Source organism: Clarias gariepinus, chromosome 23 (assembly GCF_024256425.1).
Source record: "Clarias gariepinus isolate MV-2021 ecotype Netherlands chromosome 23, CGAR_prim_01v2, whole genome shotgun sequence".
In the NCBI taxonomy this organism is placed as follows: Eukaryota; Metazoa; Chordata; class Actinopteri; order Siluriformes; family Clariidae; genus Clarias; species Clarias gariepinus.
This window is the reverse complement of record NC_071122.1, coordinates 16,191,317-16,456,847: the sequence shown is the minus strand read 5'-3', so window position 1 is coordinate 16,456,847 and position 265,531 is coordinate 16,191,317. Positions and strand designations below refer to the sequence as shown.

Below are 265,531 nucleotides of genomic sequence, written 5' to 3'. Positions count from 1 at the left end.
GTGTGACTGGTATTTCACTATATGTTATACTCATTTAATGCATTATTAAAACCTGAAGGGATTGTAGTAAACTATCAACTTTGTAAAAGAAATGTGGTTCGAAATTTATGAATTTATGACCGTGACCACATGATGACAGAGATATCACTTAAACTCATGGTGAAGTTGCACCATAAAAACAATTGCAGTAGAAATAACATCTATGTTTAATACTGAAAATAAAAGTATTTTCAAATGCAACAAGAACTCACAGGATTGGAACTATATCGCTGTATGGCCATAGAAAAACATTTGTTAGTGAGAGTCATCAGAAAAATGTCTTCAGTTTGCTGAGGGCATTGAGATTGAACTGTGATGTTCATATGGTCTAATGAGTCCAGACTGTATTCCAGAGCACTGGGTGCATTATGGAAAGAAGGAAAGCCCATGAAGCGAGGCACACTGTCCACTGCGCAAGTCTCTGGAGACAGTCTTATGATCTGGGGTTGCTTCAGTGGGTCAGGTCCAGACACAGAAATGTTATTTGGCAATAAAATAAAGTCAGCTGATGCCCTGAACGTATTGTACTGAATGACCAGGTTAGCACATCAATTAAGTTTTTCTTTACTGATGGCACAGGTATGTTCCATGACTTATGAAAGACATGAAAGGTTCTGAGAACCAGGAGTAGCTCAGTGGTTAAGGCATTGGACTACAGTTCGGAAGATCCAAGGTTCAAATCCCACAAGCACCTAGTTGCCACTGTTGGGCCCTTGAGCAAGGCCCTTAACCCATAACTGCTCAGATGTGTAATGAGATAAAAAAAAAAAAGTAAGTTGCTCTGGGTAAGAGTGTCTGCCAAATGCCTAAATGTAAACTTAAGGAAACAATAAACTGCTTCCACAGCATGATTTGTTATTCTTTAACTAAAAAAGAATAGCAGCTTCTTTAGGTGCATTAGTCTGAATTCCTTTCTAGTCTAAAGTCCATTTCTTTTGAAATCTCTCCAAGAACCTTCTAACTCTGCTGCTATTTAAATATTTAAATACAGCAACATCACCATAAATGTTGGTAATGCTAATTACTTTTAAGCACTGGAGATCAATCTGAAATGCACAGACATTTGTAGGCACAAAGACCCATAATAACTACGTTATTAGTCACTTTATCTATTACAAATAAACGTAATGCATGTTTTGCCAACTCATTTTCGTTAGTTAATGTTTGCTAATATGCCGCTGTGCTGCTCAAATCATACCGGTCATTTCCTTGGTCCTCTTGCATGACATGGTCAACGCAAGGCTAATGATTTAATCTTCAGGTACTTACAGTGAGATCCTTTTTACTGACATCCTGCATCTTTCCTAGGGCAAAATTGTCATGAATGTCTAGTGTATCGACATAAAAGTCACATGAATTTTGTTCAAATGGTGGTCACATTGCAGGAAAACCAGTGGCAATATTCATAAAAAGTTTTAGTGTAAGGTGTTGCTTCTAGTGACAAAATTCTACGAAGGTGAGAACTTTAAGAACTTTCTTTAAAAAGAACTCTCAAGAATTTTCCTTAAAATTAAAAAAGTGGATCCTAATAACAATTTAAAAAAAATTATTGTTACTTTTATGTGCATTTAGTACAAAAATTATCAGCATGTTAAATTTTTCAGGAGGGTCAACACTATTTGTTCGAAGGACATGCCCACAGATGTCAGAGCAACCATATTATTTCAGTCCTAAAATTGAGGGTTACTTTGGGACCTGGATGAGATAGACTATTTAAAGCAGGAGGGAGCTTGACAAAGATCCTGGGAGCTGATAAAGATCTGGTAACGTTGGTCAACCAATTTAATTCTTGGCCTTATACAGAAGTAAGCTTTTGATTACATAGTATGTTTCTGATTACACAGTAACTATGGATGGCCTTTCTGTTTTATCAAATGCATGTAAAAGACCTAGCTGTAAATATTAACTTTTTTATTTGAAGCTTATGTGGATAATATTTCTAGGATAGCCTTCTTTTATCTCAGAAACATTGCCCAGATAATAAATATAATGTCACTACATGATGCAAAAAAACTAGTTCATGCTTTTGTTACCTCCAGGTTGGATTGCTGAAATGCATTAATGTCTGCATGTTCCACTAGATGCAAAAACAATCTCCAGTTAGTTCAGACTGCCGCAGTCCCTACTAGAAGCAAAAGTTATGAGCACCTTGTCAGTATCCCTTTCCCACTTCAAAGACTCCCAGTAAAATTTTTCTTGATTTTAAAATACTAACTTTGACCCATAAAGCAAATGCACCACAGTACCTGAGTGAACCATTAGTGTTTATGATCGGAAGGTGCAAGCTGCTTATTGGTACCTCATATTCCGAAAACTACAGCAGGGGGCAAAGATTACTTTCCAAAGCCCCAAAGTTATGCAATAGCATTTCAATTAATGTTCGTGACTTAGACATACTCTTAGTGCTTAGATCTAGGCTAAGAACGTACTTTTTTAGTCAAGGCTTTTATAAATAAATTTGTGTCAGCTAAAGGTGCTGATCTGGGGGTCTCGTGGATGTAGAGTATTATGGTGAACAGCTATGTTTGGGTGCTGTGATCCCCTACCTTTACTGATTAAGGTTTGTTAAAGGTGAAGTGACTGGTTGCTTCACTTTTCAAGAAATTTTTCGTCATGTTTTTTTTCTGTACATATAATCTGCTTGGGAAGCATAATCAAAAACAGCTCCACTTGACAATAAAAAATAGTTCAGGGCTTGGCTGATGCAGTTTTGTACACGAGTCTCCAACAATGAAAGTGAACTTTATATTAACTTAAACACTTTTTCCACACTGAACTTCATAGTACACAGACATACCAGGGAATGATATACTGTATGTTCATGATATCATCCACATAAGGATAGCTTCCCTGTTGTGTCTGGTTCCTCTTAATACTTCCTAATGTCATCTCAGGATGTTTTCCTTGCCACTGCTGCCCTTAGTTTGCTCATAAATAACAAACTGATTTTTTAAAATATTTTTTATATATATTTTTTTATTCTGTAACAATGTGACAATGACTATCAAAAGCAGTATACAAATAAACTTAATTTGAATTGAATGCTGACTCCCATCTTCAATCAAATTATTTATAGTTGCTTTATTTATCTAAACCTCATTTATAGTTTTAATGAGCTTACAATAATAAAAAGTGAATGCAGTAAGCCCCACATGAACATTATGTGAAATTATTTTGCAGTAATTCACATATGTTAACATTGTCTGTAAATATTCTATATTACATCATTTAGGTAAATAAGGACGTTTTCACTATTGTGTTCTGTTTTTTAGGCTAAAAGCAAATTCAGACCAGGAAATTCTCTACAAAAAGACAGTGATAAGAGTTTATACTGTCTACAGACCCTTGAATGGTAATAAATAATTGAAAAATGATCACTTAAGCAAGCTTGCTGTAAATTGTGGTAAGGTAGTGTACCATAAATCAATAAATTATCAATGTAGTTCCTTGTTCCTGATTAGACCTTTTGAATAATCACACATTTATCACTTGCACTTTGGTACTCATTAATAAGACCTAAGTATAAATGAGCTTGGACATGTGCAACTTACTTCAGAGGATTCTCTTGGACGGTGAAAGGTAAATATATTCATAATAAACTTTCCTTATTTGTGTTTTAAATTTAGAGAAGGATTTTTCATTAGTTGTTCACAAACACGCATGTTTATTGGTCAGCGTAACTGGCTATAAACAGGAATGTTAATGATGACTATTACTGTTAATGCACCATGAGATTTGAAGTTTATCACAATTTTTCTAATACACCTGCCTACGTAAAAATAAAACATTATTGTTAATTTTGATGTTACAGTATGCTGATATTTTTTACTCATACAAATAGTTTTATTTTGTTAATTACCTGGTAATACCAAGACTTCTTTTAACACTGATTGTTCACTAATTATGTCTCTAGAGGGATCTCTACAATATTCTGAATTGATTCAGCACTGCCATGTCCAAGTTTACTCTCATAGCAGGTACTGTATAAAATTATGGCATCTTAAAAAAAAACTTTTACATTTTAAACAATAAGTTATGATGTCAAATTTTACTCATATGGTAACATGTTAACTCTCTTCTTTTACACAGGACTGGGACTCCTGCTGTCCCTTCAGCTAGGTATTTATATTTGTATATTTATGTTAATATCTACATTTCGGTTTAAAAAGTACTTTGGTAGTTGTGCTTAAGTTAAAAATAACAGTCCTATTTATTCATTAAAGTTGAGTTAAAGAATCAGCTTTACATGTTTATATGTGAGCCCCCAAACACAAATCTCAAAAATCTTATGTACATGTATATGTACATATAATAATAAAACATGTATATATGTATGTGTGTGTCCTGTGATGGATTGGCACCCCATCCAGTGTGTAACTTGCCTCATGCCTCAGGTCTCCTGGGTTAGGCTCCAGGCCCCGCAACACTGTACACAGGATAGAGCGGTATAGGCCATAAATGGAACTGTTTTTTTTTTCCACCTTTTTTTCTTGCTATGGTTTTAAACATTAAGCTTTAATAAACATTTACTGATAAAGCCAGTAAGCCAAATTCTAAAGCACATTCCTATATTTTAATACAAGTTTCCAGCATGTTCCTGCAATATCCACATTATGTACTTACAATAATAATAATAATAATAATAATAATAATAATAATAATAATAATGATGATAATAACAGTTTACATAATTTACTTAATTTTGCCATTACTATTTGTGATATAATTGTAGTTGATATCATAGTTTGGTTGTACTGATAGTTCAGCGAGACCAGTAATTGAATTAATAAATAAGGGAATTGACATTTCATTACAATTTTTCCATATGTATGCAACTTTAATGACTATAGGGCATTATATTTGTGTGTTCATGAGTGAACATGATTTCATAGTTGTTCTTAATGTTTAGTTGATGTGACTTAAGGGTACGAAAACTAATTTTTTTTTATTTATTTTTTTTTTTTATAACTATTTCTCTCATAGCCTATTCTACAAAGCTGGTGTGTTACTTCAGTAACTGGTCCCAGTACAGGCCTAGCAATGGCCGTTTCACCCCAGAGAACGTTGATCCCTTCCTCTGCACACATGTCATTTACGCACTGGCAACCATCAGCCCAAGCAATCAGGTTATTACTATTGAATGGAATGATGAAGATATGTACAAGAAACTAAATAACCTAAAAAATGTGTAAGTAAGACTCACAATTATAGTGCATTATTTTGTATATGTTCTCCGTTTTTTATATTCTTTAATAGACTAATCATAGTTGCAGTTATATGCTATGTATGGACTGTAAGATTTGTACAACAGAGAACAATTATATGGAACAAATCTGACATCATATATTAATTTGTTTGTTATTTGCTATTGCTTTCCCTTGTAGGAACCCCAGTTTGAAGACACTGCTGTCAATTGGAGGCACGTACAATGGGATCAGCCCGTAGGTACCCTAGTGAAATGGCAACCGTCTAGCATTCATACATTTTTGTCCATGCTGCAGTTACAAAACTGATCATGTTATGTTTTTTAACATGAAGCTTTTAAAAGGATAGGTTTAGCAAGCTTGGTCTAATAGTTTCAAAATAAAAAAATCTAACAGTTAGGGCTCCCAAGTGAAATGAGACAAAAAAAAAAGCTTTTACTCTATTGTCAGGCAATTGCCAATTTAAATTCTGGCAATGCCACAGCCATCTGTGTCTAGGTCTGTGCTCCTTAGGTTGTAGGCTTTCCCTTTCAATCGCAGGACAACTAGAACTTGTGAACCTGTGAACTTGTACGTGCAGAAAAGGGTTAATAACACTTTGCACTGAGTGCGTAACACAAGACACAGCATTAGTGGCAGATTTTCTAGCTTCAATTTGGCTTAAACATCCCTCTTTGCTGATAGTTGAATGATAGGCAAGAGAGGAATGGTGGGTGAGAATTGGCAAATCACTGAATTGGCGGAAAATTTTAACAAAGCAGTGTTAAGTGTTAACATGCTTACAGCAATCCCCTCTTCTGACACAGGTTTATTAATATGGTGGCCACTCCAGAAAATCGTAAGGCCTTCATCGGTTCTGCTCTGCTTTTTCTCCGAGCTCATGATTTTGATGGCCTAGATCTGGCCTGGGAGTTTCCTGGACAGAATGGTAGTCCTGCTGAGGACAAGCAAAGGTTTTCTGCACTGGTGCAGGTATGCAGACAATATACAGTATGGGGCTGAATGAATACTCATAGACGGGATCTAAGCAACAAGATATTGTTAGATAATGGGTTTGCCAATGATTTGATGAAACTTGTATTGTTAAACCTTGCATTCTGCAGGAGTTGAGGCAAGCCATTAAACAGGAAGCCATAGACACCAGAAAGACTCAGCTGCTGTTTTCAATCAAAGCAGGAGCACTTGGGTCCACCATCAATGCAGCCTATGAGGTCCCAGAAATAACACGGTAAAGTATTTCAGAGATACTTTAGATCTCTTCAATGGCTTAGGCAATCCTAAAAAGGGCCATTTATAAAAGGCCAATTTTTTGTTCTTGCAGTGAAGTAGACTTTATCAGCATTATGACGTATGACTACCATGGTTCATGGGAGAAGGTTACAGGTCACAACAGCCCTCTTTTCAAAAGTTCTCTAGATCTCGGAACCCACGCCCAACATAACATTGTAAGAGACTAACCTTTAAATTTATGTAAATATGATCGAATTTAAATTGAATGGCTTTGTGTTTTGGTCTGAATTCTCTCATCACTTTGTTCAGGATTCTACTGTGTCTTATTGGTTGAGCAAAGGAGCTTCACCTGAAAAGCTGCTCATGGGTTTTCCCACATATGGACGCACTTTCCGCCTTACCTCTTCCATGACAGGCCCTGGCGCACCAACCAATGGCCCGGCTGATGCTGGCCCCTACACCCGCGATGCTGGCTACTGGTCCTATTATGAGGTGACTAAGACCAACTCTATTTTTATAACCATTTAACACAACTCAATTTTTTAGGTAAATTTATATCTAGGTATATAAGCATAATAAAGAAAATTTAAACAATAATGATGGGTTTTTGATTTATAGATCTGCACTTTTACACCAGCGGCCAAGGTAGAATGGATCACTGAGCAAATCGTTCCATATGCCACTCATGGAACAGCTTGGGTGGGCTATGACAACCAAGAAAGCTTTGCTGCCAAGGTAAGTTTGATCATTTGAACCAATCTTTTATACAACTACACCTATTATTGTGTGTGATATATTTAATTTTTAATTTCCTTTTAGGTTCAGTGGCTTACATCCATGAATCTAGGTGGGGCATCAGTATGGGCCCTTGACCTTGATGACTTTGGAGGACATTTTTGCTCAGAGGGAGACTACCCTCTTGTTAATCAGCTACGCAATTCCCTTGGTAAATAAATACTAGCTAGGTTGAAGTTTTGCACATGACATTATAAAGTCTGTTAGCCATGCTTATTTTTGGATGGCAAAAAAGACACTTATGCCAATGCCAAAATTTACATACAAAATCAGCCATAATAGCACTTTCAGCAAAGATGGTATCGTACTACATTATCGTAAGCAACATATGTTCTCCATAGTAATTGTTTCTAAGTCAATCCGGACTGTGTCCGAACTTGTAAACAAGTTATTGTACATTGTGTTTCAGCCCTACCTAGCTTCTAACACAAGGATCTATCCCAAATCCCTAAATTATACCTGATCAAGGGCACTACTTAGCATGGGGAACAAGTTTACACTCTGCATACTGCACTAGCTTTTCATTTTATGCAATTTGGGATTCAACCCCAGAACCAAATGTTAACCAATGACTAGAAAGCTTGAAACGACACTATTTGTCAACATTATCTAAACATACCAGGTTTTGCCATTTGAGGTAATCATGTTATAACAAAATAGATTTCTGCAAATTAATATCCTAATTACCTGCTTCATCCAATTTCACACACTTGTTTTGAATGCTATAAAGTCCACCACAACATATTGCATATGAAAATAATCAGCATAACAGAAGCTATCAAGTGCGAGGTCACTCTTTTATCCGTGTGACAAAACGTCAGGTAATCAGTAGGTAATGGGGTAATCATCTGATAATCTTTCTGTTATATTTGGCTCCAAAAATGCAACCCATTTGTCAAAAAAATGAACACATTTATCAAAGAAATCTAAGGCTAACAGTATTTGTGCCATCCACTGTTGTGACTGACGTGATTGTAGTCACTTGTCTGCAGAAGGTCAATATTCAAGTTTCATAGATATATGACTGTATATATTTTTAAGTTTTTGGTCAAATTTGAATTCAGCTAAAGAAGTTTTATTGAATTACTTAAGCTGTTACATAACAATGTAAAATTCTTACAGGTTTTCCTCCCAAGCCAACCACTACTCGTCCCCCAACAACTACCCCAGACCCTATTGCCACCTTTTGCTCTGGAAAACCTGATGGTTTATACCCAAACCCTGCTGATACCAACACCTATTTTCAGTGCTTCCGTGGAAACACCTACTTGCACCGGTGCCAACCAGGTCTGGTCTATGTTGATTCCTGCAAATGTTGCAACTATCCATAAGTAGCCAGAAGACCTGAAATGTCAAAATATTCAATAAAATCAAAGTAATTTTTCTCCAAACAATATTGTCAATTTTTTTCTGTACATTTGATCGATTTCTAACACTGTTGACCATTACTGTTAGGCTAAAAAACCTAATTTAGGCAGGAAAATATAAACTTTAAGACTCTTGTATTCATGTTTCTTGTTTAATATTAGGTGTAAAAGATAAAAATATCTTTCATGAATAAAATAATGGAGAAAGAATTTTGTATTCAGTTTATCCTGTATACGGTATGACAGCTTGTGATGTTACTTCATAATGATATTTTTAAAGAAACTTTTGTTTATGTAGACGCCTAAAATACCTAAAATAGCACAAGAACATAGCACATCAGAAAAACATTAATTAAAAAAAACCCTTCCAGGGTCAACGGTTTGATTTGCCATCTTGGAACTGCGTGTGTGGAGTTTGCATGTTCTACTTGTGCTGGGTTGGTTTCCTACAGGTATTCTGGTTTTCTCCCAAAGATATGCATGGCAGAATAATTGTCCTTTCCAAATTCCCTATAGTGTGTGTAAATGTGTACATGCTTATGTCATAGATAGAAAGATGGATTGGCACTGCATAGTACCCTGAGCCCTCTGAGACTCAACAGGTTTAAAAAAAAAAATGACTGTGAAAAGTGTGTGTGTTTTGTACTCGAGCCATCATTAGCAAAAGTGGACTTTATGTTAACCTTTCTTGTTATATAATTAAACTTTTAACCTCATAGCACACGGATATAGCAGGGATTAATTTATGGTCTTACTATCTGGTATCACTCAAAAAATATAGTGCAAAATGTTTCCAATAAAGGGACTGCTGACTTAAAACTGTGTGCTGGGCTACCAAGGCCTCAGTCTGACCCTACAGAGCAGATGCAACCTGCTGTAGGATGGGAGCGTATCGGAGCATTATATTTTGTCAGAAACAGAACATATGTATGGGAGTTTTGTGTTGGTGGGAACAGGATGTTGAAGTGTCATGTAAACGTATATAAGCATGCATCTTAGAAGAGATGAGAGGTTTTTTTCCTCTGTAGAGAAACTGTACTCTGAATTTTTGAGGTAGCTGAGTTTATCTGGGTGATTGTATGTGTGTATGTGGATGCTGGGCCTTCCTCAGCCTTCACTGGAAAAAAAAAGATGTTGGGCTTTCTTGCACAAGGAGCTGGTGTTGAGGGACCAGGGAATGTTCTTCTCCAGGGAGAACTTGGTGCTGTTGATGATCTCCACAGAAGAGCTGTTAATGTTCTTCCTGTCCTCCTGAAGTCAACAACCATCTCTTTTGTTTTGGCAACATTCAGAGATAGGTTGTTGGCTTTACACCAGTACATTTACTTCCTCTTTGTATGCTGACTCATTGTTCAAACCTGATGATGTGGTTGGATCTGTGTGTAGTAGTAAGTCAGCATTGTGAACAGCAGGGGACTGAGCACACAGCCCTGTGGGGCCCCAGAGGGTGCTGAAGGTGCAGTTCCCGATCCGCACTGACTGAGGTCTTCTGATCAGAAAGTCCAGGACCGAGTTACAGAGGGAGGTGTTCAGGCCCAACAGGCTCAGCTTACCGATCAGGTGAACTGAAATTACAGCATTCGGAAAATGGAAATGGAGACAAACAGGCAATGTAACATCACATCCAAAACACTTTTAGCATTAATACAAAGCATATCAACATTTATATTAAAAAAAAATAATTATGGAAGAATATATGGGGGGAAAATCCAATATTACATGAATATTATTTATGGCAGTGATATTATAACATTAAAAATGTAATAACAATAATAAATAATATCATAACATTAAAATATTATTTATAATAGTTAATATAATTATTTATAACATGTTCCTGCCTCGAACACTGTAAAGGACTTGTAAAGTTTTTTTTTAAAGGTACGTAGTAGGAGAGGCGAGTTGCTCGGTCCGCTGTGCTTCAGTAAGCTTCTCTGGCGCCAGGAGAGACTCAGTCAAACATACACACACAGACGTTGTCTGTCAGAAAGGTCTCTGTTTATTGACAGCAAAAGATGGGGTTTATATATGTTTGACCAAACGCCTGTGCCATAGACATATGTTACTACAAAGAACATGAACCATTGTAAATGTCCTGGTGAGATCCTGAAGAATCAAAGGAGAGGAAGATAAAGAGGTGTCCGTCCAGAGACAGATCACAAGATGTTGGCTCGAGTTAGGGGGAGAGGGGGAAGGAGACAGAGGGGGAGAGAGAGAGAGACATAAAGAGAGAATGGAAAGGTGAGCGTGGGAGTGTTCACATCTTAAAGAGCAGATGCAAAAGGAGACAGGAAGATAACAGCAGAAAAGATTTAACACATTAATATCAGATCTATAAGAAAGAGAGTAGAAATAACTCCTTTATATATATAGTATAGACTTTTTATAATGCCGTCTTATAAAGTGAGAAAAACTGGGACAAAAATGTGGACCACTGTTCACCCTACACAAACAACACTATCAAAACCACATTTTTTATTTTCATTTTCACCTTTTATCTTTTACAATGAAATAAATGTAATTGTCTCCCATGCTTGGTCTCAGTGAGGGTGAGTCTCTATTCAGTAAACTGGCGTGTGTGTTTTTTTTTTTTGTGTGTGTGTGTGTGTGCGTGTGTGTGTGTGTGTGTGTTATAGTGGCCCTTTAATTTGCATTAATTAGCAGCAGGGTTTTGGGACATACAGTATAGGACAAATTTTAACCTTACACCTACAAACCTTTAACCTACAATAATTTGTCCATACATCTTTGACAATTCAGTTTTCAAAACGTACATACATTTTTTGGGAGTAAGTCATGCTGTGTTAGAGAAGTTTAAGTCTAGTCAGTTTAAGGCAAGTACACTTAAGTTTAACAATGTTTAGTATATTTCTAATAAGTACATAAAAATTAACTAATAAATAAAAATAATAAATTAATAAAGAATAAACTGTCGTCTGCACTTCCAGGGTTCAGGTTTAATTCCCACCTTGGGGTCTGAGTGCATAGAGTTTCTCCCTGTGCTGGCTGGGTTTCCTTCGAGTTCTCTGGTTTCCTCGCACAGTCCGCACACATGAACATTAGCAGTTTGTAGTTTGTAGTGTGTGAATGAGCGTGTGTGAATGAGTGAATAAGGGTCCAGGCCCCCCGGGACCCTGAATACAGGAGGAAAATTGAATTAAATATATTGCAATACAAATAAATATATAAAAGTAGATACTGTACATCAAGAAAACTGTGAAAATACTTTAGACAAAAAAAATAAACCCTGTTTTATGAAACTAATTTCTCTATAAAAAAACAAAATAACAAGCAACTTACCTAAACTTTATTCCCAAAAAACTTAAAACCTATTTTCTTCTTCTTCTTTGTATTGGTTTTTAATTACCATTGGCAACCAGCTTGGTAGAAACATCCTTCTGCTTCAGTGTTTGAATTAAGCGTTGCTTGGCTCTGGGTGTTGTGTATTTGTCACATACACAGTCATACACAGTACGATATGCAGTGAAATGCTTATACGACTGCCAGTAAACTTAAAAAATAAAAACTTATACCTAAGAAATAAATACAAATAAAAGGAAATACGAAAGAAAATAAACTTTACTAGTAAAATCTACTGTACAAATAAGGGCATAATAAAAATATTACAATATAGAAATATATATATTTTTTAAATGAAATTTGTAAAAACTTGAAAGTGACTATGGGTGTGCAGATATGCATTAAAAGTGACATATTAAGTGTCTTATAAGTATAAGTATATAGTGCAAGTGTGTATGAATGTGTCCATAGTGTCCTTGATTGTCCAGATTCAGAAAATTTAGAAAATCAAGCTGAATTTAGGCTGAAGGCTATCTGGTTCAGTACATGCAGAGAGAACCTGGATGAGTTAGAATATCTCGGTGAGCAGCTGCTTCACTTTTGTTCTGTGTTGTCTTGTGTTTTTTTATAGTGGCTGGCTGCCTGGTCACTACAACATAGAGTTGGGCAGAGATTGCTGAGGAAGTCCTGAGTCCATCTCTTTGGCTTGACTATCTCGTTGGCTAGGATCCTAAACCAACCAGCCACTTATCAATGTTAATTACACAATAAAACCTTTGAAAGTAAAAACACTGCTTCATAACAGGCCGCTCCCTGCCAAGATAATATGTTTATTGGTGGAATGCAACTTATTAATCTGCCTTATAAACATGATAAGATAAAGATTATTACATTCAATGTCTTTAATTTTTGCTGTTAGATTGTAAAATATACCATTACATTAAACATTTGTACAAAGTGCATACAATGTTATGTACCTTTGGTGACTCACTTTAGAAAAATGCCATAATAAAAATTCTTTTGCCATATTCAGAAGTAAAGATCTGCCGAAAACATTATGCAACATCAATTATCACCCTGATAATTAATATTAAACTTGTGAAATGCTGTTGCAATAACAGTTCCCTTAAGATAGCAAATCTCTTGTGCTTAGATATTGAAAGCAAGTGCGTTATATTCATTAGGTAAAAAAATATATATATATTAAAAACAAGTACAATACTTGTAGCAAATATTACATTCACATTTAGGCATTTGGCAGACGCTTTTATCCAGAGCGATTTAAACTTTCTGTCACTGGATAGATCCTTACATTGGGTTACTAGGTTACTAACCACCTACAGTCATACAGTCAAACACTGTTGGGAAAGGTTTTTTTAGAGGGGGTGGGAGATGGGATTAACCCAAATATCAAAGAAACAGACAGGTTTTTAGTCATTGGTTAAAAATTGCCAGTAACTCTGTTTACTGTACTGACTTTATTGGAGACACCATAAAAACTGCACATGTACAGGATGTGAATGTGTTAACTCTGGAAACGTGAACAAATTACTTTATTTAAGTGTCCAAAATAAATTAATTTTATATAATAAATTTTAATCATTAATAGATATCAGCCTCATGCACATATTAACTCTAACTTGCTCTAACATATGACTCCCTCTTTATCACTACAGTGCTGAAAAGCAACCGCAATACCCCACCCACTGCTCCATCACTCGTCAACAAGACCCCAAGATACTTAAACTCCTTCACTTGGGGTAACGACTCTACTCCCTACAATCAATTGGTTTCCTGCAGGGAACCATGGCCACAGATTTCGAGGTGCTGATCCTCATACCAGCCTCATAGGCCAACCCTCCTTTCCAGACCCTTAGAGTACACTTTACAAGGGAGGCTGAGCAGTGTGATGCCCCTGTAGTTGGCACATACCCTCTGGTCCCCCTTTTTGAAGAGGGGACTTCCGGACTTCCACGCAATGTTGAAGAGCCTTGTCAGCCAAGACAGCCCCTCAACACCCAGAGCCTTCAGTATTTCAAGATAAATCTCATAAATTCCTGGGTCTTTGCCACAGTGGATTTGTTTGACTACCTCAGTGACCTCGCCCAGAGAGACTAACGTCAACTCCCCCCCCCCCAACTTTCTCTGCAACATTAGTCGGGTTCAGGAGTTCCTCAAAGTGCTCATTCCACCGCCCGATTTCCTCCTCAGTCAAGGTCAGCAGTCTCCCTTCCTTGCTGTACACTGGGTGGTTCCTCATTTTCCCCTGCTGAGGTGCCGGATGGTTTTTCAGAAGCACCTTTGTGCCGCCCGAAAGTCCTTCTCCATGGATTCTTCAATCTTCTCCCACACCCATTGATTTGCCTCTATTTACCACCAGATGGTGATCAGTTGACAGCAACACCCCACTCTTTCTCCGAGTGTCCAAGACATACAGCCTCAGGTCAGATGATACGATCACGAAATCAACTACGGTGCTCTAATATCAAATACAATTATGAGCATCTTTATGCTCAAACATGGTCTTTGTTATGGACAATCCATGACCAGCACAGAAATCCAGTAACAAAACACCGCTCGTGTTTAGCCCGGGGGGGCGTTTCTCCCAATCACGCCCCTCCAAGTATCTCCAAGCCCACATGTGTATTGAAGGTCCCCAGGACTATGGAATCCCCTACTGGGGCCTAATGCAGGACTCCATTCAGAAGGTAAAATACTCTGAACTGCTGTTCAGTGCATAATCTCAAACGACAGTGAGAGTTTTCCCCCCATGGCCCTCTCGTCCACTGAAGTAAACTCCAATGGCATGGCACTCAGCCAGGGACTCTGAGTACCCCCACACCTGCCTGGCGCTTCAGACCATGGGAAACTCCGGAAAAGAAAAAAGTCCAACACCTATCTAGTAGTATGGATCCAGAACACTCCACCTGCTGTACAATCTCCGGCTTTTTCCCAAACAGAGAAGTGATGTTCCACTGCCGCAAAGCTAGCTTCTGCTGCCCGGGTCTGGTTCATTTAGGCCCTCAGCCTAAACTGCCACCCAAATAGCACTTTCTCCTTTTATTATTATTATTATTATTATTATTATTATTACTGCTTTTTGCTTTCCTTCTTCAGTGTTTTTGATGACACTTTATGTTTGACTGCACAGTTAAATGTGTGTATATATTTTTTATCTGTTTGTTTCTGTGTTTATTTTGTGACTTGATTCTGACTTAAGACTTTAACATATAATAGATCCTAAAATAGCACTTTGTTAATTTTGTCATTACTTCAATCTATATTTAATATGAGGATTTTTGGCCGCCCAATGCTGCCAAACAGGTAGGGAGGTAATAAAAACCGATAACGACTCCATAAATATGCTTAAAAATCAATAATGACTCGATAACGGAACTTATTCATCGATACCAAGGCATTAATGAGGTGTTAATCCTTAGAGGGTGTAGCCGAAATTTTTGAACATGCTCCAATTTTCCTCCCAACATTAAAGCTCTCCAGAGGGCATAACGAATTTGCATCGGTCTAGATTCAGGAGCAAATTTGGCTCAGTGAAGGTTAAAATGCAGTTTAACTCGTCAAAAATAAGTTGGAGCTCAGTGATTTCGCTCACGTCTTCCACAGAGATTTGTTTTGAATGTGAAACGAGTGTGAAGATGCGTGAGTGCATGAGTCCCACACGTTTGAGAGTTGGCAGCTCTGGCTTTAAGTTTTGCAACTGATTTCAACAGCCCTATCTCTTACTTAATCATCAAATAAATTAGTTTTTCTTTTTATGCCCTCACTTTTTTTTTACCTCTTCTTAAGAACTACATACTTAACAACAATTCCATTAACAGCCTTTCCTTTTGATATTTTGGGAGCAATTTTTTAATTGGCCTTTTCATATTTAGATACGGGCCACCGATCGGCTCATCCTGTGAACTGTGCACGGTGATTTATTTAACAATCAGATCCTACATTAATGCTTGCACAAAATAATTATTTAACAGTTTATGACTCTTTACAACTTTATGTTACATAATTAAATCAGTTATGCAATTGAATTAATCCTCTTGTTGGCCAGTACAATTTGTTGCCTCGACAGTTCTTGATTCAGAATCAATTCACAGTTTACACAGACATTAAATGGTCTTAAATTCCTGAAAAAATTACCACAGCTTTTGTAGAAAATATAAACCGTGTGAATTTTCCACAGAGTCCAAAATACTTGTGTTTTGCAAGTAAAGCACTTATTTCTTTTCATTTGATTTTATGGGGGGATGAAAGATGAATTTCCTCCTGCAGGACTGGAGTGTAGAGCAGACCACTCACAAGAACATTTTTGTGTGTGAGATACATCATTTAAACAATCAACAGCACAAATTCCACAGCAAAATATTTTAGCAGTTTTTAAAACATTAAAACATAAAAAAATAGCTGTTTAAATAGAGAAATCAGAAAATAAACATTTGTGCTACTGAATCTAATTTCTTTGATTATAATTGAGTGCTCTACATGAAGCAGCAAGTCAACTTACTGTGGCCAGTGTAACTCAATAACTGTTTTATGCCAAAATGCTTCATATTTGTCAAGTTCACACAGGTGAAACAATTAAACAATGCCACAGTCCATATGTCATCTACCAAACTGCTCCGGTTTTATTTTAATAATTTATACGGGAAACCAAAACACAAAGCCTAATTCTTACTGTCTGAATGTTTAACTATGTGCATAAGCAAGCTTCAGTTAGTCCAGACTGAAGCAGCGGGAGTCCTCACTGGAACCGAAAGGTATAAGCACATTACACCTATCTTATACACACCGCATTTACTTCCAGTGGAATTTTACATTGATTTCAAAATACTATTGAGCTTTAAAGCACAATGGTCTTGTACCTCCATACCTGATTGAACTGCTAGTGTCTTACAATCTGCCACGCCTACTTCAATCAAAGGATGCAGACTGTTTGTCAGTACCTCGTATTTTGAAAACTACAGCAGGGGGCAGGGTTTACAAACCTCCAGGATTTTTTTAGCCAAAAAATTTTGTGCATAGATTTGTCTTAGGTAAAGGAACAGATCTGGAGGAGTATTACGGTGACCTGGTATGTATGCTGGTATGCTGTCTTCTCCACTCACATTGATCACTCAGGTTTGTTGACAGTGGAATGAGTGGTTGCTTTACATCTCAGGGAAACTCATGTCTGTGTTTCCTTCTGGCTCCTCCCTTTTAGTTATGCTGTCAAAGTTAGTCCTGCCAGAGTCCCTACCTGCACTCTGTACTAAATATATGTTCACCTTATACCGTACATGTAACTGCGACCAGACCTAACTTTTATCTCTCTTCTCTTTTCTTCTTTCCTCTTCTCTCTCTCCGTCTCTCTTTTTGTCAAGCTGCACTGGTTGGAGATCTCGTTGTACAGAGACCCGTATGGCCTGCTTAGGATGCACATGGTGACTGGGTAAGTTCGATTTTACAATAAAGGTCTTGGACCAGCTGATGCAGACAGCTCAGCTCAGGATTCCGTCCTGTTCGTGGAACAGCAGACTAGCTTTTTACTCTTGCAGGAGTCCTGGAGGGAGCTTGGGAATATGCTCAATATTCTACATGTGTAAGCTTTTCTGCCGCCAGGAGAGACTCAGTCAAACACACAAATACACTTTTTTAATTCAATTCAATTTTATTTGTATAGTGCTTTTAACAATTGTCATTGTCACAAAGCAGCTTCACACAATCAAAAGAACTATTTAAGTTTGTATGGAATGTGAATGTGTATGAATCAAAATGACCTGATTGTCGCTGGTGAGCAAGCCGAGGGCGACAGTGGCAAGAAAAAACTCCCCGAGATGGTAATAGGAAGAAACTTTAAGAGGAACCAGACTCAACAGGGAGCCCATCCTCATTTGGGTGAAACAGAAAGCAGAAATTGATCTGCATTTATACTGTGTGTTAGGTGGCAGCCAGTTCAGCTATAACGGTTGATGTTAATTGATGTTAATATGGAATCCAGGTAGTTATTGGAGACTCATGTAGACTTGTAGGAAATTTCAGTTTTAAACTATGGAGAAACTGCAGCCAAGTCAAGTCCTCAGAGAAACAGCTGTCAACATCAGTCGAAGCCAGAACCATCTTCATGGTAGAGTGAAACCATCCCCAGACACCAGAGGCATCCCAAAGAAACACACGGGGCATCCATGCGACGAGATCTCCAACCAGAAGGGGCACGAGGATGGGTCAGACAGGTCAGAAGGGGAGAGGGAGTCTGGATCACTGGCAGCTCAGGAACGACATGTGTAGCTCGACAGAGAAAGTGAAAGAGATGAAAGAGAGAAAGGGAAAGAGAGGAAAGAGAGAGAGGGGGAGAGAGAACAGGAGAGGGGAGAGCGGAAGAGGAGAGAAATCAGTTAGGTATGATTGCAATCACATAATGTATAATGTGAATGTATATTAACTGTAGAGTGCAAGCAGAGACTCCGGCAGGACTAACTACTGTATAACAGCATAATTAAAAGGGAGAGCCAGAAGGAAACACAGACATGAGGGCTCCCTGAGATGTAAACAAAACAATCACCTCACGGTCAACAAACCTGAGTGATCAATGAGAGTGGGAAAGACAGCATCTAATTATACCAGTTCACCTAATACTCTATGTCTATTAGTCCCGCTGATCTGCTCCTTTACCCAAGACAAATCTACTTATAAAAAAGCTTGATTAAATAAATAGCTCTTTAGCCTGGACTAAAACACTGACGCTATTTGCAAGACTATTCCATTATTTTGGGGCTTTGTAAAATAAAAGCTCTATGAAACTACACAGCTGTAGTTTTCATAATACGCTGTACTGACAAGCAGCCTGCATCCTTTGATCCAAGCAGGCGTGGTGGATCGTAAGACACTAGCAGTTTGCTCAGATACTGCGCTGCGAGACCATTTAATGCTTTATATATCAAGAGTAGTATTTTAAAATCAATGCAAAATTTCATGGTGAGGTAATGAAGTGAAGATAAGATAGGTGTGATGTGCTCGTATCTTCTGGTTCTAGTGAGGACTCTCGCTGCTGCATTCTGGACTAGCTGAAGCTTGTTTATGTATCTAGTTGAACAACCAGACAGTGTAAGGCATTACAATAGTCCAACCTAGAGGTGATACTAGCATAAACTAGTTTTTCTGCATCGTTTAGCGACAGTATATTTCTTATCTTGGCAATATTTTTGAGGTAAAAGAATGCTATCCTGGTAATATTATCTACATGAGCTTTAAATGAAAGGCTGTAATCTATCATCACACCAAGGTCTTTTACTGTTGCACTTGATGGAACAGAAAGGTCAACTAAAGTTACAGTGTGATCTAAAATCTTACTTCTAGCTGAATGCGGTTCTATGACTAGAACTTCTGTCTTATCAGGATTAAGCAGAAGAAAGTTAATTAGCATCCAATCTCTTATGTCCTGCACACATTACTCAACTTAAGTAAGCTGTTTTTTCTCATCTGGTTTTGCTGAGACATATAACTGTGTGTCATTAGCATAGCAATGAAAACTAGTACCATGCTAAAGGGAAAAAAGCAGTGGGCCTAAAACTGAACCTTGTGGACCACCAAACTCCTCTGGAGAGCATGCAGAATAATCACCATTTAAGTCTACATACTGATAACGATTGGTCAAATAGGAACTGAGCCAGGAGAGGGCTGTACTCTTAATTCCTAATAATACAAGCTTAGTTACACAACCCTGGACAATGACCCAACCAGTTATTAGGTTCAGGGGGCAAATACTTTTTCACACAGGGCCATGTAAGTTTGGATTTTTTTTCTCCCTAAATAATAAAAAACCATCATTTAAAAACTGCTTTTTGTGTTTACTTGTGTTATCTTTGACTAATAGTTAAATGTGTTTGATGATCAGAAACATTTTGTGTGACAAACATGCAAAAGAATAAGAAATCAGGAAGGGGGCAAATAGTTTTTCACACCACTGTACATGGCTCTGTGTGAAAAAGTAATTCTCCCCTGAACCTAATAACTGGTTGGGCCACCCTTAGCAGCAATAATAAGCGTTTGCAATAACTTGCAACAAGTCTTTTACAGCGCTCTGGAGGAATTTTGGCCCACTCATCTTTGCAGAAGTGTTGTAATTCAGCTTTATTTGAGGGTTTTCTAGCATGAACTGCCTTTTTAAGGCCATGCCACAACATCTCAATAGGATTCAGGTCAGGACTTTGACTAGGCCACTCCAAAGTCTTCATTTTGTTTTTCTTCAGCCATTCAGAGGTGGATTTGCTGGTGTGTTTTGGGTCATTGTCCTGCTGCAGCACCCAAGATCGCTTCAGCTTGAGTTGACGAACAGATGGCCGGACATTCTCCTTCAGGATTTTTTGATAGACAGTAGAATTCATGGTTCCATCTATCACAGCAAGCCTTCCAGGTCCTGAAGCAGCAAAACAACCCCAGACCATCACACTACCACCACCATATTTTACTGTTGGTATAATGTTCTTTTTCTGAAATGCTTTGTTACTTTTACGCCAGATGTAACGGGACACGCACCTTCCAAAAAGTTCAACTTTTGTCTCGTCGGTCCACAAGGTATTTTCCCAAAAGTCTTGGCAGTCATTGAGATGTTTTTTAGCAAAATTGAGACTACCCTTAATGTTCTTTTTGCTTAAAAGTGGTTTGCGCCTTGGAAATCTGCCATGCAGGCCGTTTTTGCCCAGTCTCTTTCTTATGGTGGAGTCGTGAACACTGGCGTTAAGTGAGGCAAGTGAGACCTGCAGTTCTTTAGATGTTGTCCTGAGGTCTTTTGTGGCCTCTCGGATGAGTTGTCCCAACTCATCCGAGAGGCTGCATAAGCATAAGCTCTTGGGGTAATTTTGGTCGGCCAGCCACTCCTGGGAAGGTTCACCACTGTTCCATGTTTTTGCCATTTAAAAAACATGGAACAGTTGATGTTAGGTGAAGAAGACTATGTTAGATGACAAACTTGGGACAGAGACATGGGATGTCAAAGAGAATACTGTACAAACATGTGGGGACAAAGGTGCGACCCATTTGTCAACTTCATCAGCTAAACAATTACCTAAAACCTCTTCAGAGTCACCAGATGCATGACCTTTGACCTTCGCTATACTGTAGCTAATTGCGATGGGAGTAAACTAGCCTGTAAAAAATCAGTTACGAGTGTAGCATGTGAAATAGGCTTTCCATCAGCTGATTTAAAACCTCGCGAAGCCCAAATCTTCCCAAAATCGTTTGTAACACCATGAGCCTAACGCGAATCTGTAAAGATAGTAACAGGTTGATTTTTAAATAGGATACATGCACAAGTAAGAGCGGTAAGTTCAGCGGCTTGAGCTGAAAGAAAAGGCAACAAATAAGCTTCTAATACAATATTGGGGAATTGACAGATAGAATAGCCGCAATATGTCACATTATCATTAGGCCTAGAATAAGAGTCATCAACATAAAAGTGTGCGCTTCGGTAAGCTTTTCTGGTGGCAGGAGAGACTCAGTCAAACACACACACATGTTGTCTGTCAGAAAGGTCTCTGTTTATTAACAGCAAAAGATGGGTTTTCATATGTTTGACCAAACGCTTGTGCCATCGACATATGATACTACAAAGAACATGAAACATTGTAACTGTCCTGGTGAGATCCTAAAGAATCAAAGGAGAGAAAAGACAGAGAGGTGTCCGTCCAGAGACGAATCACAAGATGTGGCTCGAGTTAGGGGGAGAAGAGGAAGGAGACAGACAAGAGGAGACAAGAAGATAGCAGCAGAAAAGAATTAACACGTTAATATCAGATCTATGAGGAAGAGGCAAGAGAGTAGAAATAACTCCTTTTTATATAAAATAATTCTAACACTACCGGTCCGTGGGTTTATATAAGAAATAAGAGCTTCTTAAATAGCGCTCAAATGTGGAGTATTCTTTACTGTAATTTTTCTCATCACAGGAGCGTTCTTTCAAATACACAAAGATACAGGCACACAAATGGATTTACAGATTACTGTATCTGATCACCACTGTGGCATGGATAACTGGCAGACCATGTGGTGCGATAAGGTTTGCTTTGAGATAACAAATATCCAAAAGCTTTTACATGTTGAAAGTTAATGTTAAGCTTAATGTAGTTAATGAGTACAGACAGAGGAATAATAATTGATAATTATCTATGCCTATGTCTGCATAGGCTGTTTTTATATTACTTTTAAGACACATAGTGGGAGAAATCAGCATTGCCACGTCACCATGTCATGCCTCCTGGGTTCCTGGGTCTATCCTGAGCTACTGAAGTTAGTGTTGTTGTTGAATTTTACATGTTCTCCCTTTGTCAGTATGAGTTTCTTCCTGTTTGTCTTTTCCTTCAACCTCAAAATAAAGCAATAAATCAATAAATGAATATATATACTCTATGTAATATATAAATATTACAAGTATTAAAAGAATTCACACTTCAGACTGGTGGATCATAACCAGGTTGTAAGTACTTTTTGTACTTATGAAATGCCGAAAGAGGAAACAAGAGCAAGAGACAAAAAATAGAGAGTTGGCAATTAATTGAAAACTGCATTTAAACTCAAGACCATAGCCTTTAAAAGTTTATATCTGTGCAAAAATAAAGTCATACCTGTCTGTTTTCAAACGTGGCAGGATCAGTGAGCTGCATAAGCATAAGCTCTCGCAATGCGCCATTGCTACTGAGGTTGGACGCAGTAAGACAGTCATTTAAAATTGTTGAAAAAGATCCTGAGTGTTAAGGAACAAAAAAAATCAAGTGGTAGACCCAAAAGAATTCACCTGCACTGAGCCGGAGGATCCGATGGGCTGTCCGTGAAGATATACCATATAGTTTATTTATTTTAACAACATACTATACTTTCCAAGTTTTTGTTTTGTTTTGGTGTCTACGTGTGTGTTTTTTTTAACTAAATTCTTATCTATGGTTCTCTGCATCTGAGGCAGTTAGGGCAGTTGTGTGTGAGTGTGTGTGTGAAAGAGAGTCAATGCAGCTATAAATCCTACTTTACGTCTACGTTAACGAGAGAAGTGAATTTTGGGTAGAGATGAAGCTCTACCCAAAATTCACTGATTTTTGTTGCTTATCTGGTAAACAGGCTATTTAATCATCAGGCTGCAGTTCCTTAAAATTTTTCACTTTTTTTAAATGCATACAACCACCAGAAATTCTAATCATTTATTTTATATTTTGCATGTACTATTTTTTATTTTAATGATGCTGTTTTTTTTGTTCGTTTGTTTTTACAATGGTTTGCCTTGTGCATGCCCTAGAGGCAATATACATTACATTTGGGGAAACCAGACATACATTATTGCAGAGAATCATAGAGAAATGTATTCAGTTTAAAACATAATGAGTAAGAAAGAAAGAGTTTGTGTGCACATGGAATTGAGCTGGGACATAATATATACCTCTATATATGTATATAAAAATAATACCTCTAGTTTACAGTTAGCAGACACCCCTTATCCAGAGCAACTTAAATTTGTTATTTTTTACAAACATCATTTCGTTGAGGAGCATGTGAGTCTTTACTTGAGGGCCCAACAGGGACAGGGGATTTGTACCTGGGACCTTTTAAATCATACTCCAATGCTTTAGCCACTGAGCTACTCTAGTTATTGCATTTAACTAGTTTTAGTCTGACTGCACCAACTTATGGAGAGCTTTGCTGTGAAAAGAGACATAAGAAAAAATCTCATTCTGCTAAGGGACATAAGAAATATTAATTAAATATAATAATTATATTTAAAACTATCCATTTGTATGATCGCTTTTTTCAATATCTGTAGTTCTAGTATCACAGCCATTCCTCGATCAATGAATGATGTTATGTAATTTTACTGATTTTTTTTGTGGCAAAGATGATAAGATATTATTAAATATATACCTATTATGATGTATGAAAAAAGATAAATAAACAGCTGATTAACTCAATACCAAGGGGTGTTTTGCTCATAAATTCTGGGGACCTTTGAATCTTTTAGATCTTACAGGACCAACGCTAGCGCAGAGGCTATAACTACCTCCCAAGATAACCAGTGATAGATATTTATTAAAAAAACAGTGTGACTTTTTTCCTTTCTTTTTTTAAGACACAGAAGGCTGGCTCATAAATGAGGGTGTTTGATAAGATAAGGATTCTGAGGATACAAAGATATTTTATAGCTTAGCAGATAGTAGTAGTGTGAATTGCCTGGTTACAATGTAAAAAAATAACCCAGCGCAGGTAATAAATAATGTTATATATACTAACTTTTAAACATGACGCTTTAAAAAAAATTATTACCCCCTCTTTTAGTTTTTTTTTTTTTTATCTAATCATAGGGGATACATGTGAAAGGCACACACACACACACATATAGTATATGCATGTGTATGCAGACACACAATGCCTTGCCAAAAAAAATGTTGCCCGCATCAAGCAAAAAAATTAAGGAGATTTGAAATTTGAAGGATTCTTAAAAATCCCAACACATTAGCAAAGTCCAGCCATGTGGGCATAAGAGAAACACTTGTTAGGGAGGGCAATCAGAAAATGGGATTGTAAAAATTGGACTTCGGAGCAATGGAAAAAGCTCATGTCATCTGATCAGTTCAGATGTCTGATGATCTAATGGGTTCATATGTACAACCCTCTGAAAGCAGTGTTATTGTCTGGGGTTGGTTTCATTTGGTCAGGTCCGGGCTTAGGCAATAAAATAAAGTCAGCTGACTGTCTGAATGTTCTATGCGAACTAGCCACCAGGGGAACACAATAACAGGAGCACAATACTATGCATAGTGTGTAAATTAAATAATAATTATTGAAAGTATAATTGTATAGTAATTAAAATTAGGCTTAAATAATAATAATAATAAAAAACATGTATCCTTACCTTGTAAAACATGTGCCATACCATCACATCTCACAGAAGGACATGTTCTTATTCTGATTCATTGTGGAAGATCTGAGTAAATCATGCAAGCACAAGTTATAAAAGCATCAGCATTTCTTTAAAGGTAGTCCAGAGTTCTTCGCTGTGCCAACTTTTTATCAACCTGAGTCCTATCAGTCCACACTTTACTCTTTATCTCTGGATGACCTAATAACCTTTCTTACCTGATAGATTAAGCCACCACTTACACTATTTAAGGTCTGTGAGCTGTAAGTACATTTGTCTTTGATCCAGAAAGGACCCTAAGTAAGTATTCCATGCTTAAGTCTTATGGTAGTCTGGCAAAATGTTTTTCTACATTTATAAATATTAAATGAAATTAACAAAAGTAACCTCTCTCTTGGATTACAGAATTAAAAACACAAGAAGTGCTATTAAAATGACCAGGCTCACACTTCTTGCAGGTATTTAATAACTGTTTTAAATTTTTAGTTATTTTTCCTTTATTATTATTATTATTATTATTATTATTATTATTATTAATAACTGGGAAAAATGTTTTTATAGGCTTGTGCTTGGTGCTATGCCACTTTGGTGAGTCATGTAAAATGATAATTCCTATTAAAATCATTACTTGTATTTTGCTGTAATTTTACTAAATTGTTTTATTTATACTTGTGTTTTTATTTTACAGCAACATCCAAGCAACTGGTGTGCTATTTCACCAACTGGTCCCAATACCGACCTGGAGCTGGGAAGTACACACCTGCTAATGTAGATCCCTTCCTGTGTACACATCTGATTTATGCCTTTTCTATTATTAACCATGCCAATGAGCTTGTCACATATGAATGGAATGATGAAACCCTCTATGAATCCTTCAATGGCTTAAAGAAAACGTATGTATGACATAAGCGATCAGATATATAATAATAACTGCAATGGTAATTAACTAACAACACTGACATAAACTCGAATAGAGTATATTTATGATGTTTTCTTAATCTATACAGCAATGCCTACCTTAAAACTCTTTTGGCTGTTGGTGGATGGAATTTTGGCTCATCTCAGTATGTATATTTTGAATTTCCTTTATTACTAAATAACAGCGCTGGGACACTATGTTTATTAGATGACCTTGTACATAAAATGCAACTTATGATAAATAAATCCTCCTTCATCATCAGGTTTTCCATCATGGTTTCTTCGCCTGCCAACCGTCAAAAGTTTATCCAGTCAGCCATTTCATTCCTAAGAAAACATAGGTTTGATGGTCTGGACTTGGATTGGGAATACCCAGGTGCCAGAGGTAGCCCTCCTGAAGACAAGCAGAAATTCACTTCGTTGTGCAAGGTAGGCTTGAGAATGTAATCCAACACTGGATAACCTGTAACTAGCTAATGTAACTATCTGATTTAAATGGAGTTGCACTTTTTTGGGTGTCTGACTTAACCAATTGTTTTGGTGGAATTTGATCAGGAACTGGTGGAAGCATTTGAGGTAGAAAGTCGAGCTACTGGACAGCCTAGACTGATGCTTACTGCTGCAGTATCTGCTGGAAGAGGGACAATTGATTCTGGATATGAAATAGCCAAGATTGCAAAGTAAGTTAGAATTTTAACAGATATTTAAAGATATTTAATCGGCAGGAAAAGAAATTACCAGGGATTACCCCTTTGAATATGATCATGGTACCTAGGTGTCAATTCAATTTGTATTGCACTTCTGTTAGTTTCATTTTATAATGAAACTAACTAACATTTTTACAACTATCCAAAATTTTTAAGCCTTTTTTTTTGTTTTTTTACAATTTTAAACAAACTTAGCGAATAATTTACTCCCACCACACAGGATGCTGTGCAGCCCGCCAATCTGTGAAGTGTTTAGAGTGCACCCGAGAATAATAGATGAATGGCATAACATATATAACATATATAATCATATATAAATTAAAGATGGTTTTTAAAAATAAATAAATTTCAAAGTCAGTGTGGTGATACATGAATTGAAAGAATCATACATAAGTGAATAATTTTTTTTAATAATCAGAATCAAATAATTAAAAAGAAAGCAGTTCTATCTGTTATGTATAATTTGTCAGTTAGGAAAGAACTCTCTCTCTCTCTCTCTATCTTTCTCTCTGTAAATTTCATAATTAACATTTGACTGAATTTCTAGCTATCTTGACTTCATCAATGTGATGACCTATGACTTTCATGGAACTTGGGAAACCTTTACAGGACACAACAGTCCACTGTATAGGGGCTCTGAAGACTATGGAGATCTTATTTACTTCAACACTGTAAGAATGCTCTGATAATTTAGTCTTATCGCACTGGCTCAACACTATATTGTAGTTCTAAATATATTGTTTGCCCTGATGTGAGTGATGAGTTTAGACATCTAGCATTCATTGTGTATCGCAAAACACTAACGCAAAAGCTGTTTGTTTCTTGTTAAGGATTACGCAATGAAATACTGGAGGGACAACGGTACCCCTGTGGAGAAACTAAGGATGGGCTTTGCCACATATGGTCGTACCTTCCGCCTCAGTTCATCAGCTACTGGAGTGGGAGCTCCAGCCAGCGGAGCAGCTTCTGCTGGTTCTTATACCCGGGAGGCCGGCTTTTGGTCCTACTATGAGGTATTGTGAGAACATTAAACATAAATGCATTGTAAATTGTATTTTTTTACCAAGCTATAAGTTTATACATTATACTACCATTCCCACATATGAAAAAAAATTAATTGCTCCAACTTTAACTAAACTGCTAATTAATACAACATACCACTTTCCCCAGATCTGTGGATTCCTTCAGGGAACAAAACTTGAGTGGATTGACGATCAGAGAGTACCCTATGCTACAAAGGGTGGTGAATGGGTTGGCTTTGACACCAGGGAGAGCTATGAGATCAAGGTGCTTTGGATGTAACAGAGTAGCAAGAGAAAAAATCTTTGGCAGAAAGGCAATTACATATATCATGACTTTATACCTTTACCACTGCTTTCCTCATAGGTAAAGTATCTGCAAGACAACAAGTTTGGTGGGGCTTTTGTTTGGGCTCTGGATCTGGATGACTTTTCTGGGGACTTCTGTGGGCAAGGGAAGCATCCTCTTATGAGTCACCTCCGCAAACTCCTGAATATTGGTAGGTAGCCATTCATACCTGTTATTACTGTTACTTAAGTGATAACCTCAAAACATATTATAATATACCATTAAAACAATAATATTTTAATGTTTCTGCAATCTAGATTTTCCCATCCAGCCTTCTACCACTACCCCCAAACCTGGTTTATCTACCACCCCAAAAACCACCACAACTACCACACATGAGCCTGGTATAAGTGGATTCTGTGCTGGAAAACCTGATGGCATTTATGCACATCCTGATGACCCAAATAAATTCTACGACTGTGCTGGAGGTAAAACCTTTGAGAGGAGGTGTGGAAATGGAACAGTGTTTAATGAATCCTGCAAGTGCTGTACCTGGCCTTAAGATGAATAACTTTCAATAGCCATTTTGATGCTGTACAAGAGCAATGACATTTCCCTATATTGGAATTGAATGTTCTTAAACTCCTAAACAATATTGGTAGAATTCTTGATTAAGAGAACAATTTTTGACTAATATTAATTTATCATCATTACACAAAAAAAAACAAAAAAACAAGGAAAGAAAAATATGCATAACACTGTTGTTTATGGACCTGCTGTAAATGTTTATTAACAATTTTAGTATGGAAAATGTGATTTGTTTGTATAATATTAATTTGTCTACTTTTGAAGAAATAAAACAAATATTTTGAAGCAATGGCAATTTAATTTATTTTATTTGTTTATCTTGGTGTGTTCAATATATGCCCACAAACAAGCCTAATCCACTGAGGCCGCACCTCGCAACACACAGCACCTAAAGGATCTGCCGCTTGTGCCTCATACCAGACGCCACAGTACACCCACAGAGGGCCTCTGGAGCCATGCCCAGGGGGCCAAAATTGTACTTGAAATAAAAGTCAGAATCTGTCTGCAAATGATAAAACTGGTGATCAAAATACTTGCCGTTCAACAAATACATTTTTTAAACCGTTCAACAAATAAATGATTAAATAATTAGAATATTCGAGAAAGCAGTAGTGGAGACTAAAACAATATGTGTGTATTACAAAATGAAATCAAACATGCAGTTTCTGTATTCTTGATCAACTTAAGAAACTTTACAATCTTCACATTTTTGTGCACTTTGTGGTTAAAGTAATTGCGACTTAAGAATATCCTTTTTGTTTTTTGGTCACCCGCACCTCCAAAGCTTGGAGGCATGAGCTACGTGGAGGTGAATTTAATAACATTTACTACTTTAAATAGGAAGTAATTTCCTGCTTCAAAACAGGCATAACATTTTACTTTTACTGTCAACCTTGCTTATATGGAGCATCAAACAATGTGCTTATATTGAGCATCTTTTTAAACCACTGTACTTTAAACACTGCCTTTATTTGTTTTTATAATTTTTATTCTAAAAAATGGTAATCATTATTATCATTAGGACAGTGTTTTGTTTGAACTGCAGTTTTCTGTACTTATTTTAAGAGCCAATTAAGGGGAAATGATTTTCAGCAAACAGTTGTATTGTATTTATAATATTTGTATCTTACTCACAGACAGCACAGTGGCTTATTGGTTAGCACTGGCACCTTGCACCTCTAGAGTCCGGGTTTGTGTGCATGAAGTTTGCCTGTTCTTGGTGTTCTTCTAGGTCTCCTGGGATAGGCTCCATGGCTCTCCCTGAGGTATAGATGATGAGAGAGTGAGAGTATCCTATTCATAAAATAAATGATGCATCAGATATAACTTACACATTTGGGGAAAATACAATGTAAAAAACTCACAACAAGTAAAACAAATAATTATTTTTTCAAATAACAAATAATTGAGCTTACCAGACAAAATCTATTCTATATCAAAAAGGTAACAAAACACAAAAAAATGATATGCGCAACAAAAATGCCAGCTTCTCACTGCAAATGCATGAAATGAGAATTACAGTGTAGACACACGCCTATCAAATAATTTTTTAAAGCTTATGAACAACAGCGCACTGCAACTACAAGAATGACACCAACACAATGTTACAAATATGATTTCAATACAATGTTCATTTATATCACTTAATTTTATCCAATTTTATCCATCCTGCTGATAGTAGTTTCTCCTTTCTTTTGGTGGCTGATGGGCTGACCAGGACTTGAACACCAGCCTTGATATTAAGAACAATCACTGCTTACCACAGATTCACTGGGAACCTACTGCTGAGGCTAGTAAATGCCCATATAGTGTTGGGAAGGTTAAATTGGATATGTTACATTGCACATTTATGGTCATTATATCTCACATTCATACGTATTTGCACATTCCCGGGACATTTCTATTTCAATTCTAAATTCCATATCAATTTCCACACAAGCTTCTATATTTTCCATATTTATACAGGCAATATTGTCTATATTTTGTAAGGTTTTTTTATTTCTTTATATCTTATATTTTATATTGTGTTCTTCTATTTTTTCTGCAGCAAAGTTTTTCTTTATTTTCTTTATATTTTATTTCATAATTTCTTTCTTATTGATAATCTTAATTTTAAGATCACGAGCAGTCATATAAGCATTTTACTGCATATCGTACTATGTATGACTGTGTATGTGACAAACAGAATTTGAATTTGATAGGTTATAGATTACTAAATCGTCTGTTAAAAATACTAGTAATGTAACCCTTTTATTCACATCATGAAATTATTGCAACATTTGCTTTTTAATTAATTTTCAAACAAATGCTTGAACCTGGGCAACAAAGATAAGACTTTCTAAAACATACATTTAAACCAGAATTTTAAGATATACCTTTATTCGTCCCACAGCGGGGAAGGCATACTATTAGAAGATTAACATGTGGCATCAGTAAATCAAGGTATGAGAAGCACTGGACTGTTCAAAAAGCATTAGCTGACTATTAATTCATTTTTCATGAACAGAGATTAAACAGTATATAGTCTACTGTACAGTGTCTACTGTATATAGTCTACTGGATGGCCACCAAGCAAAATCAGGATGTACATCATTTTATGTGTGTGATTGCACTTACATAAATTAGAATACTTAAAGATATTTTCTGGGGTTTAACCTCTGGTAAATAGGCATTACACCACACAGTAATGCTAAAACTCTTTTCTGATTTCAGAAGAAAATAATGAAATAATGTTGAATTTTCAGCAATGAATGGCACACATCCCAGTCCAATGACATGGCCAGGCATGACACTTTTGGGTTCACTAGTCCACATACACACTATGTTTTATTAGGGTTTTCAAAAGATTTCAACAAGACAAGATAATAAATTAAATAATCTACCGTATATACTTTATATATGTCCTATATTTTATATGAGAGATAAGGAACGAAATCACCACAGAATTAATCGATTATTTAAATTAAAGCATCAAAAACAGCTAATAAATGTTTAATAGTATGGCCGCCAAGCTCCGCCCCCGCGGTACGCTATCGTCACGTGACTTACATGGTTTCTTCCGCTTGGTGCCATTTTGTTGGTTTAACCCAGGCCTGGACCCTCAGCGACTCATGAGCTTATAGGAAAACAGGTTTAAACAAGTCGTAGACATATACACTGGTAATTTCTATGCTTCATTTGTTTAAATTATGTGTTTAATTTAATGGCCTCAAACAGTTTGTTTGTAGCTGGCGCTAGAACTGCTGAAAACGTTTAAGTCGAGCGAATGTTAGCGGAGTTAGCTCACGTTAGCTAACGTCATTAGAATCCGAATCACGATAATGTTGTGTTAAAGCAAGTCATGTCTTCCTTCGGGACGTTCTATCATTCATGAGTCATTTGTAGTGTATACAAATTTGAGCTATTTAGGCTAGTCACAACAAACGGAGGTTTGTTTTCAGCAAAGCTAACACGGCTCTGTTGTAGAACGGCTTTGTTAGCCACTTAGCTATTTAACATTGTATGTATGGATTGTTACCTCATCTACACTGCCTCGCCAAAAGGTCACCCTAAAAATCTAATAATCAAGAGTGTTTGTTTTACATGTTTAAGGTGTTAACATTTCTAATCCCAACTTGTGGCTTCTCATTTCTTAAACAAGAATGTTGCAAGAGATCCCATGGTCGTGCAAAAGATATTACTGGTTCAGAAGGATCGAATTATTGGCTTGCATTCAGAGAAAAACAGCTAAATGTTTCCTGGAAGTGGGTTAAAAATTGTCCAACGCCATATGGAAATCTGCAAGAATGATCATAAGGATGATGGGAGAGCACTTAAACGGTACATAGTGTATTACAGCTATGGTTAGTAGTGGAAGAGCATCTCTTTGTGGACAATGCAATGAAGGATTGGGGGCCACAAGAAAACCACTTGCAAGTCAGGCTGTTTAGATAACAGCCTTCATTTTAATATAAATATTGCATGTGCGGAGAAGACAGTTATTTGACTCTCATTATCATTACAAGAACTTGACCCAAAGTCATTCCTATCTGGATAGAAATGAACGTTGTGAAATTGCATAAAATTGTCAAAACAGTGCCACAATAAATACATGATGCAATCAGAGCTAAAAGCAGTCTCAAAAAAATATGTGGGGGCCAGTTTTTTGGCCAGGCAGTGTATATTATCTGTGGGTCTTCCCTAGCCCTTTCGGTTTCAAAGTAAGAGTGCGTATTTAACTACAGCAGCTGCTCAGAAACATAAATGCATGTCGTTGCTACTTTTGCATTGATTTTAGTTAAATATTAGTAATTGAATAAGTTGTTTATTTTATGTTCTTGTTATAGTAATGCTTCAGGAAATCATTCTAGGAAATGTTCTATGAAAAAATACATTCTAAATTGTAAACATGATACCCATTCTGTGGTATTAAAACTGACCATTGGTCCAACACAATAATTGTTTAGTTGAAGGCCTAGGCATACTTGAGTCAGAGCGTACTTTAGTACAGGTTGTTAAACAATGTCTTTTTCAGCTTCTGAAGCTAAAATATAACATTCTTTTGTGAGCATGGCACTTGAAAGTGTACTTGAATCATATTTTATTAATTTCTCACTCATATACCCACTTTGTGAAGTGTGTGGGGAGTGTTTTGTTTTCTTTTTAAAGGTTGTGCAGGAATTTCTTCTACAGCCCTGGTGATAACTGGATTTGGATAGAGGCCAACCAGTGGAGAAATATCTCTGAAGATTATCCCCACACAATTTTTCCCCCCTTCACATTGGATCATTTTTTTTTTTTTCACTTAAAAAAAAATTATCGTTTAGATATCCACCTCTATTTAGAGTCCCACAGTGGGTGTGAAGAAATAGAAGACCAGTTTCACATACACACATGCACACACATGCAACCACACATTTACACACACAAACGTATATATACGCCTTCAAGATTTTTGTTTCCACTCTCCCTGGCTTTCACCTTTGATGTTTAGCCTGAAGATTTTTGCGCTTTCACCAAGCAGTTGTTTTTAATTGAGGAATAGAAAAGGACATTTCACCACGATATTACTTGTTAAAAAGCAGTCTAAGATGAGCAGCTTTGTCAGTGACGAAAGCCTCTCGCGCACCTGTTAACTCTTAACTCATCGGTCAAGTCTTCCTTCAGGACCATTACAGTTTGGAGACAACCCAGGAGACGTACCCCTGGTGGAGACGTCATATCCGCTGCAGGTGAGTGGACCTCATCTAGTTGGCATGGGGAAAAAACTATTAAATCCCAATTAAAAACTTTAGCTATCTAAACTTGTATGTAAGTAAAACTTTTCTTGTTGCGCTTTGACTAGGGAAAGTCTAGAGGTCTAAGTAGCAGCACTTGAAGAGTTCCTGACCAGCAAGTGTATTCCCAGACCATGACCAGCATGAACAATAAGGGAGATGATTGCTATTTCTACTATTATTCTACGTGTACTAAGGTAACATATATTGTGAAAAAAGAAACAACATAATTAATGACCTCGTCACAAATGCTTTTTCTTTGTGTTGTTTATGGAAAGGTTTTATTTTTGTTAAAAAATTTAACACGTTTCCTAATTGCTTTCTATGTTCCTGTTTCTTTTGAAGGGTGATGCTTGCCCTTTTCGACATTGTGAAGCTGCCATGGGTAATGAAACTGTCTGCAGTCTTTGGCAGGAGAATCGTTGCTTTCGCAATATATGTAAATTCCGTCACATGGAAATAAAGGTAAGGTGGATGCTACTGGAGCTATGCTAAGTTTCCATGTAGCTTTTAGCAGTTATCAGAATATTTAAAATAGGGCTGGCGGCATTAGCATGTAAACACTTGCAACAAATTTTAAATCTTTTATGCGTTAAAATTATTCAAAACAAATTACTTCATACTCCTCACACTTTCTTAATCTGATGCAGCGTGCAATTCGAGGCAGATAAGTGTTGTTAAGATGACATAAGTGCTTCCATAACTAGTTTTAAATGTGGGTTATGGCAGGCATCTCCTCTCTCCAGAACTGCAGACCATACAGATCTCATTTCACCAATGCTAGTCACTGACATTCAGTGTAATTAACAGCTGTTAGAATACTTGTGATGCGATGTGGTACAGATGTATAAATGTCCCAGCTCTTCATTACCACTCATGGAATACCTCTCATCCAATCAAATTACTTGGTTGGAACTAACTGTTGATCACTACTGTTGGTACATTTTAAAGTTATTTTAGGCTGTAATTTCTAAATATTTTCTGTATGCAGTTTTTTTTTTTTCCTAAATATGGAGCTCTTGATAACTATGCACTATTATTTATCTCACAGAAAAACCGCAAAGAAATTCCATGTTATTGGGAAAATCAGTCAAGTGGATGCCAAAAGTATCATTGTGCTTTTCACCATGAGAAGCCACGTTTCATTGATGGCTGTTTTGTTGCCCCAGACAAAGGTATGGGAAAATCCTTTAGATTTAATTTAACATATGATATTTTATCCATCTGTGTGTGAGAGATATTTGCTATTTTGTAGTCCCCGGGAAGCCTTGTTTATATATTCATTAGTAATGTAAAGGATATGCTTATCAATAGAGTAGTAAATATTAAGTTTCAGTTGTAATGAAATAAGGTGAAGTTACAGTAAATGTCAGTGTAAGCATAAAAATTTAATGTTTTAGTCAAATTATAAAAATGGTCTTGCTGAAAATATAAATTTTGATAAGTCATTTAAATTTAGCAGTAGCATTTTATGTTTAATTTATTCCTATATATTTGCATATGTCTGTTTAGTTTGTGGTGGTGCGGGAGGCCAGTGTGGCTGAGCGCCAGGCGTGGCACAAGGTCTTTACAGCTCCCTCTGGAACTTTGTTAGAAATCTAGCTGCATAATTTATATTTACTTGCTCATATATGAATTAAACCTAGTAAAGATATAGAACTCTTTGAGCTGATCAAAGTTTATCCAGTTGTTGTGGCATTTGCTAAACAGGAAGTCAGTTATTTTGTGTTGTTTGAAGAACACACCCATTGGAATGTGATGTACATCTTATGGAATTCACATGATTTGGACCAAACAGGGTCCAGTCTATCTCAAGACATTGAGGATCTACCATTGTCAGGGGCTTAAACAGGTCAGCCTGGGTGAGGCCATAAACCGATGGCGAATAATAGGAAACAGGAAGTGGCTAATAACTTCTGTGTAAATTGAGTGATGTACATCACCTCAGTTAAATGTTAAGAGAAGATATCTGCTCACGACATGGCTACAGTGAGTCTCAGTCATAGCGCCACCAACTGGCAGCGGAAAGTGTTTACTTAAATATCTCATATTTTGTGGTTAATTTGTAGCTAATTTAGCTATTTTCAGGACCGCAACATTTAGGAGACAGTCGCAGCAAGGTGTGAAACAGACCAAGAGAGAGAGTAGTGCAACAGGGGTGCTTTAATAAAGTTGTTTAAACACATTATCAAAATTAAATAAAATTGTGAAAACAATGGAAATATGAGTGCCACTCGAAAACAAAGAAAGAATCAAAAACAAACCCTAGTTCTAAATCCCAAACTAACTATTAAAAGAAATACAAAATAAACCCGAGAATCTTCGCCGTATGCGACGTTTTAACTACTCCCCTTAATATAAGAAAACAAAAATACAGAGGGGTGGGATAAGACTCAACCCAAGCTAACAATTGATTATTAGGATAACAAGAAATAAAGCAAAGCACTAACATGCTTCCTAACAATGGGGTGAGCTAGCCATGTAGTAGGCTAAACTTCAACAGTCTTTGTTTGTAAACACACACAGTTCAACAGAACTCTAGAGAAATCTCCAATCACACCACCCAGCCATAAACAATGTTATAAAACAAAACACAACTGGGAAACACTAGTCAAAACATGCACAGTTGAGCTTGTTGGAGCACATGGTACACCGTCAAGACGCACGCATACCACACACTAAATGCAAGGCCTCAAATACTTCCAGCACACCACTGATTGGCAAAGCGCCATGATGTTAATTATGATTGACAGCCCAGTCAGCCAATAACCTCAGACCTAAGGGAATGAACACAAAAGGCAAAAGAGCAAAAAGGGGAGAAGAAACAAACACACAAACATACGTGGAACGTAACAGTTGCTATGGCAAGGTTTTTATTTTAAGTTCTTATTTCTTACAAGTGTAAAGTTCTAATGTTTCAAAACATTTTACATAGAAGGAACAACTGGTTGTGAGTAAAATTCCTTAGTTTCATGATTTTGTCATGCTCAAACGGCTCCCAATAATATTTTACATTTATGAGCCCTTTGACTAGACATGGTTTTGGCCTGGCTCCTGCAGTACTAAACTATGTCCACTAGATGGATCAGACTTATATTTCCCCTTCTTTTAATATGACTTCATGTTTACAATTTAAACATACTGTATACAGAAATAATAAATATAAGCACCACACACTACACATCCTACACACACACACTACACATCCTACACACACACTAACCATCTGCGCACACACACATTACAAATCCTACATCGCCTACATAGCCATACCGATGCCTAATGCTAAAAAGTGGCAAATAACTTGACACACAAACACACCCATATATATGCACACACAGTATAGACATTAGAGTTTGGATGCTGAGTCCTTTTTGACATAAGTGGACATTGTTGTAATCTGTTTCATTAGACCCAAACCTGTCAGTTTTGTCTTTTAGACATTCTCCTTTAGGTGCACATGCACTGCCTTTCTGGTGTGCCCGGGTGGCGATGGCGCCGGTGCTTGGCCCCGTCATCTTTGCTTGCAACTATATTTTTTGTTTTTAACATTGTATGTTAGTACTGATGATGTCGAAATAATGTCAGAACAAATATAGAATTATGTAGCATTAAAAACCTGTTAAATAGCACAGAATAAGTTTTATATTTTTGATGCTTTAAAGTTGCCACCTTTTGCTTTGATGACAGCTTTGCACATTCTTGGCATTCTTCATCAGCCACCTGGAATGGTTTTCCATTAATATCCTATCACATCTCCATGCTTTACAATGGGAACCACATGTTCAGGAGCTGTTTGTTCTTGTTCTCCGTGTTTAACATAGACACGGCGGTTTGAACCAAAAAATCTAAAATTTGGACACATTAGACCAAAGGACATTTTCCACTGATCTAAAGTCCATTCCTTGTGTTTCTTGGCCCAAGCAAGCACTCTTCTGCTAAACATTTAATGTTGAAAAATGTCTGCCACTTGGACTTAGAGAAGCTTATTGTGGGCTTTAATTTTAGGGCTATAAGTAAGCGGGTTTCTGAGGCTGGTCATTCTAATAAACTAATCAAACTACTAAAATTGAGTCATGAATTGTAAACAGGTTATTAAGACCTGGTGAACCCTCATCTTCAAGGAAGATATGTGCCCAAAAAACATTTGGGTTAACTGGGTACCTGAATATACTGAATAACTAGGTTTCTTTCATCAATATATTTTTCTTCCTTAATCAGGGATATTCGAAGATGGCAATGCTAGGATTCACCATGCTCAAACTGTGTGAGAGTGGTTCAGGATGGTTTTCACACATGGACTAGCCTGGAGTCCAAATCTCAACCCTATTGAGAATCTTATGTGCTGGAGAAGGCTTTTTGAAGCTCTTTAATACAAGAAATGAATGAACCTATGGACTGAAATAGATGTTAACATGACATTAAAACAATGGCCATAATCAAAGCAAAAAGCGGTTTAACGAACTATTAGAGTAGGTTTGTTTGTTTGATTATTCTGGGCTCTGTGTGTACCTATCTATATTTGTTTGATTATTAATTAAGGTCAATTCCTGAATAATCCAAATTCTCAGTCACATAAAATAATTGCCAACAATACTTAATTTACAGGGCCTGTAGTAAAGAAGGAAACGGAGGAAGAAGCCCCGACAGATGACCATGTTTCGTCTGCTTCTGCCAACATTTCCACCACCACCAACCCACAACTCAGAGGGGTCATCAAGGTGGAGACTCAAGAAAGCGTCCCCAGTCCCACACACCCACCAGTAGTCATTAATCCTGTGGATGATGAGGATGACGAAGATGGTAATATCATTTCTAGATTCTTATTTATTTAAATTTTAAGCAGTTTTGAATTTGCTATTCTAAATGGCCTTCATTACTGTTAGTAGATCAGTTTTCTGAAGAGGGAGAGGAAGCATCTGGTGTCTCTCCAAAGAAACAGCTGAGCTCTAACAGAGGTAGCGTACCTTCTTTCTGATAATTAGTTTTTCATGTTGCATTGAATTCTTGTAAAATTCTACAAAAAGGGAGACTGTGTTAAACTTTGTTACTTGTTACTAGATGAGACACTAAATTTTGGTATTAAAACACTGGAGGAGATCAGACTGATGAAAGCTCTGAAGGCTAGTGTAAACAGACCAGGTAAATTTAAGTCACTTGTGTTAAAATTATTCCTGTTTAATGTAGCATAGTGATGCTCATACATGGTGTCTTTTTATGTCTTTCAACTTTAGGACATCCCTATTTGCAAGACCCTAATGAGTTCTCCTCAACAAAACAGAATACTGACAGGTCTGGCAAAGAGAAGCAAATCATTCAGTCTGTCACACAGGCAGCAGTTTTAACTACCAGAGGTGTGTACTGGGACAGTAATTACCATAATGGACTTTTCTTCATTACATTATAACCTTTTTTAATATACCTAATTGTAAAGTTTACTATTGTTTTTATATTTAAATGTGCGAATTATTTTTGTGAGATTAGTTATACGATTCAAATGAACCAAACCTCCAGTGCTAAATATATTTTTTTTTATAAAATCAAAACACCAGCACAGATCATGCCAGATTTTAATGTTGCTTAGCTATGTTTTGGATGAGAATAATATTGTTCTTTTGTCTACATCTCTAAGTAATCTCTTGTAGTAGCATGCTTTTATATTAAATTAGTAGAGCAACATGTATAAATAAAGTACTGTGTAAAATAATGCCCCTCATCCCAAAGATACAGACCTTCTTCTTTCTTTTTTCAGCAAGTTCTTGTCTCTCATTTTCAGTTCAGTCCCTTTACCCAAATAAGTCATGAACCAGTGAAAAACAGGTTCAGGTGATCAGGCTGATGATTAGTATACTACTAATGCTAAATGATGAGTTATTTAAAGAGCTAAGAGTAAAGTTGTAGTGAGGGTAGTTCTCCTTTTATTTAATCTTTGTTATCTAATTTTATAAGTATAAATATGGGGTGGCTCAAGACTTTTGCACAGTACTTTGCATATGATTGTAATTCTGATAATGTAATCAAGTAAACATTAGAGGACATTGTGGCAGTGTAATGTCATGTTTTTTTGTTTTTCATTCTCAGGTTCTCGTGGTATAATGGAGCCTGGTAAAAGGAAAATTACTGACAGGCTTGGAAAAAGATTGGAAGAAGGTACTGTGTATGGTCTTGTGTAAATTAACATAATCTGATTTTTTTAAGCCTATAACCATCATGTGCTTTGTTTAGACATCCTTGTGGAAGGTGGTATATGCCTGAAAGGGTCCCTTGCTAAGCGCCTTGGTGGATTTGTTGACCCTGAAAGCACTATGCCTACACAAAAAGATAAAAGTAAGAGTCTTTGCTGTGACATGATGAATATTACCAGTACATTTTTATTCTGCACTTAATAATCTTTTTTTATTTACTGTTTTAGCTCTGAGATCAGTGCATGAGAGACTTGGAATAACCTCTGATATCACTACACCCAAGTCCCCAAACAATGAGCCAAAGCCTTCTGGTGAGATCCGAATCAAAACTCTTGAGGAGATTCGCAAGGAAAAGGCTGCTAAATCTCAGAACCTAGGCGAAAGTGTTGCAGCCGTCACTGAGGTCTCCACAAATGCACTAAATTCCAGCATGAAAGTAAATAAGCCTGCCAGCATTCCTAGTTTAAAGACTTTCTCAGAGATCCTGCATGAGAAGAAAAAACTAAAGGACATAAAGGTGGTGCCTCAGCAAGGTAGCAACAGCACTGAGAAAGAGGGGCCTACAAACACAGGAGTGCTCAAACTTACCGCCCAAGCAGCAGAGATCAGAGTCAAGACGCTCGATGAGATTCGTAAAGAAAAAGCTGCCAGAATGCAAGCGAAGTCTCAGGACATCACAAATGATGATGCACCAGGTTCGAGTGATGCATCCCGAAAAAGACGAATTCCTTGCAGTGGCAGGACTGGATGTAAGTTTTAGAGATTAGTTTTCTCTTCATTTGTTATTTTTGGAATGCTTTAAAAAATATCATGTATTTAAAATGGATTAAATTTTATTTACAGCAGCTATCAGCGCAAGAGTTCAAAAAGTGCTTGATTCTGAGAAGGTGGATTGCATTGAACAGGCAAGGCCTAGTTGTGATTTTCTACTCATTATAATGAGAAATGCTTATTTACATTAAATCTAATCTTGTAATTCTTTTTTTTTTATGTTTTTTTTTTTCTTTTTCTTTTTTTTTTTTGGTGAATCTAGTCCACTGCAGCCAATGGAAAGACTAACAGCTCCGTTCAAGATGTAACAGTAAAGACCTTCGACGAGATCATGAAAGAGAAAAGACTTCGCAAGCAGCAGCAGCAGGAGGGGGCTGCAACTCCTGTTGAGCCAGAGGAAGCTGCCCAGAAACCAGTCCCGATAATTTGTGAAAAAAAGCTTCCTGCTATCAGACCAGGAATCATCCAAAGCAAAACAAATTTGTCCATACAGCAAGACAGTAGAAATCAGTCCTCCTCTCCTGTCCCGTCCGGAGCACCACGGAGGAAGTCTCCAGAGATTCAGAACAAGGAGAATTCTCTTAACATTTGTCCTAAAAAATCCAAGTCATCCTCCTCAATGGCACTTCCAGTGGATGTTTCCGAGATAGCAGATTCTTCAGGCCAACACTCACATGAGCAACAACTGGGGGAACCACAGGCTGTCACTAAGATACCCCCAAGCAAAACATCTGAATTGAAAGGTATAATCAAGCATCATATTCCTTTCTTGCAATATTAAACTGGAATAGAGTTCATTGACCTCCTTCAAGAAGCTTTCAATTTAAGTTAAAATTTACAATGTGCAATTTTTGTCTTGTTTTTTAGTGAGGCCCAAACTGAATGTAAAGCCATCAGTAATGAAACCAGCTGCTCAGGTGAAACCTGGGCAGAAAAGGAAGGCTGCAGGCATTCATTGCTCTGCTGTTGCTGAAGTAAAACCTCTTAATTCTCTACCTTCACCTGGTGTTGAGCCACCTAGTAAGCGATCTGAGGTGAAGCATTGGATTTATTAGCAGAAGTTCATAATTGTACTAAAACTGTAGTTCTTAACCTAGTAATAATTAAGCTCTTTAATATTTGTCCCTTAGTTGTCTGCATCGTTGTGCAGTTTGGAAGTTGAAGCCGGGGAGCAGCAGGTATCGTCATCTGCCGAGCAGTACTCGCCTGAGATTCCTCCTGTTCCACAAAGGTATGAGCCTATTTGTTTATTCTAAAATAAATGTTCAGGAATGTACAAGGTTTCGATTCAGGTCCAAATTCAAATTTCCTGTAATGTATAAAGGAGTGTTTGAGTACGTGTCTGCTAGTGTGCCTTATGATGACTTGGCACCCCATTATGGGTGTACTTCTGCCTTGTGTGCCGGGTCTACCTCGGATAGTCTCCAGGCTACCTGTGACAATGTACAGGATAAGCAATATAGAAACTGAGTGGGTGGGAATATATAGCTGCAATACTGATTAAGTTAAGCTAACTGACCAAATGACACACAATTTGGTACATTAAGGGGCTGTGCCCACCAGCTGCCTTAAATTTTAATCTTGTATGACAAAGAATCGCCAGCATACAGGTCTGTTTGCTCTTTGGCAACATCACCACCATTTCTTGACATGCCACAGACAACCTATTGGACATACAGACACCAAAATTGATAACAAGCACAACCGAGCAGCCAGTATGTGCAAAGACGTATTGCACCACTTGGTGGTGCTCTTGCATATCGCACAATTTAGTACGATTTGGAAAAGAAAAAAAAGCTCTTAAGTTTGCAGAAGACGTGAAAAGAATTTTTTTACATATACTTCAATAATAAAAGTAATAAAATGGCAGGCAAAGTGCCTCCAGTGGATCTTTGGAGTGAAATTTGTTTGTATAATAGTTCACATGTTTTCATTTTTGATTGGATCATGATTGCAACTTATTTATTTATATAAATCTATCAACTATTACCTATAATTGATTGTACCACATGACTGTGAGAAACTAGTGTAGCACCTTCATATTCATTGGCCAGCTAGGGCTCTCAACAATAAGGGTGCATACAAAGTTTGGTAAAAAAAAAAAAAAATGTCTGCAGCTTTTGTGGAGTTTCGTTTTTGTTTTTTTCCATAGTGGGCAAGTGGGCAATTTTTGCTTTTTGACCAGTGGGGATAAAGCTATTGGCATATCAAAATTTAAAGATTTGACTCGATGGGTGTCCTGGATGGAAGGATGGAAGTAGGGATGTAAGAACACCATAAATAACGTAAATCCCTTAAGCTTTGCACTCTATCACTGTGCCACGTTTCATAAAAGCAATCAATCAATACTATCAGTATACTATTAATATATCCTGATGATTATTATTTCTGTGCATGGCAGCATTACGGTTGTGTTTACAGAGCCTTATTGTTATGATTCTTAAATAAAATCCTGTAAAAAAAAAAAAAAAAAAAAAAAGCACAAGCAGAAAAAGGGCTTAAAAATATACATGTTTTTTTTTTAAACTTGCAACCAGCAAGTTGATTGATTGCTTGGATAGTTTTTATTTAATTCTAGACATAATTCACTAATTTTCTTATTGTATTTATATTCTATGATATTTTTGTAGCCCTGTCATTAAGACTCCCTCTCGGACACGTCGGGCAAGTTTGGCTTCTGCACGTAGCACTGCTCCTACAGCAAACTCCTCTATGGATGAGTTTGATGACCTGCTGGATGAATTCACTGATGATCGGCTGGAGGATGAACTTGAGCTGGACCCAGGCAAAGGCGAGGATGACCTCTTGTTGGAGCTTTCTGAGATGATTGACAGCTAAACTCAGGGAATACTTCTTTTCATTCACTAAATCATGTAAAGCTATTTGTCATCAATACCATGACTTCAGCTGGGGAATAAAAAAAAAAAACTATTTTAAACATGGATTAAAATGTTTTATTTTTACTGTTGTTGAAATGTTAGTTTACCGTTTAGGTTTCTGCTCTGTTTTTCAATATTTAAATGTTTTAAATATTGCATATTTGCATATATTTTCACAGTAATTCATGTCAATATTAATGGCTGTTGTAAAAATCTTAAATCTATTGAGCCATTAAATTATAACCTGCTGATCAATTCTTATTTGATCCCACTGTACATTTATAGCTTGTTTATTGTACCTGATTTGCTGAGTAATACAAAGAACTTGCAGCAAATTGTGTAATATTTATGCAGAAAGTGTTTTGTATACCATGTATGCTTTTTTGAGCTAAGAAATAATGCAGGATCAGGAAGAAAAGTGATGTCCTAATCATCCATGCTCTGGTACATCCTAATTCATTTCCATCATTTTAAACTGGATTTGATAATGTTTAATGACTAGACTGATAATATTATTTTACTGAAAAGTTAGTGTGATATTAAAATAGTGTCTTGAATTTATGAATGGATGGTATAGATTTATTTTCAATCTTTGGGTGTTTGTCAAATATATTATATATTGTATGTATTTTGCTCTGCATTTAAGCTTATGTTTAAACTGTTATTCATATTTCATGTCCAAGTTATTGATGAGCAATTGTTCCTCTTTCATTCTTTGACTTTTTTTTTTTTTTTTTTACTGTTTGTAAAGGTTCTCAGGGACTGTTACCTTTCCAGATATTTTTACCCGTGGTAGATTTAAGTACTTATTCAGATAGTCATTGTCTCTGCATTGTTTGTAGTCAAGATGACTCGCTTAACCTATGCTTTTACACAGGAAGTTATATCTGGCATCTACATCATGGTTGGTTTATTTGCAGCTTTGTGAAACACTTAATCAAAAACATTTTCTGTAAAAAAAAAAAAAAAAAAATTCTTTGACATTTTTTGTTTATTCTTGATTTGCAGTTGAATCCAAATTAAAATTGTTGCCTTCCAGAGCAGTTTATTTGTGCAGCAGTTATTACAGCTACCTCTTAGCTCTTGCTCACTGTTTACTGTCTTAATGGAGTTTAGCTCCTTTAGCACCTTGCAAAAAAGTTTATAATTTGCTCTAATATTTTAAAACAACACAATTACAATTATATTATATAATTGCATGAAAGTATACAGTATATACTCACTGGCCATATCCTTGGGTATACCGTACTAATACAGGGTTGTACCCCATCTTTACTTCGGAACTGCCCAAAGTCTTTGAGGACACATCCCTTAGAGATTTCTGTCCATATTGACAGGATAGCATCACAGTTCCTGCAGGTTCGGTTCCACCACATCCCGAAGGTGCTCTATTGGATTGAAATCTGGTGGCTATGGAGGCCCATTGAGTACAGTAAAATCATTTTAGCTTTGTGAAGTGGTGTGTTATGTGGTCATAAAGGGATGTCAGCAACAATACTCTGTGTATGTGCCTGTGGCATTTAAAAACTCATTTCGTGTAAGTGCCAAGAAAATATCCCCCACACCATTACACCACCAGCAGCAGCCTGAACTGTTGATACAAGGCAGAATGGATCACTGCTTTCATGTTGTTTGTGCCAATTTTTGGCCATACTATCTGAATTTCACAGCGGAAATCCAGACTAATCGGAGCAGGCAATATTGATCCAGCCTCACATTATTCAGTGTTGGTGAGGCCATGCACATTGTCAGTCTGCCAAACAGTGTGGTCCCCGGCTGCTGTAGCCCAGCTGAAGATCATGAAGACCAAGGAAATAGTGATTGTCTCTTGCATTGATGATGGGGGAGTCGGATTCCTGCATAACATCTCCAGCGCATCCCAAAGATTCTCAGTGTGGTTAAGATCTGGACTCTGTGGTGGCCAATCCATGTGCAAAAATGATGTCTGATGCTCTCTGAACCACTGTTTCACAATTTGATGAATCCCAGTATTGTCATGTTGGAATATGCCTGTGCAATCATGCCATCAAGAAACAAAAAAATCCATTGATTGAAAAAACCTGGTAAGTCGTCATTCTGTATATATTTAGGTAGGCAGCTGACCTTAAATTTTTGGGCATGTAACATTGCTGAACCTAGACCTGACCAACAGAAGTAACCCCAGATCATAACACTGCCCCCACATGCTTGTGTGTGGAAACTAAGCATGATGCATCACTTCACCCGCCTTTCTTCTTACCTGAAGCGTCCATCACTTTGAAACAGGGTAAATCTGGACTCATCACACCACATGATTTCGCCAGTGATTCACAGTCATTCTATATGCTCCCTACCAAAATGTTAAGTAATTAAAATTATTAAAAAAAATTCTGACCACGCTCCTCCCTCAAAGATGATGCAGGACAATAATTTGACACTTTTTTTTATTGAGTAATATGAATATCATGCTTTGCCATGAATACAGGATAATACTTCTCCCCTGGATGTTCAAGAAAAGAGAAGCTACTCACTGCATCAGTTAGGGCTAAATTATAGCTAAACCATATCAATCACTGAAACACCAGGTAATGAGGCAATATGCTACTTAATGTTACGTATGGGGAACAGCTCACTCATGGCAGTACTGAAACTATTCAATAAAATCTGGAACATAGTAAAAATACCAACAAAATGGAAACAGTCAGTTATAATACCTATTTAAAGACAAGGTTGAGGCAGGGTACACTCTGGACAGGGTGCCATTTCATTGGCAATTAGCCTAATCTGCATTGACCCTGGAGGTGTGAACCCACTGTGCTAACCACTTCACCACCTTGAGATACATCCAATAATGTATCTAAGAATAAGAATGTAAGAATTTTTTATTATTATTATTATTATTATTATTAAGCTCTAGTCTGTTGTCCTGTCAATCGTCTGGTCCCCACTCCAATCCGGTAGGTGGCGGTAATGCACCTTTCTCTGGATGCCAAACTCCAAGTGAAACAGAATCGTTGAAGAAGAAGTAGAAGAAGAAGAAGTCTGAAAAGACATTGCTAGCTGTGTAGCTAATATTATAAACAGAAACATAAACAACAGTGTGTCTCTATTTAAGAAAACAACGCGCATAAGAGAAGGCTTATAGAAGCCTTTCGCCTCTGCGTAAAGTCTGATATAGTAGCTGGGATGCCTAATTTTCTTCGCAGTTTTACTTTTAATTGGAGGTACTGGAAATTTCACAGTAAGAAGGAAGATATAACGTTATTTATTAGACATCGAGCTGCAGGAAGCACACGAACAATACCGCTAGCCGTGTGTGCAGACGACACTCATTAATAGACTGCGCTACTCTTCTTTTTTTCTTTTTTTTCTCTTGTCGCACATGATTTGCAAAATACTGTTCCTATGGAAATTATCTAGTTAACGAGTCAACGCTGTTAGTCTGTGCGTTTAGGTATAATGTTGTAATAAAGTGTGGCTCCCCGAGCTGTTTGTGTGAGATTGTTGGAACAAACAAACAAACAAACAATGAAGCTTTTGGAAAATTCGAGTTTTGAGGCCATTAATACTCAGCTCACCATAGAGACTGGAAACTGTAAGATAATTGGAAGGTAATTAAGTTATTTATTTATTCTATTTTTTCTTTGTTCATTGTTTTGTCATCAGTAAACTGTGCTTTATGAGTGCTTAAACTGTGGAATGTAGAAAATAAGCATGAGATGGTGTGTGTTAGTGAATGTGTTAAATGTTCCTTGATGTATGTTACGTCAAACTGTCTACCTGTGGTTTTTTGAGGGTAAAGGGCATTGCTTACTCCTTGGCAGTGCTGCTAAATATGTATAAATATTAGTGGTGGGAATCACCAGTCACCTCACGATATAATATTATCATGATAACTGGGTGGCGATTCGATTAAAATTGCGATTTTGTAAGTATCACGATTTTACTGGAGTTTGCATGTACTCCGGTTTCCTCCCAAAGACATGCAGATTATGGTAATTGGCATTTCTCAAAAATTGCCTGTGGTGTGTGTGTGTATGTGTCTGTGCCCTGCGATGGATTGGCATTGTCTCATGCCCTAAGTCTCGTGGGATAGGCTCCAGACCCCCCGCGAACCTGTATTATACGTAGTTCGTTCCTTATAGCATTAGTTTTTTCATCTTAAAAAAATCATTTAGACAATACAAACTAACTTCAAATACAAGGGTTTAACCTTTTAAACTGTTTGTTAGAGTTAACATTTGACAGTATCTGAGTATCCATAATTATCCATAATTATTATTTCTGAACAGACTCAGCAAACAACTAACTCTTTAACACACTGGATGAAATTGTGGGAATAGTTCAGTGTACCTCCTCTAGCATTATAAAGAAACGGCAACGTTTTACTCCTTTAAATGCTTTTCCAAAACTCAAGTTGACAGTGCGCGATTTTCGATTAATAAGCTATCGTGGTGTTTGAGACTGGTGTAAGCTAGTATAATGATTGTGTTCGAGTCTAAAGAAAAAGGCTAATCAAATGTGTGCGTTGAAAAAAAAAAAAGATTTTGGAATCAGTGTGGTGATACGTAAATCACCACACAAAAGAATTGCGATTCATGATTGAATCTAATTTTTTTCAAATTTTCTGTTTTTTTTTCCCTAATTTGTATTTTTTCTATATATATATATATATATATATATATATATATATATATATATATTGAGCAAAAAAAGAAACGTCCCTTTTTCAGGACTGTGTATTTCAACAATAATGTTGTAAAAATCCAAATAACTACAGATCTTCATTGTAAAGGGTTTAAACAATGTTTTCCATGCATGTTCAATTAACCATAATCAATTAATTAACATGCACCTGTGGAATGGTCATTAAGACCTTAACAGCTTACAGAAAGTAGGCATTTAAGGTCACAGTTCTAAAAACGCAGGACACAAAAGAGACTTGTCTACTGACTGTGAAAAACACCCAAAGAAAGATGCCCAGGGTCCCTGATCATCTGCGTGAACGTGCATTAGGCATGCTGCAGGGAGGCATGAGGACTGCTGATGTGGCTAGGGCAATAAATTGCCATGTCCGCACTGTGAGACGCCTAAGACGGCGCTACAGGGAGACAGGAAGGACAGCTAATCATCCTCGCAGTGGAAGACCACGTGTAACAACACCTGCACAGGATCGGTACATCCGAATATCACACCTGCATGACAGGTACAGGATGGCCACAACAACTGCCCCAGTCACACCAGGATCACACAATCCCTCCATCAGTGCTCAGACTGTCCGCAATAGGCAGTCCATAAGGAGAAGATGAACTGCAGTACTTTAAGCAGCTGGTGGCCACACCAGATACTGACTGGTACTTTTGATTTTGAGCCTTCCTTCATTCAGGGACACATTGTGAAACATTTTTAGTTTATGTCTTATGGTGTTGACTCTTTTAGTGTTCATACAAATATTTACACATTAAGCTTACTGAAAGTAAAAACAGTTTAAAGTTAAAGGACGTTTCTTTTTTTGCTGAGTGTATATATATATATATATATATATATATATATATATATATATATATATATATATATAGTATTGTATTTTGCAATTCTGTTTTTTCCTATAGGATTGAAAGTTACTCCTGCAAAATGGCAGGTGAAGACAAGCAGATGTTTAAGCAATTCTGTCAGGAAGGACTGCCTCATGTGCTGGAAGCTCTGTCCCCTCCTCAATCATCTGGAATCAGTCCTAACAAGTACGTACACTGAAATGCTGCCCCTATATGAAACCTGTATGCCACATTTGGGTTCTGCTTTTACACACATCACTTTAATAGGAACTGATCTACTATAGTTATGTAGTCATCCAAGCACATGACAGCAGTTACAGGTCAAGATTCTGAGTTAATGTTTCCATCAAAATTTTTAAAGGTCATTTCTATGACTTTTAACTTTGGCTTGGTGGTTAGTACCAGATAGGATAGATTGAGTATTTAAAGAAATGCTGATCCTCAGGGAATTTTTATAGACACCTGTCTAGAGAGTTAACACAAAATAGTAAAAAAAGAAATAATAATAATAATAGTGTTTTGCAGGCTGAAATGCCTTTTTCATGATAAGGGGAAAATGATCTATAGGTCTGTAGAGCTTGTGCATGAGATGGAACTTGTGATGTATTTTGCCAATCTAGCAAAAATTGAACAGCAAGTGTTCACCACAGCTGCTGTGTGGTGAACTGCAAAATTATACAGGATGTAAAAGAGTCTAGGTCAATGTTTTGGTAGGAAATACTTATTCGAGAAAATACTGTTTAAATTCTGTCACCCGTAGCTTTATATTTAACCTTTAAAAATTAGGGATTAGGTCTTAAGAATTTTATTCATGGCTATTGTGAGAGTTAGGAGGAAGTGCACAATACTGCGTGCTAAAGGATTTATGGCTGTACTTTGGTTTGGCCCTCTAAGTTTAAACAAACTTCTCTTGCTCTTTAAAGCAGCAGAAACTAGTGAAAAAATATAGACCTATTTTTGTAATTATCTGATTACCCACAGTGTAGCAGACATGCCAATCTGTATAAGCTTTACAAGAACTTTAATTTTGTACATAATGGATGGGGAAAAGTACAGCAGTAAGTATTTATGCTAATTTGTTCTAATGGTGTCAGAAGGTTACTGGTTTTTTTGCTGACTAATGATGTAAAAACAAACAGCCATAGATAAGTAAGACTATTAATTTTGGTTATTTTCAGCACATAGTGAGTTGGGGAAGTAGAAGAAAATAAGGCTAAGCAAAAGAAAATTTTATTAGCTGTTTGCTATTTACTCCATTATAACATCTCGAAAGGTTATACTTTGGGGGTGAATAATAAATTACATTTTTTGGAGTCAGGCACTTTAATCTGACTGTAAACACATACAATGACTGGGCAAAAAAAATGCATGCTCTAATTTAATTTTTTTATATAAATAAAATGTGTGTCTGCGTGCGTGTGTCTGCGTGCGTGCGTCTGCGTGCGTGCGTCTGCGTGCGTGCGTCTGCGTGCGTGCGTCTGCGTGCGTGCGTCTGCGTGCGTGCGTCTGCGTGCGTGCGTCTGCGTGCGTGTGTCTGCGTGCGTGCGTCTGCGTGTCTGTCTGCATACATACAAATGCACATGCACTTTTAGGCTTAGTCACAGTCAAAGTGGTGATGAAGCAGAGGGTCCACTTTCTGATAAGTGCAGCAGGAAGACTCTGTTCTACTTGATTGCCACTCTCAACGAGTCTTTCAGACCAGACTATGACTTCAGCCGCACCAGAGGACATGACTTCAGTAGAGAGCCCAGTGTCAATTGGGTAGGGAAATTCCCATGCATACAAATGTTATTAAAACAAACAGCTGGAAACAATCTATTTTATAGTGGTGTTTTTTTTTTCTTCAGGTGTTTAATGCTGTGAATAGTAGCTTGTCTGCTGCTGCAGGGGAGGCATACAGTCGTTTGCAGCCCCAGCTTTGGGAGGCCATTGACAGTGAGATTAGTCTGACAGAGTGTGACATTTACAGGTACAACTGACTTTTATTTTAAAAAATGATAAAAATCTCAGTGTTTAGTGATTAATGATAAATCTAGATCACTCTGTTTTACTCTGTGTTTTGTTATTAGGATAAATTAGTGCTATTAAAAGACAATTTCTGTCATAATTCCAGTTATAATCCAGACCTTGATTCTGACCCGTATGGAGAAGAAGGCAACCTGTGGTCTTTCAACTATTTCTTCCACAATAAAAGGCTGAAAAGGATTGTGTTCTTCACCTGCCGCTCTGTGAGGTGAAGTTTTTTATTCATGTCAACACCTCATGTCACCTAAATATTTAATGTAGAATTGTGTATATAGTTGTATAATACCCTTTCATATTGGGTTCTAGCCTTTTTATGACTTCACGAGACCCAAGCATTGGAACGGAGCTGGACCTGGACCTGGGTGAAGGCAGCTTTGCGGAGGATGAGAACATTGATGAGGAGAGGTAGGAACTAGGGTTGCACAATGCAATTTAAATTTTGACATGTATTGCAGTTGCAGTATTGCAATTTAAAATGCAATATTTAACTATTTAATGTCTAATTTAAAATTCTAACATATTTATCTAGGCTAACAGCAAATAATGGCACAAATGATCCCATTAAGATTGTGTGATTGGTGTTTGCCAATGTTTATTTAGCACATTAAAGGTATTAAAAACAATTGACACTTAATATTTTAATATTCACAATTTAAACTTCTATATGTAAACTGTGCATATATGTAACCTGTAATACATTGCAGCCATATCCTAAGCCATAAGCCATTTGTTCTACATCAGCCATCATACAGGTGTCGTAAACATAACATATGCAGTATGAAAATATTTTAGATTGAAAAATGAAAGTAGACCAGTATCTACTTGTAAAGTCTGCAATGTAAACATTTCCTGAGATGGTAATAATAGCTCCAATCAATCTAACCGATTTGATATTCTGACAAATCCACCAAGGGAACTTGGGCAAAAGATACACCAAATCAAAAATGTTGGAGGATTATTTTTTTATGAAAAAAGTTTTTCATGTCTCATACAGCAGCACATGTAAAACAGGCAAGTGAGGAGGAGATACACCAATGTTGCACTGAATAAAATAGTGATACGGGCAAATAAACATTTTTAGGCCAGTTTGCTTAATTTTGCCTAGATGCATGCATTTTTTTTATGCATTGTGGATCTATTCACTTGTCTAGCAAATACAGTACATTGAGCATACATTATGGATTCAACATTTGCAACCCATGTGACTAGGGTTTCCCATATGAAAACTCAAACGTAGGTCTACAGCATGAAAGGCATAAAGGATCAAACTGTACAAACAGGGCCTCTTGTATTACAGATGCTACATGTCTATCCAGCTACTGAAATAGACTGCCTGGCCCAAAAAACGGTGGTGCACACCAATATTTTGCTGGACTGCCTTTAGCTCTGCTTAGGGTGTCTCCTTTTGTCATGGCATTGTTTTGATATCATGTAATGACAACATTTTATTTTCATCCCACAGTTAATTTTGTGTAAGATTGTGATTGACTTGATGAGTCTATCTATTATGTAAAGTATTTTCCAGTACATTTCAAAGACTTTTAATGGGCGCAAAGTCAAGACCCTTTGGGTGGCCAATTCATTCATGATAAGGATTCCTTATGCCATCAGGAAAGAAAAAAAATGCAGTGACAATATTACTTGATCATACAGTTTGTTCTAATAGTCAGCTGACTTAATTTTATTGCTACACACTTGTTAAGCCTAGACTTCCAAAGTTGAAGTAACCCTATATTATAACATTGCCTCCACCATACTTTTACTTTTAAAAAAGCTGTGATTTTTGCTGGAAATTTTAGCCAATTGTTTGCCTCTGCTAAAACACAGCAACATCTTTTCCACACTTCATGTAGCTTCCGACATGGTTGATTAAAAAAACTATGATTGTACTGGATACTAAAAAGGTAAAATAATAGTTGACTGCTGCAAAATATTGTTCACAGCTGTAATTATTAAATCAAAGGCTCTTTAGTATTGGCTTATTTAAATCCAATTGGCAATGTTTTTGTTGGGCAGTGTACTTGATATTATGAATATTTTGGAAATCATGACATAATTAATGGTTGTTTTACATTTTAACTTGTAGCATAACTTTAAGGACGTGTTTTATATACTGTATGTAAAAATTACAAAAACTGGAAAAATGTGATGAATTAAGTGGTTATTCCCAGCCCTTTCCTTCTTAACTGTATACAATATACAGTATGGAGGGAGATGAAATGTCATTTATTTTGTATTCACAGTGCAGTATAACTTTCACATAATGCTGACACATGCTGACAACAAGTTTAAAAAGAATAAAATAACAGTGCACACTGAGGGCAGTACAAGCAAAACTCCAATACACAAAACATTTAACTTTACACCATATACCTGTTCTTACATTAAGTGAAATAAAATGCATTTAGAAAAATATTTAAAGGAAAAAAAAATGTTTTGGTAGAAATAAAAAAATATTTATGTTAAACATTCAATTGTCAGATTTTACTCTAACTTGCACTGGCATAAGTTGTGTTTTATAACAATAATATGTATTGCAGGTATCGACCCTTGTGTGCCCAGTGAAGATTTCATAACTCGGCTCCATTGCTTCCAAATACCTCTGAAATACCTTTATATGTCTCTTACAGTCTTATGGCTTTTTATTTCAAGTGGTTGTTCTTTCTATTTTAGTGCTGGGATAAATGCTTTTATTAAAAGAAATTCAATTAGATCCACACTTGGTTTTCATTGTAGTAGATGGATATTTTGTGCACTGCTATGGCATACCTTGGTTTTTCTGCAGTGTCAAAATTCTTTTTTACTGCTTCTTTTAATTAAAATATTGGCTTTTTTTACTTTACATAAAGTTAATAGTTGTATTTTATACATCAGTGTGTTGGATGAAGCACTTTATTCTTTACTCTTCATACCTTAGATATGCCATTATTTATTTAATTTCAAATGCTTATTAGAAGATGCTAATGCATGCATGTATTGGAAAGTAAATTAGCTGTCTTTGTATAATTTTGATAACACAATTCAAATTTAAGGTCAGAGCAAATATTCATAATTGCATTTTATTGAACAATACACAGTGAGTGCAAAAAATTAAAAATGCAATTGAGAGGTCTATTTGACTTTTCAGTTTATAAACTGGTATAATTCAGCCATGTTAAAAAAAAAACCCACAAAATCCTTACATTTGCATTTTCTATTCCTCATACTCCAATTTGGCCAAACAAATAACTTTAGCTCTATCCTGTTTGTATTAGCATTTTAATTTTCAACAGCATACATCTGTCTCTGATACTATAGATGGGACCTTTTGGTGTTTTGATTTTTGATTTATCTAGTTATTAACTCTTGGTTACGGTAATGTTAAGGGACCAAACATTTCTGGTGTTTCATTTTGTTTGACAAATTTGTATGGTATTTTCTTTGACTATGTTGGGGTGCCCTCTGAGCTGTTATGTAATTATATTCACAATAATTAATATAATCATGTTGGAGTAGGTAGATTTGGGAAATGCTTCTATTGTAAAATGACATTAATGGAAGGGCACTTAGACCCACATTAGGGTTGGCCAGATTTATGATAACTTTACTGCAATAGATTAAAAACAAGGTACATGTGTGTGTGGATAATGTAAATTAAATTGAAATGTGTTTAGAATTATTTCTCATTAGAGCTGAATTTACTAGTTCCTACCAGTTTGTACACATCGGGTAGGAACTAGAGAATTTAGTTGTAATTAGAAATAAATTATGGTAATAATTTTCAGCCAAGGAAATGTATTAAACCATACGACATAATAGTTTCTTTTATTTAGAATGAAATGTGGAAAAACTCTTGCATTATCCTACAAATGTCACAGTAGAACAATAATGCGCTAGCACAGTAGCATATTTAATAGTTATTCTACTTACAGTAAGCACAGCAAACAACCAGAGGCTATATTGTTTAATGAATTTTCTTGGCTGAAAATTACCACCAACATTCAAGTTGAGAATCAGCTCATATTCAGTGTATAACTTTTGTCATATTGTTTAATGTGTAGAATTCCCTTTTAACTTCATATAAATAAGCAGTTCAGTATTTTTGTAGGATGGCAGCTACCCAAAAAGGGCCTAAGACAGACAACAATCCCATTAAAAAAAAGCTATCAGAAGTGTAAAGATATAATTGAATTTGTATTAAATGTATATTACAGGAATATTTTTTTTGTCATTAAACAAATAAAAACATATTGTTTTTAATGTGTATGGCCCAATTGAAAAAATAAACAGCTTTGCTGGCTTTGTGTGCTTTCAGTGTGGAAATGCCATGTTAAATAAATCATCAAAACTATTATGGCTTTGTGTGTGTCTGTTTGTGTGTGTGTGTGTTCCCTCCACTGAGGGAAGCTAGACAAAACCCTCCAAAACTAAAAGATTACAGCATTCATTTATTTTCAGGAAGACAAACTTTTTTTTTTTGCATTTGTTTATTTGTACCTACAAAACAATAACCACTTCTTTAATTGAGAACAAGTGTAGTGTCCTCTTTTTCTTTCTCTTTTTTTTTTTTTTTGCTGTGGTTGCAAAAAAAGCTATTTACAAGTGAACAAATCAGTTAGACATACAGATGACAGTCAAGGCATTGCTGCTGACATCATTGCTGACACTTGTAATGTCTTCTTTTCTCAAATGTGTCACTGATGCCATAAGTCATGTTACCATTTAATGGAAATGTGCTGTGGTGTAAGTGGACTTACACTCTGTATTCTTCCAGTATCTATGTCCACTCATAAAACATACACATACCAGACAGTATTAAAGCCTTAGGACATGTTTTTATCTAGCCACCAATTTTATCCTGAAGTGGGAGAAGAACTAAATAGTAAAATCACCTGATTAATGCATGGTATATTCTGCCATATATTAAATAGCAATTAAAAGTGAAATTTCAGATTCATAACATAAGTGAAATATTTCAAGCCTTTTTTGTTTTCATATTGATGATAACAGTTTTGCAGCTCATTAGAACTTATTGGAATATTTTCTAATATCTGTCAAAAAAGGACCTACAATGCAGAAATACTAAACAGTTATGTTAATTTATGTGCGAAATACATGGAGGGCTCCTTAAGCATGAATGTGGCATAGCAATCAGCCTGCGACACTGCTGAGACATTACTGAAGACCAGGGTGTTTTGTTATCAGCCTTGAGCTCGACTGTATTGTCGAATTTATGCACACTTATACGTGTATGTATGTGCGCGTGTGAGAGAAATAAAACTTATGTCTTTGGTAGGAAACTAAAAAACAACTACATATTAAGAATGGTAAAAAGGCACTTTAAATGCTTTAACTGCTCTTACCACTAAAAATTATGTAAACAGTACATCGCAAAAGGCACATACTATGCATCAAGTATTGCAGGTTTCGAGTCCGAGGTATCAAGTGATTCAGAGTCTTTCAACAACATAAATGTACACATTACGAAATATACACATGAATATCACAACACTGCTGGAGTGAATGTTCGCAGAAGCATTGAGCTTAAAGTCCAGTCGTGCTTTAAATCACAAATCTTATTCCAAAAGTAATTTTAAAGCACAAGCCTTTCATCCTTCTGTAGCCCTTTTAACTGCTTGCTAAACAGTATGTATCACCGTAGATATTTCCCAGACCGAGAATCAATCCATTGTTTTAGGTCTATTTTTATAGGTGAGAAATTGGATTTACAAATGGGGATCCAATTTATTTTGTCTTGAAATCTTGAATATGTTCATCTATGCAACCACTGCAAATAGATAGTGTGCTTACACAAGCAGGTGAAAGCTCACTCTGGAGCTTCACTAAATTTCAGTGAGTCGCCTTTTTTACATTCCTCAAAGTCTGGCACCACTTGGTCAGTTGAGTGCTTAGAGTTAGGGTGATGGCTGACAAAGGCATTTGTGCTACAGTGGAGCCATGGATGGAGCAAAATGTCTGGGGCTTCCAGCCTCTCCAAGGGTGACTTTCTGAGCAGGCAGCACACAAGAGACTTGGCTCTGGGTGACAGACTCTCTGGGATTGTAAAGGCACCCCTGCGGATTTTGCTGAACAGGGCAGCCGGCTCCACGTCTTGAAAAGGGTAGCGACCCACCAGCATGGTGTAGAGCACCACTCCCAGGCTCCAAATGTCTGCCGCTTTTCCAGAGTATGAATGCTGTGAGTTTAAGATCTCTGGTCCCACATAAGCTGGGCATCCATGTTTGTCTGTGAGAGAGTCATCATCTCCGTTCAGAAGGCAGGAGTCCTCTAGGTTGTGCAACACCAGCTTTGTTCTATGGGCAAAAAAGAAAAAATTCATTTAGGTTATTTTCAACAAATAAATTTGGCCCAGAGTTATTAAGTAGTAAAGCAAACTTAAAGATCACATACATATGTGTATAGTTATTACTTTTTACCCTAACTTTTAAAATATCATCTAGAATTTGTAACAATGTTTACTGTTAAAAGCTATACATATAAAAAATGAATTAAATTACTATGCATTTGTTTTCTGATATGAGAAGTAAAAAAATAACTGACCTTTGTGCATCGGTAAACACAAACTTGCGTAACTTGAGGTCTCTCAGTACAACACCATTTTCGTGGCAGTGCATGACTGCAGATGCCATTTGTCTGAAGAGATGCACAGCTTCCTCCTCCTGGAGCCTCTTACAAGTGCGCACGTATGAGTGCATGTCACCATAGTTACGCTCAAAGAAGATGTACACATTCTGCTCCCCCATGATTACATCCGATATCTTACAAATATTATCGTGGGGCAGCAGACGGGTGTATGGGGCAATGAGTTCATGGTACTTCTTCATCGAAAACATCTAACAAAGAAAAGACAAATTTGGTTATAGATCTGCACATGGGAATAGACTTTTTCTTTGTCCACACAATTGATTGACATGAAGAAAAGAAACAGAATTAGCTTACCATGTTAAACGTTTTAAAAGAAAATAAATGCCCAGAATCATATTGAAAGACAATGAACTTACCTTACAGGTATGCTCCTGCTCAGTGACACGGTGAACCGCTCGAAATGACTGGGTGCCCTCTGTAGCTTCCAGTAGAATATAGGGCCCAATGGAAGAGACACAGAGCTTTTCTGAGCCTATGGACTCTGTGCTATTAGTTTGAGGCAAAAGGCAAGGGGCTAACCCAGGGGAGGGGGGCTGGCTCAGCCTGCGGCGCTTGCATTTCACTGCCTGTGTGTTGTGGGGGTCTTCACAGTCTACTCGCTTCAGTCTCACTGGGAGTGCAGATGCTGAGAGATTCAGACTCATCTGTTGAAAAGGTAAAACAGAGGTTGTGAGCAAATATAGTCATCTAGCATTGGGCAAGATGCAATTTTGGATTTAAATATCTTTCAAAAATTGGTTGGTTTATGACCTGTGTATACTATGTACAATAAAAAAATCCAGTACCTCAAAATATTAGAATAGTGCATTTCATGTTTGAATTAATTTCGATACATAAAGTAAAAATACTATGTGGAAGACTGCTGACTTGACAGTTGTCCATAGGGTATCAGGCACCCTCTACAAGGAGGGTAAGTCACAGAAGGTGCTGTATCAAAACAAAACACCAATAACAGAGATGACCGAAACCTTAAGGTGATTGTCAAGCAAAGCTGAATCAAGAACTTGGCAGGGCTTCATAAGGCGTGGAGAGAGGCTGGAGTCGGTGCACCATGAGCAACCATTCCCAGATGTTTTCAGGAAATCAAAAGATCAAGAATGTCAGAAGCATCTTACCAGGGATAAGAAGCAAAAAGAACTGGACTATTAATCAGTGGTGAATTGGTCAATTGATCACTGGACTATCGGATCACCAGGACATTTTAGAGCATTTCACTTTTCTGTCTTTTGATAAGCTTTATGGAAATGCTGGGTTTCTTTTTCAGATGGACGTACACCTACCCACAGTGCCAAAAGTAACATTAACTCGTTTGCGGACAACGATATCACTGTGTTTGACTGGCCAGCCAACTTTCCCGACCTGAACCCTATAAAGAGTCTATGGGGTATTGTCAAGAGGAAGATAAGAAACACCCATAGGAAACTATGAAAGCATCCTGGTCTTCAGTAATGCTTTAAAAATGCCACAGGCTGATCACCGCCCTGTCGCATTAATGTAATAATCCATGTCAAAGGGAAGTGGTGGGTAAAACGGTTAAGTCTGTAGGTTACTGCATTTCTGATTGAAAGATCGGGTGTTCAGGCCCCGGCAATACCAAAGTTGCCACTTTTGAGCCCTTGAGAGAAACCATTAACCCTATCTGTTTCAGGGGCGCTGTATCCCAGCTGTGATATGTGGTAAAAAAAAAAAAAATAATAATAATAATTTAAAAAAAAAAACATTTCACAAGTTTGAGATACTGGATTTTTGTATTTATATAAAAAAAAAATTTATGAGTTGTAAGCAGTAAGAGCAGTTTAAATATTTCATGTGACGTGTTATAAAAACTTTTTTGATATATAAGTATAAACATATACACATGAGTAAATGTGCATGAGTCAGCCAAAAATGTAAGACTTTGTGTGGGTGTACATCCAGATAGAAATAGATGTATTGTGTATGAGTCAGCCCAAAAAATGTATGCCTCATATATATATATATATATATATATATATATATATATATATGAGACATATATATATATATATATATATATATATATATATATATATATATATATATATAAATAAATGTTGTACCTCCTGCATATTAGTGCAGCAGTTCAGTATTTTAGTATTTGCTTTGCACACATGTAAGAATTAATTTAAATAAATAGGCTACTCTAGACTCCGAGTCGCTCGGATAGTGAACTCTCAGTAGACTCGATTAGAAATAACAAGTGAGGTAAAGTGACAAAACCACCCGGCAACGCTGAATCACATCCGCTATTCCATCAGACAGACTAAAATGGCTGAAGGTCTGTGTGATGAGCACAGCTGCTTGATGCAACCAGGCTCTTACTCGAGTTACTGTCGAATCCTGCCTAGGCGCTGCCACTGAGTCACACACACACACACACACACCGACCTATTACACACTCGACCAGCGTCATGACGTGACGTAGCGCAGTCTCGTTTTTCCACTACCTTATGTGATAGTTTATACAATACTGTATGCTACTCATATCCTGCTAAATAATCATATTTAATAATAAAAAAATAATAATATTCGCTTAAAATATGTCATGTAAATCTAATTTATTTGCGAATATTTTGTTGTGGTTGCGAAAGAGTTGCACCATCAGTTTTTCCTTCTAAAGTTTAACCCAGACTATTTCACAATTACCTTTTCTAAAGAAAGCGCACCTGAGGAGCGGAGAGACACAGTCTGCAATATTATCTCTTAAATTATTTATATAACCGGGATAAAAAAAAAAACCCGACCGGGTTCCACTCACCTCGCTGCTGAACAAAGGACTCGCTCCTCTCCGACAGCACAACAATAGTCACTCAGAACTCCAGCGCCGGTTGTTGTAGCTAACTCAGTTATTTGTCTGCGTACATTTCTTTTCCGACTTCAGAAACAAACTTTAAAACTGGAATTAAAGTAGCGAATGTGTAACGTTTATAGAACTTCACTTGTTGTAGTGACGAGCCACTCTGTCCGTTCCAGAACTGTAGTCTATTACGATTCCACAAAGTATCCAGGATTGTAATATTCAGCAAAAATAAAAAATAAAATAAATCACTGATCCGCCGATGTGATTGGAATTAGAGGTCTGTTTTTAACATTTTCTCCCACAAGCTGTTAAACAAATAGTCGTAAGTGAAAATGAAAATGCATTCCAGATACTCTTCTTGGTGACAGTAATGCCTTTGTTCTGAATGAAGGCTGCTACTCACAGGAAGTCAATCTTCTCGAGTCCACACAGCTCTTTTGGTCGCTCAACAAAGAAAAGCCGCTTCGACGTCCACAACGAATAAAATGGTGTAATTCGATTTCACTGAAAACCGGTGTAGATGAGAGATAGCGAGAGAGAGAAAAGTTGTCCAGAAAGTTAGCAGACATTGGGGGGTGGGGGTGGAGTGGGGGGGGTGAAACGTGCCCCGGCTCCAGAAGCCCCAGGCTGGTAAGTGTTCAAGCGAGAGACTAAAGCCCCTTTGATGAATGAGCTTTGAAATCAGACGTGGCCCCTCCACCTGACTGACGTCCCGGCTTGTGGCTTCTCAGTTTGGTCTGCGACTCATATTATGCTTTCCTGCGTGACACAAGCTTTGCCTCGATGATGCTGTACTGAGCGCGATTGCAACATCTCGAGCTCCACCTCCCGCGTCTGACGACATCTCGAGTGTATCGCCGTAATAGCGGGCAGCACGGAGCTCGTGCGCGGCGTAAGCACGGCGCACGAGAGTTAAACGCGCAACGAGTCTTCAAAGCAAATATTTATTAATTTTGGTTAAACAATAAACATCGCTGGGGTATACTGAACATATAAACGCGTGCGTGCTTTTGAAAATGCCTCATACGACCTTCCCAGTTTATACCAACATATATGTGTTTGTGTAGTGTGTATACATATATGTATTTGTGCATGTTTGCACAATAGGCCTATATATACACACTATATATATATATATATATATATATATATATATATATATATGCACTCCTACACATACATACTGTGCATGTATACATATAAAGTAAATATACATACATACATACATACATACATACGTGTGTGCATATATATATATATATATATATATATATATATATATATATATATATAAATTTTAAATTTGTTAAGAATACATTCTAAAGTATAATATATAAAATAACAAGACGTTATGTGGGTGTTTGCTATCCGGAAACTAAATATGTAGGTGTGTGTGTGTGGTGCATAAACAGGCATGGTTACATGAGTCATCACTTTCAAAAGCATTATAAACAGTTTATATCTCTATATATGTAGTATGTATGTATATATAGTATGTATAAATGTCTCCAGAGAAAGGTGTTGTAATTGTAAAATACTGTTTCTTTACAAAGAATTCTGAATTCCTGATTTAATTGTTCATTAAATTACAGACAATGGGCCTTGTCCTGAAATTTCAAGTTGTTTAAACTAGGTTTATGCATTTTAATTCAAGCCAGCATGTTTGCAGTATTCACTACAGTAACATTCGGGTGCATGATCAACCTGCATGATCATTATGAAAGCTCTGTTTCTTCCACAAAAGTAAGTTCTTTAAACACTGCTGTATCAATTATTCCTGTGCATGTTTATGAAAAAATGACCGTCTTTATATTCTAAGCAAAGAAAACAAATAAAATGACTCTCTGCATGTATTTTGAGTTTTAAAAACTCGTTTTAATTATATTAGTTTTTAAATTGGGCTATTTATTTGTACATGTAACATTTCCCTGACAACAGATGTTCTTTACAGTAGAGCCATTTAAAACACAACACAATGAACCTCAATAAATATAATCTCTACAAAAAATCGAAAAAGCTAAAGTAAAGTAAAAAAAAAATTTAAGATCAAGTTGTTAAGAATGCATTATAATGTACAATATACAAAATAACAAGACCACGCCTATATTGAGATAAAGTTCAAAAATACATTGTGCAGTAGTTTGCTTACCCTTAAGACAAAATGAAAAAGACATAGAAACAGACGCATATGACACAAATACATTTACATTTACATGCTCATTCACATCAAGACCTCACCCCCACACTCAGCACTCTTGGTTTCAGACTGAGTCAGAATGTGTATGATTGAGTGTGTGGGCAGCAGAGGCTTCCTGGGATGTTCCACATTCAGCAAGTCTGAGTTGGTGTGGCCTCCGCTTCTTAAAGTGGAAACATCAAGGTTCATCAAAGTTCACACTGTGCATCTCAACTTTTATGCCAATCTAATTGTCTTTTACTCTACAGTTAGGCCAATGCATTTCAGCATGCTTAGTGTTAGGGGTGTACAATGTAATTGATTGTGCATTTTAACAAATCTTTTTTTTTTTGTGGATTGATTTAATTGAATTAATGGATTGGTTCTCAATACAACATTGATCCATACTTTTAAAAATTATTTCTTTAAACGTTCAAATGTTTAAAAAAAAAATCCTTAAAAACAAATCATAGTTTTTGCAGAAAATACAAATTGCCCTATCTTACATAAATACACACATTTTTGCAAGAGTTTCACTGCTTCTTCTTTTGAGTTGAGGATGTTTAGGCTTTTTTAAAAATGGCCATCTCACTATTAGATTACTTGTGAATTTAATTATCTAATTCATTTCACTTCCAGCGTCAGTATTAGCATGGGCTTGGTCTAAATGTCCCTCACCCTCTGAAAGACAGGATTCAAAAGGTTTTAGATCACATGTCTCGAGAGGTAGGTGTTGTAAGTGCCAGCTTTGATGGACTTGAAAAATACTGCTTCTTTACAAAGACATGTGTATTCCCAACTTAAGTGTTTATTAAAGTACAGACAAATGGTCTTTTACACCGAGATTATGCATTTTAATTTAAGAGGTTGGTTTTGTTTTTTTGTTTTATGCTCTTACTTCAGTTGGCACATTAACCCCTTTCACTGGTAGCTTTCTTGTTTGAAAAAAGTAAAATTAAAAAATTTAAACAATACAAGATGTTTATAACTATACTTAAAGGAAAAGGTTAAATTATTCTGCAACTGCAATGTGTTGTTTATTTAATAAAACCTTTTATTAAAGGTAAAAAAAAAAAAAAGAGATAAACATCTGGATTTACCTAAGCAAACAGTTAAGAGCCTTTCATTGCATACTTACTTGAGTGATTAATATGTTTCAGCTGGCAATAAGTTATTTAACCCCAACTGGTGCAGCGAGTAGCTTCTCATTTTTCTCATTCATGCTTCAGAATTATTGTCCTGCATCAAGAAAACAAACTAAGGATATTGTTGGAACTACTATAATTGTAAAATGCATTATTTAACCTGGAAGTATAATGGTGAACCATTATCTATAAGGAAAAATGTGGTCAAACTGAATGATCATGAAAAGGGTAAAAAAAAAACAAAAAAAAACGCACTGCTATGTTTAATAGTGAAAGTAAGAGCATTTCCACATTCACGATGCCATGAGAACTGTGAGACTGTGTTTTATTTGAGTAAGGTAGGAAATTTTACGGTTCAATCTACAACAATAAATGTCTAATTTTAACTATTTAAATAAAACATAAAAGTCTTATGGATATTTGACATGTGATGGTTTTATCATAGATGTGCAATGCTCACTAAATATCTTTGGAGTGTTAGATTATTAAGAGCACAATCTACATAATTTGTGCAAACAGTGTGACATTTTGGAGGCAGACAGTGCTGATTGGTCCAACATGGAGTGAATAATCTAGTACCATTTGCCATTACCAAAACAAGGCAATTAAACCTGGGCCTGCTAAACATCCAGAAATCTGTTTTCTGATGGCCTGTTGAGGTATATTCTGGTTTCCAGCCACTGTCTGATCACAATGCACCACATTTCAAGGAAAGACTCTGCATTCTCACACACATGCACTCTCACATACATGGCAAAAACTGACCAAACTTCCCCATTCATATTGCGCTGAAAGTCTCTATTCAGAGAAAATTTCACCAATGTGTTACTTAATCCTCTGTCCTGACGACAAAACATTCAACACAGCAGTTTTTCAATCTTCTCAAAACAAGGCCCATTGGAAGGTAAATGTGAAGTAAGACAACTCAGAATTCACTCCTACATGAACAAGCTTTTTTTCTTGTTGTCTAGCAGTGGGACTAAAAGTAAGGCAGAGGAAAGTCATAACCACAACTGCTGAGTAATATCACTAGTGGTATTAATATATTTGACCTTTTCACTGTGTTGCTCTATTAAGCAGAAACCACAAGTAGGCTTGGAAAAAACAAATAGACAAAAAAAAACCTTGTGTAGAGGCATCAAAAGGGTTAAATAAGGTAGACATGACATTTTTTGGCACATTTACATTTTAGTACTGTAGTACTACTATACCTGCACTAGGTTAAGGATATCACCCTAATAATTGTGATAATACAAAAAAGGTTGTATTATCACCCTCATGCCCATTATGGTAATGCAATATTACTATTATACTAATTTATCTTAAATAGAAGGTTGTGTGGGCCTGTAGCTCAACCCAGGAGCCCTATGGCACAAGGCAGGACAGGGTGCCAATTCATCCCCGGGCACACATACTCACACACACTATGAGGAATTTGGGAACGGCAATTATCCTAATTTGCATGTCTTTGGACTGTGGGATGGTACAGTGGGGAGTACCCAGAGGAAACCCACCAAGTACAGAGAACATGCAACCTCCATGCAACCGAGGTTGAGGCAGGAATCAAACCCGGAACCAGGAGGTGCAAGGTGACAGTGCTAACCAGTGAGTCATGGCGCCGCTTTTGATATAGTTTAATGATAGCTATGATAAATGCATAAATAGTGCTTGTCTAATGTCCTCCTTCTCTTTGACACTTTAAAAGTCTTGCTCTGGTTTTTAGTCATAATCATGGAAGAAAGTAGTCCGGTGCAGTCTGTTGCTGTGTACCACTACAAGACTTAGTAGTACTGGAGAAAAGGGAGAGTAGCTCCCCGCCAAAACACACATTCAAAACCAGTCATGGTAATACTTTCAGCAGGAAAGCACATCTGCTAACCTTATGTCGTCTTAAACAACATTTTGTCTCCTTGTTAACTGCTTCTAACTCAATGGATCAAATTAATTCCAAATTTCTGCAGAACCGTTTGCATTGTGTTTTTTGATCCTTCATTACTGCTACTTAACGTGACCCCGGTCTTCGGCAACATGCTGCAGCTGAATGAGATCCAGTTCTGTGGGGTTTTGGCAGGCAGAAGTTTATTGCAAAATCTCCCAAATAAAACGTGGAGTAGAATAGATTGTGATGGTTCATGAGATTCTGTTTTATTCCAACAACAAAGACAGCAGCTCAGACAAGTTGTGTGTGAGCTGATGAATAGGGATCCCTTGTAAACGGTACATGACTGTGCAGGTGCTTTTTTCTTCACTTCCTAAGAGTGCATTTCATTAAATGATCTAAGATATTTAATTGATAAATTAAATATTGTTTAAGGGTACATCTTAACCATTATTTATTTCATACAGGCAATTATGATTATTTATAATATATATTTTTTTTAAATCAAGAATAAATGAAGCCAAGAAGAAGTGAACAAGATGAAGTGATGAAGATTGTGGTTAGTAATACCAGAAAGATTTTTTTTACTATTTTCACTTCTGGTCGTAAATCCATCACAAAGCCTTATGACTTTGAACATCCTGTGCATGAGGCTAAATGAAATCCTAGGAGGAATACTTGGCTCAAACTAGGGTTAGGAGTAAGTATTGCACAACACAAAACTTCATGTCTCATTCCATACAATATTGTATAATTTTGAACACTCATTCATCGTCCATACCGCTTCATCCTGTATACAGGAATAAGAGAGGCCTGGATCCTATCCCAGGAGACATATCTTGGGGTACACCGGGAACAGGGTGCCAATCGACCACAGGACACACACACACACACACGATACAAACTTGTGGAGAAGATACAAACTCTATGAACACACATGTATGTACAAAAGTACAAAAAGTATAAAAGGTGCGACTTCAGCATAGTGCATAATTTTCTTCAAAGATTCAAATATGTCTATTAACCCATTAATGCATTAGCACCTATGAAATGCAGATTTTTACTTTATTAGGTCCCATGACAAGGACAGGGTATAACTGTCACAGTATTTTATGTGAGACAATTTGCAATACCACTTCACTCCCAGATATGTAAGTTTTGTTTTTTTAAAAAGTCAGCTGCCTTCTCTAAATCACATGCTTTTCATAACAAATGTGATGAAACATAAGACCAAGTGAGTCAATCTTGGGCTGACATTGAAGTTGTGACAAAGTAAGAGCTAGAAAAGGGAAAAGGAGGAAGTGTTAAAAAGAATAAGAGTGAAAATAAGTGGTAAATTAATGGAAAAAGTCATGACAGGGAAATGGAACATTTTATACATATAACGTAATTTTAGCAGACATTGTAAAAACCTGGTTTACCCCAGTTGTTTAAATTGATGACTGCAGTAATGACTACATTCTCCTTCTATCTATCTATCTATCTATCTATCTATCTATCTATCTATCTATCTATCTATGTCTGTCTGTCTGACATATCTTAAAAATACTTGATGCAAAAAAAAAATCTTTGGGGTTGTTTTGGTTCAGAATACTTAAAAAGGAACAAAAGAAAAACAGAAGAGAGATTTTTAATATGATTTTTAAATGATTTGTTTTAGGATGAAGATTAGGACTCAGCAATATTTAATATCCTCTCTCTCACTTCCTTAAGCTCTGTTACAAAATCATTAGCTATAAAGTTTACCATATGATAAATGATAGACTTGTTTTGGCATGAAACATCTTTTACTTGTACTTGTGAAGGCACATGTGATGACTCAACATTGGTTTAAGAGTTCTCACCTGAGAGGAAAGTGAGAAGAAAGATCACGCTGGTGTTGAGCAATAACCTTTCTGACAAAGCATGGGTGGTCATTTTCCTTCTAACTCGCGAGATTGGTGCTCCTGATAAAATGTTGCTAAATCAAATGGCTTTTGAAGCTAAATCAATGGACTATAGACATGTAAGAGTAGCACTGTTGGGTAAGACGTAACAGAAGAGAAGTGATAAAACCTGACCATTTCATAATTTGGGGACTTTAAGAAATTTTACATGAAAAAAAAAAAAACATCCTTGCCTTGGGTGTTTTGAAATGTATATGTGGCAAAAGCTATAGTTTCTTAGCTTCTGACATTTATAACTAATAAGAATTGTTCTGGGCCATTTTCTTAAAGGGTAAATATTTAGCAAAATTCCTTTTTCAGATATCCAGTGCATATACGAAAAATATGAGAAAAACCCTCTGCTTTTATTTATTTTTTTGTACTGGACAGAGCTTAAACAATCCAATAAGATTTCCTCCTGATGTGACCTCATATAAGAAGATATATGCTCAGCAGTAGCTCTTTACATAGACACTGAAACAATGTGTTGATAGAGGAGTGAAATACAGTGAGTTTGATGTATGAAAATGTATTATCTGGTGGTATTTCAACTGGAGCATTAACAGAAATGTTTTGGGGGAACTCTGAGACAGATGTTAACTTGATGTGGACCATCAGAATGAGATCTTTCTGAATATATATTTTGAATTACCTATCATTTCTATGCTAAATATCTTGTGTCAAACCCTGTGACTAATTATGTTCGGGAATGTTTTCGGAATGACTGAAGCTTGACACAGAGAACGCTGGAGACAGAATGCAGACAGAGTGCAGAATGCAGTTTTCCTTCTCTGGCAAGCCTAACCACAAATTCAAGGATATCCTTTGGTAATAAAGTTCCCATGAACAGCACGAAATGGGAAAGGGGAGCCACGCAGACCATCAGTTCCTTCCAACAACACAACTGCTATTGCCATTGGACAAACCAATGTACATGATCAATATGATGCCATTTTATCTTCTCAAACAAAAGTAAAAGTATATTACCAAAATACTGGTGACAAGAGCTTAAACAGCTTCAGTTTTTTAAGTTCAAAGCGCTTATTCTCACAGTTCCTTAATGGCAAAGGAAATACTCTGGGTTGTCCTTCACTACATATGCGTCTTACAGTAAGTGTTCCGTCCGCTCTGTTGTTTATTTTCTAATATTCACTCTGCTTTCCTGTAAGCCTCCATGACATTTCAGCATAACCCAAGGGTCAACTCAGAGGAAATATGGGAAGGATGTAGTATGTTCACAGAGCTGGGTGGGAGGCAGATAACTTACTGATGTTTCTGATATCCAGTAGCTTATTTAATATACATGCACAAAATTCACTTTGTAATACATGTCTATGTTGGTGACTGCCTAATTAACTTTGAATGATGTCAAAGGTTAGTGATATTTAATTCAAATGTACATACATTCTCACAACATTCTTACTTGTAACTACGCAAAACTGCAGCTCGCTCCGAACATTACATTTCTTTTTGTTTGTTGTTACCATATTGCTTTAACATAGTATTGGTGCTGATCATATTTCTTTAAGTTATACATATACAGTAATACAAAAATGTGTGTGCTACTTCTAAAATGTATGCAACATGGAGTGCTCAGCCTTGTCAGCCTTTTTGGAGAGATGCTTTTATATGTGCCCCCACAATGGCCATTTTCAGCATTATATTGTCTTGCTTCAAGCAAAAATCATTTAAAATACAAATTATTTTCATGGGTATTGATACTTAGATTGGTATAGGCTTCTAGAAGCATATGACCTGTAAAATGAAAGCCTGTATTGTTGCTTAAATTGAAGCATTCTGTGCAAAATTAGGGATCCCTGCGCCCCCTGCCCCCCCCACCCAAAAATTTTTTTACTAACAACAGTGATTTTGTTTAAATACTTCATATTAGACACACACTTTGTTATGTGGCCATAAAACACAGAAAACTGCAGTTTATTTAAAAAAAAAAAAAAAAAATTAAAACTTGCAATCTGACCAATGGTTATTGTTATCACATATGACATTAAAATTTCAAGGCTACCTTAGTGCTTTGCATGAGAGATGGTTTTTGGTAAAAGTAAAAAAAAAAAAAAGCAAAAATTCTGTCCATAACCATGTCAAATTCCTATTGCAATATCTTAAAAATTTTGCATTAAGAATAATACACCTTTTATGGTTTATTTTGTGCGAAATCTAAATAGGTTTCATCTGAATGACAATTAAGATCATTAAATTATTTTAAATCGAAAAAGTTACGGACATAAACGAACATAATTACATAAACGGGCATGAAATTGTATTTGCCGAATGTTTCTTTACGTTTCTTTTTTATCTGATTAAAATATTAATTAATGATTTATAAATTGAAAAATGATGTCATATAATCCAATCTAAAAATTCACTTTTTTACATACAGTAGATGAGGCTCTTTTTTAGCACAACACCCCAATAATGTATTGTGCTGTTATACAGTAGTAGTGGCAGCTCAGCCTACAATACTGTACATGCATTTCTGATGAAACTCTGTGTAATTCTTGATGGCAGTATTTACATGAGAGTTTTTTTTCCCTCTGTCCTTAGATCAATGCTTTTTCCACCCTAAAGCTTTAGGTACTTCTTAAAAAGAGGTAGATATAATATACCTGATATTTGAAAATCTATATAGCATTGCACTCAGAGAAGCAATATTGCACCTTTCACTATGCAGAGTAACTTACTGATACCAGCTGGCCTAGGACAGACCATCAGTCATAATTTAGCTAGCTTTTTTTTTTTTTTGCTATGTTTAAATTAAGGGCAAACATGTGCAAGGTGAACAAAATTAATTAGAATAAAGTCCTTTTAAAATGGAATCTATTTTAGTAAAATTATCATTATATATTACAATTGAAGCTATAGGAGGCCAAAGCATTCTTTTCTCAGTGTAACCTTGGATCAGCAATTTTGACTTCCCTTCCCAGTGGTCATCAGAGGGAGTGGGGAGTTTCCATGGTATCATTTGAATATGTGATCACTTCTTTGTGTACAGATAGTTGCCATGGTTGCTTTGTTTTTCCCTGCCTGTGTGTCATAGTTCCTGTTGGCAGTGCGTGAGGAAATCTTGCGCAATCCACAAGCTGTTGTGTAACACTGCCATCCTTTCTAGTTTTTACAGGTGTGCTTCCTTTCTAGCCCTTAAATTCTGTCCCCTCCCTTTATTAAGAATTTCTTGCTTCTTTATCCTTCTTTACATCAAATTATGTAAAAACTTGCTTTTTGAGAAAATGCTTTATTCTCAGCTAGTTAAGACGAGATAATGGTGTATACTGTACATACAATACATGGTCTTTAGCCCCTGGGGAGGCATAGCCAAGGAGAGGGGAGGGTAGAAGAGAAAAGTGGGAGGGCAGGAGAAGTTACACAAATACTTTTCTGAAGCTCTATTCTGTAACACTGCAGCTTCCACTTATGGGAGTACTGTAGATGGAGGCAGAAAGGAAAGAGATGCATGTTTCCGAGAGGGTTGCCATGTAGACTGGGACGCTATAATAAAAGGGAAGAACAGCAACAATTGAAAAAATAATATTTTTTGATGCTCTACTAAAAAGCAATACGGTATCTTATAGAATTAATTCTGTGGCCCACCAGCAGTAAAGTATAATACTTTGAGTTCTTTTGGTACTTATGCTTTTTTCAAAAACGTAGCATGTGCACAGGGCCCATCTGATGACACAAAACCCAACTAGTGATGTACTACATGCGATCATATGCAATTCCAGGCAATAGCGCTGTCTGTCACTGCAACATAGCAGCTCGAGTGTTTACCGTTCTGTAAAAACCTCAACCGGACGGCAGTGATGACCAATTGTAAAGTGTTTATGCACATGGCTATACGCTGAGCAATAAAGGTTTTGAGGATCATGATTGTGCATGCATGCACAACAGTGACTGTGAGGGATTTGAGTCTGCGATTGCATGATAATCGCAGGATGTGACTCAGGTAACAACAATGTGGGAATATAATGCTGGTCTGAGGTCAGCACAGCATGTTAGCCCATGATAGTGCTGGTAATGACTGTGAGTTGTCTCGATAGGACATTCATCTGCAGTGAGTTGTTAGGGAGTTGGTTAATTGTACCTTTGAGAAATTTGCTTATTATACCAGAATCCATAGGTCATTAAGTTTTTTCCCCTGATATATGAAATCAAGCTTGTGCATCTTTATGTGCTCTCTTACAGAATTCACTGGAAGAAGTAAAGAATTTGTAAAGTTCTTGGCCAAATTGCAGTTAGGCAGTAATTCACCTGCAGGAACTATGTATGGGGGCAGGCAGTGACAAGACCAAATAAATTTCATCTAAGTTGCTAAAGAGGAAGCATTTCATCTCATTTATTGCTTTTTTAGTACTCATGTAATTCTGGGAAAAAGGATGTGTCAAAGGCTATTTTATCATGACATACAGATAGAAATAGTCAGAATAGTATTGCCTATTAAAATGAGTGATTGCACTCCCTGGAAAAATATGAGTATTGCATATGAGATGCAATTATGTGAAATGCTAGGCTACGTGTGTAAACATTAGTCATACCATGAATTGCCATGTCTTAATCATGGAGGTGTAATCACACCTTTGGATTCCTTCAAGAGTTTTAATGTTTTATGAATTTTTAGGAATACATTTTGTGGGGGGAAAATGCTAGATCTGTTCATTGTGTTTCATCATGCTTGCCAAAATAGAGATATGTACATTTTCGACATTTGGCAGATGCAATTATCCTTCCTTTGATAGCGACTTATATAAATGCTTTTAAGTTTCTATTATTAAATATATCCTTACACTGGTTCACTAAAAGTACCATCAGTCAAACCCTATTGGGAAGATTTGTTTTTTACACAGTGTAGAAATGGTCTCTAGTTTATTCATAGAAAAAAAAAAAGTCCTGTGCCAGGTGTCCTGATCATGTACATCTGCTAATACATCAAAGAGACAATAATATGTTCTAAAAAAAAAAACATGGATATACGAAAGGGTTCCAGGGAACCAAAGGGTGAATTTCCATATAAGGAAAGAGTAAGAAAAACAAAGTGAGCGTAATGTTTAAGGCCGTTTAAGTAAATATGTAATTTGTGATGAAATTTCGAGTGAATGATGGCGTAAAGCCTACTTCCAGAAGACTTCAAATATAGTATGATGATGAGACAGCAACAGTAAAACATTTGAACGTGTCATGCCCAGGCCGACAATGACAGTTCACTTCATCGATGTTGCAAACATACAAATTTGGCAACCAATATCTACAACTCCCAACACAGCCTGTCAATGTCACTAGAATTCTAAGAACACACATGTGAAACCAATCTCATATGCACACTACACTATAAGACATTGCATAATAACCTATAACAAGCGAAGTATACACAAAACCTTTCTTACCTTGATTGGCACATTGACCCTATTAGCTACTGTTTCCGAGTGTAGTCTAGCCCAGTTCACTCTATTGTTGATTGCCCAGCCTTCGTCTATTTTGATTAGACTATTAGATGATTATCTTAAATACCCGAGTTCGATTTGGTTGTGTGTTTTTTAAATAAAATACATTTAAATTTGAAATTTTGTGTCTACTACTCCAGTTTTAATAGAATAGCGCAATAGTTTTAAAGAAGGCTGTATGTTGATCCTGGCCAAGGTGGTTTGGAGCCCACTGCAGTCGTTCCAGTGAACATTCAGGTGATCCTTGAAGATCCTTGTACAGTTCTGACCTCGCTCCAAGTGATTTTCATACATTTGGACCATTAAAAGGGTTCCTGGAAGGCCAGGATTTTAGATGTAAAGGAGGCAGTCATCATGGCTCCAGTGTAATGGAAGGACTTTCTAAATTGACCATGTCCAAATACCAGTAAAATGCTGGGATAAGTGCAACAGTGTAGCAGCGGTTAATACTTTAGAAATGAACTTTAAACAATGCTTGTTAAGTTGTTAAACAGAATTGGGAAACAGGATGTAGTATGCTGTCAATATTTTTTTTTTAAAGGGCCAGTGGGAATTCATGGGAAGTTAACCAGGAAGAAGTTGGAGCGTCAGACATGGAGTTTATCCTAAATTTCAGCTGTTAAACAACTTCTTATACCTCTTTTACATATTGAACTTAAGCCTGCATAAAGATTATACATATAAATCTCTGATCCATTTGTGTGTTACTATGTTCGTAAATAAAATGGTAGACTTTCACATGCATTCTCTCTCTCTCTCTCTCTCTCTCTCTTTCGAACATTGGTGTGGAGAATCACACCAGGTAGCAGTCCACTTGACTCGATATGAAACCCAGAACAGGATCCATACAAGATCTTACATACACTCATCACTCACTCATCATCTATACTGCTTCATCCTGAATACAGGGTCGCAATGGGCCTGTAGCTTATCCCAGGAGACTTAGGGCATAAGGCAGGATGGGGTGCCAATCTATCGCAGGACACACACACACCCAGGCTCACACTTATATACATTATGGGGGAAGTACACCAATTAGCCTAAACTCCATGCACTCAGACATTTACATTGAAGCAGTTGGCAGCCAAAAAGTGGTAGTGGAAACTTATTGGTGCTGGTGGTGCATAGACTCAGAGGAAGGAATCGAACCTGTATATAAGGAAACTTTATGTTCAAATGGAGTGACTGGTTCTCGTTGAGAATAATTAATTTCTCAGTCAGGCAACATGTTGTGTACAGTATTTAAGGGATCTGGTCACTTAACAGCCCTTAACTAAACCTAATTCCTCTTCAGTAAACAAATAGACAAATAGTAAAACACTTTAGTACTTTAGCACTTTGATACACCAACGCTGTATCAAATTTTGTCCCACAAGACACTTATTTACAAGATTGTCTTAAAGGCGAAAGAACATTGGTATTGATTTTTGTCTTTGTGGGGGAATAAAATTTTGTCACAGTGAGGAAAAAAAAAAAAAGGAAGAGGGGGTTGTGATGATTATCTTACTGGTTTGAATTTGAGTGTGTGTGGTTTGGGGGTTGGGTGGTGGCGGTGGTGGTGGAGTTAAAGCAATTTGACCCTCGACCCGCTGGATGTGTTAAACTTCCGAAGTTCCAAGAACCACTACATTATTTTTCCTAAACACTGAGAACCTCCAAGAGATAAGTGCAAAAAAATATAAGTCCACATTCTCTGATTCCTGTTCTTAATTATGTTTTATAAGCAAAACCCTTTTTTTTATAATCAATTTCACCATTTGGCAGCCATGGTATTTTCATAGGAACAGTGAACAGGCCTTCACATTGCAGATTAAACAGAATCAAATTTCTGCTCTAGATGAAACATTTATTAGTAGTTAGTCTGACTAATACCTGAGTAATACAAACTCTGGATTGAGTAACACCTTTTGACTCCCAGCCAGCCATGTGTACATCTGCATATTAATGTGTCCATTAATATGAATGTTTTTCCTTGTACCATATTCTGGATTAAGTTTAGTTCTTGTTGATCAACGCAACTATTCCATTGATCATAGTTTGGCTGACCTGAAGTGACATGAATCCTTTCAGTAACAGCTACAAGTGTTAATTCATTGGCCTGTGCCGCTTTAAAACCAGACTGGAAATGACCCAGTAAGTTGTTCTGGGTAACAAAGTGGCAAAAACAATGATTGTATACAGCATGTAAGACAGGAGAGAAGTGATCCTAGTCAGTTATGTCTGGGGTGTAGTGTTGCATGGTTATAAATAATCTAATCCATCTAGGAACCTGTGGTGGCAATGGTGACCATTATATTTATTCCTATTTTCTGCAACTGTGGTAAGACCTCTGGTCAATAATCACACGCACATTCACACTACAGGCAATTTGGGAACGCCATTTAGCAAAATCTGCGTGTCTTTGGGCTAAGAGGAAACCGGATCATGTGGAGGAAACCCCCCGAACAAGAGGAGAACATGTATTTGCACATAGAACCTGAGGTGGAAATCAAACCCTGGAGGTGCAAGGTGGCATTGCTAACCGCTAAGCCGCCGTGCCACCAAATAAGCTAATAGAGAACTGGAATAAGAGAATTGTTGATATAACACTATCCCACAGTATTATATCAGCAAGAATCTTGTTACAATTGTCTACAGTAACTTTTATGTGAAAGCCAATGCAAGACTGACTTCAGGAATCAGAGAAAAGAAAAGTAAGAAATAATGTGAAAAGAAAGTGAAAGTGTGCAGTGTCCGGCAGACATGATGGCGTGAAGTAATAGATTTATCATTTCCTGCTCTGCGTGCACACAAGCAAAAAGTACCATGAGTCCCCCACACAGGAATACTCATGCCACTTCCCAAACCACAAAGATCTCATGTTGTTTTAGATCTTATCACAGACCTGCCAGAACCACAAAGAAACAACACAATCATGGTAATCACAGACAGACTACTGATTCTCTAAGTCACTACGTCTGATTCCTTTGTCCAGTCTCCTAACAACTTTTTAAGACAGCAGATCTTATGTTTCAAAATGTTTTCAGATTTTTAAATACCAGAAGACATCTTAAGCAACCAGAGTATGGAAGGACTCTAGGGAGAAAATGAGCGTCACAGTCAACCTAACATCAGGATGTCATTCCCAAGCAAACAGCCAGGTGGAAGGGGCCAATCAGAAAATAGACTCCTTTTTGAGAATGTTCTGTGCGGAGGATCAGAACGACTACCATGGGCTGAGTACACAAACTGCCTTAACCACTCAAGCACCAGTCTGATCCCATTCTCATGCATACTAGGATACAAACCTGTATTATTTCTGTGGACTTATTGGCAGTGTATGAGTGGTTCTGGAAGTGTTGTGAAAGAGCACGCTGACAGGTAGAAAAAAACGATAGCAGCAAACAAGGTATTTGCCGATAAGTGGTGAGGGAAAAACATCACATGGAGGAAAAAAAACATCAGATATGAACCAGGAGGTCGTCATTCTTGCCTTTCTCCCTCTTTTTATATTTCACAGTTTAAATCAGCATATGGAGGGCCCTTGGACGAAGCATGTCTCGCCAATACTCATGGATTTGTCAGGATGATCATAGCATAATAGAGAATAAATAGAAAAAATAGCTTGTAAAAAAAAAGCCTTCTAGGATAATAGAAACGTAAGCCATAATAGGTGTAGGATAAAGATCGGTAAAAAGAAAATAATCTCCTATGTCCACACAAAATGTGGGTTCACCCAGTCTTTTTTTTTTAAATGAAATGTTAATTGCTGTTTTATTTCCTCAGAGCAATAATACTGTAAGATACTGCTACAAGCCTTGTCATCAAGTAAACAACAGTCATGGACTGCATTGTCAATATTGATATGTTAATGTACGTGATTAATCTAGAAATTCTTACGCGTTACCCTTTTTTTTTTTTTACACAAATTAATCATATGACCAAGTTTGACACTAATGGCTTCCCATAAGCAGGACAATTAGAGGACTAAGGAAACATCACCAGGTGTGCTGAATTTTTGGATGAAACAAAAGTTGTGTTAAGGTTTTAGGTTGTTAATTTCCAAATCTGAGGATCCCGGTTCGAGCCCTGCTGTCGGTGGGTTGCCACTCTGCATGCAGTGTCGTCCCATTCAAAAGACTTAGATGTTTGAGATATTATAAAATTGCATAATCTGCCTGTGATTTAATCAATTGACAGCACTAATTTAAATATATCAGGTTTATGCTGTTGATTATTTAACGCAAATTACCAGTAATTTCTAAGAGTACAGGTTTTGTCCAAATTCATGTTGATATACTAACTAAGCAGGTTTAACAGCAGTTTCCTTTGTGGATCCAAAATTTATAGGATTTAGCCATGCCTGTTGAAAAAAACATAAATTGCTGATTTAGTATGCTTTGGTATGCTTAGTGGAAGCATCTTGCTATGGTTTAAAAATTATAGCTTGCCATGGCAACCACATGATTTAATGTCATAGGCTCTGGTGTAGCAGTAAAGTGCTGAAGCAGAGTAGTGGTGGAATACTTTCTACCCTCTCTGTCCTGCATTAATGTTGATCTTGATCCATTCTGCCATCCAGACCTGTGTGATCATCCTGATGCTTTGCTTCTGGTTATACTTCTAAGCACATGGAGACCACTCACTGCTGCTTAGGATGTCCATATATGGCTGGCTTAGATACAGTATAGGCCTACTGAGGATGGTCCCACTTAGAAAGCATAAGGACTGCATTTAATACAAACAGTTTTGGTAATTTTTAAAAAAACATTCACGTTTTTATTCAAAAGTTATTTGACTCAAAGAGTTTAATAATTTGAAGCAGAGTCTGAGTAAAAGAGTAATGTGTAGGAGGGGGCAAATATTATGGATAGCACTCATATTTTACTAAAGATTATGGCTTCGTCTATTAAATACTTTCTAAAATATGTTTAGCCAATTTTATTTTAAAATAATCACTTATACTAAACCCACAAACATTGTATTAAACATGGGATGGGATGTAATTCTGATATCACAGCACCACCTAGTGTAATATTTGTACAAGATTTGCAGTGAATGCTATCTATTAAAAAATAACAATGAAGCAAGCTTTGTTAGTCAAAATGCCTTTAGATTTGCCAAAAAAAAAAGAAAGAAAGAAAAAGAAAAACACTCTGGAACTATGGTCATGCTTCATTGTTATTAATGTCCATATGCATAATGATCTCAGTAATGAGCTTCTGCAGCATTTCTGTTCGCATTTTGCTCACTTCCAGTATGGATTCGTGATTAGTGATCTCTGAGTCCTCATGACTCGTTACAACTTTATTGGTGATCAGTGAGAGGCCAAAGACACGCATGCCACAATGGCTGGCTACGAGGACTTCAGGGGCTGTGCTCATGCCTGTAGGACAAAAACAAATATAACAGATGATCATATCTATTATCTAACTCATAGGCTGACATGCAGTGTAAATTATACTAAATTATATTAAATAAGATCAGATTTGTATACATCATTTTACAAATAATTGTTTGGGGTATTAGACACTGTTTATATCATAGTGCTTTCTTCAAACTTTACATTGTATGCACATTTCAAAAATAATGCATTTGTTGTATATATTAAAGCCAAAACATGTCATATATATAATGATAGATCTTTGTAAAGTATTGGTATTTAAGTCCAGCATTAATATACTTGTATCCACTCCACTGACCAATTTAAATAACTAATATTTAATTATCATATACAGTAGGTGATCAGTTTTACTTGTACAATTTTATGCATTAATAATGAAGAATTGTAATAAGCAAAATTTATTAAACATTTAACATGTTACTATTTGGAGAAGCTTACCTACAGCATCCACACCCAGCATTTGCAGAAGCCTGGCTTCTGCTATGCTTTCAAAGTTGGGCCCACCCACCATGCAGTAGACTCCTTCCCGGACGAAGTGAGTGACGCCCATGCTCTTACAGATGTCAAAGGCAAGTTTTCGCAAATCTTTATCATAAACTCCAGACATAGAAGGGAAACGAGGTCCAAACCTGAGTGGTAACAGTACACAATTAAGAGATCTCCATTTGTGTAAATAGTTACTCTGCAGCAAACTGTTATGAGAATTATTAAGCTGTAGGAAGACAAGCTCCTCATGTTTTCCTTTTAAGGTTATAAAATGAATATTTTTTTTGAATGGGAAATCCTAAGGTTCTACATATAATCTTAAAGGGCTTCCAATATGCAATTGTTTAGTGTAATTATAAATAACCTTCATTTGTGAAAGTGATCAAGTAATCAATGATATTATTTGATATCAATGATATGATAAACTAAATAAATGTTAGTCCAACAAAACACTTACATTGTTTTATTTTATATATATTGTATATTTTTTGTTAGGTCAGATAGGTCTTAACTTACTTCTCGTCATTAGGGCCATTAAGTGGGTTTACACCGGCAAGTCCAGGGAAGTTGATGTGATCTCTAATGATCATGATGTCACCACAGTGATAGCTTTCTGCTATGGACCCTGCAGCATTCGTGACAATCAGGGTTTCCACACCCAAAAGCTTGAACACCCTCACAGGGAAAGTGACCTGTGATAGAGATGCAGAACCAGATACCAGACCAGCTTTTACTCTTTAAAATTTTTATTGGTTAACAAAGTTCAGAACAAAGTTCTGAGCACAGCATTAATACGTTTTATAGCAAACATAACTGCGTAAGCCAGGAGTGCCTCATTTAATTTATAGTCCACATTTCAAAATATAATTAAAAAATAGTTTATAACTACTAGTTGCCAAGTTGTGATTGCATGAGGATTTAGCCCTACTGCAGTCAGACCAATTAGTTGGTTCTTTTGGGAAAAGCTAAGGAAGAACTACAGTATTTCTCTTCACAAGTCATCAGTAAATGGGTTTTTTATGATGAGTTTCTTATCCTGTAAGAGAAATTAGTTCTTTTATCAAAATCTTGAACAATAATGTAATTTTGAAAAAGCATTTAATTCAATCCCCTTCAGCTTTGATTACAGCAAATAACGTGGTGGCAAGTTAATGTGTAAAAAAGATGCCTCGTGCTCGGATCAGGGAAGAAAAACTACACTGATTTAATTATCTGGTCATTCAGTATATTCAGGTCAACAGCTGACCTCAATAAATGAACTTGCTACATAATGATGCTGAGCCTAGATCTGACCCTCCAAAGCATCTGCAGATCTTAACGCTGCATCCAAAGACTTATCCAAAGTATACTTTGTCACTGCTCATCAAACTACATGATCTTTTTCCTTTGCTCCAAAGTCCAATTTTTATTCTCACTGATTATTTTTTCTGACCAAATTTCTTTTACAGAATTGACAGTCAAGCACTATTCTTGCAGGTTTTAATAATATGTTGATAGACTCTCAACCTGTTGTTTTCTTTGCTTCATGCAGCCCATTAATTTGACACTTCTCAAATGGCGACTTATTTTTCAGAAAGGAAGTATATAATCTCAGTGACCTCACCTTATACACTGAATACCCCTCATACATGTGAAATCGTCCCTGCATACAAATACAGGACTTCCCCTTGAGTTCACCAAACACCAGCCTCCCAACATGGCCCTGCACTGATTATACAAGCACACAGTTTATATACACACATCAATTATATACAGGTATACTAATATAAGCAGTTTAACTGCAAAGCACAAGAAATATAATTTCACTTTTAAGTTTCAGTTAATCTGGCAAGTTAATTTCTTTTCCTGAAGCACACAAAGTTGTTAACCAAATGATTTCTATATATCAGTGACAGTCAATGATTGAATTACATAGTAAACTTTCATAGAAAAAAAGTATCTCTTTGTCATTTGGTCACAGTATTAGTAAAATGGCTGATACTGGCTGCATAAGATAGTGGCTGCTGTAAATGAGCTAAATGCATTTAATTGCTTTTGGAGAATGTTGCAAACATTCCAGTCATTTTCCCAGCACTCCTGAATTAGTATGATAAGGCACTGTTGTCAACTAACAAAGTGGTAGAAGTGCTGATAAACCATTGCTGATGAGGACAATGCTGATGAGGCATTGTAAACTAAACTGATCTTTTTTAGTGCTTTTTTTTATTACATGCACCATTCTTTGGAATTAAACAGTATTTATGTGCAACAATTGTCCCAATTTGCTGCAAGGATGACTCACTTCCAAAACGCAAGTTGGCTAGATTTATCAAGAATATCTTGGAACCAGCCATCAGACATGTCTGATCAAATTCCCTATTTCTCAGCATATACTGTATGTTTAGACCCACATGACTACAGATCACGCCTAAACTCAATCTTAATCCACTTAGTATTAAAAAAAAATAATTTAGTGTTATGTATCTTACAATTAGAATTTGCATACTTAGGTTTGTTTAGACTGAGGTTATAAACTTTGTCCTACTGCTCTTACATAACAATATTTTGCTGAATTAAAACTCTAATTGTTGATACTTAATTGCATATTTCCATTGCCACCACCACAATTACAGACTGATTACTGACAAAACTGTTAGATGTAAATATTTGTAGAATTTTTGCTAAATGAAACAAAAATCATACGATATGTCCACATACAGTTTTTACACAATATTTTGTCATTTGTGCTTATCACCTTTGTGACTCAAATTAACTATGTTCTGTACAACAAATTCTGCATCAGTTTTTACTTGTTTATCTTTTGAAAAAATTTTCAGACATGAAGAAAACCTGACCTTTTGTGCAATTAATAAATTAATGAACAAAAATAAATACCAACTTTGCAAAAATTAAGTTTATATTGATCTCCAAACTTCACCTGTGCTTTGTGGGAAGCCAGGAATCTCAGAGTACTTGAAGGAGTGCTGGCATTGGAGGGCATCAGCCAGCATGCCCAGTCCAGATCCACAGATGATGGCCACTTTAGGTCTGTGCTGTGTTTTAGATAGAAGCCAATCTACTGTTCTCTGATAGTCTTTATGACTGTAAGGAGACATTACAAATATCTCTGTTATTTTTTGTCGTATCATTTATTTCTTACATTTTATCAAAAACAGAAGGAACCTGGAACAGAATGTGACGATTACGCATATAATGAGTCCGTGTGGTGCTCGGTGGTGAAAAGCCATTACTAATGTCTCTTAAATACCGGTTAACCAAAAAAATATTGCATATGTCATAAAGAAAACCATCTGTAGCCATGCAGTAAACCATACCTAATGTCTGTATTATGAGAAAAAAAGGTTTTGTAAAGGTCACTTATGGGTTCCTCATTCTCTCTCTTTGATGCAAGCATTAACAGCATTATCTGAAACATTACAAAGGGTTCTTTTTCATGTAGAATCCTACAGAGTTTTTTTTTTTTTTACAATAAAACTTTAAACTTAAAACACTGATAGATTGAAGTTTCACAAAAAAAGTAAAAAACTAAACAAAAAACAAGTTATAATACCACAGTAATAGGTGAATGATTAATTTCATTTGTATTTATTATTAAACAGCACATTAGTTTACACAATCATTAAAGCACAATATTATAATTCATTTAGAGTGTAAAGAAATATTATTCTGGAAACTTGACGCACATGTTATGACCAAAAAAAAACTGCTGTTGCATAAAGTAAGTTACCATGGTTTATGTTGTTTAATATGTTCAAATTGACTGCATTTATTACTCTCATGACTAAAAATAGGTAGTAATAAATGTAGTTAGAGTAACTTACTGATCTCTGGTATATATGTGTATTTAGTTCTCCATTTTGTCAGTAATCAGCTACAAAATGTTTATTATGGTGTTTGTTTTACTTATGTTATGAACTTAAGATCTTGACCATATTTGGCATATTTTGTTTATAAAAAAAAAAAAACACCAATATTACCAGTATTGCCGTGTCACTATTTTCAAAAGTAGAAAATATCAAAATTAAGTGAATAATTATTTTATATATATATTATTTTATTTTATTTTTATCGTTTTTTTTTACTTACTAATATATTTCATAATATCAGTTAATGAAGTCTTAATGAAAGCGTTCTCATTTTAATCTAGGAAAAAAACAAATACAATAACAGCTCAATAAACCTATGGCACAAAATTATATTTCAATATACATAATTTCTCAAATGTCTATTCACATTACTGTAAGAATTCAAATAAGAGCAGTAAAGGAAAAAAAAGGAATCTTACCTGATTTGATCTCTACAGTGCATGTTAGTCTGTGTAAGAGTATGGCTTAAAGATAAACAGTATACTTGAGGATTGGAGTTGTTCAGAGCAGAATTCATTATTCACTATTTAAATAGTGACAATACCGGAACTTTCTAAACAACACCAGACTCCTGATTGGTTACAGCTCAGTGTTGTCATCAGCCAGGCCAAAGGGACTACTTTGTGCATGTGAGGCATATGTATACTAGAATAATTTATAGATAAATATATGCAATATATGCAATAATCTACCCTGAACAGTTAATATTGAGATGTATCTGCAACTTATACTCTGTAAAGCCTTCATAACACTCTAATCTGAGGTGCTGGGATTAAAACATCCTAAAGCATATTATCACATTTCCTGATATGTAACTCACTATGTAGGAAGATTTATCGTTTAACTTGAAACACTAGTAAATAGAGTGAAAAAGATCAGACCATGTCAGTTTAGATGATAAACCATCTCATGATTTTTTTATTAAACAAATAATTACATTAAAAACTAAAATTTTCAGTCACATATTGTTCTTTAAACACAAAACTGAACTAGTTAGCATGTTAGCATAGTGACCAGTCTTTGGGCTATAGTAGTGCTGGCATTGCTAGCATGTGAGGTTCATTAATAAAGAACAGGCTCCAACTTAAATCCAAAACATGGGACCAGAGAAATTCAGTTTAAATAATTTGAATACCTCATACTGTTTCCCCTTTAGCGGGATGATAGTTGTGATGTGCCACAATCAGTTTACTGTTGTCTATGTAAGGAGTTTTTTATTTTATGCTGATATCCATATAGCAATAAATTTTCTCCCCATACAATTACGGTGTGAAGAGGGAAAAAAATTAATTGCCTTTAATTTTTCCTCATATGGCACTTTTTTGTCAAGATCTTATTGTGAGTAAGAAGAATTATTCATTCTATCTGAATAATAGAATGATTTTTTTTTTCAATCAACTACAGTACAAGTCAAAAGTCTGGACACACCTTCTAAGTCAATGTTTCTAGAGTGTTTTCATTTGCAACGTTCTAAAACAACACAAGCTTTCAAAACTCTAAAATAACACATATAGCATTATGAAATTAATTTGAAAACATTAACAACAATCACTTAATCAATCATTAATTCATTTTTTTACCACTTCTAAAACAGTTCTTTAGAACAGTACAGTATTGTCAAATGCATTTGCAAAACCTATCAATCACCATAATGAAACTGGCTCTCATGGAGACCTTCTCAGGAAGGCAAAATTTACCTCTGCTGCAGAAGATTTGGAGTTACCAGCCTCAAAAATCACCCTTTCAATTGAGACTATTGCATGTTTTAAATGCCTTCAGCATTGTTTTACAATAAAAAATAATAATAATAATGAGAAAAGACCATGGGATTAGAAAATGTGTCCAAACTTTTGATTGGTAGTGTACATTAAAGCTATTTAATCATTAAAATAGTTTTCAGAAATGTTAGAAAAACTATTAAGTATGAATCGTACTATTGACATATATTTGGATTAAGAATTAATGAAGTCCACATATCTAAAAACAAAGCAAAAAAAAAAAAAAAAACAGCGCCTTTAATTAATGAATATGATGGTACAGACTTGCCTTATGTGCAAGGATAAGGATTTTTTTTAACTCTCTCTCTCTCTCTCTCTCTCACACACACACACAAACACCACTTTGACTTATATACAGATTTATTGTTAACTTGGACTAAAATATTTGAACATACAGTACTGTACATTGGGTTTTGATTGTTAATCACAGTCATGTATTATTTTTAAGAAGCTTTGAAGCTGTTTAATATTTGCTGATAGGTCATATGTTAGTAAACACAAAAATCTAATCAAATAGCTAATTTGCTAAATTTAATGTAAGTACTTAAAATGATCATGTTTCTTTAAGGAAGAAAGAAGAGTACAGAAATAGACACACAGAAATTATTGAATTAATGATGTATATACATAGTGTTGCAATGGTCATATGAAAGCGTAAGCGCGGCTGAACTTGGACTTGAATCAAATATGAAAGCATGAATTAGATAATCTCTGCTGTCAGTTTCTTAATCTTTGCACAAAGAGTCTATTTAATTTTTCATGACACCTTTCAGGCTGGGTGGAATAATGTGTAGTGGTTAGCACTGTCGCCTTGCACCTCCAGGGTCCGGGTTCGATTCCCAGCCGGGCTCAATTCCCGTCTCTGTGTCTGCATGGAGTTTGCATGTTCTCCCCGTCTTTGGTGGGTTTCCTGCGGGTATTCCGGTTACCTCCCACAGTCCAAAGATATGTAGTTTAGGCTAATTGGCATTCCCAAATTGACTGGAGTGTGTGAGTGTGCCCTGCGATAGATTGGCACCCTGTCCAGGGTGTACCCTACCTTGTGCCCTAAGCCTCCTGGGATAGGCTCCAGGTCCCTGTGACCCTGAATACAGGATAAAGCGTTATAGAAGATGACTGACTGACCTTTCAGGCTCCTTTTCTGACTGCTAAAATCTCTATAAAAAGAGGGATATCTCTAATGATTGGTAATAGAAGGTCACATGCAGTCATGTGGAAATGTAATTGGACTTAAGGGCACGTGCTACAGAACTTGTGATTTGGAAAATGAGTTCACTATGTCTGCCACTTAATTCTGCTGATTTCAGGCTACATGTTTCTATACACTTTCTCTTAGTTTATTATTTTGGCATAATATGGATCTCATGACATGCCATATGATAAACATTTCTGTAGAGCTTATTAAGGGGAACATCAATGAAACGTTCTTGAAACATTTATCAATTTCTCATTCTTAACATTAACAACTACTGGTAATTTATATTATGTACATAATCCAATTAAAATGTTTCAAAGAAGTTATGTTTAAACATGATTATATTATGTAAAATAGAGATAGTTTGGTTATACTTATGTAAAAAAACTCTAAATATTTAATAAATATTTTTCTTCTTTCTTTTCATTTTAGTTCGCAGTAAAACCCATCAGTACAGCGATATTTTACAGTTCAGTATAAATATTATCCAAAATTCACAGCTCTCCCTCTGTCTTATTCTTCACATACAGGGTCATACTTGTTGCTCTGCTGGATTACAAGACCTTAAGATTCATGGTTATTTGAACACAAACAAACGTAGTTGAGCTAGAGAGATTTGTAAGATGTACATGCATGTGCCAGATGATATGTGCCTATATGATACAGTATCATGCCACGCTAAACAGTGTGGGGATAGCACAGCTTTCATCTACTGGTCATTCTTTTATATTCTCAGTGGAAAAAATACATTATGTAGCAAGGTAAAATGAGGCTAGTAAGCAGTGCTAAAATATCTAGATTGTATAGGAGCATATTATAGATAGATATAAATATGTCCACTCATTGTGATATTGCGGTAGTAAAACTATATAGTATAGAAACACTCTGGATCTTTCTGTAATAAGGACAGGGAAAAGGGGAAAAGAGAGAACACAATGCAGTGCATGTCCACACATGCAAGAATTATCCTGCCATCCATTGGATCAACACTAACTCTACCCTACTCTACTCCCATGTCTTACCCCATGATTGGTTGGGCTGGGGAACAGAAAGACCATATAAATGCCCTTCCATGCCATCATCTGTTACAGACCTGTGCCTTTGTTCTGTTGTGTTTATCCTTGACCGCAAAAGTTTGTTTGAACCTCGGCTTGTTTTTCCTGGCTACGTTTATGAATTCCCCTTTGTATTTTCCCTGCATGTTTAGAGATATTCTCCACATAACCTTTTGGGGATATTTTGTTAACAGGACTAACAAAATATCCACAAACTCGGTATCTTATCAAACAAAATGACTGCAAATTCAGGCGGCATATTGAGCAAACTGTCCCCAACTTTAGACTTTTCCACTTTTCTAGTGAGTTGGGGGTTTTGGTTATTCTAAATCCACACTTAAATTAACACCATACAGTGTTAATATAAATCTAACTGGACTCTCACTTAAATGAACACTGGGGATTATACCCTGTAGGAACCCTTGGACTATTCTTTTGCACAATCTTCAAAGATTTCACACAATATACATGAAAATTGACTTCCCAAAATATAAAAGACTACTTACTGCTACACCACAGCTCAAAAAACACAAAAAATATTTTCTTAGAATAACATAAAATGCACGTAAAATGAGAAACAATAAGAAGTTTTTAGAACTAAGCATTTTGTTATAAAATACTTTCAAATAAACAAAGAAACAGAAATTACAATGAAATTTGGAAGAACAATAACCAAGAACCCATAGGGTCTTACAATTTATAAAACGCACTACCAAGCCATGTTAATCTCTTAAGAACTTTTTGAAGTTTTAATTCACATTTTTATTAAGGTTTTATAAATACACATTTCTCAAATAAAATAAAGTGTCCATAGAATTAATCTGAAGATTTCAATCTGCACACACTGCACTGTTACTGATGTATAATTGGAATATTTCATCATAATAATAAAAAAAAAACACACAAGGGAGACAACATAATGAGAGGAATGACAAAGCCAAGTGCTAGAGCATACAACACTGTAAGAGACTACATACTGAAATAATTAGAAAATGTAGGAGAAAAATGTACATATCAAGAACATTGCTCCCTTACATTGCTCACATACACTTTATGTATATATATAAGGGCTTTTTTTTTGTGTGTGTGTGTGTGTGTGTGTGTGTGTGTGTGTGTGTGTGTTTTTAAGAGAAAGAAAGAGAAAAAGAAAGGGGGGCCTAGGTAAACTATACAAACTAAATATTCTCATTGCAGTAATCTTCCATCATTTTAGCCAGTCCTTCAGTGCTGTGTCCATTTGATACTTTTTAGATCAATGCCCTCTTGCACCATCTCCCACAGAGGACTGTAAAATTAAACATCAGTCAGAAACGTGACCAACATTGCTCTTAAACTTGAATCCTACTAAAGCAACATATAGGCGATGAAATACCTCATTTCCCGTAGACGCTGAACCTGCTGAATGCACTTCTCTGCAGTGTAGTCCACTTCTTCCTCTGTAGTAAAGCGCCCAATTCCAAACCTACAAAAGTGCATTTATCTTAGGGTTTGTGGAGACTAATTTGTATCTAATTGGTAGATAAAAACTTATTAAACCTAATGCCTACCTAATTGAGGAATGGGCAAGATCCTCATCTGTTCCTATGGCTCTCAGTACGTAGGAAGGCTCTAAAGAAGCAGACGTGCATGCACTACAAACAGGAAACTATTCTCAGTCACAGTTAAAGTAAATCAGAAATCATATTTTAGAATTTTATAATCTGAACAATCACTGACCTCCCAGAAGAAAGTGCAACATCCTTTAACGCCATTAGCAGACTTTCACCCTCCACATAAGCAAACGATAAATTTAGGCATCCTAAAGGATGAGGAAAGGGGTCATAAATCATCATAATATTCTGTACAAATACATAGTCCACTCCATTTGTTTCTGTTAAACATTAATGAAATTTAGGTTTGAGACACAAAGATGAGTATGACAACAGATCAGAACCTTAGCTTTCATTTACGGAAATTTACATGTAGACGTGCTAAACAAATTATACTACGTCACCTTTTGTTTGAACGCACTAATTATTAGTTGTCAAAAATATTGGCACAATTCTTGAATCAAAATTCAAATAGGTCGGTTAAGTATTACACCTTCTAAAGCACCGCACAAATCAGTGCATTTTCAGTGCCAGTCTTAAATCTGGATAAATTCGGGAGGAATGTATGGAGTTAATTATGTGCCAAAATTTAACAAACAAACACAATCTGCTTTGCAAAGAAAAAAACGACTTTCTCACAAATGCAGCGTTTTGCAAACAAACACAATCCGATTTGCAAAGAAAAAAATTCAACTTTCTCACAAATGCACGCTCCATATTTTCTCACAAATGCACCCTCCATATTTTCTCACAAATGCATCCATCCGTATTTTCTCACAAATGCACCCTCCATATTTTCTCACAAATGCATCCATCCGTATTTTCTCACAAATGCACCCTTCGTATTTTCTCACAAATGCACCCTCCGTATTTTCTCACAAATGCATCCATCCGTATTTTCTCACAAATGCACCCTCCATATTTTCTCACAAATGCATCCATCCGTATTTTCTCACAAATGCATCCATCCGTATTTTCTCACAAATGCACCCTTCGTATTTTCTCACAAATGCAATGGAGCAACTTCCTCTTCCAAAACAGCAGATGGCGCTATCGGTCAATTTACTCTATTCTCCCAAGACCTCAAACAACGTGTTTATATGGTTTACCCTTATGTCCCAGAGGAATATGAGTGGGGAACAGTTTTGAGGTGTCTATTATATATATAGACAGCCAGACATATTAACAATCCACTATCTTTAGGATAGAGCCCTGTAGGGGGATACAGTTATATCAAACCACAGCTGCATTTTAATTAACTATTGAAGGCTGAAAGAACTACCATCATGTTTGGCTTTTTATATCCATACCAGACGTATGCGACATGATGCATCAAAATCTTTTATAATTAGTGATCATATCTACATTTAAATAATCTTTAACAAAGTTATAAGGGGTAAAAAAGCTTTAAATGAACAGTAAACATACTGAATTACAGACAGAATTCTATTACAAACCTGCTTGTAAAAAGTTTCATAAATTTCATGCAGTCTAATGATTCTTGCATCTTACTGTATCTACACCTCGCGCTGCAACAGCTGTCTACAATGTATGATTGTACCACAGACACAGATTATTTAAATGTAGATATGATCACTAATTATAGTTAATAATTCAATAGTTAATTAAAATGCAGCTGTGGTTTGATATAACTGTATTATTCCCCTACAGGGCTCTATCCTAAAGATAGTGGATTGTTAATATGTCTGGCTGTCTGGATATATAATGGACACCTCAAAACTGTTTCCCACTCATATTCCCCTGGGACATAAGGGTAAACCATATAAACACGTTGTTTGAGGTCTCGGGAGAATAGAGTAAATTGACCGATAGCGCCATCTGCTGTTTTGGAAGACGGAGTTGCTCCATTACATTTGTGAGAAAATAGGTTGGGCGCATTTGTGAGAAAATACGGATGGATGCATTTGTGAGAAAATATGGAGGGTGCATTTGTGAGAAAATACGGATGGATGCATTTGTGAGATAATATGGAGCGTGCATTTGTGAGAAAATATGGAGCGTGCATTTGTGAGAAAGTTGAATTTTTTTCTTTGCAAATCGGATTGTGTTTGTTTGCAAAACGCTGCATTTGTGAGAAAGTCGTTTTTTTCTTTGCAAAGCAGATTGTGTTTGTTTGTTAAATTTTGGCACATAATTAACTCCATAGGAATGCGTCAGGAAGGGCATCAGCATAAAAACCTATACTAAATAAAAACACAAAATGTAAAATAGAATGACATGCGATTGTGACCACCAGTGAAAGCAAATAAATAAGAAACAGTCAGGTCCATAAGTATTTGGACAACAACACTATTTTTGCCTTTTATACCACCGCAATAAATTTGAAATGAAGCAGGTAAAAAAATGACTGAGGTGAAAATATTTGGGTCTAATTTAAGGTAATATCATAAATACAGTCATGTTTTTTTTTTTTTTTTTTTTTTTTTTTAACAATGTCTCTTTTTTTTAGGCTCAAAAGCAAAAGAAGAACCTGACTGACTAGAATGTTGATGCCCAGTTGTGGAACGTTTCTTAGATATTTTACGGCAGATTTAGAATACACAAAGGTGTTCATCATAAGACCTGTCTGACAAACAGCAGAAACAATAGGTGTGGCCAAAGCAACAGATTAGTTCATTCTGACAAGTACAGAAACTCCAAAAGGTGTGAAGACAATTATAGTGGATGATCACAGGAATTCTTTTGTTGTTGAAGAAAAAAAATAAAATACTTCGCACCATCTAGCCAAGACAAGGTCACTCTGGAAGATGTGGGCATAGAACTGTCAAAGACTATGAAAAGGCACCTATAAATGTAAATACAGAAGTTTTACACACTCAACAGACACAAGTCCAAATTAGACTTTTCAGCTGACAACCACACAAAAGAATTGACTTTCTAGTCTAAAAATAAGCCGTTATGTTGTAATTCACACCATGGCATAACTGAGATACACAATGAATGGGCAATGAATCCTACCCACTGTTTTGGGGGTTTGTTAAACCCCTTAAGTCCAACTTCAATCACATCTTGGCTGCTTTATTTCTAATACACTGTGGTGATGGTACAGAGACAATATGAAAAAGCTTTGTCTTTTTTCCAATACTTGGGGAAATACCTTATATTGGTTTGCTGTAAGATTATCTGTTCCTATACGTTTTTTGCTCAGCAAACAATTGTTTGGTCAGTCAAAAATGCTGTGAGGTTCCAAATTATTTAAAATATCCAGACATAAATAGCAGGGGTCTATTGCAAGCACACATTAAAACTAGAAAAAAAAAGTAAATTTGCTGCAGGATAGCACAGCACAACACAACACCACTAAATGAACATACAACATATTAAGTTTGGGCTCTGAATTTGAATGCTTCATTTAAATTTAAACTTTTTTGTTTGGATCTTTCTGACTGTAATTTAATTTATATTTTGTAAATGTTTATGCATATGAATGTCATCAACAATCAATAATTACCTCAAACAAATTTTGCTGTCTGTTAAAGGCTCCATGGTTTCAATTACGAGCAGCTAAAATGTGTTGCAGGCTTTTTGTACCGAATTATTTTTAAACTGTGCACATTGTCCAATCAACACTTGTGCACAACATGCAACTGATATGATGTAACCTTTAATTCCTGGAACTTTTTTCACTGGGTGGTGCTATGCATTTGTGCTGGGTGATGCAAATTTTTCATGCTGAGGTATTTGAGAGAGGTCAGTTTCAGAGGTCAGTGCTTTACCTGGATATCTCTCTTTAGGATCTCCATTCATCACAACATCAGAAACCTCGGACATTATCTTCTGCGCAAGGCGATTAGCGAGCATGGAGACTCTTGCATGGTCATACTGTAAAAGGAGTAATTTTTTCAAGTTTATACATTTTTATTTGTATATTACGCCTACATGTTTTCTTAGGATTATCTAAACCTCTACCTCTATTTCTTGCTGGGAAATCTCACAGGCAGCGCCGAGACCCACAACCAGAGGAGTGGGTACCGTGCCTGAGCGCAGGCCTCTCTCCTGACCCCCTCCACTCTGTAAGGGCTCGATACGAACCCTGGGCCTCCTCCTCACATACAGAGCTCCAACACCTGGTAATTTACAAAAATCACCACTTAAATATTCTAAAATACACAAGCTTTCAGCTTAACCTAATATCTTTGTTTTGTAGAGCTGTGCAATTTAAATGATTGGATCAATATTTTGATGACAGGTTCAATTAATTGAATCCATTCTCACTTTATTACTTTTGGAAGGTTCTAACCACTGCAGCCCAGGAACAGCTCACAAGAGCTGCAGCTTCGGAATCCAGTTGGCAGCTGTCTAGCCATCAGAATTTGGCCCTTGTCACTGTATATACTGCTACAATATATCTTTACAGTGGCACCTGGAAGAGGGTGGGATATATTTATAAAAAATAAGGAGGATAAATGTATGTATTTGAGTAACTTTGACAAATTCTGATGGCTACACAGCAACAACAGACTGCAGTGGTCAGACAATACCAAAAATGGTCCAAGGAAAGAAAAATTGGTGAACCGGCCACAGGGTCAGGCGCCAAGGCACAGTTGATGCATATGGGGAGTGAAGGATGGCATGTGTAGTCTGATCAACCTGAAGAGCTACAGTAGCTCAAACTGCTGAAAAGGTTAAGGTTGGTTCCATAAGAACGGTGTCAGAACACACAGTAGATTGCAAAAGGGGGGGACCTACTCAATATTAGGTGGATGGTCATAATGTTATGGCTGAACATTGCAGGCACTCGAGACAGCCAACTTTAGTGCTATTAAATCACATTGAATCAAAAATCACAATGCCCCAAATTCAAATTGAATTGAATCAACAGTCTATGATTAACAGCTCTACTGTCTTTCAATCAAAAGTTGTAAATAGTAGATACATTATACCTTTAGGGCCATATATTTTGTGCCCACTGATAGACATTAAATCCACTTTTAAGGTAGAGACATCGATGGGGATTTTTCCAATCGCTTGAGCTGCGTCAGTGTGAAAAAACACATTCTTGGCTCTACAGATCTGACCTATGAGAGGGAATATTGACCAAACAGAAAAACAATGAATTGACCGCACAGTTTCAGTTGTAAGTTATATACATAAAGTACGCTTGGCCAAAATTGTGTGAAAAAGAAAGGCTTTAGGGTTTAAATGAGTAATTAGTTTTTTATTTTAAGAAAACTCACATTGCATGACAAAAAATAACATAAGTGTAATTACCTATTTCTTTGATTGGTTGCTTGATTCCAATCTCATTGTTAACAGTCATCACAGATACTATGCTTGTACCAGAATGTATTGTTTTCTCTAATTGCTGAGAAAAAAAGCATGATGCAATAAGACAACAAAATTAACAATAGAAATAAAAGAACAAATCTGTTATGCATCATACCTGGAGGTCAATCAAACCATTGTTTTTAACAGGCAGGTAGGTTACTTTAAAACCCTCAGCCTCAAGGACACGACAGGAGTCAAGCACACACTTGTGTTCTGTCTGTGTAGTGATGATGTGATTCTTCTTGGCTTTATAAAAACGGGCCACACCCTGTTTAGCAATTAAGCAGGTTAAAAATAATTTCTCTGAATATTATGAACTTGTATTTTTAAAGTGACAACACAGTACTGGAAAGGTAAAAAAGACTGTATTAAGCTGTGAGCACTTACTTTGATGGACATATTGTTGGACTCCGTGGCCCCACTGGTAAACACAATTTCACGTGGGTCAGCACCAATAAGATCTGCTACTTGCTGGAGGAGAAAAACAATAAAATCGCAATTTAAATCGGTTTATTTGAAGCTCACAAATTATTAAGCAAGTTAATACAAAGTCTTACAGGTCTCTAAAGTGTCTGTTAATTTTTCCAGGTCAGATCCATGCAAAACTGTACACACGCTCAGCTGTAGTGTACCACGACAGAAAGAAGGTAATTTATTTAATAGTTATTTAAGTTATTTAGTATTACAATGTAGTTACTAAAAATTCAACTGATACTGTATATTGGATTAATTAAAAAATACCACTAATGTACCACTGTAATTTCCCTTAAAATTAATACAACCTATTTCTTTCGAACTATTCATTCCTCTATCCATCTAGCTATTCAGGTAGCCATCAATTTTTTATGGAAACCTGACACAAGGGTGTTTGGCTCTAAGGGTGTGCCATCTATTAACCTCCTAAGACGCACAAACACACACTGCAGGAAAAGAAAAAGTTACGTAAATATTTTTACATTATATATGATATCATAATATTATCATATATTAAATGTATAACATATATACTATTATGCTATTGCTAAATATGTACAAAACTTTTTCTTTTTTCCTTTCCTATACATTTTCTTTTTCCAGATGTACATAAAACAAGTAAACAAGCAAGTGTGTGAACAATGACATTCATGTCTGTCGCTGGACTCAGGTGACCTGTATAAACCATACTACTTTACATCTCATTACTCCAGAATGGATTATTTTCCTACAACAAAAGAACAGACTGGTAAGTCAGTGCAAAGAGTACTCCTTTGTTTGTTTGTTAAACACTTAGGTATACATAGCCTACATATAGTATGTTACTAAAATAATGAAACCCGATGAGCAGCCTGCAATTAAATTGTTGAATATTATCTGATTTCTTATCATGCTCCACTCCTAGAACCATGATGCTGTTACAAAATGTGGCAGAAAAAAAATTGTGTCTTGCTGCAGTGTGTCTGTACCACTCACTCACTCATCTATACCACCATTATACCATTTATTTTGTATACAGGATGCCAATCCAGTACAGGGCACACTTACATGCTCATTTACACACTACATAGCAATTTGGGAACAGCAATTAGCCTAAACCTTAAGTCTTTGGACTGTGGGAGGGAAAACAGAGTACCAGGGGGAAACCCATTGAGCATGGGGAGAACATGCAAACTACATGCACACACCCAAGGCAGGAATCGAACTCGGACCCTGGAGGTGCAAGGTGACAGCGCTAACCACTACACCCTCTAAATTGAAGAAATATATCAACTACTTACAAACATGTCAAATAAAATAGTGTGGAAAAAAAAGTCATATGTACCTTTCTTGCTTTTTCCACTGCACTCTCACTTTCCCATCCGTAAGCATGTGTCCTAGAGTGAGGATTGCCATACTGGTTCACTAGGTAAGGAAGCATGGCATCCAGAACCCGTGGATCCTGTAAAGACACATACACATCAATCAATACAAAAAGATATTCACCACATAGCACCTCCAGACTTGTGTAAAGATCACTGTGGTGTTTCTTAGAACCCATGTCAGGTGTTCGATGGCCAAAACATGGTATTGATGCTAAGAAGTGTCCCACACAAGTGAAAAAGTGAATTTTCAGATAGGATCAAATAACACCTAACGCTTCTTGTGTCCCGATCCATGTTTTTTTGTAAATATGCATAAACATTTATATTTTAAAAAGAAACACTTTTGATTAACAGAATATCATGCCCGTTTAGGTAGTGTTAGTGACTGTTTTGAATTCAAATCTGTCAATGATCTTAATTGTCCATGAATAATGTGAGTAATGTGAATGAATAAACCTAAAGAAAGTGTATTATTTTAAAATGAAAAATTGTTAAGATATTGCAATAAAAATTTGACATGGTTACAGACACTACAGATTTTTATAGAAATTACTATAGAAATTTTATGGGGGGAAAAAAAACCTTAATTGTGCACAGAATGTTTAAAGTGTGGTGGTGGTGGCTCAGTGCGTTAAGGCTCTACATTACTTATTAAAACTTCGGCGGTTTGCGCCCCAGTTCCACCAGTTTGCCGCTGTTGGACCCTTGAGCAAGGCCCTTAACCCTGTCTGCTCCAGGGACGCCATATATCACTGGACCCACTGCAATTTGCGTACCGTCCTAACTGCTCAACAGACGACGCCATCTCCACTACACTACATCTTGCCCTCACCGTTTGGACAAGAAGGATACATATGTTCGAATGCTGTACATAGATTTCAGCTCAGCATTCAACACTATCATCCCCTAACAACTGATTGGGAAGCTGAACCTGTTGGGCCTGAACACCTCCCTCTGCAACTGGATCCTGGACTTTCTGACCGGTAGGCCTCAGTCAGTACGGATCAGGAACTGCACCTCCAGCACCACCACACTGAGCACTGGGGCCCCACAAGGCTGTGTGCTCAGTCCCCTGCTGTGGACACCAGTCCCGTGCTGACTCACGACTGTGTAGCAACACACAGTTCGAACCACATCATTAAGTTCGCTGATGACACAACCGTGGTGGGTCTCATTAGCAAGAACGACGAGTCAGCGTACAGAGAGTTAGTGCAGAGGCTAACGGACTGGTGTAAAGACAACAACCTGTCTCTAAATGTTGACAAGACAAGGGAGATGGTTGTTGACTTTAGGAGGACACGAGGCGACCATTCTCCGCTGAGCATCAACGGCTCCTCTGTGGGAATCGTCGAAAACACCAAATTCCTGGGTGTCCACCTAGAGAAAGACCTCAGCTGGTCCCTCAACACCAGCTCCCTACACAAGAAAGCCCAACAGCGTCTCTCCTTTCTGAGAAGACTGAGGGAGGCCCAGCTTCCACCACCGATTCTGACCACCTTCTATAGAGGAACTATCGAGAGCATCCTGAGCAGCTGCATAACTGTCTGGTTTGGGAATTGTGCCATATCGGACCACAAAACCCTACAGCGGATAGTGAGGACAGCGGAGAAGATCATCGGGGTCTCTCTCCCCTCTACTGAAGACATCTACACCACACGCTGCATCCGCAAAGCCACCAGCATTGTGGCTGATCGGACACACCTCTCTCACACACACCAAAGCATTCGGGCACACACATCCAGACACAAACACAAACATTATCACACAGCTTAACTCAACTACCTCAAAATATTGGGACTGAACTAACTAATCAACACAAGTGCAGACATACTGACCTACACCACCAAATTATCGCACACACCAACCTGTAAATGCTTCACTGTTTATCTATTTTGCACAATGATCATTACTAAACTACTTTTTGCACTAATTCCTCAATTCTGGCTGCTGTTTTAAGGAATGTTTATGTTTACCCACTACCTCAACACCATATTTTATGTTCTGTTACTGTTACGTTTATGTTTACCCACTACCTCAACACCATTTTTTATGTTCTGTTATGTCATGGTTGCGCACTATCACTTTGTTGTTGCTCTTGTTTGCACATTTGCACGTGCACTTTATGTTGTCTATAAAAATGTTATACTTAGCTAGTTAGTTTTTGTTAATTTATGTTGTAAGTTATGTTAGGTCTCTCTGTCTCTAACTAGGCCTCTTGGTTAGCTAGTTTAGTGTCTCTGTTAATTTATGTTGTAAATTTATGTTGCATGTAGCACCTTGGTCCTGGAAGAACGTTGTTTCGTTTCACTGTGTACTAACTGTATATGGTTGTAATGAGAATAAAGCCTACTTGAACTTGAATATAATGGCTGAGTCTTCTAACAAGAAGCTGGGATATGTGCAGCAACATGTGACGAATAAAGGCAGAACTAAACTGAACAGATCATATTCTTCCAGAACCTTACACAAATTTTTGCATCAATACTCATGAAGAAATAAGAATTTGCATTTGAAATTATTATTGTTTGAAGCGACAGTATAATGCTGGGGGAAAAACTACCATTTTTGAGGCACATATTAATCAACGAACAAAACAGCTGAAGTTAGCAACTTGAAATTTTTAAGGAAGCAAGACTGATCACTTCCATGTTGCATAAACTTCTAAAGTAGCTTCTTTGGCCCACACATTTTCTGTATTATATGGATAACATTTAAAAAAAGTTAAATGAAATCAGCACTAATACTGTGTACCATGATTTCCCGCAGTGAGTGGACATTTATACACAAAATTTCAGTGTCTAGTAAAGTCACTAGTCATTGCTGAACATCACACCATGTGGTGTTCTTTAGATACTTGCCATCGGTGTTGTTGCCTGGAAGTCCATGTAGAGAGGGCGCATTTCATGTTCCTCCGGTTCCCTTCGTTTAATCCCTTCTGTTGAAACAGCGTCATTAACCAGTGTTAAAAACTACTAGCTAGCACATTCGAGGTAAAAGAAATAAACGCTGCATAGATTGAACTGAGTCACGTGGAGGAAACTGACAAATACAAACAAATGACATTGTAAAAATAACATTGAAGATTACCTCCGCGTGTGTGTGAGGCGCTGACAGGACTCTGTGGAGAATTCACTCGCAGGCTAGAAGAAATCCCTCGTACGGAGCTTAAAAGCGCGTTTACAACACTCTTACTTCTCATCTTTACACCTTTAGCTTGCTTTAGAAATGTTGCTCAGGTTGTTAGTAATGGCTTACACTCAGTCACGAGTAATTCTGCTGCGTTTCCCTTTAAACTTGTGGCAGCAGCTTAAAGTTTAGTAGCAAAGACACACCACGCGTCATAATAGTGCAGATGGACCTTGTGAGCAGCAGTGGAGAGAAATGAGCTGCACTATACTGGAATTTCCATGCAAACTCTGACTTTTTACATGAAGATGGGATTACAATAACGTATAAAAGCACACTAGTTTAAAATTTATAATTTAATATTGTCCTTATATATAACCCCAAGCAACAGAACTCTAACTTCCTGCGCTCACGAATCCCGTACTTCCGGGTGTAGGCTGTTTGCAGTCACGTGACCGGATGCTGCCTTTCCACACTCCAGCTATGTCTAGAGTCAAGATTCCAGCTTTTAGCGAAACCGTGGCCATGCTTTAATTTCAGTATCCATCTAAATACATAAAATGTGATTTTAACAGTGATTCTAAAATAAAACAAAAACGACAGTGAATGCTGCACACAAAAATAAAATAAATAAAGGATGAAGCCACCATTTTGCGTGTTCATGTCCGCCATATTGGAGCGGTCAAGGGCCAAGGTAAACAAATTCAATGTGATTGAGAGATAGCAACCTCTCCACAAAATCTACTAAGTAATTCGCTTAATTCTGAACACATTTTGATGAAATTCGGTTTGTTGTTAATGTAACACATTCACTTACTGTAACTTAAACATTGTAGATTTATACAGAGGGGCACAAAATGTATACACACTTCAACAGTTGTTTATCTATGTCTTTTTTTTATCAAATTGATTTATGTCAGCAATTGTGTAGTATTATGTTTTCTCTAAGGATGTCAGTAGTAGCACCATCGTTGATGTTGTCATGTGACCGTCAGAGGAGAGAGATGTATTTTTTATGTTGGAAGTGTGTATAATGAAGAGTGCTTAGGTCTTTAGCCTCACTCCATTCTTTGAAGCTGTCGCAAGATCTTTGCTTGACAATCTTTTTAAGGCTGCAGTCATTCCCTGTGGCTTTCCTTGAATTATGCTTTAATACAGCAACTTCTTTGTCTTCCTTGGTGAAGGTGTTGATCATCTTCTGGACAAATGTTAACCGTCTTTTTCATGCATGTACTGAGCCAGACAGAGAAATACATGGTATTTATACTATATGAATAGTAAGTTTATTTAAAGTTGTATTGTATTATTGGAATATTTTGATTTTCTTTATTGATTTTTCTTTCATTTTAAACTTTAATCAACAAAGGTTTGAAATATTACTTGCTATGTACTCAATCTACTTAACTTTTTAAATAAAGTAAAAAAAATTTTTCATATATATATTTTTTTAAAATCATGATGCTTCATTATTTTTTAAAGTGCTTTAAGATTTTTTAAAGCACTTTATTGTTTGACACAGTGACCTGTTTCCATGCCACAGATGCACAAAAAACAAACAAGAAAAAAACAGACAATAAGGAAAGAACATTTCCCGTTACTTCTTGGACTAAATAGTACAGACAATATTACTTTTTGGACTGTTGTACATATAATTATAAATTTGATTCAACCTTTTTTGTACTACACATACTGTAGTACCCTTAAATATAAAACCACCTAATTTAAGCAACACTGCATTCTAAGTACAGTAACTGCAAACAAAAAATTTACTTCACATTAGACCTTATTAACGTAAAATGTTAAAGTGTCTTGTCTCAGCTAGTCAGCTAATTAGGTTTCTTTGTTAACTAGTTCATTTTGTTAAATTATGTTATTCATTTATGCTGTATGTAGCACCTTGGTCCTGGAGGAATTTTTTTTCTTTTCACTGTGTACTGAACTATATATGGTTGAAATGACAATAAAAGCCTGCTTGAACTTGAACCCTTCAATATAAACCACTTCATTTGAACCAGTCAAGAAATTTAAACAGCTTGTTAATTAGAAATAAACTCCATAAGATGTTGACAAGATTGAATCTAGTGTGTATGGCATCCTGCGTGAACTTCCCTTCAGGCACTGATGGATGGATGGATAAATGGATGGATCGATGGATCGATCAGCATTATGATGGCACCTTGCCAGGTTTTAAGGAAGTGACACCCACATAGTATACCCACAAATACAAAGATGCGTTGATTCCATTTATGGAATCACAGTTAGCTATTAATGGTTTCCAATATCCCATCAGCTAATTCAAAAACAATAGAATAATTACTGTCAATAGAACCAATTGAATTTTAGACCCCTTAATTGTCAACGCATGCTTACTGTGCATGCAGTCCCTTGCAAAAGATATTTTTTATTTTATGTTTAATTAAATTTATTCACTCACTCATCATCTACAGTATATTGCTTTATCTTGTAAACAGGGTCACAGGGGGCCTGGAGCCTATCACAGGAGACTTAGAGCACAAGGAAGTGTACACCTGGATAGAAGGCCAATCCATTGCAGGGCTCACACGTACACTACACAGCACAGGGAAAACATACAAACTCCACACACAGAGACCCATGGCAAGAATCGAAACCAGAACCTGAAGGTGCAAGGTGACAGTGCTAACCACTAAGACACCATGCCGCCTCAAATTAATTACCCTTTATTTATATAGCACTGTTAAAAATGGTCATTGTCACAAAGCAGGTTTACAGAATCAAAAGAAAATTTGAGAAATAGGTTTGAACTCTGTGAGAAATTCTATATAAATCAGAATAATCAGATTGTCCCTGATGAGCAACCAAGTTCAATGGTAGCAAGAAAACACTCCCTGTGATGGCAATAAGAAAAAAAAACCTTAAGAGAAACCAGACTCACCAGGGAACCCATTCTCATTTCGGTGATATACAAGATTTATGTATACAGGTCTGTGAATATACAATTTGTTGACCTTTTTTAGCAAAGGGACAAATTTGTTTGTTTATTTTGTCAAATGTCATGTCTTTTGGTTTCACAAATAACATTTTATGATAAAAATTTCCATTTATTTGATGTTAATGGCAACCAGATTTGGAATTTCCTGACTCACTCATTACAAAGGCCTGACATTAATGGCAACAGTTGGCCCAGAGGAGGCTCTTCTTCTATTTCCTGTGTTAAAACAAAACCATCCATGCCTATAAAGCTCATGTTTAAACACAGATTTTCCATACAGCGCCTCTGTTTTAATCATTGCTATTCAGACAACTTGAAAACAGCCCCAGTTAACACAGTTAAAAGCAGTTGTTGGGATGGTCTTACTTTTTAAAATACATTTTATGTAGTTTTATCATGTTTTTAATGTTTAATGTTAACAGTGGCGCAGAACCTTGGTTACTTTAATTTAAAAAGCTATTCTAAAAGAAAAAAAATTAAAAAGGATAATGAAACTAGAGATGTTAAACCTTAAATCTATTAAGAGGGTTAAGGTAGTCCTTCTGGAGAATTGTTTATGCAAAACCCTAGAACTGTGTTCCAGACCTAAGAGGTTCTGAGTAGAACCCACAATCTTAATTCAAAGAGAACACTTTAGTGCAACACTAAGTGAAGGAATTTTATTGTATCCATGTATGATTAATAGAAACTGAGGAATGATTTTTGGTAAAACATAAACACAAACCATTCCTTTTGAAAACGTTGTCTGAGTGCTCAAAGGAAAGTATACCTACTTAGAGATTAATTCCGAAACACTTTTAACTTTATAAAAGCGTTTAATATTAATGATTGTTTCCCCAAAAGCTTCTTTTAGACTTGAGTGAAGGAGTTTTAATTACCACAACTTTCATTAACATTACCATAACTAACACTAAATATGGGGAGCCATATCTATTCAGTGATGTATTGTGATTCTTAAGTGTGGCGATACCTGTATTGTGACCCCACAATACATTTAACCCCTTTTTTTGTTGTTTATTTATGTTTGTTTGCATTTGAGGTGGTAAAATGTTGCAGTTCCTCTATATTCCTGCAGGTGATCCTCTAAACTATTTACACATTGACAGGCAGCACAGCATCCTGTGTGGTAGGAGCAAATCATTAAGAATTGTAACAAAGTCAGAAAAAAATCGATAGATAGATCGAATCCGCACCTAGGTATCTTGATAATATCATATCAGATGGCCCCGGTTGATTCCCATCCCTAATAAACAAGCTTAAAATCAAAACAGGTGCTATTTGAATGATGCCAAAATTATTCATTCACATGTGGATATGAAAGAAGTGTGGCTGGCAAAACATTGCATTTAAACTGTGTAATTATTATTATTTATTAACATAATTCAGGCAATATACATTCTGATTTAATAACACTGCAGGACACAGGTAAAATAATAATTTGTTTGATCTAAAGAACTAAGATAACACAATAATCCGACATTTTTTCTGAAAAATGACAATTTTTTTTTAAATTGCAGACTTCCTTGTACAATAAGTCTTTTTTGAAGTCTTTTTTTAAATACTGCTTGTATGTAACTATCCTAAAACTCTGTGACTGCTGGGAACTAGGCCATTACTTTAATTGCCTTAAATGTGGGAACAAGTCTGGTTTTGTAAACCCTGATGCATGGCCAAATGGGTTGATTATTTCTCTAGTTTCAGTTGGAAACATTTCAGCATAGCCACAGAGAGTTTCTTACTGGGAAACTCACTCACTCATCGTCTATACCGCTTTATCCTGTGTATAGGGTCGCAGGGGGCCTGGAGCCTATCCCAGGGGACTTAGCGCACGAGGCGGGGTAAACCCTGCACGTGCCAATCCATTGCAGGGCACACATGCATACACACACTTACAAGCTCATTCAGACATTACAGGCAATTTGGGAGTGCCAATTTAAGAAAAGTCTGATCTAAATGTTTTTGGACTGTAGGAGAAAACTGAAGTACCTGGAGGAAACCCAATAAGCATGGGGAGAACATGCAAACTCCATGCATGCAGAACCGAGGCGGAAATAGAACCAGAACTCTGTAGGCCATTGTATCACTGAAAATATATAATTTTATAATAATAATAATAATAATTATTATTATTATTATTATTATTATTAAGGAATCATTAACACTTATGCCTTGACCATTGTTTTCTCCTTTTGAATCATTTAGGAAACTTATGAAGGGAGCTGGAATAACTTCACAGCAACAGTGTGTTTAAGCAGGACTGGAAGAACGGCATCACTTTATTGGAGTAGGATGTTTGTCCATATGAGACTGGGACTGAATTATCTTGAGAGCTTCCGGACCTCAGTGAACTGATGAACTTTTGCTATGTAAACAGAAACAGGACTCGAGGAGAATGTAGGGGCATGTGCTCAAGTACAACACGTCCAGCGACTCAGTGATTAATATTCACTCTAAACACGTGTAAAAAGATACTTTGTGTTAAAATGCTAAAAATGTAGCATTTCAAGGCAGGCGCTTTCACCCCGCGTGCCGAGCGCGAGACGACAAAGCGGAGGAGAGCAGAGGGAGGGAGGGAAAGAAGAGGGAACAGCCCCTGATTCCGCTCGTGCATTTTTAACGGCGTTGTGGAACTTTGCGGCTTGTTGCCATGACATCTGGGCTATACCGTTACATCCGTCACCATCAGCACGCAGCAGCTCCGAGTAACTCCCCAGACTCGACAAAGTAGTTACAGTTAGTTCCAAACGCCAAAGTTCATCGTGTAGCTTCTCGTTTCTACCAGGCAAGACATTGCTGTAAGTACATACTGAAGTCTAGTGACTTCTCCTCTCTTCTTTTTCACTACCTGTAACTGCATGCTCTGTTTTCACATCAGTGCTTTGTTTTGTAGGGGTCAGTCATGTTTAAGGCAGAATATCCAGCTGAAATGAAAGTTTATCTTCAACTGACTTGTGCTTTCCTTTATTGGCTTAAGGTGTGCAAAAGTTTCTTGAAATGACCCTGAATACACAGAGAGGGGGTAAAGAGATGGTGAGGAGAAGGGCTAGTTCTCCAATCCCCTCCTCTCTGCATGGAGGGATACACAAACAATCTCAGCATCCTCTACTGGCCCAGTCCGCCTCCTACCAGGCCGGAGACGTGAAACTACGCCTGCAAGCTCACTGGTCCTCAGACTCAGAGGAGTCCGACAGCTCAGGCTATGAGTGTCTCTATCGGGTCATCCTACTGGGTGATCATGGAGTTGGCAAGTCCAGCCTCGCCGGCATTTTTGCCGGAATCCAAGAAAAAGATGCCCAAAACTGCATAGGTGGTGAGTCCATTTAAATTCTGAATAAAATTTAAAGTAGTGTTCGTAAAAACTAGGATTCGAAGAACCTTCACTCCTCAAAGTTTTTATATTTATTTGTTGGTTGCTGTTGTTATCAGACTACAGTGGTACCTCGGCAGACGAATTGAACCTGTTCTGGAGACGAGTTCCTAAGGTGAAATCTTGTATTGCAAAACCCATTTGCCCATAGTAAATATTGTAAATGCAGATACATCCGTTCTAGCCACCCAAACATATTACTAATTTTACCCATTTCCAAAACTATAATCATATTTATGCATATAAAAGTAATCAAAAGATTTAGAAAAGACATGTAAATAAAGTAAAATATGAGCAGTGGTGGCTCAAACGGTTATGGCTGTGGGTTACTGATCATGACGTTGTGGGTTTAAGCCCCAGCATTGCCAAGTTGCCACTGTTGAGCCCTTGATCAAGGCTCTAGAGCTGCTGTACCCTGGAAGACCCTGTGCTCTGACCCCAGTTTCCTAACTTGGATATGTGAAAAAAATCATTTTGCTGTAAGGTACATGTGACAAATAATTGAATACAGTATTATTATATTATTAAATAAACATTAAACCTCACTCATCCATAATTTATGGTTCCACTTTGCACTGGCTGCTTTAAAAGCGAAACTGAAGGTGGTTCCCTTTTCTTCGTGCTACTGCTCTTGCTAACATTCTTGGGACCCATGGTGCTATGTCTGCACTAAATAAAAAAATAAACTCACTTCACTTGGCTTTCCAATGACGCAAACAAGCTCCCAGACATGCATGCGACCTAGCCGGCGTTCAGTTTGGCTTGGTTCGTTCATATGCCGAAAATCCTGCTTATGCCGAGGCAAATTTCTTGCAAAATTTTAGTTTTTAAGGCGAAAATTTGTGAGGCCGGGTGTTTGTATGCCAAGGTACCACTGTATTTAACTTAATTTATTGGATACAAATCTTATTTCTGTTTTAACTGTTATTAATAAATACTCAGTTTATCACTCTCACTGTGTCCATAGGATTTTCTTTCACAACCTTACAGGGCATTATATGCTCTTTAGTAAACCCAGATTCTTTGTTATTCAGGGTTACGTCTTTGTGATTTCAAGTTAACATGAATTCTGTGAATGTGTGTTCCTGAAAAAAAAGGCTACATAAGTTTTCTCTTTAAAAGTTAAATGATTGCTTTAATGCTTTAATTTAACTGCTTTTGACCATCTGACTCATCCATAACATTAAACTCAGCCATAACATTAAACCACCTACTTAATATAGTTTAGGTCTCTATTGATTAATCAAAACATGTTATGGCATATGCTTCACTATATCGCTGAAGGTGTGCTATGTTATCTGCCTCTAAGACAAAAGCAGAAGATTGTTAAAGTCGTGTAAGTTGCTATGGTGAGCCACAATGGTTTGTAATTTTTATCCGGCATGTACCACCATCAGACTGACATCTGGGGAAGTTGGAGGCAAATCAACACTTTGAACTCATGTTCATGTTCCGTTTCGAACAATTTCTGCTGTGGGGCAGATCACATTTTAATGCTGAAAGAGGTAACTTCCATTAGGGAATACCATTGCTTACCATTGATTTCAAAGCAGAGCATTGCATAGATCATCACACTGCCTGCACTGCCTTGCCTTTTTGCCTTCTTCCCCAGGTAAGCAATGAACATGCACCTGGGGACTCAACACAAGGCCTGATATTATGAAAATTAAGCTCTGACTCAGTCATGCAGCTGTCACATTTTGGTTCTTCTCAAAGTAGCTTAGATGCTTATGCTTGCCCGTTTTTCCTTCTTCTAAAATATCAACTTTGACAGTTCACTTAGTGCCCAGTATATCTCACTACTTAAAAAGTGCCATCCTAATTAGTTTTAGATTTAATTTACATTTAGTGTTACTGTCTTCAGTTCATCTGTCAATGGTTTTAAGGTTATTGCTAATTGCTGTAAATTGACCATGAGTCTTGTATGGTGTAACTAATACACACCAAAATACCCAACATAAATTTAGTAATTGTGGTCTACATTTTTCATTGGTTGGTTGTCACCTCAGCTAGGGTGTGCCCTGCCTTGTGCCCAGTGTTCCCTGTGTTAGGAATGGTACGGTGGCCTAAATTTCAGGAAAAAAAGGAATGGTTTGATTAGAACTCAGGTGAGCTGGAGCGTGCATGTTGGAGTTGTGCATTCCCTCAGAATTAGTGTGGCTGTAAAATATGCAGCTGATGGTGGCATGTTGGTATTATGTGTTCTTAATATAGCTCCCACTCCAATGTCTGAAGGACCAATTGCTACAAAGAACTGTTTAGATGGGCCATAGTGGTTTAGAATGGGTGCATTAGCAAAAGCTTCTAATAGTTTGTCACATGACACACACACATACACACACATTGCTACCAATTTGGGAATGCCCATTAACCTAATTTGCATGTCTTTGGACTTTGGGAGGAAACTGGAATACCCGGAGAAAACCCACCAAGCATAGGAAGCACATGCAAACTCCATGCACACAGACTTGAGGCGGGAATCAAAACCTGAACCGTGGGGGTGCGGGGCCACAATGTCAACCACTATGCCACCATGCCGCTTACTTTGAGTCTAGCACTTAAATTGACATATGCAATCATGACATACTTTGATTAAAATGTGTAGGCTATTTGTTGGCACATCATATATTGAAAACTACAGCAGAGGGCAGTAAGTTCAGGACTCAGACACAGTCTCCATGGATACATCTGGGCTGAAACCTTTTTTTTTTGGTCAAACCTTTTTGTGAATAAATTTCATCTTAGGTAAAGGAGCAGATCAGTTGCATTCATAGGTGTAGAGTATAATAGTAAACTGGTATGTTTGGCTGCTGTCTTCCACTTCTCTCATAGACTACTCAGGTTTGTTGATGGTGAAGTGACTGGTTGCTTTACTTTCCAGGGAGCACACATGTCTGTGTTTTCTTCTGGCTCTCCCATTTTAGGTTTGCTTTTATATCTAGTCTTATTGGAGACCCGACATGCACTCTGCACAAAATATACATTGGCACTATAAATGCACAGAGAAGGTATGGCACTATGAGAAAAAGTCACCCAGACGCTAAATCAAAAATAAAATGTCATTTTTGGAAAGCAGTTAAATCTTTGTCAGACAAAGTGATACATGCTAAAAGATCTAAATGCAACACTATCTAAAGAAATTCAAGAACAAATGAAAAACAAAGTAATTGACATGTATCAGTCTGGAAAGGACTACCAAGACATTTCTAATGATTTAAGACTCCAGCAAACCACAGTGAGAGCCATTATTCACAAATGAAGAAAACTCAATGGTAATCCTTCCCAGGCTTATCAAACTTACTCCAAGAGCACAACGACAACTCATCCAGAACCTCAGAAAAGAACCCAGAACTAAATCTAAAGAACTGCATTTGATTATCCCTAAAACATTTGGGCAAACAATCTGTGGCCTGATGTGACAAAAGTTGAACTTTCTGGAAGGTGTGCGTCCTGTTGCATCATTGCCAGTTATCACAAACACTTGATTGCAGTTGTTGCCGCCAAGGGAGGCACAACCAGCTATGTTTAGGGGCAATATTTTTTTTTACATAGGACAAGACAGGACCATTTGTCCCTAGTACAGCATTTTCCCTTAATAAATTAATTTATCATTTAAAAACAGCATTTTGTATTTACTCTGGGATCACTCTGGGTGATCTTAATGATTTAAGAGTGACCGATATGTATGCAAAAAAAATTTAATCAGGAAGGGAAAATCATTTTTCATGGTACTGTACATTTGATCTGCATGGAACATTTGTTGAAGATTTGTTTTTCAAGTAAAATATTAGTTAGTTATTAGTTTTATATATATATATATATATATGAATGTGTGTGTTTGTGTAGGTATCACAACTAAGAAGTGATATAAAATACATATTCATTTAAATGAATAACTACATAGTCTTTCTTCACTCACTCACTTATTCTCTAAACCGCTTATCCTGTACAGGGTTGCGGGAAGCCTGGAGCCTATCCCAGTGGACTTGGGGCATTTGCCGGGGTTCAGTCAATTGCAGGCCACACAAGCACACACACTCACAATTTTGGCAATTTGGAAAAAACATTTTGCCTACTCTTATGTTGTTGGACTGTGGGAGGCAATCGGAGTACCCAGAGGAAACTTCCAAGCACAGGGAGAACATGCAAAATCCACACTTACAGACTGCAGGTGGAAATGAAATTTTTGAGCCTGGAGGTGTGAGGCCACAGTGCTAACTACTGCGCCACCGTGCCAACTCTTTATTATATGTAAAATCTTTTTCTCTTTTACTGTTATCTACTATACATTTTTTATTTTTATTATAACCATGTAGAGCATTGAAAACTTAAAGAAACCTTCAACCATTCAAACCATTGGAAACCTCTAGAGCTGAGGTCAATGCGTGATTTCTGTCTGCGGGTCATTTCAGTGGATGTAATGACATAAATCTACTTAACAAAAGCTGTTCTTTTCCCTGAAGAGGGAAGGCTCAGTTTGTATTGAGAGTAGAAGAAGGGGCGGCTAGGTTATTATAAGCTGAAAGGTCCCAGGAATTCTAGTGTACCTGTATAGGAATTTGTATTATTCTAAATTTGGCACCAAGATTTTTAAACTTATATGCTGTAAATGCATACCAAGGATAGTGTTCTTCTTGTCATCTCAGGGAGTTTTTCTTTTCCACTTTTGCCCCATAACTGATAGTTATATTTAAACGTTTACCCATAGCTAAATTCTTTTTATTTTAACTATTACTTCTTATTTCAAAGTTAGTTTGCGATGACGTACACTATTAAAAGCGCTATAGAATTTAAATTGAATTGAATTGGCCAGTTCAAGTGTAAAAATGATTCCTCATGCACCCATAACCTCTCTTTCACAATTTGAATTCTGAATATACCTGTGCCATCAGGGAAGAAAATCCTAATTGATGCTATAACCTGGTTACTCAATACATTTAAGTTAACAGCCGATTTGATTTTATTGCCACATAATGTTTCTGGGTTCTGATGCATTTCAGAAATTTTATCATGGTATAGGTACCGTGGTATACACAGTGGCAAGAAAAGGCATGTGAACCTTTTGAAATTCTGTTGTGGACTTGCTCTGGTGTTCTGAATCATTGTCCTGGTGCGTCACCCAATTTCTACAGACTTTCAGCTGACGTACAGACATTCTCACATTCTTTTGAAGAATTTTTTGATATGCTTGGGAATTAATTTTTTCCTCTGTAACTGCAAGCTGGCGTGCCCTAATGCACCAAAGCACACCCAAATCATGATGTTTCCTCCACCATTCTTCACGGTTGAGATCTTTTCAGGATCATATGCAGCACTCGTTTTACCAGCTGGCCTTTTCGTCCTAAAATAACAACTTACTATTGTTTTTGTTATGTAATCAGTTAAATCGATATGTGTTATTTTATAGTTTGGAAATCTTCAGTCTTGTTCTTGAATGTACAAAATGAGTCCAAACTGTGCCTAAACTTTTGACTGGTAGTCTATGTTTAAATAACATAATGGTAATATTTATATAGCGCCATATCTGCAGTCCCATTTAACCTGGTACTCCATAGTGTCCTATTGTGCCTACCATGGTAAAACTTTGGTATATTATAGCATGTACTGTAGTTTACCTTAGTAAACTATTATACTGTACATAACATAGTAAAATTTCATATGATTTTCCTCCATATGGAATGGATTCGAAGTGAAAGTCACAGACATGATCTGTTTCAGACAAATGCCAAAACCGTCTGTATGATCAGCCCAAACCACAGAGGGCTCAGTGATTTTTTTATTTTTTTTTCTTCATTCCCTCCTTATTTTTTCTACAAGCTGAAACAAAAAAGGCAAATTTCAAAGAAATCTGGGATTAACAAGAAATGGTTTGTGTTCAAATGCTTATTAATAAGGTCAACTGTTTGAGTAATGGTGCTCCAAAAATATAATAAGATTTGTGTAACAAAGTACTGTAGATTGATGGCTGTTTCGTAAATTATGACAATAGTAATCTAGTGTAAGATTATTTTAAAGATATAGGTATTAAGTTTGTCTTACGTTTTTGTCTTCTTTTTTCAGAGGATATGTATGAAAGAACAATGACAGTGGACGGAGAAGAAACCACTCTTTTAGTAATGGACACATGGGAAGCAGAAAAGCAGGTATAAAAACAAATAGGTACTGATTAAACTGTAATACACAACAGTGTGAGACGGCTTGGTACAAAACTTATAACCTTCAGTCTCTGAACCAGGCGGTCTTGAACCACTGTATCATTTTTACTGGTGTTTGGCACTTGAAGTCAAAACACAGCCTGTACCTTCTGTGCAGTGTACCTTTTTCAGAATCAATGAGATAAATGAAATATTCTTAGCTCTCATTAGCATCAGACACCTCTACAACATCTAACGATATGAAGTAATGACATGTTATGGAATGAATCACTCAAATTGTTTTGCCATACATGGAACTTAATTTAAAAAAATATTTGCAGTTCTGTATATTTGGATGTACAGTATCAAGCTTTTGCAAGCTTTCATTCAACAGCCAACACATTCCTATTAACTGCAACGCCTATGGTGTGTTGACCATGACTACTGAATGCTCCTGGCAAAACTGACCGAATTTGAAGATGAGAGAGCCAATGTCTAGCACTGAGTGAGCAGAGAACAAAAAACCCATGCAGGGTAGAGGACATCGATGGCTTTGGGACCTAATTAAACAGTTATTGATCTCAGCTTTCTGTGTCATCTCCCCCTGATGGTTGTGAGGCAGATAAGCTTTAGCATTGCTGAATGACTGATTTATAAGGATAAAACAAGATAAAATGTTAAGACAGTAATGGCTAGGACTGACACTTCTGTTTGGCATCTCCGAAGAAGGTATTGCTAAGATGTTCAGGATAAAATCCATAGACCTCTTATAATCACATGATCTAACTAGATCTAATTTATATAGTAATACTTTATACATATATATATATATATATATATATATATATATATATATTTATGTGTATGTAGAACAGAACAGGTGATCCCCGTGTAAAAGATCCAGTATTGTCCTAGAATGAGGGAAAAGAAATCCAAACTTGTGTCCAAACTTTTGATTGGTTTGTTTAAAGATACTTTGCTTTGTGTGAAACAGATCTTGTCTGTGACTTTTACTTCAAAATAATTCACAAGTAAAATCACTGTCCACTGGGCATAGGAACAAGAAAAGTTGAGAGCAGATTTCTGCTCTGATTTTAATATTTGCATTTCAACAAGGATTAAATGCAAGTTCTACATTTTCATGTCCCTGACACAGCATGCAAATGTACAGAATTAATACAAAATTTGAAGTAGCTGCTATGTATTTAAATTGCTCTGCACTAATCTACACAAATGAGTGTCCTAAGCCAGTGCAAATGCAATATTGCAATCAGTGTATAAAATGCAAATGTTATGTCCTAATCCGTACAACTAAATAATACATTTTACTATGTTATGTGCAATAGTTTACAATATTATGCACCACTGTATTTTGTTGAATGCTATGGAGGAATAAAATTCACCTTTGTATAGTGCCATAACAGGTAAAATAGCCCTGCAGTTATGGCACTATATAAATATTACTATTATGTTATTTAAACCTACAGTACCAGACAAGTTTAAGTACACCAATTAAAATTTGACCAAAATTTTTTCACCTTAAATTAGAATTGCCATTATGGAGGCTTCAAATAGCATAAGTAGCAGGCACATCTCAATTTCAGCTGTTCAAAGGAGATTAATGCATATTTTGGATTTCTTCAGCATTGTTCAACAGTCTTGATAAATAAAAATCGGAAAAGACCATGGAGTAAGGAGTTTTGTCCAAACATTTTTAGGTGTGGCTATTGTGTATGTGGACTTTGACTGAGACATTATTTCCCACGGTGCACCAGTGTCACATGGTTTTTGATTGAGATCACCTGTGGCTTGTTTAACCATATGTATAAATGGACTTTGGGTATGGTTTGTCTCGCACCTGGACTAATACTCTGGAGTTCCTGTTCTCATACTGGCTTATTGTTTGTTTTCTTTTCTTTGTGTTTACTGTATATTATTAAAGTCTTTACTTTTGCAATTATGCCTCGCCTGCATTTCCTAAACTTTGAACTTTCAATTTAATTTATATAGTTCTTTTAATAGAGGACATCATAACATAGCATCTTTCCAGGAACAAAAAGTCTGCTCCGAGACTTTTGAAAAATGTAGCTAAAAAAAAAGAAATCATAACTATCTGTTTATCCCTGTTGAGCAAACCACGGACAATGGTGTTCAGAAAACTCCCCGAGATGATAAGAGGAAACAACCCGAGGGGAATTCAAAAACCGAAAGATAGTACAACCATAAAATAATTCCTTCTATATAATATAACAGAATATGTGTTTTGGTTAATATAGTCCACTATCGGGTATAAAACTGTTCATGGGAATTTTTGTAATAAACATAATACACAACTGCAGTCACAAGCCATCACAGAAAAACTGCCTGCGTCTTTAGGGTCATCAAGTGGAACCATCTTCTGTTACCGCACTCAATTCCAAACAGACCAAACTTTTGGCTAATGGTGTGTATACATGATGTGAAAAAGTGGTTTGTTTTTTTGTTTTTTTACTTCCTTAGTTTTTTTTTATATGTCACACTTGACATGAATTAGATCATTTAATATTATACAAAAATAAGCCAAGTAAATACAAAGTGCAGTTTTTAAATGATGATTTAATAAGGGAAAAAAGCTGTCCAAACCTGCCTGGCCCTATGTGACAAAGTAATTGGCCCCAAACTTAATAATTGTTTGACTAACAATAACAGCAATTAAGCATGTGCGATAACCGGCAATGAGGTTTTCACATCACTGAGGAGCAATGTTCGCCCACTCTTCTTTGCAGAATTTTTTTAATTCAGCCACATTGAAATGTTTTTGAGCATGAATGGTCTGTTTAAGGTCATGCCACAGGATTTAAGTCCACTTCAAAATCTTTTTTTTTTAGCAATTCAGAGGTGTACTTGCTGTCTTGTCCCTTTTTGTTTTAAGTCTCACACTGTTTGAACGTTTGCATATATGCACTTTTTGTAGTCCTGTGTTGGAGTCCATTTTAGTTACTTGTAGCCTTGTGTAGTTCTTTGTTGTTTTGTGTAGCACCATGGTCCGGGGAGAACAGTAATTTATTTTACTAGGTTAAAATGACAGTAAAAGCCACTTGATTCAATCATTAATTTCCACCACCATCATGTTGTTACAATTTAAACAAAAAAACTAGAAACATTTTTATCTGCTAAAAAAGTTTTGCGTTACCTGGCAGGATACTATTTTTGACCATTTTTTAGCAGATAAAAATGTTTCTAGTTTTACTATAGTAGACTTTTTTCCTGGCACACTAAAACTTTTATTTTTAATGAAGTCTGCAATTTGCAGGAAGAGGACCAGAAGTGGGTGCAGGACTACTGCATGCAGGTTGGGAATGCGTACGTCATAGTTTACTCCATCACCGAGCGCAGTAGCTTTGAAAGTGCATCAGAGCTACGCATTCAGCTGCGACGAATCCGTCAAGCTGAGAACATTCCCATCATTCTTGTTGGCAACAAAAGTGACCTGGTGCGCTGTCGTGAGGTAGCAGTGGAAGGTGAGAGCATGAAATTTTGTTTCCTTATTTATAGGGTACATAAATTATTACACAATTACATTAGCAAATGCAATTGTTTTGTTTGTTAGAGGGACGGGCATGCGCTGTCGTTTTTGACTGCAAATTCATTGAGACATCAGCATCGTTGAACCACAATGTCCAAGAGCTGTTTGAAGGCATTGTGAGGCAGATCCGTCTGCGACGGGACAGCAAAGAGACCAGTGAGCACCGCCATTCCATTTACAAGCGCAAGGAAAGCATCACCAAAAAGGCCCGCCGCTTCCTCGACAGACTGGCGGCCAAGAACAGCAAAAAAATGGCCTTGAAAGTTCGTTCCAAATCCTGCCATGATCTAGCTGTTTTATGAACTCTTCTCTTAACTTTTGATAGCTTTGAAAACCACCAGGTATCAAGTTTTTATGTGTGATATTTTGTCATTATTTATTATTTATTTAGCTTTAAGGTTTGAAGAGAATGGATGACATTTTTGAGAATCTTTTTAAAAATATGTTAGGATGAGAAGCCATAAAGCAGTTGTGCTGGATCGAACAATTGTCTCAAACTTTAGTAGACTTTCCCTTTGTTGGACTTCTTCCTGTTTGCCTTAGATTTAGTAGACGTCTACATACCAAAAAAAAATTAAAAGACACAAGGAAGTAACAAAACATTAATTTTTTTTTAAAGGGTAATTAAAGAAACTGTACTCATCAAGATATAATATTTTATCTGGGATTGAAATGACGCTTTCCCATCTGGGAACAAGTTGACATGAAACTATACCAGCAAAATGTTTCCATTTTAATTGATTAAACATCTGTAGCTTAAGGTATACTAAAGCTCTATTTATACTATCTAATATTGAAAAAAAAAAAAGTTTATTGTCTTCAGGATCATGGTATTAATGATCATTTATTATAGAAAAGCATCATAAAAAAAGCTACTACAGGTAATTGTACATGTGAAAGTGGTGTGTTTGATGGAAAGGATTGCACTATATATTCTCTTTCACTGAACTATAAAAGCTGACTAGATCAAAAACATGGAAATGGCTACAGGGCTGTTAAGAGGGTAAGCATGTTGATCTATTAATATTCTGACAATAATTTTTGCAAACATGCCTTTTGGCATGTGTGTATATTTTAGGTTATGCAAATATGCCCAGTCTTAAACAGCACTACGAAGTATGCTAATTCATGTCAACCCAATGAAATGAGTGAGAGTTTCCCTCTTTGGGTAAATGAAAATGTTTTTCAAGCACCCCTATTATTGGCATTGCACTTTTCTTTTTTTAAATACAAAAACTTTGGAAATTACGATGGATCGTACAGATGGAGGGGTTTGAGCATGAAGCAATCCCTCCTCCCCCGGGAACAGCTTGTTTCTACTTTTCTAAGTAATCGGACAGATGGTTTTCCCAAAATTCCTGTTTTTCTGACCTTGACTAGACAGCTGTATCACCCTCGGTTCACTCAGCTGGGTTTTCTATGTGTAATTTATGAGTATTTGTTTGGGACCTGCATGAAGCCCCTTTGCTCCTGCGACCCAAGCTCCCACATCTTTAATAAACTAAACACAGTGCATTAAATGGCTACTATTTTGGAAAAAATCATGTTGATCCCAAAAAAATCTACCCTGTCAAAAACCTACCTCAGTTTGTCTTTTGCAAACTTCTGGAGTTATATTTTGCGAATATTTGCTTGGGACCTCACAAAAAAAAAAATTTCATAAGAATGCATTGACTGCTCACTGTAATTTTTTTTTTCCTAAATTGTTTCAAAAAAATTCACTCATCTCCTATACTGTATATTCTGTATACAGGCTTGCAGAGGATTAGAGCCTATCCCAGGAGACTTGGGGCATGAGGCAGGGTACACATTGGACAATTTGGGAACGCTTAATCTGCATGTCTTTAAGCTGTGGGAGGAAACCAGAGTACCTGGAGGACACCCACCAAGCAAGGGGAGAACATGCAAAGTTCAGGCACACAGAACTGTGGCAGAAATCAATCCCTCGACCCTGGAAGTGCGAGGCCACAGTGCTAACCACTACACCACTGTGCCATTGTCAGAAACAAGATCATTTTAAAACTGTGAACACTTTTTTTAGGAGTGCACACATGAAGCAAAATTAGCCAATTCTCTAAAACATATAATCAAATATCAAACAATAATCAAAGCTGTACTACTTATGGGTTTTAAGACATCCCTCTCAGAAGCAGCACAGTCATCATCCCATTAAAGAAAATGAAAGAAATAAATGTTACATTCTCTGTATACAGAAATGGATATGCTAAATGACCCTCAGGCTATATAAGTGCATACAGTGTGTGTGTGTGTATATATATATATATATTGGAACTAAGAACATGGGCTTTGCTAGAGTCATTTTACTGGTGAATGAGAGTACACTCTCAAATTTGAGTTTTAACAGGCTCTCTATGTGGTTTATAACTCTATATATGGTTTAATTTATATAAAGGATTTTTATCCACAAAAGCAAACTAAAATGCAAGCTGAGGCACAGGGTGTTACACCATGGTGCAAATGTACCACCAAAAACAAGAACAAGGATTGATGCATAACACCACTTTGGGATTAAAGTAAATTTTTGTATATAATACATTTGATTTAATTTTGATCATACCCTGCACAGCGAGGAAGCTAATCAGGGCAGAATCATAGCACTTCTTGTCCTAAACACACATTTTATTGTGGTCTACCACAACAAAAGGTTTTATATTAAATGCCAAGTTTTACTGGGAGCCAATGTGGTGTGGTTAAATTAAGTTAAATATGATTATATAGGCATATTTTCTCATTCTAGTAAGGCTTTAGAGTTAACTGGAGCTTGTTTATGCACCTGCTGGCTCATTTAGAAAGACATTCAGCCTACAATGACCGAAAAAAAAAAAAAAATCATTGTTACCACGTGTGAATGGTTTGAAATTAAATTAAATATTAATTACACTACATTCCGATTAACACAGTTCAAGTTTAAATTTCCAGTCAAGTTTTGTATGGTAATCCAGAACACAGTCAAGAAGCAATGTCACAAAAACCAGTCTCGATTCCAAGTACAGATTTTATTTGTACGAACTTATAAAAAAAAAAAAAAAAAAGTTAAACAACAGCAACAATGCATCGGTGCCTTAGGAAACACTTGCATTGTTCCCTGGTTTGTAAGAAGCTTGCAATGTTCTTCTAGCCATCTCAAGAGCTCCTTCCTTGGTTTTGTTTCCTCCAATAAAGCCACTGGCATGAACAAAGATGCAATCAGTGATTCCACTTAATTCAGACAAGGCACTGTCCCTAACCCCTCGCCATTCCTCCAGTAGCGATAGCCTGCAAAATGAGTGGATAAACAAACATCTGTTAAATTACAGGGAAAATGACAGAATCCCTTTATTATAGCGACAATTCAACATTAAAACGTCTTACACATACATTATACAGTACATTTGTTCAAGTTATATTTGTTCAAAATATTTAAATACCTGACTAACACACCCACAAATGAGCCTTCTGCAAACTTTTTAATCACAGGATAGTCTTAATATGTCATGCATGCTTTAGGCGTAAGAATTCCCTTCTCTGAAAATAAAGGGTCCAAACATTTTCCTATTGCACAAACTGAAGTCCATAAAAAGACACAGGTTGTCAAGTCTGATGTGGTAGCACTGGAGTGAATTGTGCACAATCCTGACCTCAAGCCCACTAAACACTTTTGGGATGAACTGAACAGGGAACACTGACTGCATGCCAGGCCTTGTTATGCAGCATCAGTCATTAACCTCTTTTATGGCTGAATGAGCACAAATTCCCACAACCATGTCCCAAAATCTAGCAAAAAACTTTCCCAGGAAGGTTATTATAACAGGGCATGTAAAGGGCCATTATCAAATGTTCAGTGAGCACAGGAGTGTATTAGTCGGGTATCCACACATTTTTCAAAATGTAGTTTAACCATCAATACATGCCAGGGGTGTTTAGGTCAAACTGGGACTTGATGGTACAGAATAACACAGGGATAAGAGTAAAAACTATTACTACTTTATTACTCTACATAACCCCCTGCTAACCTAATGCACTTATCCCAGCATTTTACTTGTGCTTGGATACCATGAAGGTAGAAAGTACGTGTATCGCCCTGCCAAACCAGAATGCCTTTGATGATCAAACCAGGCCATTTTTCTCTTTTTTGAAGGAAAGTGCCATTAAAAAAATCCTCAGTTCACCTGTCCTTTTTGCTTTGCAGGCAATAGTATGTGCTTAATTTCTGATGCATACACACTGTTGTGTTTAAAACAACAACTCTTTATGTTTGGAATACTGTGTGCCTGTTATGTTTGCAGTACATTGAATACAATATGTTGAAGATGTAAACATTGTTTTACAAACATGAATATTATATCTATTAGGTCTGCACTACCTCACCTTCTCACTGACTATTTTGCACTAATCCAGTAATATCATTACACACACAGTACCTTTATCAATTTTTTTTTATTATTATACAACAATGTTGTATAATAATACTGAAACTAATTATGTAGTCAACAAAAATATTTTTAATTACTCAGAATATGTTTTCTATATATTTGATTCTTCACATGGTTTTCCAATATTCTTAAAGGAGTTCCCAGAGGTGGCGAAGACTTGTTGCCTTTTTCTCCCCTTCATTCTCTGGTCCGAAATATCCTAAACCATCTAAAATGGATTTAGATCAGGTGATTGTGGAGACCAGGTGAACTGATGCAGCACTCCATCACTCTCCTTTTTGGACAGAGAGCTCTAGTCAGGCATTTTGTTAATGCGGACTGCCAGGACGCTTTACATTCCAGGGTACTCTCGTGTGTGTTTACCTTTGCGCTTCTATAACTCCTTCTAAATCACACATACAGTATATTTATTCTCCTGATTCAGTGAAGAATTTCACTGCAATGACAAAAATCCTCCCAACAGAAAAAGAGGAGGTGATAAAATTTTAAGTCTGGTTCCTCTTCTTCATGTAGTCTCAATTAGATACAGTATGTGTGACCATCACTTCTGGTGAACAGTTATCAGTTGGTTAGCGCTTACTGAAATGCCCCCCCCCCCCCCCCCCCTTTATTATTTTTAGAGGGGATCAAATTTCACGAAACAACCATATTTCGACAATGTAAAACTGTTACTAGGTGACTGCCCTGAATATATTTACATGATTAATCATACATCTTGAAAGCCATAAAACAATTAGCAATATCTACAAATTCACCAATAATACAGAAATAACAGTGAATTAAGCTTTACCTGTTGTGGAACGTATTAAGTCCTGCTGGCACACACTGGACCCTCCACTGTCCATTTTGGTCTGGATAGAGGACAAACTTGATTGCTACATCCAATTTAAGTTCTTTTTCCAGTGAGAAGAGATGTTCCTTCCACGGACATCCACCTTCAGCCAATAGCACTATTTCACCACTAATGTCCACCTAAGTATGAACAATTGTCATAAGCATTACGCGCAGAAATACAATTCATGACATGTTCACTGAACATCAAACATTTCGGTTACCTCATGCCTTGTCTGAATAGCAGACTCCACTACCACTCGTGCTGGGAGCCATGCTTTTTGATAGTAGTGCAACCGGTCCAAGAATTCTGCTCCGACCAGGGAAATGGCTTTCTTAAAACCCTCCTACATAGCAAAAATAATAAATAAATAAAAATAATAATAATAATAATTATATATATATATATATATATATATATATATATATATATATATATTTTTTTTTTTTTTAGAAACACAAATACATATATTAAAAGAAGTGTTAAGAAAGGACCTGAAATGTAGGTACAGGGATTGCAAATTTTATTAATCAGTGTAATTAAAACTATTAATTTAAAATTCCCAATTTATTATGTAGAATTTTACATAGATTTAATTAAAAATTATACTTTGTTAAAAATTTTAAAACCACTATTTAAATTGAGAGAAATACAACTACAGTACTACTACTAGAAATAGTACTGTACTAAATTGTTTGGCTTGTTTCAGTATCAAAGTAAAAATGACTAGCCAAATCAAAAAGGTACTTTTTGAAATACAGTAAAATACAGAAACCCTGTATATTCATTGGAGATGTTGAAACACATAACAGATCCAAGGTTGGGATTAATCTACAACTACAAAACTACAACTACAAAACCAGAGGATTTCAGCATTAGATGTCTAAGCAAATAAAGGAGTGGATGTATACCTAGAAATTGGTGAACATTGGCCTGAATATAACAATAAATAAAAAATTACTAAGAAGGTACCAAACAAAAATAAACCAACCAACTTAAATACCTTATTTGGGTTGTAATCTGCATGACTTAATAAAATCTGGAAAACATGATCCATGCTATATCTATCTATACATCAATCTATTTATAGTCTAATTAAACTAAAGTATAAGCAGTGATCCTTAATCCTTTACTGCATATGCCCGCCTGGTATGAGCGCACATGACAGTACAGCAGAGCTGCGTTCAATAAAAGGCACTCAAAAACATGACATTTCATTAAACTCTTTAACTGCTGTAGCCAGCACTCATTATTGATTGCAGCCCTTCTGGGCTATTGTGCACTCCCCTTCTTCCTTAATGAACATTTCTTTCTTAAATGTAACATTTACGTAACAGTGATAGGTATTAAATCCCACCTTTTAATATCGGCAGCTTTTGAAACTCGTCCAGCACCATGATAACTAACGTGTGTGACACGGTGGAAATACTTGTGTGCATTCCCATTCTAAATGACTTCCAATGCAGTGTGCCGACTTTGCACGAATGTGTATACAGTAGGCAGTTTCTGGCTTAATCCTGTTGAAGTTTACTGGAAATAACAACCTGACAAAGTTCGCTTTGTAGACAAATCATGCTGTGATCGGGAGAGATATTTACCTGGCAGATCCTATTTGATTGTTCACTGTTAAGACATACATGTACCTGGTGTTTTGTTAAACCACGTGTACACTGTTAATGAAGAATGCACAGCCTTTATTTTAGGTTAACTCTGTACAAATCATTTTAGGTTAACAACCCAATATTGTTACCCTAACATACAGTAGAAAGATCTGGAAGCATAAAATAGACCTAAATAAAAGGAGAGTCAAACTTTACCCAGAAACGGCCTAGTGGGTGCAGACTTTCGTTCCAACCATGCAGAAGCCACGTCTGTTTAATCAGGAGTGGCTTCTGCTTGGTTGGAATGAAACCCTGCAGCCACATGACCCTTTCTTTCAAATAAACATTAAATCTTGTAATGACCACCAAAAGTTTTGCATGGTCTTGCCTTATTTTTCTACCCGTTAACATGAGTTCAGGTAACCAATTTTGTTATAAAATGTATAGCATGTTACAGTTATAGCATTTGGCTCTTGTCCAGAGCAGCTTCCATTAATAAATATATCCTCACACTGGTTCACTAGGTTGCTAACTAGAAGATGCTTAAACAACATGGTAACAGAACATTCCAAAATATGCTGCTGACATTTTAATCAACTCGACGATACACTAAAACAAAGCAGAAACGGATTTTCCATTTCATTTGCTAACCTCAGTGTCCTGGCTCTCGCTGTTCCACCATGGGTTAAGATGACTGACACGAGTACTGAGAGTGGTGGTAATGGTATAACGTGCCTCTCCATCATACTGGGAAATCCCATTATCCACAGCATCCACCTCCTCAACAAAGTTCTCATACATCTAGATGGGGGGGGGACATAAATTTAAAAAAAACTTGATAATAAAGCATAATTAATGTGTTTAGCAAAAACATCTGCAACTTTTAAAGCCTGCTAAAGTAACTTCCACATTGAAGCCAAACCTAAGAGATCCAAATCTTGTGTATGAAAAAAGTATGTAATGTAACCTAATACTTTATTTTAGACAATTTTTTTTTCTGTAACTAACCTTATCGTAAAGGACCTCCAATTGCTTGTTGTCTTGTGCCAAGTGTGTAAGATGAGAAAGAACTTGACGACCAAAGTGAAGATAAACCAATCCGGCTGAGCTGAGTCTAGTTACCCATGGCTTCTCTGGGCATAGGCTGTTGAAGGTCTCCTCAAAGGACCTGGGGACAAGAAGAAGGGAAATCAAAACTAAAAATTCCCGCCTCTGTGTGCAAGGAGTTTGGATGTTCTCCCCATGCTTGGTGGGTTTCCTCGGGGTACTCCGGTTTCCTCCCACATTCCAAAGATATGCAGTTATTGGCATTTCCAAATTGAGTGTGTGTGTATGTGTGTGCCCCGCGATGCCCTAAGTCTTCTGGGATAGGCTCCAGGCCCCCCTGCAACACTGAATACAGGATAAAGGGGTATAGACAATGAGTGAGTATCGAGGTTTCCCAGTCAATAATTTTACCACAATGTTCATTTTATGAAGGCTTATTTAAGGGGTAATTTACTGACATCTAGTGGACAAATTTGGTGTTGCAAGCCGCACAATTTATATGGACATACAGCTGCAAGCCATGCTGCATTCAACACTGACAGTCGTCAATAACACTAGAGTTTATGAGATAGATTGAGGTCATAAATATGAACCATTTTCCTTCTTCATATATTAAATAAGAATGTTGTTAACATTAAAAGTTCATTGTAAAAATGCAAAAATCTCCAATACAATGATTCACAACTTCATGTGCACGAGCCTTTCCATAAACCAGCTGACGCATCGGACGAGTCAGTCACGTGATTCCGGCAAATTTGAGGCATTGCATTGCATGCTAGCTATCTGAAATACCTTTGATGATGGTCGTATCGGTGCTGTTTATGATCATAGACACCACCAACGTCGACCACAACATCACACTTTTCCAGCTGTACGGGATCACGAGTCCGAATGATTTCAGCATCCTTGCAAATAAAATACATAAACACAATGGCATACATTTTAATGCACGTTGGTAAGACTTGAACACATTAAACAGCGATTCTTTTCATTTTTATTATCTAGCTTTAAGCAACCGGTAAGTGGAAACCTTGTACTCCGGGAGCTGGCGTAAGAGATAGCACGCCAAAACTTCATCACAGTGGAAAGTTCCGTTGTGGGTGCCAATTTTAACAGAAGACATTTTTAAATACTGTATATGTCGTCTCTGAAGTTTCAAGCTGCGATAGAAAATCTGGTGTCTAATTAGAAATCTGTAAAACATGTGCAATGCAGCGTTACGACAGCACTGCGACTGCGTAGCTTCTTCTTCTACTTGGTGGATATTTTTGGCGGTTGGTGAACAACGAAATGGTGCGTTAGCGCCACCTACTGGTAAGGCGTGTGGATCAGGTTTTTGTTCCCTACACTATTCTTATATTATTTTAATTATAATGGTCAATCTAAAAAAAGGAAGCAAGTACCGATATATCTCATGCACTGAGTTTTTCCTTAAAATATCTATTAGATTATAGTTTTGTTTAATGTTTTTCTTTAATTTTTTTGAGCTCTCTTCTGTTTCTTGGTACAGTGAGACATGACACTAATGTGTCTGTGTTATGAATAGCTGCATTTAACTGTACTGTGTTTCCCTAGTTTGAGCAGTGTGCTGTTTAGTCTGCTATGCCCAAACCTATGTCTCATCTCATCCTGGTTCTTTTCATCATTTGTATAAATTAAAGGTTTTTCTTGTACATTGGTCAGAACTATTACTCTTTCAATTATATCTTTAGGTTACATACATCGGAGGACCATGAACCAGTCTAAGAAAATTTTCTGTCTGTATGTCTCTTCAGCCAGAGTTTGTCACAGCATCACGCAAAACTGCCTGGACAGAATTTAATTTAAGGGTTTGGACGTAGGCTACTTGATATTTGTCTGAAGTCAAATCTGCGCCATAAATGAAATCAAAATTTTGAATCTTGTGAAAGTTATGAGCAGTTATGTGCCAGATCATAAACTGCAAGTTTTAACATCATTCTGCGCATGCGTCAAACTGTGGCTGGACAGAATTTGATAAAATATTTAGATATCTGCCTAAACTGCCTAAGTTTAACCTGCACTATAAATTAAATTAAAATGGTGAGTAAAAGTAATGTTACAGTATGAACAGTTATGTGCCGGATTTAGTAATCCACTTTAAAATAGACTACTAATGATCTACTTGCTCAATGTTAACAAACACCTAAACTAATAAATATTAATTTGAAAATTTAAACGTAATATTTTAACTGGGATTACTGAATATTAAGTTCAAATTTTATTTGTCACACACACAGTCATACACAGTACGATATGCAGTGAAATGCTTATACGACAGCCAGTGACCTTAAAAAATAAAAACTTATACGTAAGAAATAAATATGAATAAAAAGAAATACGAAAGAAAATAAATTTAACTAGTAAAATAAACTGTACAAATAAGGGCATAACTGGTTATGCCCTATTTTCCATATGCCATATTGCGATGAATTGGCGCCTGTCCAGGGTGTACTCCGCCTTGTATCCTGGGATAGGCTCCAGGCCCCTGCGAACCTGAATACAGAATAAAGTGGTATAGAAGATGAGTGAGTGAGTGAGAGCTTTCCTTTTGCCACTATTTTAATTATGAATTATGATTTCTCACTAATGGCTCATATAGCTTTGTTTTATTATTTCTTGTTACTTTTTATAAATATAATGCAAATATATAATCATAAATATTTAATAGTAATTTCAAACTTAATTGAATGAAAAATTGAATAGAAATTTTAAACTTTATTTATTGTAAATTACCTCTTGTGGCCCACCAGCAGTACCATCAAAGCCCACATGAGAGCTGGAGCCCACGCTTAGGCAAACACTGCTCTAAATTAAGACAGACTTCTATTACTACTTGAAAGCAGGGGAAAGGTATAGGTGCACAACATATAGTCACATTTATAGAACAGGTTGAAATTTCCAGAGTGTAGCAGCATGCTGATAGGTACAATCTGAGAAACAACATTAACCTTGGTATAAAATGGCAGAAGGAAAGTCCTGAAGTGAGATGCAGATATAAGAGAAAAACCTAATTCTGGTTTATGTGACAGTTAAAGATTTTTTAAAAACTAGAAGTAACAGATGTAAAAACAAACAGTGAGACGGTTTTAAAATTGGTTATTTTGGGGACAAAGTAAACCGAAGAGTAGGAGAAAAGCATGTCTTGGTCAACATACTGTATATACAGTACAAGGTAGCATCCGGACTATATGTCGCAAGTTTTTTCACTACATGGTTTTCTTGAAAATAATATTGTTATGCCAAAGAAGTAAAAGTTCACATTCACACTAAACTGTACGAGCAAATACTTTTGGCAATATAGTGTGTGTGTGTGTGTGTGTATACAGTGTATATATATACTGTGTGTGTGTGTGTGTGTGTGTGTGTGCAGAAAAATAAGACATATAGATGCTTGACAAACTGAGTGTTATTAAATTTTTTTTAGAATTATTAATTATTTTACACTACAGTAGTCATTAAAGCGGATTATAATATAACTGGGATTTTAAGTAACCTTAGACAAAACCTTTATTTATTTTTTAGCAAAATCTCATTCGCTTATAGACCGGAAGTAGTATGGCGCACGCGTGACGTATCACAGCGCCGGCCCGAAGCTAGCAGCGCGGAATCTACGTATTGATTGCTGTGGCTGCATTGCGTCATTGAGAAAGGAAAAGAACAAAATGGAGGAATACGCAAGGGAGCCGTGGTAAGACTCACCAGTTTTAATAACTTCTTACTTCCATACATTTTTTATTTTACCTTAACAAAGCTCATATGCACACACATACATGATATATTAATTCAAGCTGAATTTGGGTTGTACCGGAGACTCTCGTGTACGCGGCTGCTCCATGCTCCGTACGTGATGTTAGCTAACTTTGCATGCTATATTGTCATGGTGTGACCTTCCTTTAGCATTGTTAGTCATACTTACCTTTCTCATGCTTAATGTTGGGGCTTCCTTATGTAAAAATACTTTGATCATAGACGACAGGTGTAGGATGTAACGTTATTTATTGAAAGTTTGTTCATTGTCATATCTGTTTAGCTAACTTGAATGGAAGTTCAGGTTAAATATTTAATCAAGCCGGTCACGTGTGTCAAACTCACCCTCCTGTTCTTGACGTGCGCAGGACAGAGATAAAGTTGCCCTACATTCGCCTGTTTATAGCTGATCTGCCCTTCAGAAGGATAAATAGATAAATGAATTAATAAATCCATGTTATAATAGCAAACCTGTGTTATGAGATGACACCAGCACATCACTATGATGTCACTCAGGAAGTTATTAGCCACTTTTTGGCCTAAGTATTAGGCGTCGTCACGGCTGAAGCGTTTGAGAAATGAAAAATCTCTTTGCATTTTTGCGTCTTCAATGTCTTGATTACATTTGCCCATTTTTGTGGCAATTGTTTAAATTCCCTTTTACATTAAAATCCATCGGGTGTGTTTCGCAAACAACCCAAAATAACTGACTTCTGTTAAAGAGCCCAGGACATGCTGTGCGAAAGTTGTTCACCTCGATGAGATCTACATGTGCACCGGGTTTTGCATGCATACATTCAAGTGTGTATGAGCTATTCAGCAAAACTTTGTGTAGCGGCCCCGGGCCACGCAACCCTCAGGCATCCTAATGGCAGCAGATTCCAAACTGTCTGCCAATTTTCATGTGTTTTTGAACATGTTCAGACCCCCAAAAAGCCCAAAAGGATGGGCCTTAGGAAAACATAGTGCTTGGCCCCTAATAACTATTAATTAAACCTAAACATGTTAGAATGCAATTAAGGATGAAGTTGAAATGTTGAGAGAACTGAGATTAAGGGCGTTTTCATTACTGTATTAGAACCCTGGAAAAGGTTATGTCTGCTGGAAAAGGTGGTCTCGAAAAAGATACAGCGTACTCGGGGACAAATTAAATCAGAGATGGAAGCCAGTTGTTTCTAAGAACGCAAGTTGATCGTTGTTTAGACCCAACGTTGTCATCGGTCTTCTCCAAATTCTCAGTGTGCGTGTAGCATGCGCCAGTCTCGTCCTAACTACACAGCCATAGCTGATGAGTAGGAAGGCAAGCAAGAGCATTTTCCCTGAAATATCAATAACATGCATAGCGCTAAAGTTAACTTTTTTGTCATCCCAAGTACAGGTCGTCCCATGTCAACTCCTACTCCTTGTGTTTATTTAAACTACATTTAACTCTTAATTAAAGTGCAGCTGTGACTCGAATCGGCCATGCCCCTTAGTATGTATCATTTCATGGCTTAATATGATTTTAACTGATGAGCTACATATAGTATAAATTCACCCCTGTACAGTTGTCATGAATGGAAAATCTAGTTTCGGAAACCAAAAGTGCAAACCTTTTTTCTGTTGTAAAGTTGGGCATTTTAACAAGGGGTCTATGGATTGAATCACTTCAGCTCCGAGTGCACATTCGAGGAACTGCATGCTTTTGCACTTCTGTGTTGACTTCATGTTTGACCAATGTTCAAAATGTGACGTCATCAGCACTGTCTGACACCTCAGAAATTTCCATGTGTGTGCAACATGCAACAAAAAATTATATTTCTTTGTTTAGCTGGCTTTTACAGTCATGAATGATTAAACAAATCCTACAATACGTTTCTACAATAGGATCATTATCGTTGTACTTGTACAGTACTTATTGACTGCATATACTACAATTAATAATACACAGGAAGGAAAAGCTGATGGAGCCTATAAAGTTGCAGATAAACAACAACAGGTTGTCTCCACTCATATTGCAGTATATTACAGGGAATGAAGTGATAATCTTTGGCCTTGTGGTGGCACTGGGTCTCCACAATATATTTCCACACGTATGCATGTACATTATCCAAATTTAACATCAGACTGGAATTATTTTCACACATCTCTGACATTCAATTGCTGGGCCCAGATGATGTACTGTTATGGTGGTTAACTGGAGCAAAACTCCCATTCAGAACTGCAAGGTTGCATGCTGCTCCCAGGGGCCTCTTGCGGCCCAGCTGCAGTCCATGTTGCTCAATAAGGTAACGCGACCCTGTTTGCTCAGAGATTGTAAATGTTACATTGCACTTTGGAATGCAGGCATCTGAGACATGTCTGGCCAATCATACTGCCTGTGGTCTGCCAGTTAGGATGTTGGAGATCCATTGACACAGAGACATGTTTACATTTGATCTTCTCCTTCTTCCAGCCCCTGGCGGATAGTGGATGACTGTGGGGGTGCTTTCACCATGGGAGCCATAGGTGGAGGAATCTTTCAGGCTGTCAAAGGCTTTAGAAACTCACCGTCTGTATGTTTGGCCTTTAGTATACTTTTTAATCCTTTTTGACTCATCTTAACTATTGTATATCTGTTAAATGAGTCATGAAAGTTTTTTCATGAAATGTGTTTTTTATTTATATATATATTTTTTATTATTATTATTTTTTAAATAGGGTATGAATCACAGGCTGAGAGGAAGCTTGACGGCCATCAAGACCAGGGCTCCACAATTAGGAGGTAACAATACACTGTAAAGGAAGCACAGCATTTTTCAGTTGTCTGTCCAGTCTTCTGTTCAGTCAGTTGTTGTTGTTTTTTATCAAACAGCACATGTAGGTAATAAATGCAAACTTAGTACCATGTATGTGCAAGTTTTGTAATTCTTTGCCGTCACATAATGAAAGGTAATCTTAAGTCAAGCTTTGTCAATGATAATAAAATATCACTTGCTTCAATAATCTGCTGAGGATTTTTAAGCCAGTACAAAAGCTGTTCTAACCTGCAGCATTTCAGACCAATTCTGTTTTCAGTTCCACCTGTATTGTAAGTCCAAGCCTAGTGTTTATGATGCCAGGAATTGCACAGATGCATTAATGTGCTGGGAAGAATCGAAAAAGTAATAAAAAGCACTAAATGCATTATCCAGATCCTAATTAATCAACATATGTCAAACCCAATTTTTAGTTCATTAATTGATTATTTTCTTAATACTTCAGTTAATAACATTTTGCATGTAAAAGTGACCATTTAATTTACTAATGCAAAAAATTCTCTGTACTAGGTAAAGAAATGCAGCCAAGTAAAATGTGAGCTGTATAAAAGGTTTATTATTTTGAAATGCAAACATAGCAAAAATCTGACTGTTACAGGAAGCTTCGCTGTATGGGGTGGACTTTTCTCAATGATTGACTGCGGCTTAGTAAAAGTGCGCGGAAAAGAGGACCCGTGGAATTCAATAACTAGTGGTGCCATGACGGGTGCTATTCTTGCTGCAAGAAGTAAGTATATAGTTGACCTATTTACTATCTTTTTTTTTTTTTTTCTTTTTTAATAAAGTCGGTGCTGATTAAATTTCTTTATCTTTAGACGGGCCTGTAGCTATGGTTGGTTCTGCAGCTATGGGCGGCATACTGTTAGCTTTAATAGAAGGTGCTGGAATCCTACTCACAAGGTTTGCTTCATCACAACTCCCAACTGGTGAGTACATATATTTATGTATCTCAGAAAATCGGAATATTGTGAATATTCAATTAAAAAAGTGAAACTTGCGTACTCGGATTCATTAAATGTAAAGTAAAAAAGCATCTAAAAAGATGTAAAAAGCATCATTTCAATTTAATGTTTGATGATTATGGCTTACAGCTCATGAAAAAAAAAAAAAAAACGATACGTATCTTAAGATATTTTACTAAGATCAATCAAGTAATGATTTACAATACAGAAATGTGCTGAAAATGTGCAGAAACTTCTGAAAAATATGTTCACTTATGCACTCTGTACTTGGTCAGTGCTCCTTTAACACAGACTCCTACACCAAGCATGGCACGGAACTGATCGGGCAGTTATTGAATACCAGGTTGCTTTGGATGTTTATCATTTTCCTCTTGACAGTAATCCATAGATTCTCTATGGGTTTTAGGTCAGGTGATGATATGGCACCCTAAATTATCACAGACTGTGGAAACTTCAAACTGGACTATGCCTCTCCCATTCTTCCTCTAGGCTCTGGGACCTGGATTTCCAAAAGAATTGCAAAATGTACTTTCATTTGGTCTGTGTCTAAAGGACTTTGAACTTGGAAGATGCTTCTGACCTTGTCTTTGGTTCAGGAATGGCTTGATACCAGGAAATCAACAGAAAACTTTAGAACAATTTCTTAAGGCGTCTGTACATGGAGCCTCTAGTCCATAAGTCCAGCCTCATGCTACTTCCTCTCCCAGGTTCTTGAATTGGCTTTGCTTGACTTGAGACTGTGATCATCATTTTTGCTTATGCACCTTTTCCTACCAAATCTTTCCCTCCCAGCATACTTTCCATGAGCACGCTTGGATACAGCACTCTGTGAACAGCTAGCCCTTTCAGCAGTGACTTCTGTGGCTTACCGTCCTTGTGGAACGTGTAGATTGCCATCTTCTGGACAACTGTCAGTAGTCCTTCCCATAATTGCGGTTGTGTGTACTGAGCTAGACTGAGAGAGACACAGTATTTATACAGTATGCATAATAATTTACTTAAACTCAAGATCAAATATTCTGATATTTTCAGACAACGGATTTTTTTTTTTTTTTTTTTTTAGGAGCTATAAGCCATAATAATTCAAATTAAAGCCAGAAATGAAGTATTTTACTTTGTGTTATGCATCTATAATAAGACCTTTACTTTTTGAAATAAATTACAAAAAATATATTTTTTTTTCTTTCTCAGGTCCACAATTTGCAGAAGAAGCACCCTCAATGTCTGCCCCATCCTTTGGTGACTATAGACAGTACCAGTGAACAGCCACTAGCCATTTTAATATTACATGAACTCATAAGGAATTAAAAATACATTGGGCACGGATGGAACTTATTCACCTAAGAAGAATCCGCCAATGAAGTCCACCTGTAAAAATAATTGTTGGCAAACAAAAAAAAAAAAAAAAAGAAATGCCTTCTCCACTGGGTCTCCTGTAGTACAGACTTTCACATTTTCAGGCAGTGTTTTTTTTTTTCTTTCTATTTAAATCCATGCTCTTTTTCCTTACACATAAGCAGATACCTCTTTGTGTTTACTGATAGTGGTTTTTGTTTTTCATCATTCTTCTAGTAACAAATAAAGACGAGTATCTGGAGATATAGGCGTTCAAGAAAACTTAAGTTTATTAAAGTTTACTGTTTGTCTTGATGTGTGAAAATAAGCGTCTTTGCCTGTTCGTAGATGTTGAATGTACTGTATGCACTTGTAAAATATTTTGTGGACTAGCCCTCCTGGAGAACATTACCCTCTGAACATATCTATTAAAATCCATTTTTTTAAAGATATTTCTTGTGTTAAGAACTCAAATTGACACAGCGTAGAATGTAGGTCAGAGTAAAACTGATAGTTTATCGAATTAAACCATTGTTGCTGTGGTTGTTACCTTTTGTGTCTTTTTTTTATTTATTTATTTTTTTTTTTTTTTAAATATGGAGGCACACTAGGAAATAACCACTGAATATTTATGCCAACTCTGAAAAGCAAGAATAACTGCTGTCAAAAATCATTTGGCATATTCTATAAAAATTGCAGATATTTGAGTATGCCATTAAGAAATCAAAATTTTTAAAAGTAGCATCTTGTTTTTTTTTATATAAAATAAAGTAACTACAGTATAAGCAAGAGTTTTACTTTTTTTATGTTATTGTGCATTTAGAATAATTTTATTTTAGAATTTGCACATTTATTTCCAGTTGCAAATTAAACATTTGTCTGGTCAGGTAAGTTAGATTAATAATAACCCTTCACTTTCTCTATTAAGAAGTTGAAAATCAATTGAAATGTCTCAACCGAAATACTAAACGTTGTGAATAAGAAAGGGCATGTCCTTTATGTGGATGAGATTTTGTGCATTTGAATCATGTTGCAATCTTGGAAATTGGATTCATAATGACCAAGCCTTACCTGTGAGTGCATAATGTGTTGTGTCTGTGCATGTGTAGCGTTGGGTTGATGCACTCTTATCAAAAAATTTATGATGCTAAAAGAAAACAGAGGTTTTAGTAGTACAGTTTTAAACACTTACCGGTAACAGCATTGACAGTGGAAATTGAGATTACGTGAATTACAACACATGCATATCAACTTTTATACAAAACAATATTCTTAAATCAGTAGAAAAAACGATGACCCACAAAGCACCAGTGTTTACTTTGTAGAGTACTTGGATGTAACGAGTAATCTAATGTGTTAGGTCCGCCATTTAAGTACTCACAGTAGTCACAGTTATTTAGTGACTTTTTCAAGAATGTAATCCGTTATTCCGACAATTTATGTAATTCGTGAGCCAGACAGCAGTCAGTGTGTGCGTAAAAGTCATCCTACAAGCCCCGCCCCGTGCTAACCTGCCAAAACTCTGTGAATCATGATAAACCATACTTATGGCGACCGCCCGAAACCGTGTAGGTGAGAAAGGGGTATTAATAGTTAACAGATTATGGGCCAAACTTCGCTAAGTGATGATGTTAGAATAATTATAAAAGCCTTGACTAAAACAACCTGCATGAGGAATCACAAAAGAGTTTTAATTTTCTGCAATGGAAAAGTACTCTAACTAGTTAGTTTTATCAGAACGTAACTCTGTAATGTAACTGATTACTTTTTAATGACTAATTTTGTAATGTACTTAGTTACTTTTAAAAGTAACATCCACCAACACTGCAAAGCACCTAGCATCAATCAGTATAAAAGCTTAAATGATTTTATAACCCTTATTGTTTCTAGTTCAAAGAAATTATAAAACCAAGTAATGAATTCACTAAATCATAATTTAGGAAATTTTGTTTGTTTTTTTATATATAAGTATAGATGGTTCATTTCATAGAGGCAGTCTCTATTAATACATTACAGGTCTTTTTAATGACATTTGGCTATGTTGAAATTTGTTCATTTGGTTATGTTTTTCTACTGCCATTATAACAAAGTTTGGGTCAAATATTGTTCAAACCCTACTTTTTTGTAGGTTGCAATTGTACATCAAGCTAATTAACGGATTCAGTTTGGCAGATAGCGCTTTCTTCTGAATGTCTTGTGTTCCATTTTGAAAAGCTTCCCGTGTTCCATAAGAAGCATGTGGCTCAATTTCAATGTGGAGACCTTACAGGTGGTTAGATAATTTAAGACAAAATTAGGAGTAAAACTAGTACTTATAACACTTCTGACATTTTGGGGGAATTTGATTTTGTAATAGCTTTGTTATAGTAGTGAAATCTGGGATTTGTTTTTTTATGGTGGTGGCCAGGACAAACCCTTCACATGGCCACAATATACTGTAGTTCTGCTAATACATTTCCCTTTTAAATGTATCTCAACCAGATATTATGATCTAGTCAATTTTTTTTTAAAAAGCCTTTTAAATATAGCAACAGAATATTTAATATGTAACTAGAGTTGCCAGGTATTCACATAAATCCATCCTTTGTCCTAACCATGAATGAAGCATGTGGTAAATCTATCTATGTTTATTCGCTACACTGCGATGGATGTGTTTTTAGGTTTAATGGTATTGCATATTTAGTTTTTCTGTACATTAAATGTTGCCTTAAGTGACAAGGATGTTCATACAGCTATTTTCCTACTAGCTACTAGCTGATTACAAATATGCTCATATTTTTTATTTAATAACACCTTTTTTTCCATCATTGGCTGTTATAAATTGTGTATTCCAAAAAAATGAATTTTATAGTCAAACTGAGACTTTATATTGTGCAGAATAACAGAACACAGTTATAAAAGGAAAAAATATCCTTATTTCTGTTGCATTAATGCACTTAACCCAGTGTTTCACTATTTCTTGCAGTGCACCAGAGCCATGATCAGACTGCCTGCTTCATGTCTGAAATGCCTGATGTAATCAGGAAGCAGTCTACAGTATCTGTGGCTGGTGCATATGTTGTGGACATGTCTAAAACGATAAACTTTTTAGAGATTTGTTTTCGATACCTTATCAAAAATAGGCAAAATACAGCTGGAACCATCTCCATTCTTTGCACATTTTGGCAGGGCCTCAAGGGTTGTCCACCTGAATGATTTCCAGTAGGGCTGTGCAAAAATATCGATACATCTAACTATCGCGATAATTTCTTTTACGATAGTGTATCGATAGTCAAACCTCAAGTATCGATACTACACTTAAGTTTCTAATAGTTTGGAGGCAAGAGAGTTTTTGGTCTAACAGTTTGGTGACAATGAATACCTCATATTAGAGCATTTTTTTCCAGTTTTATGTTTACTTGATGAACTAAAATTTTTTTGCTTAAATTTATTTTAGTTTTATAAATTGTTTATTTAATTTATATGTAACTTTAGTGGCATATACATTTTAGTTGAATGTTTAAGTGTTAAGTGTTTTATAACGATATGGACTTCAATCACACTGTGCCGTTCTAATGAATTGGAATTTTAATTCGTCTGCCTACTTTATCAAGTTGTCAATATAATGTGACACACGTACTAATACAAACTATTGCAATATATCACAATATGTATTGTATCGCAATATATCGTGATTTATCGTATCATGACCCATGTATCGTGATACGTATCGTATCGTGAGGCCCTTGCCAATACACAGCTCTAATTTCCAGGCCAATATGGGAATCTATCAACATTTTCTATCACAACCACCCGCGAAGGTAAAAACCTTTAATATTGACCTTTTCCCTTAAGGCAATAGCGAGAGGTTTGATTGCAACAGCAAATTCTGGGTTTTTTGGAGTCACCTGATGACTGGATACACTCTTTGCATCATCCCCAAAAGCCTTCTGAATCATCTGAATAGTTTCTGCAAAGGAATGTTCAAGCTGAATTCACAAGCTGATTCATTGCTCTACTCAATTGAGTAGATAATTCATTGCTCTAAGTCTTATTCATTTTGACACAGTACTCATGCTCATTCAATGGTGGCTAGCACCCCACTGACAGTAAAGAAGTCATTGTTCACACATGCCCAGGTGTGGCTTCCCAGGTGTGAAGAATTCAGTAAAAGAAAAGTGCTCATTTTTTAAAGTCAAAAATCAAATCAATATTATAAAAACCAGCATAAATTCTTACAGTTGTGTGTATGATTAACCAATTATACCAAGCAAGAATGTCATATGTAGGTTGAAATAGTCATTAATTGTAACTCTCTCACACAAACACACAGTTCTTTGCAAAACTTTAAAGTAGTTGTGTAGAAACACTGTGAAGTAAGAATGCTTTCCAAAACAGGAGTGTTGACATTTTAAGCATGTATGAAAAGTTTTAAAAGCCAGACTATTGCATGTGAGGCAATAAAATGCCTGACTACATGGATTTCTACAGTGAATCATTATGTTGTACTCCTGCCAAAGACTTCACCAATCAGGATGACATCAATCAGGTGAAACACACTTAAATTATAGAAGACTGTTATTCTGTCAAGCTCTGAAAAGCTCTGTTTTATTGTAACACACAATCACTGACGTTTTTTTTGCAACAGCATTGTTTTAAACTTTAGTTCAGCACGTAGTTAATTAATGAATTACTTTCTATGATCATGCTTTAAACAAACAAATATCTCAAAATGCTAAAGTTGAAACAGACAAACCTTTAAAGTTAAATTATGTCAAGCAATTCCTTACTGATAAACAATGATCCACATACAGTAAGTAACATCTATTTAACAGTCACATTGGCAGGAACTCCTCAGGAAAGAAAATTAAAGTCACCTTTAAAAGACATTGAACTTTAATCTGTCTCTCTCTCTCTCTCTCTCACTGTGGACAGACACTGTTGGCTGTTTTCCCCTTATTAGAAAGGAGAAAGGAATGAGATACAGCCTCTGAGAATGACCAAATATAGGCATTTCATGGGTGCAGTCTGCACCCACTGAATATAACAACTGAGTATAAACTGCCCTGCTGCTCTTCAACTCCAAACACAAATTTAAAGAAATGCTTCACTGCTGTATAAATAGCCTTTAAACAAGATATGCATTTGACAACACATCTGAAGGATTGAATATTAGAGCAGTATATATTTAAATGTTCTATCTTAAACAGAAGGGACACTTTATTTAAACTTTATGTCGTTTTCTAACATGCATGGTGTGATAATGTTTTGTTCATATTTCCAGTATAAATTACTATATACAAAAGTAAAAAAAAAAAAAAAAAAAAATCTTTCAAGATTTAAGCAGTAGTGACAGAATAGGTTAATTAAGATAATTAATTAATACAGAATAGTTTTGATTGGAGAGGGTTTTTAAATATTAAATAAATATCTAAATATAAATATTATCTACCCTCTAATAGCATGTTCAGTGTGATGTCATCCTTGTTTAGTTTTAGTGTCTTTTTTAAACTCAAAATGTAAACAAACCTTGATGTTGCCTTATGATTTCACCCAGGTCTTTAAACGTTGCCCTTGTTTATACTTTCCTTACCCTGTATGTGAACATTATTAGTATATGTAATTTTTTATGTTATGCTCCACACTTCCCCATAATGTGCTTCCTTGTGGTTCTCTGCTTTCTGTTGTGTCCACTTGTCCTTTTTTTCTATGTGCTTAATTTCAGTGTCTTGTCCTTTATTTATATTGCAATATGATAATGACAGACCTTTCATGCTTGGTTGCTTGCATTTACACTGTGGAATTTGTAAGTTTTTGGTGTATGACCAAACTTTCTACTGTATTCTGTATTAAATATCATTGTTTCCTAGTGTTCGTGTTTTGCTAGGGAAGAAGAAAAGCATTTGCCACTCATTTATTTACTTTATTGGTGTAAATAGGACAGCTATTTTTCCTTCAGTCATTCAGGAATGTTGGTTTACTTTGGCCATGGCTAACTCTATGCACTTCACCATGACTGTGATCTCCAAATCTGTGCTTTTTTTTTTTTTTTTAATTTAGCCATTTTTTTCCATCATACTTTTTTTGTTATTGCTTTAACCTTAAACTGAGATGTAACATAAGTAAAATATTTTATGGCTATTTTAACCCAACACATTTTTTGGCTACTAGGTAATAACATCACATTAATGCAATATGTCAATTAAAAGAAGATGCAAGTAAACATGCTTTTATAAGTTTGCTGTAATGTAAGCATAGTATAATAGGCTTAATTAAAGAATAATCATGACTGAAATCTTCCAGAGCTTCAACATTTCTTAAAATAGCACAAAAACATTGATGTGCCAACATTTAAACAAAAATAACAAAATACAATTTCACCTGCCCAGCTGATATCATAAGCATGAGAAACATCAAGCAAAGGACAAAATGAATTTTGAAGAGGATCAGCACTTGAAATAATTCCAGTGCGGAATAGATTGAAATCATTTATTAATAAATGGAATGGCAAATATGTTTTTTTTTTTTTTCAAGTGACATAAAATAATTTTGGGGTTTGGTAGTGGGGGATATAGTGTATTACAAAAGGTATCCTGAGAAATGTGTTATTACTTAAACATGAATTAGGCATAACCAGTATAATACAATATTGAACTGATGTGGACTGCTGTGCAATACCATAAAGCTCAAAAACAATTTATAAAACAAAATCTGAAAAAAGAACCAAAATAAACCCATAAATATACCATACTCTTTACGTTAGCTACAACTATGCAATTTTTTTATTGTAAGCGTTTTCGTTTGTTTTTTATTATAACATTTTGAAGCCACCAACCGATTTTAATTTTATCAATCAAATTTTCCTGCATCCGTAGTTTCTTTTTTTTTTGCACAGACATCCATCGATTTACCATATGAGGATTTCACATAGTGCAAATATCAGTATAGGCTGTAAATCTTTAACAGCACCATGTCTGTACCAGGTTTCCATTCCTTTCCATAGCTCATGACAGAATCCTGGGCTGAAGTTGTATCCTACAGAATTACACCATATTATCATGAACATCCTTGACAATCTTATAGGCCATAGCAGACTCCGTGTAGAAGAAGCAAAGGCCTGATCTTCATTGGGTGAGATGTACTTTCTGTTTAACTTTCTCCGTCTGATTATTGCAGTAGTTTGGGTACTGCAACCTATATGAAAAGGAAAAAACATGCACGGTTTAGTGCTTTATCTTAAATCGATTTCCATTTTTATATGCTACAAAACTATTAATGAAGAACATCACCACTATTGAATGCATGCAAATATTTAATGTTTCGTAGTGTAAAATGCTTAAAAATGATATCTTACCTTTTTTAACTGTTTCATATTGGCACCTCTTATAGATGCTAAAAGTTGATCCCTTGAATTGAGACTTCCACCTCTGCCTCCCGTCCTGTCCTCAAGCTTTCTTTGTGATATAGGGCTTAGAGAGTTCTTCAGCAATTCACCATCTATAATTGGAGGTGGTGGTGGTGGAGGCGGTGGTGCTCCCCCGGATCCTTTAAGGGCCTTTGGCGTCAACTTAGGGGATGGTATGGGAGATGGAATGGGCGATGGCTTTGGAGAGTTTCTTGGAGAACCTTTGCTGAAGCCAGGTTGTGGGACCTTCAGAGAATCCTTCTTGACATCCTGTCCCTGTGCTGTGGCCTGTTTCTGCTCCTGCAACCTTTTCTGCCTCTGCCGGTCCATGTTACGACTGAGGATGTTGGTCATGGTCATGCGTGGGCCAGCCAACTCAAAGTGGTAGCCCAGTTTGAGAAGAGTTGTGTTTTCTTTCAAAATTTTTGTCATCTCCATTTCTGTCTTGCCGCCACAAATATGCCGCTGATTATGGAAGCGAAGCTCAGTTAGGGAGGCGTTGTGCTGGAGGGCTTGGACCAGTGCCATGATGCCCTTGCTGGTGAGAAGATTAGAATCCATGTTGATGCTGGTGATCATTTTGTTGCTGCGTAAGACGCCTGCAATGGCAAAAGCAACATGGTCATCTGCACGGCAGTTAGCAAGGGCAAATGTCTTGACGTGTGTGTTATTCTTTAGTGCTTCAGCAAACTGAATGAGGGTTTTGACTTTGATGACTTCTGAATTGTTGACATTGACCTCAGTCATACTGGGGTCGTTGCTCCGTAGTCTCTCTAGAGCTTCAGCAAACATGCTAGCAGACTCGTCTTCCTCTTGTTCTTCCTTAGTTATGGTTTTTGAGTTATTTTCTGCCACACAACGTCCAACTTTTTCTTCTTTGTTGGGTTCAGGTTTTTTATTTTGGATCTCAGTTTGCACATTTGGCGTCTTTTTGCAAGTGTCAGCAGAACTCATTTTTAATATTTCTTTCACTTGATTACTATCCTCCACTTTCTTCTCTTTCTCATCCTTTTTAACGTTGCTATTTTTCCCATCATCCTTTGGAATCATTTCTTTTTCCTTACCATTGCTGACTAACTTTACAGACTCTACTTGTTCTTCAGTCTTCTCTTTATTAGTAGATCTACTGATGCCCTCTTTTTTGCCATCTACAACAGAATTTTGGTTTTCCTCTAATTTGGAAACAAGGCCTTTTGTCTTCGTGTCCTGCTTTTTCCTGATTTCTGCTCTTATTTCTTGTTCCATTTTTTCTTCCTTCTCCTGCTTCCCTTGTAACTTGGAAATCATCTCCCTGGTTTTTCTGTCTCCTGATTCTCTCTTGCGGCTTTCATCTCTCCTCTCTTTCTCTTTACAATCCTGCTTTTTCTCTTGAAGCTTGGATATCAACTCCTTCGTCTTGCTGTTGCAATCTTTCAGCTTGGATTCATCATTATGCTCTTTGGTCTCGACATTAGATTTCTTTTCACTTTCCTCATTCTTCTTGAATCGCCATGCCCTACCATCTTTAGAATCATCTGCGGTTCGTGTGTCCCTGTCCTCCATATTTCTCTCTTGTCTCTCTGGAGCACTGGATATGGAAGTCGGACATCCTTCTTCCTTGCTGTCATTACTGGGAGCATTTGACTCCTGACTCAGACCCATTTTTCTGAGATATTCTTGTTTCCGACTTTCCCTTCTGGGCTCACCCTATTCAGAAAACATAGCCAGGCAGTCTTATGGGTTCATGCATGAACAGTTAGTTAATATCCAGTAGGGCCAAGATCTATAGCCATATGACCCAAAACAAGAGAGCTGGCACAATAACATTTTATAATTACAGTATATCTGTATAATTAATAAATTATGTAATACTGTAAATTATATAATTATATAGTTTTTCTATATCGTCACTTATATGGATGTACATTTCATTGAACCCCAAAGGAATCCTGTACAACTTTATAACATTGTGCAGGACAGTTTTCAATGGTGCAACCATTACTCTGTATGATATTCTTCTGTGGGTTGCATGGAAATCATTAAGAATAAGGATTGCTGCATAGCTATTCTGCACATGCAAAAAGGCCTGATAATCACCCATATAGACTATTACTCTAAAGTGTTTGAAGTTTTCCTTAATTTCCAACATTTTTGTTAAAGTAAGCATCTTTTCTGTGATATGGAAATTTAGTTACTATATAAATATTACTTCTATTATTTAAAGGAAATGAGTTACATATAAAGGCAGCACGGCGCTTTAGTGGTTAGCACTGTGCCCTAGCACCTCCAGGGTCTGGGTTTGATTCCCACCTCAGGTCTGTGTGCATGGAGTTTGCATGTTCTCCAGGTACTCCAGTTTCCTCCCACAGTACAAAATCATGCATGTTAGGCTAATTGGCATTTCCAAATTGCCTGTAGTGTGTGTATTTGTGTGTGCCCTGTGATCAATGGGCACCCTGTCCAGGGTGTACCCCGCCTCATGCCCTAGGTCTCCTGGGATAGGCTCCAGGCCCCCCGTGACCCTGTATACAGGATAAAGCAGTATAGATGATGAGTGAGTGAGTGGGTGAGTGAGTGAGTTACATATGCACTTCTGCAGTTGCAATTTTGTTTTTAGTAAGTAAAAATTGTCTTGTATGGCCATCATTTCTGTCTCAGTTTTGCCACCTGATGAGAAAATTTTCAGTCCTTCTGAATAAAGATACATATGCTTTCTCACAAGCATACAAATAGAAGAATTGTTGTTGTTATTGTTTATATTTATACACCACTTATGACTTATTTTCTGCTTCTCTTTCGACAGTAGATGTCCTGACTCTGACTGTACATAGTTATTCTTTGCTAAGTAATTATTGCACCCAACTGTATTGCAATATCTTATTGTATTTGTTCTATGTGTATTAACTGAAATTAATTGTTTAGCCACTTTTTTCAGTTTACACACCCTTAACAGAAATAACTGAAAGTATTAAAAATGACCTTGACTTTTTTGTTCTTTTCAAACATTTATAGATATAACAAGCATATTACAGTTGTGCATTGTGAGGGCTCGGTGCAATGGGCTAGGTACAAGCCTCTAGGTTGTTGTATGGATCATTAAGTTAGTCTTTAGTTGCCATATGAGTTGCATTGAGCATCAAATGCATGCCTCTAGATTGCACAAACATTTTATAGTGAGGCCATTAATCTAGTAAGCAGCAGACTATGGCTCGATGTGTAAGCTACCATCTGTTTGCTGTGCAAGCCTGCAGTCCTGGCAGATGTAACCTTAAAAGGCAGTTTGTGAAGTAGCAATGAACCAAAACATCCCTAAGCCTAACTTCACAGCCAGCACATGCAATGAATGCTGCGTATTTAAAATAAAAAAATAAATACATCCTATCAAAAGGGGGAAATAATCATATGGCACAAATAATTTAATTTTTAAATATTGTTGACATTAAACCATCAAATACAGACAGAAAGGCAGACAGACATGCAGACAGACAGACATGCAGACATGCAGACAGACAGACAGACAGACATGCAGACAGACAGACAGACAGACAGACAGATAGATAGATAGACAGATAGACAGATAGATAGTGGAGTGGAGTGAGGATGAGATAAACGAATAAAGTGTTTTCATACCTCGGTGGAAAGATTCCTTTGCAGACCAGTCTTTAATTCGCTGTGATTTGTCACAGTGGAATCTCTTTTAGTAGGGATGCTTTTTTTTAAATCACTGTGATGATCTACTATGACAATCTCACTAGGGTCCGGGTCAGGAACTGTCGACACTTCTTTCTGTAGCTCTTCCATCTCTTCGGGCGACAGATTTGACAGCAAGTTGTCCAGATCAGGATCCTCGCTGACCTGGCGCCCTGTTCGAGTGAGTCCCCTCACTTTTCTCCTCGACATGATCAGGAATTTTAAAAGACACAGGAAAGACGAGGTTATTCGGTACGCTTCTGTATAGCCGTAGTCGTTAGTTCCTCCTTGTATATTTCCATAAATCAGATCAAACTTTCAGGAAAAAGCCACAGAGCTGAGTGTCGCAGCGTTAATGTGCGCTCCCATCACTGTGGTGTGCTGCCTAGAAATTCCACGAAACCCATTTCAAACCCCTGCCCATATTTAGTCACCAGTACAAACTCCTTTAAAGGCAACAGGGAGTTTTGTGGTTTGCTTAAACTCCAAGGCATCCTAGATATAAATATGAAACTTCCTATTTGTTAGCAGTGTCACAGCATTTGTAATTATGAAGCAATAAGTACAAGAATTATTGCCACACTTTATAAAACAGAGCACTAATTCACACACAAGCAGTCAGTGATATCTTAGCACATTGTACATGGGCACATTGTAGCCTAGAATTGTGTTTTAACACTAGGTTACACATAAAACCCTATTTTTCACTACTTCCGCTATGAATAGACCCTACAGAAAAAGTGTTTTTACTTGTAGAGGCAGCTTGGAGACTTCTCCATCCCAAGTAATTTAAGTAACTTTTATTTACTCTTTAAGTCTTTGCATGAGAACTGCCCTCTTCAACTCAGATTGTAAGCCTCTGGAGACACTGCTTTGCAAAAACAATTTGTCTTCCTCGAGCCATTTCTGTGTTGTATGTGTAGCTTGGATCATCTAGAGTTAGATGGTTTTTAAAAGATGGAGTTCTTATTAGTCTTAACTAACTGGTACCATTTGGCTTAAAGTGTAAGAAGTACCAGTATTCCCAATACAGCATGTAAACAGTATAAATTATATATTGTTTTAATTATATAGGTGCTGGACAATGAAATCATCATCTCCATAAAGCTGGTCAGCAGGAAGATCAAGTGCTCTAAAACGTCCAACTTCCTGGTAGGCATGGATCCACAAACCACCACTGACTGTGCAAACTTTACATGGGACCTCAAGCAACTTGGATTCTGTGCCTCTCCACTCTTCCTCCAGGACTCTGGAACCTTTATTTCCAATTGAAATGCAAAGTTTACTTAGGCCCACTGAGCAACAGTTCAGTCCATTTTGTCCTTAGCCCAGATAAGAACTCTCTGACATTGTCTTTGGTTCAAGAGTGGCTTGACACAAAGAATGCAACAGTTGTAGCCCATGTCCTGGATGTCTATGCTTGGTGGCTCTTGGAGCACTGACTCCACCTGCAGTCCCACACCCAAATTTCTTGAATGGGCTTAGTTTCACAATCCTCTCAATGCTGTGGTTACCCCTGCTGCTTGTGCATCTATTTCTACCACATTTTTTCCCCTTCCATTCATGTGCTTCCCCATAATTTCCCATAATGCTGCACTTTTATCAGCTTCCATTAGGGGTTGCCAGAGCAAATCAGGTTTTATGCTCTTCCTGACACAACCCTTCCATTTTTATCCAGGCTTGGGACTGGCAAGAAGGTTGCCCTGCAACCAGTGTCTGGATGTGAGCCTTTCAGACGGCTTTCATGTTCATTCTAACATTTTTGAAAAAAACATGCCTTACATGCCTTGCTGCTGCTTCATGATCAGTTGGAAATTGGACCAGAAGCACATATAAACAACGCAGATCATTGCCTTGTTTTTTTTGTTGTAATAGTACCTCTACATTATAAATATAACTAATTATAAATGTAAATAGTGGTTAGTAGGAAGTCAGCAACATTTTTTAAACAATTTTTCTCTTGATTTTTTAAGTCAGCTCAGGGGTCTGTTCTTCGTATGTCGCTAACTCAGTTACCTGGATTTGATTGTTGTGGATTTGTCCTGATCTTGGATTGTTTCGTTCTTCGATGCGCATCTCGCATTTGTCGTCATAGCAACATGTCTGCTCGGTAGCCGGTTTTTTTCATGTAAACAGGATGTAGCCTGCGCTCCTGGCGGTTATGATTGGTTGAAATGGCGAGGTCACATCTGATTGGTTAAAGAGTACGACTGTATATACTATATATATATATATATATATATATCCCCTCCCCCACGCCATGGGTTGCCTCCACCACATAATCGCTATCAGATATTAGATTAGAACATAAATTCACAGGTTTAGCAACTATGATATTACTATTATAATGAAGGCTAGCCACGAGACAGCCGTCAAGACCATTAATACAAATTCTTGTATAAAGTTTATTTTGTAACACATTTATATATGCAAATAAATATTTATATATAATAAAAAAATGTATAATGAAAAATTGGACGAAACTAATTTTATTATAAAATAAACAATATAAAAGTAGAAGTTGTTTTTGGAAAAAAAATATTTATATTTTTTCACATACAACATATTTATTTTATTAACACGTGTTATGCACTGAAATGGCCCCTGCCATGGATTGCCCCCCACTACATAATCGCTATCAAATATTATATTCCAAGATCAGGACAAATCCAAAACAATCAAATCCAGCTAACTGAGTTAGCGACCTACGAAGAATGGACCCCAGGACTAGTTTCCCAAAGTAGAAATTTGTTTAGAATTATACATTGTAATGAATTATTTTTATATATATATATATATATATATATATATATATATATATATATATATATATATATATATATATATATATATATATATATATATAATTAGATGATTATAAATAATATTAAGAAAAGGAAGTCAGATAACATTGCATACTGGTTCACAATCCTAACACCAACATTAGTGAATTCAAATAATAATAAAAACAATGGTGGCACGGTGGCTAAGTGGGTAGCACTGTTTCCTTGAACCTCCAGGGTTTGGGTTTGATTCCCGCCTCGGGATCTGTGTGCATGGAGTTTGCATGTACTGGTGCTTGGTGGGTTTCCTTCCGTAGTCCAAAGACATGCATAGCTATTTTAATATTTATCTAAACCCAAAATTCCTTCAGTGTATAGCAAAAACACCAATGTAAACATGCATGCAAACACAAAGCACTGCTGGTACTTGGAAAATCCATTGGTTTATTTTTAAACATATTCCCAGATCTCACTGGGTACAAGAGACTGTTTAAGACCGGCAGAAGCTTTCACATCTTCCACATTCTAAATAGTATAATAACTTTAAATGACTACATGTGAATCTTTCCCAATGTTCCCCACATCACGTTCTTTTGCTGTTCATTCAACCTATGCATTTACAGAAAGATTTGTAAATCCTCATGAAAAAGAAAGATAACCGTATACTTTTCAATTATACATGATATCCATTCTTTGCAAACAAATCAACTGATCCAGTTCAAATACTTTTTTTAATGCCTGACGCCCCACTTACTACACTTTCATTTGTGCCTTGTGAAGTATCATTTTGCATCTTAACTTATGTTCTTTAGCGTTGGTAGCAATCACGGTGATCCTTAATTGATTTCTTCTGCATCTACTTAGGTATATGAAAGGAACTGAACACGTCGATAAGTGCGTCGTCTGAGAAAAAATGACAGCCATCAACTGGTTTTAGGGTTCATAAGTGCAGGTTAAAAGTTTTCCAATGGCACTTCAGTCATGTCTTCACATATACAGGAAACTGGTAAACAAGGGCACAGTTTTTAAAGCTGATGAGTACAGGTGCAGCTTAAATACCAATTGACTGCAAAACCCTTCTCTCAGAGTCATTTAGATGGCCAGAAAACATGCTGTAACATGGCTGCTGGGCAAACTGAGACAAGAAATCTGTAAGATAGGCCTAGGGAAGAGGGGAAAAAAAAGAATTACATGTATACCAGGTAAGATGCGGCTTCTTGCAGAAATATTATGAGGAAGTTACCTGAAGGTCTATTTGATATATCGGGTCTTTTAAAGCATCTGGGTCGTCTTCATCATCCTCCTCATAAAAATCATCATCTGAAAACACAACAGGTATTATAAGAATGGGACAGTAAAGGGAAAAAAATCTTCAGGTGGTGGAAAACAGATTAATTAATAATATATTTAGAAAACCATTTTAAGTCCCTATAACAGTTTTACTGGACCCAGAAATTCACCTTGGTCCTTATTTCTTACATGGCCAAATATGCAGAACATTATAAAAATGGTCATGGTCTCAGAACAAAAAAAACTAAAAGAACATCTGGAAAACTTTTTTTGGACATGCTGTACGTGAGGGAATATGTTATATCAAATTGTAAATTTAAAATCCTAAACCCTATCAACAACCAGCTGAGACACTGGACAAATGAACAGGTGTTTGCTGCTGTATCAAGCAGATGAGTCAACCAGCATAAAGGAAATACAATGCTATTAATCACAAAAAGTAATAATGCAATGCCTTGCTACAGCTAAGGAAAGCAAACCACCTAAAAATAGCAGAGTACTACTTCATAAAGAAAAAAGGCATTAAAGACACTCTAAACCATCATGAATACAAGTTAAATTTCACTCAACTCTGGTATCATCATTTGGACTTAAAACAGAATAACTCACTGGCAAAAGAAAAATGCCCACATCAGTCAGACATGATGGTAAACCAGGTCTAAATGGATCAGACTTGCACAGTGTTCAGGATGAATTTTAGCCCATTCCTCCTGGCAGAACTGCTTTAGCTCGGTCATATTCTTTGGACATCTCATGTGTATGACTCTCTTCAAGTCATTCCATAGCATCTCTATTGGGTTGAGGTCTGGGCTCTAAATTGGCCACTCCAAAAGCAGGATTTTGCTTTTTTGAAGCAATTTTGTTGTGGACTTTCTCTGGTGTTTTAGGTCATTGTCCTTTTGCATCACCCAACTTCTACAGAATTTTAGCAGACATTCTCACATTATCCCGTAAAAAAATACGCTGTTGATACGTTTGGAAATTCATTCACCTTCCCCTTGATGATATAGTGTCCTGTCATGGACACCCTGCTTCATTCAATGTTTTACGTACTGTACGCTCATAAACACAAATGTTCGCCAGTTCCAATGGTCTTCAAATCTTTGGTCGGTCACTCAAGGTGTTTTTTTTGGTCTTCATTGTTCTCTTGATTTTTCTCTCGTCATTTTGACAGGGGCCCACTTTTTGGTAAAGTAGCACAGTTCCAAAGTACGTAACTGTATACTGTTGAATTTCTTAAGTATTTTAAATAATTTTTAACCATTTCAGCTTTATGGAAATCAAAAATTTTTCAACATAGATCCTCTGAAAGCTCTTGTTGTCGAGGCATGGCTCGCATAAGAGTATTCTCCTTGTGCGAAGCAAACTCAAAGTTTTGGTGGTTTTTATCAAGTTAAAGTAGCTCTAGTCCACACCTCTAAACTCTTTTTCAGGTATGCTAATCACTGATTTCAATTAGCCTTTTTTTTTTTTTTTTTTTAGATTATTAACTCAAAGATTTGCGTACATTTTCCACCAGCACTGTGAGGCTTTTATGACTGTTCTCAATAAAGACATGAAACATAATAATTATTTTTGTGTTATTAATTAGGCTCATTATATTTGTCAATCTCGACTTATATGAAGATTAGATCAAATTTTATTTGGGGTCGCCACAGCGGAATATTCAGTATGCACTACAACTTGGCACAGGTTTTACGCCGGATGCCCTTCCTGACGCAACCTCTTCCATTTTATCCGGACTTGAGACCGGAATTGCATCCAGTGGCTGGGGTTTGGGTACTGGCTGGGAATCGAACCCTGGCCTTCCGCATGGCAGGCACACCTACCACAGTGCCGCAAAACCAGGCTTTACAAATATACTAAATAAATGCATTGGTAGACGGAGTTCACAGACTAAATGATTGTTCCTCTGCTCTTCCTCTAAATGCAGACGGGATTATGACAGAAAAATAGAAAACTAACTAGCTCCCCTGTGTGACTGAAAGGTGTACTGCAGACATACATTGCAGCAGTGATGCCCAAAATGAATCGTCTGCGACCTACCTGTGGGTCACAACGCAAGGGTATATACAGTATATAGCACAATAGCATTTGTACATTTAACTATATGCATTACTGCTCATAACAAGTGTTCTAAAAACATTAATTACACTAATTGTTGGTTGTCAGTATGTGTAAAAGTAGGTCACTATGGTCTGCAGTACTTAAAAAAGGGGAGAGCTGGTGCCTGGCAAGAGCCACATTCAAAAGAAAGTCATAAGCACTTTCTGCAAGAAAACACATCTGAAAGTATCTTAGACTACACTGTATCTTCTTAGTAATCATAATTATGTTGTTCTGAACAGCTAAATAGAGCTACAAAGCTTTAAACACAAAGCTAAATCTATTTGCAGAAAAAGCTCTTTAAATTATTGGCTTTTCATCTATTCAAAATAACCATTTCTTTCACAACACAAGTCAAAATTTTAATCCCCTAGGCTAATATGAAACAAAATATAAAACATTATATTAAATTTTAAAAATAATACGTTTAGGCTCACCATATTTATTAGAGGATATTAGGTCAGAAAGAAGCTGACTCTCAAATTCTTCATCTTCATTATCGTCCTCCTCTTCTTCATGATCTTCCCACATTGATCCTGAATCTGAAACAAACATTGCACTTCTTGACAGAACTATTTTTAAAGCTTCATTCATATACTGTGCTCAACAAGGTGGCATTTATTTGTTCTCTAATCTGGTGGACAGCATGTGCATGATAGTCAGGCAATTCATCTTTACTATTGAAATTGCATTTTTACCTAAATGATCTAGTGAACCAAGCAAAGTGTTTATTTTCTTATGAGAGATTCTTTATATTTTTCTTGTAAAACCCCTGTATAGTGAAAGAAAGAATGATTAAAGTCTGAATGATTCAATTATTATTTTTAAATGTCGCAATGTTTGCGCCAATAGTCTGGCCTAGCCAAATATAACTTGAATAACATACATAGGGAACTCAAATCAAAATAAATTAATGAATTTTAAATCTTATAGCACTTGTACTGTAAGTAATACTGAGCATGTGTGAGAGACACATTCTTTGGCTGAACCCCAAACTGCATTATAAAAAGTATGTCACTACCAGGCTAACACTTTAAAAATTCTTCACTTCCGCATTTCACTTGACGCTGGTGTGACACCTGCCCTCTGGCTTGACTGCAAAGTTTACATGCACATACAGTGGAACCTCAGATTGGGAGTAATGCGGTTTGCAAGTGTTCCACAAGACGAGCAAAGATTTTTAATAAATTTTGATTTGGTAAACGAGCAAGTCTTGGTTTATGAGTACGGAGTATCATGTATTACGCATGCACTTCTTGTTTTGATTCTGAGCGTCACGTGATCACAACTAAGCCAACAGTTTTTCTCTCTCTTGCGCTGCGGAATTGTGGTTAAATCGTCTCCCCTGCTGGGTCTTAGTGCTTGTCTCTTACTATTATAATTAACATCCGTGCACGTGTGTACTGTTTACTATAACACTGATCAAGTGATTGTGTAAAACATATTTTATTTTATGTTAGTACATGCGTGCTGTACACACGCGCTTACAGTTTCTTATAACACACGTGTGCATGCGTGTAAAGCAAAAGAAAGTCTTATTAGAAAATTAAAAATCTATTTTCTCTCCCTCTCTGTTTAAGCCTGTGTGTGCACGCGCGTAATCTGACACCGTGCCAGGTCTCTCACACTCTCTTTCTCGCGCGTATTGAGAGAGTATAAGAGTATGTGTGTGTGTATGTGTGTGTGTAAGAGTATGTGTATGTATGTGTGTAAGAGTATGTGTATGTGTATGTGTAAGAGTATGTGTATGTATGTGTGTGTGTATGTGTGTAAGAGTATATGTGTGTATGTGTGTAAGAGTATATGTGTGTATGTGTGTAAGAGTATATGTGTGTATGTGTGTAAGAGTATGTGTGTATGTGTGTAAGAGTATGTGTGCGTGTGTGCGTGTGTGCGTGCGTGCGTGCGTGCGTGCGTATGTATGTATGTATGTGATGGTTGACCAAAAAGAGGAGGTGAATTTAATGATATTTGCAAATAAACTCCAGAGCACTACACAACCCATGTTATTTTTTTTTTCCCCCCCCACTACAAGCTTGCAATAAATGTTAAAATTGAAAAATCTTACATCATGCAGCTTTAAACATATCTTAAGTTAAATAATTACCGTGACTCCAGTCTGCAGGGTTTGCACGATGTGTGTTTGCCTCCATTACAGATGAGAGCTCATTGACGATAAGTTTAAAAATCTTAACCAACAAGGGGATATTAGTCCACCGATCAGGGTCTGAAACATATTACACAGAGAATAATTAGACTTACGAACTCATAATAAATTGCATAAAAAAAAAATAATACAGTAATTGTATAAGGGAATTATAAAGAAATTTTTTTAGACCTTTTTAAATGTTATACTTTTTGTTATGTTTCACACATCTTAAAGGGGATTAAAGTACCCCCCCCCATGATTTTTTTCAAAAGAAAAATCACAGCTTCAAAATAAATAAATAAATGACCGATGAACATTAATTTGTTTTGTAAAGTGGACACACTGAAAAAATTATTTTGGACCACTCTGGGATAAACTGCCATTCTGAAGTTTTTCTGCAACTGAGACATGGATGTAGAAAAATACTGAATAAACCTCAGTGAAAACCTTTTTCAGTGTACTCAGACTATCTGGCTGTTTACATTTATAAACAAGACAAATTCCTGCAAGCATACCACCAAGCAAAATACAGCACCAGCTTCAGAGCAACTCTGAAAGTCCTGTAGTGGTCAAGCCAGACTCTGAAACCAGAAGAAGGAATATTTAACTCCAGACCTGAAGGACCAGGTCCAGAAAAGTTTGGTGTTCATTCTGTTCCAACACAGCTGATTCAACTAATTAGTTAATTAGTTATCTAAATAGTTAACCAATTGTTAATTTGTTAATTACTAGGTTCAGGTTCTCTGTCTGACACTGGCCTTCCAAGACTCGAATTGAAGATCCTTGCAACAGAGCTCTTCTGAAGAGGCTGTACATCAAAGCTGTCTTTACAACCTGCATGTATACTTACTTTTTGCAGATTTGGATCGAGTTCGAATGCCCTCATCAGGATTAAAGATTTCCTCGCCTTTGACTACTATATCTTGCAGTCGCTTGTCATTGGAGTTTATACCATGCTGAAGGAGTTTGCACAAAGCTATAGCACTATGAGAAAAAGAGATGGGCATTAAATCACTCGCTAATTTATTATTCTGATATAGGAATGACAAGGAAAGTAGCAAGTCCAAACCTGACTTTGCCTTCGTACTGCCCATAGAAAAGATGCTGGCGGCTCATCCATTCCATCATGACAAACTCTAGGGCAGGTTTTCCTGTTGGCCCTGGAAGACTGGACAGAAACTCCAACAGAGGATCTAGTTGTGAGTGGACCAGGTGGGCGAACACCATGATCAAAGACTGCAGAGGGACGATGATAAACCGACAAAGTGTTACTTAGGCCAAAGAAAAACAGCCGTGTCTGACAAGTAAACAGGTTTGAACATTTCCTTTAGTTTAAGTTTGTTCATAATGATAAGGACTTTTAAGCCCCTTTAGAACAAACAAACCGTCCTAAAAATATCATCAGCCTGCATATCCCAGTAGTTTTAAATACTAAAATCTTAAATCTCAAAAAATGTGAATATTGTGGAAAAGGTATTTTTTGTAAGCGAACTAAGATTCTAGATTCATTACAGGCTGTTTTGATAATTATAATTTATAGCTCATGAAAATCAAAAATCCAGTCTCTCAAAACAATAAATTGTCTAAAGTTCATTGATAAGAATAATGTAAAATACTGAAATGTCCAACTTCTGAAAAGTTACTTATGCACTTAATACATGGTCAGGGCTCCTTTAGAACAAATTACGGCATTAATGACACCTCAAGCTGATCGCCGCATGGTATGGCGGCGATCAGCTTAAGGTATCGTTAAAGAAGAGGCTGCTTTAATAGCAGCTTTCAGCTTATCTATTTTGTTGGGTTGAGTGTTTCTCCCCTCGCTCTACACAGTACCCCATAGATTCTCTATAAGGCCAGTTGGCTGCCAGTTAAAATCAGGGTCAGGATAGTTCTTTTCCATAAAACTTGTCAGCAGATGGAAGAATGAAGTGCTCCAAATTCTTCTGGTAGATGGCTGCATTGACTTTTGACTTAAAAAAACACAGCAGACCAATACTAGCAGACAACAACCCAAATCATCACCAAATGTGGAAACTTCACACTGGACATCAAGCAACTTGTACCTTTCCACTCTTCTTCCAGACTCGACATCGATTTCTAAATGCAAAATTTTCATTTTTTTGAAAAGTAGACTTTGCACCGCTGAGCAATAGTCCAGTTCTTTTTTTCCTTTAGCCCAGGTAAGACGCTGCTGATCTTGTCCCTGGTTCAGGGGTGGTTTAATACCAAGAATGCAACAATTGAAGCCCATTTCCTAAAGACCACCGTGTGTGGTGGCTTGTGACACACTGACTCCAGCCTTAGTCCACTTCCTGAGAAGCTCTTCCATCATCTAAAGGCTACATCATCCCTATTGCTTGTGCACCTTTTCCTACCAAACTTGTGCCTTCCAGTGACTTTCCATGAATATGTTCCAATATAGCACTCAAACCTTCAGTGGCTTAGCCTTCTTGTGGAGGGTGTTGATCATTCTCTTTAAACAATTGTCATGTTAGCAGTCTTTCCAAGGATTGTGGTCGCCTGTACTGAACTTGACAGAGATACATTGTATTTATATGCAGTGTTGAGGGAGTTCAGTTCTTTTTAAAGCATTTTGTTTTAGTCAAGACCTTTATCATTATTCTACCATCATCACTCAGCGAAGTTTGGCCCATAATCTGTTAACTACTAATACCCCTATCTCACCTATGTGGTTTTGCACGGTGCACATAAGTACGGTTCATCATGATTCACTGCGAGTTTTGGCGTTGTGATTAGGTTTCCATCTTTCCACACGTCGGTCCTTGCATAGTCAAACCGCAAAGGTGAGATAGGGGTATAATAACAGGAATAATAAAGGGGGCGGGGCTTGTAGGACGACTTTATACACACACACACACAGGGAATGACTGCTGTCTGGCTCACAGATTACATAAATTGTCTGAATAACGGATTACATTTTTGAAAAAAAATAACTAAATAACTAGTAAAAGTAATAAAAGTACTTAAATGGTGGACCTAACGCAATAAATTACTTGTTACATCAAAAAAGTAATTCGAGTACTCTAACACCCAACACTGTTAATATGCACGAATTGTGATTTACTCAAACTTGAATTGAACCATTGTAATATTTTAAGATACTTGCCTATTGATTTTCATGAGACATAATTTTACACACGAAATTCACATTTGGAATTAAATTACAATTTTATTAAACACTTACCTGCATGACACTGAGAGTCTCAGCTTGTTGCATTTTACTAAGAATGGCACGCAGCATTTGGTCCAGCTGCTCCCCTAGTTGCGTGCCAGCACGAGCAATCAATGTAGAGACCAACCGACCAACAAAGGTGGCTGTGAACTCAGAGGTGCGTGGGTCCAGGAGCTGACTGACAACCTGCATGACGTACCATAAGCCGCTGTGGCCCTGCTCATCCTGCCACTGACTGACCTGCTCCAGTGCCACCGAGACATAAGCCCGCAAACACTCGCCACCGTTCTAGAAGAGTCAATGTCAATGTCAGAAGTAGGCTTTGGATAATATAATACAATAACTTTTTCCTTCTAGTTTTAGACCATTTTTTACAATTACAAATTAAAATAAATTTAACAAACTTTCACTACTTTGAAGTTGCTACCACCACTGTGTTGCACAGTACATAAAAACTTCATTGCCATATTTTACTGGCAAACCACTTCATATGTTTGCTTATAACTATTTCCACATGTTATACAAAAAGTCAACAATAGTTGAGAATGATGGACAGGCTAAGTGCGTGAATATACACGTGTATGCCATCATAGCTAATGATGTTTTAGCCAAAGTAGCCAAGTAGCCGACCCAGTGAAATAAAAGAGCCAGGCACTTTGCATTCAGTTATGGCCTACCATAGCATTAATGTAGAACACAGGTCAAATATTTGTACGTATATCCTGGTTTAATACTTAAAATAGGGATACTTAAGGTATTGACACTACAGCATATATAAAATATATGAAATGATTATCCGATTAGAAAATGTAACACTAATTTTACTGACTAATTGTATTGAATGAATCACACAGTGCCAGTGATTCATATTCTTTTTCATATTACTTGTCTTAAACCAAATAAAAAAGTCTTAAGAACCATTAACTGAATTACTCCTAATTACCATAAAAGGTGTCTCAAAGCATCATCAGTCTTTTCAACTAAAACTGGACAAGATGCATCCTGAAAATCATGAATTATTTATTTAAGTTATATTTGCAGGTTCAGGAGAACATTGTGTTGTGCTTACAGTGCATTAACCAAAAATTAATTTCAAAAGAATGAAGAAAAACTCCAAATGAAAATAACAAATGTTTTTTTTCCTGATGGGTACTAACTAATTTGTAATTAAATAATTAAGTGGAATGCATTTGTGCATTTCATGTGGATTTCAAACAGCATGTTTTGTAACCAAGCCAAATTTATCATTTTAACCACAATTTACAGCCAAACAATATTTCTATGTTAATATTGATGAAAAAAAATCAAGTCTCTGAAAAAGATTAAAATTAAGTTAATAAGAGGAAAAGCCTCATATTATAAATTCTGATTTTCCTGAAGTAAAATATATTAATACTGCAGGATTAAGTTAAATTACATTTTTGACTATTCACATGTATCTCTAGTATAAAAACAAAACAAAATTTATAAATTTTTCTTTTTTCCATCTTTATATAAATTGTAGCTCAGATCCCCCCTTCCCATAAATCTCATAAGGGGAAAAATAAAAAAAAAGTAGTTTACATAAACCCCTGATTCTGACTAGACTCTGTCCCATTTATTAATAGTAGAAAAGCATGTGTGTGATAACCACTTTAAATCAAATTGCTTCATCAACAAGGGACAGTTTAACGCTGAATTGTGAGTGTCTATGACTCAGCTTTAGAGCATAATGCTGCAAGTGTGCTATTTTTTTATGTTCCTTTACTGCTTGCTTATTAAGTCTTTTTAAATCTTTGAGCAGGGTAAATCTTAGTGATTTTAAAAAACATCAAGAATCTACATGAACCTTTTTAAGCCAGTTTCATGCCAGGAGTAGACTGGATGGTTGTACCATGATTGTTTATCTATGATTGTTCTAACATAGCTTGATGTTTGTTGTTATTCTGTTTCTTCTACTCAGAATATCAGGGTGGCTCGTTTGTGTTTCTGCTAATACTATACTTTAAAAGTCTGTTATCACCACCAAGTCGCTTGATGAAACAGCTCACTTTAAAGTGGAGTAAACAAGAGATTTTCCGTCATGCTAGAATTCATAGTATTAGTGGTTTTAGAGCTGGGAAACAGATGATGAACAAATCTTGTACATTTTGTTAGTAAAATCTGGCTGCCAATTACTTTGACAGGGGAAATAGGGAGGGTATATTTAGCCATTCTTGTCAATTTTTTTTTTTACATTTTGAGGAAGAAAAACCCTCATTGAAATCTGTTGAGTTGGTCATCATACAATGACATTTGTTTTTTGATAAATGTTGATGAACATAAATGTTATGTAAAGTAGGAACTGATGAAAAATAAAAATGACTATGCACTCTCTATTCTAAACATAATAAACAAGAAAGTGTAAAAACCCAATTTAGGGGCTTTAAGGATAAGCCAGCTAGAGCTATTTAATAATAGTTACTATAATTACTTATAAATTATTTTTACAACTGCCATCATCTACTGTGTTGGTGACTCTTAGAAAGAATATTTTTTTTTAATACAGCCATTTACCTGCATTGTTGCATTGTCATCATTGCCAAGGGTGCACTGGGCCACAGCAGGAAAAGCCTGGCACACAAGCATCTCAGACAGAGGTGGCTTAGTGTTCCGAACAACGGTGGTCAGGATATCAATTGCTGTCTGTTTAAGCAGTAATGAGTGATTAATCAAACTGCATTATAACAACTCATAAAAAAATAAAAAACAAAAAAAAGTTCCATACAGAGCAGAGGCCTGAGGGAATCTTATCAGGTGGTGCTTGCATGATGCTGACAAGTGTGGGAATGAGGCGCATCTGCATAGGTCCCTGGCAGGGCTCAATCTGAGCCAGCTCCTTAAAAATATCCTGAGCCAGGGATGCCACAACAGGATCTAAAAGAAAAAAAAAATACATTTTACATATTTAAAAAATTACAAGTGCTTTTTGGAACTGTGATAAAAAATAAGGAAAATAAAAAGCAGACTAACTTTACCATTGCTGTATTTGAGAAAGATGGCAATAGTGAGAGGGCAGATCTTGTTCTCAGCGCTAGTAGTGAAAGCTGGGTCCACTGTGCATACAATACAAAGAGTTTCCATCACCAAAGTAAGGACCTCTGAGCTGAACTGAGTAGCCAATTGCACTAATCCCTCTAAAATATTAGGCAGGTAGGGCTGCAAAACATGCGTGTTGTCGGACAGCTTCAGCTGATCACAATACCTGCGGTAGCGAGAAAAACAACAAAAATAAATATAACATTCTCATATACACACACACAAACCAGTCAATTATAACATTATGACCACAGACAGGTAAAGTAAGTAACATTGGTTATCTCGTTACAATGGCACCTGGAAGTGGGTGGGATATGTGGGAACATTTTCTCCCTGAAGTTGTGTTGGAAGCAGGAAAAACAGAGGGAAATTTTAGGATTACAGTGACTTTGAGAAGGGACAAATTGTGATATCTAGTAGACATAGTCGGAGGAATTGTTTGGTGCTCTTGCTTTGCAGCTATCAGGACATACCAAAAATGGTTAACCCATGGTTAAAATGACATGGGAGACCAAGGCTCAATGATGCAGATGGAAAGTGAAGGCTGGCCCTGAAGTCCCATCCAATATAAGAGCTACTATAGCTCCCATTGCTATAGTCAGAACACACAGAGCATCATACTTTGCTGCGTATAGGGCTGTGAGGACCTGAAGGTCTGAGTGCCCATGCTGACCTGCTTCCACCACACAACCTGTCTACAATGAGCATGTGAGCATCAAAATTGGTCCACAGAGCAATAAAGAAAAAAAAAAAAAAAAAAGAAAAATAAAAATAAAGGGGGCTTGGTCTGACGACACGTTTTCTTTTACAATATGTAGATGGCCGGGTACATGCGAGTCATTTACCTGGAGAAGAGATGGGAACAGGATGCACTATGGGAAGAGGGCAAGCCAGCAGGGGCAGTGTGATGCTTTGGGGCAATGTTCTGCTGGGGAAACCTTGGGTCGTTCCTTTTATGTAGAGGTTACCATAACATGTACCACCTACGTAACATTGCTGACCAAGTACACCCGTTGATGGTAAGTGTTATTTTAAGATAATTCACCCTTACTTACTATATATGCATTGATGAATGGTTAGAGGAACAGAATGACTATGTTGTGTTATAGGGGCCACAATAGAAAGGCACCAAACACTCGCATGACAGCCTAACGTGCCTGGGGCAGAGCAAGGGGCCCCATGCCACATCCTTCAGCTTCCAAATAATCGGATGCCAACTTTCTGGTGCCAGACACCACAGTATCTCCCTAGAGGCCTTGCAGAGTTATACCCAGATGGGTCAGAGCCGCCCCAGTAAAACAAGAACCTTAGGTAGTTTAAATGTTTTTAATGTTATGGCCAATAAATGTAAACATTTGTATACCTTGTTCACCAAATCTCACACACACACACACACACACACACACACACACACACACACACACACACTTATTGAAATAAATAGGACTACTCACCCCCAAATAGCTCGCACAGCAGAGATGCGAACTGATGGTGGTTGGGTCTCATGCAGGCCACTTACTGTCGCCTGTAGAAACTGCTGTATGAGCTCTGCGGACATGGCTGCAGTAAAACGACTGGCTGCCCATAGAGCCCGACCCAGCAAAAACGGAGAGGCTGCTGAGGTAAGATACATGGGCAACATAACATTGGTGACAGACCACACAAGAAAGTTGTAGAAATTTCTGTTGGTTAAAGCAGGAATCTGCATGAACATTACTTATAGCAAATAGCAGCAAAGTTGGACTGTGGCTTAGGCGACGAACTAAGGATTAAAAAAAATTATATTTACTTGCTAGATTCAGATCAGCGAGGATCACGTTAGCAAGAAAGCCATGCATGTCAAACTGTATGCGGCCATTTTTAAAATTCTCTGTGATGATGGTCTTGACTGAGCCTAAAGCCAACATGCAGGCTTCATGGATTTTCCACCTACACAACAGAACAGAAACAAAACAAAAAGTTACAAAGGAACAGACCCATCATATAAATCTGCAATAAATATCTAGTATGATAAATGTAATGTTTCCACAGCCTTTTAAAAACCAAAACAACATTTCAGCATTTATTGTAAAGACAATTTAAAGAGAAGCTTGACAAAATCACATCTAGTTTGGGAGAAACACTGACTTTCTTATTCGGTTTGGCAGAGGTCATTGTTGTGCATGAAATCTTGAAATATTTTAAAAACTCCACATGCAGATGAAATACACTGGAGCGTATTGGAACAATTAGCATCATGTAAATACTTCTTCTGCACATGCACAGTCACACCTTGAGTACTGTACACTGTAAACCCTCTGTCCCGCATCAGACTACCTATGTGTAGATAATTTTCATAGATTATGCATTGGTGTGCTTTTCTATTTATACAGTGGCACCTCGGATTGCGAGTAACGCGGTTTGCAAGTGTTCGGCAAGACGAGAAAAGATTTGTAATATATTTTGACTTGAAAAACGAGCAGGTCTTTGTTTACGAGTACGGAGTATCATGTATCACGCACACGCTTCTAGTTTTGATGCCGAGCATCACATGATCACAACTGAGCCAATGTTTTTTTTTTTCTCTCTGCGCGTCCTGTACTAGTATAATCAACATCCGTGTACTGACAAGAACACTGCCATGCCATGTACTGTTTACTATAACACTGTGACCGCGTGTGTGCAAAACATATTTTTATTTTGTGTTTGTAAGCACGTGTGTACAGCGCGCGTTTAAAGCAAAATAAAGTTTTATTAGAATGGTTAAAGATCCATTTTCTCCCTATCTGTCCTTATGTGTGCGCGCGTGTAATTTGACAATGTGCCCCATCACACACACACCTTTACACCCCCCCCTTTCACCCCCTCTCAGCTTCAGACGCACACGTTTGTTTGTTTTACTTTACAGCAGTGGTTCTGTTAGTATGCGCTCACGCGAGTGTCATTAGTGATGCTTCTTGCTAATTTTTCTGACAAAAAAGTCTTTCCGTTAGTGTGTGTGCGCGGGTGTTTGTGTGAAATTCAAATAAAAGAAGAGAAAGGTTTACTGTGTAAGATGAGAAGAGGGAGGCTGATTCCTCCTATTACTTCACTCAAACATCGCCTGCGCGCATAAACGGAAACACTTATCTGGCGTGATTTATTTTAACTTTTTTTTTTTTTTTAAGGTAAAATGCAGGTTAATTTGTTTTATTTTTACTTAATATTTTGTATTATTATTTTTATGTATTATTTTTTTGGGCTGTGGAACGAATAATTTGAGTTTTCATTATTTCTTATGGGAAAATTTGCTTTAATTTACGAATTAAAATCAAAGGTTCCACTGTACATTGTTTAAAACTGATTAAGACACTTGAAGGAGTGCCTATATGGCTTATCATACTGTAAGTTATCATAAGTTAAACACATGTAATTTGACACATGATCTGTTCAGGACTAAAATCTAAACAAAAAAAAGTGTGTGGGATTGTTAAGGCTTGGAGTCACAGGAAATGTCCATTTGGGGTGTATGCCAAAAATTTTGGAAATCTCTATGGTATTATATTTTTTACTTTAAACCATACAATACATTTCTTTATAATCTGTCATTAAATTGCTCATAATTTGGACAGAATCTACTGTAAGACACAATGGGGAATTTATACACTGCAGACCAAAAAGACCATTTCAGAAGGGCCTGTATCAAGCAAAACAACTAAAGAGATTGCAGCAATTGTTTTAAAAGGTTTAAGAACTCCTGTGATTATTAACTCCTGGAAACCCAGGTCTAAACTGTAAATAGAAGAAATGCGAGCAGAACAAAATCATTGTCAGGAATGACTAGAAAATGTTCAGGTGACCCGAGAGATCCAGATTTACCCTATTCTAGAACAAAAAAAAAAAAAAAAAAAAAAGTTTTTCGGTTAAAAAAAGAGAAGAGCATAAAACAGTACACCCATCATCCACCTACTATACAAGCATGTGGAGACAGTGTTACGACCTTTGGTTGTTTTTAATTGTTTCAGGTCAGGGCTCAGCAACATTATGTGACAATACAATAAAGTCACTTGACTAAATAAATCTCATTTAATAATTTAAAAAAACATGAAAAAAAATATTTTTACACATGAATTAATCACAATATTGCATGCTATAATGAAAGCTACAGGGGGTCAAATGATATTAGTGCGTGCCCCTCTTTTTTTTCTGTCCCAGACTATGTAGGTTTACAAATTTGTTTGCACATAGCATTCTAGAAATAGATTGTGATTTAAGTTAATGCCCTGCCTTCTTAAGATTTCATAATAGTTAACCCTGCATTAGCTACACTTCCTTTTATATATATATGTTTGTGAATATGGGGTGCTGGCCCAGACTAATAATGTTAACTACCTGGCTTGCCTTGCCTTTCTTTATGCTTCCTTTTTAAGCGGCGAAAGATTATTACATTGTATCATTGGTCTCAGTAAGCACTGCACAGCAGAATTTACATACTGCTGTTTTCTTTTGAATAATGTTTTGCAGATAAACTTATTGCAGTTTAGGTAGCCAAATTCTATTGCAGAAGATTTAGCAGACATATTTCTCCAGGAAGTCCACTTCTCACGCATTTAATTGCTCGCACAGAACATGAGGTGACAGAGAGGGATGACAGCATTAACAGTAATAATAATTCCAAACGGAAACTAAGGCAAGTTATTGACTGTATTCTAAATAATACATTTTACATCCAACCACAGTAATAGTGTTAATAAATTAATTAGAAAGTACAGTGGCAATAAGGGATATCCCAGTAGTTGTGGTCTTGGGACAAGTCAGCGTAAAAATGGTTTGGATTCTGAGATTAGACATAGACCTTCAAAAGTATTGATTGATTGATGGCTTGACTACTTTACGCATACTTTGGCTACAGCTAAAAAGGTAAATGTTCTGGAGTGACAACCACAGTCTCCTGACCGCAATATCATTGAGCCACTTTGCGGAGATTTCAAACATGCAGACAGTAAAAACTAAAGGTATGCAAATATTTGAACAAGAATTATTTCCTCATTTTCTATATTGACATGTTTTGTTTAATGATTGTGCCATTCTGTTATGCCTTACAAATAAATTAAGTCACATAAAGAACATTTGCCTTCTCACTTATTTCTAACTTAAAAAAAGAAGAAAGAACATTTTTTATATTATTTTATATATTTATATTATTCTTTTTGTCAAAAAGCATTGTTCACAAACTGGTATCTAAATCAAGATGTGAAACTGTACCTTGACTGAGGTATTAATAGGCATCTAAATCAAGATATGAAACTGTACCTTGAGTAAAGTATTAATTGGTATGAAAATATATGGTATAAAATTTTTGATCGATACCCAACTCTGCACAGCATATGGTCAGAGGGCCATAAAATGTTTTAGGGTTAATGAATTACAGTGTAATAAACAAAACTCCTGAAAAACAAGCTATATGTAATTCTTCATTAGCTAATTAATCTAGCACACTATTACAGATATTTGCATCATATAATTTTCAGTTCCATGCTATAACACAAAACATATGCAAACTACTGTATGTATACATGGTTAAATCTAGGCGTTGGCTAATTTTTAGTTTTAATAATTTACCACACCACTGTTTTGGCAAAACCTATGGACTTTGCATAAGTGGTGCATTGTTTCATGTGCTTCCCTTTGTACCTGATGTGCATGTTGTTATGAAATAGGATATTTCTGAATCTAGACCACATGACCCTTTACCTTTGCTAGAAAGTCTAATGTTTATGCTCTTGGGATAAGTCTCACTAACACGTGATTTTTCCTTTTCCTAATCCTGCGAGTTCTTGTCATTTGTCAATAGACTGCCACCCTGTCCAGGATGTACCCCACCTCATGCCTCCTGGGATAGGCTCCCAGACTCCAGGCCTCCCGCGACCGTGAATACAGGATAAAGCGGTATAGATAATGAGTGAGTAAGTGAAGATCCATCAATTTCTACTTTTTTACATCAATTGCAACTTTACTAAGCAATTCTCTAGGGATCTCTGATTATATTCATAATTTCTTCTGACCCAATTTTATCAGCTAATCTGATGCTTTACCACCATCTTTACAGGTTTTAATAACGTGTTGTACATTTTAACACCCAATCCAAGTAAGTTTAGCAATCTCCTTAGCTGTTGTCTTGGTCAAAATCTACCCAATCATTTAAACCTTTTAAAACACAGTCATTTAGCAACCATGGGATATGACTTGGTTCAGAAAAAGATGGTACGGGATCAGTTAGGGTTAAAAGAATAATTACCAGCTAAAGCATTAATCTCTGCAGTAATTATCAAGTTAAAGGCTCTTAAGTAATTGCTTTTTTCCCCCAAATTGTCACTTTTTCTTGACTGGACAGTACATATTTTGGATAAGTGCCAACAGATTAATTATTCAAGAGAAGTTGGTAATGTGCTAATGACTTGACACTGTATTAAGGATAATTGGGCCCCTGTGCCTTCATTCCAACCAAGCAGGAGTCACACATAATTTTACTTTTGGATTGGCTTTGTGGATAAGCCTTAAGTCTCCCACTGTAGATAAATAACATAATCCTTATTCTTTAGACTTTGTTTTTTGACCTACCAGTGCTCATTGCCAGCATTTTTGGCTTGCTCAGCCTCCTGGAGGTGTCTTGTTGCAGCTGCAGCTAAAGCTGCAGCGCTCTCATTCTGGAACTCTGCTGCTACAACCTACAAATATAGGACATGACACCAGCAATTGGTAAATTATCAAACAAAGGCTTAGCAAATTTTACAAATTGTATAGTTGGGTACAAATTCCGATAAATGTGAGGGGTTAATTTTATCAGTTTATTTATTTATTTACTTTACCAGCAATAAATCCTGCGCAGATATTCGAACTGAGTACGAAAAGGTGTCATCATCTTCATCCTCAACAAACTGCTGCGGATTGGCTGTCCACACTTTAATCTGTATTAGGATCCAACATCATTCGCAAAAAGTAGAATATTAACATGTAACAAATTTAGATGCAGAAACGCACACAATTTGATAACTGAGCATACCTGATCCTCTGTGATCTGCATATACAGGATAATGTAATAGATGAGTTCAGGAAGAGCCTTCCTTACTGTGCTCTTAAACTTATTGTTATCCAGCAACGTGTGTACGAATTCAAAGATACTGAAGACCAGGTTCTCAAAGCCAAGGACTTCTCCTGCGCAGAGCGTCCAGAGATTTGATGTTTAACTCTATAGCAGACACTAAGCATCACAAGTAGTTATGAAAATTTTAAGCCACATACCATCGGAGTCAACCGGATCATCTACTTCTTCTGTGTAGTTGACCTCTGTTCTCACATAAGTAATAACTTAGTTAAGAAAATACTGCATTAAATGTGGTTACACATAATTGTGCATTAAAATACTGCATACATACAACTGATCTGAAAGCAACAATGAAGTAAGTAAAAAATTGAAGGAATATACAAGGATATAAAGAAGCACTTTCTGTCAGTGTGTTCCACACAATAGGAAGAATCTGTTGCATTGAAGACACCATCCGTTTAGGAAAGTTCTTCACAAGAGCAGTCACTGCCTATTAAAAAAACAATAATTAATAAAGCACTGAAATGTGCCAACAACAGAAAGACTTATACAATATATTTTTTTACAGGACAGAACAGTTAGCTTGCCTTTAAGACCTCCATCTTAAGGCCACTGTCTGACGTGGGTCCATCCGGCATCTGCACAGCTTGCACAAGTGCATCAGTGAACTGTTCTACTATAGGAAAAAAGAAGGCTTTGGCAGAACCCTAAGAGTAAAAATCAAGAGACTTGTAAGACACCCAATTCAAAGGTTGAGACAATATTTTAATCCCTCCACCAAAAATATTCTTACTTTTTCAAAAACTTCAATAGCAGAGATTAAGTTGGCACAAGTTGTGAATATTTCAACTGCCCTGGATCGTGTGCGAATGCTGTAGACCTGTATATAAATAGATTGCATAAATTAAAAATAATTTCTTAAATACACTTCATTTTTACATAAGACTTCGACTTAAGACAAAGCCACCATACAGTTTTTTTTTTCTTTTTAACAGAGTTCAATATAGAACTTTAACCCAATACCTCTGCCATGGTGAAGATTTTGTACATCTCCGGCAAAATGACAGGTGCAACCAGGGGCATCTGCGTGTCTGTGACTTCTCTGGTGAACTCTACAAAAGGAAAACATAATTACAATTTAGATTCCCATAACATGGGTAGATCATTGATATGTTCTCCTTACGATAAAGAAAAATACAGTTGAACAGTTGTACAGTTGAACATACAAATGCCTTCATTTTGCACTATGGCATCAGAATATTGTACATTCTGAGCATGTGAGTCAGAGGTGCAGGGAAAGGTATTGCTAAGACAACCAGGTCAAACTACGACCTCTTCGCTTAAATTAATTATATTTGATTAGTTGTGTTTACACTGATTAGTGCAGTGATCAATTTGTCAGACATTGTTTATTTTGCTGAACGTTGCACAACAGTCGAGATCCACAGAATGTTTATAGTGTACAAGTTACCAGGCAATATTTAAAATAAAACAAACCCCTATTGATTACTTAAACATTATATTAGAAAAATAGTATGTGGATTCAAAATGTCCTAGACTGTACAAAATATTATACAAATCAAAAAATAAAACTGCCTATGGATAGAAGTTCATATTTGGTGGGTTCAATACCTGTGAGAACTCTCATGGCCCCATGCACAGCATTGACATCACCACTAACTAGCATTTCCATAAGCAGTGAGAAAAGCTGAGGCCAGGCCTCTGGCCAGTCCCAGTGAGCAATGGCTGATACAGCATAGGCCACGCTGGAGCGCACCTTACTGATGGACTCTCGCAAGCCGCTTGGCAGCAACTCACGAATAATAGCCTTGGCCTGGACACCAGAAAAACAAAAAAAGCAGTTGGAAAACAAAAAATGTAGAATACACGGACAATAAAAAATATATAAATTAAAAATACATCCAATAACTAATTATAACAACACTTTACCCTTTCAGTTGTTTCTGGCACCCTGAACTTCTCGGACTGGGCGCACCAATGTGTTTCAACATACTGCTTTAGAATGACAGAGGCAAGCTGTATAGAAATACAGGGAAAATTACTCAGATCAATACTGTGCACTTACAGAGGTAAACACTAAGATTACTTCCTGGGTGTAATAAAGATATATAAATAATAAGGTTATAAGCTTGCTTATCTATCTATCTATCTATCTATCTATACATACATACATACATATATACATAGACTACACACACACACACGGAATATAAACAAACCGCTAATGCCATAAAGCCCTATAAAATGCTGGTCCACTGTGAGAAACACTAACACACTCGCACAAATGAATAAATGAATAAATGAATAACGGCATGATGAAAAAAAGTTCTGTAATGAAAAAAGGTTAAGTTCATCTGGTTGTATTTGCAATACTAAGACTCACTATAATCAGATGATTTTTTATTATGTTTTTACACATGGCTGTAGATGCGTGCGCACACACACACATCTATAAAGATATGCATATATCCATCTATAAATAGTTACCTGGCGAATCGCAAGGGCCCCCTGGGGATCAACAGTGAGCTCAGCAAGGTGAACACCAAACTCTGCATTAAAATAAAAAAAATTATAATAAATAATAATAAAAAATAAAAATTACTATAACTAGTTCAAATTATGATTTGATATTAGTATGTACAGTGTTGGTCATATACTGACTTACATCTGTACCTCGGCCCTACCTCAAGAACTGAAATTTTGCAAGAAATTAAAATTGAAAATAAAATCAATAAAATCATTGACCTAATGCACTTAACGCACTGTTTAAATTAATATATAGTTTTTTTTACATTAAGATGTTTGAAATTGACATTTGTGGAACCTTTCTTTTTTCTTAATAAACAGGTAAGAAAAATTTAATCAAATTTTTAAAAATCTAAAATAAATCCCAGGGACAAGAAAAGGGGCACCAAAGTTGAAACGTGCTTTTTGGGTAAATGTTAGAGGCATCCATTAAGAAATAATTGTAACATTATTGTGAGTTTTCAACTGGAAGTAAATTAACTGTGGTAAAAACATAAATACAATAAATTCACAAGATAAATGATTTTTTCACTGTAAATAGATGATGTCATCTTTAAATGAGGACTTTCACATACCTTCTTATGAACATATAAAGACAACTGTAACACATTTACAAACTTTTTAAAATATGGTTCTATATTAAGGCCGATTCCAGGCAATTCTTGGCAAAATGTGAATCACAATTTTTTTCCATGGGAATTAAGATCACAATTCTCTCACATGATTATCCTTTTTTATCCAAATCAAAAGTCAAACTCAAGTTTTATTAAAAAAAAAAGAAAAAAAAAGAAAAAAAAAAAGCAACTGCTGTCTACATGTGACCTTCAACTCTCTTGTATAAAAAAAAGTCACTTTTCCCCTATTTAGAACCCTTAAATTAAATAAGCTATTAAACATGAATAGAATGTTAACAATAATAATACTTAAAAACATCTTATAAAAGACCTGTGCTTACTGGATACTTAGCCAACTACAGTACTTCATTACATGCGTTAAGATTATATTGTTACTGTACTTTTGTTAAAATGCGTTGATGAGAAAAGAGTTTGTGAAAATCATTAAAAAGGTTAAAAATAAAAATAAGCTGATCGGCTTTGATTTATTCAGTGATATTTCAGGTTTGTACTTCCGGTCCACGTTCATGTCTGCCTATCTTTCTGTACAGCAGAACACTTTGCCCAACTTATTCATACAAATAAATAACATTTTGTAAGAATGATATCTTGCGTCTTGTTTACACCAAGTTGTACTTTTTTCCTTGTCAGCCAAATATACTCCCTGTTTGGTAATCAGAGAGAAATCGAAAAAAGTGGATTGGAAAAAGTTAGAGTTTTACCTTAAAATGACTCCAGTGCATTAAAATACACTTACACCACCTCAGCGCGGTTATTTCAGAGGTAGAAATATTAGTAATTACAGTAAAAATATTCACTTTAGCTTTTCTAATGAACATCTATCGGTGCAGGCGTTTGTTTAAAATGAGTAAGTAGCTTATATTAGAATAGGTTATGAAATTAGGCCCATAACTGTTCATAAGATCACTTTTACTTAACATTTTAATTTTAATTATCGTGCAGATTAAACTTTAGGCAGATATCTAAGTACTGCAAAAGTTACATAAAATTCTGTCCAGACAGTTTTGTGTGATGCTACAACATAACCTGACACATAAATTCACTTCTACTCAACATTTTGATTTTATTTCTGGTGTACATTCAACTTAATTAATTAACAGGTTGATTAACTTAGTTGATTAACAGGCAAATTACCCAAGGACTGCCAAAGTTACAGTTACAGTTTAAATTCCATCCAGACAGTTTTTGCATGACAGAAAGACATACAGACAGGATTTTTTGGGGTTTGGGTCATCCAATGTATGAAACATAAAGATATCATTGAAAGAGCGAGTTCTGAACTACAGGCACTGCCTAGATAATATAATGAGATAAATATGTAAGTCAGCATCTGCCAAATGCTGAAATGTAATAGCTTTAAATTGAGTGCATACAGGAAAGTGAGAGTTTAAGCAAGGAAAAATAAAAACCAGAGAGTGCTGGTGGTGGAAAATCCAGCAAACATTTACACACTATGAGCAATTTTTGAACGCCAATTAGTCTAATCTGCATGTCTTTGGACTGTGGGAGAAAACCAGAATCCTCGGACCAAGAACATGCAAATGCACATGCACGCAGACCCGAGGTGGGAATCGAACCTGGAATCTGGAGGTGTAAAAGGACAGTGCTAACCACTACATCACTGCGACACCATACTATATAGTCACTCACACATCGTCCATATGACTTTATCCTGTATTTAACATAGCGGGGCACCTAAAGACTTGAGGCACAAGACGGGGTACACCCTGAACAGGGTACCAATCCATCGCAGGGCACACATACACACACACTCATTCACACACTACAGGCAAAATTTGAGCAAAGCCAATTAGCCTAATTTGCCTGTCTTTGGACTGTGGGAGGAAACTGGACCACCCAGACGAAACCCACCAAACATGGGGAGAACATGCAAATTTCATGCACACAGACCTGAGTTGGGAATCAAACCCGGTGGTCTAAAATGACAGTGTTGATCCTGTATGACGCTGTACAATATGATGTTAGTTTTTAGAAGGTTTTTGGCAATGTATGGCATTGTTTACATTTTGGAAAGGAATGTTTTAAGTTCAGGGTTGGTCTCTATCTTCGGGGAACACTGCTTGGAATCACGTCACTGGGATGCAACAAAGGCGGGAAGAAGGCAAATACTTTTTTTTGCGCCCGATGAGCAAACATAAGGTGATCCAAGTATGAGCTTAGACTAATCTACTGTATATCTATATACACACACATACTGTAAATTACTTACTGTAAATAACACGCTTCAATATATGTGCTGGTTTAGCGGAACCGTACTATTATGAGGATGCTACCAAATTTAATTTACTACACCACATTTTTAACCATTATAGCTGGCGACCCTATTCAAGTTTTGCCATTGTTATTATTTGAACTTCATATTCATGTAAGTGGTTAGCAGGTAAACTGCACATGCACACACTGCACATGCACATGACTCGCTCACGGCTAGCCAGAGCGCTAACTTGAAATGCTATGAGACTTCTAGCGTTTGACGGCAATAAACCGAGCACGAATTAAACCGCCTTATAACCATCTTATGTATCTCTTATAATAATGCGGCCACACCGACTGACAAAGAATAGATACAGAAAAATAACTAGTAGAGGAAGTTTCCGGGTGTCAACGCACAGACCGGTAGCTCTGCTCTCCACATGTAATGCTGCCGTACAGCGACAGAAACTTACCTAAAACTAGCATGTCTGGCTATTTTACACGCTTACCTTCTGTAACCTCTAAAACTTTTATTTGCTCTTCTGCGGCGGCGCGCACTTCTTGAACCGGTGACAGGATCGACGTCAGCGTTTCAATTAAAGCCTCCTTCAGTCCCTGTTGAACCGGACCTGCGACTGAAGTCGTGCCGGGAGTTGGAGCACCAACACCCGCCATATTTCCGGCAAGCTTTCCGAGGCGATGGAAGCATCCACAAGCAGTACGCGCCAACGGACAACGGGGGTGGGGTTTAATGATGACGCGACTTGCCTGCCTCTTCTTCTTCTTCTTCTTCTTCTTTCAGCCAGCTCCCTTCGATTAATATTATCACCACCCCCTGGGATATGGAGGATCAAAACTAATAATAATATAAGACGGGGAATTAGGGCCAGTATGGGATTTTTTTTAAAGAGTTGAATGTACAAAATTAAATAAAATATGCACAGAAGTTTAAAAAAAATCCAGATCTATTTGTCTTACTTTTTTGACTATTTCTTTTCATATTTTTGTCTGGTTATAATTTTGTCCTATTCATTAATTTCCCTAGTCATTAATTCCCTAATTTAATTACTCATATCTTTTATTTTTTCTTTGTCTTTCAGCTGTTACCTTTCACCCCCTTTACCTCTGCTCCCTGTAGCCTCACTGTTCCCTCTAGGTTCCTTTCATTCACACACATGCATTCCGTCTAACCTTCATTCCTCTGCTTTCCAGAGCATACCTCCACCTCTCCAAATTTTCCTCCACCTGTTCCCTGCTCTCGCTACAAAGCACAATTTCGTCTGCAAAAATTATAGTCCATGGGGACTCCTGTCTTACTTCATCTGTCGTCCTATCCATCATCAGAGCAAACAAGAAGGGGCTCAGAGCCGATCCTTGATGCAGACCCACCTCCACCATGAACTCTTCTGTCACACAACGCAATTGTCTATTACCTTCTCTTTTTCATCAGCATCCTGGACAAAAGATGTACATTTTCTAGGTATGAAACCATATTGCTGCTCACAAATACTCACCTCTGTCCTTAACCTAGCTTCCACTACTTTGTCCCACAGCTTTATTGTATGGGTCATCACCTTTATGCCTCTGTAATTGCCACAGTTCTGCACATCTTCTTGTTCTTAAAAATCGCACCAATACACTTCTCCTCCATTCCTCTGGAATCCTCTCACTCTCCAAGATCTTTTTAAACAGACCAGTCAGAAACTCTACTGCCACCTCTCCTGAGCACTTCCATACGACCACAGGTATGTCATCAGGACCAACAGCCTTTCCACACTTCATTGTCTTTAATGCCCTCCACACCAATGTAATTAAATTTAACCAATTTAATTTAATCCTCAATGTAATTACTCACATATTTATTCATTTCCACAATATATTCCTAGATTTCTTTACTCATATGTTATTAAGGAGGCGTGTCTTCACTATTCAGACATTAGCAGTCACACTCACACTGCTGCCACCTGCCATAAAATAGAAAAAAAAAAACACTCTCTACTTGCACCCTGGTGAGAATATTCACATACAGCAGCAGCTATCGGCTATTTAAACTTGCTTCCCCCCAAAAAAGAAAAAATATCACAGCATGATGTATGTTGATGGCGAGCACCGGGCTGTCTGGCACAGTCACAACAACCTGGAGGTGAATATTCCAATCAAAACATTGGTGATAATTTTGCAGATTAGCAGCAGATTTCTGCATTCTGGTTCCTGGGCTCCACCATCTTTTAGGCTTTAAAATGGGACAATCATACTGATACCATTGTTAAAAAGGTCAAATTTCCTTCGCCAGCTGAGGAAGTTCAACCTGCAACATTAAATCTGTTATTGAAAGTCTTCAATAACTGTCTGTTGTGGGTCAGCTCCCAGCTGAAATTATTATTGGTGCTCCCGTGCCCATGTTTTAAGATCTGTATATACACAGAGTAAAGAAAAAGCCTCAGAAAATCACTTTGGACCCCTCACATCCAAGGCTTCTTCTGTATGAACTTTTGCTGTCTGGTTGGCACTACAGAGCACTGAACACCAGGACACCCCAAGACACACCAGGAACTCACTGATATTTACAGTATTTAATAATACATCATAATTTTTTTGTGTGTTCTTGTTGTCCCTGGAAGCTTCTGTCATCAAAACAAATTCCTTGTACATGCAAACATACTTGACAATAAAGCTCTTTCTGATTCTGATTCCGAAGTCAATTTAACGTCCCTCAATGGCTGAATAGAAGTGCTTATAGGAGTGTTATTTTAAAATAAGCATTTCACTGACAGCCATACTGTGACAAAAAAAATTGTCACGATTTTGAAAGAAAGCAGGATATACGGTTGTGTGAAATGCTATGCCAAATGGACAAACAAATATGTCATTCTATCATTTGGGGTACACTGTTACTCAACCCATACTTCATCGTTGCTAACAGTCAAGTGTTTGTAGCCTATTTGCTTTGTCTTTCCTTATTAATTGTATTTATTAATGGTAAAACTTTGACAAAATGCAAAAGCTCTTCATGTGACTGTAATGGTAAAAAAATTATAAGAGAGCACAGAGTGGGCATTATACTGTACAAAAATTTTAGAAAGTGCTGTCACTTATTAATTACATTAACATACTAGTCATCTTACTGCTATATGTTTATAAATGTATTATGTCCTTTCAATCATGAAAAGAAAAATGTAATTTAATGTTCAATATTCAATTTTATCATTTAATTTTTTTTATTCTATGTGTTGTCACCATGATCATGCATGGAAGTGGAACCATATACTTTTCATGTAAAAAGCTGATTCACAATAACATCAAAGTATTATAAAATAAATGGAACACTACAATTTCCAAAACAAGGAATCAGCAAGCAAAGATGATTGGGACCAAACACCTGTGTCATCGCCACCCGGGCGCACCAGAATGACAGTGGGCACATTGAGCATATGCATTTAAAGGGGACATACCAATACCATTATGACATAATTTTTAAATTATGGGGATTTTATGTTTAAGACAATAACTGCATCACACTGGAAAAAAGCATCACACTATGATGTCACTCAATGTGATGTCATTTTATTTATATATGTATGTATGTATGTTTGCTGAGTATGCTTAAAATATGTAGTTAAAATTGAAATTAACAAATTAAAACCCAATATTTTTTAATGATTTGGAATGTGCTTGAAGAATAGTAAAATGTTCCAAGTTAGCTGCTCATCATTGGTGTTTTACTGTGTCATTGGTGTTAAATGTTTTAATATGGCGTGATAGTAGAAAATATTTTTAGTTGATTTATTTTGCAATGAATTGCTGACCTTTTTAAGGTAAAGGGGTAATTTTTGAAAATGCATACTGTAGGTTTATTTTTAAATGTTTATTTATGATATATAAATATTTAAGTAGTTTTTAGTCTTATCATTCTTGTACTTTGCCTTTAACTAAATATTCAGGTTATATTGAGAAAAATATCATTAAAAATAATTAATTGTACGCAAATAATAAAAATGCATGATACTTTACATTTTGTGGATTTATGAAGTTTGGACATGAGTTATTGCTATTAAAGAAGTCTTAGGTGTAAAAAGAATTAGCACATTTTAGAAGATTTGTATTCCTTTTTTGTAGAATGACCTTAATACATAAATCAACATTTATTAATTGTCATTAATTTGTTAGTACAACTTTTTTTAATCGATTGATAGTTATAATAAATTATAGATATAAATGGATAAACAGCAGTAGCAGCATTGTTAACATTTTACTAACAAATTAAAATTTGCAGAAAGGCAGTAAAAAGTTATGCTGTTGTATATTTCCTTACCATTACAGTCATGTAAACTGCTGCTGCACTTTGTCACACAACATCGTACCATATTTATGTATACAAATAAAAATATGCATAATAATAATAAGACAGGGCAAGTGGGCTACATCCACCTGACTGCTAGATGCCCTGGCTACAGAAGAACAAAACACATAGCATCCAACATGGCAAAGTTGACAGAATGATATCACGTTGCCCAATCCCTATGGACACCTAGATGCAAATAGCATCTATCATCTGAGTGCAAATAGCAATAGTCCAATGCATTATTAAAACCTGAAAGGATAGTTGTAAAAACAGCATCTTTAAGGAATAAATGTTTACTGAAAACCTTTTTTGTATAATCAAGATAGATTACTTAAATGTGATCAAATTGTATTCAAATTGTAAAAGAACAACAGTAGAACTCAGCAATGTTTAATAGTGGAAAGTGCATTTCCATATGCACAATGCAAAGCAAACTCAAGGGATTGGGACTAAACAGCTGTGTAGCCTTAAGAAAACTACATATTAGCTAAATGGGGGGGACAGAACGATGGCCACATCACGATAAAAAGAGTGGCAGATGAAGTACCCATTATGTCTAATGTCCATCCTACAAGCCTGTGGGGGGCAGTGTTAAGATCAGCGGTTGCTTCTATTGGTCAGGTCCAAGTCAAAAATGTTATGTGCCCAAAAATGAGGTCAGCTGTGTACCTGAATAAATGACCATGTTTTTTTTTCCTTCCCTAATAGCACAAGCAATTCCTACAGTAGATGACAATGCTGGTTCAAAAATATGAGAGTGGTTTGGGGGGCATGAGACATCCCTTTTACACATGGATTGTCGAGTCTAGACCTCAACCCCGTTGAGAATCTTTGGGATGTACTGGAGAAGATTTTACAAAGACTCTTCCATCATCAATACAAGATCTTGGAGAGAAATAAAAGCGACTCTGGATGGAAATGAATGTTGACATTGCATAAGCTTATTTAAACTATGCAACTTCAAATACATGCCACAAATTAAAGCAAAAAGTGGTCCAATGTAATATTAGGGTGTGTGACTTTCTTTTTTGGCCAGACAGTGTATTGGTCACCTCTTCTGTAGTTAAACCACCATATGGCACAATTTGGGCAGTTTTGGTCCTCCATATTGGAATACATTGGAAATGACAGTTATAAGCTCGATTCATCAATCGTCGCTGTGTTTTCAGTCACCCTAACCCTCGGCCTTCAATATCATGGAACTCTGCTATATTCTACTCCTTCTGTGAGAGTGGTGAGAATCATGTGGATATCTTGTGCGCATGCAATTTGGGGACCTTCAACCAAGTCACAAACCAACTACGGTAGTATTTGCTATAAAAACTGTTATCGCCATAGTTCCCTTTTTTCATGTGTGTATTGGAACTACCAGTGCCTTCTTTAGCACAAAGGCTATTGGCTTGAGTTGGGTTTCCTCGTTACTAACCTCGCTATCTCTCATTTGCTTTATATGATTTAAGTATGAAGATCTTTCCCCCAGTTCCTTCCATGGTGCATCTTCAGATTGGAACTGTGGAACTGTTAATTAGGTAGACATAATTTTCCAATAAAGGTGACTAACCAGCTGTGACCAGTGACTTTGTATTGACAATCTTAGAGAAGCAGTTTGACGTTTCCTTGGGCTGCCTGCAAAGCATTGCTGCATTTTTCAGTCCTTCCAGTGCATACATGGTCGGGGAAGCTATTCAAAGCCAGAAGAAAAAATTTGCTGAATGTATTATTAATTTAATGTAAGTGAAGAAAAACAAATATTAGTCTGTTAAAAAATAGCAGTGTCATCACTCATCTTTACAAAGTGATGAATTTACCGTTTAAACAAAAATGTTTTAAGTTTAATCTTTCTTGTGCCTCTCTGAGCTAATATTTAGTTGTATAACCATGGTTTCTGAGAAGTGTTTCACATCTTTGACAATTGTACTACACACCACAATTCCTCTGCATTTCTTAGTTTTGCCTCAGAAACAGCATTTTTAATGTCAGGCCACAGGTTTTCTATTGGATTAAGGTCTGGGAATTGGGCTGGCCAAGATGCTGCTTGCTTACTGGTGCATTTGGGGTCGTTGTCTTGTTGAAACACCCATTTCAAGGGCATTTCCTCTTCGGCATAAGACAACATGACCTCTTTAAGTATTATGATGTACCCAAATTGATCCATGATCCCAAAAAATTTGATAAATTGGCCCAACACCATAGTACGTGAAGCATCCCCATATCATGATGCTTGTGCCTCCATGCTTCACTGTCTGTAGCCTCTAGATTCAAAAAGGACAATCTTGCCTTCATCAGTCGACAAAATATTGGTCCATTTCTCTTTAGGCCAGTCAATGTGTTCTTTGGCAAACCGTAACCTCTTCAGCACGTCTTTTTTTTTTAAACAATGGGACTTTGCAGGGGCTTCTTGCTGATAGCTTGACTTCACATAGCCTTCTTCTAATAGTAACAGTACTCACAGGTAACTTTAGATGTTCTCTAAATCAATTTTGTTATTCTTCGATCCATTTAATTGGTTGATTTGCATTTTCTTCCATTCCTTTCTGGTTTTGGTCACCAGTTTAAAGCTTAAAAATAACTTGGTATAATTTTAGCAGAGCAGCCCTTCATTTTTTGCACTTCTTTGTACTTTTTCCCATCTCTAATCAACTTTTGAATTAACGTATGCTGTTATTCACAGAATAATTTTCCTCTCTAATTGAACTGCTATTTTTTCAACAGACTAATATTTGTTTTTCTATACTTACATTAAACTAATAATACAGTGCATTTAGCACATTTTTCTTCATGTTGTGATTCAGAATAGAACGTGCATGCCCAATGCATGTTGTGTGATTTAAATTAAAAGTTATTATATGGATATGGAGCTTTTCTCACTTTTTTCCAAGACACTGCTATTATTTTGAACACCACTGTAATTGTAATTGTAACTCATTAATTTCAATGAAAAAGAACTGCTGATCAAATTGAGCAAAATTTGTAGGCTTATTCTAATAGCCTTCTATTCAAACCCACAAACACATTTAAAATACCCTTAATGAAGACATCACGGAATTGTGAACAAGTAATTGTGTACTTTTTACTCTCTTCTCAGCATTTAGAGCCTAAATAACAGCAACATAACTACAGCCATATCTTCTTCTGAGTTGTCATGGCATGCTTTGGATATTTAACAGCTTGTAAAACTCCAATTCATGATTATTTTAATTATACTAAAAGAATAGAAGAAAAGAGGTACTCAACCAGAACAAACTAATTTATTCAACAATAGCTGATATTGTTTAGTTACAAAGAAATTAAATAGCAATGGTCACAAAGAATATTTTACACTTCTGTCTGCTACATCACACTTGGACAACCTAAATCAGGATTCTGTACAACCATCGCAAGTTCAAGAAAGCAATAATAATTAAAAAAAAATAACCAGCTTTGTTATTGCTGCAATAAAAAAAAAAAAAAAAAAAACTAGATGTGTACCAAATAGATTTCATTTAAAAATAAATTCATAGCTTTCTTTTTAGCCTGATTTATCTAATTTGGTGAAAAACAGCCCTCAAACCATGTGGTCAAAGTAATTAGCATGTTAGGAGGTAAAATTGCAAAATTATACATTTAAGGAAACGGACATTGCTTTATTTATCAAATAGAAACACCTGAGGTACATCATCTTAATGTCCAGTCGCTCTAGTCAGGAAGAAAAACCCTGAAAAATAATGGTTGTGGTTCAGTTCTACAATGCAAACATGACATGTAGGACTGACAAGGACTTTTGAAGGGCAGGAACAAAATGTGGTAACTATAGAGGTTTGGAACATTTGTTTTGGTCCTTTTGATGTAATTATTTTAGTAAGCAGTTGATGCAGATGTAGTCTTCATTCTTAGCCTGCTCAGCAGACACACCCACACAAATTTGGTGGAACCACTGGTTACAGTTGCCATCACACTGAACCCAGTTTACCTGTAAGAAAATAGATGGGAAATTGCAACATTATAGGAGAAGCCAAGGGAAGAAACAACTGACCATCATATCCATATGCGATTTTGAGCATGCCATTCCAGCCTGAGCCTCTTTTCCCATTACAGTAATTTCCACTCTTATGGGAAGGCTTTCCATTAGATAAATCATGGCTAAATGCCCAAATCCTTACAGCTACAGTATAAGAGCATCAGTGATCTCATGCCGTATTATTGGCTGAGGAAGCCAAAGGCGCAGTTAGCATTCCAGTTCATATCAAAGGTGCTGCTTATTGCAGGTCACTTGAGTTGTTTCACTCCAGCCATAGCACACTATGACTTAATGAATAGAAAAGGATAGTGGAACATTTGGGGTAGGCCCTTCAGTTCCGGTTAAGGAAAATTTTAATACTATAACATTAATAGAGAAACATGGTCAGTATTATTCAGGTGTACGTATACTTTTGGTCATATTTTGTGTTTGCACAGAATGTACTACATAAAATTATATTATTATATAAGTCAATGTGCCTATGTATGTATGTTCCTTATAGGCTCTTCCATGCTTTTAGAGATCTGAACCAAACTTGGCACATATATTTGTCATCAGCCTGGCCGAAACACTGTTGTTTCATCCCCTACTACTGGCTTATTTTCAAGATGGTAGACGAGGAACCTTTCACTGCACAATACATTTCATTTCCACAAAAGACCACTAGATGGCTGATTTACCACTACATACTGCTGCACACATGTTGAACATCACTGCTCATTTTCTTGATTGCTTGACACTACTAGGACACTAGACTTCTGATATAGAGATATACCTTCTGCTCAGAATGAATCCAATGCTACAAAGATGCATCACAATACAGAAGGGAGTGAGTAAGTTACCTGACCTCAGGTGCCGTAAATGGCTGGCTAAACAGCTCATGGGAGGAAACAGCATATGTTGATGTCCATGGGTTTCAACCCATGACTCTGCAGCCAATTCACCAACTATGCTTCTCGGACATCTTTTGGTAGGTACTAACCATGGTTACCATGAACACCATAACTAGCCATCACAATTTTGCCCTCACCAAATTCACTCAAATGTGATATAATTGTTTCTCCTGCTTCCTATCAACTTTAAACATGACTGTTTACCTGATCCCTAATATAACCCACTCCCTGACAGGTGCTACTGTAAAAATATAATCAGAGTTATTCAACCAAGCCAACTATTATTTACAGCTAATTGGTGCATATAATTCCAGTGTTCCAAGCAATGATAACTGGTATCTGGTAGGCAAAAATTACTTAAAATATTCAAAGCAGTGAAAAACAAAAACAGCAGCAGAAAAACAAAAACAGCAGCAGAAAAACATACCATTCACCATGGTACACTCAGAATAAAAGAAATGAAAGTATTTCTGAAAGAAATGAAAGAAACCATTTTAAACTGACCTCATTTCCCTCTGGTTGTTGACATTGCTTTGCCGAACAGACAGACCAGTCCTCCTCAAAGTCCTCTGAAAAGGGTGGATCGGAGCTCAAACAAGAGGTGGAAATGGCTTGTTTCTCGTGTGCCCTCTCCTGGGTTGTCCTAGACTTTTTTTTCTTGGCCTTCTTTACATTGTTTCTGTCCTCCACATCAGAGGTTTCCTTTTCAAAGTGTCTCTTGGGGTTCTTTTCTAGCTTTTCAGGGTCCTCCAAAATGAAATCCTACAAAATATACAATCAGCATATATTATATTTCTCTGTAATGGCTTAGGTTTTTCTTTAAAATAAGAAAAGACATGGGGGCTAACCTGGACCATGTTCTGGGGTGGACTTTTGTAAGTTAGGCTAGTGTCCTGTGTAATGTGGTACTGGTGGTCATGCTCACTGCTCTGTAGGGCATGCTGAGGGGGAAACGCGCTGCTGAGCAACCCCTGGTAGAGATGCTGCAGCTCAGGCAAAGTAACCTGTAGAAGGAGTCCTTCCACAAGCAGCTCCTCTAGTTCTGGACTAAGAACTGTAACATACAGCACACACAAAACACACTTAAATATGATGGAAAAGTTCACATTTGCTAACCACTGTGGTAAAATGAATACAAAGACCTACGCACCACTGAGAGGAATGCATGAATGCTGCAAGTAGTAGCACCCATTACTCCCGTCCAGAGAAGAACCCTTTCCAGAGAAAGGTCTCACCTTTTGGTACAACATGCAATAATACTTAGTTTAAAAACCATTGAAAGCAAGTACCAAAGCATCATAAAGACCCAACCAAAGCTTACTTCTCCATCAATCTGCTGTGTAAAAGCTGAGAACTGTTGTACCCTGTGCTGCCAGCGCACTGTCCTCTCAATCATAAAACGCAATGCGTCACCTTCTGGGAGCCGTACCCGAATACGCTGGAGAGAGGAAAGAAGGGGTAGCAACTTGTCCATAGGAGGTTTCTCAGATCGACTGCAGAGCGGGCACAACCAAGGTTGCCCTGCCTGTGTATTCTGGTACCCTGGTACACAACCACTGTGGTAAGCATCGTGGCAGAGGTCGCACTGGAGCATGGGGCCTGCTGGCACTGTATGGCATAGGCACACTGTAGGAGCAGAGCCATTTGTGGGAAGAAACTTCGAATTATTTGTGTTTCTTAGGATATTGAGATTCTCCAATTCCTTTAAACGCACCTCACACAGAGTAGCCATCTGTTGGACAACAGGTTATTATACAAGGATAAGTGAATAACCGTTTTTTTATTGCAATAATGGTATGTACTGTTGCTACATATAGCATATTACAATATTTTTGTTAAAAAAAGAGAAAAAAAAAAAAACTACGCACTGCTAACGTTGTGTCTTTGCTTTCAGAGAGAGCTCTCTCCACATCACCAAGGCTGTTCAGCTTTACGCCATTTGATTTAACAGCTGCAGGAATGTCTTTCAATCTTTTTGATTTTGATTTCGGACACAATGTCTCACATCTGGGGCACAATACCTTAAAGAAACAAACAGTGCAATTTAAAGTTGACTTTTTAAGTCTACTCTTAAGACAACAAATTCTGGTCATAGGTTAGTTCTGAAGGTACAGTTACCCATGTAAGACTATAGAAAACGAGGATACTGAATGAAAGGAAGTTTTGTTTACCTCCAAGAGGGTGAGGGAGGAATCCTTCAACAAAAACATTTTAGCTGCATTTTTCTTCCAGGCCTGCACTTCTGACACAAGGCTTTCCAGTCGTGCCAGAGGCTTCAGCATGACTGGGATGGCTTTAGCTTTTAACACTAGATCATTCAAGGAGGAGAGAACAGGGATACACCTTCCATGCTGAAAAAAACATTATGACAGATAAACTGATCTGGATAAAAGGATAAGGAACATTATTTTAAGCTTTTCAACACATTAGTGTAGCATCAGTTAACATGACATTAACCTGTAAGGCTTCCGCTTCCTGTATCCACTCTCTAGCCCTAATGACAGAGTCTTGCAATTGGAGACAGTTGGGCAGGTAAGCCTGGATACTATTTACTTCCAACAGCATTGCCTCCAGCATCTCTAAATTTTGGCAAGGTCTAGTTAGAACAAATTAAGAAAAAAAAGCTAAATATATGGCACAGAATATAGTATTCTTTTACAAATTAACATACATATTTGTTATTTTCACAAACTTCTGTATTTCTTTATATGTGCAGGGTGGCTATACAATTATTGTTCTAAAATTTGACCTAAAGAACTCCAGAGGCACAGCTATGAAGCATAGCCAGAAAAGGTTTATCTACTTTGATTAATTAATGTGTTTAAACCTAAGTAACTTAAAAACAAGCAGACTTATAAATAGTAGAAAACAAAGAGTGGAGTGCTAATCTCACCAACTTGCTGATTGAAAACTGTAAAGGATCTACTACGCACTGTTAATGAACAAGGCTTAAAACTATGATCAACTCTGAAACAAGATATTGGCCCACTGCAAGTTGACCTGCAGCCACCCTGTCCCATGGCTGTCTGTATAAATTGAGCATCCCTCGAAGAAACCAGTTAAGACGACCTGTGGCATTTCACTGGCTTCCTGCTGCAGCCAGACGGCCTCACCGTCTGGGAAGTAGCAGAGCATGTATTTTTATTTATTCCTTCCATGCTGGAAAAAGAAAAGCAGTCGGTATGCAGCCCCCACCCTCCACCAAAGAGATTATAGAAGCCCGGGACTTTGCCATCATTACACTCACCCTCAACCTTGAAAGACAATCACTGCCACCAACACAACAACCATAAAAACCCGAGTGGTAAAGGACAAGCCAAGAGGGAAATGCCCCAGAATGAATCCATGCCAACTGAGCCAAAGAAGCTCCGGCCCTTTCCAACATTAGCCTCTAGGCATGTGGTTGTATCCTCCAGGAAGGGTCGCTTAAACTAGAAAGGGTCATCCTTGGAAGAACATCAGTTTCTGCTCTCCTACATATACAGTGGGAAGTATATTTTATTTGGCTTGCCCATCAGTTATCCCTTCTGACATGTGATGTTGCCAACCATAACGGTCATGGAAGGTGTGCCCTGGGCCTCTGCAGAAGACAGCACAAATGCCAAAGCAAAAGGCGAGCCGCACTCTCCCTCCGACCTAATTTCTTTACTGCCTCAGCAGGCAACTTTGGACATGAGCAGCGATAGAATGTCTGCTTAAAATATAGCTGGAGAAAGATCGGCCTAGTGGAAGTCAAAAATCTGCCTTTTGCTTCTTAGCAAAAAAAACTCCTAAGTACTGTTGTACTACCGCGCTCAAATACGAGAAAAAGAGTATGATCTCTCGGTAGTCCTACGTCTGCTCAAGGAGCTGTAATGGAGCAAGGCACTCCTATTAAATCTAAACTAATGGCAGATTAGTTAAGATATTGCAGATGGAGCGGATCAAAATGTCAGTGTACCATCCACAGACTGCTGGCCTGGTTTAACGCTTTAATGAGACCTGAAAATACAGTGCCTTGCAAAAGTATTTACAACCCTTGAACATTTCCACATTACAACCAAGAGCATAAATGTATTTTATTGAGATTGTATGTGATAGACAAATACAAAATGGCACATGTTCAAAATAAATATCTGAAAAGGATTTTGGTCTGGACTTTGACTGGGCCATTCTAACACACAAATCTGCTTTGCTCTAAACCATTACATTGTAGCTCTGGCTGTATGTTAAGGGTTGCTGTCCTGCTGTAAGGTGAACCTTTGCCCCAGTCTTTTGCAGACTTTAACATGTTTTTTCCTTTTTGAAGACTGCCCTGTATGTCGCTCCATCCATCTTCCTATCATCCCTGACCAGATTCCCTGTCCTTGCTGAAGTCCCTCCTTCATATGTTAGCTGTGGTGGTCAGGGGTAGCTCAGTGGTTAATGTGGTGGCACTATGGTCTAGAAGGTCCCAGGTTCAAATCAGACCACCACCAAGTTGTCCCTGTTGGCCCCTTGAGCAAAGCCCCTTATCCCTCAACTGCTAAGTGAGGGAATGAAATAATGAAATAAATCTAATTCGCTCTTAATAAGGGCGTCTGCCAAATGCTGAATAGTAAATAGTAGTAAATGTTGTGTCCCCATGTTATGTCTTGTCACAAACTGCAAATGAGACTTTTTATGGCTCTCTTTCAACAATTTTTATGACTTTTTATGGCTTTTCTTGCCACTCTTTCATAAAGGCCAGATAATAGTCCTGTGACACCTATTACTGTAAATTTCCCACCTGAGCTGTACATTTCTGCAGCTCCCCAGAGTTACCATGGGCTTCTTGGCTGCTTCTATGATTAATGCTCTCCCTGCCCAGCCTGTCAGTTTAGATGGGCCACCATGCCTTTGCATTTGTGCCATACTCTTTCCATTTTTAAATTGATTAAACAGTGCTCGTTGAGATTTTCAAAGCTTGGGATTTTTTAATAACCTAACCCTGCTTTAAATTTCTCCACAAATTTATCCCTGACCTGTCTGGTGTGTTCCTTGGGCCCATGCAGTTTTTGTTGTTCACTAATGTTCTCTAACCGAATTCTGAGGGCTTCATAGAACAGCTGTTTTTATACTGAGATTACACACTAATTAGGTGACTTCTTAAGGCAATTGGTTCCCCTTTGAGGTTAGTTAGGGGTATCAGAGTGAAGGGGGCTGAACACAAATGCACAACACACTTTTCAGATTTTTATAGAAAATTTTAAAAACCATTAATCATTTTCATTCCACCTCACAAATATGTGCCACTTTGTGTTGGTCCATCACATAATATCTCATTAAAATACATTGACGTTTGTGGTTGTAACATGACATGTGGAAAAAGTTAAGAGGGAATGAATACTTTTGCAAGGCACTGTAGATGTTGAAGCACGTAGTCAATAAGGAAGTGTAAAATTGGGATCTGCCCCTGCCTTATATACTGTTTACAGTCCGTAAGACTCCAAGAAGCCTCCACTGGGTTCATGCCATTTGTTCTGAAGAATCTAAAGGACTGCTCAATGTGGTAAAAGAGACCTGGGAGAAGTAGCCCTTATTTTTTCTGTCTCTCATGGAGTACATGCAGGCAATGTAGGCTGACATTGATCCTGTCTCCTTGTTGTCTGGGAATAAGCAAAGTCAGAACAACAAAGCATATAACCATTAAGTAGAGCCGTGTAAATTACAACCTGGTGTCCTCCAGATTTTTTCCAGGATTAATTGCAAATCATTCACTGATCCTATAGGCACTACCACCTGCCTAACACCCTGGCAAACTTTATTAACTGCTTTAAAAAGTGGACTGAATAAATTCCTGCTGTCTCAGCACTTGTTACAATCTCTCCAGATCCACAGGGATGCAAGTTTGTCCAGCAGAAAAAAGACTTTACTCCTGTCTAACATCAGGACCTGAGTCAACTAACAGACCTGTTCTCTACAAAGCAGGGCTCAGTCACCTGGTACGCTATGACACTGCTGTGAGCTTGGACATAAGGGGGCACTCTGATGGGGGATTACAGCCATCGGCCACCTTCTGCTGCCTATGCAAAAGTTCAGCAGCAACAAATGCTTGTGGGCAGGGCCTTCACCAAATTTAAGAGTAGTGTGCTTCATGCTCAGCTTGTGTTCTCTCTGCAATTGCAGACAGAGACCACCCAGTGGCTCCCTTCAATACACCGGTGTGCTGAGAACCAGTTGCTACCTAATGCAATGCCACTGCCGCACTCAACACACCTCATCGGCCTCCCAGTCTGCACCAAGATCCAACTCACTTCTCACGTCCTTCTTCGCCATACCCATAACTTAAGAGAAAAAAATTTGCAAATTTGTTTAAGCTCCAAATGATTGTGACCTACTCCTCCCTGCTTGACTAGACATTGTTTAATTACTGGAAATAAGGATGATGCACTTAAGAAACAGCTCTGAAAGCACTGGCATGGACAGTAAAACTGGTTTGTACACACTAGTCAAAAGTTTAGATTTACTTTTCTGCATTATAAAACAATACAGGAGATTTCCAAAAAAAATATAGAATTAGGTAATTAAGTAACAACAACAATAGTCAGTTGTTTTATTTAAAACATGGTCAGCTCTACTGAATTGGTTCTTGTAAGAACAGTATTGTCAAGTGCATTTGCAATAACCAATAACCACTATGATGCAGCTGGCTCCCATGAAGGCCAGCCCAGAAATGCAAGACCAAAATTTACCTCTGCTGTAAAGTTAATTTAAAGTTATCAGCCTTAAAACTCGTTAATTAACAGCACCTCAGATTACAGCCGTTATTAAAGTTTTACAGTGCATAAGTAGTATCTTAATAACTGTCAAAACAAGACTAATGCATATTTTAAGTGCCATCAGCATTGTTTTACAATGTAGATTAAAAATTAGGAAAAGACCATGAAATAAGAATGTGTTTAAATAAGAACTTTTAAACATTTGACTGGTAGAATAGAAAAGGAGAAATAAAAAGGAATCTAGAAATAAAACCAACTTACTGAACTAATAAATTACTTTAGTAGTTAATGAATAAACAAATCTTTTAAAAAAAGTCCCAAATGTTATCATTTAACTCTATCATAGTATTGTCACTGGAAAAAAAGTTTGCGTTTTGGCTAAAATATGGTCATTTGTGTATCAGTGTAAGAGTTTCCACTTTTTACAATAACACAAAATGCTGGTTATACTGGCTTTTATGCATACATAGAACCTAACCTGGCCATTAACATGCTGTGTGCCTTCTCCTCACAGTGCTCACACACAGTAAGCAGCTCTTGCAGATGGGCCATGGTCTTCTCCACACAAGAATGAGGCTCCAGACCCACTCCTTGGTCAATCAGTTTCCTCATGCATTCCAGACTGAGGCTGGTGGGATCCTTGCTAGCCTGTTGTACCGTTTCAACCCAGCGTGCCTGCTCGAACCGCTGCCTGAGCACATCAATCTCTGGCAACTCTAACTCCAGACCAGAACCCTCATCCAGCACAGCTTGCAGGGCTGAGGAGCTGGGCATCTCTATGGCCAGGAGATCTGAGCTCTGTTTCTGGAACTGCCTGACACGAGTAAGCAGAGCCTGCAAAAAGTAAAAGAAAGTAAATGAGATCACATAATATTGTAAAAATTCCTTCTGGTAATTTTTAAAATTCTTCTTATTTCAATTCCAGTATTGAATTTTGGAGTTAAAAATTGGAAAACATCAGTACCTTAAGAAAAGGAGCCTGTCTAATGGTACAGGGAAGGTCATTTAGCTGCTGGACAAATAACCTCAACTCTTCTACAGAGAGATGTTTCTGAGATTTCCCACCACCTGATCGATACCTACATAAAGTTCAAATGTAACAAAACTGAGCAATGATAATTTAGACAAGCCTGTAAAAATGCCACATTTTTTTCATCTATTAACTAAACCAACTAATTCTAATTACTACAATTTCAGTCAGATAACCTAGAATGAATTAGTAAAATCATCCGTTTTTGTGTACAGGAAGAACTACAACATGTGACATATAATAGAAAGGTAACAGTTTGCCGCCTACGAGACTGCAAAGCCACACACTGTTCAGGGTCCCCATGATGACTCCTGTCCTTCGCCCAAAGTGCCTACAATGGGCATGTGAGTATCAGAAATAGATCACAGAGCAATGGAAAATGTGGCCTAGTCTGGCTTGGCTGTGCGCATGTGTGTGTGTTTGCATTATCTGGGGAAGAGATGGCACTAGGATGCACTATGGGAAGTCAAGCTGGTAGAGGCAGTGTGATGCTTTGGGCCATGTTCTGCAGGGAAACTTTGGTTTCTGCCATTAATGTGGATGTTACTTTGACATCTACCACCTTTCTAAAAATTGTTGCTGACCATGTACACTTCTTCACCGAAAGAGTATTCCCTAACGGCAGTGTCTTCTCTTAGCAGGATGTACCCTACAACACAAACTAAGCTTGAGGAGTTGACACGGCCTCCAAAACAAAAAGGTTTTTTTCTTCAGATGAAAGTAAACTTGCATTTAATTTGGAAACTAAGGCTTACGGGGATGCAAATTTGCTTTTGAAGCAGGATTTTACAATTGCCTACAGTTTCAGAACTACAACTAGGCTATTTGCTGACTATAATATTACTGAGTGTGACTGGCCAGCCAACTCATCTGAGCTGACCTCTATAGAGAATCTATAACCACCAAGAATCTCTATAAAAGAGACAGTGTCAAGGGAAGGATAAGAAACACCAGGTAGCCAGTATTGTTGGGTAAACTAGTATTGAATATGTAGATTAACATAGCTTTTTAAAATTTCGGTTTTGTAAATCATTTTATAAAATATTTTAATATTTAAAAATACTGGATCATTGATTATAATGAGCTGCAATTTATAATCTTTAAAAGTAAAAGAAAAAAACCTTGAGTTTTTTAAAGAATTGTTTAAGCTCAACCAGGTTGAACGGGCAAAGTTGTACATACACAAACAGTCTTGTTTAAAAGTCAATACCCCACTTTTAATGTTTTCATGTAAAAACATAATAATCATCTGATCATTGTGGATTTTAGTATTAGGCAAATATAACCTCAGCAGCAACATTACCTTTTCTTCACTATGCCCCTATTTATTTAACAAAAATACGTAGTATTGCTCTTTTTTTTTTTTTTTTTTTGCCTTTTGCCTGCTTTTTTGTTAGGTAAATATTGTAGGCTGTTTCAGTGGTGGACAGGGCCAGCAAGGGCACTCCTACAAGTCTGATCAATGCATAACTATGCGATTAGCAAGAAACAGTGATCTATAGGTATTTTGTAAAACAGTATATTAAGATTGGAAGATAGAAGTGTACAGAGAACCTACCTGGTCTGTCTCTTTCCATTAAGTAACTGCTGGGCCATTAAAGTACTCTTTTCTGCATCCTGGACAACCTGTCTTAGATGGAGTAGCAGTTCCATTTGAGGATACATCATCTTCTCAGCCTCCAAAATCAGTGCACGAAGGTCCTCCAAGTCTGGTGAGATAACAAATCATAAGACAAAGACGAGAGATTTTGTGAAATGTAAAAGTTATTTTTTTTTTTAAAAATGTCTTTCTAGTAATATATTCATGCAGTAAAATGACTTTTACCCCTTTTATCGTCTTGGTCAGCCTTTAAAATTATGTTAACTTTAGAAGACCAATCACTGTATGACTCAGCATGTGCTGCCAAAGTCTTGAACATTTGGTTCAACATGCCCAAGGTATACTTATAACTGCATGAAAAGACCATGAAAAGAAAGAGTTTAAAAATATAAATTTGCAATTTGGCACAATTCTTAACAAAACAAGAAAATACCTTTTAGCTAATAAAATTATGATATTAAAATCACAACACATCATAGTATGACAAACTTATAGTGACTCACTTTAGTGTATAACGATTAGGGCTACAGGAACAGAGGTCCTGGATGTGATGTAGACACACCAACTGGCCAGGACTACAGGGACAAGAGATGGCAGATAGATAACAGGTGGTCCTGCATTTAGAGCACTGCCTCTCCTCATCTGGCTGCTCTTCATAGTCCACCTGGCGAGAGTGCCACACACCCTAAGGAAAGGAATGTACCAGCAGTATTATCAGTTAGGAATTGAAGGAATAACTGCATACAGTATAATATCAGAAATTGGATATTTGTTAAACAAACAGTTCCTCAGATGGCCAAAAGTTAATGTTATCATTTAAGAATATCAAAGCGAAGGTCCATATAAAAAATCTGATTATAAAAATAAACCAATCACTAAAAACCTGCCATGTCTTACCAGCTTGTAAGCTTTTTCTCGCAGCTCTTTCTCCTCCTGAATCATAATTCTCAGGTCTCTCTGTATAGCCGAGGCCAGCTCCAGCTCCAGGTTGTCTGCCTTGGCTGCAATATTACAGACCATCTCATCATGGGAGAAAACACAGTATCTGTTTAATGAGCGATAATGCTCTACACACTGTCTCCCAAGTGGTAGCTGCAACAAAAACATTTAATGACTATTAGGATACATAAAATATTATACCATTATTATGTTATACTGTATACACTAATACACAGTTGTGCTGCTTGTAGTAGAAATAAATATTTATCAAACGTTTTTTTTACCCAGTCTACTGTGCAGAAGTTAACAGCCTCTGCAAAGTTAAAGCCCTGATTGAACCCGCTGTGGTATGCTCTCGGGAAGGTGATGACAAACTCACCAGCACACTGGTTTGTGCGGTAAACCTAAAAAAAAAAAAAAAAAAAAAAGTAACTGATAGGTGAATTCATAAAATAACACTTTGTATTCAAACCATTGTAATAAAATATCAATGAGCTGTCTGCATTTAATAAATCCATCTTGGTTCTTTCTTTAGTTAGAGAGCAAGCAAGCAACTTGACCCATTGCTAAATGTATAATAGCTTCTTAAAGGGATTTGTGTTGACTAACCTAAATTTTGCTTGTAACTGGGCTGAAAAAATGCAGCTTTATGTTGCTGTTCAGAAAGTATTATCTCAGCTTCAAGTTCCATCTAAGTTTGAGGCAGATTTCTTTTAATCGTTGTACAGTAATACATTTTGTGACCCCTAATAGTGGCTTTAGCGGCATTTCATATAATTACAGATGGTACAGGAGCGTCTTTATTTTCTGCCTAATAATCCTGAATCCATTGTTTTAACTAATTTGCAAAATAATGTGTCTGATAACAATGAATTAAACCTCCAGGAATAAAACCTTTGAATTCTAATACCCAAAGTTATGATAATGCTAACTAGAGTATGGTCTAAAAACCTTACTATGCCAATCATACATGATGAAACCAAACATATTCACAGATTAGATATAAATATATATTCAATTCTTGAGCAGGAGACATGTGGATTCTAAAAAAAAAAGGTATAATCTGCTGTACTGGGATGCAAATCCCTCCAAATGTCGATGAATCCCAGATCACTTTTCTTTTTTTTAACCACATGAGGATCTAAGATTACTTATGAACAGTTAAGTCTTATCTAAAGTTTGATTTATAACACAATTAAACTTTCCAGCTATTATTCCAAAATATCTTCTATACTGGTTAAATAATAACACATCACATAAAATTAGGTGAATCCTCATTTTCTTTTCATTTTTGTGAAGCTGCTTTGAGACAACGACCAATGTTAAAAGCGCTATATGAATAAAATTGAATTGAAATATTTAATTGAATTTGGTGTAAAGATATTAGCCATTGTGTTTTGCCGACTATATACCCAGCCAGTAATAATCAATCTACCATCTGGGTTACTGACTTGCTCGAGGAGAAATTTTAGTGATTTTGATTTTAGTTACAGAGCACAAGTAGTACACACATCAATAAGAACACATATCCATAAGAACCGTTTAAGAGAGATTTTTATGCCTTTAGCATTGTTTTTTTTACAGAAAAAAAAAATAATAATAAATCAGGAAACACCTTGCAATTAGAGAAACTTTTGAATGGTAGTGTAAATGAGTTTCACTGTTTAAAATACTGAAAAGGAAGGAAAAGCTTTTTTCTCAAGAAGCATCTCCACCTATAGTGCGATGTGTGCTAAATAAATAAATAAATAAACATTGTATCGGTCCCAAAGCCCCCAGAAAAAATGGTCAGTATTTAGTAATGGAACAAAAGCCCCTATAAAGCTAGTATTTTTTTTTGTTTGTTTGTTTTTGCACTTCACTGTTATATTTTCTGTTGTTTGACATTATGATAATTACCTAATATTACGGTAATATTATAGTTACTGTAATATTTAAACTTTACTGTATATTCATTATAAGCTCTTCCTCTGCTTATTTAACACATGGCAGCAGGAATTGAAATATACAAAGCACAAATACTGTGACTGACTCTTCTTTCTCCTCCCATGGACTGCTCACTGCGATCTGGGAAAATGTTCTGCAGCACCGGTAGCAGATGTGCCATACTGTGCAGTAGTTTCTTTCCCCAAACAGTCCATGTGCGAAAAAAACAGGCTGTTTACACTTTCACACTTTATCTGACTGAATGTACCAATTTCTTAAGGGGCATGCAAAATCAACCCCTGCGTTTAATGCCTTTGAATTTTTGTGTTTTGGCTGTCTGTGTCCATGTGAGATTATTGATAGTTAGTTTAGAACTTAGCAATCATTTGCAGGAGGTTTTATACTTTCTTATTTTAAAGTTTGGTGTGTTTACTACAAACATTTTGTTTTGGGAGAAAGCTATTAAATTTTTAATATTCATTTCAATAGAATTTTTAGTTTGGTGTCAGGTCCTCAACAGCTCTTGATAAGGGTTTGAACAATCTTCTTAAATTTTTAGAGCAGTCAGGAGACTCATCTCTACAGTTTGATACAAGTTTTGTGTCAGTTCAAAATTGAGTAAAAAATGGTAGAATATAAAAGGAGATTTCTTTTTGCCACAATCTAGACACCCATACATTTTACAATGGGGCATGTTCCAGGGCAGTTTTTAATTATAATCAATTATTTAAAAAAATAAAATAAAATTATGAGAAAAACTCTTTAGAAAAAGGGAATTTGGGGAAAACATAGGTATTGTGGGTGTCTTTGTAAAAATGCTTAGGTAAGAGGGAGAATTGTGCCAGTTTTGGGGAAAATCAGTCTGTGTCCACTATAGTCTCTTATAAATTAGAATGGGTAATTTAAGCAAATTTGGGGTGATTTTTGAAAATAATTTGTAAATTATTTGTGATCGACATGCTGTTTTCTACACATTCCAGTGTAGTAGAGATTTTTAAGCAATTTTTTTTCACATTTTCAAATTAGACCCAAAATTATGTGAGGAAAGGTGTTTATTTTGTTTTAGGTCAAACCAAATTTTGATACAGTACAAGTTTTGTTGAGGCGTGTGCAAGCTGGAGGTTGATCTGTCCAAAGCAATGCTATGGGTATTGTGGTTAAAAACTACTGGGTCTTTAATCAAGTCCTTTATAAAAAATAAAAATAAATGAAATTTAAAAATACCCCCCCCCCCCCACACACACACGCACCTCACACAGAGAAAAGATGCAACCTGTCAAAAAAATTTGGGAGCGATTAAATAATGCTACGAAGAAATAATCCCAATAATTACAGTAAAGAGACCTATGTTATGCATTTGTATGTGGGTGTGCATGTACATGTATGTCAAGAGGGCACATTTAAATTCTCCTTACATTACTATTTTAACATGCTTGTAAATTTCATTTGTGTACTTACAGGGACTCCATGCTCCATTAGAACATTGGGGTTCATGATTGTGACCAACTGATGGAGCAAATCTGGCTGGGACTCAAAGAGCTCAGGGGTAAGTTTTTTCATCACGTCTTCCAACTGCTCTGCTGCAAAACCAGGAGCACCATACCATGTCTTTGGCTCTCCCCTACCACACAGAGGCAAACATTGATAAATTAAACCCAAAGTTTCAGAGGAAATTATGGCAGTTCTAACAGCAAAATTAGGAGGGTACATGAGTCCAGCACAGTATGCCCGCTCAACACCTGATTTACATGTAAATCACCAGGTGAATACCATGAATAACAGAAGACAAATCACTGAAAATATACTAATGTCCTCTGCTTTACTAAGTAATTGTATTATTCCCTGTGAACAAGATAGTAGATAAATTAAGCCCACAGCTTCATTAACCCTATTACCCAAAACCTCATTATTGCCTTTGGAGTGTAAAAAAAAAAGTCATACCAATGCAAATAGTTTACAGAATAGCTCCAGTGATCCTCAATATGCCAACAGAAAGAGGAGAAGCACATGCCCACATAGAGCCAGGGCAGCTTCATCCCACATATGTCAGCTGTGATGTGAGTCAGCACTGATGCATCCAACACTGGCATGTTGTTTAAGTTCCATCCACAGCTGAAGTAATGCTGCAGGCACAGAAGGAAGTGAAAGTGTTACATATATTTATCCATTTGTATTACATTAGAGGAATTTTAATTACGTTTTAGTAATGACACAGAAAATATGACAATCCTATAATTTTATTAAATGATAGGAGAGTCAGACCGCTGTGAAAAGTCCAGCACATCCTTAAGATGATTCTTAATAAGATCACAGTCTTGACTCTGCGGTGGCAAATAAATGTATGAAAATTATGTTTTATGCTCCCTCAACCACTTTTTTTTTTTTTTACATTAATATGCTAAAACATATTAATCACTGTTGTAATTTTCCAATGAAGGACTCTTAACAACTGGCTTAGTTAAATCTGGGTAGTGACTTTTTTTTGGCTGGGAAGTGTATTTTTAATATCTACTGCATCTCATTGTTAGGACAATATACCTTTTGATTTAACTTGCTTTATTTATGTGGCTCAATTTAAGGTAGTTCCATTATCCTTATTTGTTTTTATTTAAGATGAGTGTTCATCCTTGGGTGTCTTGATAAAAAATATTATAATATTTTATTCTTATTCTTATCTTGTCTCTGTTAATTTAGCTAAGGGTTCCTCAAAACACCTCCAGCTCGTTATGGTTTCTTTTTGTTTAGTCTACACATCTTGAATGCACCTGTCCCCTAACGTTCATTCAACCACAGTACATCTTGCCCACACTTGATCTCTAACGTTTTTCTGACCACAACAGAGTTCCTGTTATGCACACTGCCCAACAAAAATAAACAAAAGGTTGCTATTTCAGAATGGTCAAATTACTGGGCTGCAATAAACAAAGAAAACCACTAATGGGATTTGAAATTAGTGGAACTGGGTTAAGAACCCTTTACTGCTTTATCAAAACTTCTTGGTAGACAGCTGCACTGACATTGGACCTGAGAAAACACAGTGGACTACCACCAGCAAATGACATGTCTCCCAAACCACCAATGACTATGCAAACACTGAACCTCAAGCAACGTTGATTCTGTGCCTCTTCTCTTTTCCTACAGACACTGGGACCCTGATTGCAAAATGAAATATAAAATTTACTTTCAGCTGAAAAGAGGACTTTGGTCCACTGTGCAACAGTCCCTTTCTTTTTGTCCTGAGCCCTGGTTAGATGCCTCTGACGTGTCAAGCAATTCTTTTTAACCAGAGACCACAAGGAATGTGACAGTTGTAGCCCATGTTCTGAAAATGTCTATGCGTGGTGGCTCTTGAAGCACTGACTCCAGCTGCAGTCCACTCCTTGTGAATCTCCACCAAACTCTTTTATGGGCTTCATTTCACAATCCTCTCAAAGCTGCGCTGTTGCTTGTGAACCCTTTTCTACCACATTTTTTCCTTCCATTCAACTTTCCATTAATGTGCTTGCATATAGCAATCTTTGAAAAGCTAGTCTACTAATCCAGACTGAGAGACTACTGAAATGCTCAGGAAACCTTTGCAGGTGTTTTGGGTACTTAGCTGATTAGAGTGACACACAATTCACAATTATTGAACGTTTTCACGATATTCTAATTTTCTGAGATACTGAATTTTGAGTTTCCCTTTTTGAATTGTATGTACACTTGAGTGTAATAAACAAATAAATAAATTGCCATCATGTAGGTCTATAAATGTTATTATATCACTATGTAATAGAACTACAAATATTTACATTTAGGCATTTGGCAGACGCTCTTATCCAGAGCGACTTACATTTTTATCTCATTATACATCTAAGCAGTTGAGGGTTAAGGGCCTTGCTCAAGGGCCAACAGTGGCAACTTGGTGGTTGTGGGGTTTGAACCTGGGATCTTCCGAACCGTAGTCCAATGCCTTAACCACTGAGCTACCCCTGGCCCCTGAATATTGTACTGTATAAGACTGAAAGCATAACAACATACCTCCTCATCGGGGGCAACTTTAAAAGGACCATTTCTAACAGGGAATCCACTGCCAAAGGCCTTTGAAGCAATGTCTGCCCCATACTCTACTGTGACATCTTCCTCAATAGTGCCAAGTAAACGCCAAAATTCCTTTTCAACCAACTCAGTAGGGACCATCTACAGAGAAAACAAAACTCACGTTCTTGACCGTTTTATATTAAAAAATATAATAATATTCAATGCAATTATATATAAAATAATAATACATAAACCATACATGCACAGGCATGTTGAAATAGTCTGACTTGAAGGCGTCTGCCATATCTCCGAAGGAGCGGAGGGTATAGTTTCTGGATGCCTGTTCAAAGCCAAATGCAACTTGAAGCTTGCCACACTCCTGTGAAAAAGAGAACAGGAAGTACATATAAATAAATACGAAAAGTCTGCAAAAAAACAAACAAAATAGTGACAGCACGTAGACAGTTAAAGCTGAACACTCGAAGATGAATGAATGTACGCCACTATGAGATAAAACACAAGTCGGTAAAGCAAACATATCCGCAGCAGACCGAGGTAAAGAGTAATACCTGAACAGAAAGCCCAGTGTTATGTGCTAAAATGGCCCCCCAGGCATGGATTCCCCACCCAACGACATCTTCACTATAAGCCAATATATAGAAAATAACATTTTATTATCTATATGAATAAGTAAGAGACCGGTTTTGTCTGTACATTAGTCTTTAGAGACCGGTTTTGTCTGTACATTAGTTCTTTCAATGATATCTTTCCGTTTTATACAGTCTCATAAAATTCTCATAAAACAGTCTAAATAAATTCTTTGTGTACGTCTATATGTATGTCTAGACAGATTTTGTTACAGCATTACGCAAAAAATTATGATTTTTTTTATTTGCAAAACTTCCTCCCTGAATATCTCCCTAAAGTTTAAACTGCACCAAAAGTCAAATTAAAATGTTAAGTACAAGTGATGTTATGAATAGTTATGTGGCGAACTTAAAAATCTCATTTAATAGATACTAAATTATTAAAGCTACTATTAACGCTACTAATAAACTAATTGCTCAATGTAAAAAAACAAAAAACAAAAGACCTGCATTAACAGATTTTAGAAAATCTAAACTGAGTATTTTTCCTGGAACTAGTTAATATTTTAATTGCTGAAATGGAAGAACTAAAGTGGTATAAGCGAATTTTATTGTACTGGAGTCATTTGAAGAAAAACCTAATCTTTATCAGATCTACTTTTTTAATTTCTCATCTGTAATTTATTCTTAACAGGGAACAGGTGTGTGAACATGTGTATTTGGTGGACATTTAAAAGAAATACTACCTAGTGTAAACAAGATGCAAGATACTCAACCTACAGTAACAAACTTTCTTCGTATTAATAAGGTATGCAAAGAGTTATGCTGTAAAAAAAGACAGGCAGACATGTACAGTATGTGGGCTTCAACCTGAAATGATATCACTGATTACATTAAAGCAGATCAGCCTATAACCTTTTAACTATTTCTAAAAGCTATTTTCCCCCATCAACAACGGGAAACTACTTCCACTAGTACAAAAAAAAATAAACATTTAGCACAGATTGGGAAAAAAAAAAACAAAACACTAAGCATAGTTCTTTTAAGATCCCACCAGAGCAGGTCAATGGGGTTGAGATATGAAGTATGAATTGGCCATTCCTACTGTGGTCCGTTTGTTCAAGGTTGCAACCTCATGCTGTCTTTTTTGGAGGGTCCAAGCCACATTTCTTTGAAAGCTATACTTATTCAATCTACATTTGTTTGTGCAATCATGAATAAAAAACATTTAATATTTATGCTACAGAGGCATGCAGCATATATCCTGTACATCCAAATAATTAAATGCAAACAACCTTACTGCAGAATGGTAAGGTTGACTTGGAATGATTTAGACCCACACCTGAGTGATCGAGAATAACAAACTGCCAGAAGTTCGCCTTTTATAGAGGTAGCCACACTATCATGATTAACTAAATAGAAGTAGGAAGAGTTTGCTTTTTGGGGGAAACGTGACTACATATTAAAATCTCTTGTCCCCAGTGTGTATGAAGTATGATGTACTGAAGTTATCAAGAAAAACAACTGATATTTAGGCCATGATTAATTTCCCCATAACAGTAAGCTAGTTTGATGGGATTTACGTACATGAAAATCCTTGTTTTAAAATATACTGTAGCTGCAGTAAATTGCTGTGGAATCTTTAACTACCTGCGCCAGGCACTCAGGACATCTCCAGTCCCCTTTAGGGACATCATGAAGTGGTGGGATAAGACAGTATGTGTGGTAGCTGTCATCACAGCCATCACACAGCAACAGCTTGTCCTCATCATCACCTCCCCCACACCCCAAACACATGTACTGTTCCACCTTTAAAAAGAAGACACAAAACAAGAAACATCTGAAAACTGGTTAGAAATATTCACTTTTCCATAACTAAAATATGGTCAAAGCAATTTAACAAATGAGTAAATAAATGGAAGAATGATTAAATAAATAAATCATTAAAACCAGTCAGCTAATCAGCCATTCTGTTGGTGTTCCTCACCTTTGATTTTTCTCCACCAGACACTGATTCAACTTGTTCCACAGGCTCCTGTTTTACCTGAACTGGAAAGCTTTTCACTAAAATAAATCATTCAGATCATCCATATTAACCATTCCTATTTAACAATTTTATAATGATACTGACTGTAACTGTTTGAAAAAAAACCTTTAAGTAAATCACCCGTTTCTGGTTGTGTCACACAAGAGCCCATTCTCCTTCTCAGGTTGGGTCTGTTTTCAGACTCCAACTTACTTTTGAAACAGCGACCCTAAAAAAATAAAAATAAAAAAAAACACACACACAAAAAAAAAAACAAGGCAAATAGTAAGCCAGCAGAGCAAACAAACAATGCTGTGATACTATGTTGCATTGTTTTTAGCTTTTATCTTTAAAAGGGGTTTTACCAAAAGTGATTAAAATTTTACCTTTGAAGAGATTTTAGACCGCTTGGCTCTGCGAGCAATGGTGGAAGTTTCTGCAGGCTGTACAGACTGTCGCTGGGGTAAGTCATGAGATTTATATACCTTATCTTTGGTATCATTTGCAAGAGTGGGTTTCTGTGAGTTCTGGTAAAGAAACACACATTAAAAAGGCTTATTAAAAGAGAAGTGTTACACTTTAAGCCTTTTTGTTTTAATTTGGATGAATACGACTAATACCTCACAGAAAAAAAAAATCCAGTACTCAAAATATTAAAAGATTTTATTTCAAGTTACACACATGGGGAGGACTTCTGACTTGACAGTTCTCCACAGGTAACTCATAGTTTCCCTAGGTATCTGAATTAGAGGACAATTTAAACTTCTGCCCCATTGATGAAAAGGTGGGGATGGAGCAGTCCACCAAAAGTCCACAATAACCACTTTAGTTTTCGTGACATTATTCCTTGCACCAAACCATCAGTTAATTTACGTCCAACCTGTATGCTGACTCATTGTTTTGAGTGACAAGTCCTACCACTACCATGCCATCTGCATGTTTTACTATGCTGCTTGTATAACGGGATTTGCAGTCGTATATCAGAACCATAAACAGAAGTGGGAGGATTTGAGATCCAGAGTTGAGGATGTTAGTAGATATGAGACCCATGGATTGTGACAGACTTGGACCTGTTTCTTAACAAGTCCAAGATCTAGTAACAGAATGCTGTGCTAAGTCCAAGCAGTAATAGTTTGTTCGTTTCAAAGATAATATTGAAGGAGTAGAGAGGTCCTTTCTGGTCCTTTCCTTTCCTTGTATTGATGGTCTTTATCTCCTTCATTTCCAGTGAGTGCCACTGAGAAGTAGTCATTCAGACATGACTCTGTGGAGCTCTTTTGGACTAGAATAATATAAGAGGCCTGAAGGCATATTTGTTACAGACACCAGAAAATGATGGAGAGTTCCATTTAACTTTATTATAATTTGTGATTAATACATCTCCACATACTCTGGGGGTCATCAATGGAGAAATGACTCTGTATTCAGAAACCGGAGTTGTAAGTTGCCCTTTCTGTTGTATGTTGTATGTGCCAGTCCACTGCAGAGCAATGCTCTTAGCTTTAGGAGTTGGTTCACCAGCAGGTTGTTATTAATATCCACAAGTACAGCTGGACTGTACTTTTATGACTTTATTACACTTGCATCCCTACCTGCCACACAATAATCCACAGACACACCCCACATGGTTTAACACCCTGAGCTAGAGAAGCCGCTGCACCACTTTGTTGCCACTTTTGAATTGTGTGTTAAAGTTTTCAGATGGAAATACATTTTGCATTTCATTTGAAAATCAAGGTCCCAGAGTCAGGTGGAAGTGGAGAGGCATAGAATCCAAATAGTTTGAAGTTTCCACAGTTGGTGATGATCTGGGTCACCGTGTCATCTGTTGGTGTTGGTCCACTGTGGTTTATCAAGCCCAAAATGTAACACACCAGACAATCTTAGAGCACTTCATGCTTCTGTCTGCTGACAAATGTTATGGAGATACCAAATTTCCTTACCACTACCACTAACTGGTTTGATTGACTGGTCAGCCAATTTGCCTGACCTGAGTCCCATAGAGAATCCATCCCAGAACAGGAACCAACAAAAATCCAGAACACAACCCAACAAAACAGATAAGCTAAAGGCTGCTCTTTCAGCAACCTGGTCTTTAATAATGCCTTAGCAATCCCATAGGCTGATCCCCTTCATGCCATGTCCCATTGATGCAATTTAAGTAAATTTAGTAATTTGTGCTAAAGGAGCTCCAAGTGACTGCATAAAGGCACATAAAACTGGACATTTCTGTATTATAAGTAATTTTTAATTGATCTTTAGAAATATTCTATTATTTTAAGATACTGGATTTTTTTTTCATAAGCTGTAAGCCGTAATCGTTGAAATTAAAGCAAAAGGCATGGAATATTTCACTTTATGTGTAATGAAATCATAATATTAAGGTTTCATTGTTTGAAATAAACATTAATAAACATTTTTCCATGATATTTTAAGTTATTTAGATGCACATTGTGTGCATGTATGTGTATGTGGTGTACTATTCAAGGGTATTTGACAGGTGGGGGAACAGGATGGGTTGTAAAGTTAAACTGCTTTCAAAAACAGAAATGTTAATAGTTTGTTTTATCAATTAACAAAATAGAAGTGCAATGAACAAGAGAAATCCAAATTAAAGCAGCATTTGGAGTGATCCCCTATGTCCATAAAACAGCATTAATTCTTCTAGGTATATTTACACACAGATTCGAAGAAACCTGGCAGATGGCAAGTTCTTCAAATATCTTGGAGAACTAACCACAGCTCTTCTGTGGATGTATGCTGCCTCCAATCCTTCTGTCTTTTCATGTAATCCCAGACAGATTTGAGGTAAATTTTTCTTGTTTTGGTCACTTTAAACTTCATAAATTTTACAAAAACGAACAATTAAAATACATATTTTTGAAAGAATTCTTACTTTCTAGCATTTCTTTATACCTGCCTAATACTTTTGCACAGTACACTTACACACACACAAACAAACAAACAAAGAGTCAAAAATTTGTCTTTCATAATTTTTAATTTTTTCTAAATTGTAAACAATGCTAAAGGCATCCCAAATATGCAATAACCTCCAACAGCTGATGAGATGTGTCTGCTACTTATGCTCTGTAAAGCCATCCTAAAGGCTCTAATTGGTAATTCTTTGAGAAAAAAAGTTTTGGTTTTGCCTACTAGTATGGTCTTTATGAAAGCCAGTTTCATTATGGTGCTTCATGGGTTTTGCAGCTTAAATTTAATAGCTTGTAGATCCACCTTTAGCATCAATAACTCAAAGTAATTGTTTCCTGTATGATTAATAGTCTATCACATCTTTGGACTGATACTCTAAAGACTCTAAAGTTTCTTAAAGAGGATCATTACTTATAATGAAAAATGGATTTAGCACTATGAGCCTAAGAGAGTAAACAGCAGAGTATGGAATGGAAGCATCATCAATCGCATTTCAAAATAACAACTGCCTTTTTTGTTGTTACTTAATTATGCTGTTCCAAAATCTCCAGTATAAACATTGAATTACAATATGTGGTCAAACTATTGACCTCTATCTGCCTGAAGTTATTTACTGGTGCTGGTGCCATGGTCATGCGTATGTACCAAAGGACAAAAAAAACAAAGAGAGCATAAATGCCTCACCACAAGATTGGCTCCTGTCTTGAATAGGTAGAAAGGGTAGAGAATCCTCTCATAGTGTCCACGTAAGTGAGATCCAATTGCCTTGCCAGGAGCAAAGCCCATCTTTTGAGCAATCTGGGTCCATTTTCGCTCCCTGCAGACCATGTCAAAGCCGCCTTCCTCCATAACCAACTGCAGAGAACACAGAGACAAGCAGTTTAGGGCAATAGTTTTAGATGCCAAGGTGATATAAAACGGGGATTCAAGCCATGTTTAATCCCATACTTTGTAGAGCAGGTGCAGGTCCAGAGATTTACGTTCCACATGAGGTATTTTCAATGCGCAGCCCTGCAGCTCCCAAAACTTGGCTATCTGGTCCAGAAAGTTGAGTCTGACTCTGGTTTGAGCCTGAGATATATGAAAAAAGAAAACAAATATTAGTAGCTACCACTTAAAATTTAATCCAATACTTTCCACTGGTGCCACCGTCTAATACATCGTATTCTTTGCTCCCTGCTATAGATAGACTGGTAGATGGTAGCCATTAAAAGTGCTAGTTATTTCCTCAGGAGGGTTTTTTCAAACGTGCGCACGCACACAATTACAAAGTAAAAACAAGTGTTTAGAGTGTTTTATGTTATTAAAACAGAGACTTAAATATTCCATTTACAGTACATAAGTATTTAGGCCCTTTGATATGACACTTGCAATTGTGGTTTGGTGCTTTCGGTGGTACTTAAGATGCTTTTTGGCTGGGGTCCACCTGTGCCTAAAGGACTTCATTCAACATCATTAAAAAAATGCAACACACCTGTCTATATAAGGTATCACAGCAGATTATGCAGTTAATACACAAATCTACGCTTGGATACAATAAACTTTCTGAAGCATTGAAAGCCTCAATCATTCTTAAAATGGAAGAGATGTGGACCAACCAAGTGTTGTGTGCTTCTAAGTAAGATGTAATGCACCCATCAGCTTACTGCCAGAATATACTGAATAAAGATTTTTCCATCAATTGCTTTTTCTTCCATGATGACAATGCCATGATTCATCAGGCTCAAATTGTGAAAGAGTCGTTCATGAAGATCACAAGACATCATTTTCACACATGGATTGGCCACCACAGGTCCAAACCTTAACCCCATTAAGAATCTTTGGAATGCGTTGGAAAAGGTGTTACATAGTGTTTCGACTCTCTTAACAATAATACAAGAGCTTGGAGAGAAATTAATGCAACTCTGGATAGAATTAAACATTGTGCATATGTGTATCAAAGTTATTCCAGGACCATAACCAAAGTCAAAGACAATCCAATGAATATTAGTGTGCGCGACCTTTTTTTTGGCAAGGAAATTTGTGAGGCGTGTGTTTTTCTTGATTTTTATTGTTTTCAACATTGTATATTTAACACTGAACACACTGAAATGATGACAAAACAAATACAGAATTGTGTAGTCAACAAATCAATGTTAAATAATTTAGAAAATGTTTTATATTTATACAAGTATAAATTTGGAGAAAGCTTCGCACACTCTTGGTATTCTCTCACTTAGCCTCATTAGGTAGTCAACTGAAATAGTTTTCCAACAATATTAAAGGAGTTCCCAAAGGTGTTGATAACTTATTGGCTGTTTTTCTATCATTCTGTAATTCAACTAATCTCAAACCATCTCAACTGAATTCAGATCGGTTGATTGTGGAGCCCAGGTCATCTGATAAAGCACCCAATCACTCTTTTTTCTAGGCAAATAGCTCTTTACAAAACATAGTTTGTTTGGGGTCATTGTCCAAATGATGATCCCACTAAGTGCAAACTAGATGGGATGGCATGTCACTGCAAAATGCTGGTTAAGTGTGTCCTTGGTTTAGTCTAACCAACAGTCACCAACAGTGTCAACAGCAAAGTATCATCACACCTCCTCCTCCATGCTTCACAGCGGGAACCACACATGCAGGAACTGTTTGTTCACCCTCTCTGTGTCTTACAAAGACATGCAGTTAGAACCAAAATATTAGATTTGGGCTCATCAGATTTTTATATGTTTTCCAATGATCTAATGACGACCCTGGACAAGGCACAAATGGGAACTGAAAACCATTCCAGATGACCGTGCACAAGGCTGTCTTTAAAGCTAAATGTACCTACTTTGAGCAATCTAAAATATAAAACATGTTCTTGGTTGTTTAACCTATTTTTCAATGATTCCATACATGTTTCGTAGTTGAGAAGTCTTAATTAATCGTAATTGGGAGTGTTAATATACAATGTTGAAAATAATAAAAATAAATACCACTGAAGGCAAAGTTGTGTCCAAACATTTGACTGGTAGTACACACACGCAAGCACACATCCTTACATGCAGGAGACTGACACAGTACTTACCTCCAATTCATTAAGTCTCTGTATGCGTGGGGTAAAATGCAGTCGGTCCACATCACAGGCAAATGGTGGTTGCCACCCCTAGAAAATTATACCAGACCAAGCTGAGACTAATTATGTGCCATTTGCAACCGACAACACTTTTGAAATAAAAAATTTACTGTATATCGAATATTTTATCATTTATTCTAGCCACATGCAATAAGGGTATATATTAACATGCAGTGCATTTGGTGTACATTAAGGGTCGAAATTTTAAACACCTTCTAATTACATAGTCTTTGCTGATTTTCATTTCTTTCTATACTGTAAAGCAATACTGAAGGCATCCAAAATATGTAATCTCCTTTAAACAGTTGATATTAAGATACTTTGTAGTTAAAATCTTAACTTCTAATGCTCTGTAAAGCCCTCGGTCAATTCAGTTAATTGGTTATTTTTGAAACTGGTAAATGCAAACTAACTTCTCCTCTGCAGCAGATGTAAGTTTTAGTCTTGCTTTCCTGGGAAAGTCTTTATAAATGCTTGATGGATTTTGCAAATGCACTTGACAATCGTGTTCTGCAAGAACTATTCCAGCACAGGTGACCTTTGTGTCTTAAAATAACAACTGACTGTTGTGTTCTTTGTTAATTACCTAAAGTCATATGTAATATTTCTTAATAAAAAAAAATACAGCATTGTTCTAGAACGTAAAAGAATTATACATTTCATAATATTGATTTATTAGGCATTTTAAGATTATCTAAAAAGCTTTACACTTAATCACACTTTCACCGCAAATGATAAACAACACTGTAAGTAAATGCATTAACGAACATATCACTCTGTGGTGCGTAACTGGGAAGTGCTGGGCCATGAAATGCAAACTTCACATTTTCACCTACACACACATTTCAGTTTCAGCTACTGGTAACAAAATCATGAAAAAAACTTTTCAACGTATTACGCTAATAGTCAGGCCTAAATTAGTCCCTCATCTGCTCCACTACACTGCTGAAAGAATGTTCTTATTTTGCACCATAAAACAATACAAATGTAGAAATCATGTGCTTTGAACTAAAGTGACCTTAAAGTCAATGGCAGTTCAACAAGAAACATGGTTAAAAAAAAAAAAAAAAAAAAAAACAATAAGTAATGGTTAGGAATTCATAAGATTAGCCATGAAGCAAAAACTAATTGAAACTGATGATTGTAGTAAATTATTGTAAGATAGAGCTGTTTTAATAATTTAGCATAATGCTAAGAAAAAAAATATTCAAATGTAATTGTGTCTAAATACAATTTGCTAGTCAATTTAAACTATTAAAACCCAAGCAGTACAGATAAGTGCCGGCAACACAGTATAGGCTTCAGACTTCAAACCGTGCATTTTGGTGTTCGGACATGTCAGGTAGAACAAAAGTCATCATTACTTTTATAAATGGTAAATTTTACCACTACCAGAATATGGGAATGATGTCACAAAACTCTCAAAATAAGCATATTATTTACAGGTTGTTTTTATGGTTGCTTTTTCGAAAGAAAAAACAACAACGAAAAACAACCATAAAAACATGAGATCATGTGTATCTGCATACATGATTTTTTGCTCAGTCATGTTTGTTTAGTTGGGTAAAATGACCTAAATTTACTTCAGCATATTGCCTATTTTGTGCTGAAAGGAAATGTCACTTTATACTACACAATCCTAAGCCATTACATATTTTTATTTTAAAAACAACCAAACAAATACTGGCTAAAATGCTCTGAGCTTTAAGGGGCACTACAGTCTTGATTTCTCTTGTTCCTGTTTGTTGGATGCCCTACACAAGCAATGGTGTAGCTAGATAACAACAGTAGGCTACCACCACGTCTACCCAGGGAGGACTGATTCCTTCGCAATATACGAGATGTTTTTGTTGCTGGTTGGACAACTGGTTCGCCACAGATAACTCTTACACCAGACCCGCAATCCGCCATATTGAAAACCTGCCTTTAAGAAGTGTTTCGGACTTAACTGTATGGAACAAACAGTGATAAAAAACGCAACACAACCATGGTTCCGTTTTATATGCAGCAGCCTTAAAAACTTACCTGCGGTGGTCGGATTTTACAAATGCCAGACTTTTCTGCAATGTGGCGTATTTTGTTGATAAACCCAAACGGGTCGGCAAATTCTTCCCAGCTAGGCTCAAACACTGGACATTCCGGCGGTGGAATAAACTCGTTAGGTCGAGGTTGGGTCATTCTGGGCAACTACATCCAAGCGATGACATGTAGGAACTGTAATACACTGTTTAATATAAAGGTGTGTAAGGTATTATCTTGTGTTTAATAAAGAATAATTACATAAAGTCTGATAATTAGCATCCTCACCTACTTTGGACTGTACACAGCAAGGGTTGACGTTTGGGCATCGTATGAAAAGTAGCGTCCCCTCCTCTTCACTACTTGTCGCTCTACGCGGTTCATTAAACTGTTAAAGAGGTATATTTACATTTAACACGTACGCTAACAAGTAATACATTTTATTACCGCCGAGTTCTACAAAGTATGTAATATTAACACCGTTTAATACACTTCACGGGCATTAAAAAATTGAACAGCGTCGGTCTTCGTTATATTCCAGCATAGAAGTCAAAATGTCAACATCACGCGTATGTAGTTAATAATAATGGCAAAAACAGTGACGCGTAAACATACAGTTTAAAATTTCGAGAAAGCGTTTTAGCTTTTACGTTGGCGTCAAACTTTCTCCTCTTACATATTATTTAGTCTTAACTTGATATATTTAGTCTTACATAAAATTACTTAATATATACAAAGTAAAACATGCAGTAAACGGATTTATTAAACAACACGTATATTCGAAATTATTTAAACAAAAGGCAACTGCGCGGATTGATGTACAACAGCTGAGAAGTGTACCGGAACTACTTCTTTAAATAGACTCTCTGAAGTTTACCTACTGCATATGACGTTTAACGTCAAGTCGAAAGCGATATGATTTAGTTAACACCAAAATATTACCCACAACTTACAAATGTCCACCGCAATTATATGAGATAGAGAGATTTATTTTATCTCGCGAATGTAGGCCTGGCCCGAATACGGCTAGGATTTGCAACATGCGATTTTTCAAACGAGATAACTACTCGAAGTAGAAAAATGACCGGTGTATGTATGACAGCTTACCGCGGTATCTCATTCAGCTTTAAACATGCTTAAATGTCTTTTATAGCGATGAAACAGCCATCAACGCTTCTTTTCCATTCGCACCGCATCTGTTTGCACGTAGCGCACGTCAACGCGGAAGCAGTGCCGCCTAACTGCACACATCACTCACCCTGTGTACGGAACAAAAACTCTAATTAAACAGGACTTTGTAATGTGTAATCAATTACGTGATTTTAAAGACATGCATGTAAAATGTTTTATATGTTTATGTGTTACGGTCAAGACAGCATTAATGCTGATTTTTTAATTTGGTATACATAAATACAGAAAATGTGTGCCAAAGAAGCTACTTTTAAACTTTATGCAACATGCAAGTGACCAACCTTGCTTCCCTACAAATTTTAAGTTGCTAACTTCAGCCGTTTTGGAGAGATTTTTTTCAGCGATATACTGTTTCGCTTCCCCCGGCCAAAAAAATAAATCAATTAAAATAATTCATATCTCTTTGAGTATAGATACGAAAAATGGTGTAAACTTCTAGAAGCATATGATGTGTAAAAATGTTGCTTAAATTAAATAATTCTGTGCAAAATTAAGGATTTATTTTTCCAAAAAAAATCTGTAGTTTCTGTAACCATGTCAAATTCATGTGCCAATATCTAAACAATTTAGCATTTTAGAAAATTGTAAATAATAATAATAATAATAATAATAAATTCAGGTTTATGCCTTTTCATGTAAAATCTAAATCTGCCAAGTTTCATCCGAATGACAATTAAGATCATTTAAAGATTTTAATTTAAAAACAGCTACAGACACTGCATAAAAGGGCATGAAATCATATTTAGTAAATGTGTTTCTTTTTATCTGATAACGATATAAATGTGTATGAAAATTTACAAAAAGCAAAGCATGGATTTGGAGATAAGAAGCATTAAGTATTATGAAAAATGGTTTCATATGATCATCTCTGAAATTTCACTGTCACCTAGGTGAGACACACCCATATACACATACAAATATACCCATACACACACACACAGTATTTACATACACACACACACACACACACTGTATATACATATATACACACACACATACATGCATCCATATTTACATAAAAAGTGAATTTTCAGATAGGATCATATAACACAATTTTAAGGCTATCTAGCTATCTGGTCCTTTAAGAATACTTTGCAAACACTGTTGTTGTTATTTAAAAAAAAACAAAAAAACAATCTACAACACAAAGTGATCATATAATACTTAAAACCGCTAGAAAGGCTGTGTTCATTTGACTTTAATAACAAGACTGTTCAAAATACTTTTCTGACTGGTGTACATTTGCAATTAGGAAAACAAATCCTTAGTGATAGAAATCAAGCATATGTAAAAGAAATGTGAACTGACAGAACGTGAAAATGCAAAACATAACCTTTACAATGCCAAACACTACTCCCAGTGGACTGATCAAGGATGTATGTTTAAAGCTACATAAAAAAAAATAGATGGATATGAAGAAGCAGGTTGTGCAGCACGATCTTGTACAAAACAATCGTAAACACTTTACACATGTTTAACTCGATCCAGTGCAATGTAGAAACATTTCTTGTCATCAAGGTTGTGCCATCCAATGGGTCCAATCTCACAATCAGCACAGATAAGATATTTTATTTTGCCTACATCTTTGCTGAAGCCAACATTCTCAAAGGTGTACATATCATCCACCAACCAGTGAGCTGTTAAAGTATCTCCATTTAAAGTTCCTTGAGACTGGTTATTGGTCTTCTTTTGCATCGAGGGTAGAAAGAGCTGGTCATCATGGGAATGGGTATTAAGCAAAAAGAAAGTACACAGTACAAGTATTAGGTTAGTTGCACTCAAAATTGAAAGGCACAACTATGAAAACATAAAAAAAAACTTTATTATTAAAACATATATTGTCATCCTACCTGTTTTTCTGCAAATACAGCCATGCCTGGGCAGAGTACTTTTGATCCACAACGCTGGCACACCACTGCTTTAATATTTTTTCCATCTTCTGAAACAAGGTTGGATGGGTCACTACATCCCTCAGTGCCAAAGCTCTGATTATCATTCTCCATTTTTTAGAAAAAACTTCAAGAAATAACCTACAAGAAAAGAAACATTTATCTAATACATGTCACAATATAACCGACAGTGTGGTAATGTCACTAATCAGTAAAATTATCTCAACTTAGCAAAATTCTTCTGACTAATGGATGGAGCATGGATAGCATTGTCTGCTAATGCAAACAATGTCTTCTTTAATACCATAAAAATGTGTAAGTATTTGCAAAAATAAAAATACCTGTTATGTTTATTCACATACGTACCGTACTCAAGAATGAAATATTGTAAATTCCTAAAACCCGGATGTAAACTTCATTTTTTTTTTCCTCGCTAAAACAATTGCTCGCCCGTGACAGTCCGTCAGCAAATCATTCCGTCTGGAAAGCAAAACACAAACGATAGGGTCCTACTGCTTCTCCTAATAGTAGTTGCAAATCTACCGTGATGGCGCAATACCGCCGCTAACTGTTGTGGAGTTTGGAGCAGCAAGAAAAATAATTCTTCTTCTTTGGTTTTATTGTAGGTTGGCAATCTGCTTTTAGTTTACCGCCACCTACTGGACTGGAGTATAGAGCATTATATTAGAAAAAATATATAATAGATACAGCATGATGCTGTATGAGGTAGATGTACAGCATGCCTATCTCCTTTCATATTCCATGAAAACAATAAGTATCTTTGAGATGCTTTCCGTATTAAGTTCTTTATTGTGATTTCAGTGTTTTCTTTTTTTTAGTGCTGCCTTTAGATTTTTCCGTATCCATCTGTATTTATTGCAGTCTATTAAAATGTGTTTGATCGTTGCCTGGAGTGAGCACACAGCCCAGATGTGTTCTATGAAGTGTATGATATTGAGTCCTGCATGTCCTATTCTCAGCATGGTTATGCTTACTTCCTCCATTCGGTTCCTGCCTCGCTTTATACTATTTCCCACCTGGTTTTGTATCATATACAGATGTCTTACTGTAGTCCCACTGTCCCAGTATTCTTGCCACACCTTGTTCATGTGTTCTTTGATTGTCGGTTTTGACTTCTGCTTTGCTTAATAGCTCAATTTCTGTGTCTACCCTTTGCAATTTCACCGCTTGCTTGGCTAATTTGTCAACCATTTCGTTCACCCTAATACCTATATGGGCAGGAACCCAGAGCAGGCAAACGTCTGAACCATTGTTATGCAGTCTGTTATTTTAGTTTTTGCTGTAGACATGTAGTCAAGGGCTGATCTCATCCGCGCCCAATAAATATTTAGCAACGCTGCTCTACTTTAATACCTATATAATACCTATATCAACCTTTCCTTTAATGCCTAATGTGCATGTGAGGTTGCTATGACCAATCATCGTGAGGAAGAATTTACGTGCATCGGCAAGAGGAAGAATGTGACTCTGATGACGAACAGTTGTATTGTGGAGAGTGAATTGCTCCAGCAGAGGATATTTCAGCAAGTTGTTTACTTATAAGTAAATAAGAGTAAGTATTATATCATTCATTCATGATAATGAAAAAATAATTCTCAGCTTTCACCTATGCAAAACATTGCCTTTTATTGTCTCTTACATGGTTTGTACAGATTGTTGTACAGTTGTACAGTTACAGATGTTTGTGAATATCAGCCGTTCATAATGTATTGACCATTGATCACATGATCTTATCATAAGATTAATTACGCCTCCTCGCATGTGCCGCTTCTAAACAAGACGGTCATCACAAAAAGTGTCTTAGAAAATGTAAATAATATATTGTTATTTTTGAATAAGCAAACAAAATGATTTTCACATTATATTGAAAAAAAAACTATTAAATTAAGTTATTAAAGACTCTTACTTTGAAACTTTGTACACGTGTAACAGTTGTAACAATAAACAAAAACATACAGTATATACATACAGTATATATATATATATATATATATATATATATATATATATATATGTGTGTGTGTGTGTGTGTGTGTTAAAAATTATGCTAATATAATTATTGTACATAATTCAAAATAATCCAGGACATCCCCAAATTTCCTCGTCTTCAGTTCTGACATAAAGGGTACAGTCCAGGGCATTAAGGCCAGGTATGAAGGCTTTTGATTCTTGAACTGTACATGAATTGGTAAATAGTAGCTTCATGGCATCAAGGGATTACATTAAGGGAAAAGGGAGGCGTCCTATCAAGGAATGAGCACCAGAATGTGGTTTATTGACACGACATGTATTAACAATGTTACCAAAGCAAATTAAAATAAACAAGAAATACACAGATATTATCAGTAACTTTCCTAGTGTGTAATACCTTTTTTTAAAAAAAAAAGAAATTCCAACATTAAACACTTACACCCATCCCACTAACACCCCACCCACTGCCAAACACCTCCACCCCTTTTTCAGTCTTTTCATTGGTTTCTATAAAGTTCACAGTTCTGTTCATAGCCTCATACGCCAGGGTCTTGTTTAAAGTCTATAGTCTTATTTATCGGTTTAAAGAAATGGCTGCACTAGGACACCTTTAAATTTATTTTTAGACATTGTGCAATACAAACTTGATGTGTAGGTTTAATGTACAGTATGTGACCATAACACACACACACACACACACACACACACACACACTTATGCACATACAGACATACACATACAGACATACATATACACATATTCACACACATACTCACTTATACACTCACATATACAAGTTGACTGGCTCTTCTCGTCCTAAGCATTTCATTGTACTGTTGGCTCTGTGTTGACATGCATATGACAAATAAACGAAACTTGAACTTGATTTTACTTTGTCCAGAAAGTAGTTTATTAACGGCTCATTTCTTTCTCCTTTTATCTGCCATAGAAACCGGTTTATCTGTTCCTTCAGGTCTAGAAGTGTTTGGACTCTGTTCCTTCATCCTCCTGCATTACAACACTCAGTGATTCACTGTGGTTTTGTTTGCTTTGTTAATGGTTCTGTAATGAGTAACTTCACTTCACCTGCGGTGTTCTGTACAGCATCAGTTGTCACTGGTTGGGAGTTTTCCTGTCACTGTTGTAAATCCTGAGTGCAGACTTTGCTTGAGGGTTAGTGTTATTGCTACCACCCGCAAAGCCATCTGGGTTTTATACGCTTGGTATTTTCAGTGTTAGAGATGTTCATGTCAGCGCCGGATGCAGAGTTTGTTCTAGTTGTGCTTTTGTTTTTGCAACTGACTTCTTTCAGTTCTGACTTTGTCATGTTTTTATTTCCAGAGTAATTTACACAAGACCACCAGTGTTCTCCAGATGTTCTCACACCTGACCTGCTCTCTAATCATTAACAGCAGCTCTTCCACCTGTACTCTGTTCTCCAGCACACATCTGACACCATGTCGGAGAGACGTGTAGAAATGTAAAGCGAGTGCTTTTAATTAAATAATAATTTTCCTTGGGGTATTTTTACTTTTACTCAAGCTATATAAAAAAAAATGTTGGGAATTGGTTTTAGTCCAGGTTTAACACATAATGTATAGCAGGAATGTTTAGCTACAGTAGTGGAGGGCCGGAGAAAAAATGCAACACAGTCTGGTGATTCTAATTTAATTACTAGGTTCAGTGTGCTAATTTTATGTTGATTAGGTTTTTAAAACCAATTTTCTAAGAGTTTGTACATTTTTGTATAGCTCAAGGAACAGACACAGTCTTAATATGGTGGAATCTGACCAATGACTTGGTCGTTTTAGCCAGCTTGTCCTCTCCCTGGCCCGCTCTCTAGATTCTCACTATTTAACTAGGCCTGTTTTGAAACTACGCTGTTATGCCAAAATAGCAGCACCTTCCTGAGTGGGATGGACATTGTCTCACCCAAACAGACTAGCTTTGCCCTCAAAATAACTCCAAACATGGTTGCACGGTTGCCAAAGCATATTAAAGGATTGGACATCGTCTTCGCTAATTTCAACACCTCTATAAAGTTACACCTAGTAACCTCTGACTGACAATGATGTATCAGTATCCCCTACATTAAAACCTACCTAAGAAAACCTAACCTTTGCCTAAGACCCTACGATTACTCATGTCTGACGCCCTGACTCCTGGGGTACACCTGATTAAGCCAGGCGGTTAAGGCCAAGGTTTACTGTAGCTAATGTCACTTCCCTCATAATAGAGTCTTTTTCTATAACCGGATCTCTTTCAGGTTTCTCAGCAGACGCTGAACTGAGGAGAAGAACCTGTTGGACAAGTGGTGTTCCCATGGCCAAACCTTAATTTTGGCTGCATGATGATGATGTGGCCTAATTGTCACCCATCTGCCCCACTGTGATGGCCAACTCTCGGCCAAGTCTGGGTGTGCTAAAGGCTGATAAAGCTAAACTTAATAAAGGCTGAACTTTTATAAATAAACTATTGAAGGCTGCCTTAATAAACTTTGATGTGTTCATGAAAAAACTTCTAAAATGAAATGAACAGAGACTTAGGCCGAGTCCAGAAAATAAAAGGTAACATATAAAAGTAGTTTGACGACCAGATAAAATGCATTTGTATATCACTGAGGAAATGTCTGAATATTTATGGCAACGATAAAAGACTGCTGAAGAAAAGGCTTTTTTTTTCTATTACTCTTTTACAGAAACAAATAATAAGGATACAAATATGGTTTACGCTAATTTTTTTATTTATTGCATGTCTGGTATTTCTAAGATTTCTGAAAGCATATTAATTTATGCAGCAATGATTAAGGCGATGTAAACAGCTACTGTTTACCGATTAAATTGTAGACAAACGATTAAATTTAACGATTAAATTCTAGACAAATAAAATAATACAGCAATTTAATTATGGTATAGTGATTAGCACTGTCGCCTTGCACCTCCAGGGTCCGGGTTCGATTCCAGGCCAGGCTCGATTCCTGTCTCTGTGTGCATGGAGTTTGCATGTTCTCCCTGTGCTTGGTGGATTTCCTTGCTTGGGAGATTAGGTTAATTAGTTTCCTCAAATTGCTCATAGTGTGTGTATGTGTGTGCCCTATGATGGGAAATCACATTAATGTAATATAAATTAGTTTTGATTGATTTTAAAGAAGATCACACTGGTTAAGTTTAATATACCTACATTTATGTTCATGCCTCACTCCTGAGACAAAGTGATTTATGTGGAAAAATGTGGCCTACGTAAATAACATTCATTTAATTAATAATTTTTTGGAGTGCATAATGTCAGAATCCTATTATACTTATATTCCAATTAATACATTGTATAGTTACCTATATTCCAATTTATATATTTGCCTAAATGAGCTATGTGCTATAGTTTATAAAAAGTTGCCCAAAAAAGCTTGTAAAAGGACTACATTGTTTAAAACTCTTACAATCTTTTTGTTAGTGTGATCTGATATTTTAGTTTGGCTTTGTTGACTTTCACATGCTTCCCCATCTCTTTGTTTTCTTAAGTTGTTCCTCATTTCTTAGATGCCAATACTTCCTATGGTTTTCTTGCTGGATATCGAAAAAAAACTTCCCCCTCTTTGTTTCCCTGTATTTCTATACAACATGCAAATGGCTCATGCTATTTTATGTGGTAGTAGACGTACAGTATGTGATATGTCTGTACTTTGTATTTACTCAGGGCATTTGGCTCAGTACTTATATACCTCCCTGATCAGTGACTAACTATAGAATCTTCTTACACTCTATTGTCCCTCTCCTGATTGTCAGGAGTTTCGAAGTGCAGCGTACAGATCTAGTAGGTCATTTATTAAATTTTAACTAACACAATTGTTTGTTTTTCATTTTTTTATTTTAAAGGGCATGTTTATCTCATGTGTTACAAAACTGTGGTTTATTTGCAAAAGTAGTGCAAGGAGTAATAAAAAGCTCGAAAGTCATTTTTGACTGTAGACAATAAATTAATATGTAAAGGAGAGTATATGTACTGTGGTAGCAGTAAAAAGCTATGAATAAACCATCTGCAAATTAACCATAACTTACTGCCAATCCTTTCTCATTTTAATGTAAAAGAACATAGATGCATGTGACTATTAAGGAAAGGACTTCTCAGAAACCATAAAGATGGCTTTGGAGTGCATTTATACAAACAATTTTGCTGTAGTGGTCCCCCCTCCCCCCACCCCCTATCACACCAAGCCATGTTCTAGCTATGTCAGAAAATCAGATCTGTGTCACATATGGTAAAAAACAACAACAACAACAACAAAATAATAAACAATAAGGTCACTTCAGGCTGGTAATGTGCCATATGTTTTAACTGATATTAAACGCACCCCAAATTATAGAATTACTTAGAATACTGTATATGCAGCTATACTATTTTAGCGTTTTCGTGTTAGCATGGGTGGATTTTTGTACACAATGGGTTTTGGTTTTATACGTACCACCTCATCTGTAATTTTTCCTCATGTGCCTTGTTCTAAAAATGCATCCATTTCCACAAATTTTAAGTTGGGTATACCCATTGAGTTTCATAAATTGTACCATACAAGAATTGGACTAGATGCAGTAACATGAAAAACGGGTTTTCATAGATGCATTTGGCCAGCTTGAGGTAACATATAATGTTACAAGGATTTGTTTCATTGCAGTCATCCCACGGGAAGAGAAAATATACTAATTTGACATAATGAAAACGGCCTAATATAAAAAAAATCAATGTAAAAAAAATCTCAAAATTCAACAGATGGCACTGTAATTTTTTAATACGTGCTTATGTGTGTGTAATTGAAATCTACTTAATAAATGCGGTCTCACACATTCATTCGGCACCTTCACGATAACACGTAAAAATGGTTAGTTCATTCCAAAATTCAACAGATGGCGTTGTACATAGTCTACAATTAAACTTCACGCGAACAAAGTTACAGGCACATCTAGTTAAAAATAAAGACTGAAATATCCAATTTACCCAAGAATACAGACACATAACTTACAGTACAGTATTTGGTCGAAGCTCCTTTGGCAGCAATGACAGCCTTGAGTCATCTTGGGAATGATGCTACTAAGCATCAGTGACACATCTTCCTTTTAGAGGTTCCTTCCATTCTTCTTGGTGGAATCGTTTAAGCGCAACCAACTAGTATATATACAGTCATGTTCAGGTTTTTTAATGGTTATTGTGCAAAAACATGATAAAAACCATGAGATACAACTTTAGACAAACAACAACATAGAACGTTTAATTGTTGCCAAAAATATGGGCAATACTAAGCACCCCATGTTTCAATATCTTGTAGATCCACCTTTAGCAGCAATAACTTAAAAATTTCCTAATTTTAGGAAAACATTATCCTAATTAAGGTCCATTCTTCTTAATTAGATTGCTCAAGTTGATTAAGGTTTTGGGCATTTGCTTATGTGCGCAGGTCTCTTAAGTTCCCGCCACAGCATTTCAATTGGGATAAGGTCTGTACTTTGACAAGGCCGTTGTTAAAACTTGTTCTTTCATTTTTCATTTGGCTGAAAAACAATCCTAAATCATCACTCCTTCATTGCCATGTTTGACAGTGAGGTGTTTCTACTGAAATGCTGTTTGGGTTTCCCCTAACATGGCACTGGGCATTAAGACCAAACAATTTCACTTTGGTCTCATCTGCAGTTTTATGAATCACAAATCACAAAAGACAACCCTTCCAAACAAACCAGACTTGTTCAAGTCTTCTTTTAATTGTGCTGTCATGGACTTTTACATTTAACATGCTAAGTAAGGTCTGTAGAGGCTGAGATGTAACCCTAACATTTTTTAAGTATTTCACTGAGGATTGTATGGTCTGACCTTGGGCTGAATCTGTCCTGCTGAGACATCCACTCCTGGGAACAGTTGGTCTTTAAAGCTTTCCACTTGTAAATAATCTTTTTTTTTTTTACTGAACATTGAACACCAAATAGTTTGAAAACCATTGCTTATGTCTTTTTCTCTTAAAGGGTGTACTTAATATTGGCTGCATGTTTTTTTCTTTTTAGTTATAATTTCTATTAAATAAATAATAGCATGGTAAAAAAAAAATTATATGTTCATATTTGTCTGAGGTTGTATTTGCCCAATACTAAGACCCAGTATAATCAGATGGATTTTATATAATTTTTATACAAAAACACATAGAATAAAAAAAGGGGGTCTTAATATTGGCTGCATGTTTTTTTCTTTTTAGTTATAATTTCTATTAAATAAATAATAGCATGGTAAAAAAAAAATTATATGTTCATATTTGTCTGAGGTTGTATTTGCCCAATACTAAGACCCAGTATAATCAGATGGATTTTATTTAATTTTTATACAAAAACACATAGAATAAAAAAAAGGGGGTCTTAATATTTGAACTGTATAAGAATAATACATAGTAATAATACAGTAATGTAAGTAGTTATTTTTTTCTACAAAATACTGGTTTTAAAATTAAACATAATGTTGCAATAATAAATAAATAAACAATTAATTAATTAATTAATAAATAGAATCACAGCTGAAAAGGATGAAGTTAGAGACAGTAGTGGAGGGCGGTTGTGCATGTTCATTTGTCCAAGTTTTTGGTAGGGCTTATGTCCAAAAACTGGGATGATCATTGCGGGACATTAATTAATTAACTTGGAAGTATTTTTGACTCTGCATCTTGTTGAAAGCTCTATCGTTGGGAAATCCGTAACCTTCATGCAGAATCAATTAGATTTTGGGTTGAAATATCCTAATACAAATCAGAATTTACAATTCCAATTATTTTTACAGGAGCCCCCAAAACACCTACCCCCATGAGTTTACCAAGCATTACTTTAGTGTGCATGACCAAAAAGTTTTAATTCGGTCTTATACGAGCATAATACATCATACTAAATGTTTTAACACTTTTACTTAGCACAGTATATTTTACTAGTTAATTTCATTACACATATTTCTACAATATTTCTTTTACTGCAATATATCTTTATTTTTACTTGTTCAGTATATTTTACCAGTTAACTTTATTTTCTACCGTATTTTCTTTATTCATATTTATTTCTTATGTTTAAGCTTTTATTTTAAGGTCACTGGTAGTCGAAAAAGCATTTCACTGCATATCGTACTGTGTATGACTGTGTACGTGACAAATAAAATTTTAATTTGATTTTATTTATTTATTTATTTATTTTTATAAAAACTGTATAGCTTAAGATCTTTCCCCCACATCTCTCTCTTCTAACAAGTGTCCTCATGTTTCAAACTCATAAGAGAAACAGATCATGTTTAAATTTATGATTAAAGATGGCAAATAAAAAAAAGCATTTTTTTTTAAGAATGAATGAATTTCTTTACACTTTAGACGAAATATTACATAGGAGGGTCTTTAATTTTTGGAACATATTTTAAAAAGTAACTCTTATGAGCAAATTCTTTATTAGAATAACTATCATGCTTGTTTTAATACAAAAACCCTTACACATTTTTATAGTGATGCTACTCATTTGGCAGAGTACTATACGATGTGTTTTCCCTTATTTGCACTAAAACCTAAAATCTAAATCTTAGATCACTGCATCTAAAACCTTTTTAGACAAATATCTCATACAGTACATTTGGGTATATGAGCTACAACAGTATTTTCTTTTATTATAAAAAAATAATAAATAAGAACACAATTAAATTACACACCAAAAATCTAAAATCACACTCCAATCTCTTTTCCATTTTATTTGCATCAGTAGCAACACAGGCTGACAGGTAAAATGTAACTTGGGAAAATTAACTCAGTAATGCAGAAATAAAATCTACTCTATAAGCACTGTTTTCCACAAAAGTAAAAGAAGTAAAATATTACAGTAGTGTTTTTTGTATAAAAATGCTATCAAAAATATAAAAGCTCAGTCAAACTACAGACAGAACCACTTATACTTTCAGTTAGTTAGTCAATAAATTAAAACATAAATATGACTTTAGTTAATTAGGGTCCTTTTTGCTACACCTGGCTGAATATCTCTTGCTCTTCTTCCTCATACCATTTAACTGGTGTTCTGTCTGCAATCCTTTGTGGGACCTGAAACAGAGCAAATAAAATTAAATAATTAAATTGAATAAATGTGTGCACACACATTTTGGCAGCATAATTCTTGCAAACTCTGTGTGTGTGTGTGTGTGTGTGAGAGAGAGAGAGAGGGGGGGGGGTATCTTAATGATGCATAGTCCAATTCAATTCGATTTAATTTGTATAGCGCTTTTAACAATGCTCACTGTCACTAAGAAACTTTACAAAATCAAAAGAAATTTATTTAAATGAGTATAAAATGTGTAAGAAAATGTGTATGCATGTCCATAAACAGTGAAAAGTTTTTAAAAGCATTTCCAAACAATTTGGAGTTCAACGTTTTACAGGGAAAAAGATTATTCAGAAATGAAAAGCATTCAAGACAGTTGCCAATTTTCCCAGACGTAGACGTCCCAGTACATTCACCCCAAGGTCAGACTGTGCAATGCTCAGAGAAATAAAAAACAAAATCCACAAGAGTTAAATCTCAGACCCTACAGGGCTGTGCAGTAGGGAATACCAACAATCTCACTGAATTGAAGCAATGTTGTAAAGAAGAATAGGCCAAAATTCCTCCTGTCCAATTACTTTAAAGTTATTGCTGCTAAAGGTACATATACAAGCAATTGAAACATGGGGTGCTAGTATTGTCTACATGTTTTCACTCACTCACTCACTCACTGTTTGTGTGCATACATATAAAGTAGGTATAGAAAAAAATCATCTTTTCGAACTGCTCGCTCGTTGGGGGCGGCGTAACACACTCTGGGGACAGTGCTATCCGCTCCTTCCGCTTGCGCAAGCTCACAGAAGCTCCTGATTGCCTCTCATCCCTCCCCTCTGGGAGAGCTCGGCCAATCAGCTCTCTCTAGACCTACGGCTGCGAGAGGTTACAGCATCCGGACCGAACCAGCGATCTCTGAATGATAGAGCGAGCACTTTACCACTGCGCCACTTGGAGGCCCGAGAAGAGCTTTCCTGAAGTATTTCGGTCCCTGGTAGTGCAACCCAAACAAACAATTAATTATGGGTGTCAAGGCACTATCAAAAGATCTCCTGGATAAAGGGGGCACACATCAGGAGATGAATAAAAAAAATGTCAAAGGCTTTATCTCTGCCTAGAAGAACACTTGCCTAGAAACACTTCTATTATTAAGAAGTGGAAGGTACTTGGTACAACAGTCCCTCCCTGGATCAGCATGTCTTTCTAAACTGGATGAAAGCACCAGGATAAAAACTGGTCAAAGGGGCTACCAAGGAGCCTACAGCAACTCTGAAGCAGTTGCAGGTATTTATAAGTGTATAAGAAATGACAGACTGCCCCAACACAAATCCACTCCAGAGCATGGTTGATCCTGCAAATTGCTCAATTCTCACAGAGACAATCCATTCAGATTGACGTAAGATGTGATAGTCTATCATTTACAGCTGGGTAATACAGTGGACCATCGAGAACCATTCTATGTTCAAAGGATGACCTGATTAGCCAACTGGTCTCAGTAATATGTAAATCGCATCATTCAAATGGTGGGATATCACCTATACCATAAGAACGTTAGTGAGCCACCACTACTCAAAAGGAGGTGATAAAAAAGGTGTTCATTACAAATGAGTTCAGTATATTGTATTTAAAACAAGCCCTATTTACATGGAGGGATTTACATATTTACATACATACACATATTTACATAGTGAGAGGGTTGTCGGAATAGTATAAATGCTTTAGTCCAAATATAGGGAGTATTTCCGTTTGACTCTGAGGAATCCGAAGTGCTTCATGCATTTTTTTACTGTTATGCTGCATTAAACTTCTCCTTTCTACTGGCAATCTACGTGCCCTCATTTTTTCCTAACACTGTTCATTGTGTGCATGTGACAACAAAATCTCAAATTCCTCACAAATGTGGTTAAAATAAATTATATGGGAGGGTTGAACAGAGAAAAAGACACCCTTCAAGAAAGGCCACATGCAGTCATAACTGAGTTTTGCAAAAATGCACCTTTAAGATTCTGAGGCCATAGAACCAAATGATGTGTTTGATGGAAATGCAATACAGCTCAGCATCCAAATAACACCATTCCTTAAGTAAAGGATGGAGGTGGTCATATTCTGCTAATAACATAGGGTGTTTCTCTGCAACAGGGAGTGGCACACGTGTCAGGATAAAAGGAAAAATGGATGGGGCAAAATACCATCAACTTCCTCAGCCAGAAAGTTGTCAATAAGAAGAAGGTTTACCTTCCAACATAACAAATGACCAACAGCACACAGCAAAACTGACGAAACAGTGTTTAAAAAAGAAAAAGGTGAATGTCCTTGCATGGCCTAGACTTGTAGAATGACTTGAAGACTGCAGTCCACAAAGAGTGACCATCAGTTAAATCAAGTTAAATCAGTTTGAGCCATTTAAAGAAAAGTGGGCAAATACTGCAAAATCTAGATGTGCAAAGTTAGTAGAGACACAACCCAACAGATTAAAGGGTGTAATTAAAGCAAAAGATAGTTCACCAAAGTACTGACACAAGGGGTATTTTTCCCATTTTTTTCTGACATGTTGCTATTATATCTTTTACTTGGATGTTAAGCTGTCTCCATTCCTAACTTTTGTTTTTAACTTTCAAAGCCACTAAATGTGATTATTTTTAAGGGATTATTTTTTTCTATACCCACTATACATGCACAAGGTCTGAAAACAATTTTCCACAATATGTGCCATTTAACTGAAGTTCTTAACCTATACCTGCGTGATTTCATTCACTGTAGTGCTGCCCGTATAAACATTCCTGTTAAAGTGTATGGTGAGGTTAAATATATAATCTTAATGTGAAGAATTCAATAGCAGATTGACAGTCCCCCTATTCAACATGTTTAAATTAAGTATGAATAATTTTTTGAGCATTGAAAGGGACCATGTTCTTTTTGGCAACACAGCCAATCACTGTCTTTAGAACACTCAACCATCTTAATCATTATTAAAGCCTGAAATGTGATACTGGAATGCAGCAACTGTGTGTGTTAAGCAGAGTCAAAGTTCCCACATCCTGTCCCTTAAATAAACTCTGGAAACACAGAGGAGATTTAAATGGCTTTTTCTGCAGACTTTTTCTGTAAAACGAGGAAATTATCTTTTGTTTTGACTAAGAATCTTTTCTTCTTTTTTTTTCACTTTCTTTGCTACACAATTCCGAAAAATAATGTGAAGGAAACAGGGACATTTACTAACTTTTAACTTCACTTGTCTAAGCAACTATTTTCCTTTTAAAACTGAATACACATATAAGGGAATTTTTCATTCATTTATCATCTTACTGAGTCATCTTATCAGGGTAGGTAAACAACTGCAAAGTAAACGAGTAAATAACCTTGGAGAAATCATACTGAATTTTAACACTTAATTTTTTCTTCAGACGTGGCTTTAAAGACAGGCCCAGACAGTGCCATAATCCATTTGATCTGCATTAATGGTAAATTCCTTCCTCCTCCAACAGATAGAAACATGACCCTAAACTGAGCTAAAGGAATTCTGTTTCACAAACTACTCAGCTATGAATAAAGATGAGGAATGATTGCCTGTTTTAGACAAACATTCTCACATTATTTATAGTCATTACTTATATAATTTATGTAATTACAAACTATAAGTGAATACTTCACTCATCAATTAAATGTATAATCATGTTTCGCTTTAACAAAGAAATGAAAAAATTGAACAGCATACTTAATAAAATGAGGATCTATATAAAAAGAAGCAAATGCCCTTATTGCCCACATGATAAAATCTGAGTATAGTTAAATATGTCAAAAAAAAAAATGATAGTCCTGAAAACAAACAGACTGACATAAACAAGCATCAAGGAAATGGAATCAGTACAGTGTTTCACTACTTTCCTAAATAATGGACATTGTTGTAATTTGCCTTCAGATAATTACCAGATTGAGTTACTTTATCACCACTACTTAGTGTCATGTCAATCAAAAAAACTAAACCATTAAACAGCTTCTGTACCACTTTGTGAAATAATTCACATAACGTTCAATTCCACCTTGTGGCAAAGTGGTTTAATAAGTTAGTGCAAAGAGTACTAAATTATTCAATCCACAAATTAAGCAATGCAATTATTAATCACTGTTATCATGTGCATAAATACTTAAATACTTCAATTCATCCATTAAACTTTTTAAAATTAGAATTCAATCATTGATTTAGTGATTTAATCACTAATATACATTTCTTTCAATAATTTATTTGTCAGAAACTAGTAATCTAGCCTTTTCAAAGAAGTTGTCCTTAGAATTGGTAATTATTTATCTCTACCCACCTACCCTAAGTAAAAGTTAGATATTTTACCTGATCATGGAAGTCATGATGACGAGTGAGTGGTGAATCATGCATGGGCGGGTTCCGAATGCACACAGAGCTTTGTCTGTCTACAGACCGTGGCCGTAGCTGGCAACGCTGATGCCATGACTTCAGCTCGTCTGAAACCACCGGTCGTGGGAGAGCACTGCTTGCATGATGAGGGTGCTCTTTGAGTGATGGGGCCCGGAATAGCTTCACGTGGTGGGGGATCAGTCTGCCCCCTTGCTGGTATAGTGGAGCTGCCTTGTACCAGTACTCGTTGTGACCACTGGTGCAAGGAGAAGGCTGGTGCCTAATACACAGTCTACTCAAGTCCATATCATGGCATTTTCCCTCATCTACATGTCTTCTGTAAAGCCTGGGGGAGAGCTGGGGTGAGGGGTTTTTGTAGTGGTTGTGATTTATAAAGGGCAGTGGGATGTTATTAGAATAGTGGTATCTGTGCTGTGCCCTGCATAGCTGCTCTGGCTCAGCGTAAATCTCTTGATGTGGTGAGCTTGTATATAAAGGTGCCGAGGAGTGCTTAGAGTTACTGTCCTCTGACCCATAGTGGTGTATCGGGCTTTCCATAGCCAACATCACAGGAAAGTACTCCGGTGTCGCCAAATTAACATCAGTCAGTCGTCTTCTGGGTCTGCCCAACCGCCCTCTGTTTTGCTCTGCATTGTTTGATGGATCACTACTGGGAACTCTGTTAAAGGACAAACAAATGCATCCCTTAATATAAAACGCTCAAAAAAAGTCAAGAAAACGTAAGGCTACTTTTACATATGCAGCTTACTGTCTTTGATTCAAACCCTGGTGCATTTGGCTCCTTAGTCCATTTTTTTTGGGCACGCATGCATACAGCAACTGTACTGGAATCCAGACCATTATAAGAGGCCCAAAATTGTCTGAACTGCATCTGACTTAAATCTACTTCATTCTAAAGCAGTGACAAAACAATTAACAACCAAATATGCTATCTATTTGGGTCTTAGGAAAAAAAACATCAATTATGGTCTGGTCTGAGGAAAGAACCAACATGTGATTTACACAAGAAATTTTATAGCAATTACTGACCTGAGGGATGGGACTCTGTAAAGATGCATTTCTGGAGTAGAGGGGGTAGTGCTGGACTGTGTGTGTCTCAGTGCTGTATGTTTTGGTTTCTGCAGCTTCAGGTCTACATCATTTAAATGGGTTTCCAATGGGGGCAACGTAGGTGTAACAGCAGGACTGCAAGTTGAACAATTACAATTATTTTGTGATAGGAAATATTTTTCATTAGCCACTTTAAGCCTAAAATGGTTGTCCACTACAATGATAGGGTTTGTGTGAAACATTTACAAATGCCAATTGCCATCTTAATACTCTAAGTTCATATTTTTGCCCTACAGTGCAAAAGAGGCATTAGTTATGGTACGATTAATGCCGCCCTTTTATTCATTTAAGTAGAGATGTAATTTATAACCAGAAATTGCTATGCATTTTATTATGATCACATAAAAAAAGCCCATAAGTGAGATATTATTAAAATGCGTAACTAAACATTCAGTTACTAGACAAAAGTTGTAGGCTCCCATTAACACATTTATATTGACATACCTTGAGTTAGTGGAACTGACGAGAGACTTTTTTTTATGGTAAGGCTGATCAAGGCTAGACTCTGTCCAAGGAGAATTCTGGATGGGGGCAGGGTCATACTCTGGTAAAGGGCTGTAACAGGGGTGCAAATGCTCAGGAGGTAGCCGACTGGGGCTGGGAATTGGCCGAGGGGGATGAAGCGGGGAACCAGAGGGATTTAGAAAAAGATGGGAAGGGTCTAAGGTCACAGAATGAAGCTCTGTAATACAGGGGAGCTCAGAGGAAGCCTGGGATGACTCGCTCATCAGCTCTTCTGAATCAAGGACAAGAAAAAGAATAATGTCAATAAAAAACAAAGTGTGAAAAGAACAAATGAATGTGTCAAATACAAGCACACACACATACAGTTCAAAGTGTTATCAAAAAGTTTCAAGACTAGTTTTGTAACAGTTTTGTATGGGTACGATCCTGAGACAAAACAACAAGTCTTCACAGTGAAAGAAGAGTATCATCTCCACAACCAAAATGCACAGATGCATTATTCATTCAAGAGTATCATCTCCAGAGTGCCAAAATGCACAGATGGTTGATGCATATCTTGTTGATATTTTATATGAATTTTTTTGGGAATGTGGAACGAATCATCTGTGTTTCCATTATTTCTTATGAAGAAATTAGCTTTGATATATGCACACTTTGATATATAATCATGCTTCCGGAAAGAATTATGCTGTACAGATGTCAGCATTGTCTTACACCCCTAACATTTACCTTCATCCAATACTGCGGAATCTGACAATGAACTGTTATCCGACGTGCCATGATCTGGAAACACAATTAATGACAGAAATGATCATTAATTATTATATACAATATAGATATGAGATATATGATATATTCTTTAGATCAGAGACTTTAGAGATCAAAATTAAGGCAAGGAAACCAGCTATACTAAGTCCACTGACAGAAAGTGTCCTTACATTTTTGAGTGATTATACTAGGTCGCGGTGAGGAGCGGCCGTGTTCGAGACGTAGTCTGAATACAGAATCCTGCAGCTCCTTAAGTTTCTGCTCCTCACGCATGCGCTGTTGCACTCTGCTTTTCTTTACTGCCTTGCTCAGGTGCTCTTCATGGCAAAGCCTATGTGCAGCTACGTAGATCTGATGCTGGAGGGACAGCTTAGCTTCTACTGAGGATAGCTCGGAGTCCTAAGGAATGACCAGTAGAGTAAAATTAATCTTAACACACACTCAGATACAGACGGACAGTGTATATACTATACAGACTGTATGTTTGGGGGTGTATACACACACATACTACCAGTAAAATGTTTGGACACACCTCCAAACTTTATTATTTATTTTTTTTATGCGGAGTAAATGAATGCCGAAGCCATCCAAAATATGCAATAATCTACTTTGAACAGTTGATATTGAGATCTGCCTTATGCTCTTTAAAACCTCCATGACAGCTCTAAACTGAGATGCTGTAAATTAGTGATTTTTGAGGCTCCAAATGAACTTCACCTCTGCGGCAGTCACCAAGCTTCTGTCTTCATAAGTCTTCATAAGAGCCAGTTTCATCATGGTCAAATGAACTTGACAATACAGTTCTTGCAAGAACTATTCCAGAACAGCTGACCTTCATGTCTTCAATTTAATCAGTTCGAGAATGTAAAAAATAAATCTCAAACATTAATATTTAACATTTTAAATTAAAATCCCTCAGGGATTGTAACCGGCATGGGACTGGCACTGCATGCAGTGGCTGGGTAGTATGGCATGTGGCCTTGAGCTTGGATTCTTAGATACAAAAATGAACATCCTAGAGCCTTCACTACCTGAGCCACCATTCCCATGTTCTACATTTATGATGTTCTTGTAAAAAGAGTTTCCCTTGAACATAGCTAGAGCACACAAACATTTCATACACACACACATATATATATAATTCTTTTAGTTTAGGTCTTACGTCTTATGACAGATAATTATGTCATGATGTTTTATTTTATTTCATTTTATACCTCTGCTTTGTTCAGAATGCTTTGCTCATCCAACTTGAAGGCAGCCCCAATGCGTTTGCGTATCTGCGGTGGTTTCTCTCCAGGCAACAGAGGGTAGTCAGAGCACAAATGTCCAGTGAGCTCCTGTAAGAAGGAAGAGTAAAATTTATTATTTAATTGTAGGGAGTGAAAAAATTCAGAGTTCCAAAAATTACATTTTGGGCATGTCAACACTTGTAATTTCATACTTTTTTTCAGAGGTATATAAACGAACAAGTGTGGCTTCAACTGGAGCTCCTGCTTATTCTGTATGGATTACTTCATTCAGTCAAGTCCAGACAAGTTTGTGTTCTTACCTACTGTAAACTTGCACAATATTTAATATGAATATGTTCTTTTTCCTTCCTCATCCTGCTTCCTAGGGGAATCCTACTGTCTCTTCTAACATTAGCTCTGTTTGAGATTTCTACAGTAATGTTTTGGTTGATATTACTGTAACTGTGGAAGAACCTTTCACTTGGCTAGCGATGGTGAACCACATCAGGGGTGTGTCTGTCTTAAGTACAGACAATAGACACACAGTCACTAAAGAATGACTTCAGTACTTACTGTGACAGAGAGCTAAGGTGTCATCAGAAACAAGCCCATGCAAGCTTACAAAAAGCACATTTTTTACAGTGTGGGACTCAGGAAGTGACTCAAGGAAGGTATTTTTTTTGCAAATAAAAAAATATATCAGGACTATCTCTAGTTGTCATATTTTAAACAGCAAATTTATAACCGCTACAAAGATTTAAACTTCCTTGCTTTGAAAATCAAACACATCTACAGATCACTTTATAACCTTAAAGTTACAGGAAATGTTTTTTGCATTAAAAAAACAACTTAAATATTTTCTAGACATGGAAAATATGTGTTCTGACAAAAGGTAAATCAAGAATTAAGTTGAGTTGATTTTGTTGCTCCAAGTTCTTTGTAAATTTGGTCATAAACTAGAGAACGTGTGTACTTTGAACATTACTCACAGCCTCTCTAATGCAGAGTTTCTTCAGCTCCAGAATACACAGCTCAAGTCTATCCTGTAATGACTGCTGTTTTAGCTTCACAGCCCGAGTGTGCGTACTGACATCTTTGGTTATATTAATAGGGCTGTCCAGTCCTACAAAACAAAAATAGTCAAATATTAGGATATATTAAAAATAAGTGACACACACACATTCAGTTGAAAGTTCAGACACACCATCCATGATCTTTCCTGATTCTTATCTCCTTTTATATTGTAAAACTATGTTGAAGGTATCCAAAATATGCAATAATCTTCTCTGAACCGCTGACATTGAGATGTGTCTGCTATTTATGATCTGTAAAGCCTTCCTAGTGGCTCCAATCTGAGGTGCTGTGACTTTTTAAGCTAAAAGGGAAGGTGCAGCAGAGGTAAGTTTTGGTTTTGGTTTCTTTTGATGGTCTTTATGAAAGCCAGTTTTATCACGGTAGTTAATAGGTTTTGCACATGACATAACATGACACGAACGTGTAACATAAAAGACAGAATCACTGCTATGGGAAAGATTACTTGTAAAATTACTTGTAAACTTAATCAGATGAAGCTGATCACCCACTCAATGGGACAAAAAGCTATTTGACTCTTAATTGTAATCTGTAGCTGTGGCCATTTGGATTAGCTTAACATGAAAATCTGGAGCATTTCAGTCCCTGGTAATGCAAGTGAAGCAAGAAACAGTTCTGCTATTAAGAAATGGAAAGTACTTGGTACAACACAGTCCCTCCCTGGAACAGGACATCTTTCTAGTCAGGAGACATATATATAAAAAGATTTAAAGGCTTTCTCACTCCCTAGAAGCACAGTAAGTTTTATTACAAAGAACTGTAAGGTATTTGGTACAACACACACCCTCTATGGATTCAGGACATGGCTCCAACCTGGATGAAAAAGCCAGGAGGAAACTAGTATAAACGAAGCTACCAAGTGGCCTACAGCAACTCTGAAGCAGTTGTGGAAATTTATGATAAAAAGTGGTCATTGTGTACATGTGACAAAAATATCACAAATTCCCCACAAATGTCCTTGCATGGCCTAGTCAGTGCCCAGACTTTAATCCCAATGAAAATCTGTGGAATAACTTGCAGTCCACAAACAGTCTTTATCATATTGAACTAAATTTAAGCAATTTTGCAAAGAAGAATAGGCAGATATTGCAACGTCTGGAAGCTTTCTGTGTCGTCATTGAGAAGGTGATTACCTTCACCTGATTGAGTTTACATGTAATTTTTAGGAAAGAGACATTTTTACTGAGCAGCACGTGTCTCTGTCAACATATATTCAGTTGTTACAGGCATTCTTCGCTGAATGTAACAATAGACTATAAGGAACTACGAGAAAAAACTGTGCCGTTGGGTGGCCGACCCACCTTGCAACAGTAGGCAGTGTCTTCATTACTTTTTATGTCATACAGTGATGTAGTAATATATCTGCTGGAGTGGCATGAGGAGCGTCAGCGAATTGACCGCACACACTCCATTAGCAGGTAATGGTAGCATGCGGATCTGCACGTGAGGTCCCTCTAGCATAGGGGTCACTTAAAGGCAGACTGCAGTCCGAGTCACACTGCCAGACGCCGTCCTGTACAGACTGGACCTATAATCAATAATTTGATGATGTGCTTAATTTTTAACCGGCACAGCTTTTCCCTTCTTCACGGTACTGGATCGATAGACCCGGAAACTCACAGACCAATTCAATGCAAGCAAAGCCAGCTTACTTGATGCAACACAGAAAGACGGATGTAGAGAGTAGGAGAGAGTGGCAGACAGAGGGAGTAGGACACAGGCAGAGAAACCCGGACATATATAATAATTATACTATATTATATAATAATATAATAACTAATGCCAATGTCTAAAAAGAGAAAAGCTGACTGTGAAAACAAGGCTTTTAAGCCGTAATGGACAGATCTGTATATGTTCATTTCTCCCTCTGGAAACACAAAACCAATGTGTCTCATATGTTTAGAGGCTGTGGCTCTCATTAAAAATGGCTATATGAAACGCCACTATGAGTCAAAGACAATTTTTAAGGAAAATTACCACCTGAAGTCTGAGCTGAGGTCACAGAAAATTATCAGTCTCAGAGCCCAATATGATCATTCCACCAGAATCCTTACCCATTCTTTCACTGGCAAACAGCGTTCTAATGAATGTTCATTCAGAGTGGCTTGGATTTCGGGTCAACACAAAAAAAAAAAAACATTTACTGATGGAGGGGTTGGCAAGGAGTCCATGAGTGCATGACTGCATTAGCCGAAACATTGTTTGACGGAAAATGGAAAGAAGAGTTTAAATTAAGCAAATACATACCTTACCATCTTCACCCACAAATAAAAGTGAGGATATGCTCACCCAGCTGGATGAGGCTATTCATAAGGCACCATGTGTAAGCTTAGCTTCAGATGAGACTACTGACAGTGCTCAGCTGAGAATCAAATGATCTCTGACGCAGATTTCCCAAGTCTGAGGAAATACATTTTTACCATGTTCGGCTTCCCATACAGCTGCGAGGCAGCTTCTCCACAATGAACATAATGAAAACTAAGTATCATTCCAGGCTGAACAATGAGTATCTGCACATGTACATGAGAATGACACTGACACCATTTTAGGCCAGATTTAAGATCCTGGCAGGACACGCTAGAGCCCAGTTCTCACACTGAAAAAGGAAACTAAATATCATAATAATATAAATGTGTTGATAATTATTTTTGTGACTGTTTAGTCAAGTCAAGATTTATTTAAGTCTTGATTTATTTACTTACATTCCAGTCGATCTGAATTGTACATACACTTAGTATTTTGAGACATTGCTCCTGACTCCCTAATTCCCCCCCAGAAATAGCTTCGTTTTCTTCCCACAGAATAAGCCTCTCTATTTATCCCCAAGAAATAATAATGGTCAAGTTAAATCTTTTGCAGACCAGAGAAAATGTCTACAAAAAGTAAGATTATTGTCCCCATATAGATCTACAAACTATAGTCTGTCTTTTTTTTTGGTGGTTTTGGTAGTTTCATCGCTTTCAGGTTATGTTGATTTATGTTGACTCATTTTACCGGGGATATAATTTTTTTTTTATAGATTACTGCAAATAAACCTTTTTTAAAAAAAACTGGTTTCCTCCAGTGTCTTAACAAAGTCCTTTGCTGTTGTTTTGGGATTTATTAACATTTTCAAGCCAAAGTATGTTTATTAATAGGGGAGAGAATGGGTCTACTTCCTGAATGGTATGATGGCTTCCTGGTATTCTTGCATAGTATTATTTGTACAGATTAACACAGAACTTTCTGACATTTAAAAATTGCATTCAAAGATGAAACAGACTTGTGGAGGTCCTCTGTTGTTTTTCCTGAGGTAATTTTGTCTGAATTTTTTTCTTATGATGTCAGACAAAGAGGTGCTGAGTTTGAAAGCTGGACTTTAATACATCCACAGGTACACCTCCAATTGACTCAAATAATGCCAAACAGCAGCTTCTGAAGCCATGACATCATTTTCTGGATTTTTCCAAACTGTTTAAAGTCACAGTCAACTTAGGGTATGTAAACATCTAAGCCACTGAAATTGTGATAGAGTTAAATAATCTAGCTGTAAATAGTCATCGCAAAAAATGGCTGTGTCATGCGTCCTAGCCAAAAATGTAGTTTAACCAATGAAGTGGTTTTAAAAATCAACTTTAATTTTATTTGGTGACAACAACCACTAACATAAATATGTAGCTTGTTTGTCAGTATTGTGCATTTTTACATGTTCTGCAATAACATTATTTTACTTTTTTTTTATTCCCTCACATGAATATATAACATTATCCATGGCTCTAACACTCACCCTGTGGCAAAAGGCAGCGCGCGACAATTTCCCAAGTGAGTGTGCACATACCTGTGCATCATAGGTACACTTCATCGTTACTGGCATTAATTAAATTGTGATTGATCATTTTGTCACCCTGCCCTAGTCAGCATTTTTAACCGTTTGCGCTACAGTAGACCTTCTGTTGGATCGGACCAGACAAGCTAGCTCATGTGCAAAGCCTCATCAAAGTCACTCAAATTCTTACCCTTGCCCGTTTTCCCTGCTTTCAACACATCAACAATACATGATCAAGGAATGTTCACTTTCACTTTTTCTTGTACCCTTGACATGTGTTATTGTACTGAGATAATTAATGTTATTCATGTCACCTCTCAGTGGTTTTAATGCTAGGGCTGATTGGTGTGTGTACATGTGTATGCCAGTTGAAGCATGTCCTGTACCGTGATAGACTGAAGGATATACTGGAGGATTATGAACAGTTATTACAAAATTATGCAATTATTTGGCTGTGCCTACCAGAATGCAGAATAATCCCACTGTCTGTGTCGCTGATCTCCTCTTTGGCCTCCATGTCTCCAAGGCTGGCACTCAAGTCTAAACACTATGTTTTCAAAGTAAAAAAAAAAAAGAATTTAGTACTGGATTATATTAAATTTATGGTCACAAAGAATACATTTAGTAGCCGTTGCCAATGTCAGTGGAGTCCAATGTAGCCACTTCAGTTCGAATGAGATTTAACTGAAATAATTCAAGCAAAAAGAAAAAAATGGCTTGGTGAATCAGCTTGAGATCTCTCTATGTCTATGACTGACAATTAAACTTATCCGGTTTGCTCAATCCAAGGTTAAACCAAGGTGGTATTCAAGTTACTGCCACTTTTTTATTTGACAATTCTAAATGACTTTTAAGTGATTTATAATTATGGAACAATGCACTGAACTGGTATGTGAAAAGGGGCAGTGGTGGCTCAAACGGTTTTAGATCTGGGAAAATGATCTAATGTGTAAATCTTTACACATTTCAAAATGCTGTTCCATATAGATCACCTGCATTTTATGGTTACATTTCAAATGCATTTTATATTTACATTTCTCCTTATTTGCTGTTATTATTATTATTACTATTATTATTTTGAATGTCTTTTTGCACTTAATTCACTCTTGAACTTGGTACTAGCTGGTACTGCATGGTCCTTATCTGTACCTATTGTTTTTTTTTTTTTTATAGTTATCATACTTTCTTGCAATGTTTGCACACATTTGCACACAAGCACTTTACAGTATGTAGCCTTTGTTATTGTACATTTAGCTAGTGTGGTCTAGTATAGTTTTGTGTTGTTTTATGTAGAACCTTGGTCCTAAAGGAATGTAACCTTATTTCAGTACTTGTACTGTAAATTGATAAAATGACAATAAAAGTCACTTGAATTTACAAAGTGTCTTACCAGCAACACAATGCTGCATTTGAAATTAAGATTCCAAGTAGCAAAATGGATCCAACTTCTTTTTTTATGACAATTCTACAACAGTGACATCCAAAATTGTGCTGAATTGAAATTACTGTTAAATACTCTCTTATTCCATCACAGTCAGATGAACAACTAAATAAGTTCTTAGGCTAAACATTTTTAAAAAAGTGTTTCATGGATTGAACTGTATAGGTAAACTAAAAATGCTAGTCTGAGAAAACATGCACTTTTAATAATACCTTTAATATACCACCAAATCTCCCAGAGAATATAACATAATTTAGCGTTTAACCTGATTATAAAAGCACAGTCATAGACTAACAGTCTTAACAACTAAGTGTTACTTACATGTTTCCGTATCGGAAGCAAAAAAAAAATCAGTTCACTTCTATCGCTGAAATTACAGAAAGCACCAAAGTTCTCTCCACTCCGTGCTCTGTAGGTATGAGTCAGATTGAATGACTATGCTGGGTTGCCAGCTCTGTATGACAAATGCAGTCAAAAAGACCATTTAAAGAAGCTAAAAAACAGGCTAATATTTAAAATTTTAAAATGTGCTTCCTTCCCCATTCTTGCAGAAAATAATTAAAAATTATACAAAGTGCATAGTTTCACTCACTGAAGCACAAGACCCTGCATACTCTAATTTAAATTGGCTATTTAGAATTTGTTACCAATTATAGGGATAGCTTGTGTAGTATCAGAAGTCATTCACTAGAAAGACTACATCCATAGAAGTGGCTTATTTTATGTATTAAAAACTATTCTAACCAGAGGACAAAAAATATAATACAACCTTTGACAGGAGAAAAAGTATCTAATTTCCTAGGTGTGAACCTGGCAACATTGCCCTTGAGCAAAATTAGGGAGTGTCACGTACACACCTGTGTGAACAGTGGAGAATATGCGTGCCTACAGCCAACTGGTAATGACCCTGCTTGTTTTAGTTCTGTTTTTCTGACGCCCTGGTATGGCAGCCAATGGCCGCATCGATGAGAAGATACAGTACAAAGATTTCATAGCAACAAATTTCTGCCTGTTTTAGTTTACAATATCCTATTCCTATTATAATTACCACAATGAAAATTTGCTGTTTTTTTCCTGCCAGGCAAGATCTGTCAAATGTTTGTAACATAATGACTATAATGCCCCAACTCTTTAAAAGGTTGATTATGTCAGGCTGATTGTGTGGGAGATCTTGCAATTGTTGCTTCCATGTATCACTTAAATGCATAAAGAAAAGCTTTAGAGTGACACGCCAAAAATGTCCATTTATATGAACTTGATCACACCACAAAAGGCCTTTGCCAGAGCTGCAGTAGTATTAGAGGTCTCCACGTACATTTTAGACACTTTTAAATCAGAAGGGAATGATCCCCCTGAGGAATTCTACCTGAGGTCAAAGAAGTGAGCAAAAAAGGTTAAATAATATGGAAAAAGACAGTAGGTGAGAAATATTTCATGGCAAATAGTCTTAGACAAACACTGTTATACTGACTAACTTACAACATCTGCTTGTTGAGACAGCTTATTGAAATTCCTTTTGTAATAAAGTCTAAACCAGATTAAGCAACTGGTGAATTTAATTGGATATTTAAAAATTAACCAACCAGATAAAATTAAATTAACATTAATTACATGCCAGGAACAACTAGGAATACTGTTTATGAAAACAGTTGGTCAAGCATGGAACCTGCTGGCTTATCAATACTTATTAATAGAGGTTGAGTTTCTTACGCCTTGTTTACAGTAAGTTGTCCTTTTTTGTCGTCAGCCAAATACTGTACACTCCCTATTCTATAATTCGGAGAGTGAATCACAGATGAGAAATTGGCCAGAGCATCACACTTCCTCCACCGGCTTGCCATTTTCCCATAGTTTTTTTTTTTTTTTATAATTGACTTTAGTATAATATGCAAAACAGAGCATTGTCTGGATACGTCTATAACTCTGGATTTGTGGTTGGTAGTGACTTAATCTGTGTGACTAATACAAGACTACAAGACTAATAATCAAGTGTATATTTGAAATTGCCAGTGATGGTAAGGTGGTGGTCTTGGTTCTTACATAGGAATTGATGTACGTTTCAAAGAGTGGTCTGCCTAGACAACCCCATATCATAACGTTGCATACAAAAGCTAGTGCTGTGTACATGCATAGTGGGCAATATTCATGATGGGTGCATCGATTCATGTGTTTCCCTTCTCTTTTTAATGCACCACTAACTTTAGAATAGGGTAAATCTAGACTCATTAGTACACCTGACGATTTTCCATTGATCCACAATCTAATGTTAATGCTCCTTAGCAAATTTAGTCTTTTTTCCCCCCAATTAGCTTCACTAACAAGTGGTTTTCTTATAGCCACAGAGCTGTTTTGCCCCAATACTATGACTTTGACTATTTAACTATTATTAGTAAACATAGCTGTAATTTTTAGTGTTTACTTTTTACAATACATCAAGTATTTAAGTGATATACAGTAAATACAATATAAATCATAGCCGAGTGTGTTAGTGAAAGTAAAACCACAACATGCACTCTATTCCAATAAATCATAATTGGGACTAAATGATTGTGTGGCCATAAGAAAACTATTTGTCTGTGTGACTAATCAGAAAAAAAGGCTTAAATTTTCCAAAAAACATTAAAAATTGTCCAGATGTACTGTACTCCAGAGTTCTCCATTCTTAAAATATTTATGTTCATTTTCAATATTTTGCTGTTCAGTTTTTGATATCTTCCATATCTTACTTATTGAGACACTTCAGCAAGCACAGGTTATTATCCATAACATTAGAATCAGAACTCAGAACTGGCTCTTAAAATTATATATTTGTGTTTCTTACAGACCAATGTCTGTCTATATGTCTGTCTGTATGTCTACCCAGCCAAATTACGTCACAGCATCTAGCAGTTGTTTTTACTCATTCAGCACAGGTTTTGACAAGTGTCCTTTGTCTGCGTCAAACTTTTGGCATGTCTTTAATCGACCTCTAGACAGGATTTAATAAAGCTTTTGCAGTTCTTAGATATCTGCCTAAAGTTTAACCTGCACCAAACTGTTAAATAAAAGCGATGTTATGTGTCGGATTTAATAATCTACTGTAAAATAGGCTACTAAAAAGCTACTTGCGCAATGTAAACAAACACCTGCACCAATAGATATTAATTAGAAAATGAAACTGAATTTTACTGCGATTAGGTCATATTTTCACCACTGATATACAGCGCCAAAGTTTTTGTCATTTTTATCTGATCTACTTTTTCCGATTTCCCATCTGTGATTCACTCTTCAATTACAGGAAGTGTATTTGGCTGATGAAAAATAAGGTACAACTTAATGAATGAGTAAAAACCGACCACTAGATGTTGTGATGTAATCTGCCAGGACAGACATATAACCTTACAAAACACATTGTAGAGTGGGCTTGTACATGGGCTTCAATCTTATTTTAATATCTTATAATAATAATATAACTGATTACTTTAAAGCTGATCAGCCTTTTTTTTAGCCTCATTCAGTTTTTGTGATTGATGTGCAGGAAGCAGAAAAAAATGGCCAAGCTTAAAAATCTGAGCGATGTTGTAAAAGGCCATATTGTGATGGTAAGTTCACTGGGTCAGATCACCTCCATCTCCTATAATTAGCATCAAATGTAAGCCATGGTGTAGTGTAAAAAGGTGGCTTGGTCTGAAGAATCACATTTTCATTTACGTCATATAAGTCTCTGGATCAGCTTTCCTGTCAGTAGAGGATGAACCCATTCCTGGCTTATTGTGGAGCGTATATCTTTTTTTTAAATGAGCATTATTTTGTTTAATGCACTCACCTCACCGATAATGTGATTGGCCAAATGTTTCGACCATCATTCACAGTAACACATGGGGGGTGGGGTGTTTGATGACAGGTTTAAATATGCTGTAGTGCTAACAATACATTCGCATACCCCAAAATCCCAGCACCCCCCCTTCTCCTTGTGGGGGGCAGGCAGTGTAAAACTGAATTGAATTAAACATGTTAATTGATTACTATGACTTTAAGTTGCTTTGAGAAAATGATGAAACATTGTACAACACCATGAAAAAAGTTTCATGTGTTTCAGTTTCCAAAGTGTTTGCAGACACAAACTAAAATTTGTAAAAAAAAAAATAAAAAAAATCACTGCCAGACAATTTACTGACTCGTATCCAATCAGCTCTTACTAATGGACCATATTACAAAGATTAGGATACATCCATATGTACAGTATATAATGGCATTTGCAGATTTTTTTCTTACTGAATATATATCACTACAACAAGCTCCTAGTTACATTCCTTCGAGTTAACCAACCTCGCATGCGTCCTAAATCCGCAGGCTCTAACAGGTCCTGGCTTTTACTAAAGTTCCTGATTCGTTCGTTGGTTATTCTGTTAGTATGTGACAATGTTTAAATATTCAAAACGTGTGACGTGTACGTATTTTAAATACATCTAACGATAAAGTAGTTAAATTGTTTTATAGGCCTACAGTATGAATCAGACATTACAGTCTGTAAGTACATCTCAATACATTTTACTTTTGCGTACTTCGTTACTTTTTCATTTTAAACGGCCTTATTATAAACAAAGACAAATACTGACTTACCACATGTACTCATAACAGACGCAGATTCATACTCAACATCAACGATGTTTTCACACTAGAACGTACAGTAACATATATATATTTCATCCACGTTTTCCAAACTGCTCGCATTCCAGGATTGTTGTAAGTGGGACTCCGAAAATAGACCGTACCAACCTACACGCAGCAGGGGGGCTGGTACCGAAGCTACACACACGGGGACATACTTGCAGTATTATGATTGCTGGAGCAAAAAAAAAAAAAAAAAAAAGGTGGACATAATCAAATGTACGGTAATCCAAACTTTTGACTTTATAGTTATATTTCAAGTTTTTTGTAACATTTATGTGTGGAAGACTGCCCCCCACAAAATTCCACAATGGTAGTTACCTAACCATTCACTAAAAACTTTTCTTATCGTTGAAAGCCTCTTCTGGTGCGTAAGTGACACCGCATTTAAACTGTGTCAGTACGTTTCAGATTTACGTTTTACAACTGTAAAGAAGTTTTAGCGTCTCAAAACGTCAGAAGCAAAAACTCGAAATCGTCCAGTTTTAGTTTGTCCACCGGCAAACTGAGCTGAAATGGACGTGCCCCCTACCTTCTGAGAGGGGGGAGGGATTACCGTAAGGGGGGTGAATTGAAACAGAACAGCTTGTTACACATCACCGTTTCACAGGAATCCATCGCTCACGATTAACGAGAAGAGCCTAGACCTTCCATGGAGACATTTCTTTCTACTAAGTAAAATAAATACAATATATAAAATATTGACAGATTGTACAGACATTTGAAGTAATATTGTATAAATTCAGAAAGGTAAACACTGTTTTCATTATTATTATGAAATAAGAAGGATAACCCATAAACCTGTTACTTTTAACCCAATTCAGTTTTATTCACACATTTGTAACAATAGACTTTATCACAAAACAGCTTTACTTTAACTAAAAGTTTTGATTTACACATTTTAAAATCTAAGATTTTGTAAGAAATGTGTACATTCATATGGCCAAAACATGGTACCTAGGTGAAAGAGTGTATTTTCAGATAAGATCATATAACAGCCTACTTAATTCTTTTTTATCTTTCGATCCATGGATGCATACACATTTATATCAAATAAAAAGAAACATTTGACAAATATAATTTCAAGTAATTTTATTTAGTGTCTGTAACGTTTGTGAATTCAAATCTTTCAATAATCTCAACTGTCATTCAGATGGAACTTGGTCAATTTAGATTTCACATAAAAAGACATGCAGTAAGCCTGAAAAAAGTATATTATTCTAAAATGCAAAATTGTTGAGATATTGCAACATTAATTCGACATGGTTACAGACACAATTTTTTTTTTGCTTTTTAAGCAAATTTAAAGCAACAATTGTTACAGGTCATATGCTTCTAGAAGCTTACACCAATTTTAGTATCAATACTCAAAAAGAAATGTAAATACTTTTCATTTTAAGTTTTTATTGTTGTTTGAGACTGAAAAAAATTAAAAATGGCCCTTTTTGGGTCCCATATTAAATCATCTCACAAAACAGCTGAAGTTAGCAACTTGAAATAAAGTACTCAATAAACCAGTTATAAAACATGTTGCATAAACTTCAGAAGTAGCTTCTTTGGCACACACAAATTTTGTATTACATGTATATCATAAAAAAAACATTAAGCTAAAATTAGCTTTTTAGTTCATTAATGTGTTCCTAATGAGCCAAACAAAGGTCTGAATGGCAACTGGAATGACATGAGGAAGAAACCTTGAGAGGAACCTGACTCAAAAGGGAACCCATGCTCATTTAGGTGATACGGTACATCACGACTAACAATAAACCAATTGTATAACTGCCCACTGTACGATCACATGTGCAGTTATATATCAGAAAATGTCCATAAAGTTCACTGTCCATAAGCTATCTGGAAGAACTGTTTGTGTAAAGAACAATCGAAAGCCATCTTCATGATTCGTAAGTGGAACCATCCTCATCATACACGTGCAATCTAGGACAGCACTTAGTGGGTCCTTGTGATGGAAGCAAATTGCACGCACTAATTATAGACATGGCGTATTATAAAGTGTGAGACCATTTAGTGCTTTATTGGTTAATAGTAGTATTTTAAATTCTGACCTAAAATTTAAAAGTCACTGGAAACCAGTGGGGTGTGTATAAGGAAAAAGTGATGTAGTCATATCTTTTGTTTCTAGTAAGAACTCGGCACCTAACAGGAGCTTTTTGCACCCAGTGAAACATCCAAACAGTAGTAGTAACAAAACAGCCTAGAAGCAACATAACCATGAACAACTTTCTCTGCACTGTATAGTACCACAGATATTCACCGGCCACTTTATCAGGTACATGATCAACTGCACATTAAGTTAAATATCTAATCAGCCAATCACATGGCAGCAATACAGTGCCTTTGGGCATGTACACATGGTCAAGCCAGTCTGCTGAAATTCAAACTGAGCATCAGAACATGAAAGAGAGGTAATTTAAGTGACTTTAAACATGGCACGTTTTTTGGTGCGAGACAGGCTGATCTAAATATTTCCAAAACTGCTGACCTACTGGGATTTTCATGCACAACCCTCTCTAGGATGATCAGAGAAAGAGAAAATATCCAATGGTTGGCAGTTCTCTCTGCAAAAAATGCCTTAACCAGGTTAGAAGAGAATGACCAGACTGGTTCAAGCTAATAGAAAGGCAACAGCAACTTAAATAACATCTCTTTGTAAACAAGTTATACCAAAAAGCATCTCTGAATGCAACACCTACAATATTATGTCTGTGAACATTCTCTGTCATCCAGATGAGTTTATGTGGGAGTTGAGTCTTGTCAACTGGACCTCCTTCTTGATAAGTATAAAAGTTTTAGTACTTATCCAATAGCTTCTACAGTCTGATGGATTGGTGAATTCCACATATTTGTCCCCCTTAATAGTCAAAGGATCTTCCCCTGTCTGAAAAGGTGTTAGGTGAACAATGGATAAGGTGAGAGTAGGAGGGAGAATCGTTAAAGAGGCGTGGGAAGAGAGTTAATATGAAGAACCAGCAATGGAAAGAGATTGGGAAGAGTCATTATAAGTGAGTGTAACACCTAGACAACGTATGAGGCTTTAAGTGTGGTTTTCCTGTTGGATCTGTGAAAAGGTCTTGATCTTCCTGGGAATGGATTAAATGGCAACATGTGCAAAATGTTATACAGATTGTGCCCAAGACCACCACCTCTGTTGAGAGAAGGATTTTCCACTTGCACATAGATAACTTCTTTTTACACCTCTCTTGAACCATCTATTCTAGCTATTCAAGAATTGTACATTCTCACAATCAAATATGTGTCCTTTGTCCTTCATCTTGAGTTGTTTCTCCTTCTCTTTCTACCCTGTAGTACAACATCCTGATGACGCCTAATTTGTGTTAACACCTTAAACCTTGAAGCAGATCAGCTACAGCAGCAAAAAAACACAATAGATGCCACTTCTGTCAGCTAAGAACAGGAAAAAGGGGCTATAATTCGCATGGGCTTACCAAAATTAGATAATAGATGATAAAGAAAATGTTGCCGTGTCTGATGAGTCTCGATTTCATTTGGAAGATAGGGTCAGAATTTGGTGTAAAGAACATAAAATCATGAATCCATCCTGCCTTGTATCAGTGGTTCTGGCTGGTGGTGGTGGTGTAATGGTGTGGAGGATACACTTTCAGCCGCTTAGTATCAACTGTGCATCATTTACTGTAAATGCCACAGCCTGCAGAGTTTTTCTACAGACCATTTTTACCCTTTTAAAGCTAAAACAATCTCAACCGTCTTTCTTAAACATGACAAAGAGTTTACTGTACTCGAATGGCCTCTACAGTCACCAGGTCTCAACCCAGTAGAGCACCGTTGGGGGATGTGGTGGAATGGGAGATTTCCATCATTGCTGTGCATCTGCCAAATCTGCAGCAACTGTGCGATGCTATCATAATGGACCAAAATTTCTTAAAAATTGTTTTTAGCATCTTGTTGAATCTATGCCATTAAGAATTGAGACAGTTTCACTTCCTTAGAGGAATTTGAGAGCATGGGTCCAGCAGGGGGAGTGGTTGAGTTTCCTCTGCTAGGCAAAGTGCAAAGGACAATTTAAAGTAGCATGAATTTTTTTTTTAAATATGATAAATTATGCTGTAATGTAAATGTTAAAGTTAATAAAATATCATTTTATATTTTGGAATGTACTGCATTGACTGAAATATACTGAAACATTTTGTTGAAGTAAGACTGACTTACCAAAACCTTTTTTATTTTCTTCTTGTTGGTTCTATTTTTGATAAAAAATTAAGCAATTTACATCTCAGTAAAGTAAATTCCTGGCTTACCTCGAGTCTAGGTCCTTAAAGTTTTCAAGTACACAATGTTACTTGTTATCTCAGCAAATTCCATTGTAAAAATCTGGTCCAACAATACAATATTAATCCATTCAACATGAATCTTGTTAGAGTTTTTACAATGCGTTATGCTGATCCACATTACAAGGTATTCACTCAATTTACCTGTGTTTGGAAGTGTAGTGTGAAAGCAGCTTGTGACTGGGGTCTTTTATTAGGAGTCAAACCCCGGTCTTCTGTGAGACAGGAATACTTCTACTGTTTTTAATGAAGATAGATAATAATCTTTAATCATAATATTAATCATAATAGATTTTAATATTATTAAGTAACCCTTAATGTATCTATGTATCATTTAAATGTAAAATGTGAACGCACATTTGTGTGAACCTCTAGAGAATGAGTAAAATTGTAAACTGGATTGTTTAGTCTTGTAATTCTTTATTAATGTTCTGATTATAGCTCATAGGTAAATTATTGTGATGAATAGAGTTTTTTATTTAATTTTTTTTTTTTTTTTTACTATATTAAAGTTTTGCAATCAGACGTTTACACACAAAAACCAGGAACTTGGTGTCCAAGCTTGAATTTCTTTTGGGTTTTCTGAAATCAAAACAAAATCAAAATTACATATACAAAGTTAAAAATGTACATACAACACACCCTTAGCAAATGGATAGTCTAAAGCATGGGCTTTCCTAAAGGGTGGTGCCATTTTGACTGCCACTAGGGGTGTGTAAGGCAAAATGTAATAAAAAAAATTAAAAATAATAAAAGAAAAACAATTTACAGTTTGGAAATATATTAAACAATTTAAAGTGTTGTTGTTTGTTTGTTCGCATGCATTTAAAATATTTTTAGGTCTAACCTTTTCTAAACATATTCTCTATCTTTCTCTCTCCCTCACACACACACACACACACACACACACACACAAACACACACACATATACACACAGACATATGTGTGTACAACCACCCACGGACAAATGCACAGAGCCAGCTAGGGAGCTAGGGAATTTCCCCGTCAGGAAAAGCAACTGGTCGATCTTTGTGGAATTAGTTTCTTCAAGGCCCAATTGTCCTTACCACCGTCACCCTTTCTCTTTGTTTCACGGCTCCTGCCATGTGTGACTAATACAGTCTTTTAAAAGGTGCCCAAGTACACCATGCCGATAATGATATTTAAAATTATAATTTGACAGATAGCCAACGAACAATACCACCTTTTTAAATATGTTTTCCCTTTTATGCCAGGGAAATTAAATTCAATTTAATTAAATTTTATTTATATAGCGCTTTTAAAAATGGTCATTGTCTCAAAACAGCTTTACAAAAATGAAAGAATTTTTCAGAAAAGAAAATATTTGGAAGTGTGTATGTGTGAGAAAAATGTGTAAAAAAAAATGTGTGATAATAATGAGATGAATGAATGATGAATGAAATGTCTCTGATGAGCAAGCCAAGGGTGACGGCGAAAGGAAAAACTCTCTGAGATGGCAATAGGAAGAAACCTTGAGAGGAACCAGACTCAATCAGGGAACCCATCCTCATCTGGGCGATAACAGATAGAAATAACATCATGTGTGTTGTGCAGATAAAAGTTCAATATAACAAAAGTTGTTTAAATTAACATGAAGTCCAGTTCAGCACAGGGAGTCAGTAGGTGCAGAGGGCAGATGGGGTCTGGGTCACTGGGAGCACAGGAGCAGGATGGTAACTCCATCATAAAGCAGAAGAAAATCAAAATCAAAGAGGTACAAACAAAAAAAAATAAAAATAATCTGTTTTAAATATCTTTAATACTTTAATCAAACTATGTATAAGCACAAATGTAATCATTCAATTTATGTAACAACTTCATTATTAACATTATTTCACGGTTTTTCCATGTGAAAATAAATTACTTTTACAAATGCCTTTTATCCCGCCATACAACTACCTGCTCAATGAGAGCAATTAGTCAGTGCTTTAATAGCCCAACGAAAAATATGTGTTACATAAATGAAATGTTACATTTTATCTATTGAATAACTAATAAACACAAATAATAAAATAAAATATTTCAAAAATAACAAATACAGCGTGTAGAGTTTGGATGTTGTGTGAACGCCATATTACAATACAGTAATGTAGATACATAGTACTGTATAGCTATATGGGTTACAGCTTAGTAACTGTGCTGTACAGGTGCAACATGAGAGAAATGAGAAATGGCGGTATGATGGCTTAGTGCTTAGCACTGTTGCCTGGCACCTCAAGGGGCCAGGCTCGATTACTACCTTCAGGTCTCTGTGCATAGAGTTTGCATGTTCTGGGTGTTTTGGGTGCACTTTTGGGTTCTGAGTTTTACGTTTCCCAACATTATTACATCTATATGACAATATTGTAAAAACATTAATGGTGGATCTTTGGTGTGTGTACAATATTTTTGTATTGACCTTCAAAGTCTTCAGTTTTAATTCTTTGTAAAAAAAAAAAAAAAAAAAAAAAAAAGTGTGCATTTTACATACATTTAAAATATTTTATGATATTTTTGCATAGAAAAAAGGCCTGCACAGTTTTCCATAAAGGAAAGGTTTATTTAGGCTAATGTTTCTAGAAATGGAAATGAGTCTAGTTGACCTTTACCAAAAATATTTTCCTTTGAAGTTTTCTCTCTATAAAAAATAGTTGAAACTGTATTTCATGGGGTTTAATACTATGAGTTACTAAACATTTTATTTCTAATTAAAAAAAAAATCATTTCTATATAAATTATTAGCTTTGACATTGATAATTTCAGAAAAGGATTGTGAAGAACAGTTAAGTAAAAAGAAAAACTATGGCAGTTCCAGATGTTGCAGGCTCCTCCTGTTTGGCTTGTCAAAACATTCCAGTCGAAGTGAGCACTCTGTGTGCACTCCTACTCTGTTACAGCACACATACTTACTGGCAGCGGATTAACTATCTTCTTGAATCATGACAGGAGTTTTTAAATTCCTTGTTATTTTACTTGGTGCGCTGGCTACAGCACAGCAACAGGCCTTAATGGACTACTTAGAGAGAAGACTGCTCGCCATTGAGGTAAGTTGCCTGTGCTCCCAGCCACATCAGCACATCCAAAACTGAACTGGAATCAAATGCAGTTGAAGCCATTTCCAGATGCGTGTACATAAGTCTTTGTGACTGCAAACTGGGTTTTTGACCATCCCCCTTTTTGTAGTTTCCATTCGTACTGTAATACTATTTGCAGTAATAGCAGAGCATACTTTTGTTGTTCCTGGCACTTAAATGGAATTAATGTATTGCTCTTTGTTTGATTCTGCCTCTGACACAGAATCACACTGTAAAATTTCATAATCCACCTCCTCCTTTCTCTACTCTTTTCACAAGTCTGCATGTCTTTCCATTTTCAAGAAATTGCCTGTTTATGCTGACTCTGCATTTATGCTTGGAAAGATTCTAATGTATTTTTTCCAATAACATAGAAGAAATGAAATTAAGAAAATTATTTTGTGATGTGATAAAAACCAATATAAAAGCTATGAAGCAGTGTTGAGGACAGAGTATGAATTTTCAGATGTTATAAACATATTTTCAAAAAATTACTAAACAAACATGTAGGTCCACTTTCCGCTGTTTAAGTCTATTACTATAGCAGGAACTATAGAAACTATCTCCAAAGGCAGTCAATTTAGCATATTTGAACTTGCTTAGCAATCATTTAAATGCCCTGTATATGTCAAGTTAAAATTTGTGACTAATGACATTTTCCTTGGAAGGACCGTATAACCCTATGGCATGAGCAGACAAGCCGCTACACTTCAGAACTACGGGAGCTCAAGCAGCAGATTATAACACAGCTGGAAGGTATGGACAAAAACAAAGAGGCACTGAGGAGTGAGCTGGATGCGGTGGGTACCCGTGTTGAGCGGGTGGAGCGTGAGATGGACTATCTTGAGACACAGAATGGTGCACAACCCTGTGTGGAAGCAGATGACAAGCTGGTGGAGCAGCAGGTGACTGTGGCAAAAGAGAAGAACAAGTCAAAATATGCCAAGCTCACAGGTAAGAACACCCATGTTCCATGGAATCAGTCATTTTATTTGGATGCTTTTACTCATAGTTATCTACTTCTTTGCATATTTGTATAAATCATAAATGATTGCGATCATAAAACAAATATTAATATTAGATATCCAGAGTAAATACAAAATGGCATTTTTAAATAATGATTTTATTTAGTAAGGGAAAGAATCTGTCCAAACCTACCTGGCCCAATGGGAACACCCAGGCCTGATTGCTGCCAGACCTTTTAAATCAAGAAATCACTTAAATAGAACCTGTCTAACTAAGTAAAACACATTAAAAGATCTCAGAAAGCAAGACAATCAAAAGAAGAAGATGAGAAACAAAGTAATTGACATTTGTAATTCTAAAAAGGGTTACAAAGCTATTTCTAAGGCTTTGGGACTCCAGCAAACCACAGTAAAAAGCCATTATCCACAAATGGAGAAAACTTGGAACAGTCGTCATCCTTTCCAGGAGTGGCCTGCCTACCAGACTTACTCCAAGTCCACAATGATGATTCATCCAGGAGCTCATAAAAGAACCCAGAACAACAAAAGACTACCAGACAACCCAGAATCGTCAATTATTGCAAATGCACAGAATGGCACAACCAGATATTAGGTTTAGAGGGAAAATACTTTTTCACATAGAGTCAGGTAGGTTTGGGCAGCTTTTTTCCCTTAATAAAAGAAACCATTTAAAAACTGCATTTTGTATTTACACAGTTTATCTTTGTATAATATAAAATTTTGTTTAATGATCTCAATAATTTAAGTGAAAGAGCAAATACTTATACATACTAGATGTACCCGTGATTCGTTTGCATGGAATTTAATTGAACACTCAAAAGCGCATATTAAAAAATGTACAGCATCTGTTAAATTTTAAGATGAAGTAATGATTTCTTTTAAGGTAGATTTTTTTATGATATAAGGGCGTTTTCTATTTAAATTCAAATTAGCATATCTTCTTTTCCCATGGACCATGAAACAAAGCCTATATGTTACCTCAAGCTCGGACAAATACATCTTTGAAAACTCAAAGTGGTTTTTATGTGAAGTGTGCACAAACAAACAGACAAAAATTCCAAAAACTATCTTGCTGTGTTCTATTACTCATCTTACATTTCACTCATCTTGACTGCTACATTTCAAGAAGTTACTTAACAGTACCTTTAAACAACCATTTTATATCATAGTTGTAGTTTACTATTTACATATTATTTTTGTTCTTTAAAGTATAACACTAGGTTTCTATTTAGGCTTAATTTCTATAGTCAAAATATACGATTATATTATTATAATTATATATTATAATTATTTTAATAGTATACCATTATATACCATATAGTACCTTAAGCAGACTTGAAGTTTACTAATAAACTTTACAAGTGTATTACACATATAAAAAAATCTATTTATTATTAAAAATTTATATGACCAAAGATTTCCCCAAAATTTACTCCCTGGGTCTCCAGAGAACAACATGCAAGATGCAAATAAGTTTTCAAGTTATGAGGACCTGTTGGGTACACATGCCTAATCACGTTGTTTCCCATGGCCCTGAATTTAATGTAAAAATAACTCCGTAGACTACAGGGGTTGGACAATGAAACTGAAACGCCTGGTTTTAGACCACAATAATTCATTAGTATGGAGTAGGGCCTCCTTTTGTGGCCAATACAGCATCAGTTCATCTTGGGAATGAGATACAAGTCCTGCACAGTGGCCAGAGAGATTTTGAGCCATTCTTCTTGCTCCCAAACCACAATGACTAGAATACACACATCTATTTTTATATATTTAGCAAAATTAAACCTTTCCCTCTTTGACACAAAAAAACAAACAGCTCTAAAACTAACAGGTCATGAAATAGAAGTCTCTGAAGCAGCAAGGCACTTCCTCTGGATTTAACTAGGGAGGGTAGGTTGTGATATTATATTTGCTGTTAAATTTTCTCCATCACTGATGAGTTTTTTTTTTTCAGCATAATTATGGCCTCCCTCACTTGTGTTGGCGTTTCTTTGTACTAAATAATGAACTTGAGTACCTACAAATACAAAAGTGTCCATAGCCCTTGAACCTTTCTACATTTTTCCACATTACAACCACAAATGTATATGTGGTTTATTGCATTTATATTGTATATTATTTTATGTGGTAGACCAGCACTAAGTGGCACATAATTGTGAGGTGGAAGGAAAATGAAAAATAGCTTTTGTTTTTTTACAAAAAAATGTGTGAAAAGTCTGATGTGCATTTGTATTCAGCCACCTTTACTCTAATACCCCTAACTAAAATCCAGTGTCCACAGGACAACTGTTAGTTGTGCACTCCATAAATCTGGCCTTTATGGAAAAGTAGCAAGAAGAAACCCATTGTTGAAAGAAAGCCATACGAAGTTCTGTTTCCAGTTTGCCACAAACCATATGGGGGACACGTGGAAGAAGGTGCTTTGGTCAGATGAGACCAAAACTAAATTTTGGCCCTAAATGCAAAAACTATCACTGGGCATGGTGGTGGTAGCATCATATTGTTGGAATGTTTTTCTCCAGCAGGGACAGTAAAGAAGGCCAGAGTTGATAGTAAGATAGATGGAGCCAAATACATTGCAATCTTAAAAAGAAGAAGACCTGTTGGAGTCTGCAAAACACTTGAGACTGGGGTGGAGGTTCACCTTCCAGCAAGACAACAACCCTAAACATACAGCAAGAGCTACAATAAAATGGTGTAGATTGAAGCATATTCATGTGTTAGAATGACCCAGTAAAAGTCCAGACCTAAATCAGGTTCATTGTGAATCTGTTGCTTGAAGACTTTCTGCTCACAGATGCTCTCCATGCAATCTGACTGAGCTTGAGCTATTTTGCAAAAAAGAATGGGCAAAAATTTCACTCTCTAGATGTGCAAAGCTGGTAGAGACATACCCCAAGAGGCTTGCAGCTGTAAATTGCAGGGAAAGGTGGTTCTATAAAGTACTGACACTGGGGACATGTTGGAATTCCACATGTTGGAATCCCTATTCCTTTTTTAAGACATCAGTTTGATGTATTTATTGTTGCCATTGATTCCAATGATTTTTAAAGTCTTGCCTACAAATCTGTTATTCTGTCATGTACTAACGTTTTTTTTATATTCTTTAATGAATTAACTGTTATGTAATCTTTATTGTCTTCAAAGACTGCAGTGACATGGTCTCAAGCATTAAGGGCATGAAGATTCTCAAACGAGTTGGTGACACTAAAGGCATGTGGACAAAAGACATGGGTGTCTCCAATGGGAAGGTCTACCTCTTTAACAGTACAGGGGACGACAAACTCTATGAATTCAGTTCTGTGCGGGAGTTCACCTCTTCCTTAGGCATCGCAGAAGGCAAAACTGTCGAACTTTCCTCCACTTGGCAAGGTATGGGTCATGCTATCTACAACAACCATTTATATTACGTAAAGGTCAATGAGGAGATAAGGCTGGTGAGGTTTGACCTACAGAAAGGGTCTGTCAAGAACAGTGCTGTCTTCCCAGTGGAAAACCAGCTTCCAGTCTATACTCTCAATTCTGAGACCTACATTGACTTGGCTGTAGATGAAGAAGGTTTGTGGGCCATTTATGCTACAAAGAATAATGAGAAACATGTCTCATTAGCCAAGGTGGACCCAAAAACCCTGGTCGTCGAGCAGATGTGGGACACGCCTTGCCCAAGGGAAAATGCAGAGGCAGCTTTTGTAGTGTGCGGTACAGTCTATGTAGTCTACAACTCCAAGCTTCCTAGTCGCTCCCGTATTCAGTGTGTTTTTGATGTGAGTGATATGGTAACCAACGATGATGCTCCTACAGTGTATTTTCCGAAGCGTTATGGCACTCATTCCAGCCTAAAATACAGTCCCTTGGATCAGCTCATCTATGCTTGGGATGATGGCTACCAGATTCTTTACAAGTTACAAATGAAGAAAAAACTGGAAGTATAGGCTGTACTGAAGTGGCGTACAGCCAACATAAACAAAATCTGATTAGCCTGGTAAACACTGGCTTGATGCAAATCATTGGAAAGTTGTTTTTTTTTATTAGCACTGAACCTTCATCATTTACCTAACATCTACATAAGGCTTCAATTTATGTTTACTCTTGTAAATATACTTGTTTTTGAATCATATACTTGAACTTGATTAGGTATATGTTCATAGACAAAGTTTTATACTTTAAAACCAGCTACTATACTAGCTGTCAAAAGCCTGGACTATATCCTTACACTATGTTTAACTATTATTTGAGCTGTTTGTAAACAATTAAAAACATTACATTTATGTAAAAAACTGGCACTTAAATCATTTAAATAGAACAAAATGGTTATTTAATCATATGGTTTTATAAGACAATAAAGGACCACGGTTAAAATGTTAAGGAATTCAAGTAGAAAATCTCTTTGAGAACCAACTAAACTAGACTAGACAGCTTCCAACCATACCAGTTGACCATAAATCTCTATGTCTTTGAGTCCCTCAGATCTATCTTTACCTAAGATTAAAAAGCTTGACTAAATAAATGACTAAATAGAATTAAACACGAAGACTGTGTCGGAGTCCCGGTCATTAATTGGAAGGCTAGTTCATAAATTTGGGCTTGTTAGAAAAATGTCTGCCCCCTGCTGTAGTTTTCATAATTTGAGGTACCAACAAGCAGCCTGCACCTTTTTATCGAAGTAGGCATGACGGATCATAAAACACTAGCAATTCACTTCATGGTGCTCCACCTCCATATAAAGTTCCATCTTTTAGTGCTTTATAAGTCAATAGTATTTTTTTGTTGTTGAAATTTCACAAAGAGCCAGTGGTGTGGACAGAATAGGAGTAATGCTTTTCTCATATTCCAGTAAGGACTCTGGCTGCTTAACTCTGGACTAATTTATTCTTTTATGCCACACCTTCATTAATGATGCACTCATCACAAATAGTTTTCACAGAGGAATGATACATTTCATGAATATTATCCCTATGTTAATATGACATTACCTGCTATGCTACAATCTTGTCCAGGATCTTGTAGATAAAGGGTTCATTTGATATTGGTCTGTTGTTGGACAGATAACAGGGGTCAAAGTCTGGGCTTTAGACTGTGATTAATGTCCATCATGGGGTCAGGGTGGTTTAAGATTCTGAAAAGGATTAGAGTTATAGCTCCTCAAACCCTCAGTCAATCAAGTTTTCACTCTCTGTGTCCTAAAAATAGCCAAAATGGTCCTTCAATTTATCCCCAAGCAACCCTAAATGTTTTATATGGTGTCCTGTGGTGTCCTACATCTTGGCATCTCCCTTTTAGATGACAAGTATAAGCCTTCAAAAACATTAAATTGCAAACTTGAACCTAAAATAGAGCAACAGAAACCCTCAATGGCCTATTTTTAAAATTGTGTAGGTATTTTGTGTCCAGGTTTCAACATACATAATATAGTATAGTATTTCAAGGTATTAGTTAATAAATAAACAAAATATACAAGAAGTTAGCAAGCAAGAATTACTTAAGTGATAACCTGTTTTTGTGTTTGTGTAAAAAAGGTCATTATAATTCCCATTAGAACATTGTTATTGTTGCATAGCCAAGAAAATATCAAATTCCTATTCATAGCAGCCTTTGGGACGTAAACCCTAGACCATCTTTCTTAATTTTTTAAAGCAATCTAGCCCACATACCAACCTACCTGAACCATGTCTTACCTCAATAAAAATGCAAAGGTTTGTTTCAGCCTGCTCATCTACTGCCCTACTGTGGGCAGAGTGGGGGAGATGGCCTGCGTGGGCAGCAGCTCTTCCATGCTCCTTGAAGTGGCTTCTTTTGCTGTCTTGGCCAACTGGCCCTTTCCAGCTCTTCTTGGCTGTGGCCACAGTCTGACGTGACATTTGGTGTCTGGGCAGTTTTTTCCACCTGAAAACAAAGGTCTTAACATAAAGCACAGAATCATGACAGTTGTCTCTGGGCGAAAGTAAAAGTGGCATGGGAGCTTAAAGCTGTTCTTAAAGTGGTGGTCAAACAGCTCTTGCCTTTGAAGTCCCTGGTGTGCATGACATCACCCCACTTGTATGCCATTTTTTGGAATTTTAAACGTCCACCGCACAACTCGAGGCTTTTAAACCTCCAGATTCTGAGCTAAGCTCATTTTTATAGATAGGCGAAAAACGCAGATCCAGTAACAAGGATAATTCACCAGCCGTGCCTACTTTACCTGGCCCTTCTGCAGAACGAGAGGCCACCTACCTAGTAAGCCTATGGAGTAAGCAAGGAGCACTAAAAGATTTGGACGAAAAAAGACTAGCGCATGCTGTGAGACCGCGAACAGCTGCATGCTCACAATTGATCAACAAGACTTTATAGGCATTAGGGGCGGGAAAACATAATTTCTTTATAATCCCTCAGGTAATACACTCTGAACTATTCACACATTGACATTCCCTGTGATAGGAGTAATTTTTTTACTAAGTTTATTTAGAAATAATTATATTAGAAAACTAATATAAAGAATGGCCTATACTTAATTAATCATGTTCAATTGAGTGGTGACGCTGCTGATTCAAGCTAAGGTTCAACTTATTGAAACTTTTTTTTTTTAAGGTTCAAAGTCTCAAAATTGTAACAAAATCTAAAAAAATAATATTGATAGAGATATTTATAAAATCGCGATATATAGAATCGCAGTATTAATCGAATCAGCATTAAGTATCGAGATAATATCGTATTGGGTGGTGACTGGTGATTCCCATCTTTACAGAGTATCATAAACACCTAACAGTACCATGGAGTCCTACCATAGTTTTGACCATTGTTAAAAAGAAAATTTAAAGCCCAGAATTTTTTTTTAATGAATGATGTCACCGCTGTGCACAAGCACAGCAGTCACATTCTGTGTCTGCCTCAGGCATGAGCTCGCTTGCTAGGTTTACACAAATGCAATACAGATGGGATAAATTAGAAGTGGAACCTGAATGAATGACACAAATTCGACACATATTTTCCACATATGAATATAATTTAAATTATGTTTTTATATAGCATGCTGTGGTCATTTGTTAGCTCTCATTTTAAAAGTTATTGTAATTTCTACTAATAGATTCTATGCCTAATGTGTTGCCAGTAATGAATGCTGGTGAATTACTGTAAAATTGTTTATGGCATAGTTATGTTTCGATTTACAGCATTTTTATGGTTTCCTTTTACAGCTTTAGTACTGTGTTTTTAGTTATTCTATATAGGGTTCATTTACTGGTTTCATTTACAGTATAGGTTTATATACTTTGGAAAAAACTTCCTACAAGAAAAGCAAAAATGGCAAGACATAACAAATGTGGTCACCAATTGGCTGAAAAAACAAAAAACAAAAAAAAAAACATGACACATAAACTGAAATGGAAAATAAAGGAAATGATGTAGCATGTAATCATGTCTGTAAACAGACTGGTGTTTGTGTCACACAAATTAAAGGTAAATGTGAATAGTGGGTACATCAAATTACCTAGCAGGTCTGCCTCTGTCCAACATTCGTCCTCTGCGGCTGATCCAGAATGCAGCTGCACGTCTCGTCTTCAACCTTCCTATGTTTTCCCACATCACCCCACTTCTCCGCTCCCTGCACTTACCTACAAAGCTAAAAATGAATGGTAATCTCTGATTCTGGTAAAAACTTCAATTCCAGTAAGTGTGGCAAAGCGTGCACAAATGAATCTTATCGTGAAAACAAAGAGCCACTATTGCCTGAGTTCATTAGTGCTAAAGGTTTGCATTGATAGCATACCACGAAAAATACATGATCATTGGTTCTCACTGCTACTCGGGGTCCCCTTTGAGAAAGGATCGCATTTCTCTTTTTCTCCATATTCATTCTCGTTCCCCCCCTTTTTTTTTAACCTTATTTATCTGCGAGATTCCTACAGGTAATCTCATTTCACATAGCAATGATGTCCAGATGTCTGGAAATGGATCCATAAAAAAAATCTATAAAAAAGAAAACAGTTTAACAAATGCATTTACCATAAAAATCTTATTTTTTAATACAATATGATCAGTAAACAAAAATAATGTACTTTATTGTCCATTATTAACATTGAGCACGACATTTGGTTGTCGTCAACTACCTTGGCTCCCATATCTCTGTCTTTCTCCTCTTTTGTCAATGTATTTCTCTTTGTCTTCATTCCTGTTATCTCATTGCACTGATGGGAGCGAAAAGTAACATTAGACAGTTGCAATTAGCAATGCTAACACTAGTCCCGCTAATGCAAGTTTTGGTTTCTTCACCCTCCATTGACACCATTAAAAGTATTGTTACCTTTGCCACCATGCATTACCGCCACCAACTGGAAAGAAGCGTGTATTGGCATGTACAACAATGGTACACTTAACCACATTATGTGAATTCTATATAATGTTTGTAGAATCTCTATTACTATGGTTGTTCCACTGTCCGAATGGTCTTCCAAGGTTTTGTTATGTTCTGTCACTGTAAAAGTATTGCTAGCATTTTATTTCTATACCAACTGGTCCTTTTCCCCACTTTAAGAGTTTTAGAACAAAGAACACTGTTGACTGTGTATCTGTGTAGATTTGAAAGTAACTGTAGTAACCATCTATAAGAGTATCGGAAATTATCCAAACTCTGGGTGTAGATTCTTTTAATATATATATATTTAAAAAAGACAAATACATAATTTTTTTTACCTAATCTCCTTGCTTTTCAATAGGCTTTTTTTTTTATCTGTCAACCAGCTTTTGTACTCCCGCATTAAAAAATGTTTTAGGCTGAGCTGTGAGCTATGAATGCACCACTGTCTTCACCATCATCATCAGCATCAGCTTTAGCTACATCATTTTGGGGACCATATAGGTGAAAGTCTAATGGAGCAAAATCAGGACTATGGGGAGGATGCTTTAACACGTAAAAATGAATTTTGCTGCCAATGAGTGTTGGCAAAGTGGCAGAAGATCACAACGTCCTTGGAAAGCAGTTCTCTGCAGTTTATCCAAAGTATAGGTTTTGGCTCTTTAATGAGCATTTCACTGCAATGAGCACTGTTGATTGTTGAACCATTTTTCCATAATGTTACAATACTGGCCCTTGAGAATTCCAAAAAACTGCGATTCCCAGCTAATGGTTGACTTTTAAACTTGGCTCCCTCGATTGTGGACTTTTCCATTTCATACTCTCATGCCATTTGACAGTAATGATTCTCTTTAAAAAACAAAACAAAACGTTTACTTCCCTTAGAATATCAGTCCAAATTTTGTCTGCAGATATCCAAACACTTCAGTTTATGCTCTTTTATAAATTGGTTCGGCACCAGGTACAGTACACTCTCACAACACACAAAAAAAATAAAATAAATCACCACTGAACGCTGTTCTTCTTTCGAGCAAATCATGAGTGGGACATCCAGTTTTGCTCGCACAGCAGTTACAAATAAACTGTGACTGGGGAGAGAGTAGCTTAAACAGAAAGCAAGCCAACAGAACGTTTCATATGACTGAAGTGCGGTTCATTTTTGACTCACCCTCTATTATAAGCCTGTATGTTATTCGGATCAAAATTAAATTCTCTATCTTTCCAATAATTATAAAGTGTACTATAGCATCTGGAAGTAACCACTGATATATTGTCAGTAATGGCACTACAGTATTAGTATTATTTTAACCTAGCTCTTTTGCGTTCTCTTCGGCTGTCCATCCAAAGCTTTGAATTTGTTTTCTCTTCTTTTCCCAACAAGGGTTTAAGCTGATCTTTCTTTTGGATTATATTTCTTTTGCTTATGTCCCAGTAAATTCCCCCAGTAGTTATCTTGATATTGAATACTGTCTAAACTTTTCATAACTGTATTTGCTGCTGATCCATACACTACACAGGCATAATTCACTCACTCCCATACTCACCCATCATCTGGACCATTTAGTCTTCAGCTCCAATCCTAATCAAACATACCTGAACAAGCTAATCAACGTCTTCAGGATCACTAAGGATACAGGCAGGTGAGATTTTTTTTTTCAGGAGTTAAAATCTGATTAGATAATTATCCATTTACAGAAGCCATCCTCTTTTCAACTTATTTTTACAGATGGTGTTTGCTTTCAGAATGTGTTGGAAATTAATTAAATCCATTCTTCCATCTTCCTGTGAAATGTTCTGTGTTTCATTGGCTGCAATACAAATACAAATCATGATCAATCCACCCCAATGCTTAACAATTGGACTGGCTGTTCTTTTTATTTTTCTTTATTTATCTTTCACTTTGTTTTCCAAACATACCTTTGCTCATTGTGGCCAGGATTCTATTTTAACCTCATCGGACCTGTGGACTGAATCAGGCTTGTATAAATGTTCTTTTGCTTAAATTCAGATGCAGAATTTCGTGGCGTGGACGCAGAAAAGGTTTTCTTCTGATGACTCTTATAGTCTGCCAAATCTTTCTGGAGGTCTTTCGCAGTCAAACAGGGGGTTCTGACTTGGTTTTTAGGCATCCTACAATTAGTCCTTTCTGATATTTTTGGCATCAATGATTTCCTTTCATTTTTTAGAAAGCTTTGAAATTTGCATTACAAATAAAATAAAATTGCATAAACAGTGGGCTGTATCTGTCACCTGACAGCACATGGATGAACCAAAATAAATAACATTTAATAATTATATTTAATCAAATTCTATTTGATTTAGCTTATAGTTATGTTTTTACAGTGAATAAAAACAAACAGTATTCATAATCACCAATGTGCTTGCATCTTCTGTGGAGAATTGTTTGAGGGAATAAAAAACACCAGCGGTTTTGGTCTCAGGTGACAAAATGCACCACCACATTTTTTCCGTGACTTCAGGAACTTTTAACCATGGTACTACAAAACAGCTTCCACGGTTAATAAGATTTTGGCATTAGGTCTGAATAACAAGGTCATTCATTTTGGGTAAGTGACAAATCTTTTGCCATACACCACCGGACAAACAAGCTAAATAAAATTATCTCCATCAGTCAGGTTTCAGCATTCATGGCTCTAAGTGTAAACCATGTTAAACAATTTTGCTTTCCAGTGGCAAAAAAAAAACAAAACCACTTGCACCATGTAATAGACAACAACATGCTGTGCAAAACATGCTAGAAATATACGCCCAATTAATCCCTAGACAAGGTTTTCAGCTTTCAAATATTTTCCATCCTCAAAACACTTCTAGCACTTGTGGAGAATAATAAAGACGCAATGTTAATTGATACTTCTTTTCCTAGTAGTTGAAGTAAAACAAATAAGTAACAGACTGACTTGGAAAGAAAGGGATTTTAAATAGGGTCTTGAACTAGCATTAACACCATACATAATGGTAGATAATAGTTATTGGCTATTTCCTTACTTTTAATTATAAAACACTGAATTTAACTTCTCACCTAAAACATGACAAACCAGCATCATGGCTTTATTTGAAATGAACTGTTCAAGGACTTTACAAAATCAAGTATTATTTAGAAAAAGACAATGCATCAAAACCGATAATAGTCTCCATGAACACATAAGATTATCATCAGTCTTTTTAATTTTCCTTCAGCTCATAGAGCCCAAAACACTGTATGTAGATACTTAACCAAAGCTACAGGATTTTATTATTTTTTTTAAAAGTTGTGGTTTTTGTGGCTAACTGTACATGTCTTCTAGTGAAACTCATGCCAATCACAAAGACAATGTGTGGAAGAAAGAAAGAAAAAAAAAAACAAAACCTGAAACTGTATAAACAATAAGGGGTCGAAAACCCCCCTCCCCCTTCCCCCCCCAAAAAAAAGAAAACAAAAAAAGGCTGTACATACAAAACTACCACAAACCTTTTAAATGCCCAAGTGATGTAAGGGCATAACCATACACAAAGATGTCAAAGCTCGAAATTTAATATTTTTGCCAAAATTATTAAAAAGAGAAAGGCCGAAAAAAAACTGGGTGCTCTAGGGATCACCGGCGAGTAGGCATAAGAAGCTGTGTAGCTTGCACTGACTCGGGAAAAAGATTGTGGTACGTTGGCAGAGGGACATATGCTGCTTTGATCATTTTACCTGTAAAGAAAACCACAAGAAGTTGTAATATGTAAAATTCAGAAGGTTATTTAGACTCTTAGTCAATGTAAAATCAAAACATTACTAAAACAGCTTAAAAGCATGCTTTAAGTACATTCAGCAATAAATTAGAACCATTTACCTCCAAACCAGCGTCCATGTAATGCACTAACAGCAGCCATTGCAGCAGGGATGCTTGGGCACTTTACATATACATTTCCCTATATTAAAAAAAAAAATGAATGAAAAGAGGTCAAGTTTTTTCTGTTTACCTTTGACTATTTTTTTTTTTTTTGGATTTTTATTGCTTTCCCAATAAATTAATTTCTAAGAGACATTTTTTGCATCAATTTTGATCTCTAGCATAAAACAATAACACAGAAAATAGACATAAATACTTCAGACAATACCCCTTAATATATGACAAATCAAAGGGGTGGAGACACATGGCCATTACTGCTAAAAAATACTTAAACATTTCATTACATACACCGATCAGCGATAAGAACATGACCAAAAGCCTAATATTGAGCAAGTCATCCTTGAGCCACCAAAATAGTGCATAAAGGCATGGACCCCACTCCATTTCTCTGTTGGCAGTTGTTTTAATTGATTTAACTGCATTCATAAATTATTTTCTGAACACTGGGACTGCTTATTTTAAACTGTGTAAAGATTTTTTTATTATCCAGACTTAAAACAGAGAGATCCTCTAAAATGCCCTACAGTTATTTTTTTTAATCATTTACACCCAAATATAATTTTTGGCAATGTGGGGGTGCGCTAATTTTTAATATAATATGAAATATAAAGAAAATAATCTTATACATGAACTTTAAGTCAAAACTGTTTTCAACTGCAGAACTATTTTAAAAAAATCTTTTAATAAATCACAAAAACATATACCTCAGCAGATTTCTTGTCCACATATATATGAATCACTCCACCGTGTTTGTTACATTCTTCAATTACATCATCTTGGATTTCAACATCCCATCCATGATCATTCTCCCTATTATCATAGGACAACATGAACATATTAACTGTTGGACAATACACAAGTGGCAGTACACAGTCTTTAAAATGGTGCTGAGGTCACTTACGAATTTGGATCAAACATGTTGGACAGCTGGAAGCAGTGTGTGGCAATTGGCTGAGATGGTAGATTGAGAGGTTGATTTGTGGGCACATTAATATTGAAACTTAATCCAGGATTCATAGCCGCTTAAAAAAAAAAGAAAAAAAAAAGGGGGGTAAACATCTAAAAATTATTATTAGAAACATTAATGGTTAATGTAATCACTAAATACCTGTAGCTGCTGCCATTGCCACCATCGAGTTGCTCATCTGAAGAGCCTGCTGTGCAGCTGGAGGGATCTGCAGACCAGTGCCTTGGGGAAAGGTTAAGGTAAAAATAGACAGGCTTATGTTTTATCAATAGGACTTACAATACATAGGTATATTAAGGGAGGGCATTTATGAAACAACTTAAAATGTGGTCCCCCATATTAAAAAAAAAAAAAAATGTTTACCTTCAGCCAGCCTGGCCATCAGCTGCAGCCTCCCAGTGGTGCCCAGGTCAATGCCAGTCCTTTCCAGCTCATCGTTATCGAGGAAAGAGCTGGCTGTAGAGGCATCTGTGCGTTCAGTCACATGGCCTACTTTCATGGGCCTGCCAGCCAGTTCAAAGCCATTTAGCTGTTCCAATGCCTTCTTCGCACATTCGGCATCAGCAAACTGAACGGGAACATCAATTTCCAACAAAATTACATTGAGATTAAAAATTTCTTTTCCTTCTTTTTTATTTGATTAAAATAGAAAACATCTTTATTATGAACACACCGTGATAAAGCCGTATCCCTTGGATCTCCCTGTTTCACTATCCATCATAAGCTGAATACTGTCAATCTATTAATAAGACAGGGTAGGTTAAATACAAACAATTAATGAAATAAGTCAAAATAAGTCATAACTTATGCCAGAAAATAAGCATTTACTCGGCCAAATGGTTCAAAGATCCCTCTGAGCATGTCTTCTGTGATGTTGAAATGCAATGAGCCAACGTACAGTCTCATGGGTCCAGCACTGCCTTTCTGAAGGTTGTTGGCCATTGCAGCAGCTCTGTTCTTTTCAGCCTAAGGGCAAGTAATTGTAAGAATGAACAAACCCAGTTCAACTACCTTAAAAGACCACAAATCTAACGTAATTATCCACTGAAGAACATTTTGCTTACCTGTGAAGCCTGCACAATGATTGGTACCCCAAGCAGCCTTTGCCCAGACAGACCAATTGCTAGTGGTACAGAGGTGGCATCCACAAATTCAATGTAGGCAATGCCTTTGGACCTTCTAGAGTTTCTGTCTGAGATCATCCTCACATCCCTTACCTGGCAAATGAAGAAAATGTTCAAACTGTACAAAACTAAATAATTAAAATAAATGACTGGTTCACAAAAATAATGCTGAGTTACAGACTTTTCCCACAGCAGAGAAAAATTCCTCTAGGTCCCGGGGCCGGATTCTGGCAGCAAGCTGCATGCAAAAAACTGTGCGGGCATCCCTCTCCTCTGGTGTGAGATTATCTATAGGCTGTCTGTAAGTGCAAAAGAATCACTGTAGCAATACATCATAAGAATCATTTAAAAGTACTTTACTTGTTAAAAATAAATAAATAAATAAATAAAATAAAAAATTAGGTTTCAAATGAGGAAACCTACCTGACAGGACTTTTTTCTCGTTTGAATGGGCTGCGGCTCCTAGACTTTTTCCGGCTACATGAAAAGATTTTCTGTTACCATTTTTACTAAAAGGTGTACCCTTTTGACTCATACAATGAACAGGCAACTACCCACACACAACAAAATTAATATCATAGAAACCTTAGTTTGATGACAGGCGGTGGGCCAGTCTTCCCCCTGGGACCACCATTAAATTTCAGGCCAGAACTGTGATTTAAAAACAAGGTTTATCTCAGCAACGACTACTTCCGCTCTACTGCCAATGGTCATCATGAAACTTTGTAGATTTATTTAGAAACATCAGGATAAATTTGATAACTTTATCATTTCACTGAGAGCCAAGCAGGCATAATTATATATTTGAGTGAATGAGTGTGAAGGAAACATTTGTGTAAATGATTTCAAAAACATTTTTGTAAAAAATAATAACTTAAGGACCACCAAAAAGAACAAAAGGAAAAATATTTAGATAAACACTAACAAATGTGAGGCCTAAACCAGAGCTGGTATACATACAAGGCTGGTCTGAAGCGCCCTGCACGCTCCCTGCTCTTGGAACGGCTACGTCTCTTCTCTCGGCTGCGACTGCGTTTCTTGTCCCGGCTCCGGCTCCTCTTGCGTTCACGACTCTTATCCTGGCTCCGGCTCCTTTTGCGCTCACGGCTCTTGCTTCTCTTTCTCTCCCTGCTTCTACTACGACTTCTGCTCTTCTTTTTCCTTCCATTTTGAAAGTACATACTTATCAATTTGCACATTTTTTACCCAATGTAATCTGCTGGCTCATGACTGCAATGTTATTGAAACACTTACAGCGATTTTCAATTTAATCCATTCAGGTCTCTAAAAGAATATATAAATTCTAATTCAGCACAATCACAATAACTAATGGTGTAAAATATTTTTAATTAAGACAAACTTACTTCTTGCTCCGTTCTTCATGCCCATTGGAACTTATTGACTTGGTCTCATCCTAAGCAGGGTCGATAGAAGAACATCATGAGGAGGACGGCGTAACATTGCAAGTTGTAAGGATAAGGGGAGTGGGAACAAAAGAGAATATAATATGATCATTACATGTGTGTACTTTAAAATATTTATGTTTAGGAAAGTGACAGAAAAGGGTCATCTGAACCACTAGGCTGCTGTTGTCTTCCTTCCTCACTAATGATTTTATTGTGTACGTGGTACAGTCAATAGGTCAAGAGCTAATGCAATGCAAATAAAAATGGCATGTTGTAATTTTGATCTCTTAGCAGCCTGAAAGGTTCAGTACCAAGGCTATCTGTGCCTAAAAGACCCAAAGTGGCAATGCTAGCAGGCAGCCACTAAGTGAGCTCCAGTGGTGGATGCCATTCCAGTGATCTTCACCCCATTTGCCTTCGTGGACTGTAAGAGTTCGATGCCACCTCTGTCACACATCTCGCCCTGAAGCAAACAGGGATTCACACGGCTTAGTAATATCCACTCCCATAGAACATCTAAAGCTGAGAGGTTCTTCAGTCTACCTAATAATGTGCATGAGTTTCTTAAAATAATTGGCCATCTGCATTCAGTGTAAACGATCTCTTTCAGCTGAAAGCTTTTTGCAATATGCAGCGAGCCATCATTCCCTTTTTCTGAGACTATATGAAAGTGGTATATGAAAGTCAGCTGCATGCACAATTTAATCACTATTACTATCAATATTATCATTTTTTAAAATAGGTTATGCAACACATCTTGTTTATTTCCAATCCCATGAAAAATATGAAGTGCATGGAATAGCTTTTATGGAAAGTCCATAATTGAACATTTTTTTAAAGCTATAATTATATTACATGAGACATGCAAACTAGAATTATGCTTCAGTAACGACTAACGTATACTGAATACTAAAAGTAAGGTAAGGGTAGGTGCTAAAATTACCATGCACACAAAAGCATGAATAAGTCTCCAAGGACACCATACCAGCACTTAAGTTCATATGCATCCACTGCATTTATTTTGTCGGCACCAAAATCAATCAGCCTAAATATTTTCAACCATGGGTACCACAGTACATCAATATATGGGGCAATTACTACCTTCATTTTTTTGACAGTTCACACTGGAATTCATGGGAGTAGAGGTGAGATATAGGCATGTCTACAAAAAGAGATAGATGGGCATTTATTCATTGAAACCACTATCATATATAAAAACAAACATGGTATTTATCTGCACATAAGCTAGCGAAAACAAGGCGTAGGCTGGTCTGAAGTTTCTATTAAATTAAATAGCTTATCGTACTTAACTAAAACACCCACCTTCTTATAGGGCGCCTCAAGCATGGCTTCGATGTCAAAGTCGTCGGCCATGATGGTGGAGATCTGCTTGTACACAGAACAAAAATAAAAATATGTTATAAAAAGATGACCGCAAACGTGTTCGCTTCCGTGACACATGTCACAAGCCACACCCACCTATTTATAACCAGATACTGTTTAACATAAAAAAAAAAACTTGTGGACTGCACGGAACCTGTAGCTAACTTGTAGCTAAGCTATATATGGCTGAATAGCTTAGCTTTCGCTGACACGGATAGCAAACTGCTAAACCACATGGGTATAGTAGCAAAAACAATAGGTAATAATTACATTACACGCTATCATTTACAAAAAAAAAAAAACAGTTTGTGTAAAACATTTACATAATTACAATAAAATTAAACTATAAAGACTACAATTAATAGGCAGGGCTAGTAAGGCCTCACTCAGCCTTCGGCGATAACTGCGTTGTTGGCAACAAGCTAACAACTTGAGTAGCAAACAAAACAACGCAACTATAAAGTTTTACATCATTTCAAAATGAGTTGCTGCAGTTTTCTACAGATAAACTATTGTTTACTGACTACTAAGTAATTAGCTAGCTAGCCATATCTGTTTACGTCTCCTACTCCGCCTTACCGTGTTAACGCGGCCTACTGGAATCCTCGTTTAAACGACGGGCCTCTTCAATATTGGTCTGGACCACCTGGAATTTTCCAACGCCTCTAAAATTCCTCAAAGCATCAATTTTTCTGCACGGTCTTATGTTAGATAAATGCACAATAAACTGTATACAACGATGACGTACTCTGCTTCCACCTTCTCCAGCTGGATGTGGGGGCAAACTGTTATGGCGCACGAACAGTCCTTGTTGCGTAAGATACGCTTACGTTCATCCCGCCCACAAGCTATTTTGATTGGCCTTTAGACTTGTGGCCGTGCCACCAGTTCGCTTGTGATACGGTTGCGTTGATACGACAACGCGTTCGCCATATTGGCTCTGGCAAGACTGGACTGCAAACAGTACTGTACTAGTCAACGCTCGAAGTGGTGGTTTTCCTGGATAATACGCCTAAAGCGTTTCGGGCAATACACAGTATTGGTGCTGATATAATATTTTGTTTAAGTTATACATATGCTTAAGTTTAAGTTATGCAAACTGGAAGTGATTATTTTTGCTTTTACAAAAAGTTTCATGTTGCTAACTTTATCCGTTTTGGAGAGATGGTTTTATATGTATCCCCAAAAAAGGCTATTTTGCAGCGTTATACTGTCTTGCTTCAAACTATTATAAAAAAAAAAACTGCTTAAATTAAAGCAGTCTGGGTTTTGATAAAAGCTTAACAACCAGAAGATCTGAAGAGTCTGTAACCGTGTCAAATTCATGTTGCAATATCTCAACAATTTAGCATTTTAAAATAATACTCTTTTTCAGGGTAATGTCTTTTCAATGGAAATTTTAATTTCCAAGTTTAATGGCCAAGTTTCATGTGAATTTCAATGAAAGATTTGACTTAAAAAAAAGTTACGGACATGAAAAGGGCATGAAATTGTAAATAGCAAATGTGTTTTATTTTATCTGATGATAATATAAATGTTTATGCATGTTTACAAAAGAAACGCATGAATCGGGAGATAAGAACCATTAAGTATTATGTTATGAAAAATGATGTTCTTTGATCCTATCTAAAAATTCACTTTTTCACTGAACTTGGACATTTTCTAGCACCAATGTTGGCCTTTTGCATTGCTCCATCAGTTTCAATGAGTCATTTTTAAATTTAAGGTTATGACTGAGTGATTGAACTGACCTTATGTAATAAAGAAAACAGTTCAAGCGACATTTTTGTCTTAAAAAATTCCAGTGACCTTTAACTCTATATTCCGATGAGCAAGATAGGGTTTCATGTTAAAGTATCTCTGCTTTTACACGCACCGTCCTTTAAATTAATTTCTTTTAATCATATTCACTTAGTTTTTTAAAATAAATAGTAAAAACTTTTGTAGTGGGTCTCAGACGAATAACAATATACAACTTTTAACAAATATGGAGGCAAAAAGAAGGAAACTGCAAAAAAGTGATGCTACTAGTTGAAGTATCTGTCGTTGACTGGAAAAGAAGTTGAAGAAATATTAAAAGGGTTAAAACTAAAAAATACAGTAATCAGTGATATTATTTTAGGTTGAATCCAATGTACATGTCTGCCTGTCTTTCTGTACGGCAGAACTCTCTGCCTAACATATTATCTAACAAAATTCCTGGGTGTCCACCTGGAGTAGAACCTTACCTGTTCCCTCAGCACCAGCTCTCTGCACAAGAAAGCCCAACAATGTCTTTTCTTCCTAAGAAGGCTA

The 265,531-nt window shown here is 36.6% G+C and overlaps 17 protein-coding genes across 29 annotated transcripts; 7 read left to right on the top strand and 10 right to left on the bottom strand.

Moving 5' to 3' along the window:
• The first annotated feature begins 3,929 nt into the window (after nt 1-3,929).
• Nucleotides 3,930-8,662, top strand: chia.1 (chitinase, acidic.1). Its single transcript, XM_053484621.1, has 11 exons — nt 3,930-4,016; nt 4,129-4,158; nt 5,023-5,227; nt 5,424-5,480; nt 6,050-6,215; nt 6,347-6,471; nt 6,565-6,688; nt 6,783-6,965; nt 7,092-7,208; nt 7,293-7,419; nt 8,391-8,662. Exons 1-11 carry the CDS (start codon nt 3,992-3,994, stop codon nt 8,597-8,599), a joined length of 1,368 nt encoding a protein of 455 aa, XP_053340596.1. The 5' UTR covers nt 3,930-3,991; the 3' UTR covers nt 8,600-8,662.
• Nucleotides 8,663-25,073: 16,411 nt separating this feature from the next.
• Nucleotides 25,074-28,631, top strand: LOC128511219 (acidic mammalian chitinase-like). The gene is made up of 12 exons (XM_053483974.1): nt 25,074-25,121; nt 25,227-25,279; nt 25,383-25,409; nt 25,510-25,714; nt 25,829-25,885; nt 26,003-26,168; nt 26,295-26,419; nt 26,994-27,117; nt 27,277-27,459; nt 27,617-27,733; nt 27,833-27,965; nt 28,072-28,631. The coding sequence occupies exons 2-12, from the start codon at nt 25,255-25,257 to the stop codon at nt 28,314-28,316; spliced, it is 1,407 nt and encodes a 468-aa protein (XP_053339949.1). The 5' UTR covers nt 25,074-25,121; nt 25,227-25,254; the 3' UTR covers nt 28,317-28,631.
• Nucleotides 28,632-31,418: 2,787 nt separating this feature from the next.
• Nucleotides 31,419-44,475, top strand: zc3h11a (zinc finger CCCH-type containing 11A). Its single transcript, XM_053483659.1, has 16 exons — nt 31,419-33,552; nt 33,666-33,794; nt 33,943-34,062; nt 34,649-34,772; nt 38,206-38,400; nt 38,484-38,555; nt 38,659-38,739; nt 38,832-38,951; nt 39,679-39,747; nt 39,823-39,924; nt 40,010-40,531; nt 40,626-40,687; nt 40,816-41,296; nt 41,421-41,587; nt 41,684-41,784; nt 43,184-44,475. The coding sequence occupies exons 2-16, from the start codon at nt 33,732-33,734 to the stop codon at nt 43,389-43,391; spliced, it is 2,487 nt and encodes an 828-aa protein (XP_053339634.1). The 5' UTR covers nt 31,419-33,552; nt 33,666-33,731; the 3' UTR covers nt 43,392-44,475.
• Nucleotides 44,476-46,451: 1,976 nt separating this feature from the next.
• On the top strand, nt 46,452-55,321 carry maf1a (MAF1 homolog, negative regulator of RNA polymerase III a). 2 transcript variants are annotated; one of them, XM_053483657.1, is made up of 7 exons: nt 46,452-47,022; nt 49,024-49,152; nt 50,559-50,727; nt 50,814-50,935; nt 51,080-51,199; nt 51,298-51,396; nt 53,532-55,321. In XM_053483657.1, exons 1-7 carry the CDS (start codon nt 46,940-46,942, stop codon nt 53,554-53,556), a joined length of 747 nt encoding a protein of 248 aa, XP_053339632.1. In that variant the 5' UTR covers nt 46,452-46,939; the 3' UTR covers nt 53,557-55,321. The 2 variants fall into 2 exon arrangements, with proteins under 2 accessions (XP_053339632.1, XP_053339633.1); XM_053483658.1 differs by lacking the exon at nt 46,452-47,022 and adding an exon at nt 48,674-48,765.
• Nucleotides 55,322-55,526: 205 nt separating this feature from the next.
• Nucleotides 55,527-61,368, bottom strand: trib3 (tribbles pseudokinase 3). The gene is made up of 4 exons (XM_053484481.1): nt 60,413-61,368; nt 57,993-58,280; nt 57,532-57,824; nt 55,527-57,284 (listed from the first exon to the last, which is right to left on the bottom strand). Exons 2-4 carry the CDS (start codon nt 58,278-58,280, stop codon nt 56,798-56,800), a joined length of 1,068 nt encoding a protein of 355 aa, XP_053340456.1. The 5' UTR covers nt 60,413-61,368; the 3' UTR covers nt 55,527-56,797.
• A 16,503-nt stretch (nt 61,369-77,871) lies between these two features.
• Nucleotides 77,872-83,250, bottom strand: pnp4a (purine nucleoside phosphorylase 4a). Its single transcript, XM_053484316.1, has 6 exons — nt 83,187-83,250; nt 81,819-81,982; nt 80,505-80,608; nt 79,418-79,593; nt 78,854-79,044; nt 77,872-78,397 (listed from the first exon to the last, which is right to left on the bottom strand). Exons 1-6 carry the CDS (start codon nt 83,207-83,209, stop codon nt 78,180-78,182), a joined length of 876 nt encoding a protein of 291 aa, XP_053340291.1. The 5' UTR covers nt 83,210-83,250; the 3' UTR covers nt 77,872-78,179.
• A 4,615-nt stretch (nt 83,251-87,865) lies between these two features.
• nfs1 (NFS1 cysteine desulfurase) lies at nt 87,866-99,053 on the bottom strand. The gene is made up of 13 exons (XM_053483583.1): nt 98,599-99,053; nt 98,370-98,446; nt 95,472-95,588; nt 94,061-94,144; nt 93,789-93,941; nt 93,617-93,710; nt 93,289-93,423; nt 92,315-92,472; nt 92,122-92,227; nt 88,512-88,593; nt 88,343-88,426; nt 88,168-88,257; nt 87,866-88,080 (listed from the first exon to the last, which is right to left on the bottom strand). The coding sequence occupies exons 1-13, from the start codon at nt 98,708-98,710 to the stop codon at nt 88,017-88,019; spliced, it is 1,356 nt and encodes a 451-aa protein (XP_053339558.1). The 5' UTR covers nt 98,711-99,053; the 3' UTR covers nt 87,866-88,016.
• A 4,924-nt stretch (nt 99,054-103,977) lies between these two features.
• rem1 (RAS (RAD and GEM)-like GTP-binding 1) lies at nt 103,978-115,559 on the top strand. The gene is made up of 5 exons (XM_053484176.1): nt 103,978-104,403; nt 104,583-104,918; nt 111,036-111,118; nt 114,402-114,609; nt 114,699-115,559. Exons 2-5 carry the CDS (start codon nt 104,603-104,605, stop codon nt 114,974-114,976), a joined length of 885 nt encoding a protein of 294 aa, XP_053340151.1. The 5' UTR covers nt 103,978-104,403; nt 104,583-104,602; the 3' UTR covers nt 114,977-115,559.
• A 2,124-nt stretch (nt 115,560-117,683) lies between these two features.
• On the bottom strand, nt 117,684-123,834 carry myg1 (myg1 exonuclease). Its single transcript, XM_053483700.1, has 7 exons — nt 123,618-123,834; nt 123,380-123,492; nt 122,549-122,708; nt 122,192-122,341; nt 120,163-120,285; nt 119,898-120,079; nt 117,684-117,950 (listed from the first exon to the last, which is right to left on the bottom strand). Exons 1-7 carry the CDS (start codon nt 123,789-123,791, stop codon nt 117,758-117,760), a joined length of 1,095 nt encoding a protein of 364 aa, XP_053339675.1. The 5' UTR covers nt 123,792-123,834; the 3' UTR covers nt 117,684-117,757.
• A 2,341-nt stretch (nt 123,835-126,175) lies between these two features.
• Nucleotides 126,176-131,978, top strand: timm17a (translocase of inner mitochondrial membrane 17 homolog A (yeast)). The gene is made up of 6 exons (XM_053484696.1): nt 126,176-126,296; nt 128,790-128,889; nt 129,035-129,098; nt 129,731-129,859; nt 129,948-130,058; nt 131,286-131,978. The coding sequence occupies exons 1-6, from the start codon at nt 126,271-126,273 to the stop codon at nt 131,354-131,356; spliced, it is 501 nt and encodes a 166-aa protein (XP_053340671.1). The 5' UTR covers nt 126,176-126,270; the 3' UTR covers nt 131,357-131,978.
• A 4,239-nt stretch (nt 131,979-136,217) lies between these two features.
• lmod1b (leiomodin 1b (smooth muscle)) lies at nt 136,218-142,854 on the bottom strand. Its single transcript, XM_053484619.1, has 3 exons — nt 142,423-142,854; nt 138,763-140,499; nt 136,218-138,602 (listed from the first exon to the last, which is right to left on the bottom strand). Exons 1-3 carry the CDS (start codon nt 142,690-142,692, stop codon nt 138,576-138,578), a joined length of 2,034 nt encoding a protein of 677 aa, XP_053340594.1. The 5' UTR covers nt 142,693-142,854; the 3' UTR covers nt 136,218-138,575.
• Nucleotides 142,855-145,691: 2,837 nt separating this feature from the next.
• On the bottom strand, nt 145,692-170,240 carry ipo9 (importin 9). Of its 2 annotated transcripts, none has more exons than XM_053484437.1 (24): nt 170,029-170,240; nt 166,632-166,693; nt 166,074-166,160; nt 165,756-165,957; nt 165,147-165,235; nt 164,917-165,003; nt 164,711-164,830; nt 164,513-164,613; nt 164,321-164,379; nt 164,082-164,233; nt 163,888-163,986; nt 163,640-163,746; nt 158,850-158,989; nt 158,515-158,677; nt 157,000-157,226; nt 156,750-156,898; nt 156,539-156,667; nt 154,016-154,291; nt 151,880-152,046; nt 151,661-151,794; nt 150,769-150,888; nt 149,099-149,203; nt 146,509-146,585; nt 145,692-146,427 (listed from the first exon to the last, which is right to left on the bottom strand). In XM_053484437.1, the coding sequence occupies exons 1-24, from the start codon at nt 170,192-170,194 to the stop codon at nt 146,317-146,319; spliced, it is 3,129 nt and encodes a 1,042-aa protein (XP_053340412.1). In that variant the 5' UTR covers nt 170,195-170,240; the 3' UTR covers nt 145,692-146,316. The 2 variants fall into 2 exon arrangements, with proteins under 2 accessions (XP_053340412.1, XP_053340413.1); XM_053484438.1 differs by having other exon boundaries at nt 158,515-158,674.
• A 6,850-nt stretch (nt 170,241-177,090) lies between these two features.
• kdm5ba (lysine (K)-specific demethylase 5Ba) lies at nt 177,091-206,903 on the bottom strand. Of its 3 annotated transcripts, none has more exons than XM_053483765.1 (29): nt 206,753-206,903; nt 205,934-206,033; nt 205,652-205,850; nt 203,579-203,656; nt 201,478-201,600; nt 201,214-201,384; nt 197,985-198,125; nt 197,740-197,827; nt 197,560-197,636; nt 197,223-197,381; nt 195,245-195,364; nt 194,986-195,144; nt 192,907-193,088; nt 192,424-192,586; nt 189,324-189,443; nt 188,998-189,192; nt 188,604-188,785; nt 188,326-188,450; nt 188,059-188,209; nt 186,435-186,549; nt 185,949-186,304; nt 181,209-181,347; nt 180,923-181,102; nt 180,620-180,772; nt 180,073-180,483; nt 179,902-179,986; nt 179,600-179,805; nt 179,256-179,513; nt 177,091-177,810 (listed from the first exon to the last, which is right to left on the bottom strand). In XM_053483765.1, the coding sequence occupies exons 3-29, from the start codon at nt 205,802-205,804 to the stop codon at nt 177,691-177,693; spliced, it is 4,410 nt and encodes a 1,469-aa protein (XP_053339740.1). In that variant the 5' UTR covers nt 205,805-205,850; nt 205,934-206,033; nt 206,753-206,903; the 3' UTR covers nt 177,091-177,690. The 3 variants fall into 3 exon arrangements, with proteins under 3 accessions (XP_053339740.1, XP_053339741.1, XP_053339742.1); XM_053483766.1 differs by having other exon boundaries at nt 205,938-206,033; XM_053483767.1 differs by lacking the exon at nt 206,753-206,903 and having other exon boundaries at nt 205,938-206,493.
• A 1,101-nt stretch (nt 206,904-208,004) lies between these two features.
• On the bottom strand, nt 208,005-209,262 carry rabif (RAB interacting factor). The gene is made up of 3 exons (XM_053484422.1): nt 209,092-209,262; nt 208,687-208,866; nt 208,005-208,546 (listed from the first exon to the last, which is right to left on the bottom strand). The coding sequence occupies exons 2-3, from the start codon at nt 208,837-208,839 to the stop codon at nt 208,301-208,303; spliced, it is 399 nt and encodes a 132-aa protein (XP_053340397.1). The 5' UTR covers nt 208,840-208,866; nt 209,092-209,262; the 3' UTR covers nt 208,005-208,300.
• Nucleotides 209,263-218,442: 9,180 nt separating this feature from the next.
• Nucleotides 218,443-237,873, bottom strand: inavab (innate immunity activator b). 2 transcript variants are annotated; one of them, XM_053484623.1, is made up of 10 exons: nt 237,695-237,873; nt 232,114-232,198; nt 227,744-227,877; nt 226,740-226,862; nt 225,696-225,924; nt 225,487-225,540; nt 224,737-225,028; nt 224,212-224,367; nt 223,138-223,840; nt 218,443-218,800 (listed from the first exon to the last, which is right to left on the bottom strand). In XM_053484623.1, exons 2-10 carry the CDS (start codon nt 232,166-232,168, stop codon nt 218,723-218,725), a joined length of 1,824 nt encoding a protein of 607 aa, XP_053340598.1. In that variant the 5' UTR covers nt 232,169-232,198; nt 237,695-237,873; the 3' UTR covers nt 218,443-218,722. The 2 variants fall into 2 exon arrangements, with proteins under 2 accessions (XP_053340598.1, XP_053340600.1); XM_053484625.1 differs by lacking the exon at nt 237,695-237,873 and adding an exon at nt 233,950-234,031.
• Nucleotides 237,874-244,933: 7,060 nt separating this feature from the next.
• On the top strand, nt 244,934-250,408 carry olfml3b (olfactomedin-like 3b). Its single transcript, XM_053483633.1, has 3 exons — nt 244,934-245,112; nt 245,811-246,096; nt 249,279-250,408. Exons 1-3 carry the CDS (start codon nt 245,008-245,010, stop codon nt 250,061-250,063), a joined length of 1,176 nt encoding a protein of 391 aa, XP_053339608.1. The 5' UTR covers nt 244,934-245,007; the 3' UTR covers nt 250,064-250,408.
• Nucleotides 250,409-257,976: 7,568 nt separating this feature from the next.
• Nucleotides 257,977-264,055, bottom strand: rbm39a (RNA binding motif protein 39a). Of its 8 annotated transcripts, XM_053484139.1 has the most exons (18): nt 263,816-264,053; nt 263,177-263,239; nt 262,955-263,015; nt 262,165-262,316; nt 261,812-261,861; nt 261,702-261,731; nt 261,033-261,608; nt 260,871-260,924; nt 260,629-260,746; nt 260,388-260,540; nt 260,152-260,289; nt 259,997-260,062; nt 259,687-259,891; nt 259,465-259,545; nt 259,258-259,378; nt 259,061-259,166; nt 258,297-258,375; nt 257,977-258,154 (listed from the first exon to the last, which is right to left on the bottom strand). In XM_053484139.1, the coding sequence occupies exons 9-18, from the start codon at nt 260,689-260,691 to the stop codon at nt 258,054-258,056; spliced, it is 1,113 nt and encodes a 370-aa protein (XP_053340114.1). In that variant the 5' UTR covers nt 260,692-260,746; nt 260,871-260,924; nt 261,033-261,608; nt 261,702-261,731; nt 261,812-261,861; nt 262,165-262,316; nt 262,955-263,015; nt 263,177-263,239; nt 263,816-264,053; the 3' UTR covers nt 257,977-258,053. The 8 variants fall into 8 exon arrangements, with proteins under 8 accessions (XP_053340114.1, XP_053340110.1, XP_053340115.1 ...); XM_053484135.1 differs by lacking the exons at nt 261,702-261,731; nt 262,165-262,316 and having other exon boundaries at nt 261,033-261,098; nt 261,408-261,608; nt 263,816-264,055; XM_053484140.1 differs by lacking the exon at nt 262,165-262,316.
• Between the last annotated feature and the right edge of the window lie 1,476 nt (nt 264,056-265,531).

What these genes read in the sequence shown, in the direction of transcription:
- zc3h11a (XM_053483659.1), top strand. Translation starts at nt 33,732, where the DNA reads ATGACCAGCATGAACAATAAGGGAGATGATTGCTATTTCTACTATTAT. An exon ending in TCCGTCACATGGAAATAAAG is followed by an intron (nt 34,063 to 34,648) that starts GTAAGGTGGATG and finishes TTTATCTCACAG; the next exon opens with AAAAACCGCAAAGAAATTCC. An exon ending in TGGAAAAAGATTGGAAGAAG is followed by an intron (nt 39,748 to 39,822) that starts GTACTGTGTATG and finishes TGCTTTGTTTAG; the next exon opens with ACATCCTTGTGGAAGGTGGT.
- trib3 (XM_053484481.1), bottom strand. Translation starts at nt 58,280, where the DNA reads ATGAGTCTGAATCTCTCAGCATCTGCACTCCCAGTGAGACTGAAGCGA. An exon ending in AGCAGGAGCATACCTGTAAG is followed by an intron (nt 57,825 to 57,992) that starts GTAAGTTCATTG and finishes TTTCTTTGTTAG; the next exon opens with ATGTTTTCGATGAAGAAGTA. An exon ending in GTGTTTACCGATGCACAAAG is followed by an intron (nt 57,285 to 57,531) that starts GTCAGTTATTTT and finishes TTTTGCCCATAG; the next exon opens with AACAAAGCTGGTGTTGCACA.
- ipo9 (XM_053484437.1), bottom strand. Translation starts at nt 170,194, where the DNA reads ATGGCGGGTGTTGGTGCTCCAACTCCCGGCACGACTTCAGTCGCAGGT. An exon ending in ATGACAATGCAACAATGCAG is followed by an intron (nt 154,292 to 156,538) that starts GTAAATGGCTGT and finishes TGACTCTTCTAG; the next exon opens with AACGGTGGCGAGTGTTTGCG. An exon ending in CCCTGCAGACTGGAGTCACG is followed by an intron (nt 149,204 to 150,768) that starts GTAATTATTTAA and finishes TGTTTGTTTCAG; the next exon opens with ATTCAGGATCAATGTGGGAA.
- LOC128511219 (XM_053483974.1), top strand. Translation starts at nt 25,255, where the DNA reads ATGACCAGGCTCACACTTCTTGCAG. An exon ending in CAGGCTCACACTTCTTGCAG is followed by an intron (nt 25,280 to 25,382) that starts GTATTTAATAAC and finishes ATGTTTTTATAG; the next exon opens with GCTTGTGCTTGGTGCTATGC. An exon ending in TTCAATGGCTTAAAGAAAAC is followed by an intron (nt 25,715 to 25,828) that starts GTATGTATGACA and finishes TAATCTATACAG; the next exon opens with CAATGCCTACCTTAAAACTC.
- timm17a (XM_053484696.1), top strand. Translation starts at nt 126,271, where the DNA reads ATGGAGGAATACGCAAGGGAGCCGTG. An exon ending in TGCTATTCTTGCTGCAAGAA is followed by an intron (nt 129,860 to 129,947) that starts GTAAGTATATAG and finishes CTTTATCTTTAG; the next exon opens with ACGGGCCTGTAGCTATGGTT. An exon ending in TTCATCACAACTCCCAACTG is followed by an intron (nt 130,059 to 131,285) that starts GTGAGTACATAT and finishes TTTCTTTCTCAG; the next exon opens with GTCCACAATTTGCAGAAGAA.
- rbm39a (XM_053484134.1), bottom strand. Translation starts at nt 263,227, where the DNA reads ATGGCCGACGACTTTGACATCGAAGCCATGCTTGAGGCGCCCTATAAG. An exon ending in TCTTTGAACCATTTGGCCGA is followed by an intron (nt 260,063 to 260,151) that starts GTAAATGCTTAT and finishes TCTTATTAATAG; the next exon opens with ATTGACAGTATTCAGCTTAT. An exon ending in AGGGATACGGCTTTATCACG is followed by an intron (nt 259,892 to 259,996) that starts GTGTGTTCATAA and finishes GTTCCCGTTCAG; the next exon opens with TTTGCTGATGCCGAATGTGC.
- olfml3b (XM_053483633.1), top strand. Translation starts at nt 245,008, where the DNA reads ATGACAGGAGTTTTTAAATTCCTTGTTATTTTACTTGGTGCGCTGGCT. An exon ending in GAAGACTGCTCGCCATTGAG is followed by an intron (nt 245,113 to 245,810) that starts GTAAGTTGCCTG and finishes TTTCCTTGGAAG; the next exon opens with GACCGTATAACCCTATGGCA. An exon ending in AAAATATGCCAAGCTCACAG is followed by an intron (nt 246,097 to 249,278) that starts GTAAGAACACCC and finishes TTGTCTTCAAAG; the next exon opens with ACTGCAGTGACATGGTCTCA.
- nfs1 (XM_053483583.1), bottom strand. Translation starts at nt 98,710, where the DNA reads ATGAGAAGTAAGAGTGTTGTAAACGCGCTTTTAAGCTCCGTACGAGGG. An exon ending in CAAAATATATGGCCCTAAAG is followed by an intron (nt 92,473 to 93,288) that starts GTATAATGTATC and finishes GTAAATTACCAG; the next exon opens with GTGTTGGAGCTCTGTATGTG. An exon ending in TTTCCCAGCAAGAAATAGAG is followed by an intron (nt 92,228 to 92,314) that starts GTAGAGGTTTAG and finishes CTCCTTTTACAG; the next exon opens with TATGACCATGCAAGAGTCTC.
- pnp4a (XM_053484316.1), bottom strand. Translation starts at nt 83,209, where the DNA reads ATGCACTGTAGAGATCAAATCAG. An exon ending in TGGCTTCCCACAAAGCACAG is followed by an intron (nt 80,609 to 81,818) that starts GTGAAGTTTGGA and finishes TTGTATAATCAG; the next exon opens with TGCAGGGCCATGTTGGGAGG. An exon ending in AGGGGTATTCAGTGTATAAG is followed by an intron (nt 79,594 to 80,504) that starts GTGAGGTCACTG and finishes TCTCTATCACAG; the next exon opens with GTCACTTTCCCTGTGAGGGT.
- kdm5ba (XM_053483765.1), bottom strand. Translation starts at nt 205,804, where the DNA reads ATGACCCAACCTCGACCTAACGAGTTTATTCCACCGCCGGAATGTCCA. An exon ending in TGTGACACAACCAGAAACGG is followed by an intron (nt 197,637 to 197,739) that starts GTGATTTACTTA and finishes GATTTATTTTAG; the next exon opens with TGAAAAGCTTTCCAGTTCAG. An exon ending in TCTGTAAACTATTTGCATTG is followed by an intron (nt 192,587 to 192,906) that starts GTATGACTTTTT and finishes TCTGTGTGGTAG; the next exon opens with GGGAGAGCCAAAGACATGGT.
- maf1a (XM_053483657.1), top strand. Translation starts at nt 46,940, where the DNA reads ATGAAGCTTTTGGAAAATTCGAGTTTTGAGGCCATTAATACTCAGCTC. An exon ending in GAGAGCCCAGTGTCAATTGG is followed by an intron (nt 50,728 to 50,813) that starts GTAGGGAAATTC and finishes TTTTTTCTTCAG; the next exon opens with GTGTTTAATGCTGTGAATAG. An exon ending in ACAGAGTGTGACATTTACAG is followed by an intron (nt 50,936 to 51,079) that starts GTACAACTGACT and finishes TCATAATTCCAG; the next exon opens with TTATAATCCAGACCTTGATT.
- chia.1 (XM_053484621.1), top strand. Translation starts at nt 3,992, where the DNA reads ATGTCCAAGTTTACTCTCATAGCAG. An exon ending in CCCACGCCCAACATAACATT is followed by an intron (nt 6,689 to 6,782) that starts GTAAGAGACTAA and finishes CACTTTGTTCAG; the next exon opens with GATTCTACTGTGTCTTATTG. An exon ending in TCAGCTACGCAATTCCCTTG is followed by an intron (nt 7,420 to 8,390) that starts GTAAATAAATAC and finishes AAATTCTTACAG; the next exon opens with GTTTTCCTCCCAAGCCAACC.
- lmod1b (XM_053484619.1), bottom strand. Translation starts at nt 142,692, where the DNA reads ATGTCGAGGAGAAAAGTGAGGGGACTCACTCGAACAGGGCGCCAGGTC. An exon ending in AAAGGAATCTTTCCACCGAG is followed by an intron (nt 140,500 to 142,422) that starts GTATGAAAACAC and finishes TTTTCTGAATAG; the next exon opens with GGTGAGCCCAGAAGGGAAAG. An exon ending in ATATGAAACAGTTAAAAAAG is followed by an intron (nt 138,603 to 138,762) that starts GTAAGATATCAT and finishes CTTTTCATATAG; the next exon opens with GTTGCAGTACCCAAACTACT.
- rabif (XM_053484422.1), bottom strand. Translation starts at nt 208,839, where the DNA reads ATGGAGAATGATAATCAGAGCTTTGGCACTGAGGGATGTAGTGACCCA. An exon ending in CTGTATTTGCAGAAAAACAG is followed by an intron (nt 208,547 to 208,686) that starts GTAGGATGACAA and finishes CATGATGACCAG; the next exon opens with CTCTTTCTACCCTCGATGCA.
- rem1 (XM_053484176.1), top strand. Translation starts at nt 104,603, where the DNA reads ATGACCCTGAATACACAGAGAGGGGGTAAAGAGATGGTGAGGAGAAGG. An exon ending in TGCCCAAAACTGCATAGGTG is followed by an intron (nt 104,919 to 111,035) that starts GTGAGTCCATTT and finishes TTCTTTTTTCAG; the next exon opens with AGGATATGTATGAAAGAACA. An exon ending in CATGGGAAGCAGAAAAGCAG is followed by an intron (nt 111,119 to 114,401) that starts GTATAAAAACAA and finishes TGCAATTTGCAG; the next exon opens with GAAGAGGACCAGAAGTGGGT.
- inavab (XM_053484623.1), bottom strand. Translation starts at nt 232,168, where the DNA reads ATGGAGGCCAAAGAGGAGATCAGCGACACAGACAGTGGGATTATTCTG. An exon ending in GCATTCTGAACAAAGCAGAG is followed by an intron (nt 225,925 to 226,739) that starts GTATAAAATGAA and finishes GTCATTCCTTAG; the next exon opens with GACTCCGAGCTATCCTCAGT. An exon ending in ATCATGACTTCCATGATCAG is followed by an intron (nt 218,801 to 223,137) that starts GTAAAATATCTA and finishes GCTCTGTTTCAG; the next exon opens with GTCCCACAAAGGATTGCAGA.
- myg1 (XM_053483700.1), bottom strand. Translation starts at nt 123,791, where the DNA reads ATGTTTTACAGATTTCTAATTAGACACCAGATTTTCTATCGCAGCTTG. An exon ending in CGATACGACCATCATCAAAG is followed by an intron (nt 122,709 to 123,379) that starts GTATTTCAGATA and finishes TCTTGTCCCCAG; the next exon opens with GTCCTTTGAGGAGACCTTCA. An exon ending in TGGAGGTCCTTTACGATAAG is followed by an intron (nt 122,342 to 122,548) that starts GTTAGTTACAGA and finishes CCCCCCATCTAG; the next exon opens with ATGTATGAGAACTTTGTTGA.